The sequence below is a fragment of the Thamnophis sirtalis genome, unplaced genomic scaffold, assembly GCF_051295495.1.
Source record: "Thamnophis sirtalis isolate CommonGarterSnake01/CBP01778 unplaced genomic scaffold, rThaSir2_p1.2 scaffold_11, whole genome shotgun sequence".
Taxonomy (NCBI): Eukaryota; Metazoa; Chordata; class Lepidosauria; order Squamata; family Natricidae; genus Thamnophis; species Thamnophis sirtalis.
This window is the reverse complement of record NW_028261391.1, coordinates 6520128-6806358: the sequence shown is the minus strand read 5'-3', so window position 1 is coordinate 6806358 and position 286231 is coordinate 6520128. Positions and strand designations below refer to the sequence as shown.

Here is a 286231-nt window from a genome sequence, read left to right as displayed (position 1 = left end):
TCCTCTTCTCCTCCTCTTCCTTCTCTTCCTCCTCCCCATCTCCTTCTCTTCCTCCTCCTTCTTCTCTTCCTCCTCCTCCTTCTCTTCCTCCTCCCCATCTCCTTCTGCTCTTCTTCCTCCTCCTCCTCTCCTCCTCCTCCTCTTCCTCCTTGTCCCCATCTCCTTCCTCCTGCTCTTCTTGCTCTTCCTCCTCCTCCTCTCTTCTGATACCCAAACAGACTCCCTCCATGGCTGGGATGTTTGCAAAGGCAGATTTTTGTCTGCCACGCACCTTACCAGGGCTCGAGGCCAACATTGCCAGCAGGTTCCCAGAAACCGTGCTTGGCTGGAAGGTGGCAGAATCCTCTTGGCAACCGATCACAGTGCCAGGACGTGTTTTCCTTCAGCGGTTGCTGAGCGGTGAAGATGGAAAAGAACTAAGCCTTTCCACGCTGGCAATTCTGGAGGAAAATGATTTATTAATCTATTTGCTGGATTATATCCCCTGTCTGCCCTCCAGGAGCTCAAAGCGGGTGACACAATTTCTTTCCCAACATTGCCTTCCCCACCACAAATCCATGAAGGAGTTTGAGTTGAAAAGAAGAAACTGGAAACTCAAATTCTGTTTGTAGCTTTTGCAGTGCAAGAGCTCAACAGAAAGACATTTCATTGACCTGGGATATATAGCAGTGGTGAAATTCAAATTTTTTTACTACCGGTTTTGTGGGCGTGGCTTGGTGGGCGTGGCAGGGGGAGGATACTGCAAAATCCCCACTCCCTCCCCACTCCTGGGGAAGGATACTGTAAAATCTCCATTCCTTCCCTACTCCAGGGGAAGGATACTGCAAAATCCCCATTCCTTCCCTACTCCAGGAAAAGGATACTGCAAAATCCCCATTCCCTCCCCACTCCAGGGGAAGGATACTGTAAAATCTCCATTCCTTCCCTACTCCAGGGGAAGGATACTGCAAAATCCCCATTCCCTCCCCACTCCAGGGGAAGGATACTGTAAAATCTCCATTCCTTCCCTACTGCAGGGGAAGGATACTGCAAAATCCCCATTCCCTCCCCACTCCAGGAAAAGGATACTGCAAAATCCCCATTCCCTCCCCACTCCAGGGGAAGGATACTGTAAAATCTCCATTCCTTCCCTACTGCAGGGGAAGGATACTGCAAAATCCCCATTCCCTCCCTACTCCAGGAAAAGGATACTGCAAAATCCCCATTCCCTCCCCACTCCAGGGGAAGGATACTGCAAAATCCCCATTCCCTCCCCACTCCAGGGGAAGGATACTGTAAAATCTCCATTCCTTCCCTACTCCAGGGGAAGGATACTGCAAAATCCCCATTCCCTCCCCACTCCAGGGGAAGGATACTGTAAAATCTCCATTCCTTCCCTACTCCAGGGGAAGGATACTGCAAAATCCCCATTCCCTCCCCACTCCAGGAAAAGGATACTGCAAAATCCCCATTCCCTCCCCACTCCAGGGGAAGGATACTGTAAAATCTCCATTCCTTCCCTACTCCAGGGGAAGGATACTGCAAAATCCCCATTCCCTCCCCACTCCAGGGGAAGGATACTGTAAAATCTCCATTCCTTCCCTACTCCAGGGGAAGGATACTGCAAAATCCCCATTCCTTCCCTACTCCAGGAAAAGGATACTGCAAAATCCCCATTCCCTCCCCACTCCAGGGGAAGGATACTGTAAAATCTCCATTCCTTCCCTACTCCAGGGGAAGGATACTGCAAAATCCCCATTCCCTCCCCACTCCAGGGGAAGGATACTGTAAAATCTCCATTCCTTCCCTACTGCAGGGGAAGGATACTGCAAAATCCCCATTCCCTCCCTACTCCAGGAAAAGGATACTGCAAAATCCCCATTCCCTCCCCACTCCAGGGGAAGGATACTGCAAAATCCCCATTCCCTCCCCACTCCAGGGGAAGGATACTGTAAAATCTCCATTCCTTCCCTACTCCAGGGGAAGGATACTGCAAAATCCCCATTCCCTCCCCACTCCAGGGGAAGGATACTGTAAAATCTCCATTCCTTCCCTACTCCAGGGGAAGGATACTGCAAAATCCCCATTCCCTCCCCACTCCAGGAAAAGGATACTGCAAAATCCCCATTCCCTCCCCACTCCAGGGGAAGGATACTGTAAAATCTCCATTCCTTCCCTACTCCAGGGGAAGGATACTGCAAAATCCCCATTCCCTCCCCACTCCAGGGGAAGGATACTGTAAAATCTCCATTCCTTCCCTACTCCAGGGGAAGGATACTGCAAAATCCCATTCCTTCCCTACTCCAGGAAAAGGATACTGCAAAATCCCCATTCCCTCCCCACTCCAGGGGAAGGATACTGTAAAATCTCCATTCCTTCCCTACTCCAGGGGAAGGATACTGCAAAATCCCCATTCCCTCCCCACTCCAGGGGAAGGATACTGTAAAATCTCCATTCCTTCCCTACTCCAGGGGAAGGATACTGCAAAATCCCCATTCCTTCCCTACTCCAGGAAAAGGATACTGCAAAATCCCCATTCCCTCCCCACTCCAGGGGAAGGATACTGTAAAATCTCCATTCCTTCCCTACTCCAGGGGAAGGATACTGCAAAATCCCCATTCCCTCCCCACTCCAGGGGAAGGATACTGTAAAATCTCCATTCCTTCCCTACTGCAGGGGAAGGATACTGCAAAATCCCCATTCCCTCCCCACTCTGCGAGAAGGATATTGCAAAATCCCCATTCCAACCCCACTCTAGGGGAAGGATACTACAAAATCCCCAGAATTAAGGAACTTTTATACATTTTCCCTAAAGCAGAAGGCGGGATCAAGCAGGATATGTAAGAAATATCATCTAATAAACATTTTAGTTATGATCTAACAATTATTATCTCACAAAAAAGGGACACGGTGGCTCAGTGGCTAAGACGCTGAGCTTGTTGATCAGAAAGGTCAGGAGTTCGGCAGTTCGAATCCCTAGTGCTGCATAACGGAGTGAGCTCCCGCTACTTGTCCCAGCTTCTGCCAACCTAGCAGTTCGAAAGCACGTGAAAAATGCGAGTAGAAAAGGAGGAACCACCTTTGGTGGGAAGGGAACAGCGTTCCGTGCATCTTCGGCATTTAATCATGCCAGCCGCATGACCACAGAGAAATCTTCGGACAGTGCTCATTCAGCTGCTCACTTGTTCAATTGCCACTGTGCTTCCAGGTTCACATTCCCAACCACTGCAAGGCGGGCGGCTTTCGGCTGGCCTCTGAAAACCAAGAGTTGGAACTCATTGGAGAACCAAGACCCAGGGACCCCAAAGAGGTGAAGAAAGACTCCAACGCCTGCTTTTTTGAAGGTCAACATCGGCCTCATGGCTCCCGCTGGGCTCCCGACTATGACAAGAAATGTTCTATATGCATCTGTCAGGTAGGTGGGAAGAGAGTGGAGAAAGTAATGACGGCTTTCGGGAAGCATTGAAGCGTCCCATTAGAACAGGGGTGTCAAACAGAAGGCTCGGATCCAGCCCATGATGTGGTTGGATCTGGTCTGTGTAGTCACTGTGTAGTAAGGGGTCAGCCCGACCCAATGCAAAGGGGAAACCTTGGACCAGCCTGGTTTCAGCCCAGTCTACCCAGTGCAGAGAGGAAACATGCCAGCAGTTTGGGGAATGGTGTTAAGCTGGCCACGCCCACCCAATCAGCCACGCTCAGTGAGTGGCGGTCGTGATGGCCATCGGACTACTATAAAATTTGGAATAGACCATACAAGTGGCTAAAGAATAGAAGCCAAAACAAGAAATAGAAGTTTTGAAAATTATTGATTCTATTATGAAGGAAAATGCATATATGTAAAATTTGATTATATGCACCAAACTATTATAGTGCAACATAATTATATTCAATACTATTAGAATTGTTAAAAACCCTGAGAAGGCAAAAATTGAATAGTAAACTACAAAAAGCAGAATATACATGCTGATTCGGGAAGCTGTAAAAGTGTGTTACATTGTTATATTGTTCGTGTTTTTATTTGTTTTGTCTCTGTCTCTGTATCTTTCTCTTGTTCTTTTTAAACTGGGGAATGTTTAATAAAAAATATTTTTTTAAAAACGGATGGCCATGCCCATCCAGTTGGCCACACCCACTCAGGCAGCCACACCCACCTGCCTTCCAGGCCCTCAATGAAATTGAGTTTGACACCCCTGAATTAGAAGGAAAGTTTTATTTTTTGGGTTCCCATCTTTGCTGCACGCAGCCCTCCCGAGCTCCGTTTTCGCCAGAAGAGGCACTGTGGGCCAGATCTAAGCACTCCATGGGCCGGATCCGGCCCGCGGGCCTTGAGTTTGACACCACTGGTGTAGGGTTTCTGCTTGAGCAGAAGGTTGGAGTACCAGGCCTCCAAGGTCCTTTCCAACTCTGTTCTGCTGTCATTTTGCAAGCAAACTCGGCCCAAGTGAGAATAGAATTCTGCGCCTTCCTTTTCCCTTCTCTAATCGACGGTCTTCCTTCTGTCGTCCTTTTTCTCTCTCCTTCCGGTTCCTCAGAAGCGGACGGTGATCTGTGATCCGGTGTTGTGCCAGCCTCTCAACTGCTCCCAGCCAGTCCATCAAAGTGATCAGTGCTGCCCTGTGTGCCAAGGTAACCTGGGCAGGGCAGGATTAAGCCTTCAGATGGGATGCTGGGCTCTCTGTCAGAGCCATTCGGGTGCCCAGACTCCATCCTGCAAGGGATTATGGGGTCGTGAAATGAGGATGATGATTTCTGTCTTCCCACACCTTAGCACCGTGATGGCGAACCTGTGGCACGCGGAGCCATTTGTCAGGGGATGCGAAGCTGACTTCGGCCTTCTTTTGAGGCCATTTTTCGCCCTCCGGAGCGCGAAAAACCGGCCCTACAAGCAGGGGTGGGTTTCTCGCCCCGTTCCTACCGGTTCGGTTGGAACGGGGCCGGCGGCGTCCTCGTGCATGCGCGCAGTGCATGCATGCGTACTAGTGTCTGTGCGATGATCCACCTGCTCCTGGAGGATCGTGCAGGCACTGTATGCATCCTGCGCATGCATGGAAGCGCAGAACTCGTCAAAACCGGGTAAGGAGCGCGGGCGGGCGGGCGGGCCCTTCACTGTTCCCGGAAGTTACTTACTTCCGGGTTCGCCAACCAACTGGTTCGCGGGGACCGCCGCGAACCGGTTGAAACCCACCCCTGCCTACAAGCCAACCGGAAGTTCGGGAATGGACTTCCAGGTTGCTCATAGGGCCGGTTTTTAGCCCTCCGGAGCGTTCAGGAGCCCGCAGGAGGCTTCCCTGAAGGCTCTGGAGGACAAAAAACGATACTATGAGCAAACCTGGAAGTCACTTCTGGTTTGCTCGTAGGCTCGTTTTTCGTGCTCCGGAGGCTTTAGGGAAGCTCCTGAAACCTCCGGGGGAATGGGGGAGGCTGTTTTCGCCCTCCCCAGGCTCCTATAAAGCCTCTGGAGCCTGGGGAGGGCGAAGAAAGCATGCCAAAAATGGGGGGGGAGCGTTGGTCATGCACGCATGCGCACTGTGGTTGTGTGCATAGCATTATGGGTGTGGCAGACCCGTGCACAACCCCACTGCGCTCCCCCCGCTTTTGGCACGCGAGCCAAAAAAAGATTCGGCATCACCCTCTTAGCACATGCACTTCAGAGCTTGTTAGGTGAAAGTTGGTTCAGGACATAGCGTGCCATGGTGAGAGGACACTGCCCCACTGGCAAGAGGGTTGGGACAAAGTGCCCAAAGAAGGCCGGGGGGCAGAGGTGGGTTCCTACCAGTTCGCCCCTGTTCGGTAGAACCAGTTCGTCAAATCTACGGAACCGGTTAGAAGAGGTTCCACCAGTGGACCCGGAAAGCAGGCCACACCTACAGAAGACGTTCCAAAATTTTTTGAAACCCACCACTGACAGAGAGACACAGAGGGAGAGAGGGAGGGAAAGAGAGAGAGGCAAAGAGGCACACACACACACACACACACACAGACTCACACAGAGAGAGAAAGAAAGAGAAAGAAAGGAAATAAAAAAAGAAAGAAAAAGTGAGAGAGAAATGAAAGAAAAAAGAAAAAAGGGACAGAGAGACAAAAGGAAGGAGAGAGAGAGAGAGAGAGAGAGAGAGAGAGAGAGAGAGAGAGAGAGAGAGAGAGAGAGAGAGAGAGAGAGAGAGAGAGAGAACACATGGCCGGCAAGCCACTCCCACCAGGTCACATGGCTGGCAAGCCACTCCCATAAAGAAGGCCACACCCACAGAGTAGGTTCAAAAAAATTTTGAAACCCACCACTGGCCTGGGGGGAGACTCTCCCTACCCATACCCCCCACCCCGGAAGGGGAGTGTAGCTGTCCCAATCATAGCTGATCCTGTTTATTTCCCCTTCGGTCGGGATACATCTGTGCATCCTGCTGTTGTGGCCTTCAGCTGGAGCTCTCGCCTCACAATCAGGAGGTTGTGAGTTTGATCCTAGGTAGAGGCAGAGTTAGTGTCTCCTGCTTGGGCAGAGGGTTGGACTAGATGACCCGCAAGGTCCCTTCCAACTCTGTTAATCTGTTAATCCTCTTCTCTTCTTGAATAGAGGAAAATGAAGAACGGAAAAGAGCAGAGAAAATCCGAGACGGCAGCGAAGGTAAAGGCATGAGTGGGCTGGCTGAGCATTATGGATCTTCTGGTAGAACAAACTAGCAAATTCTCTTTTAATAAAGGTGCAGAGATTTTGTGCATGTGGCCACAGAGCCCATGGGTCACACGGGAGAGGAGTCCTTAATTATTGGTCAGGGGGGTCACATTGTCATCAGAGCTAAATTCAGAGGAAATAATTCTTCCAGTTTGTATTTAAAAAGAAGGTTATGTTAGGGCTGCAAGGGATGGGTCTAGGGCAGGGGTCTCCAAAATTGGCAACTCTTATATATATGTGGACTGGAGCTAAAAACAGCCTCTGTCCACAGAAGGACTGTCCTGTTGGCAGGACCATTGCTCACATCCCGGGAACAGAAACCGCCCAATCTGAATGGCTTCCATTAGGAAAGGCTGCTCATTTCGTTTAGGAGCCCCATTCTAAATGTGGCTTCTCTGTGTACATATTAATTGGCCTGTTTTTATTTCTATCTATGTTTATACTTATATATGTATCTGTGTGTGTTATATACTGTATGTGTAGATAAATAGGCGGACGGGTGGATGGATGATGGATGGATATAGACAGATGATAGATGGATGGATGGATGGATAGATAGATAGATAGATAGATAGATAGATAGATAGATAGATAGATAGATAGATAGATAGATAGATAGATAGATAGATAGATAGATAGATAGACAGATAGACAGAAAGACAGACAGACAGACAGACAGACAGACAAAGTGGGTGGGTGGGTGGGTGGGTGGGTGGGTGGGTGGGTAGGTAGGTAGGTAGGTAGATAGATAGATAGATAGATTGATTGATTGATTGATGATTGATTGATTGATAGATAGATGATTGATTGATGATTGATTGATGATTGATTGATTGATAGATAGATGATTGATTGATAGATTGATAGATTGATAGATTGATAGATTGATAGATTGATAGATTGATAGATAGATAGATAGATAGATAGATAGATGATGATAGATAGATGATGATAGATAGATGATAGATAGATGATGATAGATAGATGATAGATAGATAGATGATAGATAGATAGATGATAGATAGATAGAGAGAGAGAGAGAGAGAGAGAGAGAGAGAGAGAGAGAGAGAGAGAGAGAGAGATAGATAGATAGATACACAGACAGACAGACAGACAAGTATGTAAATGGATGGATGGATGGATGGATAGATTAGATAGATTATAGATAGGTAGGTAGGTAAGTAGGTAGGTAGGTAGATAGATAGATGATAGACGATAGATAGATAGATAGATAGATAGATAGATGATAGATAGATAGATAGATGATAGATAGATAGATAGATAGATGATAGATAGATAGATGATAGATATAGATGATAGATGAATAGAATAGAATAGAATAGAATAGAATAGAATAGAATAGAATAGAATAGAATAGAATAGAATAGAATAGAATAGATCTAATCTTGATCTGTTGTTTGAGTGTAGCCAAGGCTTAGCAAAGAAGAGATACGTCTTCAGGGGCCATTTGAGGATCTACACTGCATTTAAGGCAAGGAGCTCTGATCCTCTTTCTCTGTCTTAGGATGCTATTTTGATGGTGACAAGACCTGGAGACGGGCGGGCACACATTGGCATCCTGTCGTCCCTCCCTTTGGGCTCATCAAATGCGCGATTTGCACCTGCAAGGTAGGAAGGGAACATCAACCAGACCCAACAGGCTTAACCCACCTGTTGTGCATTTGAACACAGGGGTGTTCAAACTTGACAGCTTTAAGACTTGTGGACTTCAACTCCCAGAATTCCTCCTCTCACTCTTCGTCTTGATGATGTGCGGATGGGCGGGGGGGGGGGGGGAGGAGCTGGAACCGGTTCTAAACGGTACAGTAGATTTGTGGAACCTGTTCTATAGAAGAGGTTAGAACTGGCAGGAACCCACCCCTAGTGTGTGTATATATGATGTCCTGGTTCTTTTGTGTGCTAAAATTCCCCATCTGTGATTGCGCAGGGAACCACCGGGGAAGTTCACTGTGAGAAGGTGCAGTGCCCCGAGCTGGCTTGTAGTAACCCCATCCGGGTCAACCCATCTGACTGTTGCAAGCAATGCCCAGGTAAGTTAAACCTGTCAGATAACACCTTGCTCTCCTGTTCCACTGATTCTTTGTTCTCACTGTCAGGAAATTTCTCCTTAGTTCTAAGCTGCTTCTCTCCTTGATTAGTTTCCACCCATTGCTTCTTCTCCTGCCTTCAGTTTCTTTGGAAAATACCTGGGTTGACCCCCTTCTCTTTGTGACAACCCATTAGATATTGGAACAATAAGTCCTTTATCAAATGACCCTTTTAGGGAAATTCTTTATGGACTTTTTGCTGAAAACAGAGAAAAGTGAAGTGACAATTGATCTGAGGATTGAAAAAGAATTAAATGTGGGGTGGAAGGGATAGATAGACGGACAGAGCCACCACGGAAGAGCTGTGGTTTTGCAGTGGTTAGAATATAGTATTGCAGGCTAACTCACTGCTCACTGCCAGGAGTTCGATCCTGACTGGCTCAGTCTTCCATCCTTCCAAGGTCGATAAAATGAGGACCCAGATTGTTGGGGGCAAATAGGCTGACTCTGTAAAGGGCTTACAGAGGGCTATAAAAGCACTGTGAAGCGGTATATAAGTCTCTAGGGCTATTGCTATTCTAGCCAACTTTCCCCCTTTTCTGCTCTTCCCGTGATCTTCACGCTCTGCCTTTTCCCCACAGCCTCGGAGAAGAGCTCTTCCCTGCTTTCCGACATGATGCAGGCGGACGGCCCCCGAGGTTGTAAGTTTGGGCGCCAGTGGTACATGCACAACGAGAGGTGGCACCCCACGGTTCCCCCTTTTGGGGAGATGAAATGCATCACCTGCTGGTGTCTGGTGAGTAGGACCTGGTAGATGAATCTCCACAGCAAAATTCGGTGGGTAGCTTGGAGACGGGACGTTTCTCTCTTAGGAGATGACCGGTACCCCAGTGGGTGGAAGAAAAATACAGGTAGTCCTTGATTTACAACAGTTTGTTTCGTGACCGCTCTGTTCTGACCTAGGCTGTTCAAGAGTCTTGTCCCCACAAAAAACCCTTGTATTAATTGACTGTGGATTCTGCTCCTTCACATCCAGCCAAGGGAGGATTTCAAGGGAGGATTTACGGTCACAGACCTTATCTGGCTTGGAGAGCTGCCAGGCTGATATCTGCAGAACTTGGCAAGGAGTCCCGGAGAGACACGAACCAATGAAGCGAACTAATTGTCTCCTGCAAACTCCCCTCCCCTTTCGCTCCTCTTTTATTCCCTCTGGGAGGGGCCATTCACCATCCACCTGTGGCCTTACTCCCAAGTCGACCCCTGTTCTTTAGCTCTTCCCTTCGTCTGGCAACTCACACTGGGAACAGGCTCCAGCTGTTCTTCTGCCTCACTGATGTCTGACTCTGAAGGCAGCTGATAACTGTCAGACGGCTCTGGCCCCCTCTCTGCCTCTGACACAGAGCCCTCCTCAGAGCCTTCCCCAGACTCCAGGACTGGCCCAGGTTCCTCCCCAACCTCCTCACTGTCCGAATCTGCCGCCAGCTCCGCTAGCCGCTGGCGGGCCACAACACGTTCCAAGTTACAACAGCACTGAAAAAAACGATTCATGACCATTTTTCACACTTAACCACCATTGCAGCATCCCCATGGTCACGTGATCGAAATCCTAACACTCGGGAACTGACTCGTATTTATGACGGTTGCAATGTCCCAAAATCACGTCATCCCCGTTTGGCACCTTCTGACGAGCAAACAACGGGGGGGAGGGGGGGCGCAGAGTCACTTAATCAAACCTGTCACTAACTTAACAACTGCAGTGATTCGCTTCACCATTGTGGCAAGAAAGGTCATCAAACGGGGGCAAAATTCACTTAATAACCATCTCACTTAGCAACATTAGTTTTGGGGGATCACTATCTGTGATCCGCCTGTGCAGTCTGAAAGCTCTTGCTACCCAATTGTTATCTTGTTGAGGATTTGAGAATCTTATATAATCCTGGTTCTCTTCCAGCAAGTTTTTGTTGTTGTTGTTGTTGTTGTTGTTGTTTTAATTTCAGTCTGGGGAAACACATTGCGAGCGTCAAGAATGTTCTCCAACCTCTTGCTCCAAGGAAGGGAAAAAGGGAGACTCCTGTTGCACCCAGTGCCAAGGTGAGTGTGGATCCTTAGCACAAGGTTGTGGCCCAACTCGTGGTGGAGACACAATGCAGGTAGTCCTTGGCTAACAACAGTGACTGCTCAAAGCAACCACGGCACTGAAAAGAAGTGACTTATAACCATTTTTCACACTTGTGACCGTTGCAGTCGATCAAAATTCAGACAGATACACATTAACAGAATTGGAAGGGATCTTTTGGTCATCTAGTCCAACCCCTCGCCTAAGCAGTCCCGACACCATTTCTGAGAGATGGCAGTCTGGTCTCTTCTTGAAAGCCTCCAGTGATGAAGCTCCCACAACTTCCAAAGGCATCTTCTGTTCCATGGATTGATTGTTCTCAATGTCAGAAAGTTCCTCCTTATTTCTAGGTTGAATTTCTCCTTGTTTAGTTTCCATCCATTATTCCTTATCCGGCCTTCAGGTGCTTTGGAAAATAGCTTGACCCCCTCCACTCTATGGCGGCCCCTCAAATATTAAAGCATGCCATAAATGGAGTGGGGAGCGCTGATCATGCATGCATGCACGCTGGATTCATGCGCATTGCATTATGGGTGTGGCACACCCACGTATGACCGCCCCCTGCACTCCCCCCGCTTTTGGCATGCGAGCCACAAAAGGTTCGCCATCTCTGCCTTATACATTCAATTAAAAACCTTTTTTAAAAAAAAAATATTTTTCATTGTACATTTTCCTTTATTCTGCATCACAATTTCAATTTTGCAAGAGCAGAATCCTGGTTGTATCAAATCCTTTTTAAATATACATGATGTTATACACCCTAATCGCAACCATTTTTCTCTTAATCTTATAGCATTGTCCCTTTTTAAATGCATAATGACGTACATCATAATTGTGTCCATTGTTTCCATAGTTATAACGTAACACTCTATTCCAGTGGTTCCCAACAGGGGGGGCAAGTTGATTTTTAATGGGGGCAATTTGAACCTTGTTTAAAGCAAGTTAATGGCCTTTTAGACTTCCTCCGCGTGAGTAGGGTTCACTTTTTGAGTAAAGTAAGAGTTATAAGTCCCAAGGGGGGCATCAGGATTTTAGAGATGCTTAAGTGGGACATGGCCAAAAAAAGAGTTGGGAACCACTGCTTTCTACGTTTATCACTCTATACATTTTGATTTACAATTGTGTACAGCCCGATAATGATATTACTTGCAATATACCGTATTTTTCGGACTATAAGACGCACCAGTGTATAAGACACACCAAGATTTCGAAGAGGTAAGTAAGAAAAAAAAGGGGGCTTTGTCTTCCCTGGCCCCCAGGAGCACTCTGCAGGCTTCAGCAGGGCTGGGGGAAAGCAAAAATGCCCCTGTTTTTGCAAAAAACAGGCTGTTTTTCGCAAAATTGGGGTGTGGAGGAGGCCAAAAATGGCTGTATTTGGTGCATAAGACACACTAACATTTCCATGCTCCTTTTTTTTGGGGGGGGGGAAGGTGTGTCTTACACTCTGAAAAATATGGTATATTTTCTATATAACTTTGTACATTTGTTTCTACATTGTTAATCTTAACATTCTATTAAAATCTGGAGAAGGCCAGTAAGTCCACAGATAAAGTCCGGTTTTTCCTGCTCCAGTCTGATTAAACCTGCCAGTCTAATTCATATCCCCCCCTCCTCCCCACTGATCTGCTCTGTTCCCCCGTTTGTGTCCCGCAGCATCAGAGATCCTTCAAGAAGAAGGTCAAGGGACTTTTGGAGGAGTGACCAAGAGCTCATGGAGACATTAACCAGCCCAAACCAAGAAGCATGGATGCCCCCAAAGATATTTTAAGAGTTGCCGAGGCAGGCAGTCTGGAGTGAGAGCTTTCTGGGACCCTCCTTGAAGTCACCCCGACTTTTGATGGTGGTCTCCGTGCACCAGGAAGGCCTTCAGATCTTCTCCTCCCCAGAAGAAGCCTCCATCCATTCTCCTGAGCTGCTCTCCTTTCTCCTCTACACCTGTGGGCAGCCACGGGATGGGCTTACCCCAGTTTTGCACCTCTGAGAAGAAAATTTATTTTATTTTATTCCTTAAGGAACTGGGAATTGATATTACGTGTCTGGGATACGCAGTAAAACTCTACGATGGAACCGTGATTTTTGCCCAACCCTTCCATGTCCCCATGAACTCAACACGTTGACGTCTTCATCTTCATTTGACACATTCGGGATCACGTGACCTCTTCAAAAGGAATTGCTTAAGTCGTACTGAACTCTATCCAAAGGAGGGGAAGCAAACTCTCCCCCAAAGTAATATATATGTACATATGTACAGTAGTGGCCAAAATTGGGAAAAACTTTTGGGAAAAGTGTACAGTAATTTTGAGGTATGACGACTAATAACACCACTTTTGGTGGAGGGGAGTAGTACAGGGGTTCCACAAATCTACCGTGCCGTTTAGAACCAGTTCCATCTCCCTCCCCCCGCCCGTCTGCCCATCATCAAGATGAAGAGCGAGAGGAGGGATTCTGGGAGTTGAAGTCCACAAGTCTTAAAGCTGTCAACTTTGAACACCTCTGGGGGTTTTTTTCTAAAGGGTTAGGGGTGCAAGGGTCTTGTAACTTGACAGCTTTAAGACTTGTGTGCTTCAAATGCCAGAGTTCCTGATCCAACATTTTGGTTGCTAAGCAAGAGCGTTGTTAAGTGAGTTTCACCACATTTTACAACATGACTGCCAAGCCACTCCCACTCGCTCACATGGCTGGCAAGCCACTCCCCACCTGGTCACATGGCTGGCAAGCCACTCCCACAAAGCAGGCCACACCTGGTGTGGTCATTAGCCATCGAACCTCAAAAATACACTTTACAACCAAATACACCCAAACGGTTTCCACAATTTTGGCCACGACTGTATATAAAATGTAAAATTGTCCTCCTTCGCTGCAATTCGAGGCCAGGAATGGAGGGTACTGGGGGAATTTTGTTTCATTTTGTTGTATAATTTATGTTGTTTCGCGGCTGAGGCTCTTCTTTCCCGCTCAATCCAAAACGGAAGGGTCGATGTTGAAGATGAAATATTTATTTTTTGAAAACTAAGATCAACCGAGTAAAATGCGCGTGAGGTTGAGCAAATGCTTTGCGTTTGTGGTAACTCTCTCTCTCTCTCTCTCTCTCTCTCTCTCTCTCTCTCTCTCTCTCTCTCTTTCTCTCTCTCTCTCTTTCTGAAAGGGTTTTTAATCCCATGGGAATTCCCATGGTTGGATTAAAAGCAGTTTGTAATGGAAAGGGCAAAGTCTGGGTGAGGTGGCTAAACCCTGGAGGAGGAGGAGGAGGAGAAGGAGGAGGAGAAACAAGGATTAACATGTCACTCTCACAGTCTTGCAACATAGCAATTGCACTTAGATTTATATATCACTTCACAGTGCTTTACAGCCCCCCTCTAAGCGGTTTGCAGGGTCAGCCTTTTGCCCCCAACAATCTGGGTCCTCATTTTACCAACCTCAGAAGGACGGAAGCCTGAGTCAACCTTGAGCCTAGTGAGATTCGAACTGCCAAATTGCAGGCAGCCGGTAGTCAGAAGAAGTACCCTGCAGTACTATACTCTTAACTACTGCACCACCACAGCTCTTACAACATCCTGGAAATTTCCTGGGAAATCATCTGCTACATCTCAGTTGCAGAAAACCACAGGATACTCCAGGCCTTTTTTTTGCAACTCGATGTGAGGTGCAAGCAATCAGAACCACTCGGGAATACAGGGAGTGTGAAAATAGAATAGAATTGAAAATAGGATAGGATAGAATAGAAAATTAGAATAAAATGGAATGGAATAGAATGAAATGGAATAGAATAGAATAGGGAATACAATAGAAAATAGGAGAGGATAGAGAAAAGAATAGAATAGAACAGAAAAGGGAATAGGATAGAAAATAGGATAGGATAGAATAGAATAGAGAATAGAATAGAGAATGGAATGAAATGGAACGGAACAGAACAGAACAGAAAAGAAAACAGAATGGGATAGGATAGAATAGAATAGAATAGAGAATGGAATGGAATGGAATGAAAGGGAAAAGAACAGAAAAAAGAAAACAGGATAGGATAGGATAGAGAAAAGAATAGAATAGAACAGAATAGAAAAGAAAAAAGAAAAGGGAATAGAATAGAAAATAGAATGGGATAGGATAGAATAGAATAGAGAATAGAATAGAGAATGGAATGGAATGAAATGGAACAGAACGGAACAGAACAGAAAACAGAATAGAATAGAATATGGAATGGAAGGGAACAGAACAGAAAAGAAAACAGGACAGAACAGAAAAGAAAACAGAATAGGATAGAACAGAATAGAATAGAATAGAATAGAATTCTTTATTAGCCAACTGATTAAACACACAAGGAATTTGTCTGCAGTGCATAAACTCCCAATGTACATACAACAATAGTGATAGATCATTATCATAGTCATTGTAAAAATACAGTCATCGTAAAACATTAGATACAACACTGGATACTAAATAAGCAATCAATATAAATCATACTAGGCTACTAAGTAAACAATTCAAATCCTAAGATACAAGCAACAAAGCTATACTCCTAAGAAGATAAGGAGATAGTTGATAGGGAAGATGAAAATAGAAGATGAGAACAATGATGGGTGATACGGCCTTTCTAGATAGCTTGACAGTCTGGTGGGAAATTAGTTGTTTAGCAAAGTGATGGAACGGGGGGGGGGAGGGGGGAGCGAACTGTCCTTGTGTCCAGTTATTCTGCTGTGCAGTGCCCTATAGCGTCATTTTGAGGGTAGAAGTTGAAATTATTTTTGTCCAGGAGGCGAGAGGTCTGTAGATATTTTTCACATCCTTCTTTCTGGCTCGTGCAGTGCACAGGTCCTTAGTGGAAGGCAGATTGGTAGCAATTGTTTTTTTCTGCATGGAAAACGGCCTCTGCTCCTCTTTTCCAGATCCAAAAGCAAAGAAATGGGTTGATTTCAGCACCACGTATCCTATAAAGAGGCAGAACTGGTCTCATTGCATGCACGAAAGATGCTTACCCATCACAGGCCAGGGGCTGAATCTTCCCGATGCATTAAAATGGATAGCAGGAGAGAATTATTCATGCCGTTCTCCCCACCAAACTAAAAAGAAAGGGGACTGGGTGGATTTAAAAATTAATACCCTGCTAAGTGAATCACAGCAGGGATGGTTGCATAATATGCTTAAGACACACTTAGCTGTGACCCTGATTTTCTGATTCACCACCCAGCAAGTAGTCCTCGGCTTGCATCTGTTCGTTTAACGACCGTTCAAAAGTTACAACAGCCCCGAAAAATGGAATTTATGATAGTTTTTCACAGTTGCACGACCTTTACAGCATCCCCATGGTCAGCTGATCAAAATTCAGACGCTGGGCAGCTGGTTCGTATTGATGACCAGTTGCTGTGTCTTTAAGGTAATAAATTAAGTGAGTTTGGTTGTTACCGCAACACCCTACCTGTGACTCATTTAAGTGTGTTGTGGGAACGGAACGATAATTGGTCCCCCTTATTCCAGACCAGGGGTGGGTTCCTGCCAATTCTAACCTCTTCTATAGAAGAGGTTCCACAAATCTACTGTGCTGTTTAGAACCGGTTCCAGTTCCCTCTCCCCGCCCGTCCGCACATCATCAAGATGAAGAGCGAGAGGAGGAATTCTGGGAGTTGAAGTCCACAAGTCTTAAAGCTGTCAAGTTTGAACACCCCTGAGGTTTTTTTTTCTAAAGGGTTAGGGGTACGAGGGTCTTGCAACTTGACAGCTTTAAGACTTGCTGCTTCAAATGACAGAGTTTCTGAGTCAACATTTTGGTTGCTAAGCAAAAGCGTTGTTAAGTGAGTTTCATCACATTTTACAAGTTGGCTAAGCCCACCCAGTCATATGGCTGGCAAGCCTCTCCCACCCGCTCACATGGCCGGCAAACCACTCCTACCCAGTCACATGGCTGGCAAGCCACTCCCACAAAGCAGGCCACACCTACAGAATAGGTTCTAAAAAAATTTGAAACCCACCACTGTTCCAGAGAGACGAGGTCTTCTAGTCCAACCCTCTGCCTAGGCAGGAAATCCTATATCATTTCAGATAGATGGCTATCCAACATCTTCTTAAAGACTTCCAGTGTTGGGGCATTCACAACTTCTGGAGGCAACTTCTGTTCCACTGATTAATTGTTCTCACTGTCAGGAAATTTCTCCTCAGTTCTAAGTTGCTTCTCTCCTTGATTAGTTTCCACCCATTGCTTCTTGTCCTGCCCTCAGGTGCTTTGGAGAATAGTTTGACTCCCTCTTCTTTGTGGCAGCACCTGAGATATTGGAAGACTGCTATGATGTCTCCCCTAGTCCTTCTTTTCATTAAATTAGACATACCCAGTTCCTGCAACCGTTCTTCATATGTTTTAGCCTCCAGTCCCCTAATCCTCTTCGTTGCTCTTCTCTGCACTCTTTCTAGAGTCTCCACATCTTTTCTACATCATGGCGACCAAGGCCTGTCTGAAATGGCTTAGAATCTCTTACTTGAGCAGTGGGTTGGACTAGAAGACCTCCAAGGTCCCTTCCACCTCTATTCTGATTCTGATATCCAGGGGAAAATGTCTACCCAAGTCATAGATAGAGTAAATCTTTGGCAACCAACGCTGTTGGAGTGCGGCAGGCAGAAATTAGAAGCTTAATTCTCTTCCAGCTTCAGTGCTGGCTGAGTTCGTATGCTGAGCTAAATCATGGTGTACAGGCAGTCCTCGACTTACAACAGTCCCTTTAGCGACCATTGAAAGTGGCAACGCACTGAAAAAAGTGACTTACGACCACTGCAGCATCCCCATGGCCATATGGTCAGACACATGGCCACTGACCCGTATGTACGATGGTTGCAGTGTCCCTGAGTCAATGTGGTCAACTTTTGCGACCTTCTGGCATGTTGGAAGAAATGTCCTTCTGGGTTCGGCTCCAAGTGGGGAAAAAGACACTGGAGACATGGAGGCTGCTTGGAAAGATGGTTTAATGGTGGACAGGACCACATGGCTTGAGCTCCTGAACAGAAAAGGGGAATCAGATGCTTCCAGATGTTGGGTGAAGAAGAAAAGAAAAGACAGAGATGCTGAAAGTCCCTGGTTTTATGCCCTCTCTGGCCTTTGATCTTCAGCTTGTATTCTGATTGGTTGCCAGTCTATAGCAATAGACTTATATACCGCTTCATAGGCCTTTCAGGCCTCTCTAAGCGGTTTACAGAGAGTCAGCATATTGCCCCCAACAATCTGGGTCCTCATTTTACCCACCTCGGAAGGATGGAAGGCTGAGTCAACCCTGAGCCGGTGAGATTTGAACCGCTGACCTGCTGATCTAGCAGTAGCCTGCAGTGCTGCATTTAACCACTGCGCCACCCTGGCTCTCTCTCCAGTCTCCCAGGGGGCCATGCAGGGGCAACTCTCTAGGCTGTAAGTCCAAGTTTGGTTGAGCCTTGCTTCTTCCCAGGTGCCCTGTGGCGAGATGGGTAAAAGGCTAATATTATCATGCTTTAATCCCATCACCCTGGAGCTGAAGTGGAGAGATCTTTGTTATGTAGAATAGACTGGCTCAGGCTTTTTAATGGCCCATTGACAAATGTGGGGGGCTATTAAGAGTGAGTCTGTTTCCTGCCTAATAACATGTTTCTTCATTTCTGATCCAGGGGAAATATAATATCCTGCCTTTTCAATATTTCCCAGGATATTTCTTTTTTTTTTTTTAGGAGAGGGAGGGGTGGGTGCTAACTTCCTACAGACAAGCCAAGTCAATGAGGATATGGAGATTTTCCCTAAATGGATCTTTTTAGAAATGACTTTGTTCCAATATATCAGGGGCTGCCACAAAGAAGAGGGTGTCAACCTACTCTCCAAAGCACCAGAAAGCGAGACAGGGGGAAAAAAATGTCTGGAAACTAATCAAGGAGAGATTCAGCCTAGATAAGAAGGAAAATGAGAGCAATCAATCCATGGAACAGAAGTTGCCTTCAGAAATTGTGGGAGCTTCATCACGGGAAGCTTTCAAGAAGAGACTGGACTGCCATCTGTCAGAACTGGTGTAGAGTCTCCTGCTTGGGCAGGGGGTTGGACTGGATGACCTCCAAGGCCCCTTCCAGCTCTGTTATTCCGTTATTTTGTCTTATCCTGTTCCAACTCAGTAATAGCTCCCTTCACTTACCATATATAAACCACTAGAGGGCAGCAAAACGTCAGGAAAGGCCAACGTTGGCTTCAGGCAGGCTGGAGAGTGAAATATAACTTTATTATTATTCGTCTCTATTTAGCATTTAGTATTTAAATGTTTAACTGCCCTTCTGCTCCTTTACTAGTTGCCTGGAGACCATAAAGCTGACACGAAAGATCTGTGGCTGTGGCTGTGGCTCCAGTACCTTTCCTTCACATTTAACAGGTCTAAGTTCTACCTTGTTATCACCTCAGTCTTCGGTTATCACCTGGAACTAAAGAGGAATTTCCCCATGGAACAATTAATCAGTGGGAGGGCTTCCCTCCAGAAGTTGTGGGTCCTCCATCCCTGGAGGTTTTCAAGAAGTTGTCCAGAATGGTAGAAAGAAGGACTAGGGGAGACATGATAGCAGCCTTCCAATATCTCAGGGGCTGCCCCAAAGAAGAGGGAGTCAAGCTATTCTCCAAGGCACCTTAGGGTAGAACAAGAAGCAATGGATGGAAGCTAATCGAGGAGAGAAGCAACTTAGAACTGAGGAGAAATTTCCTGACAGTTAGAACAATTAATCAGCGGAACAGAAATTGCCTCCAGAAGTTGTGAATGCCCCAACACTGGAAGTCTTTAAGAAGATGTTGGATAGCCATTTGTCGGAAACGGTAGAGGGTTTCCTGCCCAGGCAGGGGGTTGGACTAGAAGACCTCCAAGGTCCCTTCCAACTCTGCTGTTGTATTGTATTGTATTGTAATTTAATGAAAAGAAGGACCAGGGAGAAGTGAGAGCAGTCTTCCAATATCTCAGGGGTTGCCCCAAAGAAGAGGGAGTCAAGCTATTCTCCATGGCACCTGAGGGTAGAAGCAATGGGTGGAAACTAATCAAGGAGAGAAGCAACTTAGGAGAAATTTCCTGACAGTGAGAACAATGAATCAGTGGAACAGCTTGCCTCCAGAAGTTGTGAATGCCCCAAACACTGGAAGTCTTTAAGATGTTGGATAGCCATTTGTCTGGAATGGTATAAGGTTTCCTGCCCAGGCAGGGGGTTGGACTAGAAGACCTCCAAGGTCCCTTCCAACTCTGCTATTGTATTGTATTGTATAGGTTCTCCTGCTTGAGCAGGGAGGTGGTCTAGAACAGCTGTCACCAACTGGTGGTCCGTGGACCACTGGTGGTTCGTGAGCAAATTTCAGTGGTCCGCAGAAAAATGATTTGCATTTTTTATATTGCACTAAATCAGGGGTCCTCAAACTACGGCCCCTGGGATGGATACGTGCAATGAACGCTTGTGTTGCTGCAGAGAGTCTCCCCCTTCGGGGTCTTTTTATGCAGGTTGGAGGGGGGCAGAAATTCCGACTTGGGGTCTGCTTCGGTCTCCTGGTGGGGGGCTTTGGGCGAAGGCTGGAGGGAAGGGCCACTGAGGGCCTCGTTCCAGTGGGACTGCATCATGGCCTGGAACTGGCTGACCATCTCAGCCCAGTGAGCCTCCAGGTGCAGTTACCTGGCCTTGCACTCCCGCAAGTTTTCCCTCTGCTTGGAAAGCATATGCTCCTAGTCCTCAGTGAGGTGCTTCTGCTGAGTCTCCTTCTCAGTCAGATCCAATTTGAACTGAGTTGTTTTGCCAACTCTTTCTCCTGGTGGCTGCTCGGCTCCAGCAACTGCTTCCTGTTGGGGCCCTAAGGAGCCCGGGCGGGCAGGCGAGGAGTGGCTGGGAGGGGAGGGGCGAGGAGTGGCTGGCAAGGCGCCCCTTGACATGAATGACATTGAGTTGGTCACGCCCACCCAGTCACATGACCACCCAGCCACGCCCACCCAGCCGGTCATTAGACAGATCATATTAGTGGTTTGCGGGATTTAAAATTATGAATTTAGTGGTCCCTGAGATCCAAAAGGTTGGGGACCCCTAGACTAGAAGACCTCCAAAGTCCCTATGATTCTATGGAAAGGAACACAGGGCATTACAGAGACTCTCACAGATCATCCACCCCAAATTTAGAAACAGAAAACTGCTTCTCAATTGAAGGCAGGACAAGAAGCAATGGATGGAAACTAATCAAGGACAGAAGCAACCTAGAACTAAGGAGAAATTTCCTGAAAGTTAGAACAATTAATCAGTGGAACAGAAATTGCCTCCAGAAGTTGTGAATGCCCCAACACTGGAAGTCTTTAAGAAGAGATTAGACAGCCATTTGCCTGAAACGGTATGGGGTTTCCTGCTAGAGCAGGAGGTTGGACTAGAAGACCTCCAAGGTCCCTTCCAACTCTGCTATTTTGTGATCTGCTTGAAATCTCCCTGCTAAACTCAGAAAGGCTGAGTAAATCCAACACTGAAATGACGCAATTGGACTTTCTCTACAGGGCTTGCAAAAATCCAGTTGCTAGCTAGAGGGCAGCACAGAGCTAGGTTTTTAAAGTGTAGCCTTGCTGCCATCTAGTGGTCGGATTCTTTTCTCAAGTGATCCAAGCTGCTTTCTCACAGTTACGCAAGTAAATCCAGAGCCACAAGCTCTTTGCCGTTTTCAAACCAGTTTGTCCTCAGTTGCTTTAGTTACAGCAACAAAAGAGTGCAAAGGGAAGTTCCTCATTAATCACTCAGCTTGCACCCACTTCCATCTCTATTATTCTGCTGTTGGAAGAAATATCCATTCAGTTCCAAGCCAGGACAAAATGGAGGCTGGAGGCTGATTAAAAAGAAGGTCCATTTATTGATTAACAAAACAACCTGTTTGTGGTTCTGATGCAGCTGACAAAATGGAGTTGAGAATGGTAGGGGTGGGCTTATACCTTCTCTTGGGCCTTGCACTTGAGCTTCCTCTTCCTGTGCAAGAACATGTCTTCTATTGGCTGTTGTCAGACTCTCATGGGGCCATGGAGGGGTCACGTAGGGGTCATAGCTGGCTCTATAGGTTGTCTGAACTGCCAAGTTTGGTTGAGGTTTCTGAGGGTGTTGCAATGAAGGGGGCTTGTGTTGGGCCATTCCGAGGTGGCGCAGTGGTTAAATGCAGCACTGCAGGCTACTTCAGCTGACTGCAGTTCTGCAGTTCGGCTGTTCAAATCTCACCGGCTCAGGGTTGACTCAGCCTTCCATCCTTCCGTGGTGGGTGAAATGAGGACCCGGATTGTTGTTGGGGGCAATATGCTGACTCTGTAAACCGCTTAGAGAGGGCTGAAAGCCCTATGAAGCAGTATATAAGTCTAACTGCTATTGCTATTGTGGCTGAGGGCTAATCCTACCTTTGTTGGATCTCGGGTGAGAGTATTTGCTTGTGAATTGGCACAACGCTCCAAGCCACGGGATGGACTGGCTCCGCTTAGCACCAAGCAAACGGCACCTTGGGAGCTTTCGCTAAGCTGGGTCAGTATCTGGCGTGAACAGAGGTTATCTGCATTAATGAGGTTCCTAACCCCCTGCAAACACAGATAGGAGGGAACCAAGATAGGCGGATTGTGATCCTGCCCGGGGCTGTTTCAGAACTTGTACTTTGCTTATCTGCTCCAGTTGAACATTGGTGCAGAACGAAGCCTACTGACCTAACTGTACTTTTCATTTCATAACTCTCCTCTAACCCATTTAATCTCTCTATTCCCTCTGAGCTCTTTGGTTGGCCTGCCACAGGTTGGAAGACTTTAAGCTGTGATGGCAAACCTATGCCACGCGTGCCAGAGGTGGCACGCAAAGCCCCTCTCTGTGGGCAATGCACCGTCGCCAGCTGCTGTTCCGCTTTCTGGAGCAGCTGGTCTTTGCAAGCACCAGAGCAGTGGTGGGTTTCAGCCGGTACACCCTGGTATGGGCGTACCGGAGCCTGCCCGGAGCACCGGATACTCTTCCAGTACAGTGCTCCGGAGGGACCACCCGTCCGCCCGAGCTCCTTACCTGTCCTTTAAGCCTTTGGCGCTTCCGTGCACAGCATGTACGGTGCCTGCGCGACGCTCCACCGAGCAGCTGGTGCGTCAGGGAGGCTTGTGGAGGCGTCGCTAGCAGGTACGACGCATGTACGCACTGCTTGTGTGCGCACGCATGCCTCGTGCGTCCATGTGGGCAACTCCGGGCCCGTTCCAACCGTACTAGTTGGAACGGGATCCGGAACACACCACTGCACCTGAGCACCAGAAAACAATCTGGAAACGGCCTGAAAAACTGTCAAAAAACCAGGCCATTTTCCGGGCTGTTTTTGGGACCTGAAAAAAGGCCTAAAAATGGCCCAGAAAAGACCCAGAAAACAGTCTGACAACCGCCAAAAGACAGGCGTGTGCGCATCTGCCAGCTGGTCTTTGGGTTTGCAGTGGTCCGGTGCACCCACCCATCAGTGGTGGGTTTCAAAATTTTTTAGAACCTCTTCTGTAGGTATGGCATGCTGTGTGGGAGCGGCTTGCCGGCCATGTGACTGGGTGGGAGTGGCTTGCCAGCCATGTGACTGGGTGGGAGTGGCTTGCCAGCCATGTGACTGGGTGGGAGTGGCTTGCCAGCCATGTGACTGAGTGGGAGTGGCTTGCCAGCCATGTGACTGGGTGGGAGTGGCTTGCCAGCCATGTGACTGGGTGGGCATGGCCAACTTGTAAAATGTGGTGGAACTCACTTAACAACGCTCTTGCTTGGAAACCAAAATGTTGGCTCAGGAACTCTGGCATTGAAGTGTGCAAGTCTTAAAGCTGTCAAGTTACAAGACCCTTGTACCCCTAACCCTTTAGAAAAAAAACCCCAGAGGTGTTCAAACTTGACAGCTTTGAGACGTGTGGACTTCAATTCCCAGAATTCCTCCACTCACTGTTCATCTTGATGATGTGCGGACGGTCGGTGGGAGGAAGCTGGAACTGGTTCTAAACAGCACAGTAGATTTGTGGAACCTCTTCTGTAGAAGAGCTTAGAACTGGCAGGAACCCACCCCTGCCACCTATGCACATGTGTTCGGTTTGGGCACTCGGTGCCGAAAAGGTTCGTCATCATTGCACTAGGGGTTGAATGTAATACAGGTAATCCTCAACTTAAAAGGACTCCATTTAATGTCCGTTTGAAGTTACAACACCACTGAAAAATGTGACTTACACACTTATGACCATTGCAGTACCCCCAGGGTCACGTGATGAAAATTCAGACACTTGGCGACTGACTCATATTTATGACGTTTGCAGTCAACGGTGGGTTGCACATTTCGTTACCACCAGCCTTCTGCGCCTACGCCTGGTTCAGTGGTGGGATTCAAATAATTTAGCAACCGGTTCTCTGCCCTAATGACCAGCTGGGTAGGCGTGGCTCAGTGGTCATGTGACTGGGTGGGTGTGGCCAATTCATCATCACTCATGTTGATGGGTGCTTGCCTTAGCTGTGACAATGTAATAAGGGTTAACCGGAGAGGCAGTTTCTGTAAGCAGGGCAATAAAGATTAAGCTAGAAACAACACCAGAATGTTTACTTCCCGCCTTCCTTACAGGATTAGCCCTGTAAAGTGGAAAAGAAGAAAATGAGATTTTTTCCAACAACTGGTTCTCCAAACTGCTTAGAAAGTTAACAACTGGTTCTCCCGGATAGGTGCGAACCGGCTGAATCCCACCACTAGCCTGGTTTCAAAAATGTACCTAAATAGGACGGGATAGACCTGGGACAGATTTCCTTTCCCGTGATTTCCACTACTGGTTCAGACAAACTGTTCCGAACCGGCTGAATACCCCATTTGGTTGCAGCCTCCCAGACGTCTGCGGTCCTCTTTTGCAAACTTCTGACAAGCAAAGTCAACGGAGCAAGCAGATTCATTGAACAACTGTTTTGCTAACTGAACAACTGAAGTGGTTCACTTAACAACTGTGGCAGGAAAGGTTGCAAAATGGGGCAAAACTCACTTAACAACTGTCTCATTTAGAAATGGAAATCCAGGGCTGAGTTGTGGCTGTAGGTTGACAGCTACCTGTAATTATGCCCACCAAAAATGCTTATGCCACGCTAAATGGGCTCATTTTTAAGGTAAAGGTTCCCCTCGCACATATGTCCTAGTCGTTCCTGACTCTAGGGGCCTCATCTCCATTTCAAAGCCAAAGAGCCAGCACTGTCCGAAGACGTCTCCATGGTCACGTGGCCGGCATGACTCAACGCCGAAGGAGCACAGAACGCTGTTACCTTCCCACCAAAGGTGGCCCCTATTTTTCTCCTTGCATTTTATCAGGTGCTTTCGAACTGCTAGGTTGGCAGAAGCTGGGACACGTGAGCTCACTCCGTTATGCGGCGCTAGGGATTCGAACCACCGAACCGCCAACCTTTCTGATCGACAAGCTCAGCCTCTTAGCCCCTGAGCCAACACGTCCCATAGTTCATTTTTAAGGCGCCCACAATTAACCCTGAGTTTTAGAGATCCACATGGGTTGAAAAACGAGCTCCACTTTGCAGGCCGTTTCGGTATTATTTGAATTTTGGCTTCCCTGGTTGTTGACCTGGAGATTAATCGTCCTTATCAAAATCATCTAAGTGCTTTTTAAGTAGCACGGTAAATATGCAGTGCCAATCTCGCGCAATGGATGTGCCGTTTTGAGTTCGCGTCAAGGGTCAAGGAAAGATTGTGAAAGGCGTTTGGTTCCTATCGGGGAACTGACTGAGGACACAAGATTCAAAGGTGAATGTGGGCAAAAGGATACGTTTGCAACCCAGGTTCAATTTTTTAGGCCAGGGTGGGCAAGTAGGGTCCCTTTTACGACCTGTGGACTTCAACTCCCAGAATTCCTGAGCCAGCCATGCTGGCTCAGGAATTCTGGGAGTTGGTCTATAGGTCTTAAAGAGGCCACAGTTCCTCAGTCCTGCTTTAGGTCCTTGGGTAGCTGGTTTCTGCCACTGCTTTAAATCAGGGCTCTTCCAAACTTGGCAACTTTAAGACTTGTGGACTTCAACTCCCAGAATTCCCCCCACCAGGCATTTTGGGAGTCAGCATCCACATGTGTTAAAATGGCCAAGTTTGGATATCCTAGCCTTAAATCAAGATAGGAATCTCCTACTTTCCAGTTGATGGTGAATTACAGCTTGAGTACTTGAGAGACCGCCTGCTGCCAATCACCTCCACTAGACCGATTGGATCCCACAGATTAGGCCTCCTCCGAATTCCATCCGCCGGCCAGTGCCGACTGGCAACTACCCGGAGGAGAGCCTTCTCTGTGGCTGCTCCGACCCTCTGGAACGAACTCCCCGTGGAGATTCGAACCCTCACCACCCTCCAGGCCTTCCGCACAGCCCTCAAAACCTGGCTGTTCCGACAGGCCTGGGGCTAAAGAGCTGTTGCCCCCCTTCTCGAATGGTATGGTTGTTGTGTGTTTTTAAATTATGCATTGTTATGTTTCGTCTTTTTATTTTCTGTCTGTACCCCTCTTCCCTGATTTGAATTGTGAGCCGCCCTGAGTCAAATTCTAGCAAACTCACAAAGTACCACGTAGGATGAGGAAGACCAGGAGTTGTCCACGGAAGGTCAATTTCCATCTCTTATGTTATGGCACAAAGGTGTTGAAGCTGTCCATAGTCCTTAGGTGTGGAAAAAGCAATATCCCCTTGGCACAAGGATTGCAGGGGCAAAGGTGCTTAGGAGAAGCAGAAGACAAAAGTACAGGTTTCTCTTCCGGCACTTTCAATGTGGCACACAGAAATGACTCAAGCTAAGGATGCGAAAGGAAGCTAAGAATAGAAGGGATACGGTGGCTCAGTGGCTAAGACGCGGAGCTCGTCGATCAGAGAGGCCGGCAGTTCAGCGGTTTGAGTCCCTAGCGCCTCGTAACGGAGTGAGCTCCCGTCACTTGTCCCAGCTTCTGCCAACCTAGCAGTTCGGAAGCACGTTGTTCACGTTCGCGTTGCATACAAACAGAGGTTCAGTTTGTTTGGTGAAAAACCTGCGTGCTTCAAATGCCAGAGTTCCTGAGCCAACGTTTTGGTTTCCAAGCAAGAGCGTTGTTAAGTGAGTTTCACCACATTGTACAAGTTGGCCATGCCCACCCAGTCACATGACTTTTATCTCTATCTAAGAAACTACGTTGGATATATATATATATATATATATATATATATATATATATATATATATATATATACATACATACATACATACATACATACATACATACATACATACATACACACACACACACACACACACACACACACACACACACACACAGCGGGGGAAAAGAATCCTGCGAATTTACACCACCAATGGCATAAGGAACAAAGCTAGTAGTCCTGCTATAAATACTTCAAAACCTCCTCCCAGAGGGGAGCAGCAGAAACTGAAGAAGCTTTGTGGAGGAGAAGCGAAACATTTTCAAGGAAAAACCAAGAAAGTCCAGCTGCCTATTGAAAAAGCACCTTTGGGACAACCGTGACCTGGATGATTGAGACTCTCATTGGACATGGCTAATTCCTTCATACTTCACTGCCACTGGAAAGGATAAATACCACTTCCTGTTAAGAAACCAGAAAGAACAATGCAACATTATCCCACGAACTCAATGCAATATTTATTTAGTTTAACTATTTATTAAATTTATTTGCGCCCCATCTCACCTGATCCTGTTGCCTATTTAAACAAGAAAAAAACAAACTATGAGGCACTTGATTCAAAGGATTGATAAATCAAAAGATTTTTTTATATCTTTTGAAAGATTTTTTTTATATCTTTTGAAAGATTCTTGAGAGTCCCTTGGACTGCAAGGAGATCAAATTGAAAAAAATCCTAAAGGAAATCAATCCTTTAGAGAGGGACAGATACTGGAGCTGACGCCAACGGTTGGGTTGGCAATATATAAATCATGTAACAATGCTGTACCTGTTTCTTTAAATCATACTGTAAAATGTGATTGGTTGCTGTTTTCCTCAATTGGCCATAAGAGGGAGCCAGAACGACTGTTAGCTCTCCGTTCGTTAGATGCTGGGCTGATCTGATCTGAGTGTTTTGGAAGCTGGCTGTTAGAAAGTGCCGTGAGCTATTGTAAGTTTTGCAACTGCTAGCAAACTTTGAGTCCCGGACTGTTTGTATGTTTATGGACTATGTTATTTGGATTATCCCTTAACTGAAAGACATTGATGACTGACTGTCTTATCCGTGTATGACTTGGACTGTTTGATGGACTCTGATACCTCTATTTCCACGAAAGTAAAAGCCTGCTTAAACTGCAGTGTCTCTGTATGCTGGTTTGTGTGTTCTCCAACACAACTCTCACAACGCTTCTCTGAAGGCACTCGCTCTCCCAATGCGGAGCTTACCTAACACAAATCCTCTCACCACTCGATGAGAAGAGAGGAGAACTCATTGGAGAAGAAGATGTTGGGAAAGATGGAAAGGGAAAGGAGAAGCGGATGGCAGAGGATGAGATGGTGCACTCGACACAATGAACAGGAATTTGGCCAAACTCCATGAGACAATGGAGGACAGCATAGCCTCTGGTTTGATATGGTCCATGGGGTCACGAAGAGTCGGTCAACTTCTTTCAAACAACTTTTGAAATGTGTGAAGGTATCTCTGGCACACCCTCAGTTGTGTACCCATGGATAGCTTAGTTAATCAACCAAAGGCAAAGGGTGAGATCTCACCATAGAATAACAGAGTTGGAAGGGACTTTGGAAGTCTTCTAGTCCAACCCCCTGCTTAGGCAGGAAACCCTACACCACTTCAGACAAATTGTTATCCAACTTCTTCTTAAAGACTTCCAGTGTTGGAGCAGCCACAACTTCTGGAGGCAACTTCTGTTCCACTGATTAATTGTTCTCACTGTCAGGAAATTTCTCCTCAGTTCTAAGCTGCTTCTCTCCTTGATTAGGTTCCACCCATTGCTTCTTGTTCTACCCTCAGGTGCCTTGGAAAATACCTGGGTTGACCCCCTTCTCTTTGTGACAGCCCATTAGATATTGGAACAATAAGTCCTTTTTCAAATGACCCTTTTAGGGAAATTCTTCATGGACTTTTTGCTGAAAACAGAGAAAAGCGAAGCGACGATTGATTTGAGGATTGAAAAAGAATTAAATGTGGGGTGGAAGGGATAGTTCAATAAGCAGCGAAGTTAGGTAATGAATTTGTTAACATCTGATACAAAGAAGGCCAGATATGTGTGTTTGTTTAGCTAATTTTCTTCCTCTTGTATTCCTTTTTTCCCATCGTTTTCTTCGCATTGTCTTTCGTTCTTTTTCTTCTTTTATTCGAAGCTGGTCTTTAATTGTATGACAAAACAAAGTACTCATCTTGAATGATCTAAATGCCAGCGCTCACTGTAACAGCATTGCCAAAAAGGCATTAAGAGTTGTTAAACTAATCTTGTGCAGCTTCTTCTCTGTTAATATTTTTGTATCTTGGAGCGAAGGGAAGGACGCGACAAGAGACAAGTGAAAGTGACTTTATTCAGCTCATAGTAAACTGCGATTCAACGTGGCGTGGTTCGCGCCAAACATTTATACCCCCGGGTTTGAACGAGGAGCCAATGGGGCGTCGAGTAGCTCGACCAATCAGGGCGAGGATTGAACAGGCTCCGCCCGGGAACCAATCAGGGAAGGAGTCCTTTATTCGCGCGCTTGTATTTCCCGCGCTAGTATTCAACACCCCTCCCCCCCCAGTCAAAGAGTTCCTTTAGGAAGGGCAAACATAGTCCTGTAGGTAGGCGGGCCGGTGGCGTTCTCGTCCCGATCTTCGTGGCTCCCCGGCGGTTGTCGACGGGGGGGGAACCGCCGGTGGAGGAGTGTCCGTGGTGGGGCGGTGAACGTGCGGCGTGACCCCGAGAGGAGGCGCTGGCCCCGGGTCCCGTGCCCGATGTCCATCTGTCCGGGGTAGCGTCTCCGTGGCAACAGGAGTGTCCGGTAGCGGCCCCGCGCAGTCTAGTTGGGGTGTAGGTTCAGAGTCTCGATAAGGGCTTCGAGGAAAAGAGTAGCCGGTTGGGGCGCGCCTGTCCTGCAAGTTCGCATCGGCATGCCTCCCGTTCCCCGGGTGGAAACGGTCCGTTGGGGAAAAGGTCAACGAGGGTGGCTCCTGGTGTGAGCGGGTGTCTGAGGGGCTTGGGCCGTCTGTTTCTGCGTGAAGGCGACGCCTTAACTGGTCCACGTGGCGCCTCCATTGTGTTCCGTCGGCCAGGGCGACCCTGAAGGAACAGGGGCCGGTCAGAGCTGTGATGGTTGCGGGGACCCACCGTGGATCCCCAGAAAAGGAACGGGCCCATACAGGGTCCCCTAACTTAAACGCGTGGGAAGGAAGGGCCCCCAGGTTGCTTGGCGGATCCCCTGCGTATAATGGATGGAGCCTGTCTAGGGGGGTCCGCAATCTCCTACCCATCAAGAGCTCCGCGGGACTTTTATTGGTCGTCGGACAGGGTATGGAGTGCTGGCTCAAGAGGTAGGCCGCTACTCTTTCTTGCCAGTCGCCCTGGTCCATGCGGCCCAAAGCTTCTTTCGCTGAGCGAACTGCTCGCTCCGCCCGGCCGTTACTAGCTGGGTGATAAGGGGCCGTGGCCGCGTGTCTGATTCCTTGTTCGGCCAGGAATTCTTGGAACGTGGTGGAGGTAAACTGGGGCCCGTTATCGGAAACTATCACATCCGGTAACCCATGGGTAGCGAACATCTTACGGAGGGCCCTCACTGTGCTCTCCGCTGTGGTGGAGGTCATGATTACCAGCTCCACCCACTTGGAGTAAGCATCGACCACTATCATGAAGTTCCGGCCGTGGAAGGGGCCGGCGAAGTCGATGTGTATACGGGACCATGGGCCTCTAGGGATTTCCCACTCACGAGGGGCGGCTGTGGGGGGATTCGGCCTAGAGTTTTGGCAGACCCTGCATCGGCCAACGTAGTCTGCAATTTCCGAGTCTAACAAGGGCCACCACACGTAGCTACGGGCTAAGGCTTTCATTCGCGCTATGCCTGGGTGGTTTTTGTGGAGTGCGGGCAGGATTCGTGCCCGTAGGGCTTTGGGGATCACTACCCTATCCCCCCAGACAAGACAACCCCCGTGAAGGGCGAGTTCGGCTTGTCGCGCTTTAAATGGGCGGAATTCTTCCGCTACCTTTTCCGTGGGCCACCCCCTCAAAACCCATGAAGCAACCTGAGATAGGACGGGGTCAGCCTTTGTGCAGGCTGCAACGTCCGCGGCCGAGACGGGGAGGTCGGATTCGGCGATGGACAGAACAGAGAGTGCGGGCACGTGGGCTGTGTCCGTCTCTGGCAGAGGGCAACGGCTCAGGGCGTCTGCGTGCCCTAGCTGTTTTCCCGGACGGTATAACAGCGTATACGAATACGCCGTTAGGAACTCCGTCCACCGAGTCATGCGGGGGGACAAAATGGGGGGAGTTGGCTTGTCGCCCGCCAGTAGCCCCAGGAGGGGCTTGTGATCCGTGACTAGGGTGAACTTTCTACCATAAAGGTAGTCATGGAATCGCTTAATGCCGGACACTGCAGCCAGGGCTTCTTTATCGATTTGGCTGTAGTTCCGCTCCGTGGAGGAGAGTGTCCGGGAATAGAAAGCTATGGGGGCTTCTGAGCCGTTCGGGAGGACGTGGCTCAGGACCGCCCCTATGCCATAGGGGGAGGCGTCGCAAGTCAGAATTAGAGGCATCCTATCGCTGTACTGGATTAGGACTGCCGATGAAGTTAAAATGTCCTTTATAGCCGCGAACGCGTGCGCTTCACGGCTACCCCATTTCCAGGCCGCTGACCGGTCAAGTAGTCGGTGTAGCGGCTCAGCTAGTGACGCCTTGTGGGGGATAAAAGGGGCGTAGAAGTTTAAGAGCCCCAGGAACGCCTGTAATTCCGCCCTAGAGGTGGGTGCGGGTGCGTTTTTGATGGCGGCAACTTTGGAAGGAGTGGGGTGGATGCCTTGGGCATCAATGAGGAACCCCAAGAATTCAACTTTGGGAACAGCAATTTCGCATTTGCTGCGCTTTAATTTCAGTCCTGCCTCCCTGAAACGTGTGAGGACCTCCCGCAGTGTTTTCAGGAGTTCCGAGTGACTGGGGGCTGCGACCAGGACGTCGTCGAAGTAGGGAACGACACCTGGGAGCCCGTGGAGCAACCGCTCCATGAGGCTCTGGAAAATCCCAGGGGCAACCGAAACGCCGAATTGGAGACGGCGGCAACGGAAAGCCCCGCGGTGGGTGACGATGGTCTGGGCTGTAGCCGCATCGTCGTCTACGGGAAGCTGCTGGTAGGCCTGTGCCATGTCTAGCTTAGCGAAGATGCGGCCCTGTCCTAAGGAGTGGAGTAGGTGCTGCACTACGGGAACCGGATACGGGTTTGCCTGCAGGGCCAAATTGATGGTCGACTTGTAGTCGGCACATATTCTCACCGATCTGTCGGGTTTGACCGGGAGGACTATGGGGGTTTCCCAACGGGCGTGATCTACGGGCTCGAGTACCCCTTGCTCAATAAGCTTATCAAGTTCCGCGTCTACCTTTGCTCTCAATGCGAAAGGAACCCTGCGTGCCTTCAACCTAACGGGAGCGACCTGGGGATCGAGGCAGAGAGAAATGGGGGTACCCTTGTAACAACCCAATTTCCCATCGAACACATCAGCGAACTCGTCTAGGACGCTATCTACGGGGAGGGGAACTACCCTGTGTACCCCTTCTATGGTGAGGCCCAAGGCGGGGAACCATTCTAACCCCAGGAGAGCGGGCAGGTTGTTCCTAACGACTAAAACTGGGAGTTTCCCTTTAAAATTCCCATATTCCACCCGGATGTGGTATATCCCAGCTGTGGGAATCCCATTTCCCTGATAGTCTAGGAGGGAGACCCCGGCGGGGCGCAGCTTTCTCTGGGGGACCCCGGGGCAAAGGCGGGAGAACAAAGCCCAAGAAAGGAGAGAACGGGATGAACCGGAGTCCACCTCCATTTGGCACAGCTGACCTTCGAGCCGGACGGCGGTGCTTATTTTCCGGTTGCCAGCGGGAACGTGGGATGCCTGGTAGACCACGCAGTCGGCGCTGGGGGGCTGGTAGGTTGAGTGGCAGTCCTCGGAGCGCCTCGCGGGACGTGGCTGCTGGCGGCGTTGCGGTGCCTGGCGCTGGTCGCTGGGCTGCATAAACGACGGGGCTGGCAGGAGAGCCCGGCATACTCTGGCGAGGTGCCCTTCTCCTCGGCAGCGGCGGCAGACGGCAGAGCGGAACGGGCAGGCTGCGCGGCTGTGGCGGCCGCCGCATCCGCGGCAAGGTGCGTTTGAGGCTGGCTGAACGGGCGTCGGCGGTTGCTGGGGTGGCCTCCGCTTCGGCTGCATCCTCATTTGCCCTACGGTTTCCTCCTCCTCCTCCTCGTCTTCAGCAGGAGAGAGATCGTCGACGAGGTTCGTCTGGGTGGACGGCCCCGCGGCGGCTTGCGCGGGGGGGTTTAGCTGGAGGCGTTCCATGTCGGCCGTGGATTGCTCGGAGAGTTCGGCCGCTCGCGCTGTCTCCACGGCTTGCATCAGGGTAATCTTGTGATTCCGGAGCATTCGGCTGCGCAATTGCACGTCGCGGACCCCGCACACAAACTGCTCCGCGAGGTTCTCCTCCAGGTCTGCAAAATCACACTGGGCGGCCACTGTGCGCAAAGCCTCCAGGAACTGGCTGATGGATTCGTTGGGCTTTTGCACTCGGCGGCGGAAAGCGAAACGGCGTGCAAAGAGAGAGGGTGAGGGAGCGTAGTGGTTCCTCAGCCTGGACATCAGCTCGCTCCACCCGAGTTTGTAGGCTGGCCTCGGGGCGGCCAGGGCTCTCGCAGAGGCGAACATGGAAGGCTCACAGCAGGATAGGAAGAAACTGCATTTCTCCTCGTCGGTCTGAGCCTGGTTCTTCGAGGCGATCAGGTAGCACTCGAAACGTTCCATGAAACTGTCCCATGATTCTCCGCTGGCTCTGCCGAATGGCGCGAAAGGAGGAAGCGAAGATGCCATCGAGGTGTGGAGCCGGAGGGGGAGAGAGGAAAGGCGGAGAAAAACTTCGCGTTCGCTGCCGGAATTCTCAGTCTGAAGTTAGCGTTCGAGCTGGTTCAGACGCGGTGGCAGCTGGCTTGCTCTTCTCCGTGGTCGCGGGAATCGGTATCCCATCCTCGTCGCCAGTTTTGTATCTTGGAGCGAAGGGAAGGACGCGACAAGAGACAAGTGAAAGTGACTTTATTCAGCTCATAGTAAACTGCGATTCAACGTGGCGTGGTTCGCGCCAAACATTTATACCCCCGGGTTTGAACGAGGAGCCAATGGGGCGTCGAGTAGCTCGACCAATCAGGGCGAGGATTGAACCGGCTCCGCCCGGGAACCAATCAGGGAAGGAGTCCTTTATTCGCGCGCTTGTATTTCCCGCGCTAGTATTCAACAAATATTGTACTGCAAACTAGGCCATACAAAACTTTTGCTAGACCAATTCTCGAATACAGCTCATCTGTCTGGAACCCGCATTGCATATCGGACATTAATACAATCGAGCGAGTCGAGAGATATTTCACGAGAAGAGTCCTCCACTCCTCTGCTCGCAACAGAATACCTTAAGCCGCCAGACTTGAAATTTGGGGCTTAGACAATTTAGAACTTTGGCGTCTTCGATCCGACCTAAGCTTAGTACATAAAATTATCTGCTGCAATGTCCTACCTGTCAATGACTACTTCAGCTTCAACTGCAACAACACACCAGCTCACAATAGATACAAACTTAAGGTAAACCACTTCAAATTCGATTGCAGACAATCCGACTTCGGCAACAGAGTGGTCAACGCCTGGAATGCTCTACCTGACACTGTGCTTTCTTCCCCAAACCCTCAAAACTTTAACCTTAGACCAGTGGTGGGTTTCAAAATTTTTTAGAACCTCTTCTGTAGGTGTGGCCTGCTTTGTGGGAGTGGCTTGCCAGCCATGTGACCGGGTAGGAGTGGCTTGCCAACCATGTGACTGAGTGGGAGTGGTTTGGCAGTCATGTGACTGGGTGGGCATGGCCAACTTGTAAAATGTGGTGAAACTCACTTAACAACGCTCTTGCTTGTAAACCAAAATGTTGGCTCAGAAACTCTGGCATTTGAAGCACGCAAGTCTTAAAGCTGTCAAGTTACAAGACCCTTGGACTCCAAACACAAAAAAACCCAGGGGTGTTCAAACTTGACACCTTTAAGACTTGTGGACTTCAACTCCCAGAATTCCTCCTCCAGTCATGTTGGCTCAGGAACTCTGGCATTGAAGTGTGCAAGTCTTAAAGCTGTCAAGTTACAAGACCCTTGCACCCCTAACCCTTTAGGAAAAAAAACTCCAGGGATGTTCAAACTTGACAGCTTATAGACTTTAAGGTTTAGGACTCTTAGAGGTGGGCGGGGTGATTGGTGAGCCAGCCAATCAGTGAGTGGCGGGCGGGGCAAGCATGGTGCGGACGGGCGGGAGGAGGGAGCTGGAACCGGTTCTAAACGGCACGGTAGATTTGTGGAACCTCTTCAATAGAAGAGGTTAGAACTGGCAGGAACCCACCCCTGGCCTCACCCCATTCCTAAGGGGTCTGTAAGGGGTGTGCATAAGCGTACCAGTGTGTCTACCGTCCCTGTCCTAATATTATAATACCCCTATCCCTTGTATTCATGTCCATTTCATGCATCCATAATCATGTCTATACTTATACAGTATAGTACAGTATCTGTTGTCTAATTCATGCGTGACAAAATAAAATAAATAAAGGCGATAAAATAGAATATTAGCAGCTGGGAAGAAATCCAGCAGAAACAGCCCTATTTCAGAAGCCTTTTGAGCGGCGCACGAAACCGCTTGTAAACGAACAAAAGCCAACTTTCATGCCACAAGCAGATGGGACCGAGTCTAATTTTGCCCTCCCTATTTTATTAGATGCTGGTGGCTTTTTGCACGCGGTGGGTGTTAGTTACTCCAATTACGTGGGCATGTGAATAGGGAGAGGGGGGAAACAGCCCACCTCCTGCTATTGCCTGCAGCGATGTTTCGCAGGAAGTACGGCTTAGCTCTCGCCCATGAATAACTCACAGGACGGAGACATAGGGGCCTCCCAGATCTACAGGTAGCCCTCGACCAGTGGTGGGTTTCAAAATTTTTTGGAACCTACTCTGTGGGTGTGGCCTCCTTTGTGGGAGTGGCTTGCCAGCCATGTGACCTGGTGGGAGTGGCTTGCCGGCCATGTGTTTTCTCTCTCTCTCTCTCTCTCTCTCTCTCTCTCTCTCTCTTTCCTTCCTTTTGTCTCTCTGTCCCTTTTTTCATTTTTTCTTTCATCTCTCTCTCACTCTTTTTCTTTTTTTATTTATTAATTTCTTCCTTTCTTTTTCTTTCTCTCTCTCTCTGTGTCAGTCTGTCTGTCTGTCTGCCTGCCTGCCTGTCTGTCTGTCTGTGTGTGTGTGTGTGGCAGTGGTGGGTTTCAAACATTTTTGGAACCTCTTCTGTAGGTGTGGCCTGCTTTCCGGGTCCACTGGTGGAACCTCTTCTAACCGGTTCGGTAAATTTGACGAACCGGTTCTACCGAATAGGTGCGAACTGGTAGGAACCCACCTCTGTCCTCGACATACAACGACAAGTGGGATCAGGATTTCCCCCAAAAAATTCTGGATGAAAGTGCAGACAGAGTTATAAATAAATGTTAAGGCGACATATAGAGTATGTTGTTGTTGTGTTAGAAGAAATGTCACATCTGGGTTCAGTTCCAAGTAGGGAAAAAGACACTGGAAAGACAGAGGCTGCTTGGGATGATGGTTTTAATGGTGCACAGGACCGCATGGTTTGAGGTCCTGGGGAAAAAGGGGATGCCAGGCTTCCAGATGTTAGGTGAAGAAGAAAAGGAAAGACAGAGATGCTGAAAGTCCCTGGTTTTATGCCCTCTCTGGGCTTTGAACCTGAGATTTTTATTCTGATTGGTTGTCAGACTCCCAGGGGGCCATGCAGGGGAAACTGTGCTTTGAGTGCAAGTTTGGTTGCCTTGCTGGCTGATGTAATTTCCCCAGATGTGAGTTTCTGTAGAAGGCTAATCCTACCCTTTGTTATGTAGAATAGACTGGCCCAGACCTTTAAGGGCCCATTGACAAAGGTGGGGACTATAAGAGTCAGTATGTTTCCTGGCTAAAAACATGTTTCTCCATTATATTTCAGGGAAATATAATATTCTACCTTTTCAATATTTCCCAGGATATTTCATTTTTCTAAGAGAGGGGTGGGTGCTAACTTCCTACAGTTGTTAGTTGCAAAATCATATCCGAGCCATTGCGACCCCATGGACAATATTCTGCCAGACCTTCCTATCCTCTACCATCCTCTGGAGTATATTCAAGCTCACGCTGACTGCTTTAGTGACTCCATCCAGCCCCCTCATTCTCTGTTGTCCCCTTCTTCTTTCGCCCTCAATCTTTCCCAGCATCAGGCTCTTCTCCAGGGAGTCCTTCCTTCTCATTAAGTGGCCAAAGTATTTGAGTTTCCTCTTCAGGATCTGGCCTTCTAAAGAGCAGTCAGGGTTGATCTCCTCTAGGACTGACCGGTTGGATGGCCTTGCAGTCCAAGGGACTCGCAGGAGTCTTCTCCAGCACCCGAGTTCAAAGGCCTCCATTCTTTGGCACTCAGCCTTTCTTACGGTCCAAATTTCATAGCCATTCATTGCAACTGGGAAAATCTTAGCCTTGACTATACGCACTTTTATTGGCAGGGTATATATATTATAAGCTGGAAATATTTCTATTATACCAGAAAAATATGACAAGGGGGGGGGCGTATATTTGATATTACAAATTTTGTCAACAGCAAGAATTGTATTTGCACAATATTGGAAAAATGAGGAAACACCAACAGAAGAAGACATAACTAAACAAAAATATTACATTGTGCAGAAATGGAGAGTTTAACACTAACGATTAAAGTAAAAGAAGACACAGAGTACTTCTGATCTAGGGACTTGTTTTATCAATGGTTGGAAAATAGAAATTAGGAAGTTAAAAAGTATTATTACGTAAACGAATTGATTCAGAGAATACGATGTCCACTAAGCACATATTGTATGTAAAGAGAAGGGCCACTGTGAGGTCATTCAGGACACAGAGCTGTCATGGAACTCTCATGAATTATGTAATTCGGATTTGTCCAATGATGTAAGGACATGCGTGTTGACGCCCTTCGTTGCCTTCTGGGCAAACTCTACTAATGAAAGAGAGTAGGAGTGCCTTCCTGGGCTCTGACGAAGCCTTCGGGGCTTATTTCGTAACCATTTGAGGCATCAAATGGAATAATCCTATTTTGGATCCTGGCCATGACTCATGGGTGTCAGCAGAAGGAAGGGAAGGAGACAAAGGAGGAAATGGTTAAGGCCCCAGCCTTAAACAGTGGGAGGTCGTGAGTTCAGGTCCCGCCTGAGCCATGAAAACCAGATGATGGGGGGGGAGAGGGAGGGAGGGAGGGAGGGAGGGAGGGAGGGAGGGATAGATAGATAGATAGATAGATAGATAGATAGATAGATAGATAGATAGATAGATAGATAGATAGATAGAAGATGAGAGATAGATAATAAACAGACTGATAATGATAGAGAGAGGGAGAGAGATAGATGAGACAGACAGACGGACGGACAGATGGATGAATGGATATTCAGACAGACAGACACAGACAGACAGATGATGGAGAAAGAGAGAGAGAGATGATAGATAATGATAGATAAATGATAAATTGATGAGAGAGAGAGGAGGGATAAAGGTAGATGATAGATAGATAGATAGATAGATAGATAGATAGATAGATAGATAGATAGATAGAATTAAGAGAGAGACAGATAGAAAGGGAGAAAGAGAGAGAGAGATGATAGACAGACAGATGATAGAGAAAGGAGAGAGATAGGATAGATAATGATAAATGATAAATTGATATGAGAGAGAGAGAGAGAGAGAGAGAGATGAATGGGTGGATGATAGAGAGGAGTAAGATAGATAGCTAATAGATGGATAGATGGATAGATAGATAGATAGATGGATGGATAGATAGATAGATAGATAGAAAGAAAGAATTAAGAGAGAGAGACAGATAGAAAGGGAGAAAGAGAGAGAGAGATGATAGATAGACAGATGATAGAGAAAGGAAAGAGATAGGATAGATAATGATAGATAAATGATAAATTGATGAGAGAGAGAGAGAGAGATATGAATGGATGGATGATAGAGAGGAGTAAGATAGATAATAGATAGATAGATAGATAGATAGATAGATAGATAGATGATAGATAGATAGATAGATAGATAGATAGATAGATGATAGATAGATAGATAGATAGATAGATAGATAGATAGATAGATAGATAGATAGATAGATAGATAGATGATAGACAGAGAGGGAGAAAGAGAGAGAGATGATAAATAGATAGATGATAGATTGACTGTTGTCTATGGAGATTCTCAGTCATCCATGTCATGATTGTCCCAAAGGTGCTTTTTCAAGAAGCAACTGAGCTTTCTTTGTTTCTCCTTGAAGACCTTTCGGTTCTCATCCAAAAGCTTCTTCCGTTCAGCTGGGAACTGAAGAAGGTTCTTGGGTGAGAAGCAAAACGTCTTCAAGAAACAACAGAAAAAAGCCCAGCTGCCTCTTGGAAAAGCACCTTTGCGTTTCTCCTCTGGCTGTTTCCTTCTGTTTACCCCTCCGAGCACCCGGTCTCCTCCGTCCTTCAGGCAGGGCCGGAGCGAAGAAACTTCCCACGGCGTCAGGAATCCGCCTCCACCTCTCAATCCGGCAGGGCCATTCCTGCCACCTCCGCTCCTTTCCCGGCTGGCTGTGTACAAGCATCCTCATTGTTCTCGGTTTGGTCTTTATCAGGGCCCGGCATCTCTTCTTTGGGGCTCACCAGTGGCCTCTTACAGAACGAGAGACATGTGATTTCAGCATGTTTGGCTCCAAAAGCTGCGACCAGTTTCCTCGCATGGGATTAGATTAGATTAGATTAGATTAGATTAGATTAGAAGGTTTATTTATATGCCGCCCTTTTCCCTGGGGGGACTCAGGGCGGCTCACAATCCAAAGGAAGGGGGGAAAACAGACTTTTTCAGATAAGACAATACATGGTTAAAACACAACATTCATACCATTCGGGCGGGTTACAATCTTTAGCCCCAGGCCTGATGGGATAGCCAGATTCTGAGGGCTGTGCGGAAGGTCTGGAGGGTGGTGAGGGTACGGATCTCCACGGGGAGATCGTTCCATTGGGTCGGAGCTGCCACCGAGAAGGCTCTCCTCCGCGTGGTTGCCAGTCGGCATTGACCAGCGGATGGAACTCGGAGGAGGCCTAATCGATGCGATCTAATAGGTCGTGTGGAGGTGATTGGCAGTAGGCGGTCTCTCAAGTATCCAGATCCACTACCATGGAGGGCTTTATGGGTGGCAAGTAGCACCTTGAAGCGTATCTGGAGATCGACAGGTAACCAGTGCAGCTCGCGGATCCCTGCCCAGCCTCTTCAGAAAAGACCTGGAGTTAAAGAGAAGCAGCATCTCGGGCAGGGAAACGGGCGAGCAGGCCTCCCTTGAGTTGCAGGCAGGCAGCCCTAAATTTGCGACCGTTCGTTTAGCAACCGAAGTTACGACGGTGCTGGGGGAAAAAGGCTGTTTTCCACGTTTACAACCGTTGCGAGATCCACATGGTCCCATGATCAAAATTTGGATGATTTGGCAACAGGTTCGTATTTGCAGTGTCCTGGGGGGGGGGGCATGAAATCCCCATTTGCGACCCTCTGAGGAGCCAAGTCAAAAACCCGGCCACATTTACAGTCATTCCCAATATCCTGTTTTACAACGGTTTTATTGAAAACTGAAAAGCACTTCGGTTCTTACAGCAAACTGTGCCTGGGGATTGGCCCAAAGTCACCCAGCTGGCTTTCGTGCCTAAGGTGGAACTAGAACTCCCAGTCTCCTGGTGAATGGCCCAAAGTCACCCAGCTGGCTTTCGTGCCTAAGGTGGAACTAGAACTCCCAGTCTCCTGGGGAATGGCCCAAAGTCACCCAGTCGGCTTTCATGCCTAAGGTGGAAGTAGAACTCTCAGTCTTCTGGTGAATGGCCCAAAGTCACCCAGCTGGCTTTCGTGTCTAAGGTGGGACTAGAACTCCCAATCTCCTAGTGAATGGCCCAAAGTCACCCAGTTGGCTTTCGTGCCTAAGGTGGGACTAGAACTCTCAGTCTCCTGGTGAATGGCCCAACATCACCCAGTCGGCTTTCATGCCTAAGGTGGTACTAGAACTCCCAGTCTCCTGGGAATTGGCCCAAAGTCACCCAGTCGGCTTTCATGCCTAAGGTGGAAGTAGAACTCCCAGTCTTCTGGTGAATGGCCCAAAGTCACCCAGCTGGCTTTCGTGTCTAAGGTGGGACTAGAACTCCCAGTCTCCTGGTGATTGATCACCCAGCTGATTTTTCATGCCTAGAAGGGGCTAGAATTCCCCCCCAGCTTGGTGCCTTCATTACTAAACCAAACTGGCTGTGATTTATGATTTCAGAAGTTGTGTGGTTTGGGTTGAGAGTGAAGTGTTATTCCACCCTTTGGTGGTTTACAAAAATGTGGCAGAAGGCTTAGTGCCAACATGTAAATTCATTTAATTGATGCTGGATTGGATAGATGTTGTCCAAAACATCAAATGGATGGCTGCAACAGTGTATCCAATTGCCCCATCCTCATAATCATCATCATGACTTTTTGGATACATTCAGAATCAGAATCACAATAGAGCTGGAAGGGGCCTTGGAGGTCTTCTAGTCCAACCCCTCCTGCTCAAGCAGGAGACCCTGCATCATTTCAGACAAGTGACTGTCCACTCTCTTCTTAAAAACCTCCAGTGATGAAGCACCCACATCTTCTGAAGGCAACTTCTGTTCCACTGGTTAATTGTCCTCACTGTTAGGAAGTTTCTCCTCAATTCCAGCTTGCTTCTTTCCTTGATTACATTCCATCCATTCTTTCTTGTCCTATGTGTTGCAGATATCCTTGACAGCAGATTTAGAACCAAAGGTGGGATTCAGCCGGTTCGTACCAGTTCAGACAAACTGGTTCGTCGAACTGGTAGTTGGAAGGACTGGCTGGCCATGCCCACCTTGCCACATCCTTCCCAGGAGTCTACATGCAACCCATTCATTATGCCAGGTAAGTGCAGGGCCCGCGCGGGGGCTTTGGAGGGCAAAAAAATGGAAGTTCTTGAAGTTTGGAAACAGGCCTGTTTCTGATTTCCAGAGGGCCTCTGGAGCCCAGGGGAGGCGTTTTCTGCCCTCCTGGAGGCTCAACCAAAGCCTCTGGTGCCTGGGGAGGGCGAAAACATCCCCCCCCCCGCCACCATGGTGCAGGAGGTTGAGTAGGCCACGCCCCCATGGCCTTCCCCCCCCCCCCCAGCAACCGCACAGAGAACCAGTTGCTAACATTTTTCAATCCCATTCCTGCATAGATTCCAGGCCCTTTTTACTTAATGAAGCCCCTTACCACATGGATTTCTAAAGATTCGCAGGTTAGCTCCCTACCTCCACTCCCGCTAGTAATGTTCAGGTTTTGCATTCCCACAACACGTTTAATCTGGTCAGTGAGTTAGCCTGATTTTTTTTGTCTTGACAGAATGCAGGACATCCAATAGGTAGGCAAAAGCGATGGGAAGCACGACGGAAAATAAATTTCATTTTAAAAAAACACAGCTGCCGAGCATTTATTGACCGACGAGTATCTGGAAATCCGACCGCTGAGCGCTTGTTTATCTGTCTCCCTATATTTTTGACTCTTTGCATGACACATTGTTATCTTAACTGGGGGCTTTTGCCATTCATTCGAGTCCCTGACTTTGAAGGAAACGCTGAATCATACACTTAACGAAGCAGGAGGGACTGTCTCGTTGCATCCAATGTGTCATGTCGACAAAGCTAAAGGGGTTTTTTTTTGTCTGGAGGAGAGGGTTGGATTGAGAACAAGATTGGTGCAAAAGTATTTAAATACCTTGCTCAATGAAGGACGTTGCATGAAGGATTACGTCCCTGCAGTATCAAAACCGTAAATCATAGTTGATGGGGGCGGGGGGGGGGGAAGGTTTTGCACTACACTGAAAACCACAAATAATTCCATTGCATTTTGTCTTACCCTATGAACCCATCAGAATTAGATTTAGATTTTTAGATTTTATTTGTGATTTATAGGCCGCCCTTTTCCCTGAGGGGACTCAGGGCGGCTTACAATTCATGGGAGGGGGAGTGCAAGACAAAACATAAGACAATACGTGAATAAGAAAAAAAAATAAAGCAATAAAACACAACTTTCATCCAACATTCGGGTGGGGGCAAATTAGAATCTTATCCCCAGGCCTGACGGGATAGCCAGATCTTAAGGGCTGTGCGGAAGGTCTGGACGGTGGTGAGGGTGCGAATCTCCACGGGGAGATCGTTCCAAAGGGTCGGAGCTGCAACTGAGAAGGCTCTCCTCCGCGTAGTCGCCAGTCGGCACTGACTGGCGGATGGAACTCGGAGGAGGCCTAATCTGTGCGATCTAATAGGTCGAAGGGAGGTAATCGGATTAGAATTAGAATAGAATTTTTTATTGGCCAAGTGTGATTGGACACATAAGGAATTTGTCTTTGGTGCAGATGCTCTCAGTGTACATAAAGAAGAATAGAATAGAATAGAACAGAACAGAATAGAATAGAATAGAATAGAATAGAATAGAATAGAATAGAATAGAATAGAATAGAATAGAATAGAATAGAATAGAATAGAATAGAATAGAGTTCTTTATTGGCCAAGTGTGATCACACATAAGGAATTTGTCTTTGGTGCAGATGCTCTCAGTGTACATAAAGAAAATAGAATAGAATAGAATAGAATAGAATAGAATAGAATAGAATAGAATAGAATAGAATAGAATAGTTCTTTATTGGCCAAGTGTGATCACACATAAGGAATTTGTCTTTGGTGCAGATGCTCTCAGTGTACATAAAGAAAATAGAATAGAATAGAATAGAATAGAATAGAATAGAATAGAATTGGATTTGGATTTGGATTTAACTTTATTTGTATGCCGCCCTTTTCCCTGAGGGGACTCAGGGCGGCTCACAATTCAGGGGGAGGGAATAGAATAGAATAGAATAGAATAGAATAGAATAGAATAGAATAGAATAGAATAGAATAGAGTTCTTTATTGGCCAAGTGTGATTGGACACATAAGGAATTTCTCTTTGGTGCAGATGCTCTCAGTGTACATAAAGAAGAACAGAATAGAATAGAATAGAATAGAATAGAATAGAATAGAATAGAATTGGATTTGGATTTGGATTTAACTTTATTTGTATGCCGCCCTTTTCCCTGAGGGGACTCAGGGCGGCTCACAATTCAGGGGGAGGGAATAGAATAGAATAGAATAGAATAGAATAGAATAGAATAGAATAGAATAGAATAGAGTTCTTTATTGGCCAAGTGTGATCAGACACATAAGGAATTTCTCTTTGGTGCAGATGCTCTCAGTGTACATAAAGAAGAATAGAATAGAATAGAATAAAAAAGGGGCCTAAATGGGATGCTATCAAGCTGGGGCGGGTGGGCGGAACTACCCATGATTTCCGCTATGCGTTCGGCCCAACCAATCCAAACCGGCTGAATACCACTTCTGATTACGTCTGTGCAATATCAAAACCGTAGATCACGGTTGATGGAAAGGAAAGGGTTTGTTTTTTTTGCACACAACACTGAAAAGCACAAGTAATTCCATCGCATTTTGTCTTACCATAGGAACCAGTGGTGGGTTTCAAAAATTTTTGGAGCCTCTTCTGTAGGTGTGGCCTGCTTTCCGGGTCCACTGGTGGAACCTCTTCTAACCGGTTCGGTAGATTTGACAAACCGGTTCTACCAAACTGGTGCGAACCGGTAGGAACCCACCTCTGATATGAACCCATGCTTAGACTCAGAAAATCAGACTTACCATATCTTTGGGAGTATAAGACGCACCTTTTTCCCCTCAAAAAAGAGGCTGAAAATGTGGGTGCGTCTTATACAACAAATGCAACATTTTTTTGCCTCCCGAAACCCCGCTCCCTTTGCAAAAATGGCCGTGCATAGCCTTTAGGAGGCTTCCAGGGTGCTCCTGGGGGCTGGGGAGGGCAGAAATGAGCCAAAAAACGGGCCGTTGAAGTTACAACGGCACTGAAAAAAGGGACTTATGACCGTTTTTTCACACTTACGACCTTTGCAGTCTCCTCACGTTCAGGCGCTCAAAATTCAGATTCTTGGCAAGTTGACTCATATGTAGGAAGGTTTCTATGTCCTGCAGTCACGTGATCCCCTTTTGCAAACTTCCGCCAAGCGAACTCAATGGGGAAGCCAGATTCACTTAACAACCGGGTTACTAACTTAACGACTGCAGTGATTCATGTAACCACCAAGGCAAGGAAGGTTGTAAAATGGGGTAAAAGTCATTTAACAAATGTTTCACTTAGCAACAGGCATTTTGGGCTCAATTTTGGGCCAATGACCAGGAGATTGTGACTTCTAGTCCTACCTCAGGCATGAAAGCCAGCTGGGTGACTTTGGGCCAATCACCAGGAGACTGAGAGTTCTAGTCCCTCCTTAGGCACGAAAGCCAGCTGGGTGATTTTGGGTCCTTCACTAGGAAACTGTGAGTTCTAGTCTCACCTTAGGCATGAAAACCAGCTGGGTGAGTTTGTGCCAATCACTCTCTCAACGCAATTTCACCTCACAAGGTTTGTTATTGTGGGGAAAATAGGAGAAGGAAGGTATGTTAGAAATGCTTGGCGCCTTGAGTTGTTTATGAAAACAATAAAGGCAGGATATAAAATAAATAAAACGAGCTTTCTCTGCAGGGCTGGTTAAAAACATGCAGCCAGCAGAGAGGCACCACGGAGGAGATGGCTGGGGAAAATGACTATGAAGAAGGGAAACCTTCACCTATTTTGCTCATCTTGCAAAGAATAGAATAGAATTTCTTTATTGGCCAAGTGTGATTGGACACACAAGGAATTTGTCTTTGGTGCATAGCAGTGGTAGGTTTCAAAAAAAATTGGAACCTACTCTGTGGGTGTAGCCTCCTTTTTGGGAGTGGCTTGCCAGCCATGTGACCTGGTGGGAGTGGCTTGCCGGCCATGTGTTTTCTCTTTCTCTCTCTCTCTCTTTTTCCCCCTTCCTTTTGTCGCTCTGTCCCTTTTTTCTTTTTCTTTCATCTCTCTCTCTTTTTCTTTCTTTTTTTCTTTTTTATTTCTTTCTTTCTTCCTTTCTTTCTCTTTCTCTGTGTGAGTCTGTCTGTCTCTCTCTGTGTGTGTGTGTGTGGCTCTTTGCCTCTCTCTCCCTCCCTCCCTCCCTCCCTCCCTCTGTGTCTCTCTATGTGATTCTCTCTGTGTGTTTGTCTCTCTCTCTCTGTGTATCTCTCTCCTCCATCCCTCCCTCTGTGTCTGTGTCTGACTCTCATTCCCTCTATCCAGTGGTGGGTTTCAAAAATTTTTGGAACCTCTTCTGTAGGTGTGGCCTGCTTTCCGGGTCCACTGGTGGAACCTTTTCTAACTGGTTCGGTAGATTTGACGAACCGGTTCTACCGAATAGGTGCAAACTGGTAGGAACCCACCTCTGGTGCATAGGCTCTCAGTGTACATAAAGAGAATAAAATACATTCATCAAGAATCAAAAGATACAAAACTTACTGATAGTCATAGGTTACTAATAAGCTATCAAATCACTCTAGTAAACAAATAAAACAATATAAACTAAAAGATACAAGCAACATGGTTATAGTCATAAGTGGGGAGAGATAGATACTAGGAAGGAAGAGAAGAAGAATAGTGACACGGTCTTATTAAATAATTTGACTATTGTGGGAATTAGTTGTTTAGCACAGTGTTTCTCAACCTTGGCGACTTTAAGTCCCATGGACTTCAACTCCCAGAATCCCCCAGCCAGCAGAGCTGGCTGGGGGAATTCTGGGAGTTGAAGTCCACGGGACTTCAAGTCGCCAAGGTTGAGAAACACTGGTTTAGCAGAGTGATGTCAATCAGGAAAAAAAATATCCTTGTGTCTTGTTGTTCGGGGGTGCAGTACCCGTCGTTTTGAGGATGGAAGTTGAAACAGTTTATGTCCAGGATACGAGGGGTCTGTAGATATTTTCACAATCCTCTTTTTGACTCGTGCGTTGTGCAGGTCCTCAATGGAAGGCAGGTTGGCAGCAATTGTTTTTTTCTGCAGTTCTAATTCTCCTCTGAAGTCTGTGTCTCTCTTACTGGGTCGCAGAACCAAACCAGACAGTTCTGGAGGTGCAGATGACAACAGACTCAACAATTGGTCTCCCAAGAAAATTGTCTGTGCTCCAAATCATTATTTTTTTCTTGGGGGGGTCCCTGCTTGCCTCCTGCTTCTGCTGCTACCAGCGAGACTAATCAGATTGGATTCACACACACACAGACCCCTTGTGAAACGCGTCAAAGGTTGCTTGTTTTCAAAGCGGGGAGGTGTGTGGAGGTTATTTTTGGGTCTTAAAAAAAAGAAGAAAAGAAATGCTGTCCTGGCATTTGGCTTCCGAGAACGAAACATCCAGCCTAGACTATTAGCCAATCTAACAAAGGCATACTTTGGAGGTCACTCATCTCGGATCTCGGCCTGCCAACCGGGTTGGGGCCACTTGGGGTGATTCGGCTTTAGACTGCCCTGAGCGAGACCAGTTGTCCTGAACCCAATTCTGGGAAATGGCCCTTTCATGAAAGCAGCGGGAGGTTTTTTCTTCCCCTTCGTCTTTTTCTTCCTTTCCCAGGTCCCTCTGGCGTGCCAAGAATGTGAATGTCTTTGCAAAGGACTTATTCTTACTCTAGCCATTGCAGGGAGCCTGCCGGATTATGTAAGATCTTAGCAGATGGCTGTGCTTGGAACAAACACCCCGTTCGGATACGGGCAGCGCTGGTTGATGTGAAGATGGCGATGGGTTTGGTGCAGGGAGGAGGGGGGTTGGGGGTGGAGAAGAAAAGCTAGAGTGCCACACCGGGATGGAGCTGCGTGGGCAAGGGTTCGCACCAGGCAGGTTGAGAACTCCCCACAGATGGGTAGGGATGGGTCTGGGGTCGCAGCGGGAGCAACTCGGTGCAGTGGATGCTGAATTGAGGGAGGGAGAAACGGATGCATTTTGGACTCAGTTACATTGAGGATCTGCCAGATCGGATCAAAGCCTTGGCACTATATTTTCCAGGGGATCAGAGATTTCCTATGATCAACCAGATTGCAGCTTCCCAGTGTGAGAAGGCAGGATCCCCATGGCAGTCTTGACACCCAGACCCCCTGCCAAACTGGACCATCTTTGACCTCTCTCACTTTCCCTCTCTCTCCATCTATCATCTATCATCTATCTTATTCATCAATTTATCCATCCATCCATCATTTATCTATCCATCATCTGTCTGTCTATCATCTATCTATCTATCTATCTATCTATCTATCTATCTATCTATCTATCTATCTATCTATCTATCTATCTATCTATCTCCTCTATCAATCAATCAATCAATCTCTCTCATCTATCTATATGTATGTATCTATGTATCTATGTATCTATGTATCTATGTATCTATCTATCTATCTATCTATCTATCTATCTATCTATCTATCTATCTATCTATCTATCTATCTATCTATCATCCATCCATCCATCCATCCATCCATATCTGTCTGTCTGTCTGTCTATCTATCATGTATTCATCTATCTATCCATCCATATATCTATTTATCTATCAATCACGTATCTATCTATCTATTTAACTATATCTATCTATCTATCTATCAATCATGTATTCATCTATCTATCTATCTATCCATCCATCCATCCATCAACTATCATCTATCATCTATCAATCTCTCTCTCATCTATCTATATGTATCTATCTATGTATCTATCTATCTATCTATCTATCTATCTATCTATCTATCTATCTATCTATCTATCTATCTATCTATCATGTATTCATCTATCTATCTATCTTATTATCTATCTATCTATCTATCTATCTATCTATCTATCTATCTATCTATCTATCTATCTATCTATCATGTATTCATCCATCCATCCATCCGCTATCATCTATCATCTATCATCTATCATCTATCATCTATCATCTATCATCTATCATCTATCATCTATCATCTATCATCTATCATCTATCATCTATCATCTATCATCTATCATCTATCATCTATCATCTATCATCTATCATCTATCATCTATCATCTATCATCTATCATCTATCATCTATCATCTTCCATCCTTCCGAGGTGGGTAAAATGAGGACCCAGATTGTTGGGGGCAATATGCTGACTCTCTGTAAACCGCTTAGAGAGGCCTGAAAGGCCTATGAAGCGGTATATAAGTCTACTGCTATTGCTATTGCTATCTATCATCTATCATCTATCATCTATCATCTATCATCTATCATCTATCATCTATCATCTATCATCTATCATCTATCATCTATCATCTATCATCTATCATCTATCATCTATCATCTATCATCTATCATCTATCATCTATCATCTATCATCTATCATCTATCATCTATCATCTATCATCTATCATCTATCATCTATCATCTATCATCTATCATCTATCAATCTATCAATCTATCAATCTATCATCTATCATCCATCCACCCCCCCATCCATCCATCATCCACCCATTCATCCACCCATCCACCTCTCTCATTGATAGTCCTTGATTCACAACAGTTCATATAGTGACCATTTGAAGTTACAACAGCACTGAAAAAAGTGAGTTATGACCATTTACTTACAGCCATTGCAGCATCCTCATGGCTACATGTCTAAGATTCAGTTCCTTGGCTACTGGTTGCAGTATCCTGGGATCATGTGATCCTGTCTTTGCCACCTTTTGACAAGCAAAGTCAACGGGGAAGCCAGGTTTCCTTAACAACTGTGGCACATATCTTTATAACTGCAGCGATTCACTTAATAACGCAGCAAGTTGTAAAGTGGGGCAAAACTCACCTAATAAATGTTTCATTTAGCAATAAAAAATTTGGGCTCAATTGTGGTCATAAGTCGAGCCTGCTACCGAGCGCGCCTGCAAAGGTAAGTAGAACAGCGAGGGAAGAGGGCGGAATCCGTTGTGCCATGCAATTTAGATTAGCTCAGTGTTTCTCAACCTTGGCGACTTTAAGTCCTGTGGACTTCAACTCCCAGAATCCCCCAGCCAGCACAGCTGGCTGGGGAATTCTGGGAGTTGAAGTCCACAGGACTTAAAGTCTCCAAGGTTGAGAAACACTGGATTAGCTAGAAAGCAGGAAATCCGACGATTCTAGCTAATATAAATCACCCGTCGCAGCTGATCGTCACCCAGGTGATCAACGGAAATACCCGCTTTTGACACTTCGCGCATGCGCAGAAGGTCCTGTGGATGTGTGAAGTTGGCGCACGCGTTCACATTTGTGAACCTGTGCCGAAGGTGAGTTGATTTGAACCCTGCCTTCCTGGCACCACCCCCAAAACAGGTCAAACTTCAAAGTCACAGAAATCTATCAAGATTCATCCACTCAATTCAACCATTTGGTCAGCTGCCCCAGAACCATTTTAATCCCCTGGTGGTTCTGTTACTCAATAAATGGATCTTTCTTTCCAATCAACCCCCGGCCTCCATAAGAGCCGAGGTGGCGCAGTGGTTAGGGTGCAGTACTGCAGGCCACTTCAGCTGACTGTTATCTGCAGTTCAGCGGTTCTAATCTCACCGGCTCAAGGTTGACTCAGCCTTCCATCCTTCCGAGGTGGGTGAAATGAGGACCCAGACTGTAAACCGCTTAGAGAGGGCTGAAAGCCCTATGAAGCGGTATATAAGTCTAACTGCTATTGCTATTGCTATTTTATTTCCAGCATCTTTCTCGTGGCTTGGAATTGAACCAGATGGATTTTTCCTCCCAACATCTGCAAACAAACTAACTGTTGGAAGAAATGTCCTTCTGGGCTCAGCTCCCAAGTGAGGAAAAAGACACGGGAAACATGGAGGCTGCTTGGAAAGATGGTTTTAATGGTGGACAGGGTCCCATGGCTTGAGCTCCTGAACAGAAAAGGGGGAATCACATGCTTCCAGATGTTGGGTGAAGAAGAAAAGAGAGAAAAAAGTGGCTGGCTGAGAGTTCCTGGGTTTTTTATACTCTCTGTTCGCCCACCTCTCTGTTTCCTGTCGTGGCACGACAAAACTGCACTGGCCAAAATCGTGGCGATAAAATCGCGGCACTAATGCCGCGACGTCATCGCCGCGCGTCATCACCGCCGCGACAACAGCGCAGCAACAGAAGGGCGCTTTAAAACGGCGCCGTGGCAGAAAGCCGACTTCATTTAAGGTAAGCGTTAGGATTAGGTTTAGGGGTTTGTTTTAGGGTTAGGTTTAGGGTTAGGTTTAGGTCTAGGGTTAGGGTTAGGTTTAGCGTTAGGGTTAGGTTTAGGGTTAGGTTTAGGGTTAGGTTTAGGGTAGGGTTAGGGTTAGGTTTAGGGTTAGGTTTAGGGTTAGGTTTAGGGTACTAAGTGCTTGGGAATGCGCGATTTTGGCCTCCGCGATTATGTCATCGCGGTAGGGTCGCGTTTTTCTTTAGCGCTTAGAACGGCGCAAATTAGTCTTCGCGCTTATGTCTCCGCGCAGAAGGGCTTTGTGGATTTGTGGTGGAACCGTTTCCTGTTCCTGTGTCAGGAATGAACTCTGATTAGTTGTCAGACTCCCAGGGACAGGGGGGAGGGGGTCATAGCTACCTTTGTAGGTTGTGTGTCTTTTTGAGTCCCAAACTTGGTTGAGTTCCCAGATGCCATGTGGTGAGTTTCTGTAGACGGCTAATCCCATCTTTGTTATGTACAGTAGACTAGCTCAGGGCTCCTAATGGCCCATTGACAATGGTGGTGGGCTATTAAGAGTGAGTCTGTTTCCTGCCTAAAAACATGTTTCTCCATTTCTGATCCAGGGAAATATAATATTATGCCTTTTCCGATATTTCCTCGGATATTTCATTTTTCTAAGCGAAGGGTGGGTTTTAACTTCCTACCATACCCAGCTCAGAGAGCATCAAGGACTCCACAGACCTCTCCGTTCCAAAGGGGATTAATTCTTTTCCAGAAGGAAAAACAGAATAGAAGAACAGAGTTGGAAGGGACCTTGGAGGTCTTCTAGTCCAACCCCCTGCTTAGGCAGGAAACCCTACACCAGATATGAACAATTTGGCAATGCTTCCTTTTGGTCTCAGACTGTGAGCACCTTTGATTAGCTTTGATTCATATGCCAACTGCTTCCCTTTGATAATTGTTTTAATCAGCCAGTGCCCACATTGGCATCCTCTGGATTTGACAATAGAGAACGTGTCTTGCACAAACCTGTTTTATGCCTTGCCCGGAAACTTCAATTAAGCAGCACAATGCCTAATGGCCAGATTTATTTCAGGGGGGAAAAAAAACATGATGAAATTGTATTATATTTGTGCTTACGCTATATTGACGGTAAAATTGTTTCTGGAGTAAAAATAAATAAATAAATTGCAAAGCCCTCATAATTACCTTTAAAGTTTTTACATGCCTTTAGTCCCAGACTGTTTGAGAGAACACTTCCCTGCTATGGGAATCTCCAAAACTTATAAAATTGTTTAAATCAGTGTTTCTCAACCTTGGCAACTTGAAGATGTCCGGACTTCAACTCCCAGAATTCCCCAGCCAGCATTCACTGGCTGGGGAATTCTAGGAGTTGAAATCCGGACATCTTCAAGTTGCCAATGTTGAGAAACACTGGTTTAAATATATTATCTCTGGCAATTATTGTGTGATAGTCTCTTGGTGATTTGATTTTAAGACACAGCCTTCTCCTCTAAACTTTCAAAAGGGCCCTGCTGTTGAGCTTAGTTTATATTAGATTAGGATTAGATGTAAATTATTAACTAATAAGACTTAGTTATTAATAGTTATTAGTTTTATTGGCATTTGTAGAAGGGCCTTGTTTTATTGGCATTTGTAGAAGGGCCTTAAGAGGACCTTCTTTATGAACAAACTTTTCATCTCTGACTTTTAATTGTCCTTGTACATGTTCAGGTTCCGCTTAGTGTAAATACTTGTTCTTGGAATTGTTTTATAATGTCTTTTTGATTTTATCTTTTTTTAAACTGTGAACTGCTGGGAGTTAAATAAATAAAATGCAGTTACAGTGGATCTTTAACGTGGTTCAGTGTATTATGTGAACGCAGTCATTGGATTTTATCTTGCAAATCATTTCACCTAGTCAATCATCCATTAGGTCAGGGGTTCCCCAAATTTAGCAACTGTAAGACTTGTGGACTTCAACTCCCAGAATTCCTTAGCCTGGCCAGCCCACCCTCTGTTCCTTACATTTTTCTTCCTTCCTTCTTTCTTTCTTTCTTTCTTTCTTTCTTTCTTTCTTTCTTTCTTTCTTTCCTTTTCTTCCTTCTTTCTCTCTATATTTTTTCTTTCCTCCCTCCCTCTCTCCCTCTTCTCCTTGCATTTTCCTTCTTTTCTTCTTTCCTTCCTTCTTCCCTCCCGCCTTCCCTTCCTTGCATTTTTCTTCTTCTTTTTCTTCCTCCATCCCTCCCTTACATCTTCCTTCTTTTTCTCTCTCCTCTCTCCCTCCCTCCCTCTGCTCCTTGCATTTTCTTTCTTTCTTTCTTTCCCTCCTTCCTTCCTCCCTTCTTCCTTCCCTTCCTTGTATCTTCTTTCTTTTCTTTCTTCCTCCCTCCCTTACATCTTCCTTCTTTTTTCCTTCCTTTCTTCCTTCCTTTCTTTCTAATTTAAAACTTTTTAATGTTTACTCTTTAAAAAACAAAACTCATTTTGAATCGCAGTAAAGAGCAGCTGAGCTGGCGAAGGGTGCTGGGCTCTACAGCATGCGTAGAGATTTCTAAACTTCAGAAACCAGCTGCTCTCTCTGGATCCCAGGAAATTTGCTCTTGAAAGCTATCAATTCAGAACAAAATGTATGAAAAGTGTCTTTGGTTATCTGGATTATATAGCCAAGGTCAGCTCCTAACTGATTAAAATTAGAAGAAAGGTCCCTTCCTGGGACAAAGCCCTTTGTCTTCTGAATCACCGAGGGCCGGCTCTGCTTTCGCATATTCCAGGCAGCTTCTCCAGCCCATTGCCTTCACCTCTGGGTCTTGAGCCCCATTTACAGCATATTTATAATTGTCTGTGTATCTGTTTGTCTGTCTGTTAGTTTGTCTGTCTGTTTGTCGGCCTGCCTGCCTGCCTGCCTATTTACCTGTTTGTTTGTCTGTCTGTCAATCTGTCTGTCAGTCAGTCTGTCTCTTTGCCTGTTTGTCTGTTTGACTGACTGACTGAGTGTCTGTCTGTTTGTTTATCGAATTTGTATAGCTGCCCATCTCACACAAAGCAACTCTGGACAGCACATATATAAAACAATCAAGATATAACAAATATACAGAATCCGCTTTGAAAGACAAAAATCCTAAAAACAAGCTCGGGTAGCGCTCAACTTACAAGCCCAACTTAGCCCAACATTTCTGCTGTTACGTGAGGCAGTTGTTAAACGCTTCCCCTCCCTCCTTAGCAAAGGTGGTGCCTATTTTTCTACTTGCATATTTTAGCACGTAAAAAATGCAAGTAGAAAAATTGGCACCACCTTTGGTGGGAAGGTAACAGCGTTCCGTGCGCCTTCAGCATTCAGTCCTGCCGGCCACATGACCCAGAGGCGGGTTCCTACCAGTTCGGTCCGGTTCGGCCGAGTAGGTAGTAACTCAGCCGGCCACGCCCCCGAACTGGTTCTATCAGCAGCGCCGTAGGTACCGCCATCTTGATTTTTGCTTCTGGGCATGCGCAGAAGCAATTTTTTTACTACTACGCATGCAAGTGTAGCGTGCATCAAGTGTGCGTAGAGCGCGTCAAGCAAGCGCATGAACTGCATCCCTGAGCAAAGCGCAGCAGTAACGGAAGCCGGAACCCACCCGTGACATGACCACAGAGACGTCTTCAGACAGTGCTGGCTCTTGGGTTTTGAAATGGAGATGAGCACCGGCCCCCTAGAGTCGGGAACGACTAGCACATATGTGCGAGGGGAAACCTTTTACCTTTACCTTACGCTAGATGAATTGTGTTGTGTAAATGTGTTTAATATGACGTTCCCCTCCCGACACTTGTAGTAAAGCCCTTGAATTACATGACAAATCCTATAATGAGTTTGCAAAAGAAAAGGCAGTTTAGCAAGCGCCAAGCAAGAGATTACACAGTCAGTGTGTTTACTGCCCGGCGGAAGGAAACATGACGGACGAAACTTCTGCAAAATCCCCCCCAAATGTCACAATTCAAATGACATAGTTTGTGTAGCGATTGGTGTGCATAATTTGTGGTTTCTATATTACAGACTCCCTTATCCACTCTTCCTCCACCAAAAAGACAACTGCTCCGCCATGAAAAGCAGTGTTTTTGAAACTTGGCGACTTTTAAGATGTGTGGACTTCAACTCCCAAAATTCCCAAGCCAGCCAGCCAGCCAGCCAGCAAGCCAGCCAGCCATCTGGCTGGGGAATTCTGGGAGTTGAAGTCAAAAGCACCTACTCTAAAGGATGCTTTCTTAAGCAAGCTGTGGTTATGAGCAAAACAGGAACGGGTAAAATGCAACCTTTAACCAGACGTTCTTAAGAAATGCTGTACATATTTAGACTATAAACAAAAGCAAAACACATGAAAATAGCTTAGCCAGTTCTTTTTAAAAGGGCAAAATTTCCCGTGGGGTCATGCGGTTTTTTTCCGTGTTGCAATTCCAGTTTGTAACTCCAGTCCAAAATGATACCTGATTTGATGCTTTACTAACTGGATATCCTTGCTCCACTACGAACTTGAAAATTAATGAGTAGTTATGATTGGCCTCTCCTCTCCCCTTCTCTCCCTCAGGCTCGCCCCACGGAATCCTCTCCTCTCCCCCTTCTCTCCCTCGGGCTTGCCCCACAGAATCCTCTCCCCCTTCTCTCCCTCAGGCTTGCCCCACAGAATCCTCCCCTCTCCCCTTCTCTCCCTCAGGCTGGCCCCACAGAATCCTCTCCCCCTTCTCTCCCTCAGGCTTGCCCCACAGAATCCTCTCCCCCTTCTCTCCCTCAGGCTGGCCCCACAGAATCCTCTCCTCTCCCCCTTCTCTCCCTCAGGCTTGCCCCACAGAATCCTCTCCCTCTTTTCTCCCTCAGGCTGGCCCCACAGAATCCTCTCCTCTCCCCTTCTCTCCCTCAGGCTGGCCCCACAGAATCCTCTCCCCCTTCTCTCCCTCAGGCTGGCCCCACAGAATCCTCTCCTCTCCCCCTTCTCTCCCTCAGGCTTGCCCCACAGAATCCTCTCCCTCTTTTCTCCCTCAGGCTGGCCCCACAGAATCCTCTCCTCTCCCCCTTCTCTCCCTCAGGCTGGCCCCACAGAATCCTCTCCCTCTTTTCTCCCTCAGGCTGGCCCCACAGAATCCTCTCCTCTCCCCCTTCTCTCCCTCAGGCTTGCCCCACAGAATCCTCCCCTCTCCCCCTTCTCTCCCTCAGGCTGGCCCCACAGAATCCTCTCCTCTCCCCCTTCTCTCCCTCAGGCTGGCCCCACAGAATCCTCCCCTCTCCCCTTCTCTCCCTCAGGCTGGCCCCACAGAATCCTCTCCCCCTTCTCTCCCTCAGGCTGGCCCCACAGAATCCTCTCCTCTCCCCCTTCTCTCCCTCAGGCTGGCCCCACAGAATCCTCCCCTCTCCCCCTTCTCTCCCTCAGGCTGGCCCCACAGAATCCTCTCCTCTCCCCCTTCTCTCCCTCAGGCTGGCCCCACAGAATCCTCTCCTCTCCCCCTTCTCTCCCTCAGGCTGGCCCCACAGAATCCTCTCCTCTCCCCCTTCTCTCCCTCAGGCTGGCCCCACAGAATCCTCTCCTCTCCCCCTTCTCTCCCTCAGGCTTGCCCCACAGAATTTTCTCCCCTCCCCTTCTCTCCCTCAGGCTTGCCCCACAGAATCCTCTCCTCTCCCCTTCTCTCCCTGAGACTGGCCCCACAGAATCCTCTCCTCTCCCTCTTTTCCCCCTCAGGCTGGCCCCACAGAATCCTCTCCTCTCCCTCTTTTCTCCCTCAGGCTGGCCCCACAGAATCCTCTCCGCTCCCCTTCTCTCCCTCAGGCTTGCCCCACATAATCCTCTCCTCTCCTCCTTCTCTCTCTCAGGCTGGCCCCACAGAATCCTCTCTCCTCCCCTTCTCTCCCTGAGGCTGGCCCCACAGAATCACCTCCTCTCCCCCTTCTCTCCCTCAGGCTAGCCCCACGGAATCCCCTCCTCTCCCCCTTCTCTCCCTCAGGCTAGCCCCACGGAATCCTCTCCTCAACCCCTTCTCTCCCTGAGACTCGCCCCACAGAATCACCTCCTCTCCCTCAGGCTTGCCCCACAGAATCCTCTCCCTCCCCTTCTCTGGAGATGTTTTAGTCTCCAGTCCCCTAATCATCTTAGAGCTCTTCTCTGCACTTTTTCTAGAGTCTCCACATCTTTTCTACATCGTGGAGACCAAAACTGAATGCGGTATTTCAAGTGTGGCCTTACCAAGGTATTATAAAGTGGTATTAACACTTCATGTGATCTTGATTCTATCCCTCTCTTTATGCAGCCTAGAACTGTGTTGGCTTTTTTGGCAGCTGCTGCACACGGCTGGCTCCTATTTGAATGGTTGACTAGAAGGTCTCCAAGGTCCCTTCCAGCTCTATTCTATTTATTCTATTCTATTCTATTCCATTCCATTCCACTGTGGGAATTTATCCTGCCTTGGACACAGTGGATGCGGTACCCCATTGCAAAGGCTCGGTCTCTGCATACGGAGAGGTGCGACGCTAAGGAGCTGCATAGGAAAAAAAGTCACAGGCTTTCTTGTTTTGTCTGTTCTTGAACCACAAAGGCACAGCCCCCACTGACTCAGCTTACTCAGATTAGCCGTCACAACCGGGGTATTAAATGACTGATTCATGAAGGCCAAGGGTCATAATTATAGCCCTTGCAGGCAACCTGTTTTGTTTCTGAGCGCCATTGTTCGGATCGCCCGTCAGAAATAGTTCCCTAAATTGCATGACATTTTCTGTGCAGGTGCTGGGTTCCCCTGCTCCTCACCCCCTCGGGGCTTTCCTTTGTGTCTCCCAACTCTAGGATTCAACCGGATAACAGAGTTGGAAGGGACCTTGGAAGTCTTCTAGTCCAACCCCCTGCTCAAGCAGGAGACCCTATACTACTATTTCAGATGGTGGTTGTCCAGCAGTGGTGGGATTCCAAATCTTTTCCTACCAGTTCTAGAGAGCCGAGGTGGCGCAGTGGTTAAATGCAGCACTGCAGGCTACTTCAGCTGACTGTAGTTCTGCAGTTCGGCTGTTCAAATCTCACCGGCTCAGGGTTGACTCAGCCTTCCATCCTTCCGAGGTGGGTAAAATGAGGACCCGGATTGTGGGGGCGATATGCTGACTCTGTAAACCACTTAGAGAGGGCTGAAAGCCCTATGAAGCGGTATATAAGTCTAACTGCTATTGCTATTGCTAGTTCTATGAAAGTGCGCTTCGGGCACACGCACATACATGCCTAACATACATGCATGTGCGTGCAGCACTCAACGACCGCCCTCGGTGTCAGCGCTGGTGAGGCGCGACAATACACTCTGCTGCATGAATCAGTTGAGCTAAAAAAAAACAAGGGAATATAGGTCAGGGAATGAAGAGGGCAGGAGGACAGGGCCAACCAGAAGTGGTATTTGCCGGTTCTCCGAACTACTCAAAATTTCCGCCACCGGTTCTCCCGAGCCAGTCCGAACTGGCTGAATACCAACTCTGCTGTCTCTTCTTTAAAAACTTCCACCAATGGAACGCTCACAACCTCTGGAGGCAAGTCATTGCCCTGATTAATCGTTCTCACTGTCAGGGAATTTCTCCGTAATTTTAGGTTGCTTCTCTCCTTGATGAGTTTCCATCCATTTTTGCTTGTTGCCCTGCCTTCAGGGGCTTGACCTATTTGCATATTTAATAGCATATTTAATAGCCAAATGAGTTGGGGATGATAGATGTGTGGATTTGCTTTTTAAAATTTCGGGAAGTATCCTGGGTGGGAACAATTAATTTGCAAGGGAAGGGCTGGTTAAGGGAAGGCTCAATGCTTGAAAAATTAAGGATTGAGGGAATGCTTTCTTCCCCAATTTTGTTTCCAGCTGACTCTTGTCTCAGGCAATATTCTTACAATCTCTCTCCCTTCCAGCTGCAGAGACTATCTGGGCGTGAAAATTGTTTGGGCAGCCAAGATTGGATTTTTTATTTTTTTTTAAAAAAGGGTTTTCGAAACCGATCGATGTTCCATGAGATAGAGGCAGAAAGTCAGTTTTCATGCAACAGACTGAACAACATGAAAATTCAAGCGGGTGTACTTCACACAACCCCTGGCCACACAGGAAACTTCCTAGGGGACTTCAGTCTCTCTCAGTCCACAACCTGGTGTAGTTAGTAGCACAGTGTTTCTCAAACTTGGCAATTTTAAGACACGTGACATGCAATTTTAAGACATGGGATCCATATGTCTCAAAGTCGCCAAGTTTGAGAAATACTGGTGAAGGAGTATATGAATCAATACGTATCAATATTGGCTTCTGCTTATATTATTGTAGACTGTCAGAAATCAGTTGTTTTCCAGCCTAGCAAATTGCAACCTTAATACTGGATGGCATCACTGCAAATGCTATCTCACTGCTGTGTCTAGCTTCTATTCTTGGCTTCAAAGCTAGGCACATTCTTGAAAGCTGGTAGAAGAAATTGTTACATGGGAATATCAGGCCCCATAGATAAAGGAACCAAACTAGGGAGTAGTTTTCCTGGCTCACAAATCCTTAAAGCATTCTGCTGGGGAAAAAAAAAACTTGGCAAAGCGGGGCTGCCACCCCCTACACAAGGCTATAGGGATACTCCACAGATAAGGCAGACAGAGACAGGAGCTTGAACAAAAGGACGCTTTAAAGATCACGTTGGTAATGAATCTTTGTCTCTGATTGGATAAACTTTGTTTCTATCTGCCTATAATACTCTGAGTCCCTCTTGCAGGGTCTGGCTATTCCTTCCATGTATTTCTTTGTATGCCTTGAATATAGTTTTGTCACCCAGCTTTTGCCATAAATAAAAGTTGGTATTTTTTGCAAGCACCGGAAACCCGAAGTCCAGCTGGCCAGCTTGCACATGTGTGCTTTTTGAGCGTTTTGGGGGCTGTTTCTGGGGCCATTTTCAGGACTTTGGGGGGGGGGGATGTTTTCTGGAAAACAGCATGGAAAACAACCTGAAAATGGCCTGGAAAAACAGCCTGAAAATAGCCCCCCAAAAGGCATGGGTTTTGGCTGTTTTTCAGGCCGTTTCATGGCATTCTGGCGCTCATGAAGACCAGTTGGTTGGCACAACACCAGAAGATCAACTGGCGATGGCGTGCGTGCCACAGAGAGGGCTCTGCGTGCCACCTCTGGCACGCGTGTCATAGGTTCACCATCACAGATATATATATATATCTGTGATATATATATATATCTGTGATATATATATATATCTGTGATATATATATATATATATATATATATATATATATATATATATATATATATATATATATATATATATGTGTGTGTGTGTGTGTGTGTGTGCGCATGTGTGTTGAATTCTACTTACCTTGGCTACAGGTTTGCAAACGTGAGTGCGCGCCTATCACAAACAAGGGTGTGCTGTTGTGCAGGTCCCCTAAAAATAGTTGGAATACCAGTGAATGGAAACCTGCCAGAAAACCCACAGCTAAACACAGGTCTTCTGGCTGACATCAAATTGATAGGTAAGCAACTTCCCTCGTGGGAACAGCAAGCGTGTTTTTGCATGTCTTTTGCAGATATGTTGATATATTTAAAACCAGACGTACGTGGGATTTAAGAAAGTTGGCTTCCCTCGTTGCATTGCGTTTGGCACCCTCGCCATCCTGTTTGCGATGTTACTGTCAGAATCTTCAAAGGATGCTCACAGCAAGAGGGAATAGCCGAAGGACAAATAGATCCACTTCTGCAACAAAGAACAATAAAAGTACAGTGATATCTGACAGAGTTGCTGTTTGTTCCTTGGTCTCATGGGCCATTTAGCATTCAGGGATTTTTGCGAGCTATAAAGTTGAGTTAAGCCACTATCAGTTCAAGCACGTTGTATGAATGCAGCTGATACGGCAGGGTGGGAGCAAAATGTTGAGGAAGAAAAGGGTTTTCTTCAGAGACCTTCCAATTTCTAGGTTCTATCATATCTCAAGATTTTAAATGGACATCTAACATCAGAAACGTGATCAAAAAAGCACAACAAAGAATCTTCTTTCTGCGCCAACTCAGGAAGCTCAAACTGCCCAAAGAGGTGTTGATTCTGTTCTGCGGAGGAATCATTGAGTCTGTCATCTGCACCTCCATAACTGTCTGGTTTGGCTCTGCAACCCAACAAGACAGACACAGACTTTAACGGATAAGTCAAGGACTATCTATATTGTTAGCATGATGGGCAAATTCAGTCTATTTGGTTGGTTGGCAGCTCTCACACCATTCCCTCCTCCCCAAACAGGTTAACACTATGCTTAGATGAGGGGACGCGGTGGCTCAGTGGCTAAGACGCTGAGCTTGTCAATCAGAAAGGTCGGCAGTTCAACGGTTCGAATCCCTAGCTCCGCATAACTGAGTGAGCTCCTGTTACTTGTCCCAACTTCTGCCAACCTAGCAGTTGGAAAGCACGTAAAAAAATGCAAGTAGGAAAATAGGAACCACCTTTGGTGGGAAGGTAACAGCGTTCCGTGCGCCTTCGGCATTCAGTCATGCCGGCCACATGACCACGGAGGCATCTTCGGTCAGCGCTGGCTCTTCGGCTTTGAAACGGAGATGAGCACCGCCCCCTAGAGCCGGGAACGACTAGCACATATGTTACGAAGGAAACCTTTACCTTAGGTTGAGAAACTTTGCTGCATAGGTCAATTGTGATTATCGTCCTGCTTGTGGCCAGAACGTTAGTGGGTGCAAATAATGTAAGAGACAGCCCTTTGCATTCCACACTGACCACTGTAATTTTAGACAATAGTTAGGTTGGCTTCGCTAGCATGCTAGGACCTGTATCTGGATAAACACTGTAAAACTTAATTGCTGTGCTCGCAGGATCGACTGTGCTCAAAGATTCCATAATAAGGTTTAGCACAAAGACGTTGTCAATCGAGTGACATTCCTACAATATGTGGAAATTTCCCCAGCTCTTTAAGCCCAGTTGAAAGAGCTGTGAGAACCCACCTTTTGTGCATGAGGTCATTGGGGCATAATGATTCCTTCTAAATTTGTCGTCACGATAAAGTTGTAGCAATAGAAGATAACCTCTGTAGCTCTTGATTGATGTGTTGGGTCCTTGGTGCTCTCCGAGCTTGGTGGTTTTCTTGCAGACGTTTCATTACCCGATTAGATAACATCATCAATGCATCGGTAATGAAGCGTCTGCGAGAAAACCGCCAAGTTCACCCAGGATCCCAAAATTACAGTTTTTACTCTAGTGATCTTCTCCTTTAGCATAACCTCTTAAGACTGAGGGAGATTTAATAGTATATCTCTCACTTCCTCAAAGGACCAGTGGGTTTTTTGTTTATCATAACAGGGACCGAGTAGACAGAATGGGACATAAATTGTCTCAGGTTGGACTTATGCAAAACGTTGTGCTTATTTATTGAATGTTAGTGTTCTGGCCTAGGCTTCTCAAAAGCACAAAGCAAAGCAGACTCCTCGTCCCGATAAAACCCCTTTTATTTAGTTTAAAATGAATTCCTCTCCAGCCAAGTCCCGGCCAACAGTCTTTCATGAGATTTCACAACTACAGACTTGGAGAGCTGCCAGGCCGATATCTTCCAAACTCCACGCTGTAGCAGCAATTACTTGGAAAGAAGTCAGGAACAGATCTTCACCCTATTGAATTGAACTCATTGTCTCCTGCAAACTCCACTCCCCTTTTGCTCCTTTTTTATTCCCTATGGGAGGGGCCATTCACCATCCACCTGTGCCTTTACTCTCAAGTCAGTCCTTGTTCCTTAGCTGTTCCCTTCTCCTGGCAGCTCTGTGCATGCGCACACTGGGATCAGGCTCCAGCTGTTCTTCTGCCTCACTGATGTCCAACTTCGAAGGCAGCTGATAACTGTCAGATGGCCCCGGCCCCCTTTCTGATATGCAGAGCCCTCATCAGAGCCTTCCCCAGACTCCAGGACTGCCCCATGCCCCCCCCCGCAACATCCTCACTGTCCGAATCTGCTGCCAGATCCACTGACCGCTGGCAGGCCACAACAGTTAAGTTTGTCAACAGGACCACATCACCCAAATTTTGATCATGTGACCCTGGGAAATGCCGCGATGGTCTTAAATCAAGGAGCAGTTACAACAGCAGTTTGAATGTTCTGGATCTGCAAAAATTTAAATAGGCTGCTTTGAACAATAGTCTTAAAAACTCCTAACCAAGGTTCACACAAACCAAGCTAACCACGTTACACAAGTGTGGGAACTAGGAAATTTTTTTTGGGGGGGGGGTTGCTTAACTAATTCAGCAAGAGCCAAGGTGGCGCAGTGGTTAAATGCAGCACTGCAGGCTACTGCTAGATCAGCAGGTCAGCGGTTCAAATCTCACCGGCTCAGGGTTGACTCAGCCTTCCATCCTTCTGAGGTGGGTAAAATGAGGACGCAGATTGTTGGGGGCAATATGCTGACTCTCTGTAAACCGCTTAGAGAGGCCTGATAGGCCTATGAAGCGGTATATAAGTCTACTGCTATTGCTATAAAGCATGTTATGTGAAGCCATCCGCCACAATGCTGAAAAAGCTACATCAGAATCAGCTAATAGCTGCAATGAGAAAGCCAGTTAAGGGTGGATTTTGTACATCTGAAAGACACAGTGCAACTGCCCCAAACTGGAACCGCAATCAGTATCACAGGACAATGACATTCGTCTCCACGAGAGCTGTGCGATCAAAGAATCCCTTCAACAGAGCGGATAATCAATTTAAAAGCTAAGATTTAGTCGTGATCAGATAAGGACTCCTGTGCCTCTCGTGGAATTTATGATTTGTGTTCTGCCGTCATTCGGTTCTCTCGTGACACCAAAGTTACTTTTTTTTCACAATTTTTTTTTAAAAGATGTTAATCATGAAAGCCAAGGAGCGGAGTGGAAAAAAAATGAGGATGGCAATTAAATACAAGGGAGATTAAATGAATGAATGCCCATAAAACATATTAAGAACGGCTGCAGGAACTGGGTATGTCTAGTTTAAGGAAAAGAAGGACTAGGGGGAGGCATAATAGCAGCCTTCCAATATCTCAGAGGCTGCCACAAAGAAGAGGGAGTCAAGTTATTCTCCAAGGCACCTGAGGGTAGAACAAGAAGCAATGGGTGGAAACTAATCAAGGAGAGGAGCAACTTAGAACCGAGGAGAAATTTCCTGAGAGTTAGAACAATTAATCAGTGGAACAGAAGTTGCCTCCAGAAGTTGTGGATGCTCCAACACTGGAAGTTTTTAAGAAGATATTGGATAACCATTTGTCTGAAGTAGTGTAGGGTTTCCTGCCTAGGCAGGGGGTTGGACTAGAAGACCGCCAAGGTCCCTTCCAACTCTGTTATTCTATTGTATTCTATTGTATTCTATTGTATTCTATTGTATTCTATTGTATTCTATTGTATTCTATTCTATTCTATACAGGTAGTCCTCGACTTACGACCACAATTGAGCTCAGAATTTCTGTTGCTAAATAAGACATTCATTAGGTAAGTTTTGCCCCGTTTTACAATCTTTAAAACCCGTTGCTATCTTTGGTGCATGACTCCTGGCACATTTCTTGAGGTTAACCCAGCCTTTAAAATAAAGCTGTGTCTTTAATTCAAGACTTGGCATTTGTCATTCTCTCTTTTGCACTATCACGTTTCTAGATCTCTGTTTTTATTGTGTTGCCTTTGAAACCATTGCACAACACCCAGAAAAGGTGTTTTTACAGACACCTGGCACATAGGAATACTCCAAGGAAGTCACTGCTGATCATCTTGTAGGTGGACAGGAAGAGGCTGGAAAAAAGAACAAGAAGTCAGGATGATTGTGGGGTGGCAATGGAGAAAAACAGGACCTCTTTGGGGCCATCTGGTTTTGCAGCCCAACTCATATAGATCTGCTTGTTGAAGCCTCTTAAAAATATCCCTAATGGGGGAAGAAGAGAGGGATAGGAAAGAGGGTAGGGGAAGAGGAGGAGGAGGAGAGAAAGAAGGAGTGGAAAGGAGAGAGAGGAGAAGGCGAGAGGAAGGGGAAGTAGAGAAGAGAAGGACAACAGAGGGAAAAAAGGAGGTAGGGAGGAGGAGAAGAGAGGGAGAAGAAAGCGATGGACAGGGTACAAATATGGTGTATGGAGAGCAGAAGAGCCAATAATAGTCTTTGGTGGTTGATTGTAAGACTGTCATAAATATGAATCAGTTGCCAAGCATCGATGGTGTGACTGTGGGCATTCTGCTATGGTCAGAAGTGTGAATAATGGTCATAACTCACTTTTTTTTCCAGTGCCACTGTAACTTTGAACTGTTGTTAAGTCAAGGACGACATGTATATCCAGCAACCCATTTTAGAACAGCCAATGAAGATGCTTACATGGTGGATAGTGCCTACAAGCAATGGATGGAAACTCTTCCATTGCTTCTTGTCCTGCCTTCAGGTGCTTTGGAGAATAGCTTGACTCCCTCTTCTTTGTGGCAGCCCCTGAGATATTGGAACACTGGTATCATGTCTCCCCTAGTCCTTCTTTTCATTAAGTTAGACATAACCAGTTCCAGCAACCGTTCTTGATATATTTTGGCTTCTAGTCCCCTAATCATTTTTGTTGCTCTTCTCTGCACCCTTTCTAGAGTCTCCGCATCTTTTCTACATCATGGCAACCAAAACAGAATGCAGTATTCCAAGTGTGGCCTTACTAAGGCATTATAAAGTGGTAGATAAAGAATAGACTAGACTAGACTAGACTAGACTAGAATAGAATAGAATAGACTAGACTAGACTAGAATAGAATACTTTATTGGCCAAGTGTGATTGGACACACAAGGAATTTGTCTTTCGTGCATATGGCCTCAGTGTACATAAAGAGAATAAAATGCATTCATCAAGAATAAAAAGATACAACACTTAGTGATAGTCAAGGTTACTAATAAGCTATCAAATCGTATTAGGAAACAAATAAAAACAATATAAATTGAAAAATACAAGCAACGTGGTTATAGTCATAAGTGGGGAGAGAAAGATACTAGAAAGGAAGAGAAGAATAATAGTAATACAGTTTTAGTAAATTTTTGACAGTGTTGTGGGCGTTAGTTATTTAGCATAGTGATGGCATTTTGGAAAAAAACTGTTCTCGTCTCTAGTTATTCTGATGTGCAGTTTCCATCGTTTTGACGATAGGAGTTGAAACAATTTATGTCCAGGATACGAGGAGTCTGTAGATATTTTCACAGTCCTCTTTTTGACTCATGCAGTGTACAGGTCCTCAATGGAAAGCAGGTTGGCAGCAATTGTTTTTTCTGCAGCTCTAATTACCCGTTGAAGTCTGTGTGTCTGTCTTGTTGGGTTGCAGAGCCAAACCAGACAGTTCTGGAGACGCAGATGACAGACTCAATAATTCCTCTGTAGAACAGAATCAGCAGCTCCTTGGGCAGTTTGAGCTGGCACAGAAAGAACATTCTTTGTTGTGCTTTTTTGATGACGTTTTTTTGATGTTAGGTGTCCATTTAAAGTCTTGAGATATGATAGAACCTAGAAACCTAGACATTAAAAACTGAAGTCCACACATCCTAAAAATTTCAAGGTGGAGACCCCTGGTCCAAACACCTGTGTCTACCACACAGGTAAGCTTCTGTTTAACGTTGTCTAAGGTTTTCTGAATGCTTAGAACAGTGTTTTTCAACCTTGGCAACTTGAAGATGTCTGGACTTCAACTCCCAGAATTCCCCAGCCAGCATTCGCTGGCTGGGGAATTCTGGGAGTTGAAGTCCAGACATCTTCAAGTTGCCAAGGTTGAAAAACACTGGCTTAGAAAGATAGAATCTCATCCTCAGCAAGCAAAGAGGTTTTTAACCTTGAAGTAATCATTTTCTTGTTATTTTGGGAAGAGGGAGAAAAAGGAAAAAACGAGACTGCTCTGAATTCTGTAAAGAAGGATTAGATAAATATGTATGATTAATTATTAACTTTTTCTTGAATGGATTAACCTTCCCCAAGGAAAACCACTAGCGTTCAACTTAAGCAAATCAGCCCAGGCTTTTAATAGTTTTATTGCAACAATGTCATAATTCGTATGGGTGAAAGAGAGGAAGAAAGAGAGAGAGAGAGACTGAAAAGTGGCCTTCACAGAAAACATGTATTTAATTTTATTTACTAATACGTAACACATTTTTCCAGTTTTTCCAGTTGCAATGGGTGGCTGTGAAGGTTGGACCATAAGAAAGATTGAGCACCAAGGAATGGAGGCCTTTGAACTCTGGTGCTGGAGAAGACTCCTACGAGTCCCTTGGACTGCAAGGCAATCCAACAGGTCAATCCTAGAGGAGATCAACCTTGGCTGCTCTTTAGAAGGCCAGATCCTGAAGAGGAAACTCAAATACTTTGGCCACCTAATGAGAAGGAAGAAGGACTCCCTGGAGAAGAGCCTCATGCTGGGAAAGATGGAGGGCAAAAGAAGAAGGAGATGATAGAGAATGAAGTGGATGGATGGAGTCAACAAAGCAGTATGCATGAGCTTAAATGGACTCCAGAGGATGGTAGAGGACAGGAAGGCCTGGAGGAACGTTGTCCATGGGGTTGTGATGGGTTGGACACGACTTCGCAACTAACAACAACAACAAAACACATTTATGAAATGGATCTAGTCAAAATAAACAGATGCAATAGTCATTGTAATTAAGCAATCCGCTATTAATCAGCTGCCTTAATAAATTTATTCATGAATAACCCATTCAATCAATGGAACAAGAACAAATAAAGTGACACATTGGCAAAACATGTGCCATTATTAGGAACATGGGTTGGTGTGTTCGGTTTAGTTTTAGCTTATTGTTTTCGCAGCTATGTTTTCATAGCACATATAAAACGGGTCACTGAGTTCATTTGGATAACATGCTGAGTTTCCTTAGAATTCACTTTGGTGATTTTTTTTTTTTTAAGGCTTAGCATGTTGCATGAACTCAGCCTGTCAGATTAGTTCAACTACTGTGCAAATCCAGAAAAATGCATTCCTTCCCTAATCAAGTTAATCCGATTTGGTTTAGTTTATTATAGGTAGGCCTCAACTTACGCACCCAAATGAGCCCAAAATGTATGTTGCTAAGTGAGACGCTTGCTAAGTGCATTTGTGCCCCATTTTACGACCTTTCCTGCCACAGTTGTTAAGCGAATCATTGCAGTTGTTAATTTAGGAACATGGTTGTTAAATGAATCTGGCTTCGCCATTGACATGGTCGCAAAAAGGGGCCCAGGAAGCCCAGGACACGGCAACAGTCATAATTATGAGTCAGTTGTCAAGTGGCTGACTTTTGATCACATGACCATGGGGATGCTGCAATGGTCGCAAATGTGAAAAAAGGTCATAAGTCACTTTCTTCAGTGCTAATTCCTAAATAGCAATAGCCCTTAGACTTATATACCGCTTCACAGTGCTTTACAGCCCTCTCTAAGCAACTTATAGAGTCAGCCTATTGTCCCCAACAATCTGGGTCCTCAGTTTACCGACCTCGGAAGGACGGAAGGTTGAGTCAACCTTGAGCCGGTCAGAATCGAACTGCTGGCATTTGGAAGTCAATAGACTTAGGTTGCAATACTGCATTCTAACCACTGTGCCCTGTTGTAAATCGAAGACTATCTGTATTGTCTGAATCCAGAATATCTATCTATCTATCTATCTATCTATCTATCTATCTATCTATCTATCTATCTATCTATCTATCTATCTATCATCTATCTATCTATCTATCTATCTATCTATCTATCTATCATCTATCTAGAGCCGAGGTGGCGCAGTGGTTAAATGCAGCACTGCAGGCTACTTCAGCTGACTGCAGTTCTGCAGTTCGGCTGTTCAAATCTCACCGGCTCAGGGTTGACTCAGCCTTCCATCCTTCCCAGGTGGGTAAAATGAGAACCCGGATTGTTGTTGGGGGCAATATGCTGACTCTGTAAACCGCTTAGAGAGGGCTGAAAGCCCTATGAAGCGGTATATAAGTCTAACTGTTATTGCTATCTATCTATCTATCTATCTATCTATCTATCTATCTATCTATCTATCTATCTATCTATCTATCTATCTATCTATCTATCTACCTACCTACCTACCTACCTACCTACCTACCTACCTACCTACCTCTATATCTATCTATCATCCATCTATCTATCTATCTATCTATCTATCTATCTATCTATCTATCTATCTATCTATCTTAAAAAAACATAGTTTCTTTCCCCCCAACGCACTCTGGCTTGTAAAGCCTGGCATATCCTAGTTTATGGTTGAGCACAATCTGTCAAGGAAGCCTGAGCCAAACCATTATCAGGTTTGTGTAAAGTATCAAGTAATAGTTTATCAAGTAAAAGGCAGAGCTGAACTTTGCTACCAACCAGGAAAAGGGAAGGAGAGGCAGGATTAAATTCCAGTTTTCTGAAATGTTTCCAGCTCAGCAGGACTTAAAATTCTATTTGCTGGCTGGGGAATTCTGGGAGTTGAAGTCCGGACATCTTCAAGTTGCCAAGGTTGAGAAACACTGGTTTAGTGCAACGTGTGAACCCAGCCAAATGGTGTCACTACCATAAATCGTGCCTTGTTGGAACCAGCCCACAGGTACTCATCTTACGACCGCAATTGAGCCCAACATTTATGTTGCTAAAGGAGACATTTGTTAAGTGAGCTTTGCCCCATTTTTACGACCTTCCTTGCCGTGAACCACTGTAGTTGTAAAGTTAGTAACACGGTTGTTAAGCGAATCTGGCTTCGCCATTCATTTTGATTGCCAGCTTGCAAAAGAGGATCATACGCCTCCAGGACATTCTGACTGTCATAAATATGAGTCAGTTGCCAAGTTTCCGAATTTTGATTGTGTGGCCCTGGGGATGCTGCAATGGTCAGAAGTGTGAAAAACAATCCCAGGTTACTTTTTTCAATGCCGTTGTTAACTTTGGATGGTTACTAAGTGAACTGGTTGTAAATCAAGGATTACCTGCACTCTGCTGGGTTCAATAAGCCATGATCAGGTAAACAATGACTGGGTAATGCCCAAATTCATTTTCCCTCTCCATGGTTGAACTCCAGCAATGGGTGCAGGCCAGGGATGGGTTCCTGTCAGTTCTAATCCTTCTATAGAAGAGGTTCCACAAATCTACCATGCCGTTTAGAACCAGTTCCAGCTCGCTCCCTCCACCCGTCCGCACCACGCTTGCCCCGCCCGCCGCTCAATGATTGGCTGGCTCACCAATTGCCCCACCCGCCTCAAACAGTCCTATCTAAACCTTAAAGTCTTAAAGCTGTCAAGTTTGAACATCCCTGCTTTCTTTTTTCTAAAGGGATAGGGGTGCAAGGGTCTTGTAACTTGACAGCTTTAAGACTTGCACACTTCAATGCCAGAGTTCCTGGGCCAACATGACTGGAGGAGGAATTCTGGGAGTTGAAGTCCACAAGTCTTAAAGCTGTTAACTTTGAACACCCTTGGGTTTTTTTTTTCTAAAGGGTTAGGGGTGCAAGGGTCTTGTAACTTGACAGCTTTAAGACTTGCATACTTCAATGCCAGAGTCCTGGGCCAACATGACTGGAGGAGGAATTCTGGGAGTTGAAGTCCACAAATCTTAAACCTGTCAAGTTTGAACACCCTTGGCTTTTTTTTTCTAAAGGGATAGGGGTGCAGGGGTCTTGTAACTTGACAGCTTTAAGACTTGTACCCTTCAATGCCAGAGTTCCTGGGCCAACATGACTGGAGGAGGAATTCTGGGAGTTGAAGTTCACAAGTCTTAAAGCTGTCAAGTTTGAACACCTCTGGGGATTTTTTCCTAAAGGGATAGGGGTGCAGGGGTCTTGTAACTTGACAGCTTTAAGACTTGCACATTTCAATGCCAGAATTCCTGAGCCAACATGACTGGTGGAGGAATTCTGGGAGTTGAAGTCCACAAGTCTTAAAGCTGTCAAGTTTGAACACCCCTGGGGTTTTTTTTCTAAAGGGTTAGGGGTGCAAGGGTCTTGTAACTTGAAAGCTTTAAGACTTGCTTGCTTCAAATACCAGAGTTTCTGAGCCAACATTTCGGTTGCTAAGCAAGAGCGTTGTTAAGTGAGTTTCACCACATTTTACAAGTTGGCCATGCCCACCCAGTCACATGAATGCCAAGCCACTCCCACCCGGTCACATGGCTGGCAAACCACTCCCACTAAGCAGGCCACACCTACAGAAGAGGTTCTAAAAAAATTTGAAACCCACCACTGGTGCAGGTAGTCCTCGATTTACGACCACCATCAAGCCCCAACATTTCTGTTGTTAAGTGAGATATTGATTCAGTGAACTTTGCCACATTTTATGACCTTTCCTCCCCCAGTTGCTAAACGAATCACCGCAGTTGATAAGTTGGCAACACGAACTTACATGAATCTGGCTCCCACTGTCTTTTTCTTGTCAGAGAGACGGTCGCAAAAGGGGATCGGGAGTCCTTGGGACACAGCAACTATCATAAAATGTGAACCACATGCCAAGCATCTGAATTTCGACCACCTGATCAAATGGGGATGCGCCAAACAAGGTTGCAAGTGTGAAAAAATGGTCATAAGCCCCTTTATTTTCCACTGCTGTTGCCACTTTGAGCGGTCACTAAATGAACTGTTGTAAATCGAGGACTGTGTGCGAGTGTTTTGTCTGTGTGGTCGAGGACTGCGTGTGTGTATATGTGTATGTGGTAAGGGGGTTCAACGTGTTGTGTGAACGAGGCATCGCGTGTACACGCTTGATCGAGGCATTTAGTCCGGCCAGTCCAGCTTAGCCGATGTTCTCGGGCCGGTTTAGGGGAGGACGCGCGAGTCGGTGGCCCGTCCGCCAAGACGCTTCTCCCACCGCTGCAGAGCTCCCGGCCGACTCCGACGGGGGCAGCAGAGGCGGAGCAGCGGGGCTGGCGGGAACTCCCTCCGGCCTGATCCGGCAGCCAGTCCCGTCCCGCCCCGTCCCGCCCCTGCCCGGCCGGGGGCGGTGGGGAGGCGGAGGCAAGCGAGGAGCCCCGGCCGAAGGGAGGGAAGCGCCGGTAGGGCTGCCCGGAGGGACCCGCTGGCCGTTAACGGAGACGCCGGAGCAAGCGGCCGGGATGGCGGCGGACGGCGGCCTGGAGCAGCGGGCGCTGCAGTACGAGCAGACTTTGGTGAGTGGCCTCTGCGCCGGGCTGCGCCGCGGGACGGGCTCCTGGGTGCCAGAGGGACTCTGGCCATGGGCAGAGCGCCTCTCCTCCATTTCTCCCCCTCTCCATCTGGAAGGCTCCTCCTGGGACCCGGCCGCGCTGGGGAGGCTTTTTCAAGAGGGAGCAAGAGGAAAAGCAGGCAGCCTCTGAGCATGTGAAGAGTGCTTGGTTGCAAAAGTTGACTCGGGTCCAGGCGTGTCGCCGCTTCTCAATACTTTTAAGCAAGAGTTGTCCCGGCCCCACCGGGCATGAGGAAGGCGGGGTATCTATCGCTTTTGGCCGCAAAAGGGACGTTCACCTCGTCCCCTCTCGCATCGATTCCCCCTTTTCATCCATCTCAATCAATCAATCAGAATAGAGCTGGATGGGACCTTTAAGATCTTCTAGTCCAGCCCCCTGTTCAAGAACCTATACCATTTCGGACAACTGTCCAGTCTCTTCTTAAAAGCCTCCAGCCATGAGGCACCCACAACTTCTGGAGGCAACTTCTGTCCCACTGGTTAATTGTCCTCACTGTTAGGAAGTTTCTCCTTAATTCCAGGTAGCTTCTTCTCCTTGGTTAGTTTCCATCCATTGTTTCTTGTCTTGCCTTCTGGTGCCTTGGAAAATGAGTTGAACCCCACACTTTCTTTGGGGCAGCCCCTCACGTACTGGAAGACTGATATCGTGTCCCGTCCCCCACTAGTCCTTCTTTTCTCTAGATTAGCCAATCCCAAATCCTGCAACCATTCTTCACGTGTTGTAATCTCCACTTTCATATAGTTTCTCTTTTATTTAGATAAAAGATAAGTGTCCCGGAGAGAAATGGGTGCAAGATAGAGAGAATTGGGATTTTTCTTCCTAAGAAGTTGATTGTGAAAGTTTTACAGCTAGCTGTGGGTAAATTGCTAGGGCAAATCTGGGTTCATCCCTGCCAGATTTCATTGCCATCGGAGGCTATCACCAGAGTGTGGGGGGCTGGGGGGGGGAGAGACCCAACAGGTGCACTGAAGTCCTTGTAGCTTCCCCTGTTGGACAAGCCAGCTGGTTCGGTGAATTGAACCACGGGAATCTGCCCAGATTTTTGGCTTCCCCAGACACACAAATGGAGCAGGCTAGGCTGTACATAGGTGCTGCTTGTGGCATTCAGACTCGGCCAATCAAAAGGAGGAGGGGAAATATTTTTTGGGGGGCGGGGGAAACCCAAGTAGGGTTTCCTAATCTGAGTGAGGAGGGACGCGGTGGCTCAGTGGCTAAGATGCTGAACTTGTCGATCAGAAAGGTCAGCAGTTAGGCCAGTGGTTCCCAAACTTGGCAACTTTAAGACTTGTGGACTTCAACTCCCAGAATTCTCCAGCCAGCAGAGCAGAGAATTCTGGGAGTTGAAATCCACAAGTCTTAAAGTTGCCAAGTTTGGGAACCACTGAGTTAGGCTGTTCGAATCCCTAGCGCCGCGTAACAGAGTGAGCTCCCGTTACTTGTCCCAGCTTCTGCCAACCTAGAAGTTCGAAAGCATGTAAAAAATGCAAATGGAAAAATAGGAACCACCTAATTCACAAAGAAGCAAACTTTGTGGACTTCCAGAAGCGTAGAATTCAGCCCTCCAGAATTCCCAGTGGTAACCATATAATTCAGGTAGATAGGAAGGTCTTTTTTTAGATTTTTAAAATCCTGCCTTTTATTATTTGGATAAATAACTCAAGGTGGCTAACATACCTAAATGTTCCTTTCCGCCCCTCTTATTTTATCCACAACAACAACAACCCTGTGAGGTGGGTTGGGAAGAGATAGAGAGAGAAAGCAACTGGCTCAAAGTCACATAGCTGGCTTTCATGCCTAAGGTGGGTCTAGAACTCGCGCTCTCCTAGGGATTGGCCCAGAGTCACCCAGGCAACCTTCGTGCCTAAAGCAAGACTAGAACTCGGGGCTTTCTGGCGATTGGCCCAAAGTCACCCAGTCGGCTTTCATGACTAAGGTGGGACTCGAACTCACAGTCTCCTGGTTTTTATTTTTTATCTTTTCTTTTATGTACACTAAGAGCATATGCACCAAGACAAATTCCTTGTGTGTCCAATCAGACTTGGCCAATGAAGAATTCTATTCTATTCCATTCCATTCCATTCTATTCCATTCTATTCCGCCTGGTGCTGAATTAGCATACCGTTTTTATGTTATAACCCAACCAATCAATCCACTTTGAAATAGTCTATAAATAAGCAACTCAAACATCATTAAAAAGAGCACAAATATAGCGGTTTGGCCAACTTCCCGTTAGAGCTGTAGTTAAAATGGTCATAAAGTTTATGCAACGATAGAGAAACCCTTTTTTTTTTCTTTGCTCTTATCTGTCTCTCTGGGACTTGGCACGATCTTGAGCTACGCCTTTCTTATACAGTGGGCACGCTTGGTTTGAATAAGGGGGTCTGTGATGTTGAATTTGATGCCAGCCAATTTGTGCAAACCACGAGGGAAAGGACAGGTTGCGCCATGGAATCCCATAGAAGGGCATTTGCAGTAGGAAAAAGCTATAAAACAGTTACTCAGTCGCACTGATAATGTTATCTAGTTGGGTAATGAAACGTCTGCAGGGGGGGAAAAAAAATCAAACTCAAAGAACACCATGGCCTCTTATCATTCGACATGAGCTACAGATAATCTCATCTACTGGAACCAATGGAAGAGATTATCTGTAGCTCACATCGAACGATGGAGTCCATGGTGGTCTCTGAAGTTGATTCCCCCCCCCCTGCAGACGTTTCATTACCAAACTAGATAACATCATCAGTGTGACCGAGCGTGGGGTTTGCTCTCTGTTTAAAGACAGTAGCTTGCTCTGCCCGTGTTGGTGGAGGTGTGGTTCCCCCCCCCCTTTGTACTTCTCCAGCTGCCAATACCCAGATAAGCAGGGATTAATACCAGACAAACAATGAGGCAGAAAGCAACACTGTAATCAAGATTATATCTACCAAGGAGAAAATCATACCGAGCCATGGTGGCGCAGTGGTTAGAGTGCAGTACTGCAGGCTGCTTCTGCTGCCTGCCGGCTGCCTCTGCAATTTGGGAGTTCAAGTCTCACCGGGCTCAAGGTGGACTTAACCTCCCATCCTTCCAAGGTGGGTAAAAGGAGGACCCGGATTGTTGGGGGCAAATATGCTGACTCTGTAAACTGCTTAGAGAGGGCTGTAAAGCACTATGAAGCGGTATATAAGTGCTATTGCTACCTCCGTCAACACCAGCAGGGCAAGATATAAATAGGGAGCAAGCCCCACATTCTGTAGCACTGAGGATGTTACCTAGTTGGGTAATGAAACGTTTGCAAGCAAACAACCGAGCTCAGAGAGCACCAGAGAATTTGTGCTAGGAGAACCCCTTAAAAAAATCATGTTGCCAAGCCAGGAAATTTTGGATTACTGCAGCCGGAAATAAAGATGTTTGGGATATGGTGGTTTCAGGTTTCCTCCTGACCAATACCATGCACACACCCACACCCACGTATCCTGACCTATGTCCTTACCACATGCTTAAATACACTTAGCTGAAACCTTAATGGCATGTGAGCCCTTGCCCTAGATCAGCTCTGATGCGCAGGCGCGCATGTCTCCCGCCGGCCATCTGGTCCTTGGGCCTCTGCTGCGCATGCGTGTGGGGGCAGAGCGCATGCAGGGGGCGCACACATGTGCAGGGAGTGGGACACATGCGGGGTGGGGCATGCGTGCATGCATGGGGTGGTGTGCACACATGCACGGGGGTGTGGCGTGTGGCAGTGTCACGTGCATTCCATTTGGGGGGGCTTTGGCACTTGGTCCGGAAAAGGTTAGACCTCCCTGCTCTATGCAGATCAATTCCCACATAACCCCATGTTTGGTGAGTTTTAATCTTAGTTTGTTTGTGCACCCCTGCGAGTGGCTTAGGTGTGAACCCAGCCTCTTTGCCAGATGATGCAGCGTATTATATAAACCCTGATAGCGGGTTAAGTGCAGTGCGAGATTGCCACTAATTCGTGTCGTGGCATCTTGAGGAAGGCGAGGCGAATAGAATTGGCCAGGGATGGGGCAGAGACGTAAGGCAGAAACCTTGTACCCGAGAGATTTGTGCAAAAGCTTTCCAAGGATCCTAAAGGAATCCTGTTCATTTACCTCAGAGAATGGGTTTGTTCCTTCTAATGTTATTTGAACTGGGCAGCTGACACAGGGTCAGGTGTAGAGAGAAGGGCAAGGAGACCACCAAGAGATCCCAAGGCTGCAGACTAGATTGAGAAACCAGAAAAATTATCCAAAGACAAAAGGAATCTCCAAACTGAGCAACTCTTAAGGCCGATGGACTTCAGCTCCCAGAATTCCTCAGCCAGCCATGCTGGCTGAGGAATTCTAGGAGTTGAAGTCCACAGGGCTTAAAATTTGCTCAATTTGGAGACCCCTGCCCTAGAAGATGAGGAGGCTAAACACTTCCAGCCATTGTCACAAGAAAACCCATGGTCCTCCCCTCCTTGTGTTTATTGGAGAGGTTCAGCAGAAAACTCCCCCCCCCCCCGACTTTGATTTTGAAGAGCTACTTAAAAAGGTGAAAGCTCAAATTTTGCAATTTTTTAAAAAAATTCTAATAATTTTTGTTCTATTCTCTGTATAATTGAGTGACATCTGTGTCTAAATTTATCTCAATAAGGGCAGCTGAAGGAGAAACATTTGTTATAAAAAAAGGATGATGAGCAGTGGTGGGATTCAAATAATTTAACAACCGGTTCTCTGCCCTAGTGATTTCTTCCAAGAACCACTTCATCAAACTGCACAGAAATTTAATAACTGGTTCTCCCGAAGTGGTGCGAACTGGCTGAATCCCATCACTGATGTTGAGGCTCTAGAAAAAGTGCAGAGAAGAGCAACCAGGATGATCAGGGGACTGGAGGCTAAGACATCCGATGAACGGCTGCAGGAACTGGGCATGGCTAGTCTAGTGAAGAGAAGGACCAGGGGAGACAGGATAGCAGTCTTCCAATATCTCAGGAGCTGCCACAAAGATACTGCAAAATCCCCATTCCCTCCTCACTCCTGGGAGAAGGATACTGCAAAATCTCCATTCCAACCACACTCTTGGGCCAGCCAGAGGTGGTGTTTGCCGGTTCTCCGAACTACTCAAAATTTCTGCTACCGGTTCTCCAGAACCTGCTGAATTTCACCCCTGTATTAGGGGCCAGAGCTGCCTGCCTGCCTGACCCAGTTCTCTTTAAACGCCCAACCTACTTTTAAGAGTTGTTTTTCTGAATAGAGAAGGAGGAGGAGGAGGAGGCGGTGGCCACCTTGAACTCTTGAATGAAAAGCAGGTTATTCATCTACCACGCACAGTCTCTCCAGAGAGGTTGGTCAGGTGCCCACTTGTGTCTTTTAGGTGCTATCCCTTTGTGAGAGGCAAGGAAAGGCACCTGGATGGGATATTGGAGGAAGCCTTGCCTGGATCAAAGAGTACATTTTTAAAGACTTGAGCCATGAGATAATATTTGAAGAGTTTCAAGCAGACACCCCCCCCCAAAAAAAAACTAATTCACCGAGATATAAAAAGGAAAAGCAGAGATTCAGCGCAGTTGGAAGGCGGCCAGACTCTGTTATAGGTAGTCCTCGACATACGACTGCAGCTGAGCCCAAAATGTCCGTTGCTAAGTGAGACAAAGAGAGATTCAACCTAGAAATAAGGAGAAAATTTCTGACCGTTTAAACAATCAACCCATGGAACAGAAGTTGCCTTCGGAAGTCGTGGGAGGTTCATCACTGGAGGCTTTCAAGAAGAGACTGGACTGCCATCTGTCAGAAATGGTGTAGGGTCTCCTGCTTGGATGGGTGGTGGTGGTCTAGATGACCTCTAAGGACCCTTCCAACTCTCTTAGTCTATGTGTCAAGGGAACTTTGGCTCATTGTACTACCTCGCTTGCCACCGTTGCTCAGTGATCCCCGGCAGTTGTTGAGTTACTAACACGGTCGTTAAGTGAATCTGGCTTCCTCCTCGACTTTGCTTGTCAGAAGTTCGCAAAAAGGGGATCACAGCACAGCAACTGTCATAAATATGAGACAGTTGCCAAACATCTGAACTTTGATCACACGACCATGGGGTTGCTGCAACTGACTTAAATGTGAAAACCGATCATAAGACGCTTTCTCAAGTGAATTTGCAGCTTTGAACGGTCACTAAACAAACAGTTGTAAGTCGAGGACTACCTATATTTTGGTCAGGTTGGACTTGCAGAGGCTTCCAGATTGAACCTGCCTTCTGAATGAGGCCATTTTTTCCCGATTCACATGGAACTGCACATGGATAAAGAGCACTGGGTTTGTGCAACATAGTCATTTGTTGTTGTTAGTTGCGAAGTCGTGCCCGACCAGAGGTGGGTTCCTACCAGAGGTGGGTTCCTACCAGTTCGCACCTATTCGGTAGAACCGGTTCGTCAAATCTACCGAACCGGTTAGAAGAGGTTCCACCAGTGGACCCGGAAAGCAGGCCACACCTACAGAAGAGGTTCCAAACTTTTTTGAAACCCACCACTGGTCCTTGGATAGGATTATTCTACAGTATCATGCTCATATTTATAAAACTCAGTGCCTCTGTGAAAGGTAAGGATGACTCCTGCGTTTGTGGTGCAATCAGAACATTGCGTGTGTTGAAGTTGTTTTAACGCAAACCAAAGATGCCTTTTAAAAAAGAAGTTTACATCCTATTCTTATGCAGGCCAGTGCTGTGTGTGAGGTAATTTAAGGTGGTTCTGACAAGTGTCGTCGGCATCTTCATATACGGTCACATGGGCGGCAAGCCACTCCCATCCGGTCACATGGGTGGCAAGCCACTCCCACAAAGGAGGCCACACCCACAGAGTAGGTTCGAACAATTTTTGAAACTCACCACTGTGTCCGACTCATCACGACCCCATGGACAATGTTCCTCCAGGCCTTACTGTCCTCTTATGATCCTCTGAAGTCCATTTAAGCTCACACTGACTGCTTCAGTGACCCCATCCGGCCATTTTCTGTCGTCCCCTTCTTCTCCTGCACTCCATCGTTCCCAGCATGAGGCTCTTCTCCAGGGAGTCCTTCCTTCTCATCAGGTGGCCAAAGTCTTTGAGTTTCCTCTTCAGGATCTGGCCTTCTAAAGAGCAGTCAGGGTTGATCTCCTCTAAGACTGACCTGTTGGATGGCCTTGCAGTCTAAGGGACTGGCAGGAGTCTTCTCCAGCACCAGAGTTCAAAGGCCTCCATTCTTTGACATCATAAGCCTTTCTTATGGTCCAACTTTCACAGCCATCCATTGCAACTGGGAAAACCATAGCCTTGACTATACGCACTTTTGTTGGCAGGTGATGTCTCGGCTTTTTAATATGTTGTCTAGATTTGCCATAGTTTTCCTCCCCAGGAGCAAGCGTCTTTTAATGTCTTGGCTACAATCCCCATCTGTAGTGATCTTGGAGCCCAGGAAAATAAAATCTGGCGCTACCTCCATAGTCAAAGGGCAGGAAGAAGATCCAAGTTTGAACTCATCAAACCTAGCTTGTTGCACGAATGAATCTTCTAATTCTTCCTGATTTTTTTTGTTTATAATACCTTGATTAAATTTCAACATCGAACATTAAAATACAAGCTAACATAAAAGAGAGAGGGACAAGGGACACCAAAACAAATGGAAAGTGCCCAAAATATACCACAAGCTGATTTATAGTAATGCATAAATGCATCTGCTAGCAGTTTAACTTTGCTCAGAGGTGTTAAGTGAAACCAGGTGCCCGACCTGTAAGGAATGGCCAATTTTGGACCCTTTGCTGACTGCAGGAAAACAGCAAAAGTACCTTCACCCTGGTTGGAAGGGTGGGAAATCCTGCCCAGGCCTTTCTCTTGAGAATGAAAAGGACGAGAAAAATAAATAAACGAACCGCTTGCTTAATGATAGGGTCAGAGATGCCAGCCTATCGCTGGGCAAAGAAGGCTCCCTGGGTACAGCGTTTGAAAGATCCTGCTTAGAGCTTGAAGCTAGCAGACCCAAAATAAAATGAAATGAACAAATAAACAAATAAATGAATAAAACACTGCTTTTGGTTATTCGAAGGTTGGCATTGGCAGGAGAGGAAAATAGGCAGGGTTGAGAAGTGCCTGTCCAAGGCCGGGAAAAGAAAATGTATTGTTTCAGTTCTTGGAGAGAAGGCCAAGCGTATCGGTCATTGCTGTCATCCTCATAATTGGACTAACACCATTAAGTCCCCGTACTTGCAGCCAGCTGGAACAGTTACTCGTTGGGAGAGTAACAGAAGCTGGGTAGCAGGAAGGATTGCGGTGCAGCAGCCTAAAATGGAAACCTCTTCCCCGGTTGGAAATCTGGAAAGCTTTTTTTGCCAACACGGTGCCCTCGTATGCAGGGGTCCCCAACCCGTGGACCGCAGACCGGTACTGGGTCACAGTCCGTTGGGAACCGGGCCACGAAAGCAGCAAACAAGCTTGCAAAAACTCTATTTGCACCTGGGCAAATGGAGTTTTGCATGCACGAAACCTGTTGTGGCCCACCATCGGCCAGAGGAGCTGGCAGCAGATTCGGACAGTGAGGAGGTTGGGGAGGAACCTGGGCCAGTCCTGGAGTCAGGGGAAGGCTCTGATGAGGACTCTGTGTCGGAGGCAGAGAGGGGGCCAGGGCCGTCTGACAGTTATCAGCTGCCTTCAGAGTCAGAGATCAGTGAGGCAGAAGAACAGCTGGAGCCTGTTCCCAGTGTGCGCATGTGCATAGTTGCCAGATGAAGGGAACAGCTAAAGAACAAAGGTCGACTTGGGAGTAAGGCCACAGGTGGATGATGAATGGCCCCTCCCAGAGGAAATAAAAGAGGGAGTGGAGTTTGCAGGAGACAATTAGTTCGCTTAATTGGTATGTGACTCTCTGAGACTCCTTGTCAAGTTCTGCAGATACTTGGAAGCTCTCCATGCCAGATAAGGTCTGTGACTGAAAATCCTCCCTTAAAAGACTTGGCTGGATGTGAATGAGCAGAATTCACAGGAAATTAATAAAAATGGTTTTTGTTGGGACAAGGAGTTTGCTTCAGGCTCTCGGGCAACCTGGGTCAGAACAAAACCATCAACCCCCCCCCCCCTGTCACCACTGCCCCTGCCGCTCCGCTGGATCTTGACTCCCATTATCCCCTGCCCTGGCTTTCCATGCCAACATCTCAGAAGACCTCCAGTTAGGGAAAGGTGATATACTGTACAGGTAGTCCTTGTCTTACGACTTCAATGGAGCCCAAAATTTCTGGGGCTAAGCAAGACAGTTGTTAATCAAGTTTTGTCCCGTTTTACGACCTTTCTTGCCATGGCTGTTTAGTGAATCCTTTGCAGTTGTTAAGTTAGTGACATGATTGTTTAGCGAATCCGGCTTCCCCATTGACTTTGCTTGCCCGAAGGTCTCAAAAATAGATCCCCTGCAAGCGTCATAAATATGAGTCAAGTTGCCAGGCGTCCGAACTTTGATCATGTGAGCACAGTCACTAAATGAACTGTTGTAAATAAGTGGAGGACTACTTGTAGTACTTTTTGAAGAGAACATCTGCTAAGCTTTGTTTCGTATGGCAGGAATGGCAAACTCGATTTCATTGAGGGCCGCATCGGAGGTGTGTTTGATCTCGGGAGGGGGGGGCTGGCCCATGTGGGCGTGGCCAGCATGACATCACTTGTGTCGGGGCGCCTGTGGCAGCTCGAGCGCTCTGCCAGCAAAAACAGGCTCCTGAGCTCCGTTTTCAGCTGCAACGGCCTCCTGCAAACCCTCTGCCAGTGAAAATGGAGCTTGTGAGGGCAGTGCGCGGCCCTCAAGAGCTCCGTTTTCACTGGCAGAGGCATCGCGGGCCAGTCCTTTGCTGTTTTCAGGGTGGCCCCGTGGGCCAGATCTAAGCACCACGCGGGCCGGATCCATCCCCTGGTTTGACATCTCTGTCCTATGGTCTCCACAGAGATATTTAAACCTGAGAGAGAAAATACATGTAAGACAATACGAGTCGGTTGGAAAGGATCCTGTTCCAGAGAGGGCCACCCCATTGTTCAATGCTTAGCCCAGTAAACTTTAACTTAGCGGCTTCATTCACACAACCAAGCTCAGTTTATCTAATGTGAGGCCTACTTTGGAGGTTTGAGGCTTGTGCCAGCCATACCATTTTAGTTTCTGGTCCCTCACAATGTTCCAGATTGGAAAATGGATTGTTTCAGTAATTAAACTTGCGGTTTTGAATTGTTCGGTTGATCTATGGCTCAGTCTAGCGTCCATCCCATTCCTTTACATCTACTTCGGTATTTCTCTCCCCTCCCAACTCCCCCCTGCCCTCCGAGGCAGACATTACTGTGTTCCCCGTCAATAGAGGGGATTCTTGTTGGCCAAATTTTAGCCCCTTTCATCTTATTTTGGTTTGTTCAGGCTCTGTAACGCTGTAGCCCCAGGCAAGTCTGATTTCCGCTTTCATGCTTTGCTTTTCAACTTTTTTGCCATGCCCTTTCTCCCGGATCTGTGACAATTCACCACAGCCAATTTGCCACGGCCAGAAGTGGGTTGCTACCGGTTCGGACCAGTTCGGCTGAATAGGTAGTAACTCAGCCGTACCAGTTCTATCCTGGGCGCCGCCATCTTTATTTTCTGTTCTGCACCTGCGTAGAACAATCTTCATTGAAAAAAATGTAGTTTTCCCTGCTTTTTAATGGTGTGTGCATGCCTGTCCCAGAGATGGGACCATTTTTCGTAAAAACGGTGACATTTTTGCCTTCCTGCAGCCTAAAGAAGCACTCTGCAGGCTTCAGCGGGGCTGGGGTAAGGCAAGAATGCCCCTGTTTTTTGCTAAAAACGGCCCATTTTTTGCAAAAATTGAGGCGTTTTTGCCTTCCCCAGCTCCCAGAAGCACTCTGCAGGCTTCAGCAAGGCTGGGGTAAGGCAAAAATGCCCATGTTTTTTGCGAAAAAGGGCCCGTTTTTTGCAAAAATTGAGGCGTTTTTGCCTTTCCCAGCCCCCAGAAGCACTCTGCAGGCTTCAGCAGGGCTGAGGTAAGGCAAAATGCCTCTGTTTTTGCGAAAAACGGTCTTTCTGTCCATTTTTCACAAAAACGGGGGTGTTTTTGCTTTCCCCCAGACCTGCTGAAGCCTGCAGAGTGTTCCTGGGTTTCTGAGTGTGCGTGAGTGATGTCAGGTTGGCCACGCCCACTCAGTCACATGCCCCCCCTCTAGCCACGCCCACTGAATCGTTAGTTAAAAAAAAAAGATTGAAACCCACTCCTGGCCACGGCAAACTTGGTGCGGGACAATTCACCACAGCTAACTCACTGTAGGACAATTTGCTGCGGGACAAGAGTTATACTAATATCCCCCCCCCCAAAAAAGTGGAATAGAATCATTAATCATTAAATGAAAGGGTGCAAAAAGAGGGACAGGAGGAAATTTGAAGGGCAAAAATGACAATATTTTTATTTATTTATTTTAAATCATTAAATAGAATTGTGAAATTGTCCCGTGACGAGTTGGCCATGGTGAGTTGTCGTGCACTGAGTTCGCCGTGGTGACTTGGCCATGGCAAGTTGAGTTGGCTACAGTGAGTTGGCTGTGGCAAGTTGTCCCATTCCACCTCTCCTTAACTCTGTGCTGCATCAGGTTCGTCCCTAATAAACCTTAAATCAGTGTTTTTCAACCTCTGCATGTTTAAGATGGACTTCAACTCCCAGAGTTCCCTGGTTAGCATGGAATTCTGGGAGTTGAAGTCCACCTATCTTAAAATTGCTGAAGTTGAGAAATTCTGTCTTAGGAGCTCACTTTCTGCTGGGTTCTTCTTCCTGGTTGGTTCCCGTTCTCCATCACCGGTTTTCTGGGGCCATTTAAGTTAAATGCTGAATGTTTCTTGGCTTGAATTGCTCTTAAGAGCAGATTATGAGGTTAAGGATCCATGCCAAGTAATGATTATGGGGTCGGATTAGAAGTAGTGATTCCCAGACTCAAATCTTCACTTGCTCCAAATTGTAGGATAAGAGTGTGCCAGTCTCTCTCGTTTTGATTGTGTTTGTACAAAACCAGGATTAGTTTGGACCGTAGTCTGTTAGCTAAGTCAAAGCTGATTGGATCTGCACAACACACTAAGCCAAGAATCTCCAAACTTGGCAACTTTAAGACTAATGGACTTCAGTTCCCAAAATTCCTCAGCCGGTCATGCTGAGGAATTCTGGGAATTGAAGTTCACAAGCTTTAAAATTGCCAAGTTTGGAGAACTCAGTACTAAGCCATGAACTATGATTTGTAACTACATCCTGACCAGCGGTGGGTTTCACATTTTGTTACCCCCGGTTTGACCCGTGGGCCCACTTCCACGCATGCCCCCAGCCTTCTGTGCATGCCCTTTGCTTGTGCGTGCAGCTTTTGCGCATGGGCCTGGCCTCAAAAATGTGCCTAAATAGGACAGCATAGAGCCGGTGCGGGTGGGCAGGCGCACCCACAATTTCCGCTACTGGTTTATTTATTTATTTATTAATTAAACTTATATACCTCTTCATAGGGCTTTCAGCCCTCTCTAAACGGTTTACAGATTTTTAGCAAATTGCCCCCACAGTCTGGGTCCTCATTTCACCCACCTCGGAAGGATGGAAAGCTGAATCAACCTTGAGCCGGTGAGATTTGAACCGCTGAACTGCAGAGAACAGTCAGCTGAAGTGGCCTGCAGTACTGCACCCTAACCACTGCGCCACCTCGGCTCCTGGTTCGATTGAATCAGTCTGAACCGGCTGAATACCGCCTCTGATCCTGGGTCAGTTCAATGGGTGAATCTCATTCCACCGGCTTTTAGTTTAGAGATCCTTGATGAGAGTTGTTGCATCCTAGCCTTGAATGTTGGCTAAAGAGAAAGAAACTCCACATTCTCAAACCAGTATCTTGTTGGATTTCATATTCTCAGCAAGTAAAGTTGGCTAGATTCACATTTCAGTCCAAACCCCATTAAAGGAGCAAACTTTGCCGGGTTAAATGTTACGCTATATATAAATCATATTGTGGCTTAGCAGGATAGCCAATTTCATCCCATGGATAAAACAAACATGTTGCAGAACAAATAAACCTAGCAACTATATTTGCGCAGCATGCTGTGTTTGTGTAATGTTAATATTAGTTAGAGGTGGGTTTCTTTTTGTTGTTGTTCAGAACATTTGATTAATTTATTACTTTGTGCAAAACCAGAAAACTGGATCCAGGACCACGCTTAAGTTGTGGATGCTCCGTGACTGGAGGTTTTAAAGAAGAGATTGAGATAGTCACATATCTAATATGGTGTAGGGCAGTTATAGCGAACCTTTTCCAGTGTGAATGCCCAAAGTGTGAGCGAGCCATTGCCCTAGTTCAGCTTCATCGCACACCCTATGCCCCCCCTTTGCACATGCAGGCCCCTTGCACGCACCCCGTACGGCAGAGAACTGATGAGCAGATGGCTGGGGGGGAGGCACGTGTGCATGCACGGTGGACCTGAACAAGGATGACGGCTCGTGTGCCCATGGAGAGGGCACTGTGTGCCACCTGTGCCACCTATGCTTCACAGGTGTAGAGTCTCCTGCTTGAGCAGGGGGTTGGACTAGAGCAGGGATCAGCAAACTGCGGCTCTGGAGCTGCATGTGATTTTTCCTCCCTCTGCTGCGGCTCCATCACCAGTCGGTGCCACAATTTTGAGAGGAGTTTCCGGTGGGGTGGGGGAGAGAGAAGCACAGTGTGCCAGGAGAAGACGCTATGGCAAGGAGAGGGTTTTCCAGTTGTCTCCACAATTGATAGGGCTTTTGGTTATGACAGGTAGAGGAAAAAGTACGCCACGCTAGGAGGAGACTATGGTGAGGGAACTGAACTTCCGGTCAGCTCCAGAATTGAACAAGGGGCTTCTGGTTAGGACCTTTGTGGTTCCCGGTCAGGGGTGAGTTCCAGCCATTTGTAACCTCTTCTATAGAAGAGGTTCCACAAATCTACAGTGCTGTTTATAACCGGTTTCAGTACCCTGCCCCCGCCCGTCCGCATATCATCAAGATGAAGAGCGAGAGGAGGAATTCTGGGAATTGAAGTCCACAAGTCTTAAAGCTGTCAAATTTGAACATCCCTGTGGTTTTTTTTCTAAAGGGCTAGGGGTGCAAGGGTCTTGCAATTTGACAGCTTTAAGACTTGCGTGCTTCAAATGCCAGAGTTTCTGAGCCAACATTTTGGTTGCTAAGCAACAGTGTTGTTAAATGAGTTTCACCACATTTTAGAAGTTGGCCATGCCCACCCAGTCACATGACTGCCAAGCCACTCCCACTCGGTCACATGGCCAGCAAGCCACTCCCACTCAGTCACATGGCTGGCAAGCCACTCCCACAAAGCAGGCCACACCTACAGAAGAGGTTCTAAAATTTTTTAAACCCACCACTGCTCCCGGTGTTTTCTTTTCTGTGGGAATTGGGTCCAAATGGCTCTTTCAGTGTTTATGTTTGCCGACCCCTGGACTAGAAGACCTCACAAGGTCCCTCCCAGCTCTGTTATTCTGATATTCTGAAGTATATTATGTTTAATCCACTGGTACTTTTGTTGGGCTGTTATTGCCCTGAGAGAACGTGGCCATGAGAAGCACTGATGAATCTTTGCTGTCAAAATATCACGGCTATGTTGTTGGTCTTTTTCAATAAAGTTATTTTTTTTTTGCTAGGCTTTATAAAACATACTTAGAAGTGGATTGGCCTCTGGCTGTTCCCTGGCAGTTTTGGAATGCTTATATAGGTTTTCTAAAAAGGTTGGTTGTGTGTGCATGCGTTTGTGTATGTGCGGGAAGGATGTTTCTGTGTGTGTGTTGCAGTGGTGGGTTTCAAAAATTGTTAGAACCTCTTCTGTAGGTGTGGCCTGCTTTGTGGGAGTGGCTTGCTGGTCATGTGACTGAGTGGGAGTGGCTTGGCAGTCATGTGCCTAGGTGGGCATGGCTAATTTATAAAATGTGGTACAACTCACTTAACAACGCTCTTGCTTAGCAACCAAAATGTTGGCTCAGAAACTCTGGCATTTGAAGCATGCAAGTCTTAAAGCTGTCAAGTTACAAGACCCTTGCACCCCTAACCCTTTAGAAAAAAACCTCCAGGGGTGTTCAAAGGTGACAGCTTTAAGACTTGTGGACTTCAACTCCCAGAATTCCTCCTCCAGTCATGTTGGCTCAGAAACTCTGGCAATGAAGCACACAAGTCTTAAAGCTGTCAAGTTACAAGACCCTTGAAGCCCTAACCCTTTAGAAAAAAAAAAAACCAGGGATGTTCAAACTTGACAGCTTTAAGACTTGTGGACTTCAACTCCCAGAATTCCTCCTCCAGTCATGCTGGCTCAGGAACTCTGGCAATGAAGCACACAAGTCTTAAAGCTGTCAAGTTACAAGACCCTTGCACCTCTAACCCTTTAGGAAAAAACCCCCAGGGGTGTTCAAACTTGATAGCTTTAAGACTTGTGGACTTCAACTCCCAGAATTCCTCCTCTCACTCTTCATCTTGATGATGTGCAGACGGGCAGGGGGAGGAAGCTGAAACCGGTTCTAAACGGCACGGTAGATTTGTGGAACCTCTTCTATAGAAGAAGTTAGAACTGGCAGGAACCCACCCCTGGTGTGTTGTCAAGGGAACGCAAACATAAATGAAGCTGTTGTTCCTCCATCCCAGAGAATCTGAATTCCAACGTTGTCAAAATAAGAGGAAAGAATGTTATCCCTGTTCACAAATTTTTTTAAAACATGGAGAACAGCTTGCTTGCAGAATTTCGAGGAATCAAATGGAAAGAATGTTTTATGCTCGCAAATTAAAACCTGCCTGCCTTAATTCAATTTCCCCTCCATTAGCTTTCATCAGCCAACCTGGTTCTGTTCACTTGTGCGCAATCACAGCACAAACTCATGTTATTTCCCCAGAGTGGCCCAGAATTTGGTGCTGCCTGTTTTAAGCTTGTTGATCAGGAAGGTCGGCAGTTTGGCGGTTCGAATCCCTAGCGCCGCATAACGGAGTGAGCTCCCGTTACTTGTCCCAGCTTCTGCCAACCTAGCAGTTCGAAAGCATGTAAAAAATGCAAATAGCCTTTGGTGGGAAGGTAACAACGTTCTGTGCACCTTTAGCGTTTAGTCCTGCCGGCCACATGACTACGGAGACGTCTTCGGACAGCGCTGGCTCTTCGGCTTTGAAACGGAGATGAGCACTGCCCCCTAGAGTCGAGAACCACTAGGACATATGTGCGAGGGGAACTTTTACCTTAGTTGAATGGGGGCACTTGCCCTGTGTGATGTGGGGGTGCCAGAGAGATTATGGGGTTCATAAACCATTATTCACACTAACCAGGTTTAGCAGACTGGATGAATGCACGTGGAGGTTTCTTCCTGATTTGGATAAATGTGTGGTGTGAATGCAGCTGCAGCTCACGGAATTCAATTCCCCCCCCCCCATTAGCTTCCTCGTACATCTCCATCGTCTTTCTCATACATCGAACAAAATCGTCCGTGGAGAGTCTGTGACCTCCTATAATGGAACAAAATTGGTTAGCTGGTCCTGATTGTCTGCAAAGTTCGTCTTGGAAGTAGGCAAGCTGTGAGTGGAAAAATGAAAACTCCCAATTTAGATTTTGAGCATATTCTATAGACCAGTGTTTCTCAACCTTGGAGACTTGAAGTCCTGTGGACTTCAACTCCCAGAATCCCTCAGCCAGCACAGCTGTGCTGGCTGGGGGATTCTGGGAGTTGAAGTCCACAGGACTTCAAGTCTCCAAGGTTGAGAAACACTGCTATAGACCCTAAGAGACATATACTGTGCTGGTATGCAGCCACCTTTGTGAATTAAATTTATTTTTTTTTATTTTTCTTATAGAGTGTTATTCTTTTCCTTTTCACCGTTTTCCTTTGGTTTTGGTTTTAACTTTATTTGTATGCCGCCCTTTTCCCTGGGGGAACTCAGGGCGGCTCACAATTCAAGGGGAGGGGAAGTACAAAACAAGTTATACACATAAAGACAATACATCGTTAAAAAACACAACAGTCGTACTATTTGGGTGGGGTTGAAGTCTTTAGCCCCAGGCCTGTCGGGACAGCCAGGTTTTGAGGGCTTTGCGGAAGGTCTGAAGGGTGGTGAGGGTACGAATCTCCACGGGGAGTTCGTTCCATAGGGTCGGAGCAGCCACCGAGAAGGCTCTCCTCCGGGTAGTTGCCAGTCGACATTGACCGGCTGATGGAATTCGGAGGAGGCCTAATCTATGGGATCTTATCGGCCTAGTGGAGGTAATTGGCAGTAGGCGGTCTCTCAAGTACCCAGATCCAATACCATGAAGGGCTTTGTAGGTGACAACTAGCACCTTTCTCCCATTTGACAGCTTCCTTGTTCCATCTTACCTGCAAACACTTCCTGAAGGTTCAGAAACCGTGTAACCTCTTAGTTGTTGTTCCTTACGGGAAGGTGTTGGCTAAGTTCGATTTTGATTGCTTTATGGACTGACTTTCCTTTTTTATGGTCTTTTATCAAATCATAATTAAACGAGTAGATTAAAGCCATTTGGTTATCTCTCTCTTTATCCCTCTCTCTCTTTCTCTCTCCCTTTCTCTCTCTTCCCCTTTCTCTCTCTCTGTCTTTCTACCTCTCTCTTTCCATCCATCTCTCTCTCTCTGTTTCTCTCTCTTTCCTTCCCTCTATTTCTGTCTCTCTTTCTCTCTGTGTGTCTCTCTCTTTCTCTCTCCCTCCCTCTCTTTCCCTCTCTCTCTCTTTCTCTCTCCCTTTCTCTCTCTTCCCCTTTCTTTCTCTCTGTCTTTCTACCTCTCTCTTTCCATCCATCTCTCTCTCTGTTTCTCTCTCTTTCCTTCCCTCTATTTCTGTCTCTCTTTCTCTCTGTGTGTGTCTCTTTCTCTCTCCCTCCCTCTCTCTCCCTCTCTCTCTCTTTCTCTCTCCCTTTCTCTCTCTTCCCCTTTCTCTCTCTCTGTCTTTCTACCTCTCTCTTTCCATCCATCTCTCTCTCTGTTTCTCTCTCTTTCCTTCCCTCTATTTCTGTCTCTCTTTCTCTCTGTGTGTCTCTCTTTCTCTCTCCCTCCCTCTCTCTCTCTTTCTCTCTCCCTTTCTCTCTCTTCCCCTTTCTCTCTCTCTGTCTTTCTACCTCTCTCTTTCCATCCATCTCTCTCTCTGTTTCTCTCTCTTTCCTTCCCTCTATTTCTGCCTCTCTTTCTCTCTGTGTGTCTCTCTCTTTCTCTCTCCCTCCCTCTCTCTCTCTTTCTCTCTCCCTTTCTCTCTCTTCCCCTTTTTCTCTCTCTGTCTTTCTACCTCTCTCTTTCCATCCATCTCTCTCTCTGTTTCTCTCTCTTTCCTTCCCTCTATTTCTGTCTCTCTTTCTCTCTGTGTGTCTCTCTTTCTCTCTCCCTCCCTCTCTCTCTCTTTCTCTCTCCCTTTCTCTCTCTTCCCCTTTCTCTCTCTCTGTCTTTCTACCTCTCTCTTTCCATCCATCTCTCTCTCTCTGTTTCTCTCTCTTTCCTTCCCTCTATTTCTGCCTCTCTTTCTCTCTGTGTGACTCTCTCTTTCTCTCTCCCTCCCTCTCTCTCCCTCTCTCTTTCTCCCTTTCTCTCTCTTTCCCTTTCTCTCTCTCTGTCTTTCTACCTCTCTCTTTCCATCCATCTCTCTCTCTCTGTTTCTCTCTCTTTCCCTCCCTCTATTTCTGCCTCTCTTTCTCTCTGTGTGTCTCTCTCTTTCTCTCTCCCTCTCTCTCCCCCCTCTCTCTTTCTCTCCCTCCCTCCCTCCTCTCTCTCTTTTCTGGGTCATTTTGATTACATTGGCTTCTGCGAGATAGCAAAACGCTATGTGGCTGACAGGTATACAGGTAGTCCTCAACTTACAACAGTTCATTTAGTGACCGTTTGACGTTACAGTGGCAGTGAAAAAAGTAACTGCTGGGGTGTGGGAGAACCTCTAGCTAAGATTCTGTGCAGCTTGGAGAATCCCAAATCCAACTCCTGGCTGGCCCTGGCCACCCCTCCCCTCCCCAGAGTCCCCACGCAGCCTGTTTTCGATGCAGGTAAGTGCAGGGTGCCCGTGGAGGCTCAGGGAGGGTGGAAAACCGGCCTACTGGAAGTTCAGGGAGGCCGGAAATGGGCCTGCTTCCAGCCTCCAGAGGGCCCCCGGAGCCTGGGGAGGCCGTTTTTGCCCTCCCGGAGGCTCAAAAAACCCTCCGGAGCCCGGGGAGGGGAAAAACACCCCCCCTCCCACCCACCATGATGTAGAAGGCCAACTAGGCCACGCCCACCCTGGCCACACTCAGCCAGCAACTGGGCAGAGAACCCCTTGCTAAAACGTTTGAAGCCCATCCCTGGCAATAACTAATACAGAACGCTGAATAATTTCTAATTAAGAGCCGAGGGAGTACAGTGGTTAGAGTGCTGTACTGCAGGCTACTTCAGCTGACTGCAGTTCAGCAGTTCGGCTGTTCAAATCTCACCGGCTCAGGGTTGACTCAGCCTTCCATCCTTCCGAGGTGGGTGAAATGAGGACCCAGACTGTGGGGTCGATATGCTGACTCTGTAAACCGCTTAGAGAGGGCTGAAAGCCCTATGAAGCGGTATATAAGTCTAACTGCTATTGCTATTCTAAAAAATAAGAGATTCAGAGTGGTATGGTAGTTAAGGAGTTGGGTTAAGAACAGGGGAATAGGTTTGTAATCCCACCTCTGAGTGAAACTGTCGATACTACCTTGAAGGAAAGCTACACTAAATAAACAAGCTTTAAAGCCCGTGTTTTTCAAGCTTTAAGGCGTCTGGGCTTCAACTCCCAGAATCCCCCAGCCAACATGCTAAGTCTCATTAACGCAAGCGTTCATTCTTGGCTTGGAAAAGCAAATATTGGTTTCACCCTGAAGCATGCTTTCGGTAATCCCAACCCCCTTTCGGCATGGGTCAAACTTTCCGAAAAGATCTCAGGTTGATCCTTTTTAAGATTGGAAGATTCCGTAATGGAATCTTGGGCCCCTTGGTGGAAAACTCACTGGGCCAGGATCCGTAAGGCCATTTTAAAAGTTGGGGGTAGAATGGAGCCCGCGGCTGGGAAAGTCATGGATGCGGATCCCATAAACTGCAGGATGCTGAAACCGCTGTAAATACATGCCAATTGCCAAGCGTCTTAAATTTGATCATGCGACCGTGGAGATGCTACAATGGTCATAAGCGTGAGGACCAGTTCTAAGTCACTTTTGTGCCACCATAACCTCAAGCAGTCGATAAATGAATGGTGGTAAGTCGAGAGGTTCTAAGTCAACGACTGTAAATTTAATAAATCTGGATTCTGCTTTCTGCAATCAAAGAGAACCTTGTGCAAAGCTCAAGAAAAACAGCTGATAAGACTGATTGGATCCCTCTATGGCAGGGTGTCTCCAAGTTTGTCCACTTTAAGACCTGTGGACTTCAACTCCCAGAATTCCCCAGCCAGCATGGGGAATTGAGTTGAAGTCCACAAGTCTTAAAGTGGCCAAGTTTGGAGACTCCTGATCTATTGCACGTAGCCAATATGTGATTGGTCCATATGAATTGGCCCATATTTTGTGTGAACCCAGTATGGCATTTTATAAATAGCTTAATATGCTGTACAGCCCAGCTTAGACACTCCCTCCCTTCACATATTGGCTCTGTGCAATGAGTGGTGGGTTTCAATTTATTTTATTACCGCAACACTAGTGCGCATGTGCAGAAGTGTCTGGGCAGGTGGGCGAAGCGTCCGGGTGGTTGGGCAGAACCTGCCACCGCCGCCACTCCTACCGGTTCTCCCGATTCGGGGCAAACCAGCCCGAACCGGTAGGAACCCACTTCTGATCAGCTGCATGCAATAGATCTAGCAAATAGAATACATGTTCTTGCACGGGAACAGGAAGCTCAAGTGCAAAGCCCAAGACAAGGTATAAAAAGACCCACGTGGTTCTGCTTCATCATTAAACCCTCTTTCCAATCAGCCTCCATTTTGTCTCCGGTGCCTTTCTCCCAGCTTGGAACTGAACCTTAGGGATATTTCTTCCCACAGTGGTAGCATCTCCGTGGTCCAAACTCAGATGCTTGGCAACTGATGGTTGCAGTGTCCGGGGGTTGTGCGATCCCCGTTTGCGGCCTTCTGACAAGCAAACTCAATGGAGAAGCCAGATTCAGGGTTACTCACTTGTTCTGACCCCCCTCCTCCATCTAGGAACCAAAGCCGAAACCAATGTAAAGGAGAAGGTTTCTTTTAATCAGTCAAGACTCTCGTTGGCTGCAAGCCATAAACAAAGAGATAAGCACTCTGGCAGCAAGTCCTACAAAACTTGGCAGCAATGCAAACAAACTCTGGCAGCAATCCAGCCTGCCAAGTTTGATTCTTGTTAGTCCTTAACGTTGACTTCCGCAGAAAGGCGTGGCACAAGCAGTCTCTTTTATAATCCGGAGAGGATCTTAATGAGCATCAGCTGAGCGTAATCACCTCTTGTAATTACACCGTTGTTCTTGACGCCGAGTAGCCCTTCGATGGCGTGCATCCCGGAACAACTCCCAGGTGTTTTTTGGATCACTCACTCTTGCCTCTTCCCCACTGATCCAAGGCTCAGATGCCACCTGGTGGCCAACCAGTCTCTCCTCGCCTGCTTGGAGTCGGCACCCTGGCCAGGGTCCTCCACCTCCTCCAGGGCCGACTCATAAGACCCCTCGCTGTTGGAGTCTGGCGGCAGCTCCAACAGCTCCTGCCGGGCCACAACACTCACTTAACAGCTGCAGTGGTTCACTTAACAACTGTGGCCAGGAAGGTTGCTAAATGGGACAAAACGAACTTAACCACTATCCCTCTTAGCAACCAAACTGTGGTCGTAAGTTGAGGATTATCTGAATTAGGAAAGGAAGTTTAAAATAATGATGCTTTTATCAGCATTTATGGGATTTCTTTCAAAGCAGAATTCTTAGGGGAAAACTTTGCTTCCTTTTGCAAGATTGACTTTACCCTGGGAAGGTGACTGTAATTGAACCCTTCGTGGGTGGCGCCGGGACTCGGGTCATTGTGCCTCCGAGGCACAGATTCTGCTGGTGGTTGGGAAATTTATCTGGGTTTTCTGGCCAGGACAGAAACTTTTAATTGGCAAGTTGAAATGTGAAACTTCACTTAGCAACTCAAGCTTGAAACTTACCATGAACAAGTTTCCCTCTCTGAGTTCCAGCCTTTGAGAAGGATTTTAACAAATCTTTGTAGTCCTTATTTAACCCGGAGTTTGGGAGACCAGGATGTCCATGTTCCTCCGGCAAGATTTTTTTTTTGTTAGTTTTTCTTGTGTAGATGACCAAACCTAACTTAGGTCGTTAGGGACGCAGTGGCTCAGTGGCTAAGCTGCTGAGCTTGTCGATCAGAAAGGTCGGCAGTTCAGTGGCTCGAATCCCTAGCGCCGCGTAATGGAGTGAGCTCCTGTTACCTGAGAGACCGCCTCCTGCCGATTACCTCTCTCAGACCAATTAGATCGCACAGGTTGGGTCTCCTCTGGATTCCATCCGCCAGCCAATGTCGGCTGGCGACTCCCCGGGGGAGAGCCTTCTCTGTTGCAGCTCCGGCCCTCTGGAACGAGCTCCCTGTCGAGATCCGGACCCTTACTACCCTCCCGGCCTTCCGCAAAGCCACCAAGTCCTGGCTGTTCCAGCAGGCTGGGGGGAGCTGAGAAGCATCTACCTCCACAGAAATTGTGAATGTTGGTTTTGTTTTTAATATGTTGTCTTTGTCTTGTTCCCCCCTTTCCCTTGTCTTTTGTGAGCCGCCCGGAGTCCTCCGGGAGTGGGCGGCATACAAGACAAATAAATAAATAAATAAATAAACTTGTCCCGGCTTCTGCCAACCTAGCAGTTTGAAAGGACGTAAAAAAATAGGAACTACTTTTGGTGGGAAGGTAACAGCGTTATGTGCACCTTTGGCATTTAGTCATGCTGGCCACATGAGCACAAAGACGTCTTCGGACAGCGCTGGCTCTTCGGCTTTGAAATGGAGATGAGCACCGCCCCCTTGAGTTGGGAACGACTAGCACATATATGTGAGGAGAACCTTTACTTTTAACTTACCGGTAGGTGGTTAGAGTGGGTGTGTGTGTGTCATGGGAACTTAGCTGCCTCCCCAATCTTCAGCTGTAGTAGTCCTTCTGAAGACACTTGAAGGGCCTGTCAACCTACTGATTATCTTCAATTCCCGATGGAAAGAACTGTGAATCAGTGTTGGAACACATTTTCCATCTGAAGTTCTGTTCCTGATCTCTTTATTTGTACGCCAAGATATGATTCGCTGCGTTGAGAACCCGCTTGGTCTGCTTAAGGCACCAGGTGAGAAACCAGGAGACTGTGAGTTCTAGTCCTACCTTAGTCACGAAAGCTGACTTTGGGTCTATCAACAGGAGACTACGAGTTCTAGTCCCACCTTAAGCATGAAAGCTGGCTGGTTGAGTTTGTCCAGTCGCCAGGAGATTGTGAGTTCTAGTCCCACCTTTGGCATGAAACCTTGCTGGGTGATTTTGGGCCAGTCACCAGGTGTCTGTGAGTTCTAGGCCTGCCTTAGGCATGAGAGCCGGCTGGTTGAGTTTGTCCAATCACCAGGTGATTGTGAGTTCTAGTCCCATTTTAACCATGAAAGCTGGCTGGTTCACTTTAAATCTTTCACCAAGTGTCTGTGAGTTTTAATCCTGCCTTTGGCATGAAAGCTGGCAGGTTGACTTTGTCCAATTACCAGGCGCTTGTGAATTCGAGTCCTGCCTTAGACATGAAAGCCAACTGGGTGCCTTTGGGCCAATCATTCTCTCTTAGCCCATGACATCAGCTTTGGTTGACAAGCCGGTCTATCAATTCCTGTCGCAACCAATGGATCAACACTCGGTTGGTCTGAAAAAAAGGCAGATCCTGCACTTGTGGGAAAATTGCTAGAGAATTCCTAGAATTGCGAGAAGAAGAAAAAGAAACAGCCTAACTAGGTCCAGCAGAAAACAAGCGTTTGCATTCTCACAACATACCGAAGTTGGTCAACGTTCACTTTGATTAGAAGCAGGGATGGGATTCAGCGGGTTCGGACCAGATAGGATGAACTGGTTCGCTCCAACGATCAGCTGGGGCTGCCTGCTTGCCCCTGCATTTTACTTACCTATATCCTCTCAGCTGTTTAACGCCTCAGCTGTGTTACTCGCCAGAAGTAATGTGGACGGTAAGTTTTGTTAAAACTGCGCACATGTTAGAGCCGAGGTGGCGCAGTGGTTAAATGCAGCACTGCAGGCTACTGCTAGATCAGCAGTTCAGCGGTTCAAATCTCACCGGCTCAGGGTTGACTCAGCCTTCCATCCTTCCGAGGTGGGTAAAATGAGGACCCGGATTGTTGGGGGCAATATGCTGACTCTCTGTAAACCGCTTAGAGAGGGCTGAAAGCCCTATGAAGCGGTATATAAGTCTACTGCTATGTGCCGCACGCAATCACTGAACCGATTGTTAAACTGGCAGGATCCCACCCCTGATTAGAAGTGACTCTAAAGAATTAGATTAGAATCCTGGGAGCTGAAGTCCAGCCCTGTCTTAGAGATTGCCCGATCTCAGCTTTGAGATTATTATTCCTTGACCCCCCCTGTTGAAAAAGTCCCTATGAAAATCCAGTTGTTGCTTAAATAAGAGAACACCAGAAAAATTTAGGACTGTGATCTAGAGGCCTGGATGTTAAGAATCCACCCATAAAGAAGGACAGCAAACTATTGCTGCGTCGTCACTAAGAAAACTACACACCTACGAATCATATTTGTTCGAGACTATCTAAGTTTGCAATAGTCGTCTTAACAGCCCCATGGGCAGTTGTGGGATCCTGCTGCTTTAACAACCGGTTCGGTGATTGTGTGTGTTCCGTGCGCTGCTTCGCGAAGCTTTGCATAGCTTCACGGGCACAGTTTTAACAAAACTTACCTTCCACATTACTTCTGGGGAATAACACGGCTGAGGCGCAGCAATCCGCTCTGCCGCGCAAATCAACTGAGAGGATATAGGTGAGCATAGCGCAGGGGCGGGCGGGCGGGCCCACCTGATCATTAAGCCGAACCGGTTCGCTCCCCAGCTGATCGTCGGAACTACCGATTTGCCTGAACCAGTCCGAACTGGCTGAATCCCACCCCTGATAATGGGCCCCGGGTAAAGCAGTGTACTCTGGCCCGTACGACAATGACTCGATAGGAATAAAAATGTAAATAGTCGTTAAAATTACACACCTATTTATTTTATTGGCCCTTCCAACAAAATTGGTGTTGAAACATTAAAGACATGCTGTGCAGCAACAACTAATCGGCACGATAAACCTTGGAACAATACACGGGGCTTGAAATACACAGTGATCCTCCGTAAGCCATACAGTTGCTGTATTTACATGATACAAGGTGGCATTGAAGCGTTAACGTACCCAGATTAGTATGGGGACAGATTTAGATTTAGATTTTATTAATATTTATAGGCCGCCCTTTTCCCTGAGGGGACTCAGGGGGGCTTACATAAAATAGGGAGGGGGGTACAAAACAATAAACATAAAACAATACATAAAAGTAAAATAGTACACAACATTCATTCATCATTCGGGTGGGGATAGATTGTGATCTTTATCCCCAGGCCTGACGGGATAGCCAGGTCTTAAGGGCTGTGCGGAAGGTCTGGATGGTGGTGAGGGTACGAATCTCCACGGGGAGATCGTTCCAAAGGGTCGGAGCTACTACTGAAAAGGCTCTCCTCCGTGTGGTTGCCAGTCGACACTGACTGGCAGATGGAACTCGGAGGAGGCCTAATCTATGCGATCTAATTGGTCGCAAGGAGGTAATTGGCAGGAGGCGGTCTCTCAAGTACGCAGATCCACTACCATGAAGGGCTTTATGAGTGGTAAGTAGCACCTTGAAGCGCACCCGGAGATCAATAGGTAGCCAGCGCAGCTCGCGGAGGATAGAGGTGGTATTCAGCCGGTTCGGACTGGTTCACCCGAACCGGTTGTGGAAATCACAGATGGGCCTGCCCTGGCTTTATGCCGTCTTATTTAGGCATGTTTTCAAGCCTTATGCACATGCGTGGAAGTCTGAGCGCGCTCACATTTGAGAACCGGTAGGGAAAGTAAGTGAATACCACCCATATGGGGCCCCTTTGCTCGTGGGTCCCCTGTGCTTGTGGGGCCCATGCGTTAAGAGAGCTCTGAGTAGCACTGAAACCCGGTTTTTGCTAAGTCAGAGTGCAAATACGACAACAGATCAATGTTGTTTTTAAGAAAATTGTCCCACGATTGCCCTGCTTGTCTTTTAATCCTGCCCTTTGGTTCTCTGGGGTTCCCCCCCCCCCCAAGAAAATTACTTTTGTCTGGGTGGTTCACCTTCAAGGCTGGTGCACACTCTGTTCTTCCTTCTTTCACCCAACCCCTTCTTGGTACAAGATCCTTCTCAGCCATTCAAGTTTTGCCACTCGATAGATAACCTTGATCTTTTCTCTGGAATCTTTCTTATCACCAAAAAGCAGTCTGTGGGTTAATCTCCTTTTATGACTCTGGGATTTTATGCTCTCCCTCTCTCTCTCTGCTCAGTGCTCCCCTCCCCATTTCATAAGTCTTGCAAAACATGTTACAATACAATACAATAGCAGAGTTGGAAGGGACCTTGGAGGTCTTCCAGTTCAACTCCCTGCCTAGGCAGGAAACCCTCTACCGTTTCAGACAAATGGCTATCCAACATCTTCTTAAAGACTTCCAATGTTGGAGCATTCACAACTTCTGGACGCAAGTTGTTCCACTGATTAATTGTTCTAACTGTCAGGAAATTTCTCCTCAGTTTTAAGTTGTTTCTCTCCTTGATTAGTTTCCACCCATTGCTTCTTGTTCTACCCTCAGGTGCCTTGGAGAATAGTTTGAAGGCTAAAACATACGATGAACAGTTGCAGAAACTGGGCATGGCTAGTCTAGTGAAGAAAAGGACCAGGGGTGACATGATAGCAGTCTTCCAATATCTCAGGGGTTGCCACAAAGAAGAGGGAGTCAAGCAATCCTCCAAGGCACCTGAGGGTAGAACAAGAAGCAATGGAGGGAAACTGATCAAGGACAGAAGCAACCTGGAATTGAGGAGAAATTTCCTGGCAGTGAGAACAATTAACCAGTGGAACAGCTTTGCCTTCAGAAGTTGTGGGAGCTTCATCACGGGAGGCTTTCAAGAAGAGATTGAATTGCCATCTGTCAGAAATGGTATAGGGTCTCCATCTTGGACGGGGGGTTGGACTAGATGACCTACAAGATCCCTTCCAACTGTTCATCTGTAATCCGTTATAAACTAATCCAGCCTTTTGCAACAGCTCAACCGTGGCAATTTTAAGATGCATGGACTTCAGCACCCAGAATTCCCAAGCTAACTTCCTTTAAGATGGGGGGACTTCAACTCCCAGAATTCCACGCTGGCCCAGGGAACTCTGGGAGTTGAAGTCCATACATTTAAGCTTTCAGAGGTTGAGAAATGTTGGTCTAGACCAGTGTTTCTCAACCTTGGCCACTTGAAGATGTCTGGACTTCAACTCCCAGAATTCCCCAGCCAGCATTCGCTGGCTGGGGAATTCTGGGAGTTGAAGTCCAAACATCTTCAAGTAGCCAAGGTTGAGAAACACTGGTCTAGATCATAAATATTCTTGCGGATGCTGCCGCTTTACAATAAATATATTTCAAGAGCCTGGAAAAGAAAATTTCTAACTACTTGGAGATATTTTTTTCCTCCAGAAAGCCCAAGAAAATCAGGTCGTATGGGAGCAATTCACATTATATTTTATACACCGTATAGAGGTTTACTTTTTCTTCCTACACAAGGAGTCCCTGACTTACAACCATTTGTTTAGTGACTGTTATAGATACTTCAAAACCTTCTCCCAGAGGGGGAGCAACAGAAAACAGATTTACCTTCAGAGGTTGTGGGTGCTCCATCACTGGAGGTTATCAAGAAGAGAGAGGGTAGCCATTTTCCCGGAGTGGTATTGGGTTTCCTGTTTGAGTAAGGGGTTGGACTAGAAGACCTCAAAGTTCCCATTAAAGGTTCCCCTTTGCACATGTGTCCTAGTCGTTCCCGACTCTAGGGGGTGGTGCTCATCTCCGTTTCAAAGCCAAAGAGCAGCGTCTGAAGACGTCTCCGTGGTCACATGGCCGGCATGACTCAACGCCAAAGGAGCACGGAACACGGTTCCCTTCCCACCCAAGGTGGTTCCTCCTTTTCTACTTGCATTTTTTAACCTGCTTTCGAACTGCTAGGTTGGCAGAAGCTGGGACAAGTCGCGGGAGCTCACTCCATTACGCGGCGCTAGGGATTCAAACCGCCGAACTGCCGACCTTTCTGATCGACAAGCTCAGCATCTTAGCCACTGAGCCACTGCGTCCCTTAAGATCCCGTTACAGATCTGTTATTCTGTTATTCCACCGAGATGTGGAACAGAATCGCCCCTGAGATTCAGATGCCCCTGGGCATTCTGTAAGGCCTTAAAAACTTGGCTTTCTAGCCAGGCATTGGGCCAGGAATTTAGATCAACCTGTTTTGAAAGTTTATTGATATAGACATGTGTGCTGACCCAAGTGTCAATCCGTTTTTTGCTAATGTTTTTTATTGTGGTTTATAACTTTATGTTCGCTGCCCAGGGGCATATGCCATCTGTCAAGGGGTGCCTTAGAAATCAAATCAGTGCTGCGGTATTTTCACATTGTGTCTTCTTATACAATAGCAGAGTTGGAAGGGACCTTGGAGGTCTTCTAGTCCAACCCCCTGCCTAGCCAGGAAACCCTACACCACTTCAGACAAATGGTTGTCCAACATCTTAAAGACTTCCAGTGTTGGGGCATTCACAACTTCTGGAGGCAACTTCTGTTCCACTGATTAATTGTTCTAACTGTCAGGAAATTTCTCCTTAATTCTAAATTGCTTCTCTCCTTGATGTGTTTCCACCCATTGCTTCTTGTTCTGCCCTCCTTGGAGAATAGTTTGACTCCCTCTTCTTTGTGGCAACCCCTGAGATATTGGAACACTGCTGTCATGTCTCCCCTAGTCCTCCTTTTCATTAAACTAGACATACCCAGTCCCCGCAACCGTTCTTCATATGTTTTCGCCTCCCATCCCCTGATCTTGTATGCACAGTTCGGACTGCTTGTGCACAATTTTAACATTTAGCTTTTCTATTAGTTTATCCAAGTATAAAATACACAGAGAGAAAAAAAGGCATGAAAAAGTAAGAAGAGATGGAGGGAAAAAGAAAGGATATCGTGTAATGGGGGGGGGGTTAAGAAAAAAAGGCATTGACTTCTGATACTTGTGCACATTTTGAGTGCGCACAAATAGGGTTAAGCCACGGTGAGCCACGGTGGCGCAGTGGTTAGAGTGGAGTACTGCAGACTATTTCTGCTGATTGCCGGCTGCCAGCAGTTTGGCAGTTCGAATCTAATCAGGCTCCAGGTTGACTCAGCCTTCCATCCTTCTGAGGTGGGTAAAATGAGGACCCAGATTGTTGGGGGCCAATAGGCTGACTCTGTAAACCGCTTAGAGAGGGCTGTAAAGCATTGTAAATAAGTGCTATTGCTAAACTCTTTTGTGCTTGTGGAAAGCCTTCTATCACATCTGTTACTCTGCTCATCTGTTACTCTGCTGAGATGCCAGGAACGGTGGATTCACCCAAAGCTTGCATTCACACAACTTGTGTAGCTTGGCCACTGAATGAAGCTATGGTCCGTTGAATCTGAATCACAGACTAAGCATCGTGTCTGAATTTTAGCAAGTTGAAGATGGGGGGACTTCAACTCCCAGAATTCCCTAGCCAGCCATGAGTCCACTCATCTTAAAATTCCTGGGATTGAGAATCATCGCAAGACTATAGGTCAGTGATGGCGAATCTTTTTGAGACCGGCTGCCCAAACTGCAACCCAAAACCCACTTATTTATCGCAATGTGCCAACATGGCAATTTAACCGGAGTACTCTGGTTTTATTATCTAAAATAATGATAAACAAGGCAGAGTTCAGGTAACTGTTCTAAGAAAAACGTGATAAAGGCACTTTTATGCCCCTTCATTTTTTTTCCTGCTTTTGAAATATTACGTTTAGCAACAGTAAAAAAGAAAAACTTTTGTAATATCACTTCTCTCTTTCCCTCCCTTTCTTTCCCTCTCTCTCCCCCTTTTTCCCTCCCTCCCTCTCCCTCGTTCCCTCCCTCTCTTTCTCTCTCTCTTCTCCCCCCTCTCTCTTTTCCCTCTTCCCCTCTCTCTTTCCGTTCCTCCCTCTTTCCCTCTCTCTCTTCTCTCCCCGCTCTGTTTCTCTCCCTTCCTCCCTCTCTTTCTCTCTCTTTCCATCCCTCCCTCCCTCTCTGTTTCTCTCTCTCTTCTCCTCCTCTCTTTCCCCTTTTCCTCTCTCTCTTTCCGTCCCACCCTCCTTCTCTCCCTCTCTCTCTTCTCTCCCCCATCTGTTTCTCTCCCTTCCTCCTTCTCTTTCTCGTTCTCTTTCCGTCCCTCCATCCCTCTCTCTGTTTCTCTCTTTCCCTCCCTCCCTCTCTTTCTCTCTCTCCCCTTTCTTTCCCTCCCTTTCTCTACTTCCCTCCCCCTCTCTCTTTCTCTCCCTCCCTCTCTTTCTCTCTTTCTCTCTCTTTCTCCCCTCTTTCCCTCCCTCCCTTCCCCCTCTCTCTTTCTCTCTCTACTTCTTCTCCACTCTTTCTCTCACTCTCTCTCTTTCCCTTCCTCCCCCCTCTCTCTTTGCCTCTCTGTTTCTTCCTGTTTCTCTCTCTCTCCCTCTCCCTCCCTCTCTGTCTTTCTCTTTCCCTCCTTCCCTCTATCTCTCTGTTTCTCTCTTTCCCTTTCGGGAAAGAGGGGGAGGAGAAGGAACCTCTGAACTCTTGCTGGGTGGTGGGAATACAACATCTGGAGGCCGAGGAGCCCAGGAGCAGCACGCCCATGCTCAGCTGGTTGGCGGAGAGCCGAACACCAGTTAGATGGCTGGGAGGCAGGCATCCCAACACCTGGAGCTCTGCAGAAAAGCAACTGACATCCGGGAGGCGAGAGTTAGCCCACAACGATACAGGCTCACATCCGTGTCATAATGGGCTCCAGGAGGAGGACGGGACCCCATGTCCCTCATTGTGAAGTGCGCTAAATTTCAATGTGCTGCACAAGGGGCCGGCCCTGGAGGCCGCAACAGCAAATGCATCGCGACAACAGCGGAATGCCGTTTCATGCATTGCTTTTTTAGGTCCTGCAAATTATGGCGAGAAACTCGACGGCAGGCGTGCCATAGGTTTGCCACAAGAGCTGTAGGTAGTCCTCGGATGAGGACTGCCATGGAGCCCAGGTTTCTGTTGCTAAGTGAGTCATTTGTTAAGTGAGCTTTGCCCCATCTTACAACCGTTCTTGGCGCAGTTGTTAAGTGAATCACTGCAGTTGTTAAGTTAGTGACAGAGTTGTTCAGTGAACCTGGCATCCCCATTGAGTTTGCTGGTCAGAAAGCTCACAAAAAGGGGATAGCAATAGCAATAGCAGTTAGACTTGTAGGGCTTATAGGGCTTTCAGCCCTCTCTAAGCGGTTTACAGAGTCAGCACATCGCCCCCACAGTCTGGGTCCTCATTTCACCCACCTCGGAAGGATGGAAGGTTGAGTCAACCTTGAGCCTGTGAGATTAGAACCGCTGAACTGCAGATAACAGTCAGCTGAAGTGGCCTGCAGTACTGCACCATAACCACTGCGCCACCTCGGATCGCGTGAGCCCACTGCAACCGTCATAAATATGAAATTGCCAAGCGTCTGAATTTTGATCATGTGACCTTGGGAATGCCGCAACAGTTGTGAGAGTGTGAAAAATAGTCATAAGTCACTTTTTTGTAACTTCGAACGATCTCTAAATGAAGTGTTTGTAAGTCAAGGATTAACTGTCTTAAAGATTGTCAACCCTTTGAAGTAACCTAAATCAGGAAATAAACACCACAAGTGTCCCAGGAATGCTACTTTATTGTTAAGAGGGGATAATAAGTGAGTCTTGAAACCTCACCAAACAACGTCAAAGTGGAGCTATGGAGAGTTTTACTCTTAAAATTTCCAGTTTTTCCAAAACTGAGCTCCTCCCCTTAATGGTTCCTATCTTCTCCATATTCCTTTGGAATTAGCAATAGCAATAGCAGTTAGACTTATATACCGCTTCATAGGGCTTTCAGCCCTCTCTAAGAGGTTTACAGAGAGTCAGCATATTGCCCCCACAGTCTGGGTCCTCATTTCACCCACCTCGGAAGGATGGAAGGCTGAGTCAACCTTGAGCTGGTGAGATTAGAACCGCTGAACTGCAGATAACAGTCAGCTGAAGTGGCCTGCAGTACTGCACCCTAACCACTGCACCACACTCCCCCTTCTTAAAAATTGTAAAAAAGAATAGAATAGGAAAGGAAAGGAAAGAAAAGAAAGTAAAGAATAGAATAGGAGTAGAGAATGAAACCGAATAGAATAGAATAATAAGAAGAGGATAGGATAGGATAAGATAATTGGATCTTTAGGGGTCTCCAAATTCGAGAACTTTTAAGACTTGTGGACTTCAACTCCCAGAATTCCTCAGTCGGCTGGGGAATTCTAGGAGTTGTAGTTCCCAAGTCTTCAGGGGTCTCCAACCTTGGCATCTTTAAGACTTGTGTGTCGGGGTTCCAAGTAATAATCCCATAAGCAAGCAAAACTCTTTGAGACAGGTAAATTCCTCAACAAATAGCTTTATTGGAAATATCATATTGGCACGGATCTGGTGAAAAACCGTCTGGTGACCTCACTCCTCCTTCCATGGTCCAGCTGGAGAATGCCCTTGGTTCTCAAGAGAAAGTATTTTATTTTGGCTACACAACTCCCCCCACCCTTATCTCTAATCCCCCCCTCCCTTTCCTTCAGTTCCAATGTGGCAATACTGAAGCTCCAATATGGCTCCGGTCACGTCAGCTTCAGGGTTGACATTGTGGACTTCAACTCCCAGAATTCCTCAGCCGGCTGGGGAATTCTAGGAGTTGTAGTCCACAAGTGAGAAAGTTGCCAAGACTCCTACATAACGATTGGAGGCCCAACTCGGGCCTGGTCTCATTTTCTACACACAAACACCCCTGGTTCCCTCCCATCTGTGTAGTATTTTTATGGGAAATCTGCCTGGAACATGGAAAGTTTGAGAGTCTGCAAAGGAAGGATTGGGGGGAGATCAAGTATTTCTAACCAGCAGGGGCTCCTGGTCTGTTTGGATTAAACTTGACAAGCTGCTGTTGTTCCCAGGCAGTGGTTGGGATTGCTTAAAGCAGCAGAGATTTATTGGATCAATTCAGCGTGACTCAGATTTCTGCCCCAGATTCGTTTGCACCCAGTGGCCTTGGACACACAGACAATCGAGCCAGGAAGCTGAGAGGGGGCTGTTCACCACTTTCCCCAACTGTGGGTTTGCTTACAGGTAGCCCTCAACTTCAAGGGTAGGTTCTGGCCAGCTTTACTGCTGGTTTGCTGCGCACACATGTGCCCTTCAGTTAAAATTGTTCTGCGCATGCACAGAACTCAAAAACAAGATGACGGTGACCAGGGAACTGGTTTGGGGGCTCCTGGGTCGCTGTTGGTTCTAGCAACCCAGGCCACCATACCACTATCAGTTTGGCCAAACTGGGCTAAACCAGTAGGAACTCACCTCTGCTCAACTTACAACCATTCATTTAGTGACCAACATTACAATGGCACTGAAAAAAAAGTGACTTGTTGTTAGGTAAGCTCCCCGTTGGGAGAACGAGTGCGTTCAGAGAAGCGTCGTGAGAGTTGTATTGGAGAACACACAAACCAGCATACAGAGACACTGCAGTTTAAGTAGGCTTTTACTTTCGTGGAAATAGAGGTATCAGAGTCCATCAAACAGTCCAAATCATACACGGATAAGACAGTCAGTCATCAATGTCTTTCAGTTAAGGGATAATCCAAATAACATAGTCCATAATCATACAAACAGTCCGGTGCTCAAAGTTTGCTAGCAGTTGCAAAACTTACAATAGCTCACGCCGCTTTCTAACAGCCAGCTTCCAAAACACTCAGATCAGATCAGCCCAGCATCTAACAAACAGAGAGCTAACAGTCATTCTGGCTCCCTCTTATGGCCGATTGAGGAAAACAGCAACCAATCACATTTCACAGCATGATTTAAAGAAACAGATACAGCATTGCTATATGATTTATATATTGCCAACCCAACCGTTAGATTATATTCCTAACATTATGACTGTTTTTCACACTTATCACTCAGAGGTGGGTTCCAACCGGTTCGGCCGAGTAGGTAGTAACTCGGCCTGCCACACCCCCGGATCTGTTCTATCTTGTTTTTTTGCTTCTGCGCATGTGCAGAAACAATTTTTTTTGTACTGCGCATGCGTGGGTAGCATGCATCAAGCATGCACGAAGCGCATTCCTGAGCGAACTGGCAGTGGCGGCTGCCGGAACCCACCTCTGTTACCGCTATTGCAGCATCCCCATGGTTGCACGATCAAAATTAGGACGCTTGGCAACTGGCATGTATTTACAGCGGTTTCAGCATCCTGCGGTTTATGGGATCAGCATCTGTGACCTTTCCAACCGCGGACTCCGTTCTACCCCCAACTTTTAAAATGGCCTTACGGATCCTGGCCCAGTGAGTTTTCCACCAAGGGGTCCAAGTTTCCATTATGGAATCTTCCAATCTTAAATCAGGGGTGTTGGCAACTTGAAGACTTGTGGACTTCAACTCCCAGAATTCTCCAGCCAACATAGCTGGATGGGGGATTCTGGGAGTTGAAGTCCACAGGACGTCAAGTTGCCATGTTAGGACAACTCTGGCCTAAATCTGATTCCCAATGCACCGGCACTCAACGCCCCCACACACATCCCTACGCCTGAAATTTAAGTCTGCATTCGGCTTCGAAGGAGGAGATCCTGCGTTAGATGCACTCCACACTTCCTCCTTAGGCAGAAGGCCAGGCTGCCCCCCACTTGCCCCCCCCAACCATGCTGCTTTCTCCACTGTGGTCAGCAATTCCCAAATCGTGCCTTGGCTGTGTTGTTTCAAGCCGTTGGTGCTGGAAAAGAAGTAAAGGGCTTCGTTGCAAAGGCCAGCGGGGCCGTTGAAATCAAAGCCGCACCCTGAGGAGGGCACCGGTCGTTGTGGGGCGAGAAAGGAAATGAAAAACACCGGAATCAGCAGAGATCTGGGTTCGTGGATCTCACAATGGAGAGCACAGGCGTGGATGGGGCGGCTATCTCAGATTGTTTCCACACGGGAGGCTTTTAAGAAGAAACTGGACAGACATTTGCCTGGACTGTCATTGGGCCGTGATGGCAAACCTTTGGCACGCAGTTCCCTCTCTGCGGGCACGGCAGCTGTTGCTTCAGGCACAGCTCCACTGCGCATGTGCAGAGTGCATAGGGGGCGCGGGGTGCATATGAGGGCGCAGGGTGCATATGGGGGCGTGGGGTGCATATGGGGGCATGGGGTGCATATGGGGGTGCAGGGTGCATATGGGGGCACGGAGTGCATATGGGGGCACAGGGTGCATATGGGGGTGCAGGGTGCATATGAGGGTGCAGGGTGCATATAGGGGCGCGGGGTGTATATGGGGGCATGGGGTGCATATGGAGGTGCAGGGTGCATATGAGGGTGCAGGGTGCATATAGGGGCGCGGGGTGCAAATGGGGGCACAGGGTGCATATAGGGGCACGGGGTGCATATGGGGGCACGGGATGCATATAGGGGCGTGAGGTGCATATAGGGGCACAGGGTGCATATGAGGGCACAGGGTGCATATGAGGGCGTGGGGTGCATGCACTGGAGGGGGTACTTGCATTGCATTTTGGGGCCTCGCGCAGTGCCCCCGCGCCACATTTTGGCTTCCTGGTTGGTGCAGGAGGCCTTCCAGGCCCAAAACGGGGTGTGGAGGCATCGCACGAGGACACCCCCGTCACACCCCATTTTGGGCCTGGAAAGCCTCCTGCACCAACCTGGAAGCAAAAAAATGGGCGAAGGGTGGCACATTCGCAGGGGGTGGAGTGTGGGGAAATCGGGTGTACATGCGCAGGGGTCGCATGTGCACGGGCGGGGCACACGCAGGGGATTGTGCTCACTGGGGAGGGTGGGGCGCATGCGCATTGCATCATGGATGTGGGCACATGTGACAAAAAGATTAGCCATCGCTGTCATAGGATGTCTTACGCAAGCAGGACTAGAACAGTGATGGGGAACGTTTTTGTCGTGCCAAAATTGTGTGCGCGCGCACGATAGCGCATGCGTGCATGACCCACACCCACAATGCAATGCACCCTGCCCACCTGCACATGTGCGAGGAGGGAGTTTTCACCCTCCCCAGGCTCCGGAGGTTTTCCTTAAGCCTCTGGGGAGGGTGAAAATGGCCTCCGGAGGCCCTCCCGGAGGCGGGAAACATGCTCTGTTTTTGGCACCAAGAGGCCTCAGGAGGAACTTCTGGAGCCCGAGGAAAGCCATTTTTGCCCTCCCAGAGTCTCGAGAAAAGCCTCCAGAGCCTGGGGAGAGTGAAAAACATGACTTCTGGGAGGGTGAAAATGGCCTCCCCTGGGCTCCGGAAGTTCCTCCGGAGGCGAGAAACATGCCCATTTCCGAACTTCCGGAAGTCCTGTTTTTCACCCTTCCCAGGCTCCGGAGGCTTTCCTTGCGCCTCTGGGAGGGCGAAAATGGGCTTCGGAGGCCCTCCCTGAAGCCTCCTGGTGCCAAAAATGGAGCGCTGCACCCCGCGCCTCTGCGCATGCCTCCCGCGTGCATGGCAGACCTGATTTGCGCACATGCATGGTGGAGGTGTGCTGTTCGATAGCTTGCGTGCCTACACACAGGGCTCCGTGGAGGAAGAAAGAAGCAATAAAAGTATACAGAATGGGGAAGGAAGACAAAAGACCCCAAATGTCCTTGCGCTTCCCAAGCTATTAGAAGTAGATTGAAAATAAAAGATTGTAGACTGCTGGGTAAATCATGAGGCCTGCAACACCCTGGCACACGGGATTCCTGAAAACACAACCTCTGTTTCAGGCTCCGATTGGTCTTCTGCCCTGGGTGAAGGACACCGTGTCCTGGCAAAGCAGTCAGCACAAATAAAGAGAAACATGACCATCGTTAGATTAGCAAACCAGGCAAGAGGCAGGAAAGGGAAGAGAAGGAAAGAGGGAGAGGAGAAAGGAAAGGAAAGGAAGGAGGGGGAAGGAAGGAAGGAGGGGAGAGGGAGGGGGAGGGTAGGAAAAGAAACAGAGGAGGGGAAGGAAGGAAGAGACAGAAGGGAGGGAGGAAAGGGAGGAAGGAAAAGAGACAGGAGGTAGGGACTGAGGGAGGGACAGACCGAAGGAAGAAAAAGAGACAGAGAGAAAAGGGAGGGAGGAAAGAAGCAAAGAAGGCAGGAAGAAAAAGACAGAGAAGGGAGGAAGGGATGGAGTGAGGGAAGAAAGGAAAAGAAACAGAGAGGGGAGGGAGGGACGGAAGGAAAAAAGGAAGGAAGGAAAAGAGAGAGAGAGAAGGGAGGGAGGAAAGAGGGAAAGAAGGCGGGAAGAAAAAGACAGAAGGGAGGAAGGGATGGAGGGAAGGAAGAAAGGAAAAGAAACAGAGAGGGGAGGGAGGGACGGAAGGAAAAAAAGGAAGGAAGGAAAAGAGAGAGAAGGGAGGGAGGAAAGAAGGAAAGAAGGCAGGAAGAAAAAGACAGAGAAGGGAGGAAGGGATGGAGGGAAGGAAGAAAGGAAAAGAAACAGAGAGGGGAGGGAGGAAGGGACGGAGGGAAGGAAGAAAGGAAAAGAAACAGAGAGGGGAGGGAGGGACGGAAGTAAAAAAAGGAAGGAAGGAAAAGAGAGAGAAGGGAGGGAGGAAAGAAGGAAAGAAGGCAGGAAGAAAAAGACAGAGAAGGGAGGAAGGGACGGAGGGAAGGAAGAAAGGAAAAGAAACAGAGAGGGGAGGGAGGGACGGAAGGAAAAAAGGAAGGAAGGAAAAGAGAGAGAGAAGGGAGGGAGGAAAGAAGGAAAGAAGGCAGGAAGGAAAAGACAGAGAAGGAAGGAAGGGACGGAGGGAAGGAAGAAAGGAAAAGAAACAGAGGGGAGGGAGGGACGGAAGAACGGAAGAAAGAAAAACAGGAGGGAGGGAGGGATGGAAGGCAGGAAGGAAAAGAAACGGGAGGGAGGGAGGGAGGAAGGAAAAAAGGAAGGAAAGAGAGATAGAACGGAGGGAGGAAAGAAGGAAAGAAGGAAGGAAGAAAAAGAGACAGAGAAGATAGGGAGGGACGGAAGGAAAGGAAGGAAGGAAAAGAGACAGAGAAGGGAGGAAGAGAGGAAGGAAGGAAAAGAAAAAAGGAAGGGAGGAAAAAAGAAAGAAAGAAAGAAAGAAAGAAAGAAAGAAAGAAAGAAAGAAAGAAAGAAAGAAAGAGACTCCACCTAGACAGCTTGAGGGTATTTCCAGGGCAATGAAAGTGGCATTTTCCCAGGATAAAGAAAAACGGTGTCGGGAGGGAATTCAAAAGTTTGCAGAAATACAAAGTCTCGGGGAATGTCTCCAGAAGGCCAGGGCTGTGCGTAGGAGAAGAATGGCCTGATGAGGACACGGCTTTGTGACGAACGTTGGGGGAGACAGGCAGGGCCTGCTAGGACATTGGCCAAAGGCATTGAGTTCTCTAAAACAAGGACTACAAACTACAAGCTTTGGCTGCAAGGACATCTCAGAGCTCAAAATCCAGGGAATTCCTCCTTCCCTTCCCTTTCCTCTCTTTCTTTTCCTTTCTTTCCCTTCCCTCCTTCCTCTTTCATCCCTTCCTTCTTTCATCCTCCTTCCCTTGCCGTAGGTGCCTGCATGCCATAGCTTTGCCATCGGGGCTATACAGTAACTGAGTTATTGTAGCCTTAAGGGGCTATTTTGATGCTTGCTCAATTGTAGCCTTAAGGGGCTATTTTGATGCTTGCTCTGACATACAGTATGCTAGTTAAGCGGGTCGGAAGGAATCCTGGAGGGCATCCAGTCCAGCCCCCTGCTAAGGCTGGGGCCATGATACAGGAGGCAGTTTGGGCACCCTTGTCCAGAATAGCCTCTTTTCGTCGCTGTGTGGGTGCTCGCAGGCTGGCCTGATCTGACCCAGCTGGGGCATTTCTGGCTGAGGGAAGCATTGTATGGGAGAACAATGGCTATAGATCAGCCCAACACCCGTTTAATCTGTCTTGCATTGTTGGGCTCCTTCATCACCGGGGGTGGGGGGGGGTGGGGGGGGAGGGGGGGGAGTGTTTGCTTAGCCTTGAGGAGACCTGTGCTCCAGCGATCGGCTTTCGTGGGTAGAGAGAGCTGAACAAAAGTACATTTCCCCTTTCCCCTGTAGGAAGTTATCACCTGGCGCTCTCCAGAAAAATGAAATATCCTAGGAAATATTGAAAAGGCAGAATTAAGTGTCGGGTGCTAGTTTGCTGCCACAAGAGTGGGTCAGAAACTGGTCCCTGGCACTGAGAGCCCCAAATGTTTGCCTTTCCGTGTGACTCTGCTTCCTCTCTCGGTTTAAGATAAGTGATAGTTAAGTATCTGCTACCATTTCCTGGTAGATCAGAGGGGAAGCAGGACCAGATAACCTCATTCTCATGTATTGAGCTTCATTGTGAAGCCGCGTTAACAGAATCTTGCCAGTCTGAAAGTGCCGTTCTATCCATCCATCCAATTCATATTTCTACCAATAAAGGAGCATATTTGTAGCTCCGTGACCCGACAATTGTGCGATAGACATATGCGCGCCGACAAAATAACGGCGATTAAAACGCGCCGTCAAAATCGCGCCGACAAATTCGCGACGATAAAGAAGGAAGGGGGAAGGAAGGAGGAAAGGGGAAAGGAAGGAGAGAAGGAGAAAAGAAAGGAGGGAAGGAAGGAAGGAGGGAAGGAGAGAAGGAGGGAAGGGGAAGGAGGGCGGGAAGGAAGGGGAGTAGGAGAGAAGAAACGAGGGAAGGAAAGAGGGAGGGAGGGAAGAAGAAGTAGGACCGTTGTAAGATAAGATGGATCTATGGGATGTTAAAAAAGCAATCTTCAAGTATATTGTCAACAGTAGGGAAAAATTGTTATAAATACATATTATTAATAACAGTTATGAGATCATATAATTGTGAATGTATATATGAAATTGATAAAATTAAAATAATTTTAAAAAATAATAATAAAAAAATAAAGTCGCGATGACAAAAGCGCGATGACAAGCACAATAACATCAAAAAAAAATTAGGGTTAGGGTTAGGGTTATAACGCACGTATATGCGTCCCACTATGTTAAAGACCCAGCACACTCACTGGGCTGCCTATAGTTTGTTGATGACGCGATTTTGTTGTCATGCATTTTTCGTCGCGCTATTGTCGAAAATCAGTTAGCGATTTTGACAGCACTCATTTGTCCGTCGCGGTTTTGTCGGCGCGCATATGTCTATCGCGCATTTGTCGGTGAACCTTGTAGCTCAGGGTTGAAGTGAGCAGTCCTTGTTGCTCTCTGAGCTTGCTTCTTTTTTTGCATGACACTAACTAGATAACATCACCAGCGCTAGTAATCAGTGGGCTTTACTCACCGTTTGTATTATATATATATATACAGAGAGCAAAGCCAATGTCAAGGTTCCAAATAATATACCCATAGCAAGCAAAACTCCAAGGCAGATGGATTCCTCGAGGAATAACTTTAATGAATATATCGTATTGGCACAGATCTGGTGAAACCAGCTTTGAAAGTTCCTGCGGTTTTCGCCTAATTAAAAGTACTGTATTATTCGGAGTATAAGACGCACTGGAGTATAAGACCAAGGTTTTGAAGAGGCAAATTTAAAAAAAAAAGTTTTTGCACTCTGCAAACCTCCCCAAAACGGCCCATTTTTTGCGAAAATGGGCCTGTTTCCCCCCCCCCCAAAAAAGTGCATGGATAGCCTTTAGGAGGCTTACAGAGTGCTCCTGAGGGTGGGTGGGTGGGGGGTTAAAATTGAGCAAAAAACAGACCATTTTTTGCTCATTTTTGTCCTCTCCAGCCCCCAGGAGCACTCTAGAAGCCTCCTAAAGGATATGCACAACCATTTTGGTGAAGGGGGTGGGGTTTCAGGAGGCAAAAATGCTGTATTCAGTGTATAAGATGCACTTAGATTTTCAGCCTCTTTTTTGAGGGAAAAAGGTGCATCTTATACTCCAAAAATATGGTAAATGTTTCTCACTTGCTCAACACAGTCAAATGGTCCAATCACAGTGCTGCCTTCCTCTGTCAAGGTTTGAGAACGTCCTTGGTTCCCAAGAGAAAGCATTTGGTTTTGGCTACAAAATCCCAGCTATCTCAAATCCCCCTTTCCTATCCCTCAGCTCCAGGGTGGCAACACGGAAGGTTCCAAGATGGCCTCGGTTGGGACAGCTTCAGGGTTGACACCCACTCCTTAGTAGCCCTGTTGAGGTTCCCTAGTTTGGGCCACGAAACGTCTTCAAGAAACCAAGCAGTCTCAGAAAGCACCAAGGGCCCCTCAAATTTGTATCGCTGCCCATCTCAAACATGGGATTCTCTCTGCTCATTTGTGGCCGGAAGGGCATCGTAGGAACGCTACTCCCATGTTCACACAATGCATTTTTAACCTGCTTACGGAATTAAACCCTCTTTTGGATTGGCACTGCGTGTCAAAACATCAGCTGGCCAAACAGGCTGGGTATGCGTGACCCGCCGAGCCCCAGATTCAGCACACCAGGTTGTGCGCGTTGTGGGATCGCAGCCCACATCGTTTCGACTTTCTAGGGCAGGGGTGTCAAGCTCGATTTCATTGAGGGCCGCATCCGGGTTGTGTTTGACCTTCGGTGGGGGGGTGGGCAGGTTGGGCGTGGCCAGCTCGACTTCATTACTGTGTTTCCTTGAAAATAAAACAGGGTCTTGTTTTCTTTTGACCCCCCCCCCAAAATAAGAGCTTGGCCTTATTTTCGGGGAGGTCTTATTATTTTTGAGGTGCAGGAGGCCCCTTAGCCTCAGCCCACAGATCAGCTGATCCAGAGAGGGCCAGAAGTTCTGTCTCTGGCACACACTTGCTAGTCCTAGCATCACTGGGCCTGCCGCTGTTTTGGCGGGCGCCACTAAGAGAAGGGGCGCAGTAGCTAGGGTGTGCGGCTTCTGTGAGGCCATTCTGTGTGGATGGGAGGTGCATGTGGGGCATGTTCCCCTCCTTTCCCACCCCAGGAAATGGTGGGGACTAGCTGTGCATGTGTTTAAATATTTTAGGGGAGGGCTTATTTTAGCTCAGGCCTCAAAAGCCCGTTTAGGCTTATTATCCAGGGAGGTCTTATTTTGGGGGGGGGAAACAGAGTACAAGACGCACCAAGTTTTTGAAGAGGCAAATTAAAAAAAAAAGTTTTTGCATTCTGCAAACCTCACAAAAACAGCTCTTTTTTTTGCGAAAACGGGCCTGTTCCCCCCCCCCCCAAAGTGCATGGATAGCCTTTAGGAGGCTTATAGAGTGCTCTGGGGGGCTGGAGGGTGGTGATAAAATTGAGCAAAAAACAGGCCATTTTTTGCCGAGGTGGCAAAGTGGTTAGGGTGCAGTACTGCAGGCCACTTCAGCTAACTGTTATCTGCAGTTCGGCGGTTCAAATCTCACCGGCTCAGGGTTGACTCAGCCTTCCATCCTTCCGAGGTGGGTAAAATGAGGACCCGGATTGTTGTTGGGGGCGATATGCTGACTCTGTAAACCGCTTAGAGAGGGCTGAAAGCCCTATGAAGCGGTATATAAGTCTAACCGCTATTGCTATTGCTATTTCTGCCCTCCCCAGCCCCCAGGAGCACCCTGAAAGCCTCCTAGAGGCTATGCACGGCCATTTTGGTGAAGGGGGTGGGGTTTCAGGAGGCGGGGTTTCAGGGGGGGGGTGCTTGTGGTGGCCTGAGCACTCTGCCAGTGAAAATGGGCTCTTGAGCTCCATTTTCCTGGCAAGAGGCACCATGGGTCAGTCCTTTGCTGTTCCAGGGCAGCCCTGTGGCCAGATCTAAGCACCCCGTGTGTGGGGGGGGGCAGATCCGGCCACCGGGCCTTGCGTTCGACACCCCCTGTTCTAGGGGAAAGAGACAGCCTTCCGGGCTCGCATCTCCTTGTAGGGTCCCAATGTCAGGTTCACATTCGCTCTGGATCTCTGCATGAAGGTAGACCAAGCCATCTTCTCTTGGCCTCCCTGGCAGCGCCCTTGACCCGCTGCTTTCTCTTCTCTCCCCAGATGTATGGACGCTACACCCAGGACCTGGGAGCGTTTGCCAAGGATGAAGCGGCTCGTGTCCGGCTGCAGGAGGAGCGCTGGAAACTTTCCCCGAAGGAGCGGCTGCGTCCCTCCGAGTTTCTGGAGTACGACCACGGTCGCTGTGCCTGTTGCCGTAGTAAGTCGCTTGTTCTGGGCTGAGCATGCCCGTGCCGGGCCTAAACCCTGTGCATTTGTATCTACTACAGTCTGTTGTGGCCCACCAGTGGCCACTGGGGGAGGAAGATGGGCCAGTCCTGGAGTCTGGGGAAGGCTCTGATGAGGGCTCTGTGTCGGAGATAGAGAGGAGGCCAGAGCCATATGCCAATTATCAGCTGCCTTCAGAGTCAGAGATCAGTGAGGCAGAAGAACAGCTGGAGCCTGTTCCCAGTGTGTGCATGTGCATAGTTGCCAGATGAAGGGAACAACTAAAGAACAAAGGTCGACTTGGGAGTAAGGCCACAGGTGGATGATGAATGGCCCCTCCCAGAGGAAATAAAAGAGGGAGTGGAGTTTGCAGGAGACAATTAGTTCGCTTAATTGGTATATGACTCTCTGAGACTCCTTGTCAAGTTCTGCAGATACTTGGCAGCTCTCCAAGCCAGATAAGGTCTGTGACTGAAAATCCTCCCTTAAAAGACTTGGCTGGATGTGAAAGGGGAGTGGAGTTTGCAGGAGACAATTAGTTCATTCCTGCATTCTTGCCAAGTATTGCAGCATCTGAAAGATATCGGCTTGGCCGCTCTCCAAGGTCGGTCATTGTGAATTACCTTGAAAGACTGTCGGAGAGGAAAGATTTTGCTGGAGAGGAATTCGCTGTCAATTAAACAAAGTGTTTTTTCGGGATGAGGACTCGGCTTCATGCCGCTGGGGAAGCCTAGGTCAGAACAGAGCTGTGCTGGCGCAGTGGTTACAATGCAGTACTGCAGGCTATTTTTGCTGACTGCCGGCTGCCAGCAATTTGATAGTTCAATTCTGACCAGCTCAAGATTAACTCAGCCTTCCATCCTTCTGAAATCGATAAAATGCGGACCCAGATTGTTGGGGGGAAAATATGCTGAATCTAAGAGGGCTGTAAAGAAAGACCTAGAAAAAAACCCCATCTGTTTCTTACCGTCTCTTAACTTCCGATAACTACAACACATGACATATTGCAACATACTACAGCGTTCCCCAACCTTTCCTGGTTGGTGGCCTAGTGTAAGGGGGGGGGGGAGAGAAAAGATGGTTTTTTTGTGAGGGGTGGCTGCGAGCTCCGGCCCTCCACCACTTGCATCTTAAAATAGACATGGTTGGGAAACACTGATCAGGAGGTATCTCCCAGAGAACATTCTGTGCATGGAAGTGATCTGTTTAATAGGACAGAGAAGAGAAAGAAATTCTAAGTTGGTGGAATTCACAATTTTTTACTACTGGTTCTGTGGGCGTGGCTTAATGGGCGTGGGCAGGGGAAGGATACTGCAAAATCCCCATCCCTTCCCCACTCCCGGGGAAGGATACTGCAAAAACTCCATTCTCTCCCCACTCCCGGGGAAGGATACTGCAAAATCCCCATCCCTTCCCCACTCCCGGGGAAGGATACTGCAAAATCTCCATTCTCTCCCCACTCCAGAGAGAAGGATATTGCAAAATCTCCATTCCCTCTCCACTCCAGAGAGAAGGATATTGCAAAATCTCCATTCTCTCCCCACTCCAGAGAGAAGGATATTGCAAAATCTCCATTCCCTCCCCACTCCAGGGGAAGGATATTGCAAAATCTCCATTCCCTCCCCACTCCAGGGGAAGGATATTGCAAAATCTCCATTCCCTCCCCACTCCAGAGAGAAGGATATTGCAAAATCTCCATTCCCTCCCCACTCCAGGGGAAGGATATTGCAAAATCTCCATTCCCTCCCCACTCCAGGGGAAGGATATTGCAAAATCTCCATTCCCTCCCCACTCCAGAGAGAAGGATATTGCAAAATCTCCATTCCCTCCCCACTCCAGGGGAAGGATATTGCAAAATCTCCATTCCCTCCCCACTCCAGAGGGAAGGATATTGCAAAATCTCCATTCCCTCCCCACTCCAGAGAGAAGGATATTGCAAAATCTCCATTCCCTCCCCACTCCAGGGGAAGGATATTGCAAAATCTCCATTCCCTCCCCACTCCAGGGGAAGGATATTACAAAATCTCCATTCCCTCCCCACTCCAGAGAGAAGGATATTGCAAAATCTCCATTCCCTCCCCACTCCAGAGAGAAGGATATTGCAAAATCTCCATTCCCTCCCCACTCCAGGGGAAGGATATTGCAAAATCTCCATTCCCTCCCCACTCCAGAGGGAAGGATATTGCAAAATCTCCATTCCCTCCCCACTCCAGGGGAAGGATATTGCAAAATCTCCATTCCCTCCCCACTCCAGGGGAAGGATATTGCAAAATCTCCATTCCCTCCCCACTCCAGAGGGAAGGATATTGCAAAATCTCCATTCCCTCCCCACTCCAGGGGAAGGATATTGCAAAATCTCCATTCCCTCCCCACTCCAGAGAGAAGGACATTGCAAAATCTCCATTCCCTCCCCACTCCAGGGGAAGGATATTGCAAAATCTCCATTCCCTCCCCACTCCAGAGAGAAGGATATTGCAAAATCTCCATTCCCTCCCCACTCCAGAGGGAAGGATATTGCAAAATCTCCATTCCCTCCCCACTCCAGGGGAAGGATATTGCAAAATCTCCATTCCCTCCCCACTCCAGGGGAAGGATATTGCAAAATCTCCATTCCCTCCCCACTCCAGAGAGAAGGATATTGCAAAATCTCCCTTCCCTCTCCACTCCAGGAGAAGGATATTGCAAAATCTCCATTCCCTCCCCACTCCAGGGGAAGGATATTGCAAAATCTCCCTTCCCTCTCCACTCCAGGAGAAGGATATTGCAAAATCTCCATTCCCTCCCCACTCCAGGGGAAGGATATTGCAAAATCTCCATTCCCTCCCCACTCCAGAGAGAAGGATATTGCAAAATCTCCCTTCCCTCTCCACTCCAGGAGAAGGATATTGCAAAATCTCCATTCCCTCCCCACTCCAGGGGAAGGATATTGCAAAATCTCCATTCCCTCCCCACTCCAGAGAGAAGGATATTGCAAAATCTCCCTTCCCTCCCCACTCCAGGGGAAGGATATTGCAAAATCTCCATTCCCTCCCCACTCCAGAGAGAAGGATATTGCAAAATCTCCATTCCCTCCCCACTCCAGAGAGAAGGATATTGCAAAATCTCCATTCCCTCCCCACTCCAGAGAGAAGGATATTGCAAAATCTCCATTCCCTCCCCACTCCAGGGGAAGGATATTGCAAAATCTCCATTCCCTCCCCACTCCAGAGGGAAGGATATTGCAAAATCTCCATTCCCTCCCCACTCCAGGGGAAGGATATTGCAAAATCTCCATTCCCTCCCCACTCCAGGGGAAGGATATTGCAAAATCCCCATCCCTTCCCCACTCCCGGGGAAGGATACTGCAAAATCTCCATTCTCTCCCCACTCCAGAGAGAAGGATATTGCAAAATCTCCATTCCCTCCCCACTCCAGAGGGAAGGATATTGCAAAATCTCCATTCCCTCCCCACTCCAGAGAGAAGGATATTGCAAAATCTCCATTCCCTCCCCACTCCAGAGGGAAGGATATTGCAAAATCTCCCTTCCCTCCCCACTCCAGAGGGAAGGATATTGCAAAATCTCCATTCCCTCCCCACTCCAGAGAGAAGGATATTGCAAAATCTCCATTCCCTCCCCACTCCAGAGGGAAGGATATTGCAAAATCTCCATTCCCTCCCCACTCCAGAGAGAAGGATATTGCAAAATCTCCCTTCCCTCTCCACTCCAGGAGAAGGATATTGCAAAATCTCCATTCCCTCCCCACTCCAGGGGAAGGATATTGCAAAATCTCCATTCCCTCCCCACTCCAGAGGGAAGGATATTGCAAAATCTCCATTCCCTCCCCACTCCAGAGGGAAGGATATTGCAAAATCTCCCTTCCCTCCCCACTCCAGAGGGAAGGATATTGCAAAATCTCCATTCCCTCCCCACTCCAGGGGAAGGATATTGCAAAATCTCCCTTCCCTCCCCACTCCAGAGGGAAGGATATTGCAAAATCTCCATTCCCTCCCCACTCCAGAGGGAAGGATATTGCAAAATCTCCATTCCCTCCCCACTCCAGAGGGAAGGATATTGCAAAATCTCCATTCCCTCCCCACTCCAGAGGGAAGGATATTGCAAAATCTCCATTCCCTCCCCACTCCAGAGGGAAGGATATTGCAAAATCTCCATTCCCTCCCCACTCCAGAGGGAAGGATATTGCAAAATCTCCATTCCCTCCCCACTCCAGGGGAAGGATATTGCAAAATCTCCCTTCCCTCCCCACTCCAGAGGGAAGGATATTGCAAAATCTCCATTCCCTCCCCACTCCAGAGGGAAGGATATTGCAAAATCTCCATTCCCTCCCCACTCCAGAGGGAAGGATATTGCAAAATCTCCATTCCCTCCCCACTCCAGAGGGAAGGATATTGCAAAATCTCCATTCCCTCCCCACTCCAGAGGGAAGGATATTGCAAAATCTCCATTCCCTCCCCACTCCAGAGGGAAGGATATTGCAAAATCTCCATTCCCTCCCCACTCCAGGAGAAGGATATTGCAAAATCTCCCTTCCCTCCCCACTCCAGAGGGAAGGATATTGCAAAATCTCCCTTCCCTCTCCACTCCAGGAGAAGGATATTGCAAAATCTCCATTCCCTCCCCACTCCAGGGGAAGGATATTGCAAAATCTCCATTCCCTCCCCACTCCAGAGGGAAGGATATTGCAAAATCTCCATTCCCTCCCCACTCCAGAGGGAAGGATATTGCAAAATCTCCCTTCCCTCCCCACTCCAGAGGGAAGGATATTGCAAAATCTCCATTCCCTCCCCACTCCAGGGGAAGGATATTGCAAAATCTCCCTTCCCTCCCCACTCCAGAGGGAAGGATATTGCAAAATCTCCATTCCCTCCCCACTCCAGAGGGAAGGATATTGCAAAATCTCCATTCCCTCCCCACTCCAGAGGGAAGGATATTGCAAAATCTCCATTCCCTCCCCACTCCAGAGGGAAGGATATTGCAAAATCTCCATTCCCTCCCCACTCCAGAGGGAAGGATATTGCAAAATCTCCATTCCCTCCCCACTCCAGAGGGAAGGATATTGCAAAATCTCCATTCCCTCCCCACTCCAGGGGAAGGATATTGCAAAATCTCCCTTCCCTCCCCACTCCAGAGGGAAGGATATTGCAAAATCTCCATTCCCTCCCCACTCCAGAGGGAAGGATATTGCAAAATCTCCATTCCCTCCCCACTCCAGAGGGAAGGATATTGCAAAATCTCCATTCCCTCCCCACTCCAGAGGGAAGGATATTGCAAAATCTCCATTCCCTCCCCACTCCAGAGGGAAGGATATTGCAAAATCTCCATTCCCTCCCCACTCCAGAGGGAAGGATATTGCAAAATCTCCATTCCCTCCCCACTCCAGGAGAAGGATATTGCAAAATCTCCCTTCCCTCCCCACTCCAGAGGGAAGGATATTGCAAAATCTCCCTTCCCTCCCCACTCCAGAGGGAAGGATATTGCAAAATCTCCATTCCTACCCCACTCCAGGGGAAGGATATTGCAAAATCTCCATTCCCTCTCCACTCCAGGAGAAGGATATTGCAAAATCTCCATTCCCTCCCCACTCCAGGAGAAGGATATTGCAAAATCTCCATTCCCTCCCCACTCCAGGAGAAGGATATTGCAAAATCTCCCTTCCCTCTCCACTCCAGGAGAAGGATATTGCAAAATCTCCATTCCTACCCCACTCCAGGAGAAGGATATTGCAAAATCTCCCTTCCCTCTCCACTCCAGGAGAAGGATATTGCAAAATCTCCATTCCCTCCCCACTCCAGAGGGAAGGATATTGCAAAATCTCCATTCCCTCCCCACTCCAGGGGAAGGATATTGCAAAATCTCCCTTCCCTCCCCACTCCAGAGGGAAGGATATTGCAAAATCTCCATTCCCTCCCCACTCCAGAGGGAAGGATATTGCAAAATCTCCATTCCCTCCCCACTCCAGAGGGAAGGATATTGCAAAATCTCCATTCCCTCCCCACTCCAGAGGGAAGGATATTGCAAAATCTCCATTCCCTCCCCACTCCAGAGGGAAGGATATTGCAAAATCTCCCTTCCCTCCCCACTCCAGAGGGAAGGATATTGCAAAATCTCCATTCCCTCCCCACTCCAGAGAGAAGGATATTGCAAAATCTCCCTTCCCTCTCCACTCCAGGGGAAGGATATTGCAAAATCTCCATTCCCTCCCCACTCCAGAGGGAAGGATATTGCAAAATCTCCATTCCCTCCCCACTCCAGAGGGAAGGATATTGCAAAATCTCCATTCCCTCCCCACTCCAGGGGAAGGATATTGCAAAATCTCCCTTCCCTCCCCACTCCAGAGGGAAGGATATTGCAAAATCTCCATTCCCTCCCCACTCCAGAGGGAAGGATATTGCAAAATCTCCATTCCCTCCCCACTCCAGAGGGAAGGATATTGCAAAATCTCCATTCCCTCCCCACTCCAGAGGGAAGGATATTGCAAAATCTCCATTCCCTCCCCACTCCAGAGGGAAGGATATTGCAAAATCTCCATTCCCTCCCCACTCCAGAGGGAAGGATATTGCAAAATCTCCATTCCCTCCCCACTCCAGGAGAAGGATATTGCAAAATCTCCCTTCCCTCCCCACTCCAGAGGGAAGGATATTGCAAAATCTCCCTTCCCTCCCCACTCCAGAGGGAAGGATATTGCAAAATCTCCATTCCTACCCCACTCCAGGGGAAGGATATTGCAAAATCTCCATTCCCTCTCCACTCCAGGAGAAGGATATTGCAAAATCTCCATTCCCTCCCCACTCCAGGAGAAGGATATTGCAAAATCTCCATTCCCTCCCCACTCCAGGAGAAGGATATTGCAAAATCTCCCTTCCCTCTCCACTCCAGGAGAAGGATATTGCAAAATCTCCATTCCTACCCCACTCCAGGAGAAGGATATTGCAAAATCTCCCTTCCCTCTCCACTCCAGGAGAAGGATATTGCAAAATCTCCATTCCCTCCCCACTCCAGAGGGAAGGATATTGCAAAATCTCCATTCCCTCCCCACTCCAGGGGAAGGATATTGCAAAATCTCCCTTCCCTCCCCACTCCAGAGGGAAGGATATTGCAAAATCTCCATTCCCTCCCCACTCCAGAGGGAAGGATATTGCAAAATCTCCATTCCCTCCCCACTCCAGAGGGAAGGATATTGCAAAATCTCCATTCCCTCCCCACTCCAGAGGGAAGGATATTGCAAAATCTCCATTCCCTCCCCACTCCAGAGGGAAGGATATTGCAAAATCTCCCTTCCCTCCCCACTCCAGAGGGAAGGATATTGCAAAATCTCCATTCCCTCCCCACTCCAGAGAGAAGGATATTGCAAAATCTCCCTTCCCTCTCCACTCCAGGGGAAGGATATTGCAAAATCTCCATTCCCTCCCCACTCCAGAGGGAAGGATATTGCAAAATCTCCATTCCCTCCCCACTCCAGAGAGAAGGATATTGCAAAATCTCCCTTCCCTCTCCACTCCAGGGGAAGGATATTGCAAAATCTCCATTCCCTCCCCACTCCAGAGAGAAGGATATTGCAAAATCTCCCTTCCCTCTCCACTCCAGAGAGAAGGATATTGCAAAATCTCCCTTCCCTCTCCACTCCAGGGGAAGGATATTGCAAAATCTCCATTCCCTCCCCACTCCAGAGAGAAGGATATTGCAAAATCTCCATTCCCTCCCCACTCCAGAGAGAAGGATATTGCAAAATCTCCCTTCCCTCTCCACTCCAGGGGAAGGATATTGCAAAATCTCCATTCCCTCCCCACTCCAGAGAGAAGGATATTGCAAAATCTCCCTTCCCTCTCCACTCCAGGGGAAGGATATTGCAAAATCTCCATTCCCTCCCCACTCCAGAGAGAAGGATATTGCAAAATCTCCATTCCCTCCCCACTCCAGAGAGAAGGATATTGCAAAATCTCCCTTCCTACCCCACTCCAGAGGGAAGGATATTGCAAAATCTCCATTCCTACCCCATTCTGGGGCCAGCCAGAGGTGTTATTTGCTGATTCTTTGAACTACTCAAACTACCGGTTCCCCATAATCTGTCAGAAGCTGCTGAATTTCACCGCTGGGTTGATCCCTCCTTGATAGATTTCCATCCATTACTTCTTGTCTGGCCTTCCAGTGCTTTGGAAAATAAATTGACTCCCTATACTTCAGGGGTGTGGAACTCAAGGCCCACGGGCTGGATCCGGCCTGCAGGGTGCTTAGATCTGGCCCGCGGGGCTGCCCTGGAAACAGTAAAGGACCGGCCCACTGAGCCTCTGCCAGTGAAAACAGAGCTTGGGAGGACCACGGGTGACCCTCCAGGGCTCTGTTTTCACCCGCGACGGCCTCCTGCAGCCCTCTGCCAGAGAAAACAGGCCCCGGGGCTAGCAAAACAAACTAAAAGCAAAAGAAAAGGAGAAATGTTTCCCCTTTTGCACTTGAGCATCCAAGATGGGACAAGAAGGGAGAAAGGGAAAGAGGAGAGACAAAGAAAAAGAAGGAAAGATGGGAAGAAGAGAAGGAACGAAAAAGAAGGAAAGAGAAGGAAGGAAGGAAAGAGAAGGAAGGAAAAAGGAAAGAGGAAAGACAAAGACAAAGAAGGAAAGATGGAAAGAAGAGAAGGAAGGAAAAAGAAGGAAAGAGAAGGAAGGAAAAAGAAGGAAAGAGGGGAAGAGAAGGAAGGAAGAAGAATAGCAATAGCAATAGCAGTTAGACTTACATACCGCTTCATAGGGCTTTCAGCCCTCTCTAAGCGGTTTACAGAGTCAGCATATTGCCCCCAACAACAATCCGGGTCATCATTTTACCCACCTCGGAAGGATGGAAGGCTGAGTCAACCCTGAGCCGGTGAGATTTGAACAGCCGAACTGCAGAACTGCAGTCAGCTGAAGTAGCCTGCAGTGCTGCATTTAACCACTGCGCCACCTTGGCTCAGGAAGGAAAGAGAAGGAAAGAGAAGGAAGGAAAAAGAAGGAAATAGAAGTAAGGAAGGAAAAAGAAGGAAAGAGAAGGAAGGAAGGAAAGAGGGAAAGAGACGGAAGGAAAAAGAAGGAAAGAGAAGGGAGGAAAAAGAAGGAAAGAGGGGAAGAGGAGGAAGGAAAAAGAAGGACAGAGAAGGAAGGAAAAAGAAGGAAAGAGGAGAAGAGAAGGAAGGAAGAAGAAGGAAAGAGAAGGAAGGAAAAAGAAGGAAATAGAAGTAAGGAAGCAAAAAGAAGGAAAGAGAAGGAAGGAAGGAAAGAGGGGAAGAGACGGAAGGAAAAAGAAAGAAAGAGAAGCAAGGAAAAAGAAGGAAAGATGGGAAGAGAAGGAAGGAAAAAGAAGGAAAGAAAAGGAAGGAAAATGAAGGAAAGAGAAGGAAGGAAAAAGAAAAGGGGAAGAGAAGGAAGGAAAAAGGAAAGAGGGGAAGGAAAAAGAAAGGAGAATGAAGATGGAAGGAAAAAGAAGAGAAGGAAGGAAGGAGATTATAATGAGAGGAAAGGAGGGTCTGAGGGAAGTCCTGCCTTAGCACTTGCCCACCACAGGTGCCCGCAAGCAAGTAACGTTGAGCTAGCCATGCCTCCCCCAGCCCCCCCCCCAAAGTCAAACACAACCCTGATGCGGCCCTCATTGAAATCAAGTTTGACCCCCTTGCTCTACTTTATGGCAACCCCTTAGATATTTGAAGACTGCTATCATGTCACCCCTAGTCCTTCTTTTCAGAAGGGTGAAGCTGGTAAAGGTTCCCCTCGCACATATGTGCTAGTGGTTCCTGACTCTAGGGGGCGGTGCTCATCTCCGTTTCAAAGCCGAAGAACCAGTGCTGTCCGAAGATGCCTCCGTGGTCATGTGGCTGGCATGACTCAACGCCGAAGGCGCACGGAACGCTATTACTTTCCCACCAAAGGTGGTTCCTATTTTTCTACTTGCGATTTTTTTACATGCTTTCAAACTGCTAGGTTGGCAAAAGCTGGGACAAGTAACGGGAGCTCACTCTGTGACGCGGCGCTAGGGATTCGAACAGCTGAACTCCAACCTTTCTGATCGACAAGCTCAGCGTTCCTGCAACCGTTCTTCATATGTTTTGGATTCCAGCCCCCTAATCATCTTTGTTTCTCTTCAATGCACTCTTTCTTAAGTCTCTAAAGGGTTCTTCGAAAGCAGTGTTTCTCAACCTTGGCGACTTGAAGTCCTGTGGACTTCAGCTCCCAGAATCCCCCAGCCAGCACAGCTGGCTGGGGGATTCTGGGAGCTGAAGTCCACAGGACTTCAAGTCGCCAAGGTTGAGAAACACTGCTCTAAAGGGTTAAGCATGTTGTGTGAACCAGCCAGCGTTCTAACTTTCCTTGGGCACAAGGTAACGGCATGGCACAGTTCAATGACAGTTTTATTCAGGCGAAGAGAAGCCACTCCTCACAAGTCTGTCACACATCTCTGCCGTCAAAGGAAGGATTGTGCGGACGAATGTAATCGGACACCCTGCAGATATCTAGGATTACAATTACCTTTGTCCCCAGTTTTATGCAGATTAACCATTCTGGTTTCGGAGAATGGGAGCGGTGGCTCAGCCAGACGTTGGGAAATCGGCACGGTGTCCAGAAAGAAATGCATGCATGAGAAAACCGTGTGGTTGTGATCGTCCAGTCCTTAGGGGGCAGACCCCATGAAGTCACGTGAAGTGTTCGGGGAATGCTGAATTGTGAATGAACTGAAAGAGCTGGGTTTATACAACATGCTAAGCAACCCCTTCTTCTCTCCCAAAGGGGCTTAAAATTGAGTATACAGAATAACAACGATGTTGGAAGGGACCTTGAAGGTCGTCTAGTCCTACCCCCTGCTGAAGCAGAAAATTGTATGCATTTCAGACAGTCAGTCATCCAGTCTCTTCTTTTTTTTTAAAAAAAATATTTTTATTATACAGATTTCTTTAAAGAATTTTTCTTTACAATGTCCTTCTATACAACATTTCCACATCCATTGTATACTCTCCAAAGCACCTGTCCTGAGAAGCAATGGGTGGAAACTAATCAAGGAGAGAAGCAATCTGGAATTAAGGAGAAACTTCCTCACAGTGAGGACAATTAATCAGTGGAATAACTTGCCTCCAGAAGTTGTGAATGCCCCAACACTGGAAGTCTTTAAGAAGATGTGGGATAGCCATTTGTCTGAAACGGTATAGGGTTTCCTGCCTAGGCAGGGGGTTGGACTAGAAGACCTCCAAGGTTCCTTCCAACTCCATTATTCTATTCTATTCTATTCTATATGCATTTCTCCCCCCTTGTTTCAATAGGACTTCTCTAGGCTGGGCGTGCTACCTATCGGTTCGCTCAGTGGGACATTCCTACTTTTACAGCTTGATTTTAACAAAATGAATTTGTCCTCCCAAAAGATGGATAACAAATACATTTTAGAATGTCCCTTCCAGTTTTGTAACCATGTAGACTCCCCTTTGCCCCAAACTGTGAGAGAGCGAGACAGAGAGAGAGACAGATAGAAAGACAGAGAGAGACACACACACAGAGAGAAAGAAATGGAGAGAGAGAGAGATGGGACAGAAAGACACACACACACACACACAGAGGTGGGGAGAGAGAGAGAGATGGGGAGAGACAGGGAGAAAGACAGAGAGAGAGATGGAGAGAGAAATGAGGAGAGAGATGAAGAGAGAGATGGAGAGAGAGAGACAGAAAGAGACACACACACACACACACACAGAGAGAGAGAGAGAGATGGAGAGAGAGACACACAGAGAGAGGCAGACAGACAGAGAGACAGACAGAGAGACAGAGAGAGATGGAGAGAGAGAGATAGAGAGATGGAGAGAGAGAGAGACAGAGAGAGAGATGCAGAGAGAGAGAGACAGAGAGACAGATGGAGAGAGAGACAGAGACAGAGAGAGAGATGGACAGATACACAGAGAAAGATGGAGAGATAGAGATGGGGAGACAGGGAGGGAGAGAGACGCAGAGAGAGACACAGAGAGAGAGAGATGGGGAGAGGGAGACACACAGAGAGAAACAGAGACAGAGATGGAGACAGAGAGACAGAGACAGAGAGAGACACAGAGACAGAGAGAGAGATGGAGAGATACACGGAGAAAGATGGAGAGAGAGAGATGGGGAGACAGGGAGGGAGGGAGGGAGACGCAGAGAGAGACACACAGAGAGAGAAAGATGGAGAGAGATGGAGAAAGAGGGAAGAGAGAGATGGAGAAAGATGGAGAGAGAGAGAGGAGGGGGGGAGAGGGAAACACACAAACACACATTGTCTGTGGGATCTGGCTCTTCCTAAATCCCTTAGCAACCGCTGCAGTCACAGCTTGCCTTGTCCTTGAGGCTGTTTCCCTGTTAAAAGTTGCCAACTCGTGGGGGCAGCTGCAGGAGATGGACTGTGTCCAAACTCCTCTGTCCTGGGGTGGCCTCGGCTGTGATGCCGTTCCTCCCCTCTGCTCGAATGGCCACCTCCTGTGACCAGATGGGGAGGAGGGCAAAGGCTGTTTTCCTATCCGAAGGTGCCTCCATGCCAGAGCCCCCCACCCCACCCTCTGAGTCCAGCTGTTGGCTTCCTACAGCTGTCACAGCAATGGGATAAGAGCATGGCCGGCTGTAGGCTTTCTCATGAAGTCAGAATCTGGGACCGGTTTCTCAGCTCGCCCCAGGCAGCACTGGCCATCCAGATGCAGAACATCTGGAAGCATCTTCAACGGTTTGGGTATCAGAGGGCCAAGCTGGGTCAATTTTGCCGTTCTGCTCGGCCCAAATCTAAAAACGAAGCAGAAACCCCTGAGTGTTTTTAACTCTTGAGTGACTTCCTCAATCTCATGCCAGGAAAATGCCCATGGAGATAAAACGGCAGCATGACTCCCAACCATAGGCTGGGATCTTATAATACAGGTCATCCTTGATTTATGACGGTAATGGAGTCTGCTTTTCTTCCTTCTTTTTTGCGGTGGCCGTAAAGGAAATGCCATAGGTTCTTAAGCCAACACTGCAGTCATGGAATGAAAATCACATGAAGTATTAGTACCGCTTTATAAAGCCTTAGTAAGGCCACACACCTGGAATACTTGCATCCAGTTTTGGTTGCCACATTACCAAAAAAGATATTGGGACTTTTGAAAAAGTTTAGAGAAGAAGAAGAAGAAGCTTAGAGAAGAGCAACTAAGATGATTCCGGTGTAAATGTGTTTTTATTTTCCATTTTCATTTTCGTACAGTCACATATATACTGTGCAGAACCGGGGCCATATAACATTAAACAATAAACACAGCCATTCCTCTTGTCAATAATACCCCCCAAAATAGAAACCCAATGGACCTCTTCGGCCCTCCATACACCTCTTTCTTTCGCCCCCCTCCAACTTTCCCTCTTCCCTCCATCATTCCCCTCTACCCTACTTCCCCCCCCCTCTACCACTCCTCTCTCCCGATACACTCCCTCCCTTCCTTCTCACCCTCCCTCCTGTCCTCTCTCCCACCCTCTCTACCCCTCTTTCCAGAAGAGCAACTAAGATGATTAAAAGGCCTGGAGATTAAAATATATGAAGAACAGGATTTGGGGTTGGCTAGTCTCGAGAAAAGAAGGACTAGGGGGGGACATGATAGCAATCTTCCAGTATTTAAGGGGCTGCCACAAAGAAGAGGGAGTCAACTTATTTTCCCCGAACACCAGAAGGCAAGGCAAGAAACAATGGATGGAAACTAAGCTGTGGGTGCCTCCATCACTGGAGGTTTTTAAAGAAGAGACTGGGCAGCCACTTGTCTCAAATTGTATAGGCTCTTCTGCTTGAAGAGGGGGTTGGACTAGAAGACCTCCAAGGTCCCTTCCAGCTCTATTCTGATTGATTGATCTTTAAACAAACCAATGGAAGAAATGACCATTTTCAGCCAAAACATTCTGAATCGTACAGATAGCCCTTGGGACTTGAAGGCCAAGAGATGGGGGCTCTTCAGCTGAAGAAGGCTGTCTTGCCATTGCTTTCTATGATTCTCTCCATCTCCTGACCTAGTTGATTGAGAAGTAAGAAATTATAAACCTCGGATGGAGAAACAGTTCATTCCCTTATCTATAGATAAGTGGTGTAAGTCAGACTTGTGAATACTGGCTTGGAAGATAAGTGACAGGGATCCAAGTAACACCCCCAACGAAAGAAGACTCCGAGGCTTAGGTTCCTCAAAGTTCCATTCTATTAGAGATGTCATACTGGCACATCTGGGAAAAACCGAATCGGAAAGCTTCCACCGCACACCCCAAAAAGTTCAAGTCCCTGCCCAGCACCCACATGTCCATCACATGGCCCAATCAGGCACCATCCCAACTGGAGATGCCTCCCAGTCACACCATCGCAGCTGCAGGGCACAATGTCCTTGACTCTCTGAGAAAGGAATGTTATTATGACTATACCAGTGTTTCTCAACCTTGGCAACTTGAAGATGTCCGGACTTCAACTCCCAGAATTCCCCAGCCAGCATTCGCATTCGCTGGCTGGGGAATTCTGGGAGTTGAAGTCCGGACATCTTCAAGTTGCCAAGGTTGAGAAACACTGGACTATACAGTATGTCTCCCATACTCCATATAATCCCCCCTCCCATTTTCCCACAGAATTAAATGTGGCAGGCCAGAAGCCCTAAGGCAAAAGATGGCTTCCAGGCCTGACAGGCCACCCCCCCTCGTCAGAAGATCGTGTCCTGTAACAAGATTAACACAGGGGATTAAAATCTCAACCTAACAATAGGCTTGACAATAAATTGGTAACAATTTTGAGACCTATAGTCTCTGGTAAACCAACTCTTGATTTAAATCCTAGACTTCTGAGTCCATATGGGCCTGTTTCTAGTGGTTGGACTAACTTTGGCAAACTTTGGAGTAGTCCTTGACTTACACTGCACCCCAAATTACGTAGCTAAGTGAGACATTCGCTAAATGAATTGTGCCCCATTTTAGAACCGTCCTTGACACCGTTGTTATGCAAATCGGTGCAATTGTTAAATTAGTAACCTGGTTATTAGGTGAATCTGGATTCCACACTAATTTTGCTTACTAAACGAATGGCTGTAATTTGAGGGCTACCTGTATCTCATAACGCCACCACTTTGAGGGTGGGAGAAGATACAATTTTGGGCCTCACATTGATAGACAGAATAGAATAGAATTCTTTATTGCCAAGTGTGATTGGACACACAAGGAATTTGCCTTTGGTGCATATGCTCTCAGTGTGCATAAAGGAAAATGAAATACATTTATCAAGAATAAAAAGATGCAACACTTAGTAATGGTCATAGGTTACTAATAAGCAATCAAATTATACTAGGAAACAAATAAAACAATATAAATGTTAAAGATACAAGCAACATGGTTATAGTCCTAAGTGGGAAGAGATAGGAACTAGGAGAGAGATAGGTGCTAGGAAGGAAGAGAAGAATAATAGTAATAACAGTTTTTGTAGATAATTTGACAGTGTTGTGGGAATTAGTTGTTTAGCAGAGTGAAGGCATTCGGAAAAAAAACTGTCCTTGTGTTTAATTGTTCTGGTGTGCTGCGCCTTTGCGCTGTTTTGAGAATAGAAGTTAGCAGTTAGACTTATATACCGCTTCATAGGGCTTTCAGCCCTCTCTAAGCGGTTTTACAGAGTCAGCATATCGCCCCCAACAACAATCCGGGTCCTCATTTTACCCACCTGGGAAGGATGGAAGGCTGAGTCAACCCTGAGCCGGTGAGATTTGAACAGCCGAACTGCAGAACTGCAGTCAGCTGAAGTAGCCTGCAGTGCTGCATTTAACCACTGCGCCACCTCGGCTCTTTGAAAGTTGAAACAATTGATGTCCAGGATGTGAGGGGTCAGTAGTTATTTTTTCTGCAGCCATTTCCCCAAATGGTCAAGGGCCGGGCAAACCCATCAGATGAAATTTGTTCCGATTTGTTTACAGATGGTTAGCAAATTAGATGCAATTCATTAAGCATGTTTCCTGGGGGGTTTAATAACTTTCCTCTTGTTTCACATTGAACCTTAGAGGTTGGCAGCTGATTTTGGTTGCGTTCCAGGGATTACATGAATGGCTCGAGTGAAGGGGCATGAATGGAGCCTGATTAAGGTAGCCTACACCAAATCAGGAAATGGCCAAAACTTGCTTACAATTTGGCCCAGTCACTCTCATTATTTTTTGCTGAATGAAACCTAGTGAATTTTCAGAGTACAATCTTAGTCGAATGTACTTTGAAAGAAACTTTTGATCCCTTTTAGTATTATGAAGTCCTCCTCCTCATTAAAGTTGTATTACATAACATTGCAAATAGCAGTTAGCAGTTAGACTTATATACCGCTTCATAGGGCTTTCAGCCCTCTCTAAGCGGTTTACAGAGTCAGCATATTGCCCCCAACAACAATCCGGGTCCTCATTTTACCCACCTCGGAAGGATGGAAGGCTGAGTCAACCCTGAGCCGGTGAGATTTGAACAGCCGAACTGCTGAACTGCAGTCAGCTGAAATAGACTGCAGTGCTGCATTTAACCACTGCGCCACCTCGGCAAAAGCAAAAAGACAATTTCTTGGGCAGTCTCATTCAACAAAGATGATTAGGGGACTAAGGCTAAAACGTGTGAACAGTTATAGGAATTGGGTATGCCCACTTTAATGAAAAGAAGTACTAGGGATGACAGAATAGAACAGAACAGAACAGAATAAAATAGAATAGAATTATAGAATTCTTTATTGCCCACATGTCATTGGACAGACAAGGAATTTGTTTTGGTGCCTATGCTCTCAGTGTACATAAAAGAAAAGATACATTTATCGCGAACCATAAGGTGCAACACTTAATGATAGTCATAGGGTATAAATTAGCAATCAAATCATAGAAGAACAAAAATTGTCCTTATGTCTAGTTATTCTGGTGTGCAGTGCCCTATAGCATCGTTTTGAGGGTAGGAGTTGAAACAATTTATGTCCAGGATGTGAGGGATCTGTAGATATTTTCACGGTCCTCTTTTTGACTCGTGCAGTATACAAATCCTGGATGGAAGGCAGGTTGGTAGTAATCGTTTTTTTCTGCAGTTCTGATTCTCCTCTGAAGTCTGTGTCTGTCTTGTTGGCTTGCAGAGCCAAACCAGACAGTTATGGAGGTGCAGATGACAGACTCAATAATTCCTTTGTAGAACTAAATTAGCAGCTCCTTGAGCAGTTTGAACTTCCTGAGTTGGCACAGAAAGAACATTCTTTGTTGTGCTTTTTTGATGACGTTTTTGATGTTAGGTGTCCATTTTAGGTCTTGCGATATGATAGAACCTAGAAATTTGAAGGCCTCTACTGTTGAGACATGATAGCAGTCTTCCAATATCTCAGGGGCTGCCACAAAGAAGAGGGAGTCAAGCTATTCTCCAAAGCACCTGAGGGCAGAACAAGAAACAATGGATGGAAAATAATCAAGGAGAGATGCAACCTAGAATTAAGGAGAAATTTCCTGGCAGTGAGAACAATTAACCAGTGGAACAACTTGCCTCCAGAAGTTGTGAATGCTCCAACACTGGAAGTTTTTAAGAAGATGTTGGGCCACCATTTGCCTGAAATTGTATACGGGTTCCTGCCTGAGCAGGGGGTTAGACTAGAAGACCTCCAAGGTCCCTTCCAACTCTGTTATTCTTCAAGATGTTTACAAATGAACTGGTTTACTGTTTTAATATCTTTCCAGGTTTTGATGGTTGATAATATCTCTTTCGGTCCTTTCTCGATGAGGAAGATTGCATTTGACCATCTCCAATTTCCCTAGTTTTCTTCTTCATTGGTACATTGAGATTTAATTTATTTGAGATTTAATTGAAACTTTAATTTTTTGAAGCTGAATTTCCTCTTCAAGAAATCTCAACCAGCTTCGGTCCGTTTACCTTTTAAGGTTTTCTTTACATCACATCTTCCTTACTTTTTCTTAGTTCATTAGAATTTTGCTTTCTATTAGGTTGCAGTCTATCATTATTCGATCATTCCACATTTTCTCTTGTTATTACTTTCATTTTGTTATATAAAAACGTATACACTAATATTCTCCCTTCTCTTATTTCTATCACTTATTCTAGCTTTTAATCATGTCACCCTTCATTAAACAACTTTTTTCTTTCTTTCCTATAAATGTGCATTATTATTATTAGAAATGCATGTTGATTGAATGCAATCATTATGATTAACTTTATTAGTTAGGTTAGGTTAGGTTTAGGTTAGGACTCCGGGCGGCTCACAATAAACAGGGGAGGGAATAAATAAGACAATACAAACAATTTTAAAATCCAAAACAGTCACAATTAAGACGGGGCTGGGTGCTTTAACACAGTGTTTTTCAACCACTGTGCCGCGGCACACTAGTGTGCCGTGACATAGTGTAAGGTGTGCCGTGGGAGAATTACTTTATATATAGTCAATATAGGCACAGAGTTAATTTTTTTTAACATTTTCTAATGGTGGTGTGCCTCGTGATTTTTTTCATGAAAAAAGTGTGCCTTTGCACAAAAAAGGTTGAAAAACACTGCTTTAACAGCCCCCAGCCTGCCAGAACAGCCAGGACTTAGTAGCTTTACGGAAGGCCAGGAGGGTAGTAAGGGTCCGGATCTCCACGGGGAGCTCGTTCCAGAGGGCCGGAGCAGCAACAGAGAAGGCTCTCCCCCGGGGGGTGGCCAGCCGGCATTGGCTGGCAGATGGAACCCGGAGAAGGCCAAGCCTGTGCGATCGAATTGGTCTTTGGGAGGTAATTGGCAGGAGGTGGTCTCTCAGGTACCCAGGTCCGATGCCATGTAGGGCTTTATAAGTAATAACTAGCACCTTGAAGCGAGTCCGGAGACCAATGGGCAGCCAGTGCAGCTCGCGGAGGATAGGTGTAACGTGGGTGTACCTAGGTGCACCCACAATCGCTCGCGCGGCGATCTGGACTAGCTGAAGTCTTCGAACACTTTTCAAGGGCAGCCCCATGTAGAGCGCATTACATTATAGTTTTATTTGTATTAGAGTGTGTGACACCCAGGTGGCACAATGTTCACACGTTGATTTGAGATATTTATTTAAAAAACAACAACAAATTTTGCTTTCTAAAATCCAGGGCTGTTTCCAAGCAAGTTTTTTTTAATAAAAATAATAATAATAAGGAAATGTATAGCTATTTCCATGCGGTTGTCATCTCTTTTAATATCTCCAACCAATCCTATTAGTAAGGACCAAGTCCGAAGCAGCCGTTTCCCCTGATGAGCAACTCAAACCTTTGGAAAGAGAAAATTATCACCAAGACAAGTGAAAAAAATCGATGTGACATCTTGGGTCTGGCAGAGTTAATCTTCCCACAGATGTCTAGAGCTAGTTGAAAATTCCCATTCTGACCCCTTCATGGTTTTCTGCTTTAATAAATCTTCCCTCTGTCTCTTCTGATTGGCTGAATGGTCTCTGACAGACTCCATGCAAGGTAGTCGTTCTTTTAATTTGCTCTTTTTCATCTGATCCCTGATCTTTTTCAACACTCCTGGTACCATCAATTGAATGGACCTCCCTTCGGTTCTTCTCTGCTCAGTTCTCCTCTAGTGTCCAACTCTACACCATCACACCCTTCTGTTGTTCCCTGTTATTCTGTCTGTCTGTCTGTCTGTCTGTCTGTCTGTCTGTCTGTCTGTCTGTCTGTCTGTCTGTCATAGGTATCTATCTGGTCCAACTCCCTGCCCCAAAGCAGAAGACCTTATACCATCATCATTGTTCTGACTTAAGCTTCCCAAAAGCACGAAGCCGACTCCTCGCCCGGATAAAATGTCTTTCATTTAGGTTAAAGTGAATTCCTCTCCAGCAAAGTCCCGGCCAACAGTCTTTCAAGACCTTTATCAGGCTTGGAGAGCTGCCAGGCTAATATCTTCCAAACGCCACTCTGTAGCAGCAATTACTTGCCAAGAAGTCAGGAACAGATCTTCACCCTAATGAATTGAATTCATTGTCCCCTGCAAACCCCTCTCCCCTTCTGCTCCTCTTTTATTTCCTCTGGGAGGGACCATTCACCATCCACTTGTGCCTTTACTCCCAAGTTGACCCTTCTCCTGGCAACTCTGTGCATGCGCACACTGGGAACAGGCTCCAGCTGTTCGTCTGCCTCACTGATCTCTGACTCTGAAGGCAGCTGATAACTGTCAGACGGCCCTGGCCCCCTCTCTGCCTCCGACACAGAGCCCTCATCAGAGCCTTCCCCAGACTCCAGGACTGGCCCAGGTTCCTCCCCAAACTCCTCACTGTCCGAATCTGCTGCCAGCTCCTCTGGCCGCTGGTGGGCCACAGCTAGTTTTGTCTTCCATCTTCTGTTCTACCATCTCAAATTGTTCCTTTTAAACTCGTTTCCTCTTGACTGATCAACCATAGGGTACCATTGTGTCTGAATGTGATAAACAATGATTTTGCCCTGAATCTGAAACCACAGTTTGATCCTGCTTTGGGACAAATGATGGCTTGAGTACTCTTCAAGCAGAAGAATTATTTTAGAGAGATTTATATGGTATGGTTTTCATGGTTTACGCTGCCCGCTACCCAGAGTCATTTCACTGCAGGATGGGGAGCAAATAAATTTAATAAACAAACTTACAAAACAATGTGGACAGGCTAGGATGTGGGCAGAGAAGGAAATGGACAAAAGCCACGACCAGAATCTTTTTTCTATCCATATGCTAAATGCTAATGGATATTTCAGGGCTCAGTGGCTAAGAGGCTGAGCTTGTTGATCAGAAAGGTCAGCAATTCGGAGGTTTGAATCCCTAGCGCCGCGTAATGGAGTGAGCTCCCATTACTTGTCCCAGCTTCGGCCAACTTAGTAGTCCGAAAGCAGGTAAAAAATGCAAGTAGAAAAATAGGAACCACCTTTGGTGGGAAGGTAACAGCGTTCTATGCGCCTTCGGCATTTAGTCATGCCGGCCACATGACCATGGAGATGTTTTTGGACAGCGCTGGCTCTTCGGCTTTGAAACAGACATGAGCATCGCCCCCTAGAATCGGGAACGACTAGCACATATGTGCAAGGGGGACCTTTACCTAATGGATATTTTACCCCTGTATCTAAACAGTGCAAGTTTTTCCTGGTTTTGTTCCCTTTTTGCTCATCTTCCCTATCAAAGCACCTGTATTTCTGCTGCTCCCATCCTGGATTTGTGAGTTGTTTCCATAGCAATGGACCAATCTGAACCTCTCCTGTATCCCAGCTTCTCTCTGCTGCAGCCCCATGGATGTCCCTGCCTCCCCATCTCTCATCCACCCCTTTTCTCTCTCTCTCTCTCCCTCTCTCTCTCCTGCAGTCTGCACCGTGCGTTGCCAGAAGTTCCTCATCTCCAAAGTGGGCGAAGACTGGATCTTCCTCATCCTGTTGGGTCTGCTGATGGCCCTGGTGAGCTGGGCCATGGACTTCGCCATAGCAACTTGCCTGCAAGGTAAGAAGATTGCAGATCCCAAGTGCAAAGGCAGCGCAACTGGGCTGAGAATCTGGAGCTCAAGACTCCCCAGAAGAGGCATTTGGTCTCATTTCATTTTGCTTTGCTTCATTTCATTTTATCTTTTATTTTATTACTTTATTTTACTTTATACTTTTTAGTTTTTATTTTACTTTACTTTTTACTTTTTACCTTTTATTTTATTTTACTTTACTTTTTACTCTTTACTTATTACTCATTACCTTTTACTCTTTACTTTTTACTTTTTATTTTACTTTACTTTACTCTTTACTTTTTATTGTACTTTTTACTCTTTATTCTTTACTTTTTATTTTACTTTACTCTTTACTCTACTTTTTACTTTACTCTTTACTTTACTTTACTTTACTTTTTACCTTTTATTTTATTTTACTTTACTTTTTACTCTTTACTCATTACTCATTACTTTTCACTTTTTACTCTTTACTCTTTATTTTACTTTATTCTTTACCTTTTTTACTTTTTATTGTACTTTTTACTTTTTACTTTTTACTTTTTACTTTACTTTACTTTTTACCTTTTATTTTATTTTATTTTACTTTACTTTTTACTCTTTACTCATTACTCATTACTTTTTACTCTTTACGCTTTATTTTACTTTACTCTTTACCTTTTACTTTTTACTTTTTACTCTTTACTCTTTACTTTTTATTTTATTTTACTTTACTCTTTATTCTTTACTCTTTACTTTACTTTTTACTTTTTACTTTTTACTTTTTACTTTTTACTTTTTACTTTTTACTTTTTACTTTTTACTTTTTACTTTTTACTTTATCGATAGTGCTTTGCTGGCCTGGGTTGCCGGAACCAGCAGTGACCCAGGCCTGCCACACCTCCAAACTGGTTCCCACGATCGGCGCAGCATGGTGTTTTTTTTTTTCTTTTCATTTTTTAATGTTCTGCGCAAGCACAGACCTATTTATGGGCAACTGTGCATGCACGCGGAGCAAAATTGCGTGCGCACTGAACCAGCAGTCATGCCGACAGCAACCCACCCCTGGTCAGAGCCTGCTGAATACCACCTCTGCAGCTCACCCAACATAGAGCTGTGGTGGCACAGTGGTTAGCATGCAGTATTGTGGGCTGATTCTGCTGACAGCCAGGAGTTCAATCTTGACTGACTTCAAGGTTGACACAGCCGTCCATCCTTCCTATGTTGGTGAGATGAGAACTGAAATGCTGACTCTGTAAACTGCTTAGAGAGGGCTGTGAAGCACTGTGAAGAGGTATATAAGTCAAAGTGCTATTGCTATGCCAGTCAGTCTTCAGTTTTCAGGAAGCTTTTCCAAGAGCCATGGTGGCACAGTGGTTAGAATGCAGAATTGCAAGTTGACTCTGCCGACTGCCAGCAGTTCGATCCTAACCGGCTCAAGGTTGACTCAGCCTTCCATCCTTCTGAGGTGGGTGATATGCAGACCCGGATTGTTGCGGGCAAGAGGCTGACTCTGTAAACCGCTTAGAGAGGGCTGTAGAGCACTGTGAAGTGGTATATAAGTCTAAAGGCTAGTGCTATCTAAGGATAAACAACAACCCCACTTGCGGACAAAAAAGCAGATCAGTTAAGTACAGCTCATCTACCTCTAGGATCCAAAGGCCTGGGGGAACAGCCTGGATCTCAGTGCCTAGCGGGATTGGGACCATCCAAATTTCCAGGACAGAAGGTGCTGAGAAAATGGTCTCTTTGGGGCAGAAGCATCCAGGGGTGGGTTGCTCCTAGCATGAATGCCAGTTCGGTGCGCGCAAAAAGTTTGCACACACTCTCTTTGCTCGCGAGCATGCCAGACGTGAGCTCCCCGCGTGTGTGCATTTGCACAAAAATAGGTCTGCACATGTGCAAAACATTAAAAAAATACATTTGTGCAATTAAAATTGTTCTGCGCATGCACAGAACCAAAAATCAAGATGGCGGCCCCGTAGGAGAACCGATTCGGGGGCGTGGCAGGCCTGGGTCGCTGCCGGTTCCAGCGACCCAGGCCAGCAAACCACTAGCGGTTCAGCCGAACCCAGAGGTGGGTTCCTACCAGTTCGCACCTATTCGGTAGAACCGGTTCGTCAAATCTACCGAACCGGTTAGAAGAGGCTCCACCAGTGGACCCGGAAGGCAGGCCACACCTACAGAAGAGGTTCCAACATTTTTTGAAACCCACCACTGGTCCTTGGATATGATTATTCTACACTATCATGTTCATATTTATAAAACTCAGTGCCTCTGTGAAAGGTAAGGATGGCTACTGCGTTTGTGGTGCAATCAGAACATTGCGTGTGTTGAAGTTGTTTTAACGCAAACCAAAGATGCCTTTTAAAAAACAAGTTGACCTCATATTCTTATGCATGCCGGTGCTGTGTGTGAGGTAATTTAAGGTGGTTCTGACAAGTGTCGTCAGCATCTTCATATCCGGTCACATGGGCGGCAAGCCACTCCCATCCGGTCACATGGGCGGCAAGCCACTCCCACAAAGGAGGCCACACCCACAGAGTAGGTTCGAACAATTTTTAGAAACCACTGGCCGAACCGATCCGAACCGATAGGAACTCACCTCTGGAAGCTCACTTTAGCTTAGCCTCCTGCGTGGTGGCAACTTGGAGGATTATCTCTTGTGTATTGACAAGCAAACCTTTTCTCTCTCTCTCTCTATCTCTCTCTTTCTCTCTTGCAGCCCAGAAGTGGATGTATGGTGGGTTGGATACCAACGTTTTCTTGCAATACATGGCTTGGATTACCTATCCCATCGTGCTCATCACCTTCTCAGCTGGATTCACCCAGATCTTAGCCCCGCAGGCGGTGGGTGAGTGCTGGTCCAGAGAGGTGGGAGGGGAAGAAGATGCTACGGAGGAAGCCCAGCTGTTTGGAAGGCACAGCTGGGAACCCACCCTGTGCCCGCCGTTTCTTTTCTGATCCTGGGGACGGTTCCATTCCACCAGAGACCCAAATTCAGGGAATTCTCCTAAAAAGTGGTCCTTTCTGTCCATCGCCTTCCTTGCAAAAACTTTATAAAGGTTTTCTCTGCAATGGAGAGATCCCCTTTTTCCCCTCAGAGGTGAACCAAAACAAGGTCTTCGCTGCCCTGAAGCTTAAGAAGCAAATTCATAGGCCAGGCTCAAAGCATGCTGGGGAATTCTGGGAGTTGAAGTCCACATAGCTTAGAAGGGGTCAAGGTTGAGAAACATTGGGCTAGGACTTTCCCTGACCCGGTTAAAGATGTTGTGTGGGGATTGTAACTGAATGAAAAGAGCTTTCATTCAATGGTCGCTCTCTGGATTTTCCTGATTCTTCTTTTTTGCCTCTTTTTTCTTTCTTTCTTTCTTTCTTTCTTTCCTTCTTTCTTTCTTTCTTTCTTTCTTTCTTCCTTCCTTTCTTCCTTCCCCCTCTCCATCCCTCTCCCCACCTCCATCTCTCTCTTCCTTCCTTCTTCCTTGCTTCTCTCCTTCCCACTCTCCCCTGCCTGCCCGCCTTCCTGCCTTCTTCCTTTTCTTCCTTCCTTCCTTCCTTCCCTTCTTCCCTCCCTCCCTCCCTCTCCCCACCTCCATCTCTCTCTTCCTTCCCTCCTTCCTTCTCTCCCTCTCCCTCCCTCCCTCCCTCTCCCCTTTCTTTTTTTCTTTCCTCCCTCCCGCCTTTCCTTCTTCCTTCCTTCCCTCTCTCCCTCCCTCTCTCTCCCTCCCTCTCTCTCCCTCCCTCTCTCTCTTCCTTCCTTCTTCCTTCCTTCCCTCCTTTCCATCTCTCCCTCTCCTGCTCCCTGCCTTCCTTCCTTCTTCCTTTCCTCTTCTTCCTTCCTTCCTTCCCTTCCTCCCTCTCCCCACCTCCCTCCCTTTCCTCTTTCTTTCTTTCTTTCTTTTTTTCTTTTTTTCTTTCTTTCTTTCTTTCTTTCTTTCTTTTTTTCTTTCTCTCTCTCTCTCTCTCTCTCTCTCTCTTTCTTTCTTTCTTTCTTTCCTTCCTCTACAGGCTCTGGCATCCCAGAAATGAAAACCATCCTGCGTGGTGTGGTGCTGAAGGAATACCTCACCCTCAAGACCTTTGTGGCCAAAGTCATTGGACTGACCTGTGCCTTAGGCAGCGGGATGCCTTTGGGGAAAGAGGTGAGGGGTGGGGGCTGTCTGCCAAAGTGGGGAAAGATCTGGAAACCAGGTTCTGCCAGGAATGCTGAAAAGACACGGCTGCCTTTAGTTTGTATAAGGTCATTTGAGAGAAAATATGATACAGGTAGTCCTCAACTTATGACCATTTGATTAGCAACTGTTTTAAGTTACAATGGACCCCCACTCCCCAAAAGCTACTCACAACCCGATTCCCAAGTTCTGACATTCCTTCTCCTATGCGATGTCCCATGATTATATTTTGGGCACTTAACATTCAGGCGTGTTTCATGCCGTACGGTCATATAACCACAATTTATGATGTTTTTGACAGAAACGAGCATTTACTTCCCAGTTTCTGGTAAAAATCAGCCCCAGAACTTATAACGGCTTCATTTAATGACTGCCACATCCAGTTAAGAAGGACTAGGGGAGACATGATAGCAGTCTTCCAATATCTCAGGAGTTGCCACAAAGAAGAGGGAATCAAACTATTCTCCAAGGCACCTGAGGGTAGAACAAGAAGCAATGGGTGGAAACTAATCAAGGAGAGAAGCAACTTAGAACTGAGGAGAAATTTCCTGACAGAACAATTAATCAGTGGAACAGAAGTTGCCTCCAGAAGTTGTGAATGCCCCAACACTGGAAGTCTTTAAGAAGATGTTGGATAGCCATTTATCTGAAACGGTATAGAGTTTCCTGCCTAGGCAGGGGGTTGGACTAGAAGACCTCCAAGGTCCCTTCCAACTCTGCTGTTGTATTGTATTGTATAGATAAATAAATAAACATAAAAAGCTTGGGAGAGTGTTTGGGCCCTGGCAACATTCTGATGATCTTGCTAACTTCTTCTTCCTTCCTTTTTTTGTGTTCAGGGACCTTTCGTCCACATAGCGAGCATGTGTGCGGCCCTTCTCAGCAAGTTTCTTTCAGTCTTTGGAGGCATTTATGAGGTGAGTGTCTGCCTCTCAGAAAGCAACTTAGAATATGGACTCTGAGAATGTAAAAACAAGATGGCTGGAAGAACCCCAAACTGTTGGTTAATCCGGGGTCCTTGGTGCTCTCTCTGTTTGGTTGTTTCCTTGCAGGCATCTCATTGCCAAACTAGGTAACATCATCAGTGCATTGGTGAGGCTATCGGATTTCGGTAACGAAAAGTCTAAAAGAAAACAACCAGAGAGCACTAAGGACCCCTCATTTCAGCCCTGAGTTAGAAATATTCTCCTTGATTGTCTGTGGAGATTCCCGGTCATCCAGGTCAGGGTGGTCCCAAAAGTCGGGTTTTTTTTCCAAAAGACAACTGGACATTCCTTGAAGATGTTTCGCTTCTTTCTCATCCGAGAGGCTTCTTCAATTCCGACAGTCAGAACTGAAGAAGCTTCCTGGATGAGAAGCGAAACGCCTTCAAAGAAAAACAAGTCCACATTCTCCTTTATTGTGGATTGGCCACAACAGGCAAGGAGACCAGTTCCGAGTTGTGTTCCCCAAGCCTCAGTCCTAAGATATTGCAAAATCCCCAGTCCCTCCCCACTCCTGGGGAAGGATACTGCAAAATCTCCATTCCCTCCCCTCTTCCGGGGAAGGATACTGCAAAATGTCCATTCCATCCCCACTCCAGGGGGAAGGATACTGCAAAATCTCCATTTCCTCCCCATTCCTGGGGGATACTGCAAAACCTCCATTCCATCCCCACTCCAGGGGGAAGGATACTGCAAAATCTCCATTTCCTCCCCATTCCTGGGGAAGGATACTGCAAAATGTCCATTTCCTCCCCTCTCCTGGGGAAGACTACTGCAAAATCTCCATTTCCTCTCCACTCCAGGGGGAAGGATACTGCAAAATCTCCATTTTCTCCCCATTCCTGGGGAAGGATACTGCAAAATCTCCATTCTATCCCCACTCCATGGGAAGGATACTGCAAAATCTCCATTTCCTCCCCCACTCCTGGGGAAGGATACTGCAAAATCCCCATTCCCTCCCCACTCCAGGGGGAAGGATACTGCAAAATCTCCATTTCCTCCCCATTCCTGGGGAAGGATACTGCAAAATCTCCATTCCATCCCCTCTCCCGGGGAAGGATACTGCAAAATCTCCATTTCCTCCCCACTCCAGGGGGAAGAATACTGCAAAATCTCCATTTCCTCCCCATTCCTGGGGAAGGATACTGCAAAATCTCCATTCCCTCCCCACTCCATGGGAAGGATACTGCAAAATCTCCATTCCCTCCCCACTCCATGGGAAGGATACTGCAAAATCTCCATTCCCTCCCCTCTCCCGGGGAAGGACACTGCAAAATCTCCATTCCCTCCCAATCAGCTGAGACTCTGGAGGCAGAGAATAGATGGGGGTGGGGCCAGCCAGAAGTGGTATTTGCCGGTTCTCTGAACTACTCAAAATTTCCGCTACCGGTTCTCCAGAACTTGTCAGAACCTGCTGGATGCCACCTCTGCTACGGGCACTCTTGAACTCTTAGGGAAAGTACTGTTGTGGCCTTATTCCCTTATTCCTGTTACCATATTATGATTAGATTCATGACTTCATTCTCGAACTCTCTTGCCCCTCAGCTAGCGTTACACTGTGCTCCAAGGGCAGGCTGTCTGAGAACAATGGGGATTGTAGTCCAAGCTATTTAGAAGGTCTTGTTTTCCGAAGCTCGGGATAAAAATATATGTTGAAAGCTGAGAAAGGCCAGCCGAGCTGGGCGGTAAGAGCGGTAAGGATTCCTAATGGTGGATGGTTTGTTTGTTCTCTGCATATCAGCCTCCGTGACATTAGCGGAAGAGGGGAGCGCCACGAGAAAACATTTCCGTGACATTTTATTTATCGGTTTGTTTATTTGTGAAGTTGAAAAACTGCCCATCTACCTTATAGATGCTTTTCTTTTTCACTGCAGTCATCTTTATAGGGTTTTATTGTTGTTGTTAGTTGCAAAGTTGTGTCTGACCCATCGCAACCCGATGGACAACGTTCCTCCATTCCTTCCTGTTCTCTACCATCCTCCATTTAAGCTCTTGCCTATGGCTTCAGTGACTCCCTCCAGCCACCGCATTCTCTGTCATCCCCTTCTTCTTTTGCCCTCCATCGTTCCCAGCATGAGGCTCTTCTCCAGGGAGTCCTTACTTCTCATTAGGTGGCCAAAGGATTTGAGTTTCAGAAGATGATAGATAGATAGATAGATACATAGATAGATACTGTAGAGAGAGATAGAGATAGATAGATAGATAGATAGATAGATAGATAGATGATAGATAGATAGATGATAGATAGATAGATAGATAGATAGATAGATAGATAGATAGATAGATAGATAGATAGATAGATAGATGGATAGCTTCAGTGGCTCCATCCAGCCACCTCATTCTCTGTCGTCCCCTTCTTCTTTTGCCCTCCATCGTTCCCAGCATGAGGCTCTTCTCCAGGGAGTCCTTCCTTCTTATTAGGTGGCCAATAAGAGTATTGGCCTCAATACTCAAAGTATTTGAGTTTCCTCTTCAGGATCTGGCCTTCTAAAGAGCAGTCAGGGTTGATCTCCTCTAGGACTGACCGGTTGGATCACCTTGCAGTCCAAGGGACTCAATGCAGGAGTCTTCTCCAGCACCAGAGTTCAAAGGCCTCCATTCTTTGGTGCTCAGCCTTCCTTATGGTCCAACTTTCACCGCCATCCATTGCAACTGGGAAAAGCGTAGCCTTGACTATACGTACTTTTGTTGGCAGGGTGATGTCTCTGCTTTTTAATATGCTGTCTAGATTTCCCATAGCTTTCCTCCCCAGGAGCAAGCGTCTTTTAATTTCTTGGCTGCAGTCCCCATCTGCGGTGATCTTGGAGCCCAGGAAAATAAAATCTGTCACTGCCTCCACTTACAGTTTAAATCTCAATAAATCCTCTTCCCGAGGATCTCCAGCAAAATGGCTTGCTAAGCCTTTGGAGAACAGAATGGGGGTCTGGCTCAGGATGAGCTACCCTCAATTGAATTGTGCATTAGGTTTAACAGAGCCCTGGTGGCACAGCAGTTAGAGTGCAGTATTGCAGGTGAACTCTGCCCAAAGCCATCCAGCTGTTTTCATGCCTAAAATGGTATTAGAATTCTCAGTCTTTTGGTGATTGGCCCAAAGTCACCCAGCTGTCTTTCATGCTAGGGCAGGACTAGAACTCATGGTCTCCTGGTGATTGGCTCAAAGTCACCCAGCTGTCTTTCATGCTAGGGCGGGACTAGAGCTCATAGTCTCCTGGTGATTGGCTCAAAGTCACCCAGCTGTCTTTCATGCTAGGGCGGGACTAGAGCTCATAGTCTCCTGGTGATTGGCTCAAAGTCACCCAGCTGTCTTTCATGCTAGGGCGGGACTAGAACTCATGGTCTCCTGGTGATTGGCTCAAAGTCACCCAGCTGTCTTTCATGCTAGGACGGGACTAGAACTCATGGTCTCCTGGTGATTGGCTCAAAGTCACCCACCTGTCTTTCATGCTAGGGCGGGACTAGAACTCATGGTCTCCTGGTGATTGGCTCACCCAACTGTCTTTCATGCTTAAGGCGCAACTAGAACTCACAGTTCTCCTGGTTTCTAGCCAGGTGCCTTCACCCCTCTATGAAACGGCCCCATTGTATGTACAGGTCTCCATGATCTCCAACTTCTAAAGGTTCTACCAGTGGTGGGTTGCAATTTATTTTACTACCCGTTTGCTCGTGCGCTCGCACGCTCGCACGACGCTTCTGTGCATGCGCAGAACCATCCGAGTGGGTGGGCGGAGCCTCCAGCCACTGCCAATCCGGGGCAAACTGGCAACAACCCACCTCTGGGTTCTACCAATCCTTTCCTTTCAACTCCTCCACCAAAGAGACACATCATCAACCTTTCTGCAAAGTTAAACTTTATTTGAATGTTTTAGAAGGGGAATGTCCAAGGTTCACACCAGAGCTCTCTTTGCTGAGGAGGTACAAGACCAGGAAACGTCATTTTGATGCCTCCCGATTAGCGTACGTTCAAAGTGACAGTGCAGTTAGGCTAAGCCTAAGGAGGCTTCCTTCCCACAGTCCCAAAGGTGCAGCTGAAGAAGCCTCTTGGATGAGAGGCGAAACGTCTTCGAAGAAAAAAAAAACAAGGAAGTCCAGTTGCCCCTTGAAAAAACAAACCCTTTTGGGACCCCCGTGACTTTGGATGGCTGAACATCTCCATAGACCAGTGTTTCTCAACCTTGGCCACTTGAAGATGTCCGGACTTCAACTCCTAGAATTCCCCAGCCAGCGAATGCTGGCTGGGGAATTCTGGGAGTTGAAGTCCGGACATCTTCAAGTGGCCAAGGTTGAGAAACACTGCCATAGACAATCTTGCCAATTGCCGTTTCTTTCCTCTTTCTCTTGCAGAACGAATCCCGTAATATTGAAATGTTGGCAGCCGCTTGTGCGGTGGGGGTTGGCTGCTGCTTCGCTGCTCCCATTGGCGGTAAGACGTCCTTTCCAGAACTTTCCATGTGGCTCGTGTATTGGATAACCTATGTAACTATACACATGATTATGAATACATGAAATGGATACGAACACAAGGGAACATTAGAACAGGGACGGTAGGCACATTGGTGCGCTTATGTACCCCCCTTAAAGACCTCTTAGGAATGGGGGGAGGCCAACAGTAGACAGTCTAAAGTTAACGTTTTGTGGAAAAAACCACAGAGTCAGGTAGAGCATTCCAGGCATTGACCACTCTGTTGCAGAAGTCAAATTTTCTGCAATCAAGTTTGGAAAGGTTTACCATAAGTTTGTATCTATCGTGTGCTCATGTGTTGTTGTGGTTGAAGCTGAAGTTATTCATTGACAGGTAGGACATTGTAGCGGATCATTTTATGTACTACGCTTAAGTCAGACCAAAGGCGGCGTAGTTCTAAGTTGTCTAAGCCCAAATTTTCAAGTCTAGGGGCATAAAGGATTCTGTTGTGAGCAGAGGAATGGAGGACTCTTCTCGTGAAATATCTCTGGACTCATTCAATTGTATTAATGTCCGATATGCAGTGCGGGTTCCAGGCGGATGAGCTGTATTCGAGAATTGGTCTAGCAAAGGTTTTGTATGCTCTGGTTAGCAGTACTATATTACCAGAGAAGATTAGGTTAACAACTCCCAATGCCTTTTTGGCAATGCTGTTACAGTGAGCTTTGGCACTTAGATCATTAGATATGAGTACTTCGAGGTCCTTGACGGAGTGAGGGTTTTCTACAAGATCGTGTCCGCCCAGCTTCATATTTTGTGTTCCGGTTTGATTTCATTTGGTGGGAACCGTATTGCAAATCCAGCCTTCCTAGCCTGTCAGTGAGGGAAACCGTATCTAGCTCTCCCAAGGGCTCCTCTTTGAGGACGCAAGTACGTAGATGTAAATTTCCCAAATCCTGTTTCCTGGTTGACGCCTAGATTCCCCGGAACCGACCAGAGGTGCTATGGAAGGAAGGGTGCCCGGCCTGCATTCAGAAGCAGGCCTCTCTCGCGCTCGATGCCGGGTTGACTGGCGTTTGGGAGAGCCGCCAAACCAGATTGAAATGGGCCCTTCGACACAGTTGCGGGGAAGGCCCAACCTTACATGTCCCAGCTAGGGAAATGCTGCCTTGGCTTGATCAACTGGATCGCCTTAGGCAGCGAAGGCAGATCCAAGGTGGTGCATACGCCTGGAGGGATCCCACCTCTGCTTTCTCCCAGAATCTCGCACATTTTTTTCCCTTCTTGTGCTGATCCAGGCATGTTCTCCCGCGCCACCTGACGTCTTGAGGGTTTTATATCAATAAAAGGCACACCCTACACCAGGGTTGGCTAAATTTTTTGTCGTCACGTGCCGAAAGTTTGTGCACGTGTGTCAGACAGAACAGAACAAAAAATCTTATATATATATAATCTGTTTGGGGGCAACTTTGAGCTGTTCTTCTGCCTCACTGATGTCTGACTCTGAAGGCAGCAGATAACTGTCAGACAATAGCAATAGCAATAGCAGTTAGACTTATATACCGCTTCATAGGGCTTTCAGCCCTCTCTAAGCGGTTTACAGAGTCAGCATATTGCCCCCAACAACAATCCGGGTCCTCATTTTACCCACCTCGGAAGGATGGAAGGCTGAGTCAACCCTGAGCCGGTGAGATTTGAACAATAGCAATAGCAATAGCAGTAGACTTATATACCGCTTCATAGGCCTTTCAGGCCTCTCTAAGCGGTTTACAGAGAGTCAGCATATTGCCCCCAACAACAATCTGGGTCCTCATTTTACCCACCTCGGAAGGATGGAAGGCTGAGTCAACCCTGAGCCGGTGAGATTTGAACCGCTAAACTGCTGATCTAGCAGTAGCCTGCAGTGCTGCATTTAACCACCGCGCCACCTTGGCAGCCCTGGCCCCCTCTCTGCCTCCGACCCAGAGCCCTCATCAGAGCCTTCCTCAAACTCCAGGACTGGCCCATCTTCCTCCCGAACCTCCTCAACGTCCGAATCTGCTGCCAGCTCCATTGGCTATAGTAGGGCACTAGAACTATGAGCTGGATGACTGAGACTCTCCATAGATATTAAATCACAGCATAAAATACAAATGAAATAAAGATGGTAGGGAATGGGAAAGAGAAAGCAAGGTGAAAGAGAAGGGCAGGTAGTCCTCGACTTACGTTCATTTCGTGACCATTCAAAGTTACGTGAAAAAAGTGACTTACGACCGTTTTTCTCATTCCCAACCACGACAGCATCCCTGCAGTCACACGATCAAAATTCAGACACTTTGTCCACTGACTCATATTTATGACGGTTTGCAGCATCCTGGGGTCAGGTGATCCCCTTTTGCGACCTCCTGACAAGCAAAGTCAGCGGGGGAAGCCAGATTCACTTAACGACCCTGTTATTAAATGAACAACTGAAGCGATTCACTTAACAACCAGCCATTGGTTGATTTTCAATCATCCCTTTAGCGACCGTTTGAAATTAGAACAACTCCGGGAAAAGTGACTTGTGATCGTCTCTCACACTTACGACCATTGCAACTTCCCCAGGGGTCGCATGATCAAAATTCAGATTCTTGGCAACTGACTCATATTTATGACGGTTGCAGTGTTCTGAGGTCACGTGATCCCTTTTACGACCTTCCAACAAGGAAAGCCAATGGGGAATCCAGATTCACTTAACGACCGTGTTAGTAACTTAACCCCTGCAGTGATTCGCTTAACAACAGGGACGAGAAAGGTCGTAAAATGGGGCGCAGCTCCTTTAAACCACTGTCTCAATTGGGAAGAGAAAGCTTGGGATCCATTGTGGTCGTAAGTGGAGGACCTGTCCGTATTTTATCCTTGTCCCTTCCTTTCCCTCCATCTGTTTGGGGGCAACTTTGAGCCAAAGGTGTCAATGCAGGAAAAAAGAGAAAAGCTCCTTTTGCTGCAAAATGTAGAAGGGGGAGATGAAAGGCGAGTCAGAAGAGATTTTTTAATGGAGCATTTGCTGGTGGATCCCCCTGTAAAAGCTGCAGATTCAGCAGCTGCTAAATTGATCTTCTTCTTGAGAATGTCAATTTAAGTCGAGAAGCAGCTTAAAAGCCGCAGCGAAGAGCCATTCAACCGTCTATGGCCATACTACCCTGAACGCGCCCGATCCCGTCTGATCTCGGAAGCTAAGCAGGGTCAGGCCTGGTTAGTACTTGGATGGGAGACCGCCTGGGAATACCGGGTGCTGTAGGCTTTTTGGCGACCCTTCTTCCCCCCCTCCCCTTTTTGCACCCCCCCATCTCGCCTGGCCTACAAGACCCCTCCCTCTCCCTTTCCCTCCTGCTCCGAGACCCTCACCCTGGGAACCAAGGCTCTACTTTTTTTGCAATTTGCAACCCAGTGCAGGGAATGCAGCTGCACGAGGCTTGGGGTTCCGCTTGGCCAGAAGGGCGGCGTGCCACAAGGAAGGGGAAGAAAAACAGCAGCAGTAAAAGAAGGGATAGGGTAGTGGGCTTGTTGGCAGGGGATGATGGTCCTGGTGGTAGCCCTGCTTAGAACTGTTGCGTAGGTTGGAGCCGAGAGGCAGCTTAAAAGCCGCAATGAAGAGCTATCGAACCGTCTACGGCCATACTACCCTGAACGCGCCCGATCCCGTCTGATCTCGGAAGCTAAGCAGGGTCAGGCCTGGTTAGTACTTGGATGGGAGACCGCCTGGGAATACCGGGTGCTGTAGGCTTTTTGACACCTTTCTGTACCCCCCCCCCCCCTTTCATCCAGATTATCCTAAACTTTTGCTGCAAATTGACACTCCTGCACTGCTGCCTTTCCCATTCGAAGACCACAGGATCATCAGATTCAGCAGCTGGTCTTTTGCACCCTTCCAACCCCCCCCTTCCTCCCTCCGGCCACTTCTAGCCTTTTCCAGCCAATGGCAGCCTATGTAGCGCTACATCTATTTCTCCAAGCCCCCTGGATCACATTCCAAGCTGGCCCCAAAGGTGCTTTTTCAAGAGACCGCTGGACTTTGTCCCAAAGGTGTTTTTTTTTTTTCCCAGGAGGCAACTGGACTTTCTGGGTTTTTTTCTTTTCTTTCGAAGATGTTTCGCTTCTCATCCAAGATGCTTCTTCAGCTCTGACTGGATGGTGGAGAATGGAAGGATTGATACTCCTTGCAGACAGCTGGTCATTTGCATCCTTTTAGAGGGTCCATGAAGCGCTTGGAGGTTTACCTATGTCCTCAGCAGAGGTGGGTTCCTACCAGTTCGCACCTATTCGGTAGAACCGGTTCGTCAAATCTACCGAACTGGTTAGAAGAGGTTCCACCAGTGGACCCGGAAAGCAGGCCACACCTACAGAAGAGGTTCCAAATTTTTTTTGAAACCCCCATTGCCACACACACACACACACACACACACAGAGAGAGAGAGAGAGAGAGAGAGAGAGACAGACAGACAGACAGACAGACAGAGAGAAAGAAAGGAAGAAAGAAAGAAAGAAAGAAAGAAAGAAAGAAAGAAAGAAAGAAAAAGAGTGAGAGAGAGATGAAAGAAAAACAGAAAAAAGGGGCAGAGAGACAAAAGGAAGGAGAGAGAGAGAGAGAGAAAGAGAGAGAGAACACACATGGCCGGCAAGCCACTCCCACAAAGGAGGCCACACCCACAGAGTAGGTTGGTCATTTGCATCCTTTTAGAGGGTCATTGAAGCACACACACACACACACACACACACACACACACAGACAGAAAGGAAGAAAGAAAGAAAGAAAGAAGAAAGAAAAAGTGAGAGAGAGATGAAAGAAAAAAAGAAAAAAAGGGACAGAGAGACAAAAGGAAGGAGAGAGAGAGAGAGAGAGATGGCCGGCAAGCCACTCCCACCAGATCACATGGCCAGCAAGCCACTCCCACAAAGGAGGCCACACCCACAGAGTAGGTTGGTCATTTGCATCCTTTTAGAGGGTCATTGAAGCACACACACACACACACACACACAGACAGAGAGAAAGAAAGGAAGGAAGAAAGAAAGAAAGAAAGAAAGAAAGAAAGAAAGAAAGAAGAAAGAAAAAGTGAGAGAGAGATGAAAGAAAAAAAGAAAAAAAGGGACAGAGAGACAAAAGGAAGGAGAGAGAGAGAGAGAGAGAGATGGCCGGCAAGCCACTCCCACCAGATCACATGGCCAGCAAGCCACTCCCACAAAGGAGGCCACACCCACAGAGTAGGTTCCAACAATTTTTTGAAACCCACCACTGCCACACACACACACACACACACACAGACACACAGACAGAGAGAGAGGAAGGAAGGAAGGAAGGAAGGAAGGAAGAAAAAGAAAGAAAGAAAGAAAGAAAGAAAAAAGAAAGAAAAAGTGAGAGAGATGAAAGAAAAAAAGGGACAGAGAGACAAAAGGAAGGAGAGAGAGAGAGAGAGAGAGAGAGAGAGATGGCCGGCAAGCCACTCCCACCAGATCACATGGCCAGCAAGCCACTCCCACGAAGGCCACACCCACAGAGTAGGTTCCAAAAAATTTTGAAACCCACCACTGCTCCTCAGGGTCACCTGAGTAGCACAAATGGTTCCTGCAGTCTGCAGTTTTTCCCTCTGGAAACCCATTCCTCCTCCCTCACCATTCCAAGGATCTTCATCCCAAATTGTGTAGCTCAAAGTCTGTGGAAGTCAGAGCTGAAGAAGCTTCTTGGAGGAGAAGCGAAACGCCTTCAAAGAAAAAGCAAGAAAGTCCAGTTGCCCCTTGAAAAAAAAGGCCCTTTGGGTCAACCAGGACCTGGAGGACTGAGAATGGCTCAGCGTGGGATCCTGTGCCGCAGGTAGTCCTCGACTTACAACGGTTCGTTTAGTGACTGTTCCACGTGACTGCGAAAAGGGACTCAGGACCCGCTGACGCCCGCTGACGCATCTCACGTGATCAAAATTCATACGCTTGCCAACGGACTCATATTTATGTCCGTTTGCACTGTCCCGGGCTCACCGGATCCCTTTTTGCGACCTTCTGACAAGCGAAGTCTACGGGGGAAGCCGTATTCACTTCACAGCCGGGTCACCCACTGAAGGAATGCAATGATTCGCTTAACAACAGGGGCGAGAAAAGTCGTAAAATGGGTCAAACCCAACTAATATATTTCACCGAGCAACGGAAACGTTGGGCTCAGTTGGGGTCGTAACTCGAGGACTGCCTGCGGTAGCCCAGTGAGTTGAAGAAAACGCGAGCAGCAATGGCAAGAAACGGAGTGGTGGATTCTGATGGCAGGGGATGATGGTCTAGACCAGTGTTTCTCAACCTTGGCCACTTGAAGATGTCTGGACTTCAACTCCCAGAATTCCCCAGCCGGCATTCGCTGTTTCTCAACCTTGGTCACTTGAAGATGTCTGGACTTCAACTCCCAGAATTCCCCAGCCAGCATTCGCTGGCTGGGGAATTCTGGGAGTTGAAGTCCAGACATCTTCAAGTGGCCAAGGTTGAGAAACACTGGTCTAGACTGTAGTCCCTCCCATAGACGGAATGGTGGTCCAGTGCCACCTGATCCCCTTTTGCGACCTTCCGACAAGCAAAGTCAACGGGGAAGCCAGATTCACTTAATGACTGTGTTAGTACCTTAACCCCTGCAGTGATTCACTTAACAACGGAGGGAAGAAAGGTCGTAAAACGGGGCTCAGCTCCTTTAAACAACTGTCTCAATTGGGAAGAGAAAAGTTGGGCTCCATTGTGGATCTGTCCGTATTTTATCCTTCTCCCTTCCTTTCCCTCCATCTGTTTGGGGGCAACTTTGAGCCAAAGGTGTCAATGCAGGAAAAAAAGAGAAAAGCTGCTTTTTGCTTCAAAATGTAGAAGGGGGAGATGAAAGGGGAGTCAGAAGAGATTTTTTTAACGGAGGATTTGCGGGTGGATCCCTCTGTTCATGCTGTAGATCCAACACCTGCCAAATTGATCTTCTTGGGAATGTCAGTTTATTTTTATTTATTTTAAAGTATTTTTTTTAATTTGACATTCTCCAAACACTAAAATCACAATTATACTTTTACAGCTTTCTGTTATAGATATTTCTTTTTCCTGATTTCGGGTTTTCCATTTTCCAGTCTATTATTTCATACATATTCTTCTTTGTTTACTTTCTCATTTTTACAATATATACATCTATATTCAATATTTCCATCGCTGTTGCTTTCTAAGTATATAGGCCGTCTCTTTTCATTGCATTTCTATGTGTTCCTTATGCATTGATTTCACATCTCTTTTCAAGCCAGTTATACCACCTGTTCCATATTTTGTAGTGTTCTGTTTCTCCTCTATCTCTTAGTTCCATCGTTATTTTGTCCATTTCTGAGCATTTGAACACATTTTTTAACGATTCCTTATTCTTGGGAATGTCAGTTTAAGTCGAGAAGCAGCTTAAAAGCCGCAGCGAAGAGCCATTGAATCGTCTACGGCCATACTACCCTGAACGCGCCCGATCCCGTCTGATCTCGGAAGCTAAGCAGGGTCAGGCCTGGTTAGTACTTGGATGGGAGACCGCCTGGGAATACCGGGTGCTGTAGGCTTTTTGCCACCCCTTCTTCCCCCCCCCCTCTCCTTTTTGCATCCCCCCCATCTCGCCTGACCTACAAGACCCCTCCCTCTCCCTTTCCCTCCTGCTCCGAGACCCTCGCCCGGGGAACCAAGGCTCTACTTTGCTTGCAATTTGCAACCCAGTGCAGGGAATGCACGGCTGCTTTTCTCCCAGCCCAGCTGCACGAGGTTTGGGGTTCCGCTTGGCCAGAAGGGCGGCGTGCCACAAGGAAGGGGAGGAAAAACAGCTGCAGTAAAAGAAGGGATAGGGTCGTGGGCTTGTTGACAGGGGATGATGGTCCCGGTGGTAGCCCTTCTCAGAACCGTTGCGTAGGTTGGAGCCGAGAGGCAGCTTAAAAGCCGCAGCGAAGAGCCATTGAACCGTCTACGGCCATACTACCCTGAAAGCGCCCGATCCCGTCTGATCTCGGAAGCTAAGCATGGTCAGGCCTGGTTAGTACTTGGATGGGAGACCGCCTGGGAATACCGGGTGCTGTAGGCTTTTTGCTACCCCTACTTCTCCCCCCCCCCCGCCCCCTTGTCCAGCTTATCCTAAACTTTTGCTGCAGATTGCAAGCCATGCAGGGAAGGCTCAGCTGCATCTGACTCTAGGGCAGCGTGGCATGCTGTAGTAGGTGAGTGAAGGGCAGAAAACGTGGGCAGAGGCAGCAGCAAGGAAAGAAGTGGTGGGTTTTCCTGATGGCAGGGGATGATGGTCCAGGTTTTAGTCCCTCTTATAACTGGGCTGTTGATTGAGTGTACTTGGATGCCCAGCGCCAGCTTAAAACCAGCAACAAAGAACCCGTTTTCCGTCTACGGCCATACTACCCTGAACGCGCCCGATCCCGTCTGATCTCGGAAGCTAAGCAGGGTCAGGCCTGGTTAGTACTTGGATGGGAGACCGCCTGGGAATACCGGGTGCTGTAGGCTTTTTCTTTGCACCCGTGCTCAAAAGTAGCTCAGGATATGTTTTGTGGCTTCTTCCCATGCAGCTTCTGGTAGTGATTCATTTTCTTTTCTATGAACTCAAAACAGATCCTTAATTCTGTAACCAGATTTTCACCCGGAGGTAAATGTATCCCTTAAAGACCGAAGAATGGGTTGGGAATTTGAACCTGTGGTCATTTAAAGCGAAGTTTGAATCCTTCTGTGGCAACTGTTTTTCCTAGGGTTTATTTTGCGTTTTAACAATGAAATAAATAGTTTTAGTTTTAAATTGTTTTAGCAAGGAAATAAATAGGGCTATTGTGAGACAAGGATGTCAAAAATTACCTATAATAAATATAGAATATAGAATAACAGAGTTGGAAGGGACCTTGGAGGTCTTCTAGTCCAACCCCCTGCTTAGACAGGAAACCCTATACCGTTTCAGACAAATGGCTCTCCAACATCTTCTTAAAGACTTCCAGTGTTGGGGCATTCACATATGAGGAGAAGGAGAATTGGAGGAGGGGGGAGAGATCCCAAATTCCTAGGAAGAAACAACTTTACAAAGTTAATGGCACTTCCACTTCACAATAATGGACACACTTAGTCCTTGACTTACAACAGTTCATTTAGTGACTGTTCAAAGTTACAACGGCACAGAAAAAAGTGACATGGCCATTTTTCACACTTACAATGACTGTAGCATCCCCATGGTCACGTGATCAAAATTTGGATGCTTGGCAACTGACTCGTAGTTATGACGGTTTGCAGTATCCTGGGGTCTTGTGATCCCCTTTTGGGACCTCCTGACAATGGGGGGGGGGCAGATTCACTTAGCAACCAGGTTGTTGACTTAGCAACTGCAATGATTCACTTAACAACCGTGGTAAGAGAAGTCATAAAATGGGGCAAAATTCATTTAACAAATGTTTCACTGAACAACATACATTTTGGGCTCAATTTTGGTCATAAGCTGAGGACTCTCTGTACACAATTCCCAAAGCTTGCACAAGTAGTCCTTGATTTACAGCCATTCATTTAGTGGCCGTTCAAAGTTACAACGCACTGAAAAAAAGTGACTTATTTCCATTTTTTCCACACTTACGACCGTTATAGCATCCTCGTGGTCACGTGATCAGTTGCTTGGCAACTGACTTGTATTTATGACGGTTTGCAGTCCTCCTGACATGCAAAGTCAATGGGGAAGCCAGATTTCAGTTCACAAAGGTATTATTAGTTTCCCAACTGCAGTGATTCACTTAACAACCCTGGCAAGAAAGCTCATAAAATGGATCGAAACTCACGCAAGAACTATCTTGCTTTGCAGTGGACATTTTGGGCTCAAGCCCCAAATTAAGGGATTGGGGGGGGGGTTGTCATAAAAAGGGAGTAATTGTCATCGTAAGCCGAGGACTATTTGTGAAGTCTTTTATAAAATGTTGGACAACCAGCTAAATATGAGTGAGCAGTGTGCAGCGGCAGCCCAAAAAGCCAATGCAATCCTAAATTGCATTAACCAGAGGGATACAATCACAATCAAGTGAAGTACTAATATGGTTCCACCACAAAACGCGTTCGACTAAAGTGCGCTCGACGAAACCGCGTAGCTGACGTCATCACAGGGCGACAACAGCGCGGAGACAGAAGCACGCTGTAAACGCTAAACCTAAAATTAACCCCTAAACCTAAACCTAACCCCCCTAAACCTAATCCTAAACCTAACCCTTAACCTAACCCTAAACCTAACCCTTAACCTAATCCTAAACCTAATCCTAACCCTTAACCTAACCCTAACCCTAACCCTAACCCTAACCCTAACCCTAACCCTAACCCTTAACCTAACCCTAAACCTAATCCTAATCCTAAACCTAACCCTTAACCTAACCCTAAACCTAACCCTTAACCTAACCCTAACCCTTAACCTAACCCTAACCCTAACCCTAACCCTAACCCTAACCCTTAACCTAACCCTAAAGCTAACCCTAACCCTAAATCTAACCCTAAACCTAACCCTTACCTTAACTTGAATCGGCTTGCTTTCAAAGCGCTATTTAAAGCGCCCTTCTTTCTCCGCGCTCGCTGTTGTCGCCCTGTTGATGACATCAGCGATGCGGTTTAATCGGGCGCGCTTTAGTCGAGCGCGGTTTTGTCATGCCACGACTAATACCACTCTATAAAGCCCTAGTAAAACCACACCTAGAATACCGCATCCAGTTTTGGTCACCACACTATGAAAAAAAGTTGTTGAGACTTTAGAAAAAGTGCATGGAAGACTGTTGTGACTCAGCAGAAGTTTGCTGTGAGTTGAGTCGGGATGCAGGAATAACAATGCAGCTGGGGCTCGTTCGTGTGGTCTTCTGGAGATAAAAGGACTGATGGTGCCACGCCCTGGTTGCAGAAGTCAACGTTCATCGGTCGTGGTTTGTTTGTGAGAGACACTTGGAGAAGTGATTTGCTTTCTGTAACCCTGATTCAAGGAGACACTTGGAGAAGTGATTTGCTTTGTAAGAGATCTTTTGTTTTTGCATTCTGTTATCTTCTTGCCAGAGACTTTATTTATGTTTATTTTTGGGCTCGCAGCCAGCGTGAGCCGAGGCTGATAAAGTTATTTCATTTTAAGTTTGTCTGCCTGTCATCTGTTAACGAGCGGAGAAGCGGGGGGTCAGAAGAGTAACCAGGATGATGAGGGGACTGGAGGCTGAGACATATGATGTATGGTTGCAGGAACTGGGCATGGCTAGTCTAGTGAAGAGAAGGACCAGGGGAGACAGGATAGCAGTCTTCCAATATTTGAGGGGCTGCCAAAGAGAGGAGGGGGCCAAGCTATTTTCCAAGGCACCTGAAGTCCAGACGAGGAATAATGGATGGAAACTGACCAAGGAGAGAGATTCAACCTGGAAATAAGGATGAATTTTCTGACAGTGAGGACAATCAACCAATGGAACGGAAGTTGCCTTCAGAAGCTTCATCACTGGAGGCTTTCAAGAAGAGACCAGACTGCCCTCTGTCAGAAATGGTGTAGTGTCTCCTGCTTGGGCAAGGGGGTTGGACTAGATGACCTACAGGTCCCTTACAACTCTGTTAAGCTGTACAATTGTCTTTGCATTTTTTTAAAAATGGTTGTAAAAGGGTTGCAGAGGGCAGAGAAAGCTTGGTGGGGATAGGAAATGCCATCTATCCTGCCTTTTTCTGATGTTAGATAACAACCACTGAGCCAGGACAGGCTTCTGCCAAGGCAGATTCCTTGCTGGAGAAATGAATTGTGTTGTTCTTTTCAAATCCACCCCTGCACTATTGCATTCATTGATAATGGAAGGAGAGGGCAGAGGGACTCCATGGCTTGTGATTTCAAGCAGCGTTCAAAGTTGCCAAGAAATAATTTCCTCGCCCACCCCATTGAATTTGGGAGGAAAATAAACGTCTTTGTGTTGTTGTTGTTTTTTAAAAAAAAAACCAAATTCTCCAAACGGGCCTCGTGTGTTTGTCAAAATATTTAGATCTGGATCTAGGATATTGTCTGTGGTGGCAGGGGGGAGGAAGGGTCGCCTTTGCCATCCAACAGAATAAAGCTATTTTCAATAAAGGCCACTTTGTGCAACCATATTTACATTTGCCTTTGACTTGCTGTCATTTAGGGGCAAATGGCATGGAAACATTTCCTCTCTGCCTCCGGGGAATTTGGAGATTTTAAACTCTTTGTTCGGTTTTGAGGCGGATGGTACATTAATGACTTTATATCCAAATAAGTTATGAATGTGAGCTGTGTGTAGGTAGGGCCTGTAGTGAGCTGTGTAGTTAGAATAGAGTAGAGTAGAGTAGAGTAGAGTAGAATAGAATAGAATAGAATAGAATAGAATAGAATAGAATAGAATAGAATAGAATACGAAAGGATAGGATACGGAAAGGATAGGATAGGATAGGATATGGAAAGGATAGAATTAGTGTAGAATACAATACAGAAAGAATAGGATAGGATAGAATAGAATTAGAATACAATAGAACACAATAGAATGGAATACAATGCAATATAATACAATACAATATGGAAAGGATAGGATAGGATAAGATAAGATAGAATAGAATAGAATAGAATAGAATTCTTTATTGGCCAAGTGTGATTGGACACACAAGGAATTTGTCTTTGGTGCAGATGCTCTCCATGTATATAAAAAGACAAGGTGCATTTGTCAAGAACCATAAGGTACAACACTTAATGGGGTTCCACCACAAATGCGCGAACGACAAAAGCGCGCCTCACTAAACCGCGGTAACAAAACCGCGCCGACAAAACTGTGCGACGAAGGAGTGAAGAATGAACCCTGAAGCGTGCCGACAACAGCGCGCCGACAGAAGCGCGATGTAACCTAACCCAAAACCTAACCCTAAACCTAACCCTAAACCTAACCCTAAACCTAACCCTAAACCTAACCCTAAACCTAACCCTAAACCTAACCCTAACCCTAAACCTAACCCTAAACCTAACCCTAACCCTAAACCTAACCCTAAACCTAACCCTAAACCTAACCCTAACCCTAACCCTAAACCTAACCCTAAACCTAACCCTAAACCTAACCCTAACCCTAACCCTAAACCTAACCCTAAACCTAACCCTAACCCTAAACCTAACCCTAAACTTAACCCTAAACGTTACCTTAACTTAAATCGCGCTTCTGTCGGCGCGCTGTTGTCGATGCGCTTTTGACATCGCGGTTTTAGCGCCGCGGTTTTGTCGGCGCGCTTATGATGTTCGCGCTTTTGTCGGGTCACGCTTAATGGTAGTCATAGGGTACAAATTAGCAACCAGGAAACAATCAATATCGATAAAAATCATAAGGATACAAGCAACAAAGTTACAGTCCTGCAGTCCTAAGTGGGAGAGATGGGTGATAGGAATGAAAAGAAGTCTAATAGTAATAGTAATGCAGCTTTAGTGAATGGTTTGACAGTATTGAGGAAGTTATTTGTTTAGCAGAGTGATGGCATTCAGGAAAAAAAACTGTCCTTGTGTCTAGTTGCCTTGGTCTGCAGTGCCCTATAGCAGTGGTCCCCAACCCCCGGTCCGCGGACCGGTGCCGGGCCGTGGAGTACCTGGCACCGGGCCGCGCAGCGGCCAGGGGACATGATCGCTGCAGCGCAAAGGCTCCTGGGCCATGCGCAAAAGCTCCTGGGCCGTGCGCAAAGGCTCCAGGGAAGAGAGCCCCGCGCTGGTACGCACGTGATATATAAACAATCAATGTGTCTTCGCGAACAACGCCCCCCCCACCCCTGCGCGCGCTCAGCGGGCCACGGTAAAATTATCAAAGGCTGACTGGTCCGCCGCGTTAAAAAGGTTGGGGACCACTGCCCTATAGCATCGTTTTGAGGGTAGAAGTTGAAACAATTTATGTCCAGGATGCGAGGGATCTGTAGATATTTTCACGGCCCACTTTTTGACTCATGCAGTGTACAGGTCCTCCATGGAAGGCAGGTTGGCAATAATTTTTTTTTTTCTTCTGCAGTTCTAATTTTCCTCTGAAATCTGTGTCTCTCTTGTTGGGTCGGGTTCTAGTCCAATCACCTGCTCATACAGGAAACCCTATACAGGTAGTCCTCGGCTTATGGCCACAGTTGTGCCCAACATTTCTGTGGCTAAGCAAGACAGTCGCTAAATGAGTTTTACTCCATTTTACAACCTTTCTTGCCACTGCTCTTGTTAATTTAGTAACACGGTTGTTAAGTGAATCTGGCTTCCCCATTGACTTTGCTTGTCAGACGGTCGGGAAAAGGGGATCACGTGACCCCGGGTACACTGAAACCGTCATAAATATGAAGCAGTTGCCAAGCGTCCAAATTTTTGGACCAGGAGGATACTTCAAATGTTGTAAGTGTGAAAAATGGTCATGTCACTTTTTTCAGGGTCGTGGTAACTTGGAACGGTCACTAAATGAATTGTCATAAGTCAAGGACTACCTATATATATACACCCTTACACATGGGTGTGTTACGCACCTCCTTGTTGATTTCTCTATTGCACTGCTGTGCAAATCCACTCTCCAAATTTGCAAGCACTCGTTTTCGAAGGAGTTGTTAGACGCCGTAACTGTGGGCCCCCTCGGAGTAGACGTGCTTTGCCATGAATCAGGGGGTGTCTTCTTTCCTTCTTTTGATATTTAGGCTTCCTTGCAAATTTGATTGACGCTATCAATCAACTTGGGCCCAGCGGAGATCTCGAAAGAAAAGGAGGATGCTTAAAAATAATTCCTTTAAAGTTCAACTCTCTGGTTTTTTTTTTATTTGCTGGCTCATTGTAATCTTTTTGCTGTCGTCTGTTGTGCCTTTGTGCGTCATTCCTTCTTGAAGAGAAGAATGGATGGAGCCACAGAGGGCTATTCATCAATTTCCCGCAATAAACAGATAGATACTTTTCAAGGCCATTAAATTAATCTAAGGCATCCCAGAAGCATTTTTTTTTCCAAACAGCAACTGGAATTCCTTGATTTTTCTTAAAAATGTTTCCCTTCTCATCCAAGAAGCTTCTTCACTTCTGACTCTCCTCCCCACTCTCAGAACTGAGACCACCGAGGTCATCCAATTCAACCCACAATCTTGTAATGATTGAGATGTGTGGTTGGCACCCAGTGGTGGGATTCAATTTTTTTTTACTACCAGTTTTGTGGTTGTGGTGAGCGTAACTTGGGGATCGTGGCAGGGAAAGGACACTGCAAAATCCCCATTTCCTCCCGATCAGATGGGACTTGGGAGGCAGAGAATATATGGGGGCACGGCCAGCCAGCCAGAGATGTTATTTACCGGTTCTCCGAACTACTCAAAATTCCTGCTACCGGTTCTCCAGAACTGGTTAGAACCTGCTGAATACCACCTCTGTTAGCCATTCTGGCTGTGTTTTTTTCAAGGTGATACAGGTAGCCCTCAACTTACAACCATTCATTTAGTGACGGTTCAGAGTTACAATGCCGCTAAAAAGTGATTTATGATCATTTTTCACATGACCGTTGCAGATCCCCACAGTCTTGTGATCAAAATTCAGACGCTTGGCAGCTGGCTCATATTTATGGCGGTTGCAGAGTCCTGGGGTCATGTGATCCTCTTTTGCGGCCTTCTGACAAGCAAAGTCAATGGGGAAGCCAGATTCAGTTTACAACCATGTTACTAACTTAACAACAGCAGGGATTTACTTAACAACAGTGGCAAGAAAGGTTGTAAAATGGGGCAAAACTCACTTAGCAACGGAAATGTGGGGGTCATTGTCCAATCATGGGGCTGGCTGGTTGCTTGGTTACTTCGCTCCTCCCCTGGCCAGCCACCTGTGAGAATGTCCTTGGTTCCCAGTGGAAAACTTTATTGCTTTGGCTACAAACCCCATCTAGCTATTCCACCACCACCATCACCAGGGGTGGGATTTAACAATTTTAGCAACCGGTTCTCTGCCCGGTTGCTGGGTGGGTGTAGCCATGGTAGGCATGGCCTACTTGGCCTCCTGCACCGAGGGGGGGATTTGCGCCCTCCCTAGGTTCTGGAGACTTTCCTTGAGCCCCTGGGAGGGCAAAAAAGGCCTACCCCAGGCTTCAGAGGCCCTCCAGAGGCCAGAAATGGGCCTGTTTCCGGATTTCTGGAACTCCTGGAAGGCCCATTTTTGCCCTCCCAGAGCCTCTGCGCAGGCCCTGCACTTCCCTGGCATCCAAAATGCCACATGGAGACTCCTGAGAGGGGCAGGGAGGGGTGGGCATGGCCAGCCAGTTTTTGTAACTACCAGTTCGAACCTGTCTGAACTGGCTGTATCCCACCCCTGCCCCCCTCCCTGTGTGGTGTGGGAAACCTGAGGCCTCCAAACTGGCCTCAACCAGGTTTAGAGTTGACAACCTGGATAAATGGAGCTTAGAATTTAGATGGCTTCCGCAATTTCCATTTTTTCCCTTTCTTCTCTCCTCCATTAGGTGTCCTTTTCAGCATCGAAGTCACCTCCACATTCTTTGCTGTCCGCAACTATTGGCGCGGCTTCTTCGCGGCGACCTTCAGCGCCTTCATCTTCCGGGTCCTTGCGGTGTGGAATAAAGATGAAGGTACCATTGTGGTTTCTTCCTGCAAGACCTCAGGGAGAGTATAGTATAGGCTTTATTGTTGTTAAGTCTATCCCCGTTAGGAGACGAGAGTTGTGCAGCGGAAGTTAGTAACAAATCAGCCGCTGAACAGTCACTCATGGCCACCGAAAGTAAAACAAAGAATACTTTTACATGTGCAACAGAAATAGGATAGATAGTCTTCAAAATCAGACTATAAGGAGTCTTGTAGTATATAAACAGTCTATTTACAATACGTTGAAGTTACAGTTGCTCAACTCACGATTCACCATGTAGACAAGTAACTAACATACAGACTAGCCACCATCCAATACATGGTCTTCTCCAGTGGTGGGTCGCTAATCCCGCTCCAACCGGTTCGGTTGGAACGGGGCCGGCGGCGTCCTCATGCACGGGCGCAGTTCACGCATGCGTCTTAGCGCCTGCGCGATGCTCCAGCTGCTCGCGGAGACTCGCGCAGGCGCTGTATGTGCCATCCAGCTAGTCCTTCGTTCTATTAATCTAGACATACCCAGTTCCTGCAACCGTTCTTCATATATTTTAGCCTCCAGTCCCCTAATCCTCTTTGTTGCTCTTCTCTCCACTCTTTTCAGAGTCTCCACATCTTTTCTACATTGTGGTGACCAAAACTGAATGCAGTATTCCAAGTGTGGCCTTAACAAGGCATTATAAAGTGATATTAACACTTCACGTGATCTTGAGTGAGTTTAGAGTTTAGAGTTTTATTAGAATTTGTAGGCCGCCCTTTTCCCTGAGGGGACTCAGGGCGGCTCACATAAAACCGGGAAAGGGGAATACAAACATCAAGATAGAAACATATAATAAAATGGTAGGCAACATACATTCATCATTCGGGAGGGGTAACTGTCCTTATCCCCAGGCCTGACGGGCGAGCCAGTTCTTCAAGGCTATGCGGAAGGCTTGGACGGTGGAGAGGGTACGAATCTCCACGGGGAGCTCGTTCCAAAGGGTCGGGGCTACTGCTGAGAAGGCCCTCCTCCTTGTGGTTGCCAGCCGACACTGGCTGGCCGATGGAATACGGAGGAGGCCTAGTCTATGGGATCTTATTGGTCGCAGGGATGTAATTGGCAGAAGGCGGTCTCTCAAGTATCCAGATCCACTGCCATGTAGGGCTTTATGGGTGATAAAAGTGTATCTCTCTGTTTATGCAGCCTAGAACTGTGTTGGCTTTTTTGGCAGCTGCTGCACACGGCTGGCTCCTATTAAAATGGTTGTCTACTAGGATTCCAAGATCCCTCTCACAGTTACTACTATCGAGCAAGGTACCACCTATACTGTACCTGTGCATTTCGTTCTTCTTGGCTAAATGTAGAACCTTACTCTTTTCCCCATTGAATTTCATTTTCTTAGATAGGGCCCAATGTTCAAGTATGTCAAAATTCTTCTGTATCTTTAAGCCTGTCTTCTGGAGTGTTGGTTATTCCTGCCAGCTTGGTGTCATCTGCACATTTGATGAGTTCCCCATTTATTTCCTCATCCAAATCATTGATGAAGATGTTGAAGAGTACTGGGCCTAAAACAGAGCCTTGGGGTTCTCCACTGCATACTTCCCTCCATGTAGAAGCAGTTCCATTGAGGACTACACGTTGAGTGTGGTTGGTCGGCCAGTTACGAATCCATCTGGTGGTGATGCTGTCCAACCCACATTCTTCTACTTTATCTAGTAGTAGGTTATGGTCCACCTTATCATATGCCTTTCGGAAGTTGAAGTAAACTATATTGACGGGATTCCTCTGGTCCACTAATTTTGTCACTTTGTCAAAGAATGCAATTAGCCTGGCATGATCTGTTTTTGAGAAACCCATGTCGGCTTTTGGCTATTATTTTGTTTACTTCTAGGTGTTCGCTAATTCATTGCTTGATTATATTTTCCAGAATGTTTCCTGGTATTGAGGTCAGGCTGATAGGTCTGTAGTTTCCTGGATCTGTTTTTTCCCCCCTTTTTTGAAGATGGGAACCACATCATCTCTTTTCCAGTCCTCTGGCAGTTCCCCGGTGCTCCAGGATCTTTGAAAGATATAGTTCAGTGGTTCTGAGATCTCGTCTGCCAGTTTCTTCAGAACCCTGGGGTGTAATCCATCCGGTCCTGGTGATTTGAACTTGTCTAGGGTAGACAGGTGCTCACTTACCATTTTCTTCACTATTTCAATTTGTGTTCCTAATCTAATGTTTGTGGTGCTGTTTTTGATAGGTTGGACTGTTTTATCCCTTTGTGTAAAGACAGATGCAAAAAATGAGTTAAATAGTTCTGCTTTCTCCCTGTTGCTTGTCACCTTCTTGCCACTTTCTCCCAGCAATGGACCAATTGTTTCCTTAACCTTTTTCTTGTTTTTAACATGTTGGAAGAAGCTTTTTTAATTATTTTTTACTTTTGTGGCAAGCCTTTCTTCATTGTGAGCCTTAACTTCCCTCACTTCATCTTTGCAGGCTCGGGCTATTTGCTGATATTCTGCCTTAGTTATGTCCCCCCACTCCTTTCCACTTTTTATACTTATCTTTTTTTTTTGTCTTTCAATTTGTCAGAGAGTTCTTTATGCAGCCATGCTGGTTTCTTTTGGGAGCTGTTATTTTTCTTCTTCATTGGTATTGTGCTAGGCTGGGCTTTTGTAACCCCCTTTTTTTCAAAATTTCCCAAGCTTCTTGAGTTGTTTTTCCCTTGAGGATCCTCATCCATGGAATTCTTCCCAAGCTCTCTCTAAGATTTGGCACTCTTTTACAAAAGGTTTTGCCATCACTGCCCTAGACCGATTTTCACACCTGCGCCTATTACAAGCTCTACCCTCCAAAATAAACACTAGTTAAGCCCTGCCTACCATCTGGTTGTAGTGAAGTGAGGCAAGGCGCATGCATAAAAATCAAGCTAGGGCCATAGTGGGAGCTGCCCCACGCACCCCATACCTGCTTACCTTAGGACCGCTGCAACCAGGTCTCCCATACCCTGGCACCTGTTGTGCTGCTACCCAAGTACTTCTGTGGCACATCATGCGGGGGCTGCACACTCATGCACACAATGCGGCACACAGCGTTCTGCGAACGGCGGTGCCGGTGTGACAATCCATTCAGTCTCTGGCTGCGAGCAGCTGCAAGCCGCCTCAGAAATTGGGCAGTGGCGCAACAGGTGTCAGGCAGTGGTGAGTTCCGGGCAGTATTGTCCGGTACGGGTGTACTGGTGGCAGCTGGGAGCAGCGGCCACCGCACCGGAACGCTGTTACGATGGGCTCACCTGCCCACCTGCGTACTTTACCTGTTTTTAAGGCAACCGGGCCAATTGCGTATGCGCGCACAGCGTACGGCACCTGCGCGACCTCTGCCAAGCAGCTGGGGTGTCACAGGGTGGTAGCGTACGCACGTTTGTGCTGCACACGTGCCCGAGGTGAACCCCGTTGCAGCGTACCACTGGTGTCAGGGCATGGGGGGGCCTGGCTCCTAAGATAAGCGGATAAGACCTGGTGCTTATTTTGGGGCCCAAAGGAAAATAAAACCGGATCTTATTTTGGGGTAAACATGGTACCAGCCCAAGCTCCTAATATTCAAACACATTTCAACTCTTCGTCTGAATTGTGAGTCTTGTCATGTCTCACTCCAGCTGGTTCTCTTTCCCTCAGAAACCATCACAGCTCTCTTCAAAACCCGCTTCCGGCTCGACTTCCCCTTTGATCTGCAGGAGCTGCCGGCTTTTGCCGTGATCGGGTGAGCCTCGCTCGCTTTATGTGGGGCCTCCCCTGCCTCTGGGTGTGGAACCCCTCCCCCCCCTTACCAAATCAGCCTTCCTTCTCCTCTCCCCGCTAACCCCTCTTTTCTTCATTTAGGATTGCCAGCGGCTTCGGGGGAGCCCTCTTTGTCTACTTCAACCGCAAGATTGTGCAATTCATGCGTAAACAAAAAACCATCAACCGCTTCCTGATGAAAAAGTAAGGCGTGCAAAGACCCAGGTTTGGGGTCAGCGGGTTTCACATTGAGAGAAGATGCCTATGAAGGGAGGCATCACTTCCCATGTGTGGATGAGGGTCTGCTTTTATTAATAATTTTAAAAAAATGTGATGCCTATTTTAGAACTAAAACTAGAGATTCGTTCTGGTCCCCTCCCGGAAAGGGCAAGAAATTGCCCTATTTTTCAGAGTATAAGACGCTCCAAAGTATAAGACGCACCTAGCTTTTGGAGAGAAAAAGAAGAAAAAAAATTCTGTCTCTGCCTCCGTCTCCCAGCAATTTGCCTCCTGGCAGCAAACAGCAAACAGCCTGTTTCAGTTTCAGCACCGCCTGATTAGCACAAGAAGATGATTGTCAAGTCTCCCAAAGGGATTGCCATAGCCTATTGCCACCTCTGTATGCCCCGTTTTTTGGCCTCCACACTCCATTTTCCAACCATTCCAGGCGGTGGGGATCAGAATGGGCCAAAAACGGGGCACACACAGGCCAAAAATGGGATGTGGAGGCCGAGAATGGGGCACGGAAGTGGCAATAGGCAATGGCAATCCCTGCAGCCTGAAACAGCTGATGATCAGCAAATCCTACAAATCTCACCTCCTTTGACGGTATTCATCGTTACGTTTCCAAGAATCATCTTTCATATTAATAATTTTACATACGCCGTCCTTTTAAGTGTATACTTATGTGTTCTGACCCCCTCCTCCATCCAGTAATGAATGCCGAGACAAGCTTAATTGGAATTTCACAGTACTTTATTAGCAAGAAACCAAAACCTCGGTGGATGAAAGCCAAGCATAACAAACAGATAAGAACCTTGGCAGCAACTCAGACGTCGACAGATAAAAGGTTCTCCAGCGTTAGGAATGACGTTGAATCCTGCAAAACCAGGCTCCTCCCAGTCTCTCTTTAAATACTATCTTGAGAGGAGCCTAATTACAATCACCTGGGTCCAATTATCTTTTGTAACTACGTAGCTGCTCTCTATGTCGATCTGCCCGGGCATCCAGGACCACCTCCCTTGTCTCCTCATCACTACTCCAAGGCCTGACATCAGGAGCACACTCCCTTCCACTCTCACCGCTGCTCCATGCCTCAGGCGCCTCCTGATGGCCAACCAGCCTCTCTGCGCCCTGCTCTGAGTTGGAACCTGTCCAGGGTCCTCCACATCCTCTAGAGCCGACTCATAAGGCCCCTCGCTGGCGGAGTCTGTTTGCAGCTCCAACGGCTCCTGCTGGGCCACAACACTTACGTAACAATTCCATTATCATTCTCCCCAAACCGCCCCAAATGTATCTTTTTATGGACAAAGTGTGGACTGAGTTGGAACATCACTTCACATAGTTCACAATCATATCTATATTGCAAACTATTACCATGATAATGCTACACCGCTTGGTGGGGAAGAAGCAGAAAACAGAAAAGAAAATATTAAATATATAAGTATATATCTAAGAGCGAGACATAAAGAGTGGGAGAATATAGTTAGGCTAGATTAGCGAAGGTAACAGAATAAGAAATGATATGAAATTATATTTGGGTTTGCGTAAATACCATCCTAAGGAATCATAAACTGAAACCTGAAAGAGACACCTACAATAATAGAAAAGAAAGAGAGAGAGGAGGAGAGAAGGAAAGGAAGATAGGGGAAAGAAGAAAGAGGTAAGGAGAGGAGGGTGGGAGGGAGAGGAAGAGAAGGAGAAAGGGTAGGAAGGGGAAGGGGAAGAGTAGGAGTAGGAGAAAGGTAAGAAAGAAGGAAGGGGAAGGAGAGGAGGAAGGAAGGAAATAGAGAAGGGAGGGAGGGAGAAAAGGGAGAGAGGAGGAGAGAATGAAAGGAAATCGGGGACGGGGGAGAAAGGTAAGGAGAGGAGGGTGGGAGGGAGAGGGAGAGAAGGAGAAAGGGTAGGAAGGGGAAGAGGAAGAGTAGGAGTAGGAGAAAGGTAAGGGAAGAAGGAAGGGGAAGGAGAGAAGGAAGGAAGTAGAGAAGAGAGGGAGGGAGAAAAGAAAGGGAAAATAAGGTGGTGTTAAAACAGGAGGAAGGGATGGTAAACAAAGCAACCCAAACTGTATATTATAACCTAATAAATGAAATAATAAATGTATAAGAATGATAAATGTAAAGAACAACAATTCTGTGAATGTATACTTAAAATGGTGTGTAAGAGAATTTAAAAAATAAAAAAATGTTCTTAAAAAATAATAATAACACAGAGCTTAACCTTAAACGCCCATACATTTCTAGTCTTTTAACATCAATTAAGTGTACACTCAGCACCTCCAGTGGGCTTGTGGGGTTTGTGGGGGAAGAAGCAGGAAGCAAAGTTGTGATGTGGGTTCATGTAACCTTGTGTTGTTTTCTTGTGGTCTCCGCAGGCGCTTGCTGTTTCCTGCTCTTGTCACTTTCCTCATAGCAACGCTGACTTTCCCACCCGGTTTCGGGCAATTCATGGCAGGCCAGGTGAGTTTTGAATCCCCAAAAGTCAGACCGTCCAATCTGGCTTCCTGCAATTGCAGGGAGTCCTCGACAATGGTTCCACCACAAAACCGCGTTCGACTAAACCGCGCTCGACGAAACTGCGTAGCTGACGTCATCAACAGGGCGACAACAGCACGGAGACAGAAGTACACTGTAAACGCTAAACCTAAAATTAACCCCTAAACCTAAACCTAACCCCCCTAAACCTAATCCTAAACCTAACCCTAAACCTAACCCTTAACCTAACCCTAAACCTAACCCTAACCCTTAACCTAACCCTTAACCTAACCCTAAACCTAACCCTAACCCTTAACCTAACCCTAAACCTAACCCTAAACCTAACCCTTACCTTAAGTTGAATCGGCTTGCTTTCAAAGCGCTATTTAAAGCGCCCTTCTTTCTCCGTGCTCACTGTTGTCGCCCTGTTGATGACGTCAGCAACGCGGTTTAATCGGGCGCGGCTTAGTCGAGCGCGGTTTTGTCGTGCCACACTCGACAATCCTCTATCAAATATACATAAATTCATTGTTATCCTTATCCATTTTAAAACAAAAAGTTCTAAAGTATTCAATTCATATATATGTATCAGTCTTTTCTTAAAAACCTCCAAGGTTGGAGCAACCACAGCTTCTGGAGGCAAGTCGTTCCACCGTTTAACCTCCTGGGAATGGAAGCCAAGGTTCTGGCTGCCGTAATTGTAGGGCCCAGGAGAAACCCACACAAAGCTTTCTGCAGTCATTGTGCCCCTAACCCCTTCTCCTTTTCCCCCCCTCTTTCAGCTCACCCAGAAAGAAACCCTGGTTACCTTGTTTGATAACCGCACGTGGGCCAAGCAGGGCTTGGCAGAAGAATTCGAGTTCGGTGGGGTTTCAGAAGCCTGGAAACACCCCCGGGCCAACGTCTTTGTCACCTTGGTGGTTTTCATCCTTATGAAGGTATGTGCTGTGACTTTGGACAAATAACCCTCTCTCTCTCCCTGGGATGTCTCCCCCAAATGGCCTCCGGGAATAGGAGCTTCTAATTTCCAAAAATCTGTTGGTACTGTGGAGTTCTTGATGCTCTCCGAGCTTGGTTGTTTTCTAGCATACGTTTCATTACCCAACTAGGTAACGTCATCAGTGCTAGAAGGGAGAGGGGGTTGTTTTTTTGTTTATATAGAGTAGCTTCCCTCTCAGTGTTGGCGGGAGTGTTGTTTTCTGATTTTTAGATCCTTAACTAGGTGGTTGTTTACTGTTTGATGGTTTTTCTGAGTTGATGGTTCCATGATTGAGATATTGTTAATGTCAGGGTTCCAAATAACATCCAAAATTAAATCAGAGTCCAAGGCCAAGTATTCCTCAAAGTTCCTATTCTATTCTATCCTATTATTCTATTCTATTCTTTCCTATTCCTATTCCTATTCTATACTCAACTCCACTCCTATTCCCATTCTATTCTATTCTATCCTATTATTCTATTCTATTTATTCCTATTCCTATTCCTATTCTATTCCTATTACTACTCTCTACTCCACTCCTATTCCCATTCTATTCTATCCTATTATTCCATTCTATTCTATCCTATTATTCTATTCTATTCTTTCCTATTCCTATTCTATTTCTATTACTACTCTCTACTCCACTCCACTCCTATTCCCATTCTATTCTATTATTCTATTCTATTCTATTCTATTCTATTCTATTCTATTCTATGCTATTCTATTCTTTCCTATTCCTATTATATTCCTATTACTATCTACTCCACTCCTATTCCCATTCTATTCTATCCTATTATTCCATTCTATTCTATCCTATTATTCTATTCTATTCTATTCTTTCCTATTCCTATTCTATTTCTATTACTACTCTCTACTCCACTCCTATTCCCATTCTATTCTATTCTATTATTCTATTCTATCCTATTATTCTATTCTATTCTATTCTTTCCTATTCCTATTCTATTCCTATTACTATCTACTCCACTCCAATTCCCATTCTATTCTATCCTATTATTCCATTCTATTCTATCCTATTATTCTATTCTATTCTATTCTTTCCTATTCTATTTCTATTACTACTCTCTATTCCACTCCAATTCCTATTCTATTCTATTCTATTCTATTCTTTCCTATTCCTATTCCTATTCCTATTCTATACTCCACTCCACTCCTATTCCCATTCTATTCTATCCTATTATTCTATTCTATTCTATTCTATTCTATTCTATTCTATTCTATTCTATTCCTATTCTATTCCTATTCCTACTCTCTACTCCACTCCACTCCTATTCCCATTCCATTCCAATTCCTATTCTATTCTGTTGGTTGCGTTTCCCATTCTAAGACCGCTTTTTTTTAACCTTTAAAAAAAAACCTTTTGCCTGCTTGCTTCCCAGCCCTTCCCCCTCCCAGCCTGTCTTCCACCTTTCCAGCAAATTGCAGCCCATCCAGGGAACGCAACGCTACGTTTTCCCCACTCCGAGCCCTGCTAGGGGGGGGAGATCGGGTGGCCAAGCCTTTTGCATCCGCGTGTTTAGAATGAACGGCGTGATCCAAATGGCTTTGCAGGGCAGCGCAGAAAAACAGCTGCAGCAAGAGGAACGGGAGGGCCTAGGGAGCAGGGGATGATGGGTCCGTGTTGTAGTCCTTTGGATCGCTTTGCAGACTATTGAGTAGCAGCTTAAGAGCCGCAGCGAAGAGCCGTTGAATTGTCTACGGCCATACTACCCTGAACGCGCCCGATCCCGTCTGATCTCGGAAGCTAAGCAGGGTCAGGTCTGGTTAGTACTTGGATGGGAGACCGCCTGGGAATACCGGGTGCTGTAGGCTTTTGCCACCCCTTCTTTCCCTCCCTCCCCTTTTTGCCCCCCCCCCATCTCGCCTGGCCTTCAAGACCCCTCCCTCTCTCTTTCCCTCCTGCTCCGAGACCCTCGCCCGGGGAACCAAAGCTCTACTTGGCTTGCAACTTGCAACCCAGTGCAGGGAATGCACGGCTGCTTTTCTCCCAGCCCAGCTGCACGAGGCTTGGGGTTCCGCTTGGCCAGAAGGGCGGCGTGTCACAAGGAAGGGGAAGAAAAACAGCAGTAGCAGTAAAAGAAAGGATACAGTCATGGGCTTGTTGGCAGGGGATGATGGTCCCTGTAGTAGCCCTGCTCAAAACTGTTGTATAGGTTGGAGCCGAGAGGCAGCTTAAAAGCCGCAGCGAAGAGCCATTGCATTGTCTACGGCCATACTACCCTGAACGCGCCCGATCCCGTCTGATCTCGGAAGCTAAGCAGGGTCAGGCCTGGTTAGTACTTGGATGGGAGACCGCCTGGGAATACCGGGTGCTGTAGGCTTTTTATTTATTTTTTGGAACCCCTTCTTTTTCATTCCCCCTCCCCTTTTGGCACCCCCATCTCTCCTATGGCCTCCCCCTCTTTCTTTTATTTATTACTTTGTCACTCTTGTCCAAGATAACAGGAATAAAAATAAACATAAATAAGAACACAGGAAATTGGTACGAATAAATGGGGACAGTAGGACAGGGATGGTAGACACACTGGTGCACTTATGCAAACCCCCTTTATGGACCTCTTAGGAATGGGGTGAGGTCCACGGTAGACAGTTTAAGGTTGAAGCTGTGGAGGTTTGAGAATGTAACAACGGATTCAGGTAGAGCATTCCAGGCGTTGACCACTCTTGCTGAAGTTGTATTTTCTGCAATCAAGTTTGGAGCAATTTATCTTGAGTTTGTATCGATTGTTTTCCCGTGTATTATTGGCTGAAGTAGTCATTGACACATAGGACGTTGTAGCAGACGATTTTATGTACTATGCTTAGGTCAAATCGTAGGCGGCTCTATCCTGCTGCTCCGTGACCAAGGATCTACTTTGCTAGCAACTTGCAACCCGGTGCAGGAAATGCATGGCTGGCTGTTCCCCTGCCCCCCAGCTGCAGGAGGCTTGGGGGTCAGCTTGGCCAGAAGGGCGGCGTGTCAAAATGAAGGGGAAGAAAAGCAGCAGCAGCAGTAAAAGAAGGAATAGAGTCGTGGCCCTGTTGGCAGGGGATGATGGTCCAAGTGGTAGCCCTACCCAAAGCTGTTTCAGAGGTTGGAGCCGAGAAACCTGAATGTGCCCGGTCCCATCCGGTTTTGGAAGCTAAGCAGGGTCAGATTTGAACGTTTTCACTTTTCATCCAAGAAGCTTCACTATCCGCTCAGAGCTGATGAAGCTTGCTGGACGAGAAGTGAAACATCTTCAAAAGAAAAAAACACAACAAGAAAGTCCAGTTGCCTTCTGAAAAAAAAAAACACTTTGGGACACTTTCTGTTGAATAAAGGGATAGGATCTACGCTAGTGGTGAGATTCAAAAATGTTTATTACCGGTTCTGTGGGCGTGGCGTTGCTTGGTGGGTGTGGCAGGGGAAGGACACTGCAAAATCCCCATTTCCTCCCAATCAGCTGGGACTCGGCAGGCAGAGAATAGATGGGGGCGGGGCCAGTCAGAGGCGGTACTTAACGATTCTCCGAACTACTTAAAATTTCCGCTACCGGTTCTCCAGAACGGGTCAGAACCTGCTGAATACCAGATCTGAACCACACCATTGTGAGTTCTGGTTTTCTTGATAAAGGACAAGATGTCAAGCTTGTAGGAGGTACTGAGAAGAAGGCTGCAATTCAGTGGTGGGATTCAATTTTTTTTTACTATTGGTTCTGTGGGCGTGGCTTGGTGGGCATGGGTTTGTGGGCATGGCAGGGGAAGGACACTGCAAAATCCCCATTTCCTCCCCATCAGCTGGGACTCGGGAGGCAGAGAATAGATGGGGGCGGGGCCAGTCAGAGGTGGCATTTACCGCTTCTCCGAACTACTCAAAATTTCCGCTACCGGTTCTCCAGAACGGGTCAGAACCTGCTGAATACCACATCTGAACCTCACCGTCGTGAGTTCTGGTTTTCTTGATAAAGGACAAGATGTCAAGCTTGTAGGAGGTACTGAGAAGAAGGCTGCAATTCAGTGGTGGGATTCATTTTTTTTTACTATTGGTTCTGTGGGCGTGGCTTGGTGGGCATGGATTTGTGGGCGTGGCAGGGGAAGGATACTGCAAAATCCCCATTTCCTCCCGATCAGCTGGGACTCGGCAGGCAGAGAATAGATGGGGGCGGGGCCAGTCAGAGGCGGTACTTACCGATTCTCCGAACTACTTAAAATTTCCGCTACCGGTTCTCCAGAACAGGTCAGAACCTGCTGAATACCACATCTGAACCACACCATTGTGAGTTCTGGTTTTCTTGATAAATGACAAGATGTCAGGCTTGTAGGAAGTACCGAGAAGGAGATTGCAATGGTAGCGTTTTTGTCAATAAAGAGAATATTCACCTAACAAGTTTGAGCAAAAAGTTTAACAAAAGGAAACGGTACATCATCATCATTCTCCGTTGGCTGACAATGAACCTTTATTAGTCTTTTATGACAGCTTGTGATTGCAAAACCCGATCTGCTTGATGAGATTATGCTCTTAACGCATTGTGCAGCCCTCAAAATTCAGTAACCAGATGAAGCAAGTCGACCAACCCTCCGACTTGGGGGAAATTAGATTCGGCTTTTCTTCCTGATCGGCTAGTTTTCTAAGGGCTGGGAAAGCCCTTTCGGCATGAGGGAATGGACAAATATGCGATTCTTTCTCACGTAGCTTGAAATCACTTCAATCAATGATGGTGAAGTTTTTCGGGACCAAGTGCCCAAACCGGAAAGTGTGCACATGTGTGCGTGTGTCTGCGTGTCGGAGCACCGAAAACCCAAAGACCAGCTGATTGGTGCGCACATGCCTTTTTATTTTTGGTCATTTTTCAAGCTGTTTTCTGGGCCATTTTCAGGCCATTTTCCAGCTGTTTTTCGAGACATTTGGTGGGTGTTTTCAGACCATTTTCCGGGCCCTTTCCCAGCTGTTTTCTAGGCCATTTTAGGGCCGTTTCCAGGACATTTTCTAGGCCCTTTTCAGGCTGTTTTGGGGCCATTTTCTGGGCCATTTTCAGGTTGGTTTCTGGCTGATTTCAGGACCATTTTCCAGGCTGTGTTTCAGGCCATTTTCAAGCCATTTTCAGGGCTGTTTTCAGGCTGTTTTCAGGGCCATTTTCAAGGCTGTTTTTGGGGCTGTTTTCAGGTTGTTTTCAGGGCCATTTTGAAGGCTGTTTTTCAGGCTGTTTTCAGGTTGTTTTCAGGGCCGTTTTCAAGGCTGTTTTTCGGGTTATTTTCAGCTTGTTTTCAGGGCCATTTTCAAGGATGTTTTTCGGGCCATTTTCAGGCTGTTTTTCGGGTTGTTTTCAGGTTGTTTTCAGGGCCATTTTCAAGGATGTTTTTCGGGCTGTTTTCAGGCTGTTTTCAGGGCCATTTTCAAGGCTGTTTTTCGGGCTGTTTTCAGGTTGTTTTCAGGGCCATTTTCAGGCTGTTTTTCGGGCCATTTTCAGGCTGTTTGCGACCTTCTGACATGCAAAGTCAATGGGTAAGCCAGATTCACTTAACAACGGTATTGCTAACTTATCAACTGCAGCGATTCACTTAACAACTGTGGCCAAAAAGTCGTAAAATGGGGCGAAACGCAGTTGGTCTCGGGTAGCCACAGGCATTTTTGACCAAAATGCCTGTGGCTATGCGAGACCACGTGTGTTTTGCCCCCTTTTATGACCCTGTGGTCGTAAGATAAGGACTGCCTGCAGTTGGAAATTAATCTTCAAAGGGAAGGGGAGTTTGTGTTGCCTTTTTTAACATCCGACTAACTTTATAGATCTACTTTGGGGCTGTAGGGGGTGTGTGACCGAAAAAGAATTTTTATGAGTAGCATATCAGTGTGTGTGGGGGGGAAATGGAAATTTTTTTTTGTAAGGATTGAAGTGGCATAAAATGATTGCAGAAGGCAGGGAAGCATCTGGAGGGAGGGAAGGAAGGAAGGAGACGGATAAATTAAAATTAATACCTCAGTCAGATTGGATCGTTGGAAGACAAATAGAACAAAGGAATAAAGTCAGTTAATCCTAGATCACGAGAGGTGGATTAACAAGGCCGCTTCAATTGCCACATTAAGACAAACGATGACAAAGTTAAAATAATGAGAAGGCAGAGACGGACATCTTTATCAAATTTGGATGGATTTTCCAGTTTATCTCAGTCGCAATAGACTATAACCGTGATGGCAAACTCTGTTTAGTCCTCTCTGCTGGCCGTCGCACACCAGATCTCCGCGGCGTTTCTTTCGTGAGCTTTTGTGTCCCTGCAAACAAAAGCTCACAAAAGATGTTACTTTCTTGCCGCACTACCAGTGTTGGGATAAGAGCCGAGGTGGCGCAGTGGTTAAATGCAGCACTGCAGGCTACTTCAGCTGACTGCAGTTCGGCTGTTCAAATCTCACCGGCTCAGGGTTGACTCAGCCTTCCATCCTTCCGAGGTGGGTAAAATGAGGACCCAGATTGTTGTTGGGGGCAATATGCTGACTCTGTAAACAGCTTAGAGAGGGCTGAAAGCCCTATGAAGCGGTATATAAGTCTAACTGCTATTGCTATTGCTACTGCTATATGCTGTGCCTGCACGAATCTCTACCCATGCACACGTTTGTGCATTTTTGTGCATGCACACACGCATGTCAGTGCATGTGCATGTCGGCACATGCATGCGTTTGTGCACGCATGCACTTATCAGTTTCACTATCTAAGAAAATGAAATTCAATGGTGAAAAGAGTTAAAGTTCTACATTTAGGCAAGAAAAACGAAATGCACAGGTACAGTATAGGTGGTACCTTGCTCAACAGTAGTAACTGGGAGAGGGATCTTGGAGTCCTAATGGACAACCATTTAAATAGGAGCCAGCCGTGTGCAGCAGCTGCCAAAAAAGCCAACACAGTTCTAGGCTGCATCAACAGAGGGAAAGAATCAAGATCACCTGAAGTGTTAATACTACTTTATAATGCTTGGTAAGGCCACACTTGGAATACGGCATCCAGTTTTGGTCACCACGATGTAGAAAAGATGTGGAGACTCTAGAAAGAGTGCAGAGAAGAGCAACAAAGAGGATTAGGGGACTGGAGACTAAAACATATGAAGAACGGTTGCAGGAACTGGGTATGTCTAGTTTAATGAAGAGAAGGACTAGGGGAGACATGATAGCAGTCTTCCAATATCTCAGGGGTTGCCACAAAGAAGAGGGAGTCAAGCTATTCTCCAAGGCACCTGAGGGTAGAACAAGAAGCAATGGGTGGAAACTAATCAAGGAGAGAAGCAATTTAGAACTGAGGAGGAATTTCCTGACAGTGAGAACAATCAATCAGTGGAACAGAAGTTGTGAATGCCCCAACACTGGAAGTCTTTAAGAAGATGTTGGATAACCATTTGCCTGAAACGGTATAGGGTTTCCTTCCTAGGCAGGGGGTTGGACTAGAAGACCTCCAAGGTCCCTTCCAACTCTGCTATTGTATTGTAACTGCAATGGTCAATTCGTTACGTGCGAAGACCAGTTGGAGGTCACTTTTTTCCCAGTGCTTGTCGTAACTTCAAACAGTCGCTGAATGAATGGTCGTAAGTCGACAACTGCCAGGGCAACCAACAGGCCTGCTGGCTGGAGGCAATGGGGATTGTAAGCTAAACATCCTGAAAGACCGCAAACCAAGGAAGACCACCTTCTGCTAATCAACACTTGTCTTTCTGTCTCCCTTCAGTTCTGGATGTCGGCTTTGGCGACCACCATCCCTGTGCCTTGCGGGGCATTCATGCCCGTCTTTGTCATTGGTAAGTTCAGCCCCTGCGCCTGTCCTCCCTCTTTCTTTCATGCCCAATTTGGAGCTACTGCTTTTCTTGATATTGGCCTGTATTTGAACCCTTCCTTTTCCAGGCAAATATAGATAATCCTAGTCTGGGGAGAACAGAGCAGAGCAGAGCAGAGTAGAGTAGAACAGGAAAAATGAGTGAAATGGAATAGGATAGGATAGGATAGGATAGGATAGGATAGGATAGGATAGGATAGGGGAATGGAATAGAATGGAATGGAATAGTATAGAATATAGAATAGAATAGAATAGAATAGAATAGAATAGAATAGAATAGAATAGAATAGAATAGAGAAAATGAACGGAATGGAATGGGAGGGAATAGAATGGAATAGAATGGAATGGAATAAATAGAGAATGGAGTGGAGGAGTGGAATGGAATGGAATAGTAGAGTAGAATAGAGTAGAATAGAGAAAATGAGTGGAATGGAAAGCAATGGAATAGAATGGGATAGAATTAGATTAGAATAGAATAGAATAGAATAGAATAGAATAGAGAAAATGAGTGGAATGGGATAGGATAGGATAGAGAAAATGAGTGGAATAGAATGGGATGGAATGGAAGGGAATGGAACACAATGGAATACAATAGAATAAATAGAGAATGGAATGGAGTGAAGAAGTGGAATGGAATAGAATAGAATAGAATAGAATAGAATAGAATAGAATAGAATAGAGAAAATGAGTGGAATGGAATGGAATGGAGTAGAATAGGAAAGGATAGACTGTTATTATGTTATTGAAAGTGGTTTATTTGGAGGGGGGGGCTTGTCTTGTGGGAAGATAGATAGTGGGTTTCCTTTGACCTCCCTCCCAGACCCCGAAAATTGGTTTCTCATTCTTCCCAAGAGCAGAGTAAGTCCGTCATCTGTCCGTCTTTGCTGTGGCCTGCCAGCACCTGGTGGAGCTGGCAGCAGATTGGGACAGTGAGGAGGTTGGGGAGGAAGATGGGCCAGTCCTGGAGTCTGGGAAAGGCTCTGATGAGGGCTCTGTGTCAGAGGCAGAGAGGGGGCGAGGACTGTCTGACAATTATCAGCTGCCTTCGGAGTCAGACCTCAGTGGGGCAGAAAAACAGCTGGAGCCTGTTCCTGATATGCACATGTGCAGAGTTGCCAGATGAAGGGAATAGCTAAGGAACAAGGGTCGACTTGGGAGTAATGCCACAGGTGGACAATGAATGGCCCCTCCCAGAGGGAATAAAAGAGGAGCGAAAAGGGAGTGGAGTTTGCAGGAGACAATTAGTTCATTCCTGCATTCTTGCCAAGTATTGCGGTGTCCGATAGATATGGGCCTGGCTACTCTCCAAGCCTGAGAAAGGTCGGTAATTGTGAGCTACCTTGAAAGACGGTGGGAGAGGAAAGACTTTGCTGGAGAGGAATTCACTGTCAATTAAATAAAATTATTGGGCCAAGGACTCGTGCTGCTGGGGAAGCCTAGGTCAGACCAGTCTTCTCCCTTCCCAGCCTTCTGTTTTTCCCTCTCTTTGCAACAGGGGCAGCTTTTGGGAGGCTGATGGGTGAGAGCATGGCAGCTTGGTTCCCCGATGGCATTCACACCGACAGCAATATCTACCGAATTGTGCCAGGGGGTTACGCAGTGGTAGGTAAGAAGCAACTTTTCTTCTATTTTAAATAATAATAATAATAATAATTCAGGAGGGTTGGTTGACACAAATGTTTGCTGGGCCTATTTCTGGGGCTGCAAGAGGAAAATAAAGAACGTTAAAATAGTAACCAAGAAAGAGAGATGTTTCAATGTTGGTGCCTTCAGTGTCACAAATTGGCGGAGTGAGATTCAAATAGTGCTTGGAGACCCCCACCTCGGTGGCATCACTAATAAAAGTTTTAACAATTTTGTTGTGTTTAACTATGTTCACAGCTCATGCACTCACCTGCAAGTGAGATGGGTGGTCATATAAGATGGATGAATGGATGGATATATGGATGGATGGATGGATGGCTGTGGGTAGATTGAATGGATGGACAGATGATAGATAGATGGATATATGGATGGATGGATGGAAATATGGATGGATGGATGGATGGATGGCTGTGGGTAGATTGAATGGATGGACCGATGATTGATTGATAGATAGATAGATAGATAGATAGATAGATAGATAGATAGATAGATAGATAGATAGATAGATACATACATACATACATACATACATACATACATACATACATATATGGATGGATATATAGAGGGATGGATGGATATATGGATGGAGGGATGGAGGGATAGATGGATGGATGGATGGATGGATGGATGGATGGATGGATGGATGAATATATGGATGGATGGATGGATGAATATATGGATGGGTGGATGGATAGACGGATGGATGGCTGTGGGTAGATTGAATGGATGGACCGATGATAGATAGATAGATAGATAGATAGATAGATAGATAGATAGATAGATAGATAGATAGATAGATGGGTGGGTGGGTGGGTGGGTGGGTGGGTGGGTGGGTGGGTGGGTGGATGGATGGATGGATGGATGGATATATGGATGGATGGATATATGGATGGATGGATGGATGGATGGATGGAGGGATAGATGGATGGATGGATGGATGGATATATAGATGGATGGATGGATGGATGGATGGATGGATGGGGGTAGATTGAATGGATGGACCGATGATAGATAGATAGATAGAGAGAGAGAGAGAGAGAGAGAGAGAGAGAGAGAGAGAGAGAGAGAGAGATAATAGATAGATATGGATGGATATATGGATGGATGGATGGATGGATGGATGGATGGATGGATGGATGGATGGATGGATGGATGGATATATGGATGGAGTGGGTGGGTGGGTGGGTGAATCTCAAATGTTGGGTCCCACCAAACTTCCAGTGGGTCATCTTCCCAATCGGATGCCTTCCCCATCTCCTAATGCAAAAAACTGCTCTTCTCTAACACGGCTTTCCCCCCCCCCCTTCCTCCCCAGGCGCAGCTGCCCTCTCTGGGGCCGTCACCCACACGGTCTCCACCGCTGTCATCGTCTTTGAGCTGACCGGCCAGATCTCACACATCCTGCCGGTTATGATTGCGGTGATCCTGGCTAACGCCGTGGCCCAGAGTTTGCAGCCTTCCCTCTACGACAGCATCATCCGGATCAAGAAACTGCCCTACCTGCCAGAGCTGGGTTGGGGACATCAGGAGTAAGTGTGCATGGATGTGGGCACAATCCATACTCAGAACCAGGCCACGGACTGGGAGTTGGGGATTCTGCACTATACCATTTCAGATGAATGTTTGTCCAATCCAGCGGTGAAATTTTAAAAAGTTTTACTACTGGTTCTGTGGGCGTGGCTCGGTAGGTGTGGCAGGGGAAGGATTCTGCAAAACCCCCATTCCCTCATCACTCCAGGGGGAAGGATACTGCAAAATCTCCATTCCCACCCTACTCTGGGGCCAGCCGAAGGTGGTGTTTGCCGGTTCTCCGAACTACTCAAAATTTACGCTACTGGTTCTCCATAGCCTGTTAGAACCTGCTGAATTTCACCCCTGCTTCAATCTCTTTTTAAAAACCTATTCGCACAATCTTCTCTTCACAAAGCAACAGATAGAAAAGACTGGATTTCTTGTCTTATTTCTTTGGAATCTAGGTCTTCATTAGCTTTTAGCCTGGCCACCAGTGGTGGGTTTCAAAATTTTTTAGAACCTCTTCTGTAGGTGTGGCCTGCTTTGTGGGGAGTGGCTTGCCGGCCATGTGACTTGGTAGGAGTGGCTTGCCGGCCATGTGACCAGGTGGGAATGGCTTGCCAGCCATGTGACTGTATGGGCGTGGCCAATTTGTAAAATGTGGTGAAACTCACTTAACAACGCTCTTGCTTAGCAATCAAAATGTTGGCTCAGAAACTCTGGCATTTGAAGCACGCAAGCCTTAAAGCTGTCAAGTTACAAGACCCTTGCACCCCTAACCCTTTAGGGAAAAAAACCCCAGGGGTGTTCAAACTTGACAGCTTTAAGACTTGTGGACTTCAACTCCCAGAATTCCTCCTCTCGCTGTTCATCTTGATGATGGGCGGACAGGCAGGTAATGGCACTGTAGATTTGTGGAACCTCTTCTATAGAAGAGGTTAGAACTGGCAGGAACCCACCCCTGCTGGCCACTCATATTGGTTTTCTACCAGCTTAGCCTTCAGGGCAGAGATAGCAAAGTCAAGACCGGAGGGTTCTTAAAACTGAACTCCGTTTTCACTGGCAGAACAGTGCAGGAGGCCACTGGAGGTAACCCCAACACAAGTGATGTCGAGCTGGCCACACCCACCCTGGCCACGCCCTCCCCCCCCGAGGTCAAACGCAACCCTGATGTGGCCCTTAATGAAATTGAGTTTGACACCCTGCTCGAGTGCTTCTGCCAAAGCATCATGCAAGTGGTAGTTCGCAGGGGCGCAATTCCCTTTCCGTTATTATCTAGACCAGTGATGGCGAAACTTTTTCGCCTCGGGCGCCAAAGGCATGGGCGCTATCACAGGTGGTCGCATGCCCATCCCCATAATTTCACACACACACACACACACACACACTGCGGCATGCCTCTGCGCATGCGTGCATGGCCACCACCCCGCTGCCCTGCGCATATGCACATGGCTTTCTTGGAGCCTGGGGAGGGCGAAAACAGGCCTCCCCCCCCCCCAGGGCCTTTTGGAGGCTGGAAACGGCCCTTTCCGACTTCCGGTGGGCCTGATAGGTCCGGTTTTTTTGCCCTCCCCAGGCTCCGGAGGCTTTCTAGGCGGTCGAAAAACAGCGCAATGCGCAAGCTGGAAGTCCGTTCCCAAACTTCCAGTTTGAGCGTTGGGCTGTTTTGGGTCCTCCGGAGGGTGAAAAACGGCCAAAAATCAAGGCCGAAAATCAGCTGGTGTGCTGGAGCTGACAGGAACAACTCCTCACGTGCCCTCAGGAATGGCTCCGTGTGCCACGCATGCCATAGCTTCGGCATCACGGATCTCGACCTTACAACCCTGCAGGTTTCCCTGGGACCAAAGTGCACAACGCCCTTGAAGTTGAGAATTACACTTATTTGTTTATTGTTTTGCATTTTTCCCTTTGCGAAGTGCAGCCGGGTGAGACCAACGAGAGGATTTTTCCGAGGGCTAAATTAAAGGTGAACGTGAGTGTACAGCCACTTAAGGCCCCCTTCTGTCCCCCCAAAATACAGGCAGGAAGCCTGGAAGATATAGGGGCACCTCGATACCGAACCGTTCTGAAACGCGTCGAATGTGGGACTCAAGGCATATTTTTTTTAATGAAAATTTTGTCCCGGTACTCATCATTTATTCGGCCCTCGGCTGCCTTGAGACTCACTTTATTATTCCTTGTGGGGAGATTTTGTTGGTTACTCATCGTTTTTGGTACTCGTCACGCCTCCCGGAACCAATTAAGGATGAGTACCGAGATACCACTGTAATTTTAATCAGAAGAAATGAATGCCTGAAGCAACCTATTTCACCCTTTGAAACCTGCCCCTTTCAAGTGTTGGAACATTTTGGCTACACTTATCACAACACATTTTGAACATCTGCGAAGGGGCCGGGTGGGTTGAATTATCCACCTCTGTTTTAAAGAGCAATGCCACGCCTGTAATGTCACCCTCTCTGGCATATTGGACGAAGATCTAGCAAACGCATTCACATAACAGGCCGACCTGGGTTAGCATTAATCGAAGTTAATTTTCCCAAGTGTTAATGTGTTGTCTGAATCCAACCTGGGGGGGTGGGCTGCTGGGAGTTCGGGAGAACCTCTAGCGAAGATTCTGTGCAGTTCAGAGAACCCCCAAATCCCACTCCTGGTGAGGGAAAAGCAGAGGAAGAATTGGAGGGAATGTAAGAGTAGGAGAGAGGGGAGGAAAGGGAAGAAGAAGGGAAGGGTAGAGGAGAGGAAGGGGAAGGAGAGGAGGAAGGAAGGAAGGAGAGAAGAAAGAGAGGAAAGGGGGGAAGGAAGGAGGGAAGGAAGGAGAGAAGGAGAGAAGAAAGGAAGGAAAGGGAGGAGGAAGAGGAGGGAAGGAAGGAGGGAGGGAAGGAAGGAGAGAAGAAAGGAGGGAAGGAAGGAGGGAAGGAAGGAGAGAAGGAGAGAAGAAAGGGAAGGAAGGAGGGAATGAAGGAGAGAAGGAAGGGGGAAGGGAGGAGGAAAGGAAGGAGAGAAGAAAGGAGGGAGGGAAGGGGGAAGGAGGGAGGGAAGGAAGAAGGGAAGGAAGGAGAGAAGGAGAGAAGAAAGGAGGGAAGGAAGGAAGAAGAAGTAGGATTGTTGTAAAATAAGATGGGTTTATGGGATGGTAAGAAAGCAACTTCAATTATATTGTCAACTGTAGGGGAGAAAAATTGTTACAAATACATATTATTAATAACAGTTATGAGATCATATAATTGTGAATGTATATAATATTTAAAAAAAAAAAAAAAAAAAAGATCCCACTCCTGGCTGGCCCCACCCACCCTATCCCACCCTCTCAGGAGTCCCCACCCAGCCCGTTTTGGATACAGGTAAGTGCAGGACCTGCACGGAGGCTCTGAGGGGGTGGGGGGGTGGGAACGGGCCTACTGGAAGTTTGGGAAGGTTGGAAATGGGTCCATTTCTGTCTTCCGAAGCCTGGGGAGGCAGTTTTCGCCCTCCCGGAGGCTCGACAAAAACCTCCAGAGTCCAGAGAGGGCAAAAATGCCGCCCCCTGCCATGATGCAGGAGACTGACTAGGCCACACCCACCATGGCCATGCCCACCCAGCAACTGGGCAGACAACTCCTTGCTCAAATTTTTGAAGCCCACCCCTGATCCCCAAGGTCAGGAGTACCCTTGGGAGTCCCCCAAGGCTCTGTTTTAGGCCCAGTACTCTTCAACATCTTCATCAATGATTTGGATGAGGGAATAAATGGGGGACTCATCAAATTTGCAGATGACACCAAGCTGGCAGGAATAGCCAACACTCCAGAAGGCAGGCTCAAGATACAGAAGGATCTTGACAAACTTGAACATTGGGCCCTATCTAAGAAAATGACATTTAATGGTGAAAAGAGTAAAGTTCTACATTTAGGCAAGAAAAACAAAATTCACAGGTACAGTATAGGTAGTTCCTTGCTGAATAGTAGTAACTGTGAAAGGGATCTTGGAGTCCTAGTGGACAACCATTGAAATATGAGCCAGCCGTGTGCAGCAGCTGCCAAAAAAGCCAACACAGTTCTAGACTGCATAAACAGAGGGATAGAATCAAGATCACGTGAAGTGTTAATACCACTTTATAATGCCTTGGTAAGGCCACACTTGGAATACCGCATTCAGTTTTGGTCACCACAATGTAGAAAAGATGTGGAGAGACTGGAAAGAGTGCAGAGAAGAGCAACAAAGAGGATTAAGGGACCGGAGGCTAAAACATATGAAGAACGGTTGCAGGAACTGGGTATGTCTAGATCAGTGTTTTTCAACCTTTTTTGTGCAAAGGCACACTTTTTTCATGAAAAAAATCACGAGGCACACCACCATTAGAAAATGTTAAAATTTTTTAACTCTGTGCCTATATTGACTATATATAAAGTAATTCTCCCACGGCACACCTTACACTATGTCACGGCACACTAGTGTGCCACGGCACAGTGGTTGAAAAACACTGGTCTAGATTAATAGAACGAAGGACTAGGGGAGACATGATAGCAGTCTTCCAATATCTCAGGGGTTGCCACAAAGAAGAGGGAGTCAAGCTATTCTCCAAGGCACCTGAGGGTAGAACAAGAAGCAATGGGTGGAAACTAATCAAGGAGAGAAGCAATTTAGAACTGAGGAGGAATTTCCTGACAGTGAGAACAATTAATCAGTGGAATATCTTGCCTCCAGAAGTTGTGAATGCCCCAACACTGGAAGTCTTTAAGAAGATGTTGGATAGCCATTTGTCTGAAACGGTAGAGGGTTTCCTGCCTAGGCAGGAGGTTGGACTAGAAGACCTCCAAGGTCTCTTCCGACTCTTCTATTGCATTGTATTGATCCAACCAATTTCCTTTCATTGGCCAGAGAAAAGGCAATAAGACTGTTTTTTAAAAAACAAAACATTGGAAGTCTTACCTGGGCTTTTTGTTGAAAGACAGAAAGAATCATAATCATAATTCTCTGCATTGATGATTATGGATTTGAGGAATTTGGGTCAAACAGGAAGGTGTAAGAACAATGGCAATTATCAGAAAGAAGTGTAGAAGTCTTAAGTCTATGTTTCCTTTCATTTCTATTTTCTTTTTTTTTAATATTCTTTTTTTAATTGTATACTTCAATTGTATTGAAAAATTCTAATTCAAAACCTACTGATTTTGTTCACTGTAGAGGTAGTGCTCGACTTACAACCATTCATTTAGTGACTGTCCAAAGGGATGTACGACCATTTTCCACACTTACACCCATTACAGCATCCCCATGGTCACGTGATCAAAATTCAGATGCTTGACAACTCACATTTACGACCGTTGCTGTATCCGACCTTGTAACCAAAATGTCACTGTGGAAGCCAGATTCACCTAACAACCATGTTACTAATTGAACAAGAGCAGTGACAAGAAAGGGGGGCAAAACTCCCTTAACAACCGTCTCACTTAGCAACAGAAACGCCATTATGGTCATAAGTCGAAGACTACCTGTACTTTAATGCATGCGGCATATCCAGAGAGTAGGTTAAATCAATGTTCGTTGTGTAAATCCAGCCTGCTTGTTTGCATTTCCAGGAAGTACAACGTCCGCGTGGAGGACATCATGGTGCGTGACGTGCGTTATATCACACTGAACTGTAGGTACCGCGATCTTCAGGATGTGTTACACAGCACCAAGATGAAGAGCCTAGCTCTGGTGGAATCAGCCGGTAAGAGAAAAGGATGGGCAGGCAGGCGGGGAAGGTGGGAGGAGCTCAGGAGTGGTATAACTTGCTTTTGCAAGCAAGAACTAAATACCCCCAATCTACTTTTTACAACCAGCAATAGCAATAGCACTTAGATTTATATACTGCTCCATAATTCTTGACAGCAGCAGCCCCCAATTTTTCAGGCACCAGGGACTGGTCCCGTGGAGAGAGATTTTTTCCCCGGACTAGGGAGTGGGAGGTTTCACATGCTACCCGCATCCCGCAGAAGGTTCGGACAGTGTGGAGGTTGGGGAGGAACCTGGGCCAGTCCTGGAGTCAGGGGAAGGCTCTGATGAGGGCTCTGCATCAGAGGCAGAGAGGGGGCCAAGGCCGTATGCCTTCGGAGTCAGAGATCAGTGAGGCAGAAGAACAGCTGGAGCCTGTTCCCGATGTACGCATGCGCAGAGTTGCCAGACGAAGGGAACAGCTAAAGAGCAGGGGGTCGACTTGGGAGTAAGGCAGTGGTGGGATTCAAATCATTTAACAACCGGTTCTCTGCCCTCATGATTTCTTCCAACAACCAGTTTGCTAAACTACTCCGAAAGTTACCAACCGGTTCTCCCAAAGTGGTGCGAACTGGCTCGATCCCACCACTGGAGTAAGGCCACAGGTGGACAACGAATGGCCCCTCCCAGAGAAGATAAAAGAGGAGCAAAAGGGGAGTGGAGTTTGCAGGAGACAATTAGTTTGCTTAATTGGTTCGTGACTCTCTGAGGCTCCTTGCCAAGTTTTGCAGATCTTGGCCTGGCAGCTCTCCAAGCCAGATAAGGTCTGTGACTGTAAATCCTCCCTTGAAAGACTTGGCTGGAGGTGAATGAGCAGAATTCACAGTAAATTTATAAAAGGTTTTTTTTGTCAGAATAAGGAGCTTGCTTCATGCTCTCGGGAAGCCTCCGTCAGAACATTGGTAAGGCCCAAGGCAAAAGATGGCTTCCAGGCCTGATGTGCATCTTCTGAGCGTGCAGATGCTTAAACGGAAGCATCAGCGCCTAAACATCGGCGCACGTGTTACGGCCATGTGCATTTTCCATGGGGACAAATATAGATTTTCTTAGTTTGTCCAATGCCTCTTCCAAAGGAGCTCGTGCAATTTCTATTTTCCTAAATGCTTTATCGATTGGTGAGTCAAGCGATCAGCTACTGACATCACCGAGCCCAAATTATAACAACATCAAAAGATTCAGCACGTTGTCGCTGAATTGGATGCGAAATTAGAGAGGGGAAATGATCCGTTCAAATCATAATTGCCAACATGGTATTTTTGAAATTCTTCTTAGATCAAGCTCGATTTGTGGTTTTTTTTTTTAATATTATATAGCCAGAAAGACATCATGGCAACGAAGGGAGTCTAGTAGACTATGACGCATCTGACTTCCCCTTTGTATTATTTCTGGAGCATCCTTAAGAAAGGTTTGATACTCCCAACTGGGACAACTTCCTCAGTTGCATTCACACAACCAACTGAACCAAGTCAGCTAAAGGTCTTCACGTCTGCATCAACAGGCTAAACTTGAATAAATGTCCATGAAGATTCTCAGTCATCCAGGTCATCGTTATCTCAAAGGTGCTTTTTTAAAAAGGAAGGGCAACTTGAGGAAGAAAACATTTTGCTTCTCATCCAAGAAGCTTCATCTTGGATGAGAAGTGAAACAAGTTCTCCTCCTCCCCTCCAGCTTCTCCTCCTCCTCCTCCCCTCCAGCTTCTCCTCCTCCTTCTCCTCCTCCTTCTTTTCCTTTTCTTTTTCTCCTCCTCCTTCTTCTCCTTCTCTTTCTTCTCCTCCTCCTTCTCCTCCTTCTCCTCCTCCTCCTTCTCCTCCTCCTCCTTCTCCTCTTTCTTCTCTTCCTTCTTCTTCTTCTTCTCCTCCTTCTCCTCCTTCTCTTTCTTCTCCTCCTCCTTCTCCTCCTCCTCCTTCTCCTCCTTCTCCTCCTCCTCCTTCTCCTCTTTCTTCTCTTCCTTCTTCTTCTTCTTCTCCTCCTTCTCCTCCTTCTCTTTCTTCTCCTCCTCCTCCTCTTTCTTCTCCTCCGTCTGCTCCTCCTTCTCCTCCTCCTTCTCCTCCACTCCAGCTTCTCCTTCTTCTCCTCCTCTCCTCCAGCTTCTCCTTCTTCTCCTCCCCTCCTCCTCCTCCTTCTCATCTTTCTTCTTCTTCTCCTCCTCCTCCTGCTCCTCCTTCTTCTCCTCCTCCTCCTTCCCTCTTTCTTCTCCTCCTCCTTCTCCTCTTTCTTCTCCTCCTCCTTCTCCTCCTCCTCCTTCTCCTCCTCCTTCACAAGGGAAAAAAAATCTGCCTCTGCCTCCCAGCAATTTGCCTCCTGGAGCAAACAGCAAGTTTCACTTTCAATTTCCGCAGGGGCCTCCCGATTATCAGCTGTTTCAGGCTGCAGGGATTATTATAGCCTTTTGCAGCCTCCGCAAGCCCCATTTTCCCGTTTGCTGCAAGGAGGTAAATTGCTGGGAGGCAGGGGGCAAAGGGTGGGGGCCGGCAGGTGGGCGGGGCTACATTCGGTGTATAAGACGCACCCAAATTTTCACCTTCTTTTTTGGGGGGAAAGGTGCGTCTTACACTCCAAAAATATGGTATTTCCTGTTGAGATGCAACAGATAGGCCACTATGGGACTCAGAATGCTGGCTTAAGTGAATGCCAGGTTTTAAACTTTAATTTGAATGTTCTTATTCGCTTCCCCTGTTCTTCCCATCGTGTTTTGCTTCCTGCGCTGGCATAACAGAGTTTTTCTTTCAGCCCGGTTTCCAACCGCCTCTGTTCCTCTCTTGCAAAAACAACAACAACAAAACTAACAATTGCACTCCTGTGCTGTATTAGTCATCCAAATTAGTAGTTTTGCCATGTTTTGCTTAGTCTGCATCTCACAGGAAGAGCGGAGAGGGACAGGAATCGTTCCTTAGCTTCTCCCAGTGCAGCTACAAAGTGGGTTTTTTTTAAAACAACATTTAAAAGCAAAGACAGTAAGAAAAGTGGAGATCTCCAGGGTTTGAATCCTGCAGAGAAAACTCTTTTGTTTATGGAACAGTAAAAAAAGAAAAAACATCCAGTGTGTTCCAGCATCTGGAAGGGTTGCTAGATCAGTTCTGCAGTTGTGAAATAGGGAAATGGAGATTGCTGAATTCTAGTATGCAGTAATCCCGGCTGGGGAATTCTGGGAGTTGAAGTCCTCATATCTTAAAAGTGGTGAGGATGAGAAATACTGCTATAATGTCTCAAATCACCCATAGTTTGTCTCACCTCAGATAGAGATCTTTCCTTCCTTCCTTCCTTCCTTCCTTCCTTCCTTCCTTCCTTCCTTCCTTCCTTCCTTGTTTATCTCCTTCCTTCCCCATTTATCTCCTCCCTCCCTTCCTTCCTCATTATAGCTCCTTCCTTCTTTCCTCCCTCCCTTCCTTCCTCATTATAGCTCCTTCCTTCTTTCCTCCCTCCTTCCTTCCTTCCTTCACACTCCCTCCCTTCCTCATTTATCATCCCTCCCTTCCTTTATTTTTCCTTCTTTCTTTCCCCCTCCCTCCTTCCTTACTTTCATCCTTCCTTCACTCCCTTCCTTCCACATTTATATCCTCCCTCCCTTCCTTCTTCATATTTCCTTCCTTCTTTCCCCTCTTCCCTCCCTCCCTCCCTCCCTCCTTCCTTCCTTCCTTCACTCCCTTCCTTCCTCATTTATATCCTGCCTCCCTTCCTTTATTATATTTTCTTCCTTCTTTCCCCCCTCCCTCCTTCCTTCCTTCCTTCCTTCCTTCCCTTCCTTCCGCATTTATGTCCTCACTTCCTTCATTATATTTCCTTCTTTCTTTCCCCCCTCCCCTCCCTCCTTCCCTCCTCCCTTCCTTCCTTCCTTCCTTCACTTCCTTTCCTTTCTGATTTATATCCTCCCTTCCTTCCTTCCTTCATTACATCCCCTTTCTTCTTTCTCCCCACTCCCTCTCCTTCCTGCCTTCCCTCCTTGGTTAAAAATGTCCATCTATGTAAGTCTTTATGCGTGGCCAAGACTTTGTGCCCAGGGCTACAGGCCTATGAAATGTAGGGAATATGTTGCCTCCATAAATTTATTTTCCCACTTAGTTTAGAAAGCTTCAATCTGATGGGTTTGATCCTCCCTCTGTGTACCAGATATTGTTTAATAACTTCTAGAGGTTTTTTTTTTTAAAAAAATATATATTATCCCCAGATCTCCCTGAGCAAGCCAGTGGGGGAGGTAAAGGGATCTTGGTGAAGAGTCCTTTTTCCACCTGAGTGAACACTTTGATCTTGGCTAATGCAAAAGTCTCAAAAAAAAAAGATCAAAGAGAAATAAATGCTGATTCCGCTGGTGGTATCTAAGAAGCAAAAGTGGAGATGAAGGGCAATCCAAAGCCTGTACTTGTGATCTGCAGCACTTGTGGCAAGTGTGTTTTCCTGCCTGAAAACATCCTGAGATGTTTGTATTTGCAACAAATACAAGCTGGTAACAATCTTTGATGAAACATTCAAAAGGCTTCATGGGCATTCTTCAAGTGGAGAGAAAGGACCATGATTTATCATTTCAAAGGAATGGAGTGGAGTGGAGTGGAATGGAATGGAATAAATAGAGAATAGAATAGAATAGAATAGAATAGGGAATGGAATAGAATAGAGAATGGAATGGAATAGAATAGAGAATGGAATGGAATGAAACAGAACAGAGAATGGAATGGAATGGAATAGAATAGAATAGAATAGAATAGAATAGGGGAATGGAATGGAATGGAACGGAACAGAACAGAGAATGGAATGGAATGGAATAGAATAGAATAGAGAATGGAATAGAATAGAATAGAATAGAATAGAATAGAATAGAAAATGGAATGGAATGGAACAGAATAGAACAGAGAATGGAATGGAATAGAATAGAATAGAATAGAGAATGGAATAGAATAGAATAGAATAAAATAGAAAATGGAACGAACGGAACAGAGAATGGAATGGAATAGAATAGAATAGGGAATGGAATAGAGTAGAGTAGAATAGAATGGAATGGAATGGAATGGAATGGAATAGAATAGAAAAGAATAGAATAGAATAGAAAATGGAATGGAACAGAACAGAGAATGGAATGGAATGGAATGGAATAGAGCAGAGCAGAGCAGAACAGAACAGAACAGAACAGAACAGAACAGAATAGAATAACAGAGTTGGAAAAAACCTTGGAGGTCTTCTATTCCAAATCTATTCTATTCTTAAAAGAAATGAAGGACCTATAACTTCTGGAGGCAAGCTGTTCCACTGGTTAATTGTCCTCACTGTTAGGAAGTTTCTCCTTAATTCCAGGTTGCTTCTCTCCTTGATTAGTTTCCACCCATTGCTTCTTGTCCTACCCTCAGGTGCCTTGGAGAATAGTTTGACTCCCTCTTCTTTGTGGCAGCTCCTGAGATATTGGAAGACGGCTATCATGTCTCCCCTAGTCCTTCTTTCCCTAGTCCTTCAACCCCAAATCCTGCAATTGTTCTTTGTATCTTTTAGCCTCCAGGCTTTTAATCATCTTAGTTGCTTCTTCTCTGCCCTTTTTCCAAAGTCTCAACATCTTTTTTGCAACGTGGTGACCAAATCTGGATGCAAGTATTCCAGGTGTGGCCTTACTAAGGCTTTATAAAGCGCTACTAAAACTTCATGTTATTTTGATTCCACAAACGAAGGTATATCTTAGAAAGTAAGATAAATCACATGCCTCCAACAGGTTTTTGAGAACCTTATTTTGGTCAGATCCCAGCTTGAGTGTGTGTGTTGGCACCATATTGCTTTAAAAAAAGGATTTTGAGAAATTGGATCATGTTCCGAGACAATGACATTGGTCAGGAAATTAGGAATTAAGGACACTTTTAGTCTTGAGGAAATAGTGAGGGCAGCTATTGGCTCCTATTTGTACGGCCAGTTATCTCCGAATATAATGGAGACGTTTTAAGCCCGGTGACTTCAGATTTGCTGTCCAAAGGACAGGAAGCCGGCCAGTTTTCTGCAGCGCCATTGTGCACGCCATTCAACTTTGCCACAATCCTTGTAACAAGCATTTGGCCTTTCGGAGGAACAAGCGGAGTTAACATGTCAGGCACCGCAGGGGGTTAGGGAAATAGCTGCACATTGAAGCAATTTGTAGCATTGGTGGCAAGTGCTGTATGCCAACATTTGCAAGGCAGCTGTGCCCCTGAACCCCCTAAGCAGGACGAGTCAACGGGCTGCATTTGCATTGAATTTGCATTGCACCAGAGGTTGCTGGGAGAAATAGCTCACCATAGATATAAGAGAACTGGGACTTTATCCAGTGGATCAAGGTAGCCACTGAGTTACTGGACTACTGCAACGTGCTCTACATGGGGCAGCCCTTGAAGAGTATTCGGCGACTTCAGCTTGTCCAGAATGCAGCCGCGCGAGCGATTGTGGGTGCACCTCGGTTCACCCACGTAACACCTATCCTCCGCGAGCTGCACTGGCTGTCTATTGGTCTCCGGATACGCTTCAAGGCGCTAGTCGTCACTTATAAAGCCCTTCATGGTATTGGACCTGGGTACTTGAGAGACCGCCTGCTGCCAATCACCTCCACCAGACCGATTAGATCCCACAGATTAGGCCTCCTCCAAATTCCATCCGCCGGCCAGTGTCGACTGGCAACCACCCGGAGGAGAGCCTTCTCTGTGGCTGCTCCGACCCTCTGGAACGAACTCCCCGTGGAGATTCGTACCCTCACCACCCTCCAGACCTTCCGCATAGCCCTTAAAACCTGGCTGTTCCGACAGGCCTGGGGCTAAAGACTCGCTGCCCCTATCTCGAATGGTATGATTGTTGCGCTTTTTAACTATGTATTGTTTTGTGTTGTTGTTAAACTGTCTGTATCCCCCCTTTCCTTCTTTGAGTTGTGAGCCGCCCTGAGTCCCCTTAAGGAAAAGGGCGGCATACAAATGAAATAAAACTCTAAACTCTAAACTCTACTGGTTGTATTTGACTAGAGTGGAGTAGAATTAGAGTGGAGTGGAGTGGAGTGGAGTGGAGTGGAGTGGAGTGGAGTGGAATGGAATGGAATGGAATGGAATGGAATGGAATGGAATGGAATGGAATGGAATGGAATGGAATGGAATGGAATAGAATAGAATAGAATAATGGAATGGAACAGAACGGAACAGAATAGAATAATGGAATGGAATAGAACAGAACAAGCTGGAAGGAACCCTGGAGGCCTTCTAGTCCAGCCCCTTCAGGGTTATTTTAAAAACATAGAGAATTATCCCATTTTCAAATTATCCCACTCTCTGGATTCAGAAATGGTCGAATTTGCCCAGCATGATAAGCTGGAAGTCAAGCGTAATGCCGAGCAAGTTTACTCTGCAGGCAAATGTGCCTCCTTATCTTTATCTGACTCAGTTAAACACAGCGGCGCATTGTTTCGCCATTGGTCCTCAGTCCAGAAAATGGATTCCGTTCGCTTCCCTCTGCAGAATCCATGATCCTGCTCGGATCCATTGACCGCACGCAGATTGGTGCCCTCCTCCACGACCAGCTGAGCTACATTCGCCGCCGGCAGTTTATCCAGGAGAAAACGCAGCTGGAGCACCGGGTCCCTGAGAAGAGCCAGGAAAACAAGGAGCCGCACCATGCGCCAGAGACAGGAGTGCGCTTTCAGGTGACTCTTTACGCCCATGGTGACTTTTGCCAACGCCTTTCATTTTGTAAAGAACTCAAAACCAGTCAAAGGTCAGGGAAATCGGGAGATTCAGTCAGCTTGAAGGATTTTTTTTTTCTGAAAGTTTAGCTCTCTACAAAAATCTGAGCTACTAACGGTCAAGGGAAATGAAGGCTTTCCTTGTGGGCTGGATTTCGATCTCTTGTGGGCACGCAGGGATTCATGGCTGATGACGTGTTTGACCCCTCCCTCGGGCTCAGCCTGGTTGTCTCCTACAAAACCATTGGAAAAAGAGAAACACGCAGTCGCCTACACTCGGGGTGCAAAGCAATTGTCAGGGCACCTGGGTAACCCCAACAGGAAATACAACCGGATGAATGAATTCTACTTTCTAAGGCAGTCGTCAAGTTATGACCGTCACGAAGCCTGCCCCATTACCGTCATAATCAAGGACAGTTGTAAATCAGATCACCCATGTGATTGACCCAATTTTATGACCTTTCTTTGCAGCGGTCATTAAACAAACATGGCACTCATTAAGTGAGCTAATGGTTTGCTAGAGGCGGGAAGCTAATGCAAGTTTTCAGCAAAACCATCTGTAAACCGCTTATAGTTGCTGAGAGCAAGTACGCGGCTGTATAAATAAACTAAAATAAAATAAAAATTAATCCAATAAATAGGTCAAACGCAATGTGGGAAACTCACTGCAAATGGTTTTAAATAGGGCCCGGTTGCCAAGAGCATATGATGTACAGTCATGTGACCTCAGGGAGAGGGGCGGCCATATTAGAACTTTGAATCTGGATTGTAAGTACACCCCCCCCCCCCAGGGAGATCTGTCATAACTCTGAACGGTTACTAAGCAACTAGTTAGAAGCTGTGGACTAATTGTCTTGCAAAGCTAAGTTAAGAGAATCTTGCAAATCTGAAGGCACAAATCCCCTGTCTCCATTTTTAAGCAGCTGAGCAATTAGGGCAGATGCTTCCTAGTGTGTTTTCCCCCAAAATACGACCTACCCCGACAGTAAATCCTAGCTTGGGTTTTACACGTGCGGCCAATATAAGCCTGTTCTGACCCCTCCCTCCGTACAGTGAGCCACCCGACCCAAGGTTACTATTAGCCACTTTATTCACAGTAATTATTCACAGACATGACTTTGGCAGCAACCCAGATTTCCACAGATAAGAAATACACACAAGAGCTTCTCCAGCTTTAGTATAATGGTTGTGTCCTGCAAAAGGTCTCCTCCCAAAGTCTCTTCTTATATACTCTCTTGGGAGGAGCTTAATCACAACCACCGATTATCTTCTATGTCTCCGTAATTGCTGCTGGCGCTTATCAGCCCATCTCTGCCTGGCGTCCAGGACCAACTCCCTTTGCCCCTCCCCACTGCTCCAGGGGCCTGACGCCTTCACCACTGCTCCAGGGCCTGACGCAAGAGACAAACTCCCTTTGGCTTTCACCGCTGCTCCATGCCTCAGGCGCCTCCTGGTGGCCAACCAGCCTCTCTGGTCCCTGCTCGGAGTCTGAACCTTGCCCAGGGTCCTCCACATCGTCCAGAACCGACTCATAGGGTCCCTCGCTATCGGAGTCTGTTGGCAGTTCCAACAGCTCCTGCTGGGCTACAACAAAACCCTACCCTCAAAATAAGCCCTAATTAAGACCCCGCCCACTCCAGGGTGCTTGGGTAAACATTAAGCTAGGGTGAGTGGTGGATTGCCCATTGTTTTACTACCCCGTTCGGGCCCGCTCCCATGCGTGCGATGCTTCTGCGCACGCGCAAAAGTAGACCTGGTGCCTTTTTTGATGGCAAAAAAAATATAAGGGTCTTATTTTCAGGGAAACACAGGGTAAGTTTCTCCCTCTGACTGTTAACCCACCGGGGGCTCCTCTCTCTCTTATCTTTCCTGCAATCCCCAGTCTTTCTCTTTTTTTTAATTAAAAGTTTTAATAAGTTTTACAACTATATACCTTTCCCCTTCCCTCCCTTCCCACCCCCCAGTTCCACCTCCCGTCCCACCCTTCCCTCCCCCCAACCTCCCAGAGCAAATACAGGGTATTAGGTTTTAGGTTTTATTAGAATTTGTAGGCCGCCCTTTTCCCTGAGGGGACTCAGGGCGGCTCACATAAAACTGGGAAGGGGGAATACAAACACTAAGATACAACATATAATAAAATAGTAGACAACATACACTCATCATTCGGGAGGGGTAACTATCCTTAACCCCAGGCCTGACGGGCGAGCCAGTTCTTCAAGGCTATGCGGAAGGCCTGGACGGTGGAGAGGGTACGAATCTCCACGGGGAGCTCGTTCCAAAGGGTACAAAGGGTATAAAAATTTAGCAATCATAAACTAAAATAAACTAACAAACTTTAGTACCTTCGCTTGTACTTTTAACTCCCCTTTTGTAAGGCTAACTTTAGATAAGTTGTAACATTCCTTGTTCATTCATACATAAGCTAATTGAAATTTCTTAGTCCCATATTTATGTTGAATATAATCAGTCCATCTTCTCCATTCCATCTTGTATTTCTCATCTGAGTGGTCCTTGAGGTATGCTGATATTTTAGCCATCTCTGCTGAGTTTGTTACTTTTAACGTCTATTCTTGAACAGTAGGCAATTCTTCCTTCTTCCAGTACTGCGCCACTATCCCCGGCCTTTCTCAAAACCAGGAAGCATCCGAGGTGAAGTTGTCTCCCTTTCTAATGTCTTCCTTTTTTCTTCTCCAACCAGATCGTGCCAGAGGAGTCCTCCTCCTTCCTCCCTCCACAGAACGAACCCCGGAAGCCCCTGAAGCCGGCTCTGAAACGGGTCCCCAGCTCTTTATCAGACAACCCTTCAGGTAACCGAAAAAGCTCTTTTGCTCTAGGCCCCATTGAGTTCTCCATGTAAACTCCCTCTCCTTACTACAGCACTGATGTTGTTACCTAGTTAGGTAATGAAACGCCTGCGAGAAAACGGCCAAGCTCAGAGAGCACCAAGGAAAACTCTTGGGTCAACCCTGAGCTACAAATATTCCCCTTTATTATTGCAATGCAAACTATACAGGTTTTTTATTTCTTAGAAAGGGACTTTCTGCTTCCCAAACTGCCTCGTTGCGTTGGTCTCTAACGGTGGGTTTCATGTTGCTAGTCCTCTGCACAATACAGCTTTTCAACAGTTCATTTAGTGACTGTTCAAAGTTACAACGGCACTGAAGAAAGTGACTCGTGGCCGTTTTTCATGCTTACAACCATTGCAACCTAGTCATGTGATCAAAATTCAGACGCTTGGCAACTGACTCATAATTATGACGGTTTCGGTGTCCCCGGGGTCGTGTGGTGATCCCCTTTTGCGACCTTCTGACAAACAAAGTCAATGGGAAAGCCAGATTCACTTAAGAAACTTGTTAATTAACTTAAAAACTTCAGTGATTCATTTAACAAAGCTATAAAATGGGACAAAACTCACTTAGGAGATGTTTCACTTAATGACAGAAATGTTGGAGTCAGTGTGGTCGTATTTTGAGGACTATCTGTATGGCACTTGAGTCCTCCCCCAGGTACTCTCTGAATAATTATGATCTCTCTCTCGCTCTCTCTCTCTCTCGCTCTTTCCCTCTCTCTTTCTCTATCTCCATCTCTCTTTCTCCCTCCCTCTCTCTCTTTCTCTTTTTCTCTTCCTCTCCCTCTTTCTTTCTTGTTCTCTCTTTCTCTTTCTCTCTCCCTCTTTCTCTTTCTCTCTCTCTCTCTTTCTCTCTCTCTTTCTCTCTTTCTCCCCCTCTCTCTTTCTCTCTCTCCCCCTCTCTTTCTCTCTCTGTCTCTCTCTCTTTCCCTCTCTCTCTCTTTCTCTATCTCCCCCTCTCTCTTTCTCCCTCCCTCCCTCCCCCCTCTCTCTTTCTCTCTCTCTTCTTTTTCTTTCTCTCCCTCTTTCTCTCTCTCCCCCTCTCTTTCTCTCTCTGTCTCTCTCTCTTTCCCTCTCTCTCTCTTTCTCTATCTCCCCCTCTCTCTTTCTCCCTCCCTCCCTCCCCCCTCTCTCTTTCTCTCTCTCTTCTTTTTCTTTCTCTCCCTCTTTCTCTCTCTCCCCCTCGCTTTCTCTCTCTCTCTTTCCCTATCTCCATTTCTCTCTTTTTCTTTCTCTCTTTCCCTCTCTCTCTCTTTCTCTCTCCCTCTTTCTCTCTTTCTCTTTCTCGACAGCTGGGACAACCGAGACGGCAGGGATGACCCTGAGGAACCTTTTTTGCGCCAACGCCTCAGCAGCCGAGTCGGCGGAGGTGAGCTCCCCGTTTTTATCACCCCCATCCCTCCCTCCATCTTTGAGCCAAGAAATCTTTACTTCCCAGGCCGCTGCTTATCCCCTAACATGGCAGACTTGTCCCGGCTCCCCTCCTGAAATTATGTTCTCTCTCCCTCCCATTTGTTTTCTTCCCCTGGTAAAAATTAAAAGGAGGAGAATCCGGGGGCATCCGAAAAGCACAAGTCGAAACGTGTCCGTATTTCTGTGGTGGTAAGTGTGGGCCAGCCGCCCTGTATCCATCCCTCTCCTTCCAAAAATCACAGGAACTAAATCCTAGATTGGCCCTTAGAGTGGCCCGAGAGGGTTAAAACTGTGCTGAAGGTTATAGGGTTTATGAACCTATTCTGACACACACACCCCTCGTTCCACACCAAAGCACACTCTGAGCCAGAGATAAATTACGGCATTTAATTAACAGACAAACAGGTCCTTGGCAGCAACCCAGCACAGACAAGCTTGGGCAGCAATAAACACAGATAAGGCTTGGCAGCAATCCAGGCTGCCAAGCTCATACAAAGTTCTCCGACATTCGATTCTGTGTTGACTTCTGCAAAGAGGGGCATGTGCACAAGTAGTCTTTTTATAGTCTGGAGAGGAGCCTAATGACCACCAGCTGAGTGCAATCGCCTCCTGTAATTGCGTAATTGTTCCTGACGCCTAGTAGCTCTTCGGTGGCGTGCATCCAGGAACAACTCACTGCTGGCGTCCGGCTCACTCTCCCTTGTCTCCTCCCCACTGGTCCAAGGCTCAGGCGCCTCCTGGTGGCCAACCAGCCTCTCTGCACCCTGCTCGGAGTCGGAACCCTGTCCAGGGTCCTCCAGAGCCGACTCATAAGGCCCCTCGCTGTCGGAGTCTGGTGGCAGCTCCAACGTCTCCTGCTGGGCCACAACAGAACCAAACTCCCCAATTCAAGACAATTTGGCTTCTGGGATTTAAACATGCCCTAACTTTGGGGGAAAAAATCTGCCTGTTTATCCATACAAACTCCTTTAGTAAAGTTTAGTATTAACCTTGTATTCTTTCCGACCTTCGATCTAAACCAATGTTTCTCAACCGTGGCAATTTTCAATGGGTGGACTCCAACTCCCAGAATTCCCCCGACATTTTGGTTTTCTTGCGCGAAGCACATGAAAGAGATTTCTGGGCTCACGGAATATATTTTCCAAAAGAGAAATCAATTCAACAAGGGCAGCTCTCTGCAGCTCGCTCTTTATTATGATGTAGACCAGGGGTCTCCAACCTTGGCACCTTTAAGCCTGGAGGACTTCAACTCCCAGAATTCCCCAGCCAGCTGTGCCTGGAGGACTTCAACTCCCAGAAATCCACAGCCAGCTTTGCCTGGAGGACTTCAACTCCCAGAAATCCCCAGCCAGTTTTTCCTGGAGGACTTCAACTCCCAGAATTCCCCAGCCAGTTTTTCCTGGAGGACTTCAATTCCCAGAAATCCCCAGCCAGCTTTGTCTGGAGGACTTCAACTCTCAGAAATCCCCAGATAGTTTTGCCTGGAGAACTTCAATTCCCAGAAATCCCCAGCCAGCTTTTCCTGGAGGACTTCAACTCCCAGAATTCCCCAGCCAGCTTTGTCTGGAGGACTTCAACTCCCAGAATTCCCTAGTCAGCTTTTCTGGCTGGGGAATTCTGGGAGTTGAAGTCCACCAGGCTTAAGGTTGCCAAGGTTGGAGACCCCTAATGTAGACAGTGACACAGTCTAGTTGCTGAAAATACTAATGCAATGTTAGGCTGTATTGACGGAAGTATGGACTTCAACACCCAGAATTCCCTAACCATAATATCCTTTAAGTTAGGTGGACTTCAACTCCCAGAATTCCATGCTGGCTGGGAAATTCTGGGAGTTGAAGTCCATCAGGTTTAAAGTTGCCACAGTTGAGTGACCCTGTTCTGTATTACAGATTTTTGTTCACATAATATCGTGCAAATATGTTTAGAATAAAAGTTGTCCTTTAGATTCTTTGCATATCCTGGCCAACCCATAGCTGTGCTGACTTGTACTGTCTTTTATCATTAGAAGAAATCCTGCATGTAGCACAGTTGTGTTAATTTCGATAAGCCCTTCCTAAAGTTTCCGAGGTTGAAAGTCACTGATATAGATAATAACTTGCCAATTAGCGTGAGCCCATATCTTATCTTCAGATTAAGAAGCACACACAATGCACACTTAATTATGGCGTATAAATAGAACTCAAGAGTATGTAAAGCGGATGACGTTAGAAAAATCCCACCTGATTGGAGCTTTCAAAAAGCTACCCAAACCTTAGTTGACATTCTTTGATCTGATTTTCTGGGACAATTTGTACAGGAAACCCACAGGCAGAATTGTTTAGAGAAAATTTTTAAAAGTTCCCCTAATATACTGCCTTTTAGCTCGGGTAACTTCAAAATATCTGGATTTAAACCTGGGGTGGGCTTCAAAAAATTTAGCCAGGGGTTCACTGCCCAGTTGTTGGGTGGACGTGGCCTAGTCCTGCACCACGGTAGGGGGTGTTTTTGCCCTCCCAGGGCTCCAGAAGCTTTCTCCGAGCTTCCGGGAGGGGGGAAATTGCTTTCCCCAGGCTCCGGAGGGCTCTCGGGAGGCCCGAAATGGGCCCATTTCCGGCTTCTCCAAACTTCCGGTAGGCCCGTTTTTTGCCCTCCCTGAGTCTCCGGGCAGTTGCCTGTATCCAAAATGGGCCATGTGGGGACCCCTGGGAGGGGAGGGCAAGGGTGGGCAGGGCCAGCCAGGAGTGGGATTTGGGGGTGCACAGAATCTTAACTAGAGGTTCTCCCGAACCCCCGCGGACCACCAGCAGCCCACCCCTGATTTAAACCCTCAGAATTTTGGCTGGGGAATTCTGGGAATGGAAACCCAACCATCTTAAAGTGACCATTATTGAAAAACACTGCTCTAATGTGCGGGCGGTCCTTGACTTACGACCACAATTGAGCCTAACATTCCGGTCGCTAAGCTTGTTACGCCAGCTTTGCCCCGTTTTATTTATCTTTCTTGCCACTGTTGCAAAGTCCGTCACTTACCGTCGTTAAATTAATAACGCCGTTGTTAAGTGGATCTGGCTTCCCCGTTGTCTTTGCTTGTCTGAAGGGCGCAAAAGCGGATCACAGAGTGACTCCCCCGGACCATCGTGGCGACCGTCATAAATATGAACCCGGTTGCCAAGCGCCCGAATTTTAATCCCATGGCCACGGTCGTAAGTCGTACGCTTGCAGTGGTCGCAAGTGTGAAAAAACGGCCGTAAGGCCCTTTTTTTCTGTGCCGTTTTAACTTTGTGGGGTCACTAAATGAATGGGCGTAAGTCGAGGACTACCTGTATGGCCACAGTCCAGTCCCTTCAGCACAGTTCTGCCTCTCGTTTTGATTGTGTTTTTGTGTTAGCTGTCACTCAAACCAATCCTCTTTCTCCCTTTGACAAACTAGTTGATTTATTTAAAGCAGGAGTGTCCAAACTTGGGAACGTTAAGACTTGGGGACTTCAACTCCCAGAATTCCCCAGCCAGCATTCGCAAATGCTGGCTGGGGAATTCTGGGAGTTGAAGTCCACAGGTCTTAAAGTTCCCAAGTTTGGACACTCCTGCTTTAAATCCAGTGCCTCTGGAACAGCCAATCCTAAACCTTTCTTGCCTTCATCCCTGCCTCAGTTTCCATCTTTCTATCCTGAAAATAAATCTGCATCATGAAAGTGATTTTTTTTGGGGGGGGGGTGTTTCTGTGCCAGTCACTACAAAGATTGGCGAAAGGAGGCTGAAATAGACACGCAATTTTACTGGGTGAATGTCGAATGCTCTTTGAGGGCCTTTATCCTCCTTTGACTGACGATGTCTCGTTTTCTTGCAAAGAAACGTAGCAAAGACATTTCTGGTTCTGGCGGAATATGTTTCCCAAGGAGAAATCAATTCAAGAAGCGTAGCTCTTTTGCAGCTCAGTCTTTACTATGAGGTACACAGTGACGCAGTCCTGCTACTCAAATTGCTAATGCAACGTTTGGCTGCATTGACGGAACCATCAAGTTATCACAGCTGCTCTCCGGGATCCTGCAAACGTCCTGCGTGTGATTTAGGGCACCAATGCAAGCAAGGGGATTGTGAAAGTCTGTGTACCTGGGGGAAGATAAGAGTCAGGGGGTGCTTCGCGTTACATCCACACGATATACGTAACCTGGCTCCTGATTTCATCCATAACGAGGGCTTGCACAGTGCCCTAAACCATAAGCTAACCCAGTGTTTCTCAACCTTGGCAACTTGAAGATGTCTGGACTTCAACTCCCAGAATTCTGGGAGTTGAAGTCCGGACATCTTCAAGTTGCCAAGGTTGAGAAACACTGAGCTAACCAAACAGCTGGGGACTTGAACAACAGACTAGTGAAAGCCCCCACTTCCATGTAGGCCTCGCCTTACAACCACAATTCGGATCAGAGTTTCAGTTGCTAAGCAAGGCAGTTCTTAAGGGAGTCCCACACCATGTTACGACCTTTTATGCCAGAGTTGTTAAGCGAATTGCTGCTGTTAAGTGAGTGGCATTCTTGCTTTTATAAACAGAGGCATAGAGTCAACATCAGGGGAAGTATTAGTACCGCTTTATAAATCCTTAGGGGACGCAGTGGCTCAGTGGCTAAGACGCTGAGATTGTTGATCAGAAAGGTCGGCAATTTGGTGGTTCGAATCCCTAGTGCCACGTAATGGAGTGAGCTCCCATTACTTCTCCCAGCTTCTGCCAACCTAGCAGTTCGAAAGCAGGTAAAAACGCAAGTACAAAAAGAGGAACCACCTTTGGTGGGAAGGTCACAGCGTTCTGTGCGCCTTTGGTGTTTAGTCATGCCGGCCACATGACAACGGAGACATCCTCGGACAGTGCTGGCTCTTCGGCTTTGAAACGGAGATGAGCACCCCACCCCCTGGAGCCGGGAACGACCAGGACATATGTGCGAGGGGAAACTTATAAGTCCTTAGTAAGGCCACTCTTGAAATACTTGCATCCAGTTTTGATCACCACGTTACAAAAAAAAGATGTTGAGCCTTTGGAAAACCCGCAAAGAAGAGCAACTAAAACGATTAAAGGCCTGGAGACTAAAACATAGGAAGAACGGTTGGAGGATTTGGCTACGGCTAATCTAGAGAAAAGAAGGACTAAGGGGGGGACATGATAGCAGTCTTCCAGTATTTGAGGGGCTGCCACAAAAAGAAGAAGGGGTCAACTTATTTCCCCAAGCACCAGAAGGCAAGACAAGAAACAATGGGTGGAAAATAATGAAGGAGAGAAGCAACTTGAAATTAAGGAGAAACTTCCTAACAGTGAGCACAATTAATCAGTGGAACAACTTGCCTTCAGAAGTTATGGGTGCACTGGGGGAGAGCCGAGGTGGCGCAGTGGGTAGAGTGCAGTACTGCAGGCCACTTCAGCTGACTGTTATCTGCAGTTCAGCAGTTCAAATCTCACCGGCTCAAGGTTGACTCAGCCTTCCATCCTTCCGAGGTGGGTGAAATGAGGACCCAGACTGTGAGGGCGATATGCTGACTCTGTAAACCGCTTAGAGAGGGCTGAAAGCCCTATGAAGCGGTATATAAGTCTAACTGCTATTGCTATTGCTATTTGAAGAAGAGAGTGGACAATCATTTGTCTGAAGTGGTATAGGTTCTCCTGCTCTACCAGGGGGTTGGACTAGAAGACCTCCAAGTTCCCTTCCAGCTCTATTCTGTCTGATTGAGTTAAGCAAATCCCTCTTCTGCATCGACTTTGCTTGTTGCAAGCCAGCTGGGAAGGTTGTTTTGCAATGCAAAGTGTCCGACTGTAGTGATGGAAGGATTTTTGTCTGATAGGCTCTTGCCACACAACAGCATGTTTGACGTGCTGGCATGGTAAAAAAAATTACCTTGTGGTGGCTTCACCACATCCAACGCAACCCGAATGGGGTCCCCCTTTAAATTAAAGGCAGCAGGAGTCTTTGGCCCCCCCAACTGAGCCCCAGGTTTCTAAGCGAGACCTTGGTGAAGTGAACGTTGCCCCATTTTACATCCTCTCTTGCCACAGTTGTGAAGTGAAACGTTGCGCTTGTTAAGTTAGCCGCACAGTTGCTGAGTGGATCTGGCTTCCCCACTGATTTTGGGTCGCAAAGGGAGATCCCTTAGCCCCAGGAACCCACAACCGCCATAAGGATGAGCCAGTTGCCCAGGGTCTGAATTTTGATGCTTTTTTCAGTGCCATTGTTGTATCTTCAAATGGTCCATATCTAATGAAGTTGTAAGCAGGACTTCTCGTAGTTCTCTTGCCGCTCCTGATTCTCCTCATTTGACTGCAGTCTCTGCTCGTTTGTCACCAATCCAGTCAGCTGGGCCTCCCTTCCTTCCACTGCCAGTCACCCCCTGTGTCCCTTTCCCCACATATGTGGTTGTGGTTGTGGTTGTATAAATATCCCTCCTCTCCTTGTTTCTCTTGCAGGAAGAATTTGATCCGGTTAGCGAGATGACGCCAAGTGAGGTAAGGTTTCTGGTAGTCTCCCATTTTGACTGAGATGCTCCAACTTTGAATGGAGAAGCATTCCTGCCACCTCCTTCTCCCCCTTCTCCTCCTCCTTTTCTTCTTTCTTTTCTTCTTCTTCCTCCTCCTCCTCCTTATTCTTCTTCCTCCTCCTCCATCTTTTTCTTCTTCTTCCTCCTTCTCCTTATTCTTCTTCCTCCTTTTCCTTTTTCCTTTTCTTCTTCTTCTTCTTCTTCTTCTTCTTCTTCTTCTTCTTCCTCCTCCTCCTCCTTTTTCTTTTTCTTCTTTTTCTTCTCCTCCTCCTCCTTCTTCTTCTTCCTCCTCCTCCTCCCCCTCCTCCTTCTCCTCCTCCTCCTTTTCTTCTTTCTTTTCTTCTTCTTCCCCCTCCACCTTTTTCTTTTTCCTCCTCCTCCTTCTTTTTCTTCTTTCTTCTTCTTTCTCCTTCTTTTTCTTCTTCTTCTTCCTCCTCCTTCTTTTTCTTTTTCTTCTTTTTCTTCTTCTTCCTTTTCTTCCTCCTCCTTCTTCTTCTTCTTCCTCCTCCCTCTCCCCTCCTCCTTCTCCTACTCCTCCTCTCCTCTTCCTCCTTCTTTTTCTTCTTCCTCCTTCTCTTCTTCTTAAATTTATAGCCATAGCAATAGCAGTTAGATTAAATTTATAGCAATAGCACTTAGACTTATATACTGCTTCTCGGTGCTTTTATAGTCCCCTCTAAGCGATTTACAGATTCAGCATGCTTGCCCCAAAAATCTGGGTCCTCATTTTACCCACCTCGGAAGGATGGAAGGCTGAGTCCATCTTGAGCCAGTCAGGATTGAGAAGGTCTGACCTGGACCAAAGGAGTAAAACATTTTAACTCCAGAACAACAAGATGAGTAACTCTGGCAGGTGCCCCCCTGATTTATCTTCCTTCTTCTCCTCTCCTCCTCCTCCTCCTTCTACTACTGCTACAAAAATGGCTTTGTGTGTGTGTGTGTTCCAGCATAATTCTGGAACGCCTCGAGTAATTTCAACCAAACTTGGTACACAGATGACTTACTCTCTGGAAACAAATACTGTGGGGATAAGACATCCCTAAAACTCCCCGGGGTGTGTGTTCTGTTAAGATACAGCCTGTTGTGCCTTAAAATGGCTTCTACTGTACAGCACGGTGGAGTTGCCATGGTAACGGCTTCACAGTACCCCCTCTGGTAAGGGGAAAAATCCAACATTAGAAATTAAGTTTGGTCCGGACATTTTCCCCTTATAAATAAATACCCGGGCAACACCAGGTTATCGGCTAGCTGGATTATAAAAAGGAGAGAATATACAATTAGTCCTCAGCTTACGACCACAATTGGGCTCAAAATTGATGTTGCTAAGTGAAACACTTGTTAAGTGAGTTTTGCCCATTTCACGAGTTTCCTGGCCATTCTTGTTAAGTGAATCATTGCAATTGTTAAGTAACGTGGTTGTTAAGTGAATCTGACTTCCCGATTGACTTGGCTTGTCCGAAGGTCACAAAAACGGATCACCTGAATCCGTGACACTGCGACCGTCATAAAATTGATCACGTGACCATGGGGCAATGGTTGTAAGTGTGAAAAACTGTATAAAATGTTCATCAGTAAACTTTTTTGAGTGTCGTAATGTTGAATGGTCACTAAATGAACTGTTGTAAGTCAAGGACTGCCTGTATCATATTTTAATTAAAATAATAATGTAGTTGATTACCAGTCAATGAAATTGGTGGAATGGAGAAACCCCCAGACCTTGCAGCTGTATCATCACTGAAGGTTTTAAAGAAAAGATTGGACAGCCATTTAATACAATACAATGCAATAGCAGAGTTGGAAGGGACCTTGGAGGTCTTCTAGTCCAACCCCCTGCCTAGGCAGGAAATCCTATACCATTTCAGACAAATGGCTATCCAACATCTTCTTAAAGACTTCCAGTGTTGGGCCATTCACAACTTCTGGAGGCAACTTCTGTTCCACTGATTAATTGTTCTCCCTGTCAGGAAATTTCTCCTCAGTTCTAAGTTGCGTCTCTCCTTGATTAGTTTCCACCCATTGCTTCTTCTTCTACCCTCAGGTGCCTTGGAGAATAGTTTGACTCCCTCTTCTTTGTGGCAACCCCTGAGATATTGGAAGACTGCTATCATGTCTCCCCTAGTCCTTCTTTCTATTAAACTAGACATACCCAGTTCCTGCAACCGTTCTTCATATGTTTTAGTCTCCAGTCCCCTAATCGTCTTTGTTGCTCTTCTCTGCACTCTTTCTAGAGTCTCCACATCTTTTCTACATCATGGTGAACAAAACTGAATGTAGGATTCCAAGTGTGGCCTTACCAAGGCATTTGTCTGAAATGATACAGGATTTCCTGCTTGAGCAGGGGGCTGGACTAGAAGACCTCCAAGGTCCCTTCCAACCCTATTAGGCTGTGTTCTAATACAATCAGCCTTGCAAGATTGCGCTCTTATATTTCAATAAAGTATTGTGCTAGTCTAACTGTGGATTTGATATTCAGGTCTAGTCTAGTCTACTTAGTGCAGTGATGGCCAACCCTTTTCGTTGTCGCGTGGCCATACCCATAATGCCATGTGCGCGCAACACCACCACCTCTTTGCCCACCTCCCTGTGCATGCGCATGCAACCCCCTCTCCTGCCCCCCGTTTTGGGCCTAGCAGGCCTCCCTGAAGTCTCCAGGGACCAAAAATGGGGCCCGGGGGGCACCACACTCCTCCTCCCTGTGCATGCTCATGTGACCCCCAACAACCCCCAGGGATGCGCACGCATCTCCTACATGCACCCTGCTTTTCACACATGCATGGCAAAGACCAGAAAGTCAGCTGACTGGCGGGAGGCGCGCAAGCATGCTGAGCTGGAGCGATGGCTTGCGTGCCCGCAGAGAGGGCTGTCTGTTCCACCTGTGGCACGTGTGCCATAGGTTCGCCCCCACAGACCTAGTGGGTCTGCCAGCTTTTTATTAAATCAACCCAGTTGTCGCTTTCTAGCATCTGGGGGGAAAAAAGTACTTTCTTATCTCCTCTTTCTTGAATTTTCCTGGACTGGAGAAGGTTCCAATTGAACCTCGGACCATGTGCCAAAACAGGCCCTGTGCCATTGATAGCGCATGAGATTGCTACAATTGCCTTAATCAAGGAGTACTGGGAACGCTTCTGATAAGGCGCTGTCCATAAAGATCTCCGATGATACCCAGTAATCCGTCTCTGCCTCTCTTTGAATTGCAGCAAATAATTAACAAGCGGAAGCCTCCGAGGTGGTTTGTCTTATCCGTTGCTAAGAACTGGGGGGGGGGGGAGCTTGCCTGTGGTTGTACCAGTTAGGCTTTCTCTTTATCACCGTAACGGTTCCCCTCGCACATATGTGCTAGTCGTTCCCAACTCTAGGGGGCAATACTCATCTCTGTTTCAAAGCTGAAGAGCCAGCGCTGTCCAAAGACGTTTCCATGGTCATGTGGCCAGCATGATTAAACACCGAAGGTGCAGGGAACACTATTACCTTCCTAGAGGGAAGGAAAGAAATGGAATGGAATGGAATGGGATAGGATAGGATAGGATAGGATAGGATAGGATAGGATAGGATAGGATAGGATAGGATATTGGAATGGAATACAATGGAATAGGAGGAATGGAATGGAATAGGAGGAGAATAGAATAGAATATTGGAATAGAATAGAACAGAATAGAATATAATAGAATAGAATATTGGAATAGGATGAATGGAATAGAATAGAATATTGGAATGGAATAGGAGGAATTGAATGTAAAAGAATAGGAATAGAATAGAATATTGGAATAGGAGGAATGGAATAGAATAGAATAGAATATTGGAATGGAATGGAATAGAATAGAATATTGGAATGGAATAGAATAGAATATTGGAATGGAATAGAATGGAATGGAATAGGAGGAATTGAATGTAATAGAATAGGAATAGAATAGAATAGAATAGAATATTGGAATGGAATAGGAGGAATTGAATGGAATAGAATAGGAATAGAATTGAATATTGGAATAGGAGGAATGGAATGGAATAGAACAGAACATTGGAATGGAATAGAATAGAATGGAATAGAATAGAATAGAAATAGAATAGAATAGAATTTTGGAATAGGAGGAATGAAATAGAATAGAATAGAATATTGTAATGGAAGGAATGGAATGGAATGGAAGAGAAGAGAATATTGGAATGGAATAGAATAGAATAGAATTAGAATAGAATAGAATATTGGAATAGGAGGAATGGAATAGAATAGAAATAGAATAGGGTAGAATAGGGTAGAATAGAATGGAATGGAATAGAATAGAATATTGGAATAGAATGGAATAGAACTAGAATGGAATAGAATAGAATAGAATATTCTTTATTGGGCCAATGCGGTTGGACACACAAGCAATTTGTCTCCAGTGCAGAAGCTGTCAGCGTACAGTACACATAAACAACAAAATGATAAATCATAAATCATAGGATACAAACAACAGGGATAGTCATAAGCTATCAATAGGAGTAGGTAATAGGAAGGATGAGAAAGATAGTAGCAATACAGCCCTATTACCTAGGTTGAGATCCTTAGGCATAAGACAACGTGGGAGTTAGGTGTTTAGCAGAGTGATGGTATGGTGGGGGGCTGTCTTTGTGTCTTAGTTGTTTTCCTATGCAGTGCCCTATAGCGGCATCCTAAGGGGAGACGTTGAAATGGTTTATGTCCAGGAAGTGTGGGGTCTGTAGATATTTTCTCAGCCCTCTTTCTGATCCTTGCAAGTAGGCTGGTTGCCATTGTATTTTCTGCCATTTAACTATCCGCTGAAGTCTGCACCCATTCTGATTGGTTGCTGTAACAAACCAAACAGTTACAGAAATACGAAGGAGAGACTCCATAATTCCTCTATAGGAATAGAATCTCCTCTATAGAACTGTATTAACAGCTCCTGGGGCAGGCTGGACTGTCTGAGTTGATACAATACAATGCCATGCCATGCCATACCATACCATAGCAGAGTTGGAAGGGACCTTGGAGGTCTTCTAGTCCAACCCCCTGCCTAGGCAGGAAACCCTACACCGTTTCAGACAAATGGCTATCCAACATCTTCTTAAAGACTTCCAGTGTTGGGGCATTCACAACTTCTGGAGGCAACTTCTGTTCCACTGATTCATTGTTAATTGTAGAGCCGAGGTGGCGCAGTGGTTAAATGCAGCACTGCAGGCTACTTCAGCTGGCTGCAGTTCTGCAGTTCGGCTGTTCAAATCTCACCGGCTCAGGGTTGACTCATCCTCCCATCCTTCCGAGGTAATAGCAATAGCAATAGCAGTAGACTTATATACCGCTTCATAGGGCTTTCAGCCCTCTCTAAGCGGTTTACAGAGAGTCAGCATATTGCCCCCAACAATCTGGGTCCTCATTTTACCCACCTCGGAAGGATGGAAGGCTGAGTCAACCCTGAGCCGGTGAGATTTGAACCGCTGAACTGCTGATCTAGCAGTAGCCTGCAGTGCTGCATTTAACCACTGCGCCACCTCGGCTCTGGGCCGGGTGGGTGAAATGAGGACCCGGATTGTTGTTGGTGGCAATATGCTGACTCTGTAAACCGCTTAGAGAGGGCTGAAAGCCCTATGAAGCGATATATAAATCTAACTGCTATTGCTATTGCTATTGTTCTAACTGTCAGGAAATCTCTCCTCAGTTCTAAGTTGCTTCTCTCCTTGATTAGTTTCCACCCATTGCTTCTTGTTCCACCCTTAGGTGCTTTGGAGAATAGTTTGACTCTCTCTTCTTTGTGGCAACCCCTGAGATATTGGAACACTGCTATCATGTCTCCCCTAGTCCTTCTTTTCATCAAACTAGACATACCCAGTTCCTGCAACCGTTCTTTATATATTAATCCCCAAATCATCTTGGTTGCTATTCTCTGCACTCTTTATATCTCTATAGTTTTAACTGTGTTCTGCTCCAGATTGTTCCGATTGTAGCACAGGGCCAGTTCAACTTCCTGTCTATAGGCAGATTCATGACAGTTTACCATGGGAGAATTCTTTATCAGTAGAACATTGTTGCACGGTTGATATTTGGGGCGGGGGGGGGGAGAGAATATTGTAAATGTTATCCCGCAAATGCAATTTAAAAAAAACAACAATGTGAGCTGGCCTGCTGCATTAATGCATCTCCTGGATTTGTAGGTGATGGAATGGGAGGAGCGACAACTCGATCAGTTGGTCAACTTCAACAACTGCAAGATCGACCCGGCACCATTCCAGCTGGTAGAACGGACGTCATTGCACAAGGTAGATTGTGGGGACCGAAGCAGAGCTGGCTGATTTATTGGTTCCACCACAAAACCGCGGTAGACTAAAGCGCGCTCGACGAAAGCGCGTACGTGACGTCATCACAGCGCGACGAAAACAGCACGCTGTGAGCGGTAAACTTAAAATTAATGCGTAAATCTAAACCTAATCCCCCCAAACCTAACCCTAAGACTAACCCTTAACCTAACCCTAAACCTAACCCTTAACCTAACGCTAAACCTAACGCTAACCCTTAACCTAACCCTAAACCTAACCCTAACGCTTAACGTAACCCTAACCCTAACCCTAACCCTTACCTTTATGTGAATCGGCTTGCTTTAAAAGCGCTTTTTAAAGCGCCCTTTTTCTTTCTTGTCGCGCTGCTGATGACGTCACGTACACGCTTTAATCGGGCGCGCTTTAGTGGACCGCGGTTTTGACGTGCCACGGATTTATTACCGGAGTATAAGACGCACCTTTTCCCCCTCCTAAAAGTGGGTGAAAATTTGGGCGCGTCTTATACACTGAATGCAGCCTCACCCTTTTTGCCCCCTGCCTCCCAGCAATTTACCTCCTTGCAGCAAACGGAGAAAATGGGGCTTGCGGAGGCAGCAATGGGCCATGGCAATCCCTGCAGCCTGAAACAGCTGATCATCGGGAGCCCCCTGCCGAAACTGACATTGAAAGTGAAACTTGCTATTTGCTGCAAGGAGGCAAAGGCAGATTTTTTTCTTCTTCTAATCGGGCTAAACTGAAATAGGCTGTTTGCTGCAAGGAGGTAAATCAATAACTATAAAGGCCTATCGAATGTTCACAGTATTAGACCTATTTTTTGAAGACTCCTTTACCATTGTTAATCTAGACAACTTAGCAAAATGAAGAAGCTTTTTAAAATAAACGCTTGATCTGAAGAGGTCCAGTGATAGTATATCTTCTTTCAAATAGCAGGGAATAACGTATACTTCCAGAAAGCCACATCCATTTTAACAGCATCTGTACAAGCATAGTATGAAATGGAACACCACAAACAGTGTATATCTTCTGTACTGTTTGCTGTTTGGTGCAAGGAGGCAAATTGCTGGGAGGCAGAAGCAGATTTTTTCCCCCTCTTGTTTTCCTCCCCAAAAGCTAGGTGCGTCTTATACTTCAGAGCGTCTTATACTCCGAAAAAATACAATAGGTAGTCCTCGACTTAGGGAGTCAGAGAGATGCAGGGACAGAGACTGAGTTGCATTGTAGGCATCAGTTTGCCATGGACATAGACCCGCTTCACATTGACTTGAAGATATGGTTGGAGCTTGTGGGTGCCATTGTTCTGTATGTTGTGAGGCCCAGCTGAGATGCTTCCATCTCTTCCAGACGCACACCATCTTCTCCCTCTTGGGAGTGGACCACGCTTACGTCACCAGCATCGGGCGCCTGATTGGCGTGGTGACCCTCAAGGAGGTGAGTAGCACTTAGGTGACCCCAAGAATCTTGACACTTCAGAGGTTCGCGTTGATTTTGCCCAATGTCGTTCCATATCCTATTCGCGGCAAAGAAATCTTTCTTAAGGTCATCCTATATCCATGTTGTTCAATTTTGACAAGTCTAATATATGTGGACTTCAATTCCCAGAATTCCCCATTCCCCGCATGGGGAATGACCTATGACCTCAGTGGATTCCCAAATTTCTGTTGCTGAGTGACAGTTATTAAGTGAGTTTTGCCCTGTTTTGTGATCTTTCTTGCCACGGTTATTAAGTGAATCACTGCAGTTGTTAACTTAGCAACAAGGTTGTAAAGCACATCTAGTTTCCTCGTTGACTTAAGGTCGCAAAAGGGGATCTCCTAACCCCAGGACACTGCAACCGTCATAAATATGAGTCAGGGTCCAAATTTTGACCGTGTGACCCTGAGGGATACGGCAACGGTCCTAAGTGTGGAAAACCTAAGTCCATTTTTTTAGTGCCGTTCTAACTTCAAACAGTCGCTAAATGAACTGTTGTAAGTTGAGGGCTACCTGTATGGATTGGGGGAAAGCTGCCGCCTCCTTAAAGTCAACTCATAAAGTTGCCATGGTGAGGAAAGGGGGGGAGCGCATTCCACACATACCATCAGCTAGAGTCAGATCTCAGATTACTACAGCAGGCTTGTGAGGAGTGCACCTCATTGGTGAATGTGATTTATGACACAGACTGAGGGGAGGGAGGAAACAGGAAGAAAGTTCAGCCGTAATGAAATGAGATCAGATCTGACTGCAAAGCGGTATTGCCGAAATGGTGCTCTTAATAAATGACTGGATTTCTTTTGAAACTTGGCTTGAGGCTCATGAATTAATTAGGGCATCTTTTGGAAATCTGACAACTTCATTCCTTCTTCTTTCTCTCTTCAGCTGCGCAAAGCCATTGAAGGTTCGGTCACTGCCAAAGGGGCGAAGGTGCGTCCCCCGCTGGCGAGCTTCCGGGATAGCACAACCAGCAGCAGCGATATGGAGGCCACCGAAATCCACCAGCTGTGGGATCGGCGGCAACGACACTCCATCCCTCGCGAGTTCAGCCCTTCCGAGAGCGACGACAAGTGCCAGTGACGTTGGGCGCGGAGAACCTACCAACCAAGAGACGGTTCATCATTGGCCATGCCTTGGCTGTTGCTCTTGCAGCTGGTCCTCTTCTAAGGGTGCCCTCACATTCCAGCTTTGGAGACTTCAAGAGGACGTTCCATTCCTGGAATAACTGGAGAATTGTCATCCTGAACCTTGAAGCTGGGCTCCTGGTGCCCCATTAGCTCCATCCTTGGTCTCAGGGTCCATTGAAGACTTTCTCTTCCCATTCTCCCGTCGTCCCACTCTCCTGCAGCTCTGCTCCCCTTTGGAACGAGAGCTGGTCAGATGAGGAGAAGGGAGGCTGATGGAGACAGGGGAGGATACGCGCATGGGTCTTTTTCAGATCCCTTCTGCTCATCTCGGCTCCTCCGTACATGTTCTTTGCACCTCAAGAATCATGCATCTCACTCGGGCCACCTCCAGGCGTAGTTGAAGACTTCCTTTGACTGTTATCAGCAGCTTTGCAGGTGGCCAGTCTGCCGGAAGGAGCTGGTTAAGCATCTGTCTTCTTTGCAGTCTTGTCACTGGCCCCCTTTTTCAGCTTTGAAAGGAAAAGGAACTTTTTTTCAGCATGGGTGGATGCCCTTGTGGCTTCCCCAGCAGCACGAAGCCTGGTCCCCGTCCCGATAAGCCCCTTTTATTTAATTGACAGTGAATTCCTCTCCAGCGAAGTCTTTCCTCTCCCGCAGTCTTTCAAGGTAGCTCACAATTACCCACCTTGGAGAGTGGCCAAGCCGATATCTTTCAGACGCCACAATACTTGGCAAGAATGCAGGAATGAACTCATCGTCTCCTGCAAACTCCACTCCCCTTTCGCTCCTCTTTTATTTCCTCTGGGAGGGGCCATTCACCGTCCACCTGTGGCCTTACACCCAAGTCAGCCCTTGTTCCTTAGCTGTTCCCTTCATCTGGCAACTCTGTGCATGCGCACACTGGGAACAGGCTCCAGCTGTTCTTCCGCCCCACTGATCTCCGACTCCGAAGGCAGCTGGTAACTGTCGGACGGCCCTGGCCCCCTCTCTGCCTCCGGCACAGAGCCCTCGTCAGAGCCTTCCCCAGACTCCAGGACTGGCCCATCTTCCTCCCCAACCTCCTCACTGTCCGAATCTGCTGCCAATTCTGCTGGCGACTGGCAGACCACAACAGTGGAATCTGTGGGTGGCTGTGCTGAAAACTTCTGGGCTTCCCTCCCCATGTTCTGAATCTTCCCCTCAAATCTTCAACACTGTGTACGGCGAGACCCCTCTGTAGGGGAAATCCGAAATAATGGATGAGGTTTGGCGGGTTGTGGGTAAGGCTTGTGAGGCCCGAATAAAACCGACACTGGATTTCTTGAACTACTGAACCAGGCAACCCCCTTCCCCCACCCTCCAAGATTCTGGAATTCTTCCCTTCCTCTCTCTGTGGGACCCACTCATGCCCGAATCCACAGGCAGAGGGGAGGGAAAGAAGGACCACTGTATGTACATACCGAAGATTTTTATACATATATATATCTATATTAATTTAATTCCAGAAAAGAATACAAATAGAGATATTATCAACCACGGAGTCTCTGTTGTGTATCTAAGCCATAGATGGTTGCGGGAACCAAACCTGGTTTGTTCATTGTCGTGGCCCAGATCACAACTAGGGTGAAGAGAAGGACCGGTGTCAGTATGAGCCACTTTAGCTTAGTGGTTAAGGCACCAGGCTGGAGATCATGAAACTCGGAGTTCTAATCCCACTTTAGACATGAAAGTCAGCTTGGTGACTAGGAGATTGTGAGTTCTAGTCCTGCTTTAGGCATGAAAGCAGTTGGGTGACCTTAGGCGAATCATCAGAAGACTGAGTTCTAGTCCCATTTTAGGCACGAAATCTGGCTGGATGACTTGAGTCAATCGCCAGGAGACTGTGAGTTCTAGTCCCACCTTAGGCATGAAAGGTCCCACTCGAAAGATTGAGACATAGTTCAATCCTAGGTAGCAGCAGATGTTTCTCTCCTAGTGCACACACACACAAAAAAATGCCACATTTTCCGGACTATAAGACGCACCGGTGTATAAGACGCACCAAGATTTCAAAGAGGTAAGTAAGAAGAAGTTTTTGACTTCTCCAGCCTCCAGGAGCACTCTGCAGACTTCAACACGGCTGGGGAAAGGCAAGAATGCCCCCATTTTTTACCAAAATGGGGGCATTTTTCCCTTCCCTCAGCCCTGCTGAAGCCTGCAGAGTGCTTTTGGGGGAAGGGGGAAGGTAAAAACACCCCCATTTTGGTGAACAATGGCCCGGTTTTTGCCCATTCGTCACAAAAATGGGATGCGGAGCAGGGCTTCAGGAGGCCAAAAATGGCTGTATTCGGTGTATAAGATGCACCAATATTTCCACGCTCTTTGAGGGGGAGGGAGAGGTGCGTCTTATACTCGGAAAAGTACGGTAACTGTTGTGTAGCGTCGGGAAGGGCATCCGGCCAAGTAAACTCTCCACCTCATCCAATCACCCTGATTCCAACCCAAATTAAGGAATTACAGAGTCGTAAAAAGGGAGGTTCCGTGGTTAGATGGCTTTTATGTCGTACAAACCCACCTAGGCTCCAATTCGGTCTACTGTGGAAACCCAGGAAGTGGGTTAAACTGATAACCCAGGTGAAAGATATTATGTAAATGCGCTCAATGTCTCTTTTTCTTTTGTGGGGATGGGGTGGGGGGGGGGGGTTAGAAACTCAGGATACTTTTCAATAAATTATTTCTTCTCATCTCTGATTTCCTCCATAAATTGATCTATCCAGCCGGATCTTTCAGATAATTCCCCCCCCAAAAAAATAGCACAGCTGGTGCAAGCTATTTAATAGCTAGGTGGAAGATGTCCAGAAATTCCAGTTTTATTTGGGGGGAGGGATATTGCTGGAGAATATATTTGCAAATTCCCTCCATGCAGTTGCTAAAAAAAAAACAACCTGAAAATGTGTGCATCCTCGTAATCTCCCAGAATCACTGACTTAAGACAATCTGTTCCCATTGTTCCAGGGATCCTAAACAGATATACTTGCAGTTCTGAAAGGAATCCACTTGTGTTCTGACCCAGGCTTCCCAAGAGCCTGAAGCAAACTCCTTATCCCGACAAAAACCCCTATTTATTAATTTGCTGTGAATTCTGCTCATTGACATCCAGCTAAGTCTTTCAAGAGAGGATATAAGGTCACAGACCTTATCTGGCTTGGAGAGCTGCCAGGCTGATCTCTGCAGAACTTGGCAAGGAGCCTCGGAGAGTCACGAGCCAATTAAATGAACTAATGGTCTCCTGCAAACTCCACTCCCTTTCGCTCCTCTTTTATTTCCTCTGGGAGGGGCCATTCATAGTCCACCTGTGGCCTTACTCGAAAATCGATCCCTGTTCTTTAGCTGTTCCCTTCGTCTGGCAACTCTGCGCATGCGCACCCTGGGAACAGACTCCAGCTGTTCATCTGCCTCATTGATGTCTGACTCCGAAGACAGCTGATAACTGTCAGACGTCTCTGGCCCCCTTTCTGCCTCCGACACAGAGCCCTCATCAGAGTCTTCCCCAGACTCCAGGACTGGCCCAGGTTCCTCCCCAATCCTCCTCACTGTCTGGGCCACAACAACTGGAGATACCATATTTTTCGGAGTATAAGTCACACCTTTTTCCCTCAAAAAAGAGGCTGAAAATCTGGGCGCATCTTATACACTGAATACAGCATTTTTTGCCTCCTGAAACCCCGCCCCTTCACTAAAATGGTTCAATTTTGCCCACCCCCCACCCCCCAGGAGCACTCTATAAACTTCCTAAAGGCTATCCATGCCCTTTTTTTTAATGAAAAATGGGCCTGTTTTTGCAAAAAAATGGCTGTTTTTTGCTCATTTTTGGCCCCTTACCACCACCCCCAGCAGCACTCTGCAAGTTCCTTAAAGGCTATTCATGACTTTTTTGGGGGGAAGGCCCGTTTTTGCAAAAAAAAGGCCATTTTTGGGAGGTTTGCAGAGTGAAAAAACTTTTTTTAATTTTCCTCTTCAAAACCTTGCTGCATCTTCTACTCCAGTGCGTCTTATACTCTGAAAAATACGGTAGGTGGCTAATGAATATTTATTAACAATAAGAATGGGTGCAGTCCCCAAACATCTGGAGCAGCACTTGAACACCATCGGTATTGACAAAAATCACCATCGGTCAATTGCAAAAGACAGCTTTACACGGAACAACTTATATCCTGAGACAATCCCTTTTAACACCATCAAACAATACCATATATGCCTATCCCCGGTCCTAGGCCTTGATAGGTGGATTAAAAAAGACAAATCCAGTCTGAATCTTGGCTGATTGTGCATCAACCATAATAACCAGAATCATTGGTTCACTGAGACTGGCAAAGGACGGCTGTGCTTCATTGGGATCTTTCTGGAAACTGGCTAATCCCAGCTAGGTTTTTTTTTTAAAAAAAAACAGAATGTGGTTTTTGCTCTCAATTTCCCCCCCCCCCCCCCAAGCCTAAAATACTGACAATGCCAAGTTTCTTTTAAACGTTAGGTGAGATTAAACTGCAGGGAAAGGAAAGATTAACAAATAACTCTTTTTTGGGAAGGGAAGGGAAGGGAGTGGAATGGAATGGAGTAGGGTAGGGTAAAATTCGAGTAGAGTAGAATTAGAATAGAATAGAAATAAGAATAGAATAGAATAGAAATTAGACTAGAATAGAATACGGTAGGGTAGGGTAAAATTAGAGTAGAATTAGAATAGAATAGAAATAAGAATAGAATAGAAATAAGAATAGAATAGAATATGGTAGGGTAGGGTAAAATTAGAGTAGAATTAGAATAGAATAGAAATAAGAATAGAATAGAAATAAGAATAGAATAGAAATAAGAATAGAATAGAATACGGTAGGGTAGGGTAAAATTAGAGTAGAATTAGAATAGAATAGAAATAAGAATAGAATAGAAATAAGAATAGAATAGAATATGGTAGGGTAGGGTAAAATTAGAGTAGAATTAGAATAGAATAGAAATAAGAATAGAATAGAAATAAGAATAGAATAGAAATAAGAATAGAATAGAATATGGTAGGGTAGGGTAAAATTAGAGTAGAGTAGAATTAGAATGGAATAGAAATAAGAATAGAATAGAAATAAGAATAGAATAGGGTAGGGTAGGGTAAAATTAGAGTAGAGTAGAATTAAAATAGAATAGAAATAAGGATAGAATAGAATAGAAATAAGAATAGAATAGAATACAGTAGGATAGGGTAAAATTAGAGTAGAGTAGAATTAGAATAGAATAGAAATAAGGATAGAATAGAAATAAGAATAGAATAGAAATAAGAATAGAATAGAAATAAGAATAGAATAGAATAGAAATAAGAATAGAATAGAATACAGTAAGATAGGGTAAAATTAGAGTTGAGTAGAATTAGAATAGAATAGAAATAAGGATAGAATAGAAATAAGACTAGAATAGAATACAGTAGGGTAAAATTAGAGTAGAATTAGAATAGAATAGAAATAAGAATTGAATAGGAATAGAATAGGGTAGGGTAGAGTAGGGTAAAATTAGAGCAGAATAATGTAGAATTAGAGTAGAAAATTAGAAAAGAATATGGTGGGGTAGTAGGGCAGCATTGGAGTAGAATAGACTAAAAATAGAGTAGAGTTGAACAGAACAGAATAGAATACTGTAGGGTAGGGTAGGGTAAAAGTAGAGTAGAAAATAAGAGTAGAATAGGGTAGGGGAGAATAGGGTAGGGTAAAATTAGAGTAGAGTAGAATTAGAATAAAGTAGAGTAGGGTAGAATTAGAGTAGAATACGGTGCGGTAGGGTAACAGAGTAGAGTAGAATAAAAATAGACTAGAGTAGAACAGAATAGAATAGAATACGGTAGGGTACAGTAGGGTAGGGTAAAATTAGAATAGAATAGATCTCTCTGTATTTTCTCTCTTTGCACTTGAGTCTTTGGGGTGATAACAGCATGTCCATTTGCAGGAATTTAGTAGCTCTCTGGCATTTTTGTTTTCCTATGTGGGCCCCAAAGCAAAACCCAGCAATCATCGGCAGTGGGTGTTGGAAGACAAAAACCAGGGATGGATGGTAAGAATAAAACCACTACTTAGTCCCTTGCTCAGTTAGGAAGTCACAAGATTCAGTAGCACAATTCCCAGGAAAAAAAAAACACCATCTATCAGCGGGCCGCTTTGCTTTTAATCATTGAAATGAGTCTCTTTTAAAGTGTTGATTTAAAGCTTAATTACTGTAATTTAAATGCTAATCCAATCCCCCCCCCTCCTCTTTTACATATATAAACTTTCTGGATTTCTGCCTTGAACCAAAACAAACATCCAAGCTTCCTTGGACCCTCACTTAACGACAGTGACTCATTTAACAACTAGGGCAAGGAAGATTGTAAAATGGGGCAAAATTCACACCCCTGTCTTTGCTTAGCAACAGAAATTTGGGGCTCAATTGTGGTTGTTGGTTAAGAACTACCTATATTCAAGGGGAGATTGGACCGCCATTTATCGAGGAGGGTGTAGGGTGTCCTGCTTGGGCAGGGGGGGGGAGATGGGGTTGGACTAGATGACCTACAAGGTCCCTTCTAGTCTGTTCATCTATGTCAGTGATGGCTAAACTTTTTGTTCCCAAGTGCCCAAAACACACATGCACGAAACCCCAAAATACAATGTGAGAGCCCCCCATGCATGCGCCCCCTGCGCATGCACCCCACTCCCCCCTCACCCATTTTTGGCTTCCAGGCCCAAAATGGGGAGGGAGGGTGCACACCTGCACACACCCCCGTGCCCCGTTTTGGCTTATGACAGTTTCAAGGATTGGAATTCGGGCCCTTGGCATGTATTTAGGAGAGTTGCAGCGTCCTGTGGGTCATGTGATCACCCCTTGTGACCTGACAATCAGTGGGGAAGATCAGGGGTGAGAACCGGTAGCAGAAATTTGGAGTTCGTTCGGAGAACCGCCAAATAGGCTGGCCACGCCCCTGCTGCCTCCCAGCTGATCTTCTGTTGCCCAGAACAGGGGAATGGAGCTGGAAAGCAGGTTAGTGGGGTGGGGAGGGAATGGAGATTTTGCAGTATCCTTCCCCTGCCACGCCCACCAAGCCACGCCACGCCCACCAAGCCACACCCACAGAACGAGTAGTAAAAAAATTTGAATTTCACCACTGGGGAAAACTGATTCAGTAGTAGTAGTAGTAGTAGTAGTAGTAGTAGTAGTAGTAGTAGTACTGTATTGTCAACGAAATTAAGTGCCACCTTCAGTGTACATTATAACTATAAAAATAAAACACAAAGACACACATCCTTTGCATTCTATACAGTTGAATTGAAAACCCCTGATATTTCATTAATATTGCACTATACTGTAGAATTCCATCTAATTACAGCTCTGGGATAGAAGTTGTTTTTGCCCTTGTTTTTATTGTCCTGTACCGGCTGCCAGATGGTAATAATTTAAAAAAAAAAGGGTGCCCAGGATGAGATGGATTTTTAAGGATGTTTGGAACTTTCTTAAGGCAGCGGGAGCTATAAAGCTCTTCCAGGGAGGGGAGGGGGCAACCAGTGATCCTCTGGGCAATGACGTTGACCCTCTGGAGCGCTGTCCTATCTGCCACTGGGCAATTGGCAAACCGTACACAGGTGCAGTAAGTTAAAATACTCTCTATGGTGCAGCGGTAGAAGGTCACCAGCAGTTTTTCATTCAGTTGTTGTTTCTGAGAAGTTCACTTAACAACCATGTGATTCATTGAGCAACTGCAGTGATTCAGCTTTGATTTTAGATTTTCCTGAGGTTTGTTTCTACAGAAATGGCTAGCATATAAGGTAAAGGTAAAGGTTCCCCTTGCACATATGTGCAAGTCGTTTCCGACTCTAGGGGGCAGTACTCATCCCTGTTTCAAAGCCGAAGAGCCAGCGCTGTCCGAAGACGTCTCCGTGGTCATGTGGCCAGCATGACTAAATGCCAAAGGTGCACGGAACACTGTTATCTTCCCACCAAAGGTGGTCCCTATTTTTCTACTTGCACTTTTTACGTGCTTTCAAACTGCTAGGATGGCAGAAGCTGGACAAGTCACGGGAGCTCACTCCATTACGCAGCGCAAGGGAATTCGAACCGCCAAACTGCCGACCTTTCTGATCGACACACTCAGCATCTTAGCCACTGAGTTCCTTGGCTAGAATATACTCTCAAGTCAAAAGTTGAGACTTTACATTGCCACCTTATTCTACTGCATCAAAGAGAGTCAATGCTTTTCTTTCTTTTTTTCTTTTTCCTACACTTTTCTCTCTTCCCCCTTTCCTCCCTTTATCTTCTCATTATTCTCATATTCTTTGTATTTTTGCATTTTATATTTTGATAATGTGATAACCCCTATCTGAACAGAGGGAAAAAAATTGGTTAACAACTGCAGTGTTTCGTTTCTCAACCGTGACAAAGAAAGAAAGAAAGAAAAAGAAAGAAAGAAAGAAAGAAGAAAAAGAAAGAAAAAGAAAGAAAGAAAGAAAGGAAAGAAAGAAAGAAAGAAAGAAAAAGAAAGAAGAAAGAAAGAAAGAAGAAAGAAAGAAAGAAGAAAGAAAGAAAGAAAGAAAGAAAGAAAGAAAGAAAGAAAAAAGAAGAAAGAAGAAAAAGAAAGAAAGAAAGAAGAAAGAAAAAGAAAGAAAGAAAGAGAGAGAGAGAAAGAAAGAAAGAAAGAAGAAAAAGAAAGAAAGAAAGAGAGAGAGAGAGAAAGAAAGAAAGAAAGAAGAAAAAGAAAGAAGAAAGAAAGAAAAAAAGAAAGAAAGAAAGAAAGAAAGAAAAAAGAAGAAAGAAGAAAAAGAAAGAAAGAAAGAAAGAGAGAAAGAAAGAAAGAAGAAAGAAAGAAGAAAAAGAAAGAAAGAAAGAAGAAAGAAGAAAAAGAAAGAAAGAAGAAAGAAAGAAAGAGAGAGAGAAAGAAAGAAGAAAAAGAAAGAAAGAAGAAAGAAAGAGAGAGAGAGAGAAAGAAAGAAAAGAAAGAAAGAAGAAAAAGAAAGAAAGAAGAAAGAAAGAAGAAAAAGAAAGAGAAAGAGAGAAAGAAAGAAAGAAAGAAGAAAGAAGAAAAAGAAAGAAAGAGAAAGAAAGAAAGAAAAAGAAAGAAAGAAGAAAGAAAAAGAAAGAAAGAAAGAAAGAAAGAAAGAAAGAAAGAAAGAAAGTAGGTAGGTAGGTTGTAGAATCAGGAACAATTCAACCAATTCATCGCTTAGGGATGGAAGTCACAGTCCAAATCGCGGTCATACTACTGTAGGGTTTTCTTTCTGTCAAATGGACATTGAAAGAATGCGTGCCAATGCCACGTGTGTATGTATAATCTTTATTGTCATTGTACTTAAATACAACGAAATTTGTGGTATTTCGGCATGGCATGTCATGGCATGGAGAAAGGATGTCCACAAACTAAACTAAGAATCAATCACATATAAGGGAGCTTCAGGGTGTAGACAGATTTTGGGTGAGAAGGCTACACTTAGAGCTTCACCTCCGTACGATACAGAGGTGATGGGGACAGCTGTCGCCTCCTAGCCGTGATGATCAACTTGCCAGCGTCATTCAGGGAGCAGCTGACGGACAGAGGATCCATATCTGTTGGCAGCTGGCACTTGTGGGTGAAGGTGTTGGACACAATGCCATCTTCGGCCATCTGAAAGGCAAGCAAATGTAATCCAAATATCTTCCTGAATTTTCCACCCAGTGATGCCATTCAGCTAGTTTTATCCAGTTCGGGCGAACGGGTATCAAGATCAAGTGAGGTACTAATACCACTCTAGTACCAGCCCTAGTAAGACCACACCTAGAGTAGGTGGTGGCGCAGTGGTTAAATGCAGCACTGCAGGCTACTGCTAGATCAGCAGGTCAGCGGTTCAAATCTCACCGGCTCAGGGTTGACTCAGCCTTCCATCCTTCTGAGGTGGGTAAAATGAGGACCCAGATTGTTGGGGGCAATATGCTGACTCTCTGTAAACCGCTTAGAGAGGCCTGAAAGGCCTATGAAGCGGTATATAAGTCTACTGCTATTGCTATTGCTATTGCTACTGCATCCAGTTTTGGTCACCACATTATAAAAAGAGATGTTGAGACTCTAGAAAGAGCGCAGAGAAGAGCAGCAAAGATTAGAGGACTGGAGGCTGAAACATATGAAGAACAGTTGCAGGAACTGGGCATGGCTAGTCTAGTGAAGAGAAGGACCAGGGGAGACATGAGAGCAGGGTTTCAATATTTGAGGGGCTGCCACAGAGAGGAGGGAGTCAAGCTATTTTCCAAAGCACCTGAAGGCCGGATAAGGAATAATGGATGGAAACTGACCAAGGAGAGATTCAACCTGGAAACAAGGAGGAACTTTCTGACAATTGGTTGAACAATCAACCCATGGAACAGAAGATGCCTTTGGAAGTTGTGGGAGCTTCATCACTGGAGGCTTTCAAGAAGAGATTGGGCTGCCATCTGTCAGAAATGGTGTAGGGTCTCCTGCTCGGGAGGAGGGTTGGACTAGATGACCTACAAGGTCCCTTCCACATCTGTTCATCTGTTAAAAAGATGCCCGAGCCTCAACTCCCAGAATTTCCCAGCCAACTGTGGATTTCTGGAAATCAAAATCCACACATATTGAAGTTGTTACGGTTGAGAAACTCTGCCCTAAACACGAACCCCATTTAGGTCTTGACAACTTCAATGAATAGACCAGGGGTCGGCAACCTTACATTCAAAGAGCCACAAAGGTCCTAATCGGAAGTCCCCCCCATTCAATTCTGGAGCTGACCGGAAGTTTGCTTCCCCCACCATAGAGTCTCCTCCTAGCACGGCGTCCTTTTTATTCTTTTACCAACCAGCGACAGGGAGCCGCAACGGAGGGATGAAAGAGCCACATGTGGGTCCAGAGCCACAGGTTGCTGACCCCCCTGGAGTAGAACATCACTGAAAACAACAGCAGGTAAACAGAATTAAAACTAGAATAGACAGAGATCCGTCTTCCCTTTTTTTATGGTTACCTCCTACTTTCTCTCCTTCTGGCCTTCAATCCAAGTCCTCCTTTTCCCTCTCTTCCTCCGCCAGTCCCTCCCCTCTGGTCTGTGGTGAAGTTTATGCAGCCATTTGAATTCAGATCAGACAAAGATGCGTTTGCATAATAGAAGCATCTTGACTTCTATTAACTTCGACTAGGGGGTTTTGTTCAGGCACGGAACAAACGTTAAAAAAACGAGTCTGTTCAGTAATCAGGTTAAGTGTGCAGTTGGGAAACATGTGGCGCATTGAGACCAAGAAGCGGATTTGTTTTTACATTAGCTTAGGCTAATCGGTAAGATTTCAGCCAAACGTAATATCTACGGCCAGTTACTTAGCAACGGTTCGAAGTTACAATGGAGACCAAAAAAATTACTTAGAGCCAAGTTGTGAAGTTAACAAAATAATAGAGTTGGAAGGGACCTTGGAGATCTTCTAGTCCAACCCCCTGCCTAGGCAGAAAACCTTATACCATTTCAGACAAATGGCTATCCAACATCTTCTTAAAGACTTCCAGTGTTGGAGCTTTCACAACTTCTGGAGGCAAGTTGTTCCATTGATTCATTGTTCTAACTGTCAGGAAATTTCTCCTTAGTTCTAAGTTGCTTCTCTCCTTGATTAGTTTCCACCCATTGCTTCTTGTCCTGCCCTCAGGTGCCTTGGAGAATAGCTTGACTCCCTCTTCTTTGTGGCAACCCCTGAGATATTGGAACACTGCTATCATGTCTCCCCTAGTCCTTCTTTTCACTAAACTAGACATACCCAACCGTGGTTCCCCTGATTAATTGTTCTAAGTGTCAGGAAATTTCTCCTCAGTTCTAAGTTGCTTCTCTCCTTGATTAGTTTCCACCCATTGCCTCTTCTTCCTGCCTTCAGGTGCCTTGGAGAATAGTTTGACTCCCTCTTCTTTGTGGCAACCCCTGAGATTTTGGAGGACTGCTATCATGTCTCCCCTGGTCCTTCTTTTCATTAAACTAGACATACCCAGTTCCTGCAACCGTTCTTCATATGTTTTGACCTCCAGTCCCCTAATCATCTTTATTGCTCTTCTCTGCACTCTTTCTAGAGTCTCCACATCTTTTCTACACTGTGGTGATCAGAGGTGGTATTCAACCAGTTTGGACCAGTTTGCCCAAACCAGTAGCCATCCCATTTAAACACTTTTCCAAGCCATGTGCATCAGGGGTGGGTTGCTCCCAGCATTACTGCCAGTTTGGTGAGGGCAAAAACGTTGCTCGCGCACAGGCGCCTTTAGCACAAAAATAGGTTTGCGCGTGCACAAAATGTCAAAAAAAAGAAATAAAATTAAATGCGCACAATTACAACCGAAAATCAAGGGGACGGCCCCATAGGAGAACCGGTTCAGGGGGCATGGCAGGCCTGGGTCACTGCTGGTTCCAGCAACCCAGGCCGTCAAACCAATACTGGTTCGGCCGAACCGATCAGAACCAGTTGGACCCCACCTCTGGTGTGAATGCCTGTAAGCCTCATGTGCAATCAAAGCGCATGCATGGAGGGCCGAATGCATGCATGGACGGGCGCATCCGTGTGGTCACATTTGTGAAGCGGTAGGGAAAGTAAGTGACTATCACCTCTGGATGTTAGGACGCCTGTCCTCCCTTATCTCCTAAGTTCATGTTCATTGCATCCACGACTCTTATCTAACCATCTTCTGCTGTCCACCTTCTCCTTCTGCCTCCCATCTTTCCCACCAGTGGTGGGATTCAGCCGGTTCGCACCTATTCGGGAGAACCGGATGTTAACTTTCTAAGCAGTTTGGAGAATTGGTTGTTGGAAGAAATCTGCTTTTCTTTTTTCCTACTTTACAGGGCTAATCCTGTAAGGAAGGCAGGAAGGAAACATTCTGGTGTTGTTTCTAACCTAATCTTGATTGCCCTGTTTGCAGAAACTGCCTCTCCGGTTAACCCTTATGACATTGTAACAGCTAAGGCGAAGTGCCCATCGACCTGAGTGACGTTGAGTTGGCCATGCCCAGCCAGTCACATGATCACCGACTCCCGCCTACCCAGCTGGTCATTAGGGCAGAGAACCGGTTGTTAAATTATTTGAATCCCACCACTGTTTCCCACCATCAGGATCTTCCCTCTCTTCTCATTAGGTGGCCAAAATATTTGCGCTTCAGCTTCAGGATCTGTCCTTCCCAAGGGTTGCCTTCCTTCAAGATGGACGGATTTGATCTCCTTGCAAATTCCACGGAGAGAGGTGCCAATCAACGTGGAAGACGGGCGGCTTTGGGGATTGCCATGACATAAGCGTGAGCTTAGCCTCACGGGAGACGGTGCCGCTCGCAGCTCATTTTAACAATCGAGGGAGCTGTTTAATGACCTAATGAATGACTCATCCATTTCGACATTCCAATCACATCTGAATGCCTCCCTTGATTGGGTTTTAAACCAGTGGTGCAATTCAGCCGGTTCTGTCCAGTTTGGGCGAACCGGTAGCGCTGGAGGTGGGAGGCTCCGCCCACCTGCCCGGACGTCATCACATCCAGTTTTTGACGTTCTGCACATGTGCGGAAGATCCTGTGCATGCACGGAAGGGGCACGAGTTCTCACACTTGCAAACCGGTAGCGAAAGTAAGTTGATTTCTCCCCTGTTTTAAAGGTGTTGTGGGAAGAAGATCTGGGGTATCGGTTTCTTTTCATTCCCTCTGTACCTCTCAGCCCTGACAGGAGCTTTTTTCTTACCTTCTCAGCTTGGATGACAATGCAGTAGTTGTAGGAAGTCACCACAATATCTTGAGGTTCAAACTGGCTGAGATCCGTGATGACCTCGTATTTGTTCCCGCTGGCCACCACGTTGCTGCTGCCCAAGGCTGAGGAATGGACTGATGGAGGAGACCCTGGGAAGGGAGCAAAGAGAAGGAAGTGGTGTGTGTGTGAGAGAGAGAGAGTGGGGGAGGGAGGGAGGGAGGCAGAAAGAGACGATGGAGAGGGAGAGAGAGAGAAGAGGAAGATGGAGAAAGAAAGGAGAGGGAGAGGGAGAAAGAGAAGAGGGAGAGGGAGAGAGAAGAGGGAGAGAGAAAGAAAGAAGAGGCAGATGGAGAGAGAGAAGAGGGAGAGGGAGAAAGAGAAGAGAGGGAGAGAAAGAGGGAAAGAAGAGGGAGAGGGAGAAAGAAAGAGAAGAGGGAGAGGGGGAGAGAGAAGAGGGAGATGGAGAAAGAGAGAAAGAGACGAGAGAGAGAAAGAGAGAAAGAAGAGGGAGAGGGAGAACGAGAAAGAAGAGGGAGAGGGGGAGAGAGAAGAGGGAGATGGAGAAAGAGAGAAAGAGAAGAGAGAGAGAGAAAGAGAGAAAGAAGAGGGAGAGGGAGAAAGAAAGAGAAGAGGGAGAGGGAGAAAGAGAGAAAGAGAAGAGAGAGAGAAAGAGACAACCTAGCAGTTCGAAAGCATGTAAAAATGCAAATGGAAAAATAGGAACCACCTTTGGTTGGAAGCAAACAGGGTCCTGTGCGCCTTCGGTGTTTAATCATGTTGGCCACTTGACCATGGAGACATCTTCTGGGAGCGCTGGCTCTACGGCTGTGAAACTGAGATGAGCACTGCCCCCTAGAGGCGGGAATGACTGGCATATATGTGAGAGGCAGTGGTGAGTTTCAAATTTTTTTAGAACGTCTTCTGTAGGTGTGGTCTGCTTAGTGGGAGTGGCTTGCTGGCCATGTGACTGAGTGGGAGTGGCTTGGCAGTCATGTGACTGGGTGGGCGTGGCCAACTTGTAAAATGTGGTGAAACTCACTTAACAACGCTCTTGCTTAGCAACCAAAATGTTGGCTCAGAAACTCTGGCATTGAAGCGTGCAAGTCTTAAAGCTGTCAAGTTACAAGACCCTTGAACCCCTAGCCCTTTAGAAAAAAAACAGGGATGTTCAAACTTGACAGCTTTAAGACTTGTGGACTTCAACTCCCAGAATTCCTCCTCTTGCTCTTCATCTTGATGATGTGAGGACGGGCGGGGGGAGGGAGCTGGAACCGGTTCTAAACAGCACTGTAGATTTGTGGAACCTCTTCTATAGAAGAGCTTAGAACTGGCAGGAACCCACCCCTGATCCCCAGCCATTAACTTTGGAAGATCCAATCCAGCAGGAAGCAGCTTCGGACCGGTTTGGCCAAATAGGTGGTAAATCTGCTGGACATGTGACCGTCCCAGTTCTATCCTTATTTTTATTTTCTGTTCTGCACATGCGCAGAACAATCTTCATTGAAAAAATGTAATTTCTCCCTGTTTTTAATGGTGTGTGCATGCCAGTCCCAGAGAGGTCCCAGAGATGGGCCGTTTTTCACAAAAACGGAGGTGTTCTTGCCTCCCCACTCCCAGCCCTGCTGAAGCCTGCAGAGTGTTCCTGGGGGCCAGGAAGGACCAAAACTTTTTTTTTTTACTGGTTAGTTTGCAGGTGCTCCCATAGCTCCGGCGAGCCTGGAGACTCCTCCCCCCGCCAAAACTTTTCACCACCATTTTGGTGGGCGTGGCTTGGTGAGGGGGTCATGTGATTGCGTGTGCACGACTGACGGCAAGTTGGTCACGCCCACTCAGTCACATGCCCCCCCAATCTAACCAAGCCCACCGAACCCATAGTAAAAAAAATTGAAATCCATCCCTGCCCTAACTCTGTATGTTTTCAGGATTACAACTGAGCCTGTTTTGATGTCCAGAAACTGACACTTTGAGTGATGGTTCATTCAGTGCTCATAATTAAGTCAGATGCTTTCATCCATCACAATGGGCTTAATTGGATTTACTCTTCGATATGTCATACAAGAATACAATAGCAGAGTTGGAAGGGACCTTGGAGGTCTTCTAGTCCAACCCCCTGCCTAGGCAGGAAACCCTATACCATTTCAGACAGATGGCTATCCAACATCTTCTTAAAGACTTCCAGTGTTGGGGCATTCACAACTTCTGGAGGCAACTCCTGTTCCACTGATTCATTGTTCTCACTGTCAGGAAATTTAAATTTCTCCTCAGTTCTAAGTTGCTTCTCTCCTTGATTAGTTTCCACCCATTGCTTCTTGTCCTGCCCTCAGGTGCCTCGGAGAATAGCTTGACTCCCTCTTCTTTGTGGCAACCCCTGAGATATTGGAAGACTGCTATCATGTCTCCCTTAGTCCTTCTTTTCATTAAACTAGACATACCCAGTTCCTGCAACTGTTCTTCATATGTTTTAGCCTCCAGTCCCCCTAATCATCTTTGTTGCTCTTCTCTGCACTCTTTCTAGAGTCTCCACATCTTTTCTACATCGTGGCGACCAAAATTGAATGCAGGATTCCAAGTGTGGCCTCACCAAGGCCTTATAAAGTGTTATTAACCCTTCACGTGATCTTGATTCTATCCCACTGTTGATGCAACCTAGAACTGTGTTGGCTTTTTTGGCAGCTGCTGCACACAGCTGGCTCCTATTTAAATGGTTGTCCACTAGGACTCCAAGATCCCTCTCACAGTTACTACTATCAAGCAAGGTACCACCTATACTGTACCTGTGCATTTTGTTTTTCTTGCCTAAATGTAGAACTTTAACTCTTTTCACCATTGAATTTCATTTTTTTAGATAGTGCCCAATGTTCAAGTTTGTTAAGATCCTTCTGTATCTTAAGCCTGTCTTCTGGGGTGTTGGCTATTCCTTCCATGTGTTCCATGAAGCCTATTAATTCATAATACAAATAGTCCTTGACTTATGACCACAACTGACCCCCAAATTTCCATTGCTTCCCCCCTGGAAAGGTTGCAAATTGTCATCACAGGACCCAGGACGCTGCAACCATCCTAGATCCATTGCCAGTTGCCAAGTGCCTGCATTATGATTGCATGGCCATGGGTGATCTCTGTTTTTCAGTGCTGTTGCAACTTTGAATGGTCACTAAATGAATGGCTGTAAGTCAAGGACTATCTGTATGAATCACAAGACTCCTTCCCAAATGAAGGAATAGAGGTAAGGCTACGTAAAGACATCCGTAGGAAGCTACCATGATCTCAAGTAGCCGGTTATCTTTTAGCCCATGATCTCACCGAGCAGAGACAGGCCGTATCAGGGAGTTATGTGAGATTCAACCTTGGCTGGGATGGCCTTCTGCATTCCCAAGGGAATAAAGAGGGAGTAAACCAAAAACAAGACTGTTGCTTTCTGTGCTTTGCTTGTTAAAACTGTACAAAAGCCCGTGGCACGACAAAACCGCGCTCGACTAAGCCGCGCCTGATTAAACCGCATCGCTGACGTCATCAACAGGGCGACAACAGCGAGCGCGGAGAAAGAAGGGCGCTTTGAAAGCAAGCCAATTCAAGTTAAGGTAAGGGTTAGGTTTAGGGTTAGCTTTAGGGTTAGGTTTAGGGTTAGGTTAAGGGTTAGGTTAAGGGTTAGGTTAAGGGTTAGAGTTAGGTTTAGGGTTAGGTTAAGGGTTAGAGTTAGGTTTAGGGTTAGGTTAAGGGTTAGGTTTAGGGTTAGGTTTAGGTTTAGGTTTAGGATTAGGTTTAGGGGGGTTAGGTTTAGGTTTAGGGGTTAATTTTAGGTTTAGCGTTTACAGCGTGCTTCTGTCTCCGTGCTGTTATCGCCCTGTTGATGACGTCAGCTATGCGGTTTCTTCGAGCGTGCTTTAGTCGAACGCGGTTTTGTGGTGGAACCATAAAAGCCAAATAAACTCTGCGTAAGGCAGACAGACATTTTGGACACCACCTGCCGTGATGGATTTCGGAAACCCACACCCAAAGGGGTTAATTCAAGAACCTGGGAACAGCCGCCGTGGCGCAGTGGTTAGAATGCAGTACTGCAGCTACTTCTGCTGACTGCCAGCTGCCAGCAATTCGGCAGTTCAATTCTAACCGGGTCAAGGTTGACCCAGCCTTCCAGCCTTCCGAAGTGTGTAAAATGAGGAGCCAGATTGTTGAGGGCAAATATGCTGAGAGGGTTGCAAAGCACTATAAAGTGGTATATGTCTAAATGCTATTGCTAAGTGCTAATGAAGGAAGGAAGGAGGAAGGAAGGGTGGGAGAGAGAGAGAGAAGGAAGGAAGGAAGGAAGGAAGGAAGGAAGGAAGGAAGGAAGGAAGGAAGGAAGGAAGGAAGGAAGGAGGAGAAGAGGGAGGAACAGGCCTGGTGGTGCAGTGGTTAAAATGCAGTATTGCAGGTTGAATATGCCCACTGCCAGAACTTCGATCCTGACCGGCTCAAGGTTGACTCAGCCTCCCATCCTTCCGAGGTGGGTAAAATGAGGACCCAGATTGTTGGTGGCAAATATGCTGACTCTGAGAGGGTTGCAAAGCATTATAGAGTGCTATATAAGTTTAAATGTTATTGGTAAGTGCTAATGAAGGAAAGAAGGAAGAAGAAAGGAAGGAAGGAAGGAAGGAAGGAAGGAAGGAAGGAAGGAAGGAAGGAAGGAAGGAAGGAAGGAAGGGGAGGGGAGAGAGGAACAGGCCTGGTGGCACAGTGGTTAGATTGCAGTATTGCAGGCTGACTCTGCCCACTGCCAGAAGTTCGATCCTGACCGGCTCAGGGTTGACTCAGCCTTCCATCCTTCCAAGGTGGGTAAAATGAGGAGCCAGATTGTTGGTCACAAATATGCTGACTCTGAGAGGGTTGCAAAGCACTATAGAGTGCTATATAAGTTTAAATGTTATTGGTAAGTGCTAATGAAGGAAAGAAGGAAGGAGGGAGGGAGAGAAGGAAGGAAGAAGAAAGGAAGGAAGGAAGGAAGGAAGGAAGGAAGGAAGGAAGGAAGGAAGGAAGGAAGGGGGAGGGGAGAGAGGAACAGGCCGGGTGGCGCAGTGGTTAGAATGCAGTATTGCAGGTTGACTCTGCCCACTGCCAGAAGTTTGATCCTGACTGGCTCAGGGTTGACTCAGCCTTCCATCCTTTCAAGGTGGGTAAAATGAGGACCCAGATTGTTGGGGGGAAGGGGCTGAGTGTAAACTGCTTAGAGAGGAGCTGTAAGGCACTGTGAAGCAGCATAGAAGTCTAAGTGCTATTGCTATCGCTAAGCAGATCCGAAAATGAAAAAACAGATGTTTCTCTGGGTCCATGTTTGATCATCTAAGATAGGGGTGAGCCATCAAGCTTGGTCTAGCCCCACCTTGCCTCCGAGATCCAAGGGGGAGATGGAACATGCTGTGCCCTTGAGCTGCCTCACCCCACCCCAAAAGGCTCTCACTCACCTGAATACCCATAGGGCTCCGGAGTTCTCCCTGCCCCAAAGATCCCATGGGGAGGGTCCAGGAGGGGCTCGAAGCAGCGATGTTTGCTTGGCGTGTAGGTGCTGATGTGCTCGGAGCGGAAGGTGGAGGAAGAGCTGACCGAAGACATGGCCCTTGGGGGTGCCCAGCGGCTGCTGGATGTGCGCAAGGCTCGGAGTGAAGAGGCAGGAGGAGAGGAGAGGGCACGTCCTTGGGCAGGGGAAGCCGTGATGCCCATAATTGGGTTGTTTTTTTGCAATGTCCTTTGCATCCCACACGCTGGAATGCAAGATAAGGAAGGCAGCCACTGGGAGCAACACAGCCGAGTGACACCCTCCCTCTTTTGTTTATAAAAAGTTTTTTTTTAATTTTATGTTCTCTATATACAATTATAGGTATACATTCACATAATTATTATTCCTTTTTCCCCCCTTTGCAACCATGGTTCTTATACATTTATAGGGTTATACTATTCCATTTGGGTTGCTTTGTTTCCCATCCCTCGCCTGTTTTGACACTCCCTTTCTTTTCTCCCTCCCTCCCTTCTCTACTACTTTCCTTCCTCCTTTCCCTTCCTTCTTCCCTTACCTTTCCCCTCCTCTCTTCCTTTTCCCCTTCCTACCCTCTCTCCTTCTCCCTTTCTCTCCTTCTCCCTTCCATCTTCCTCCCCTCCCCTCTATCTTCCTTCCCTCCTCTTCCTCTCATCTCTTCCTTTCTCTCCCTCTCTTCCTTCCTCCTTTCCCTTCCTTCTTCCCTTACCTCTCCCCTCCTCCTCTCTTCCTCTTTTCCTTTCTACCCTCTCTCCTTCTCACTTTCTCTCCTTCTCCCTTCCATCTTCCTCTCCTCCTCTCTATCTTCCTTCCCTCCTCTTCCTTTCCTCTCTTCCTTTCTCTCCCTCTCTTCCTTCCTCCTTTCCCTTCCTTCTTCCCTTACCTCTAACCTCCTCCTCTCTTCCTCTTCTCCTTTCTACCCTCTCTCCTTCTCCCTTTCTCTCCTTCTCCCTTCCATCTTCCTCTCTTCCTCTCTAACTTCCTTCCCTCCTCTTCCTCTCCTCTCTTCCTTTCTCTCCCTCTCTTCCTTCCTCCTTTCCCTTCCTTCTTCCCTTACCTCTCCCCTCCTCCTCTCTTCCTCTTCTCCTTTCTACCCTCTCTCCTTCTCACTTTCTCTCCTTCTCCCTTCCATCTTCCTCTCCTCCTCTCTATCTTCCTTCCCTCCTCTTCCTTTCCTCTCTTCCTTTCTCTCCCTCCCTCCCTTCTCTACTACTTTCCTTCCTCCTTTCCCTTCCTTCTTCCCTTACCTCTCCCCTCCTCCTCTCTTCCTCTTCTCCTTTCTACCCTCTCTCCTTCTCACTTTCTCTCCTTCTCCCTTCCATCTTCCTCCCCTCCCCTCTATCTTCCTTCCCTCCTCTTCATCTCCTCTCTTCCCTTCTCTCCCTCCCTCCCTTCTCTACTTTCTTTTTCCTCCTCTCCATTCCCTTCCTTCTAACCTTACCTCTCCGCTCCTCCTCTCTTCCTCTTTCCCTTCCTACCCTCTCTCCTTCTCTCTTTCTCTCCTTCTCCCTTCCATCTTCCTCTCCTCCTCTCTTCCTTCCCTCCTCTTCCTCTCCTCTCTTCCTTTCTCTCCCTCCCTCCCTTCTCTACTTCCTTCCTTCCTCCTTTCCCTTCCTTCTTTCCTTACCTCTCCCCTCCTCCTCTCTTCCTCTTCTCCTTTCTACCCTCTCTCCTTCTCTCTTTCTCTCCTTCTCCCTTCCATCTTCCTCCCCTCCCCTCTATCTTCCTTCCCTCCTCTTCCTCTCATCTCCGCTCTTCCCTTCTCTCCCTCCCTCCCTTCTCTACTTTCTTCTTTCCTCCTCTCCTTTCCCTTCCTTCTAACCTTACCTCTCCTCTACTTTTCTCTACCTCTTCCCCTTCCTACCCTCTCTCCTTCTCTCCCTCTCCCTTCCATCTTCTTCTCCTCTCTCTTCTTTCCTTCTTTTTCCTCTCATTTCCTCTCCTCTCTATTGTTGCAGGTGTCTCTTCCAGCTTTTAATTTATATTTTCTTCAGAGTGACACCCTTTCTAACCCAAGAGAGAAGCAATCTGGAATTAAGGAGAGACTTCCTAACATAGAATAGAATAGCAGAGTTGGAAGGGACCTTGGAGGTCTTCTAGTCCAACCCCCTGCCTAGGCAGGAAACCCTATACCGTTCCAGACAAATGGCTATCCAACATCTTCTTAAAGACTTCCAGTGTTGGGGCATTCACAACTTCTGGAGGCAACTTCTGTTCCACTGGTTAATTGTTCTCACTGTCAGGAAATTTCTCCTCAGTTCTAAGTTGCTTCTCTCCTTGGTTAGTTTCCACCCATTGAGAACAATTGGAGAACAATTAACCAGTTTGCCGCCAGAGGTTGTGGGTGCTGCATCTCTGGACGTTTTTAAGAAGAGATTGGACAGTCGCTTGTTTGAAATGATAGAGGGCCGGGATGGCGAAACTATGGCAAGCGGGCAACAGGTGGCATGCAGAGCCCACTCTGCGGGCATGCCAGTTGTTCCCCCAGTCCAGCTCCACCACCCATGCACACGTGCCTTCTGCCAGCCACCTGGTTTTTGGGTCTCTGCTGTGTATGCATAGGGGGGCATGGCGCATGGCGCATGCACCGGGAGGGGGAGGGGTGCCCGCATTGCATTTTGCCATCCCATTTTGGGCTTGGAAAGCCTCCTGCACCAAACTGGAAGCAAAAAATGGGTGAGGGGGGGCAAAGAGGGGTGAGGGGGGGGCAAAGAGGGGTGAGGGGGGGCGAGGGATCATGTGCACATGCACAGGGCGGGGCGCATGGGGGGAGGTTGCACACGCATTGCGTTATGGGTGTGGCGGTGGGCATGCATGTGCTTTCATCACCCAACGACAAAAGGTTAGGAATTGGTGTATTTCAAGACATGGGGAAGATTTTATGATTGGTTAGAGAAAGAAATCTAGAAAAGACAGCAAGAGAGAGATATAGAACTCAGAGGAGACACTATTAAATGAAATGGGGAGGAAGAGGGGGGCAATAGAAAAGAAAGTATTAATATATATGTTCAAGAATGAGATATAGAGAAAAAAATAATAGTTAGGACATGATAGTGAAGAAAAGAGAATAGGAAAGGATAAGCATAAAATTATAACTCGTCTTGCGGGAATACCATCCCGAAAATACCCCAGCTGAGAGTTGAAAAGAGATAACTACAACGACAGAAAAGAAAAGGAAGAGAGGAGAAGAGAGGGAAGGGGAGGGAAGGAAGAAAGCGGAAAGGAGAGGAAGGATAGAAGGGATAGAAAGAGAAGTAGAGGGGGAAGAGGAAGAGGTGGAGGAGGGGAGAGGCTAGGGAAGAAGGAAAAGGAAAAGAGAGGAGGAAGGAAGGAAGTAGAGAAGGGAGGGAGGATGAAAAGAAGGAAAAAATAGGGTGGTGATAATACAAAATAGGTGTACGGGACGGTAAGCAGAGCAATCCAGAAGATATATTTTAACTTTTTATATGTAAAAACAAATATGTAAAAGTGATAAAGATAAATAAGAATAACAGCTATGTGAATGTATACTTGTAACTATATATAAGAGAATTTTTTAAAAAAACTTTAAACACAGTTTCGGGAGGCCCAATGATATTTTATCCAGGCTTTGCAGGGGAAGTCCTGGTTGTGGATTTCAGACGTGGGAAGGTAATAGCTTTGCTGCCCTATCGGTAGTCCTCACTTTACGACTACAGTTGCGATCAGAATCTCCACTGCTAAGCAAAGAGATTGTTATGCTTGATTTTATGCCTCCCTCTCTCTCTCTCTCCCTCTCTCTCTCTCTCTCTCTCTTTTGGCCACACTTGTTAAGCGAATGACTGCTGTCGTTAAGTGAATTGCACGGCCATTAAGCGAATCCGGCTTCTCCCAATAACTTTGCTATTTGGACGCCGGCTGGGAAGGTCGTACATGGTGAACACGTGATTCCCGGGATGCTGCAACCATGATAAATACATGCCAGTTGCCAAGCAACTTGTGGAGATGCTGCCACAGTGCCACCAGATTGGCTTGTAAGTCGACTCCCAGAAATTCCCCAGCGAGTGCAAGTTGGGAAACCATGTTCCAGGACATGGGATGAGTTGGCCGTAGGAGCATTCAAGGCGGCTCCTCTTGGATCATACATGTGCTCCAGCAGCATTCATACAAGACGTCTCCCCTGGTTGCTGAGCAAACCGCTCGAGTGGTTTTTACTTGAAGGAAATTTACTTTTGTAGGTGTGGGGTAGGGCTGTGGAGTCATTTAGTTTACTTTATTGTTATTGCACATGGGTACAATGAAATTAAATTTCTTTGCTCATATGGGGGCTTTCTTAGATTAAAAGGCGTGGAGAGGGGGATTCTCCCTACAGCCAGAAGGTGCTTCCATGGTTATGCGGCCAGCCTGGCTATGCACTGAGGTGCATGGAATGTATCTGTTAAGAAACCATCTGTTTACATATGTAAATTTAGTAGCTGGAGCAATTGTTGTGTAGTGAGCCGGGGCACACACTTGTGGTTGATTGATTGGAGAATGCTGGCTCCTTTGTCCGGCAATCAGAATAGAATAGAATAGAATAGAATAGAATAGAATAGAATGGAATGGAATGGAATGGAATGGAAGAGGAGAAGAGAAGAGAAAGAGATGAGAACAGGAAGAGAAGATATGATATGAGAAGAGAGGAGAGAAGAGAGGAGAGAAGAGATCAGAAGAGATGAGAAAAGAAGAGGAAGAGAAGAGAGAAGAGAAAAGAGAAGAAGAGGAATAGAATGGAAGGGAAGGAGAGGGGAGGGGAGAGGAGAGGAGGGGAGATGAGATGAGAAGAGGAAGAGATGAGGAGAGGAAGAGAAGAGAAGAGAGAAGAGGAGAGGAGAGAAGAGAAAACAGATGAGAAGAGGAAGAGGAAGAGAAGAGATGAGAAGAGAAAAGAGATGAGATGGGATGAGAAGAGGAATAGAATAGAATGTGGAAGGGACCTTGGAGGTCTTCTAGTCCAGCCCCCTGCTCAAGCAGGAGAACCTATATCATTTCAGTCACTTATCTCAAATTGTATAGGTTCTTCTGCTTGAACAGGGGGTTGGACTAGAAGACCTCCAAGGTCCCTTCCACATTCTATTCTATTCTATTCTGTAGGTGTAGAGGGGGAGATTCGCTTCCCCCCCCCGCCTTTTTCCTTCTGTGTGCCCCGTGTGTTCTGTGATTTACCTCAGCGTGCTCCTGTTTGCCTGAGTACCTTGTTTGCTGTAAGTATGGATGTAAAATATGTGTATTGATATAAAACTACAAGTTTGTGTCAGTGTCTCTGACTTCATTTGGACACCTGCTGCACAATTCCCCGACCCCTTCCTTCTCTTAGTCACACACACAACACCAATTCTCACACGACGACCAGCGGAAAGACCAAACACCCTCCCTCTTTTATTTATACCTGGTTTCCCCTTTTTGGAGTTTGGGTATAGGCGGGCTCTACAAACCAAGAGGAGCGGATCTCAGAGACAACCGATTGTGGCTGACGCGTTGCCATGGGAAACGGGACAGGCGGTGGAAATAATTCAATCAATGAGCAGACAGTTGACATACGAATGCCGTTTAATGTCAATTACACGGAAAGGAAGCCACGAGTCATTTTCATCCCGGCTCCACCCACGCTGGGGAATGCAACATTTGGAGGCCACTGAAAAGCTAAGCGCGGACTTTGGAGATGTTGATGCCTGCGGATAATGGGCCCTGAAGTCAAGGTGATGGACCAAATGTCAGGATGACAGTCATCACAGTTGTCATCTTGACATTTTTGGACCATCACCGGTGGACATCTCTGCTTGCAGAGTTTCGATCGCAGACAACACAAGCACACTTCCCTCAGGCATCAACGTGGAAAGTGCCAAATCCCCCAGCCTCAGCCAAATTGAATGACGGTACATGAAAAGGAGAAGAACAACAAAGGCAGATACCAAAAACTCACACTCGATACAGATAGTCCTTGAGTTACGACCGCAATTGAGCCCCACATTTCTGTCGTTAAGTGAGACATTTGTTGAGTTTTGCCCCGTTTTATACCGCCTTTCTTGCTACAGGTATTTAGTGAATCACCGCAGTTGATAGGTTACCCTGTTTTCCCCGAAAACAAGACCTCCCCGGATAATAATCCCAAACGAGCTTTTGAGCGCATGCGCTAAAATAAGCGCTCCCCTGAAAATAAGCCCTCACTGAAAATATTGCCACACAGCAGCAGCCATGAGGTGATCACACTCGCCGCCTCCTGCACCTCAAAAATAATAAGACCTCCCCGAAAATAAGGCCAAGCGCTTATTTCGGGGGTCGAAAGAAAAATAAGACCTTGTCTTATTTTTGGGGAAATACGGTAGTAACACTGTTGTTAAGTAAATCTGTCTTTCTCCATTCATTTTGCTTGTCAAAAAGTTGCAAAAACCACCTTTCTTTGGGACACAGCAACGGGCATAAATACGAGTCCGTGGTCAAATGTCTGAATTTGGATCTGTGATCGGGGGGGGGGGGAGGGACGCTCCAAAGGCCATGTGTGAAAAACGGCCGTAAGTCACTTTTCTTTCAGCGCCGTGGCAGCTTTGAACGGTCCCGAGAGGACCTGTCGTAAGTCGAGGACTATCTGGAACTCCGAAAGACATCCAGGAAGGCGGGGATGGGAAGAAAGACAGCTGTTCGGAAGAAGCAAGGCACGGAAAAGAAAGGAGCAAAACACGGCCCGATCGGGTAGAACCACCTTTTTAATGAATTTTACAGATACAAAGTAAAACGAAACAGACAATCGTACCAGGCTGGGCTATACACCGGGAACAAACTGGGTGAGAAATAGGGACACACAGGAACAATACTGTGCATTTCGACTGGGACACAGGAGTGCAAGGATGAGAGGGTTTCGGGAGGTCGGAGGTCAAGAAGAGGCCGATGCCCTGGGCTTCTTTGGGCATCAAGGGGGAGGCAAGACAGGAGTCCGCACAGAGATTTTTGTATGTGGGGGGGAGGGGAGGGAGGGGTACTTGCGACAGTGCCACCCAACGGACTGGTGTTGCACAGACGATGCGGGAGAAGACGGGCTTAGCAAGGGAGGTTCTTGAATGAGACACGTTGTTTTCGTTCCATCTCACCCTACTTCCTAGTGGCCTTTGGGTCTCCCCATGAAGAGCCCCTACCCACTCATGAGCCCCTGACTAGGTTCTTGCTGCACTTCAGATGGACGGGTTGTGGTGAGACTCAACTCTTCCTACCATCCCTGAGCCCATCGAAAGATTCCCCAGTCTTACCAGATGGTTGGAAAAGAAACGACCTTTCCAATCGCCATGAAATCCCAGAATCCCTTGGAATAACTGGGACACTAAGCCCTCCCCACGACTAGTTGGTTTAACCCCCCATGACTAGTTGAATTATCCAAGACTTCCCCCAACATCATCATCCCTACACTCCACTCTCTGCAACCTCTCCTTCATTAGGAGATGTTCCTTAGATGTTCCTTAGAAGAACATCAACTGTGGGTGATAGACCAGTCCATGATGGTCCTCCTGCTAGTCACATTCCTTCTTCTCAGATCAAAAGAACTATATGAGGCAATCTGCTCTGAAGCCAAAGAGAAGACGCTGCCCCAGAGAAAAGGGGCCCCACCTAGTCTCCAAAGCACCTGAAGGCAGAACGAGAAGCAATGGATGGAAACCCGTTGAGATGGGATCAACTTAGAATTAAGGAGAAATTTCTTGACAGTGAGAACAATTAATCAGTCAAACGGCTGATGTTCAGAAGTTGTGGGGGGATCCACAAATGGATTCCATCATCCTTCCTTCTGCCACCACCACCCCTTGCTAAAACGGGTGTGTGGACAACCTTAGGACTTTTATCTCCATATCTTCAACCCTTTGACCAAACTACAATTCCCAGAAACCATTGAAAGAAGCTTTGTCAATGACATCAGGGTAAACCTGATTGGATCCTTACCGGGCTGATCAGCTTTTCTCCCCCGCCTCCACACCCCCGGTGCTCTCTATACCAGGGGTCTCCAACCTTGGCGATTTTAAGACTTGTGGACTTCAACTCCAAGAATTTCTCAGCCAACGTGGCTGGCTGAAGAATTCTGGAAGTGGAAGTTCCAAATCTTCAAGTGGCCAAGGTGGAAGACCTCTGCTCTATTGAGTTTGGAGTTGGGGAACCTAACTCCCCCAAATTCCCAACCAGTGAAGTCAAAGTCCTCGTTATCGCCAAGTTTCAAAGGAGGCCTGAGCCCATCAAGCCATGATGCAGATAAGACCATCTGCACCATCTCTGAAATGATTGTGGCTTGTTGGTGATGTTGCACCAGCTAAATACGCTTAACAAAGTCCTGGAGAAGAGGTGAGGTCAGAAGAGGCCCTATGGAAGAGAGACACTCGTGTTTCTCGACTTCAGCCACTTTAAGATGCGTGGACCTCAACTCCCAGAATGCCTCAGCCTGGCTGAGGCATTCTGGGAGTTGAGGTCCACGCATCTTAAAGTGGCTGAAGTCGAGAAACGCTACCTTAGGGTTGGCAACATTAAACACTCAAAGAGCCATTTGGACCTTTTTCCCCACAAAAAAAAGGAAACACCAGGAGCCACAAAACTGTTCCCACTATTTCCTGAGCGCCCACAAAACTAACATATTTGAATTCAACCTTCTGTTTTCTTCTGAAATTTTTCTTTTCTTGGGTTTTATCCATGGTTGGCCTACTGGGCATCGGAAAGCTCAATCCATCGCGTGCTGGCGAGTGTCGCACATTGGCGGTTGTGACACGGTATTTTGAGCGACAGGGAGCCGCAGCAGAGGGATGAAAGAGCCACATGCGGCTCCAGAGCCACAAGTTGCTGGCCCCTGCCTCAAGGCAAAGGGGAGCAGGATAAAGATCGTAATATCCCCAACCCGGGTGGGCCAAGGTGGGAGAGCAGAGCAGGGGACAGGGTACCCTAAGGAAAGCCATCCATGTAGAGGCACCGAACCCCGGAAAGACAGAACAGGGAGACACACGTACAAAACTATAGAAAAGATCTGGGACCAAGATTCACTCATACTCTCTGATTCTTTTCCGAAGGGATGGGGAGAGGAGGGGGAATGGAGCATATTAGCACACACCAGGCACCCCCTCACCCCCTATTCTACTCCCCCACTTTCTTCCAATGAGTCCACGGTATAAAATCTGAGACAATAAAGCCAAGGATGGCCCCTCGGGCCGGGGGAGGGGGGGTGGATATTATTTTTTCCTTGGTTTTTTTTTTCTCTTCGTTTTTTTTATAAAAAAGCATAACAAATCGCACATCCTTGTTGCATTTCATGTCCCGTTTCAGCTCTTTGCCACAAACCACAGGAGGCAGGATGGGAAAGGGGGCATACAGGTGATCTCGAAAGTCCGTCGAGTTTCGTAGTCTGAAAAAGAGAAATGATTTTCGGCTTGAAAGAGCATTAGCCATGCCACCTGGAGCAGCGAATGAGGGCAACTCTGGTTCCCGGGGCACCACGATTGGGTTTCCGCCCGATGTTGCCCAAAGTCGTCGTCCCCCCGCCCCCCCGAGTTGTGATGACTCCCACCAGCGCTGCCCTTCTTCCGATAGTTTGCTCGGCGTCCTCGCCCTGCCCCCAAAGACATTCCCATGCAAAGGAAACAAAACAGGCCACGAGAGAAAGAGAGAGAAAATGCAGCAGGCAAAACCCACGAAGCCACTAAGCAGCTCCGGAGGCTTTTGTGGTAGCAATCGGATGGCACGGTGGAGCTCAGGAAGGCCTGGGAGGGGAGCTTTCGAAGCCGCCACTCCTGCCCATGCTGCCTTCCTTCATCCAAATGGGGGGAGGAACCATCCCGCTGAGACAACTGATGGGCCGTGGAGCTGGGTGGACGAAAAGGTGCCACGGAGCGGGGCAAAATGGCAGGTGAAGCATGCCACGGAACAGAAGGGGGTTCACGGCTCTTCGGCATCCTCCTCCTCCTCCTCCTCTGGCTCTTCTTCGACCTCGTCGTCTTCGTTGTCGTCAAGCGACACCACGCCGGAGGAGGCCACGTCGGAGACTTTTCTCCGGACCTCGCAACTGTCCCCATGGACTTTGTAGTCCTTGCATGGAAGGCCCTCCTCCTCTGTGGGCGAGAGGCAGGACTCGGTGAAGGACATGGAGTACATAGAGTCCTGGCACTCCAGTTGTGCCAGGCTCCGGAAGGCACATTCTCCGGCAGTCTGTGTGGGCAACTTGGAGATCAGCATGTCCTCCCCGCCGGACACGGAGCCTAGCAGTTTGGCGGCAAGTTCGGAAGGGGAGCCCAACTCCTTGAGAAGGAAGCTGTCGTCAAGGCTGCAGAGACTGGAGCACAAGGTCTCCGGGGAGACGGTGGACTGAGAGGAGTCGCTTTCCGGATCGCACGAACCTTGTCGGGAGTTCAGATGGCACAGACGGCTGCTGTGCAGGAAACCTTTCAAGAGGGTGTTGGTGGGGAGCTGCCCTACCGCGTCTGCAACACAACCACCAAGAGGGAAAAGGTTAGCAATGCAGCATTTCGGTTCAATGCAAAGAAGGACTTGGGGTGACATGATAGCAGTGCTCCAATATCTAAGGCAGGGGTGAAATTCAGCCGGTTCTGATAGGTTCTTGAGAACCGGTAGCGGAAAATTTGAGTAGTTTGGAGAACTGGCAAATACTACCTCTGGCTGGCCCTGCCCCCATCTATTCTCTGCCTCTTGAGTCCCAGCTGATCAAGAGGAAATGGGGATTTTGCAGTATCCCTCTCCTGGAGAGGGGAGGGAATGAAGATTTTGCAGTATCCTTCCCCTGGAGTGGAGAGGGAGTGGAGATTTTATAGTATCCTTCCCCTGAAGTGGGGTGGGAATGGAAATTTTACAGTATCCTTCCATTGGAGTGGGGAGGGAATGGAGATTTTGCAGTATCCTTCCCCTGGAGTGGAGAGGGAATGGAAATTTTACAGTATCCTTCCACTGGAGTGGGGAGGGAATGGAGATTTTGCAGTATCCTTCCCCTGGAGTGGAGAGGGAGTGGAAATTTTACGGTATCCTTCCCCTGGAGTGGGGAGGGAATGGAGATTTTATAGTATCCTTCCACTGGAGTGGGGTGGGAATGGAAATTTTACAGTATCCTTCCCCTGGAGTGGGGTAGGAATGGAGATTTTATAGTATCCTTCCCCTGGAGTGGGGTGGGAATGAAGATTTTGCAGTATCCTTCCCCTGGAGTGAGGAGGGAATGGAGATTTTATAGTATCCTTCCACTGGAGTGGAGAGGGAATGGAAATTTTACAGTATCCTTCCACTGGAGTGGGGAGGGAATGGAGATTTTGCAGTATCCTTCTCCTGGAGTGGAGAAGGAGTGGAAATTTTACAGTATCCTTCGGTCAGAACACTAATATGATACATAGTCTTACATGCAACCAGCCCTTTGAAAGCAACAGTAATGTTGATGTGGCCCTCAATGAAATGGAGTTGACACCTACAACCTACAGTGTGCTGGTATTGCATTCAGATCTAAAACTTTGGAATGAAGTAAGTGGGTCGGTTATTTCTTTCTTTTCTACCTGGTTGGATGTTCAGCAGTGGTAGGTTCCGGATCGGCCCCGGCGTCACCCACATGGATGCCGTACTTGCCTGCCATGCTTCTGCAAGCCTCCACGACGCTCCAGCTGCTCGGAAGTGCCAAAGGCTTAAAGGACAGGTAAGGAGCTTGGGTGGGTGTGTGGGTAGGCCCTCTGGAGCACCGTACCGGAACGGTACCCAGTGCTCCGGGCAGGCTCCGGGACGCCCGTACGAGGGCGTACTGCCTGCAACCCACCACTGGTGTTCAGCCTCATGTTGACTTTCAACCCAGCAGATATGCCAGCTGTCCTTACTTACCAGCTGCCTGGGCAGTTTCACCGGAAGTGGGGAAATCTTCGTCGTAAGACTCGTCGTTGGAATCATCCCCCTCCACCGATGACCAAGCTCTGAGTTTGGCCTCGGCGATGGCAAACTGTTCGGCTACACCTGGGGAGAAAGGAGTGTTGTTATTTAGAGGTGGTGAAACACAGGAAGTAAAACTGGTGGTAAATAATTTTGAATCCCACCACTGGCTTGTTCCAGTGTTTAGGGAAATTGGGCTGCAGAAAAAAGCCAATTTGCGTGGGACAGTTCTCCTAAGAAATAGGAATACTGGAGGAAACATCTTTATAATAATTACGGTTCCATTGTTATATAATTATTAATTTATAATGATAATAATAAAGAGCAATAAAGTGGCGTATTTTTCTTTTTCTTAGCAGGGCTTAGGTGCCATAAACTCATAGCTTTTGTGCCTGGTGCCTTTCAATTGCATTGGTAACATAATTTGAATTCCTGCCAATAGCCGAGCTGTCTGTGAACTCAGATTGTCAAAATGTATTATCTTTATTACATTTAAAAAAAATCTTTCTTAATTTTATTATCTACTTTTTGAGGGCTTCTCAGAACATAAATTTAATCGCCATAGATCAACTGCGGCAACATTCAAGAATGACTAAATAAATTGAAGTGGAATCGCTTTCGAGATGGCGAGTCGAAGCTGCCGTCTCCGAAACAGACTGCAAGGCTGCGTTTTGTTCTGGACACACAAATTAGAAAAAATAAATTCCTCTCTTTTTTTTTTAACCCCTCAAACTCTTTCTGAGCATCCCCCGTTTTCCCTTCAGCACATAAGATTTCCCCTCAGCCCTAAATTAAATCTTCACAGCTCAACATCACTTAGATCAGGGGTGTCAAAGTCGATTTCAATGAGGGCCGCATCAGGGGATGTGTTTGACCTTGGGGCGATGGGGTGGGCATGGCCAGCTGGACATCACTCCTGTCGGAGGCGCCTGTGGTAGCCTGAGTATTCTGATAGCGGAAACAGGCTCCCAAGCTCCGTTTTCAGCTGCTACGGTCTCCTGCATCCCTTGGCGAGTGAAAATGGAGCTCAGGAGGGCCCTCCCGAGCTCTGTTTTCACTCGCTGAGGGTTGCAGGAGGCCGTGGCAGCTGAAAACGGAGCTTGTGAGGTAGTTTTTTTCTGACAGAAGCACCACAGGGCGGTCCGCTGTTTCCAGGGCAACCTTGTGGGCTGGCTCTAAGTACCCCACGGACCAGATCCGGCCCCTGGGCCTTGAGTTTGACATCCCTGATTTAAATCATTTCACCTTCTGAATAATATTGTTGACCCTTCTTTGAAAAACAAAAACTTCCTCGTCTTTCATGGCTTACTTTTATCTTTATTTTATTTTTTTTCAATGGTTGGCTAACGGCCAAGAATGAATGGCAGGATCCAACCTGGATCAGTCCCCAGGACCAGATGTTTAGTCTTCCGAGCATTCGGCCTTGCGCCGTAACCCATCCTGAGGGAACTTCCCTCACACCAGAATGTGCGCTGCGTGCTCGGCACCAGATTGCAAGAACACAAGTGAGTGGTCAGACGAGGAGACCCAAATTCATTGGTAGCCTCATATTGCAGGGAACGAGGACATACATTCAATTTCACCTCTACTAAGATTGCTGGACGAGCAGGCACAAAAACAGCCAGGGAAATGATTGAAGCCTGGGAAACAAGCCACCTCTCAATCAACAGGAGTGATGATTTACCACCAGATTATCAGGACTTGGCAGCACAAGAAAACAACAGGCAATAACCGGCCATCAACGCCCCAAATCAACAACTAAAAAGCTACACACAACCAGAACAAACAGATAAGGACCTTGGCAGCAACTCAGACAAACTCAGGCAGCAATAAACACAGATAAGGCTTGGCAGCAATCCAGCCTGCCAAGCTCACAGTAATGTCCTCCGACATTCAATCCTGTGTTGACTTCTACAAAGAGGGCTGTGTACACAAGTAGCTTTTATAGTCTGGAGAGGAGCCTAATGACCACCAGCTGAGCGCAATTACCTCCTGTAATTGCATAATTGTTCCTGATGCCTACTAGCTCTTCGATGGCGTGCATCCAGGAACAACTCACTGCTGGCTTCTGGATCACTCTCCCTTGTCTCCTCCCCACTGGTCCAAGGCTCAGGCGCCACCTGATGGCCAACCAGCCTCTCTGTGCCCTGCTTGGAGTCAGAACCCTGTCCAGGGTCCTTCACCTCTTCCAGAGCCGACTCAGGGGGCCCCTCGCTGTCGGAGTCTGGTGGCAGCTCCAATGGCACCTGCTGGGCCACAACACATAAATATATAGAAAATGTGAATTGTTGCCTTGTATTCCAACCACTAAGTGGTGCTTTTTGACACAACTGTGGCTATCTACCGTGGTAGACCAGTAGACTAGTGGTAGACCAGATCTGGAGTTCTTTGGGGGGCTTCTCCCCCATCCCATCCTGTGCAGAAGCCCAGGCTCTGAGCCTTTCCATTGAGCCGCATTAACGTATTGGTTGATCTGACCTGTCATTAGGCAGCTGAGCCCGTCCTTAAATAGGCTCCCCTATTTAGGCAACTAATTTGGAGCTCACAGCTGCCTCTGAGTGTCACTTCTGGGAGAGGGGTGGAGAGAGGGAGGGGGCGGTCAATGGCAGCTTTCAGCTGCAGCCTTTATCAATGGCTCCGAACTGCCTGGCAATCTCAGGCTGAATCATACACCATGCCGAGCTGTAGAGGGGCCCAGCTGGAAGATCCAGGGTGGTTTATTGGGAGATTGTTTTTTTCTTGGTGCAATTCTATGTTTTAGAGTGTGGCTCAAAAGGAAAATGACCCTGCATTTAAGCCTAGCTGCTTCTCCAGAGAGGGAGGGAGGGAGGGAGGGAGAGAGAGAGAAAGCAGGGGTGAGAGGGAGGGAGGAAGATGAAAAGGAGGGAGAGAGGGAGGAAGATGAAAAGGAAAGAAGATGGAAAGGAAGGAAGGAAGATGAAAGCAGAGAGGGAGGAAGCAAGCAAGGAAGGAAGATGGAAAGGCAGAAGGAAGGAAAGAAAGAAGGTGAAAGCAGGGGGGAGGGAGGGAGGAAGATGAAAGCGAGGGAGGGAGAGAGGGAGGGAAGGAGGAAGATGAAAAGGAAGTAAGATGGAGAGGAGGAAGGAAGGTGAAAGCAGGGGGAGGGAGGAAGATGAAAAGGAGGGAGAGAGGGAGGGAAGAAGATGAAAAGGAAGGAAGATGGAAAGGAGGAAGGAAGGAAAGAAGGAAGGTGAAAGCAGGGGGAGGGAGGGATGAAGATGAAAAGGAGGGAGGGAGAGAGGGAGGGAGGAAGATGAAAGCGAGGGAGAGAGATGGAAAGGAAGGAAGATGAAAGCAGGGAGGGAGGACGCAAGCAAGGAAGGAAGATGGAAAGGAAGGAAGGAAGGAAGGAAGGAAGGAAGGAAGGAAGGAAGATGGAAAGGAAGGAAGGAAGGAAGATGGAAAGGAAGGAAGGAAGGAAGGAAGATGGAAAGGAAGGAAGGAAGATGGAAAGGAAGGAAAGAAGGAAGGAAGGAAGGAAGGAAGATGGAAAGGAAGGAAGGAAGGAAGATGGAAAGGAAGGAAGGAAGGAAAGAAAGAAAGAAGGAAGTAAAAGGTTAATCCCTCTCTCTCAACCCAACTCACCTTATAGGATTGTTATTAGGAGGAGAATAAAAGGAGGAAGGTGTGTTGGATATGTTCAAAAAGAATAAAAACACGGGAGAAATAAACAAAATCAACCAGCCGACCAGGCAAAGGCCTCGGGGCCTGAGAAATTACGCCCCACAACGTCTCCCAGAGAGACAAATCTTCTCTTCTCCAAGCGAGGGGCCTCCAGGCCAGCTGGGGTGATAGAGCTGGGATTTCAGGAATATTAAGCCTTATTTTGGGGGCAAGCAATGGAGGGAGCATCTCCCCCACCTCCTTGGTGGCCTCCAGAGCATCTTTGGGGTGGGTCAAGTCAAACATTGGAGGGTGTGTGTGTGTGTGTGTGTTTTGAAAAGTTAAAACAGGGGCCTTCAATCTTGTAGAGGCTCAAAGCACCTGAGAGGGAGTCCTCCACTTACAACAGTAAGGGAGTCAGCTGATCAGGTTTGTAATTTGTGACAGTTGTAAAGTGGCCCACCCACACAACGGACCTCATTTTACAAGCTTTGTCGCAGCGGTTGTTAAGTCATCACAGTCATACAGCGACCGTGGGCAGTTGTTAAGAGTACGCCATGGTCATTAAGTGAACCCACTGTTTGCTATGTGTCGCTTTTGTCAAAACTGGAAGTAAATGCCGGTTTTCAGCATTTTTTTCGGCATTTTTCATTTTCTTAAAATGAGGTCATGGGACCACAGTAAAGGTAAAGGTTCCCCTCGCACATATGTGCTAGTTGTTCCCGACTCTAGGGGGCGGTGCTCATCTCCGTTTCAAAGCCGAGGAGCCAGCGCTGTCCGAAGATGTCTCTGTAGTCATGTGGCCGGCATGACTAAATGCCGAAGCCGCACGGAACACTGTTACTTTCCCATCAAAGGTGGTCCCTATTTTTCTACTTGCATTTTTATGTGCTTTCGAACTGTTGGCAGAAGTTGGGACAAATAACGGGAACTCACTCCGTTACGCAGCTCTAGGGATTCGAACTGCCGACCATTCTGATTGACAAGCTCAGCGTCTTAGCCACTGAGCCACTGCGTCCCAGTTGCTAGACTCCTAGACTAGACATACCCAATTCCTGCAACTGTTCTTCCTATCTTTTAGCCTCCAGCCCCCACCTTGGCCATTGATGGGATGATGCCCCCCCCACCCAGCACCACCTTCAGCCTCCCACAGCTTTCTTTAAAAGTTTCCTGGCTGCAGAGAATTTGACCGACACTCATTCCCTTTGCCTCTGCCTCCTTTTTGCTCTCCCTTGCCTTGAGTCAATTGTTCAGTGGTGAAATTCAATTTTGTTTACAACCGGTTCTGTGGGTGTGGCATGGTAGGCGTGGCTTGGTGGGCGTGGCAGGAGAAGGATACTGCAAAATCTCCATTCCCTCCTCACTCTGGGACCAGCCAGAGGTGGCATTTGCCAGTTCTCCGAACTACTCAAAATTTCCGCTACCGGTTCTCCGAACTACTCAAAATTTCCGCTACCGGTTCTCCGAACTACTCAAAATTTCTGCTACCAGTTCTCCGAACTACTCAAAATTTCCGTGACCCGTCAAATGCGCGGACGGCAAAAGCGCGATCGACAAAATCGCGCCTTTGACGTCATCACAGCGCGACGAAAAAGATCGAAAAATTCAAATAAAAATTAATAAAAATTAAATTAAAGCAAGCCGATTCACATAAAGGTAAGGGTTAGGGTTAGGGTTAGGTTAAGGGTTAGGGTTAGCTTTAGAGCGTTAGCGTTAGCGTTAGGGTTAGGATAAGGGTTAGCGTTAGGTTTTTCGTTACTTTAACGGTTAGGTTTAGGGTTAGGGTTAGGGTTAGGTTAAGAGTTAGGTTTAGGGTTAGGTTTAGGGTTAGGTTTGGGGGGCTTAGGGTAAGGTTTTCGCTTTATTTTTACATTTTTTCGATCTTTTTCGTCGCGCTGTGATGACGTCACAGCGCGCTTTTGTCGAGCGCAATTTTGTCCTACGCGCTTTTGTGGTGGAACCAGGCCGCTACCGGTTCTCCGAACTACTCAAAACATCCGCTACAGGTTCTCTGAACTACTTAAAATTTCCACTACCGGTTGTCTGAACTACTCAAAACTTCCACTACAGGTTCTCCAAACTACTCAAAATTTCCACTACCAGTTCTCCAAACTACTCAAAATTTCCACTACTAGTTCTCCAAACTACTCAATATCACCATTACCAGTTCTCCAAACTATTCAAAATTTCTGCTACAGGCTCTCCGAATTACTCAAAATTTCTGCTACCGGTTCTCCAGAACCTGCCATAACCTGCTGAATTTCACCCCTGCTCCTCTCCCCACCACCACCACTCCAGGCAGCTAAATGAAGGACAACGAAGTTGAAAAACTAGCCTCCTTTAATTAAGGGAGTAACTGGGGAATCAGCTCCACGCATCAATCTTCATTTGCTACTTGACAGGCTGGGCAGGAAAAGGTGGAACAGAAGAGAGACGGAGCTGCCCCGGGAAAGCACAAAAAATAAAAATAAAAGACAACAAATATACTGCACTTGGCAAGGTTTGAGCACACACACACATACACACACCCTCCGATCTTTCCACAGGACTCTAGATAGAGCAGCTGACTCAGAACAGCTTGAAGACAGATAAATCTGTATTGTCCTGGCATGTCATTGGGCCTTCTGCCTGCAATACCAGTATGACCTGAGTTGTCAGGAAGGACCTTGGTTTGAGGTGACTTGGGAAAACGGCTGCACACATGGAAATATTTCACCAGGAACTGTTCCCAAGCCTTGGGGCGTGAAGCTGGTTGAAACTTTGCTACTTGGTCAATGGCATCTCTCTGACTTTTTACAGCAGGGGTGTCAAACTCAAACTCCGGGCTCCGTTTTCAGCTGCGACAGGCTCCTGCAGCCCTCTGGGGCAAAATTCAATTTAATTAATGTCTCACTTAACAACATAAATTTTGGAGTCAATCGCGGTCGCAAGCCGAGGACTACCTGTAGCAATAGCAATAGCAGTTAGACTTATATACCGCTTCATAGGGCTTTCAGCCCTCTCTAAGCGGTTTACAGAGTCAGAATATTGCCCCCAACAACAATCCGGGTCCTCATTTTACCCACCTCGGAAGGATGGAAGGCTGAGTCAGCCCTGAGCCGGTGAGATTTGAACAGCCGAACTGCAGAACTGCAGTCAGCTGAAGTAGCCTGCAGTGCTGCATTTAACCACTGCGCCACCTCGGCTGTACCAGATCTGGGCTGCTAAATCTCCCGCTCTGTTCCCACAATGGCCATCTTTCCCATTTCTGATGTACATTATTTGCAAAACTCTAGACAGCCAGCAGGTGGCAGCAGTAGTTGCCTAAAACTAATTATAGGCTTCCTGTCTAGTGGTCGACTGGAGTTTTGCAATCTAGATCTTGGTGCCAACAGCAATAATAAGCAAGAAACCCAACTTCCCATTTCTGATTTACACTATATGCAAAACTCCAGATAGCCAGCAGGTGGCAGAAGTAGTTGGCTAAAACTAATCCCATGCTGCCCTCTAGCGGTGGTCTGGTGGTTTGCAATCTAGATATTGGTACCAACTGCGCAATAAGCAAGAAGCCCAACTTCCCATTTCTGATCTACATTATGTGCCAAACTCCAGATAACCAGAGGGGACAGAAGTAGTTGCCTAAAACTAACTCTATGCTTTCCTCTAGTGGTGGTGTGGAGTTTTGCCATTTTGGTGCCAACTTACACGAAAGCAATAAAAACAGTACATATTTTGTTATATTAACAATATGTTGCAAATCTCCTGTGTTCAAAATATATGGGAGTTCATTGCCTTCATGTAGAGTGGTTTTTTTTTTGGATTCACACAATACATTGAGAGTGGACTAAAACAAAGAATCATATTCACGCACATATAATTCATACAAACAAGGTTAACATTTGCCAGACTTCATATTTTGTGTATGCACAGCCATTAGGTCTTTAACTGAGTGGGTTAAATATGTTGTATGAATGCAGTCACTCAGCAAGCATTACTGAATTACCCCATTACCTGGCTTTGCATAACCAACTAGCTCAGTGTTTCTCAAAACGCAGCAAATTTAAAGAGTTAAATTCTGCATATTTTAAAGTTGCCAAGTTGGAGAAATCCTGCATTAGACCATGATCTCCCATGTAGAGTGGGCTGGCGTTACTAGCTGAGCCACAAAATGTTAGCCCAGGTTTAAACTAACCCAATTCAGGATGCAAAAGTCCTGAACTGATTTAATGATAATACTGAGCCTCATTCAGAGCCGGTTTGGTCTAGTAGTTAATGCATCAGACTAGAAACCAGGAGGCGGTGAGTTCTAGTCCTGCCTTAGGCATGAAGGCCAGTTTGGGTGACTTTGGAACTATCATCGGGGGCCAGTGAGTTCTAGTCCTGCCTCAGGCTTAAAGCTGGCTGGATGAATTTGGACCAATCACCAGGAGATAGTGACTTTGGACCAATCACCAGAAGACAGTGAGTTCTAGTCCCGCCTCAGGCATAAAGCCAGCTGAGTGACTTTGGACCAATCAACAGGAGATGGTGAGATCTAATCCCGCCTTAGGGGTAAAGGCTGGCTGGATGATTTGGGGCCAGTCCCTCTCTCTCAGCTCAACCCAACTCACAGGGTGGTTGTTGTGGAGGGAAAAAAAAGAATGAGGAAGGGATATTAGGTGTGCTTGCGGCTTTGAGTTACTTATAAACAAAAATAAAAGCAGGATAAAGATCAAATAAATAAAAGAATGCAATTCAAGCATGAGGCAAAACTGCATGCAAATAAGAAAGGCAGACAGATTTTCCCTCCCTCCCCCCCCCCCGGCCAGGAATGGTCTACTCCAATGTTTCTCAACCTCAGCCGCTTTCAGCTATGTGGACTTCAACTCCCAGAATTCCCCAGAATGGCTGGCTGGGGAATTCTGGGAGTTGAAGTCCACACAGCTTTAAAGTCACTGAGGTTGAGAAACTGGTCTAGCGTCAGAAAGCCCGGGCCAGGGGTGAGAACAGCTGCCTTCTCCATCCTGTCCTCATTTATCCCATGGAATGGCTATTCCCACCTGTCGTCTGATCCCCTCAGCTGACAAGTTGTCAAAATGCAAACAGTTAAACATTAAAGTTAAACATTAAACAGTTAAACGTTAAAGCCAATGCACAGTTTGGATGATGGCCATAACCCCTGGTAACCCTTTGCAGGAATTTCTTCTCCCACCCCCCAAAAAATCAATGGTATGGGCCTTGCCAGGACCAAGACTTTGGGTTCAACGGAGGCAGCATCCCCCCCCCCCCTGCTTCAGCTTAAGGAGAGCAGGGTGGGAGAGAGTTCAATTCTCCTCTGGCGTTTTCCCCAGGTTTCGGAGTGACTCAGCTTGCTGGCATTGGCGAAGCTCGGCTACATAAGGACAAGCCAGCCTCTTCAGAACAACAGAAAAACAGAGCTGGAAGGGACCTTGGAGGTCTTCTAGTCCAACCCCCTCCTCAAGCAGGAGACCCTCTACTAGGGGTGTCAAACTCAAGGCCCGTGGTCCGGGTTTGGCCCATAGGGTGCTCAAATCTGGCCCACGGGGCTGGCATGGAAATATCAAAGGACCGGCCCTCTGCTGGCCAAAATGGGCCATGGAGTCCCGGCAAGGCCCGTTTTTGGCCGGCAGAATGCTGCTGGACGCCAGAGAGGCTGAAAACGGATTGCGTGGAAGTCTCAGAGAATTACAGCCCTGGAAGAAATCCAGTTTGACACCCCTGCAATTTTGGACAATTGGATGTCCAAATCTCTTCTTAAAAATTTCCAGTGATGGAGCACCCACAAACTTCTGGAGGCAAGTCATTCCACTGATTAATTGTTCTGTCAAGAAATGTCTCCTTATTTCTAAGTTGGATCTCTCCTTGGATGAGTCTCCACCCATGGTTTCTTGTCCTGCCTTCAGGTGCTTTGGAGAATAGCTTGACCCTTTCTTCTCTGTGGCAGCCTTTCAAATATTGGGACATTGCTATCATGTCAAGTTCAGCTTGCATACCGAGAGAGGCAGGAAGGAAGAAGGGCAGACTTGGTCTAAAATCTAGGTAAAGGTTCCCCTCACACCAGGGGTGGGTTCCTGCCAGTTCTAACCTCTTCTATAGATGAGGTTCCACAAATCTACAGGGCAGTTTAGAACCGGTTCCAGCTCCCTCCCCCTGCCCGTCTGCACATCATCAAGATGAAGAGTGAGAGGAGGGATTCTGGGAGTTGAAGTCCACAAGTCTTAAAGCTGTCAACTTTGAACACCCCTGGGGTTTTGTTTTCTAAAGGGTTAGGGGTGCAAGGGTCTTGTAACTTGACAGCTTTAAGATTGCACACTTCAATGCCAGAGTTCCTGAGCCAACATGACTGGAGGAGGAATTCTGGGAGTTGAAGTCCACAAGTCTTAAAGCTGTCAAGTTTGAACACCCCCTGGGGTTTTTTTCTAAAGGGTTAGGGGTGCAAGGGTCTTGTAACTTGACAGCTTTAAGACTTGCGTGCTTCAAATGCCAGAGTTTCTGAGCCAACATTTTGGTTGCTAAGCAAGAGCATTGTTAAATAAGTTTCACCACATTTTACAAGTTGGCCACGCTCACCCAATCACATGGCCGGCAAGCCATTCCCACCCAGTCACATGGCCTGCAAGCCACTCCCACAAAGCAGGCCACACCTACAGAAGAGATTCTAAAAAAATTTGAAATTCACCACTGCCTTGCACATATGTGCCAGTCATTCCTGCCTCTAGGGGGCAGTGCTCATCTCAGTTTCAAAGCCTTAGAGCTAGCGGTCTCAGAAGATGTCTCCCAGCATGATTAAACACCGAAGGCGCACTGGACCCTGTTTGCTTCCCACCAAAGGTGGTCCCTATTTTTCTACTTGCATTTTAGGTGCTTTCGAACTGCTAGGTTGGCAGAAGCTGGGACAAGTAACGGGAGCTTGCTCTGTTATGTGGCACTAGGGGTTCGAACCGCAGAACTGCCGAGCTTTCTGATCGACAAGCTCAGCGTCTTAGCCACCGAACCATTGCGTTCCCATAGGATTTATAAAGCGGTACTAATACTTCACCTGATGTTGATTCTATGCCTCTGTTTATAAAAGCAAGAATGTCATTCCCTTAACAGTAGCAGTTTGCTTAACAATTGCGGCATAAAAGATCATAACATGTGTGGGACTCACTTAAGAACTGCCTTGCTTAGCAACTGAAACTCTGATCTCAATTGTCCCTCAAATATGGTCCAAAATATAGGAACCCCCCCAAGTCCCTTGAAACCCGATTTCACCCACATTCAAAGGCACCAAACTATTTTTTTTAAAAAAAACAAAACTTGGGTGATTCGAGGGAAGTAACATATCTCCAGGCGCCGAGTGACATTGTGCCGTCTCTCTGGGTGCCAATCGTTCAAAGCAGACCAGCCAACCGCAATGAAAACAAACCTCAGGGGTGAAATTGGCAGCTTTGCCCGGTGCCCAAAGCTTGGTTGATGTTTTGGGTTTTGTTTTTTGTTTTTTTTAAAGGAGAAGTGTCATTTTAACTGTGCTGTGGGTTTGGTTGCCAAACCGAAGAGATGCTTAAAAAGAATGTGAAACAGCCTTGTTCTTGGAAGTAAGAGTTCGAACGGATGGAAAAGGAAGCGTGTGAACGCCGCCGCCTGAATAAGGTTCCTCTGGGCCCCCATTTTTTTCTGCTGGGGAGGGTCTTTATAATATGTATATTGAAAAGGAATTATAAATACCATCAACACAAAAACGGAGCTTGCTCAGAAGCTGAAATACACCAAGTGAATGAGATGAAGAGTGGGAAGCAGAGGAGAGAGGTAAGGGAGGAAGAGAGGGATAGGAGAGAGGGCGGGGGGGGGGGGGAAGAGGAGGAGAATAAGGAGGAGTGGAAAGGGGAGAGAGGAGAAGGAGAGAGGAAGGGGAGCAGAGGTGGGTTCCTACCAGTTCGCACCTATTCAGTAGAACCGGTTCGTTAAATCTACTGAACCAGTTAGAAGAGGTTCCACCAGTGGACCCGGAAAGCATGCCATATCTACAGAAGAGGTTCCAAAAAAATTTGAAACCCACCACTGAAGGGGAGGTAGAGAAGAAAAGGATGATGGAGGGAAGAAAGGAGGTAGGGAGTGAGAGGAGAGAGGGAAAAGAAAGTGATTTATAAGGTACAAATATGGTGTATGGAGAGCAGAAGAGCCAATAATTGTTTTTGGGAGCTGATGGTAAGATGAATTGATGTAAATATTTAATAATACAACACGATATTGGCTATGTAATAGTATACATGTGATTATACGTTATGAAAATGAAAAATAAAAACCATCCTTTGCAGTAAAAAAAATCAGGGGGCTTTAAAAAAAATTGGGGGGGACGGGACTATTTAAAAAATAAATAAAAAATAATAATCAGGGGGCAGCTCACTCATTTTCATTCGGTATATGCTCCCAACATGGGGAAATTTCGGAAGGGCTTGGATGGCACATCAACTAAGCTAGGAGAGAACTCTTGAGTCATCTATGGCTCAGTGGGTTGAAGGAACCCAGCCTGGGCATGGCCAGCTTGATATCACTTGTGTCGGGGAGCCTGTGGCAGCCCAAGCGCTCTGCCAGTGGAAACAGGCTCCCAAGCTCCGTTTTCAGCTGTGACGGCCTCCTGCAACCCTTTGCCAGTGAAAAGGGAGCTTGGGAGGGCTGCACTGCGAGCCAGTCCTTGGCTGTTTCCAGGGGGGCCCTGCAGGCCAGATCTAAGCACCTCACGGGCCGGATCCGCGCCCCCCCCCCCGGGGCCTTGAGTTTTGACATCCCTGTTTTAGAGAGTCGTTGGTGGTTTGACAAACCTCCAAGAGGCCTCAATGACTCTCTAAAAGGATGCAAATGACCAGCTGTCTGCAAGGAATATCAATCCTTCCATTCCCCACCATCCAGTCAGAGCTGAAGGAGCTTCTGGGATGAGAAGTGAAACATCTTCAAAGGAAAAGCCCACTTGCCTTTTGACCCAGATGACTGAGAATCTGCCTAGGCGGTGTTTTTCCAGTGGTTTTGCAACCTTGAATGGCCACTCAATGAACTGTTGTAAGCCGAGGACTACCAGTGTACAGTGGTACAGCCCAGCCTTTTTCCGAACCAGGGTTAAGGACATAGACTGGTGCCAGTACACCTTCTCCAAATGTGATTTTCTCTAGCCCCCCATGGTCAGGCCGAGACATCGAACAGCCCATCTACTTGGGAATTTACAGAAAAAGCAAAACCCACATCACAACAACAGAACGATACAATCTGTCACAATGACATCATAGCACAAACAACCTGTTTCTAACCTTGTGGTGGTCTATGAGTGTCTTTCTCCTCAAGCATCACCCGTATTCGTGTAAGTCAGAGATGGAGAACTCTGCCCCCCCTAATGACTTGTGGACTTCAACCCCCAGAATTCTTGAGCCGGCATGGCTGACTTAGGAATTCTGGGAATTGAAGTCCAGAATTCATAAAAGGGCCATTGTTCTGTTCTTGCTATATACACAAATTACCATGTTTCCCCGAAAATAAGACCAGGTCTTATATTATTTTTTTCCTTCAAAAGATGCATTAGGGGTTATTTTCTGGTTAGGTCTTATTTTGGCGGAAATACGGTACTAATTGCATCCATCTGGCTGATGATCTTAACTTGGGCTTATTTTGGGGGTAAAATAACCGTATTTTACCGTATTTTTACCGTATTTACCGTATTTTTCGGAGTATAAGATGCACCTTTCCCCCCCCCAAAAAAAGAGGGCGAAAATCTGGGTGTGTCTTATACACTGAATACAGTATTTTTGGCCTCCCCAAATCCCACCCCCTTCACAAAAATGGATGTGCAAAGGGTTTGGGAGTCCTACAAAGTGCTCCTAGGGGCTGGGGAGGGCAAAAATGAGTGAAAAATGGGCATTTGTTTGCTCATTTTTGCGCCCCCCCGCCCCCAGGAGCACACTACAAGCCTCCTAAAGACCATGCATGGCCTGTTTTTCACAAAAAATGGGGCATGCAGAGGGTTTGGGAAGTCTGCAGAGTGCAAGAACTTTTTTAATTTACCTCTTCAAAATCTTGGTGCGTCTTATACTCCGGTGCATCTTATACTCCGAAAAATACGGTATATTACAAACATCCTGAAAAATCATGCTAAGGTTTATTTTCCATTTGGGTTCTTATTTTCGGGAAAACAGGGTATGTGCTGGGGACAAAACAGCCACAGTTCCCCACATCTCATTTAAGTGAATGAAGTCACATGCACCAAGGATTCAGCTAGGCTGAAATGGAAGACTGGATTCCAGCAAGAAGTTAACTACCCTGCATTGTCTCAATGGACGTAAGCAGGTCTGTTTGTGTGAAACGCTAGCATTTAAGGCCATGGTTTCCCGTGATTTAATGTAAGGTTTTCCTATGCATATTTATTTCTATTTGCAAGCAAGTTCCCCTGTTATTCCATCAGAACCCCTCAGAAACGATCCGTAGCTAGGAACCAGTCTTAATGAGCTAATTAAGTCTTAATGAACTCCTTCCCTACACTTTACTCCTGCTAGGATCTGATTAAGGTAGCAAATGAGCATTGGGAAACATTTATAAAATATCTAGACAAAATCCAATTAAACAATCATCACTTTGACCTCCAAACACCAGCCTGGAATTTCGTTCTCCTTCGTTTTGGTTCTATCTACCGCTAGCTTAACCTTAGCCAACTTTGTCATGCTAAGGTGAGCAATTTACAAAGCATATGTGGGCTCCAGTGAGGTTAAAGGTAAAGGTAAAGGTTCTCCTTGCACATATGTACTACTCGCTCCAGACTCTAGGGGGCGGTGTTCATCTCCATTTCAAAGCCGAAGAGCCAGTGCTGTCCAAAGATGTCTCTATGATCATTTGGCCGGCATGACTAAATGCCGAAGGCTCATGGAATGCTATTACCTTCCCTCCAAAAGTGGTTCCTATTTTTCTACTAGCATTGCTTTCGAACTGCTAGCTTGGCAGAAGCTGGGACAAGTCAAGGGAGCTCACTCCATTACGTGGTGCTAAGGATTCGAACCGCCAAACTGCCGACCTTTCTGATCGACAAGCTTAGCATCTTAGCCATTGAGCCACTGCGTCCCTCTTAGTAAGTGAGGTTACATCCCCCCCCCCAAAAAAGAGACACCAAAATAGATGTATTTCTGAAGTATGAGTTTTATACCATTTGGAGGGGATGAAGGGAGGGTTTTAAGGGTGGCCATTGCAGCCAAATTGCTCCTTCAAAAGTTGCCATGTGCATTTCCACCCTTAGACCGCTCACACTTAAAACATGGATGGGTTCCCTTCTGGTGAGGTCATCCAACGGCCTCCTGAACTTCTCCAGAAGCTCTGAAGGCTGAGAAGTTTCAGGAACAAAAGCAATTCAATGGCTGCGAATTCACCACTTAACTCATAGATCCGAGTATCCCATGAGCACACAGAAAATTGGCTTAATTGAATAAGCAATGGTTAACTTCACCATGAGTAAGAATGTCAGGGGAAGCACAAAACCCATGTACCTCCAAATCACCCCATCGGCCTCCCACTCCTGGGCAGCTGCTTAGCAGAGATGGGGTCTTTCCCCAAACGCACCACAAACCAGCGACTAAATGTGGTTTACTACATACCGGCAAATATGCAGCTGCCAAACACAGGAATGTTTGGGTGCCTAGATTAGGTGCAAAACCAACATGAAGCACTAGATGGCAGAAAAGAATAGAATAACAGAGTTGGAAGGGGCCTTGGAGGTCTTCTAGTCCAACTCCATGCTTAGGCAGGAAACCCGACACCAGTAATGGAGAACCTTTTTCTTACAGCGTGCCAAAATTGCGCATGCACTATCGCGCGTGTGTGCCCACTCAAGCCGTTTTTCTCCCTCCCCAGTCTCCGGAGGCTTTCCTGAAGCCTTGGGAGGGTGGAAAATCAGCATGCGCGCCAGAGCTGACGGCTGGCATGCCAACAAATATGGCTCCACTTGCCACCTGGGCCCGCGTGCTACTGTTCGCCATCACAGCCCTACACCACTTCAGACAAACGAAAAGAGAAAGAGCTTCCACATAGTCTCAGCTTTGGCTCTTGCAGCTCAAATGTGGCATTAAATTTCTGGCATAGTCTAGATCAGGGGTCTCCAACCTTGGCAACTTTAAGCCTGGCAGACTTCAACTCCCAGAATACCCCAGCCACCAAAGCTGACTAGGGAATTCTGGGAGTTGAGTCTAGACCAGTGTTTCTCAACTTTGGCAACATGGAGATGAGTGGACTGCAACTTCCCAGAATTCCCCAACTAACATGCTGGCTGCGGAATTCTGGGAATCGAAATCATACATGCTGGCAGTGGAATTCTGGGAGTTGAAGTCCACATGTGTTGGCTGTGGAATTCTGGGAGTTGAAGTCTACACATACTGGCTGTGGAATTCTGGGAGTTGAAGTCCACATGTGTTGGCTGTGGAATTCTGGGAGTTGAAGTCTACACATACTGGCTGTGGAATTATGGGAGTTGAACTCCACGTATACTGGCTGTGGAATTATGGGAGTTGAACTCCACGCATGCTGGCTGTGGAATTCTGGGGGTTGAAGTCCACATGTGTTGGCTGTGGAATTCTGGGAGTTGAAGTCCACACATACTGGCTGTGGAATTCTGGGAGTTGAAGTCCACATGTGTTGGCTGTGGAATTCTGGGAGTTGAAGTCCACATGTGTTGGCTGTGGAATTCTGGGAGTTGAAATCCACGCAAGCTGGCTGTGGAATTCTGGGAGCTGAAGTCCACGCATGCTGGCTGTGGAATTCTGGGAGTTGAAGTCCACACATCTTAATTGAGAAGCACTGATCTAGCCTAAGGGACTTCCCTGAGAGAGCTCCCGCCCACCCACCCCACCTGTTTTCCCCTCCCTCGCAGTCCCACCTGCAGCAAACCTGGCCTCCTGCTCTCCTTCACTGAGATCCGAATAGGAGTTGAAGGTGCTTTCCAGGGTCGCAGGAGAATCGATGGGTTTGCACCATCCCTTCCACTCAATCAGGTGGGCCACCCTGCCTTGTGCCATGGCGGTGGGCTTGGTCACATGGTCCTTCACCACCTGGGAAATACCTGCAACCGAACAAACAGACCCTGTTAGCTGGAGATGCCCTCGAGTTACTGAGATGGTGTCTCTTTCGACGCTCCCGAATCTATGAAGAATCCTGGCTACCATGAATTAAGGCAGGGGGTAACCAACCTTTTGGACCTCAGGGACCACTAAATTCATAATGTTAAATCCCCCCAGACCACTAATATGATCTTGTCACGATGTTTTTTTGTTTTGCCAGCTGTGCTTATATTCTAAGACATACGGTAGGCTGAATCTTCTCTGTAAGCCTACTGTGCATGTCTTTTTGCTTTCTTCTTCTCTCTCTTTCTGTTTTGCCTGCCACGAGGAGGTAGGCCGAGGTGGCGCAGTGGTTAGGGTGCAGTACTGCAGGCCACTTCAGCTGACTGCTAGCTGCAGTTCGGCGGTTCAAATCTCACCGGCTCAGGGTTGACTCAGCCTTCCATCCTTCCGAGGTGGGTGAAATGAGGACCCGGATTGTTGTTGGGGGCAATATGCTGACTCTGTAAACCGCTTAGAGAGGGCTGAAAGCCCTATGAAGCGGTATATAAGTCTAACTGCTATTGCTATTGCTATAGGCTAGGAACTTTACCAGAATGCAGTTATTAGCCAGTAAATTTGTTTGCTATTTATTTTACAATAAAAATATGTTTCTTAGAACCTACCTCGGGTTTATTTTACTTAATCATAAGGTATACTCCAGTGGTGGGTTTCAAAAAAAATTGGAACCTACTCTGTGGGTGTGACCTCCTTTGTGGGAGTGGCTTGCTGGCCATGTGTTTTCTGTCTCTCTCTCTCTCTTTCTCTCTCTCTCTCTCTATCTATCTCTATCTATCTATCTATCTATCTATCTCTTTCCTTCCTTTTGTCTCTCTGTCCCTTTTTTCTTTTTTTCTTTCATCTCTCTCTTTTTCTTTCTTTTTTCTTTTTTTCTTTATTTATTTTTTCCTTTCTTTCTCCTTCTCTCTCTCTCTCTGTCAGTCTGTCTGTCTGTGTGTGGGGGGGCAGTGGTGGGTTTCAAAATTTTTTGGAATCTCTTCTGTAGGTGTGGCCTGCTTTCCGGGTCCACTGGTGGAAGCTCTTCTAACTGGTTCGGTAGATTTGACGAACCGGTTCTACCGAATAGGTGCAAACTGGTAGGAACCTACCTCTGGTATACTCCAAGGAAAACCACGATTCAAGCTCCTCTTTAAACACAGGGCTGAATTTACAACCCTCACAGATCTGTCTAATGACTGACTGGGTGGGTGTGGCAATGTGGTCATGTGATTGGGTGGGCATGGCCAACTCGATGTCCTTCAGGTCGGGGAGCGCCTCACCGGCCTCTACTCGCTCCTCCCTTCCCAACCACTCCTCGCCTCCTCGCCCGGGCTCCTTAGGGCCCCAACAGGAAGCAGTTGCTGGAGCTGAGGAGCCACCGGGAGAAAGAGTTGGCAAAACAGCTCGGTTCAAATTGGATCTGACCGAGAAGGAGGCTCAGCAGAAGCTCCTCACTGAGGACTAGGAGCATGGGCTTTCCAAGCAGAGGGAACACCTGCGGGAGTGCAAGGCCAGGTACCGGCACCTGGAGACTCAGCGGGCTGAGATGGTCAGCCAGTTCCAGGCCATGATGCAGTCCCACTGGAACAAGCCCCCCCTGGCTCTTCTCCACCAGCGGTGCTTCCCTCCAGCCTTTGCCCAAAGCCCCCCACCAGGAGGCTGAAGCAGACCCCGAGTTGGAATTTCTGCCCCCCTCCAACCCACACAAAAAGACCCCAAAGGGGGAGACCCTCTGCAGCAACACAAGCGTTCATTGCACGTATCCATCCCAGGGATCGTAGTTTGAGGACCCCTGATTTAGTGCAATATAAAAAACGCAAATCATTTTTCCGCGGACGACCAAAATTTTCTCACAGACCACTAGTTGGTGATGGCTAAATTAAGGCACTTGGAATTCGGATAATTAACATCTTTCATGTTCTAAGGAACACTCATTCTTTCAAAAGAGCTAAATCTGTGAGTCATGGCTTGTTCTGAACTTCCTTCCTCCCTTCTGTATGACTGACATGAACTTTGTTAATTAAAAATATGCTTTTGTTTCTGCATGCATTCATGTTTTTAATGTTTACATATTTGCGGGCAGTGAGCATTTGCTGGAAAGGAGAAAGGCTGTTTAATATAGGAGAAAGAGGTTTTAGAACAGTGTTTTCCATACTTGGCCACTTGAAGATGGATGGACTTCAACTGGCTGGGGAATTCTGGAAGTTGAAGTCCACCCACCTTCAAGTGGTCAAGTATGGAAAACACTGCTATAGAGACCTCGTGGATCAGGTGGACATACAAATAGGAAACAAACTGACAAACAAACAAGCTGAAACAAATACATAGGTAAAGGTAAAAGTTCCCCTTGCACATATGTGCTAGTCGTTCCTGACTCTAGGGGGCGATGCTCATCTCTGTTTCAAAGCCGAAGAGCCAGCACTGTCCGAAGACATCTTCGTGGTCATGTGGCCGGCATGACAAAATGCCAAAGGCTCACGGAATGCTGTTACCTTCCCACCAAAGGTGGTTCCTATTTTTCTACTTGCATTTTTTTACGTGCTTTCGAACTGCTAGGTTGGCAGAATCTGGGACAAGGAACGGGAGCTCATTCCGTTACGTGGCACTAGGGATGCGAACTGCTGAACTTCCAACCTTTCTGATCGACAAGCTCAAATAAATATACAATTTCTTAAATTGCTCAAAAATAAAAATAAAAACTAGGGTACAGCACCATAAGTTTTATAAATAAGGGCATCAACCGTAAAACTATCTGGATTTTTCACACACACAGACACACAGAAACATCCTTGCAGAAATCTTTTTCACTTCGGAATATTTTCTAGTGCCCTTTTTCGTGTCCTGTTCATTTGACTGTTCGAGTCAGCCTGGATTGTTGGCAGCTTTACGGATAAATATATTCGGTTTTCTTAGCAAGATTTTCAAAAGTTGTGTGCCCTTGCTGTCTTCTTTCTAGGACTGAGAGAGAGGGGGGGGATGGGCCCAAAGTCATCCAACTGGCTTCATGCCTAAGGCAGAACTGAAACACATGGTTTCTACTCCTTCAATCACGACACTAAATTGGCTGTCATTCTCAGGCAAAGCAACATGGTCTTTGTTACACCTGAGACGTCCTCGGTGCTCTCTGAGCTAGCTTGTTTTCTTGCAGACGTTTCATTCAGGGGTGAAATTCTGCAGGTTCTGGAGAATCGGTAGCAGAAATTTTGATTAGCATGGAGAACCAGCAAATATCACCTCTGACTGGCCCCAGAGTGGGGAGGGAATGGGGATTTTGCAGTATCCTTCCCCTGGAGTGGGCAGGGAATGGGGTTTTTGCAGTATCCTTCCCCTGGAGTGAGGAGGGAATGGGGATTTTGCATTATCCTTCCCCTGGAGTGAGGAGGGAATGGGGATTTTGCAGTATCCTTCCCCTGGAGTGGGCAGGGAATGGGGTTTTTGCAGTATCCTTCCCCTGGAGTGAGGAGGGAATGGGGATTTTGCATTATCCTTCCCCTGGAGTGGGGAGGGAATGGTGGCACAGTGGTTGGAGTGCAGAACTGCAGGCTACTTCTGCTGACTGCCGGTTGCCATTAGTTTGGCAGTTCAAATCTCATCAGGCTCAAGGTTGACTCAGCCTTCCATCCTCCCGAGGTGGGTGAAATAAGGACCCAGATTGTTGGGGGCTGACTCTGTAAACTGCTTATAGAGGGCTGTAAAGCACTGTGATGCGCAGTGGTGGGTTTCAGAAATTTTTGGAACCTACTCTGTGGGTGTGGCCTCCTTTGTGGGAGTGGCTTGCCGGACATGTGACCTGGTGGGAGTGGCTTGCCGACCATGTGTTCTCTCTCTCTCTCTCTCTCTCTCTCTCTCTCTCTCTCTCTCTCTCTCTCTATCTCTCTCCTTTCTTTTGTCTCTCTGTCCCTTTTTTCTTTTTTTCTTTCATCTCTCTCTCACTCTTTTTCTTTCATTTTTCTTTTTTCTTTATTTATTTCTTCCTTTCTTTCTCTTTCTCTCTCTCTCTGTGTCAGTCTGTGTGTGTGTGTGTGTCAGTGGTGGGTTTAAAAAAAAATTGGAACCTCTTCTGTAGGTGTGGCCTGCTTTCCGGGTCCACTGGTGGAACCTCTTCTAACCGGTTCGGTAGATTTGACGAACCGGTTCTACCGAATAGGTGCGAACTGGTAGGAACCCACGTCTGGTGACGCGGTATATAAGTCTAAGTGTTATTGCTATTGCTACTTCATTTTCCCTTCAATCTTCAAACCTTGGCCACACTCTGTCTGAGTCCCATTTCCTGTACTTGCACGGAGCCACTTAATAACAGCCTCCTCTGAGCCATAAGCCCAACTTTGCTAAAGTCAAAACTCAGATGGTTTTGAGAGTATGAGTGGCGTCTTCTAAATCTTACCGTGTAAGGAAGATCGAGCGAGGGCTGCAATTTCCTGAATGGTCAGCGCTCGCCGGGACTTGGGTAGCATTTCGATGGTGTCTTCAACATTTACCTGCGAAAGAGAAGGAACCAGAGGTCAATTAAGAAGCTTCACACAGTGGAATTTTTCCTTGGCAATGTTCCCATTCCCATATTCAGCAGTAAAAAAACTGTCTTCGTTCTGTTTTTATCAACGGTGGCAGAAGCAGTGTTGGAAGAAATGTCCTTCTGGGTGCAGCTCCAAGTGGGGAAAAAGACACTGGAGACATGGAGGCTGCTTGGAAAGATGGTTTAGTGGTGGACAGGACCGCATGGCTTGAGCGGTTCCACCACAAAACCGCAGACGACAAAATCGCGGTCGACGAAAGCGCGTATGTGACGTCATCACAGCGCGACGAAAAAGATCGAAAAATGTAAAAATAAAGCTAACACCTTCCCCTAACCCCCCCAAACCTAACCCTAAACCTAACCCTAAACCTAACCCTTAACCTAACCCTAACCCTTAACCTAACCCTAATCCTAACTCTTAACCTAACGCTTACCTTTATGTGAATCGGCTTGCTGTAATTTAATTTTTATTTCAATTTTTCGATCTTTTTTGTCACGTTGTGATGACGTCACATACGCGATTTCGTCGACCCCGCTTTTGTGGAACGCGGTTTTGACGGGTCACGGCTTGAGCTCCTGAACAGAAAAGGGGAGTCACATGGGTGAAGAAGAAGAGAGAAAAGAAGGGGCTTGCTGGGTTTTTTAATACTCTGTTCAGCCCCACCTCTCTGTTTCCTGTTCCTGTGTAAGAAATGTATTCCCCCTCTGGTCCTGTCCATCATCCATAAACCTTCTTTCCAAGCAACTTCCATGAATCCCGTGTCTTTTCCCCCACTTAGAACTGAACCCAGAAGGACATTTCTTCCAACAGCAGCAACTGCATGGATTTCTGATCAAAATTCAGAATGCTCGGCAACTGGTTCATATTTATGACGGTGGCAGGGACTCAGGGTGATGCCCTTTTGCGACCTTCTGACAAGCAAAGGCAACAGGGAAGTCAGATTCACTTAACAACCATGTCACTAATTTAACAATCGAAGTCATCCGCTTAACAACTGTGGACAGAACGGCCATGAAGTGAGACAAAATTCACTTTGCAAATTTCTCGCTTAGCAGCAGAAATGTTGGGCTCACTTGTGGTTGTAAGTTGAGGACTACCTGTGTATGTATGTATATGTACATATGCAGGTGATTTTATATGTGTCCGGATATCCATCTTCCCAAAGAATTATAGCAGTTATAGCAATAGCAGTTAGACTTATATACCGCTTCATAGGGCTTTCAGCCCTCTCTAAGTGGTTTACAGAGTTAGCATATTGCCCCCAACAACAATCCGGGTCCTCATTTTACCCACCTTGGAAGGATGGAAGGCTGAGTCAACCCTGAGCCGGTGAGATTTGAACAGCCGAACTGCAGAACTGCAGTCGGCTGAAGTAGCCTGCAGTGCTGCATTTAACCACTGCGCCACCTCGGCTCTTTCCAAAGCTTCAAAGCTTCGGGAATAATAATAAAGATTGGAGTGGTGTAGAATACAGAAGACTGACTTCCAGCTATACATACGTCCTGTCTGATGAAGATCAGACCTCCTTATGCAACTGATCCTCAACTGATGACCAGTTGCAGAGTGACTGTTTGGAGTTACGACTGACCCCTCAAAAGGTTCTTATGTCCTGCTTCCAAAGTTCGTAGCACTGAGTTAGCTATGTAATGATCCGCTTCATGACATGATAGCAGTCTTCCAATATCTCAGAGGCTGCCACAAAGAAGAGGGAGTCAAGCTATTCTCCAAAGCACCTGAAGGCAGGACAAGAAGCAATGGGTGGAAACTATTCAAGGAGCAAAGCAACCTAGAACTAAGGAGAAATTTCAGATTTACAGATTAATAAAGTTGGAAGGGACCTTGTAGGTCATCTAGTCCAACCTCCCCCCCCCCACTCGCCCAAGCAGGCGACCCTACACCATTTCTGACAGATGGCAGTCCAGTCTCTTCTTGAAAGCCTCCAGTGATGAAGCTCCCACAACTTCTGAAGGCAACTTCTGTTCCATGGGCTGATTGTTCTCACTGTCAGAAAGTTCCTCCTTATTTCCACGTTGAATCTCTCCTTGGTCAGTTTCCATCCATTATTCCTTGTTTGGCCTTCAGGTGCCTTGGAAAAATAGCTTGGCCCCATCCTCTCTGTGGCAGCCCCACAAATATATGGGGCCAAAATACTTTTGTTATTATTATTATTATTAAGAAATAAGGTCAAGTAATTATGAATTAGAATAAAACTTAGTTTGATATATTGAGCTTGTAAAATGTTTTTTTGTGCAAGATGAGATATGTTAAAATCAAGAGTCCAATAGGAAATAAAACTGAATAAATGTCATTTGCAGGAGAAAAAATATATTGGAAGACTGCTATCATGTCTCCCCTGGTCCTTCTCTTCACTAGACTAGCCAGGCCCAGTTCCTGCAACCGTTCATCGTATGTTTTAGTCTCCAGTCCCCTAATCATCTTTGTTGCTCTTCTCTGCACTTTTTCTAGAGTCTCCACATCTTTTTTATAGCAATGGATGGAAACTAATCAAGGAGAGAAGCAACTTAGAACTGAGGAGAAATTTCCTCACGGTTAAAACAATTCATCAGTGGAACAACTTGCCTCCAGAAGTTGTGAATGCCCCAACACTGGAAGTTTTTAAGAAGATGTTGGATAACCATTTATCTGAAGTGGTGTAGGGTTTCCTGCCTAAACAGGGAGTTGGACTAGAAGACCTCCAGGGTCCCTTCCGTTATTCTGAGACTCTAGAAGGGTTTCAGAGAAGAGCAACAAAGATGATTAGGGGACTGGAGGCTAAAGCATAAGAAGAACAGTTGCAGGAACTGGGTCTGTCTAGTTTAATGAAAAGAAGGACTAGGGGAGACATGATAGCCGTGTTCCAATATCTCAGGGGTTGCTACAAAGAAGAGGGAGTCAAACTATTCTCCAAGGCACCTCAAAGCAGGACAAGAAGCAATGGGTGGAAACTAATCAAGGAGAGAAGCAACTTAGAACTGAGGAGAGATTTCCTGACAGTTAGAACAATTAACCAGTGGAACAGAAATTGCCTCCAGAAGTTGTGAATGCCCCAACAATGGAAGTTTTGAAGAAGAGATTGGACAACCGTTTGTCTGAAATGGTGTAGGGTTTCCTGCCGAAGCAGGGGGTTGGACTAGAAGACCTCCAAGGTCCCTTCCAACTCTATTATTCTATTCTACAACTATCAGGACTTACGACTGTAATTCGCAGGCTTCATTATGGTGGTAAGTCAAGGACTACCCACACAGCCATCTGCCCTTGGCAATATCCCTTTTGAGATTTGGCTCCTTCCAAGAATAATAACCTTTCTCTTCTTCTTTGATCGCCCCCCCCCCTTCTCCAGTCGCCTCTTTTCCCCTCCTCTTAACTCCCAACGAGATCACCTTCTGAAGGACACCAGCGGAAGAAAAGAAGGACCATGACGTTTTTTTATTAAATCCCACAGGCTCGGGATCAAACTCAACAAAAGAACGATTCCCTGCCAAGCGATAAAATACAGCATGATTGCTCTGCGTGAAATGGAGAAGTCAAACCTTCCCCTGCTCTGCCTTCCATCCCAGGCAAGCGAAAAATATTATAAGTTTGGATTTTAGACCACACGGTTCCATTTGGGGGGATTGGTTTGCTTTCACTTGGTTTATCCCTTTTAGCAATTCTGGATGTTGCACAAGCACAAATCTTCTTAAAAACCTACAGTGATGGAGGACCCACAACTTCTGAAGGCAACAACTGTTCTGCTGGTTAATTGTCCTCACTGTTAGGAAGTTTCTCCTTAATTCCAAGTTGCTTCTCTTCTTGATTAGTATCCGTCCATTGTTTCTTGTCTTGCCTTCTGGTGCTTTGGAAAATAATTTGACCCCCCCTTCTTTTTGTGGCAGCCCCTCAAATACTGGAATCCTGCTATCATGTCCTCCCTGGACCTTCTTTTCTCTAGAATAGCCAACCCGAAATCCTGCAACTGTTCTTACAATCTTTTAGCCTCCAGGCCTTTTAATCGTCTTAGTTGCTCTTCTCTGCCCTTTTTCCAAAGTCTCAACATCTTTTTTTGTAATGTGAGGACCAAAATTGGATGCAGGCATCACAGCCTTTCCTTGAAGAATGATTTAACCGAGGGAGGAGAGAAAGAAGAGGTGAGAATAAGAGGCCGATGGTGTGTGTGGGATGTTCAGCAAAATTTGTGAATGTATTCAGGTAGTCCTTGAATTGCAACCATAGGTAAAGCCAGGGGTGGGTTCCTGCCAGTTCTAACCTCTTCTATAGAAGAGGTTCCACAAACCTACAGTGCCGTTTAGAACCGGTTCCAGCTCCCTCCCCCCGCCCGTCCGCACATCATCAAGATGAAGAGCGAGAGGAGGAATTCTGGGAGTTGAAGTCCACAAGTCTTAAAGCTGTCAAGTTTGAACACCCCTGGGGTTTTTTTTTCTAAAGGATTAGGGGTTCAAGGGTCTTGTAACTTGACAGCTTTAAGACTTGCGTGCTTCAAATGCCAGAGTTTCTGAGCCAACATTTTGGTTGCTAAGCAAGAGCATTGTTAAGTGAGTTTCACCACATTTTACAAGTTGGCCACGCCCACCCAGTCACATGACTGCCAAGACACCCCCACCTGGTGACAAGCCGGCAAGCCACTCCCACAAATCAGGCCACACCTACAGAAGAGTTCTAAAAAATTTTGAAACCCACCACTGGGTAAAGGTAAAGGATCCCCCGCACATGCGTGATAGTCATTCCCGACTCTAAGGAGCAGTGCTCATCTCCGTTTCAAAGCCAAAGAGCCAGCGCTGTCCAAAGACGTCTCCATTGTCATGTGACCGTCATGACTGAACGCCGAAGGCGCATCAAACGCTGTTACCTTCCCACCAAAGTGGTTCCTATTTTTCTACTCGCATTTTTTACATGCTTTCGAACTGCTAGGTTGGCAGAAGCTGGGACAAGTAACGGGAGCTCACTCTGTTATGCAGCGCTAGGGATTCGAACCACCAAACTTCCGACCTTTCTGATCGACAAGCTCAGCGTCTTAGCCACTGAGCCACCCCGTCCCCTATTACAACCATAACGGAGCCCCAAATTTCTGTTGCTAAGCAAGAGGGTTTGATTTGCATCGTGGCGACCAAAGCTGGAGGCAATATTCCAGTGGTGGTCTTGCCAAGGCATTATAAAAGGGGACACATATATTTACTTTCGTTGGCATGATATTGAATCGACCACAATGCGTTTTTCAAATTTCACCATAGAAACAGATGGCAAATCCTGCAGTCTACAATTAAAGGGACCATAGATTTGAAAGGACTGGATTGAAGCCGCTTGCTGGAAGCAGGAAGCAAATTAAATCACGTAAATCAAGGCCTTTCGAAGCTTATGATCAACCAGGGAAAATAGAAGCAGACCGTTTATGAAATTACAAGTAGTAACTGCTGTCTTGGAAACAGTCCTTAAAAAACCTCGAGACACTCAGAAAAAGTGGACAACACAGATTGTCCTCGCTTTACGACCGCAACTGAGCCCGGAGTGTCCGTTGCCAAATAAGACAGTTGTTAAGTGCCCCATTTTACGACCTTTCTTACCACAGTTGTTAAGTGAATCACTATAGTTGTTCAGTGACTAACATGGTTGTTAAGTGAATTTGGTTTCCCCATTGACTTTTGCTCGTCAGGGGATCACGTGACCCCAGGACACTCCCACCGTCATAAATAGGGACCAGTGGCCAAGCATCCGAATTTTGATCACATGACCACAGGGATTCTGCAAGGGTGATAAGTATGAAAAACAATCATATCACTTTTTTTTCAGTGCCGTTGTAACTTCGGAACAGTAACTCAATGAATGGTTGTAAGTCAAGGACTATCTGCACTGCCTGGAAGCATGAAGGTTTGATTTAGAAGTCATATCTAGCTCTCTGGGTTGATTCCCCCCACCACCACCCCGGTGGGTTGTCAGCTTCTTTTTTGCAAAGGCCTGAAATCAGGCAAGAGACATTTCAGCGTTTAGTAAAAACTAGCTGATACCCAGCGTTGTCCAGGTATTTATTTATAGGGGGAAAATGTCTGGACCAAACGTAATTTCTAATGTTGGATTTTCCCCCTTACCAGAGGGAGCCCCCTTGTGGAGTACTGTGAAGCTGTTACCATGGCAACTCCGCTGCGCTGTACAGTAGAAGCCATTTTAAGGCACAACAGGCTGTATCTTAACACCCTCCAGGGGTTTTTAGGAGTGTCTTTCCCCCACAATATTTGTTTCCAGAGAGGAGGAGCCTATGTCGCTATGAAATGGTCACCCGATCTCGATGCTCTGAGATCGCCGCCAATACTTTTTTCGCTGGGTGGTCCAATTGGACCTAAACCGTCCCGTAGAGACGGTGAACAGGAAGACTACGTTCTGCTGATCACAGGAACATCGCAAAGTCCCTGATTGATGCAGAAGGTCTCTCAGCTGGAGTTAAAAGCTCAGCTTCCAAGCTGATGAAGTAGGGACGGCTCCAAAACAGAAGAAAATGGAAGAGAAAGTGTTTACAGCTGATGAGGATTTTTTACCCATTTTAAAAGAGCCTGCCTATAAAAAACTTAAAGCTAATTTAAATCTAAGAATAAAAGAAATAAGTGGCGGAATTAAGCTTTGGATGGTTTTGGTCAGTGTGTTATCTTAATTTTTAAACGTTATTTTCATGGATTGAATTTATGCAAACCATTTGAAATGAATGGATCAAGTTTTCTTCTTCTAAAATTTTTAGTATTACTTTCACAACCTACGGACTAAATTTCTCGTTATTCATCACTACACGTGTCTTTTACTCTTTCTTCTCCATTTCACGTAAGAATTTGACTTTTTTTAACTTGGAATATTAAAAGATACAAAAAGAACAAAGAGAATTGCAACAATTGTAACAACAAAGGGAGTGATAACTGCTACTCGAAGAGTGGAGACTTGAGTATTGAAAACAAAATACTTTTACTTTCACTACTGATTATTCTGGTCTGGAACTTTAAAGGCTCACAGTTTGTTTATAGAAAGTGATAAGAAGTAAAGCACCATTTGTTTATACAAATGTTCCTTTGAAGTATATCCTTAACCAGAGATCTCATGGTGAACCTAGGTATAACCTTGTAAAAATCTTCCAAGTCAGAGCAGCAGTGTTTCTACAACTGGAAACAATGGCTTATTTCCAACAACAGAGAGAATCTGTCAGCTTGCAAGATATAATATTTGCAGTACAGAAATTATCAAATACATTTGAGAAAATGTTTGAAAAATTAGAGCACCTAACAGAAAAATATAATGAAAAGGATGGAGATGTTTATCAAATGGGAAAAATAGAGGGTAGAGTCCCAAGCAATAAAGAGAAAAATGACTACAAAGAAATCAAATTTGCTGACATCTATGGTGAATGGTTTCTGTCTGGAAATGGAAAAGTGGAATATGGAAAGGGGAACCAGATGGATGGGAACCCTACCCTAGATGGCTAGGCATAGAAGAAGAAAAAATAAAAGAATTGTGGATTTAAAGGGAGAAATTTTATTAGTAATAACATCGATAACAATACTGACAATTAAAGACAAGCTGATTAAGGAAAAAGAAGGAAATCAAAATTACATGAGAGAATCAATAAACAAGGAGTTGCAAAGAAGAGTCCATGCAAACTTGATTAAGGAGACGATTAGAGGACTGATGCCACAAATGGCAGAAGACATGAGACTATTTCGCTACTGGAAAGATACTGGCTGATAGATGAAAGTGTTTAATCTAAAACCAGTTGGACTTAGTGAAATTTAGTGACAATAAATATGGTTAAATAAACAATTGAAAATGATAATAATGTACACATATGTATTGGTATAACAAGTAGTAATTGGATATGAATATTGAATGGTACCTATGAAAGGAAGATGAGAAATGGTTTGGTTACATATAAAGATTAATAAAAAAGAACTAAATTATGATAATGGATATAGTCAAATAAAGGAGAGACAATGATAATAATGTATATATATAGGTATGGGTACAACATGGGGAAATTGGATGTAAATTGTAAACAGTGATTTGGAAAGGAAGATTAGAAACCTTTGTTACTAAATGTTATTGATGTTTAGCTAGAATAGGCCATAAGGATTAGTGTTATTGGGATACTAGAAATAGCAAATGAGATGCCACTATGTGGTTATGTCTTGGGTTTTGGTATGTTTTATGATGAAGGACGTTTAAACAATTATAGTCAAACGAGAATGGGGGTAGGATGATGGTAATACGTACAAATATATTTGATTTAAAAATACTAGAATTAATATGAATCATGGGTGACTGTGAAAGAAATGCACGAAAACTTTTTGTAACCAACTGATACACTTTCTACACTATGTAAAGAAAGAAGATTTTTTTTGTGTTATGTCTGTTTTGAAAAAAAAAAACAACTTTTAATTTAAAAAAAATGTTTCCAGAGACTAAGCCATCTGTGTACCAAGTTTGGTTGAAATTGCTCAAGGCGTTCCAGAGTTATGCTGGAACATACATAGCAATAGCAATAGCAGTTAGACTTATATACCGCTTCATAGGGCTTTCAGCCCTCTCTAAGAGGTTTACAGAGTCAGCATATCGACCCCACAGTCTGGGTCCTCATTTCACCCACCTCGGAAGGCTGAGTCAACCTTGAGCTGGTGAGATTAGAACCGCTGAACTGCAGATAACAGTCAGCTGAAGTGGCCTGCAGTACTGCACCCTAACCACTGTGCCACCTCGTATACATACATACATACATACATACATACATACATACATACATACATACATACAGAGAGAGAGAGAGAGAGAGAGAGAGAGAGAGAGAGAGAGAGAGAGAGAGAGGGAGAGAGAGAGTCGTTGTATAATGATACAATTGTGCCTCAAATCCTCAGCTGAGAAACTTGACAGATTGTAAATTCTGGGAAGGATTTCTTTCAAAGCACCTGTTCATTCCTTTCCAGTAGGCTGTATATTCAAATATGATGAATATAATGGAGAATTTGGGTCTGTCCATTCTTCCAGGCCTTATAAATTATTTGTCCATACTTTGAATTTTTAAAGCCTTTTTTTCCCTCTGATTTACTTCTGAGCTATTTCTTTCCTTGGATGCTAATCACCGTGCTTTCGAAAAGCTCTTGTGCCTTGACCTTCATATTATAGGGATTTATGACGGCGAAAAAAATACCAACTGTGCCTTTAGTCTGTTGGTTGTTTCAGTAATTCTTTACAGGGCCATAAAGTGTATTAGATGCTGGTATAAAAGAGAATAAACGTATGTGGACGGAGGATGTTAGGCAGTTCTGGGTACAGCAACATATGGTAAATGGGCAAGAAATGAAATGTTATTAGACGTTATGTTCATTTCTATTCCTAGCCACAGTGCTGGTAGGGAAGAGGTAATGTTATTACAGATGTGCTCAAAATGCCGCTATCTATACCGTTGTCCTCTCAAATTCGGCTGTTTTAAGATGGGTGAACTTCAACTCCCAAAATGCTCCAGCTCATAGATAGAGCCATGTTCTTAAACCCTTTTCATAAAGAAAGCTAGCAGAAGTGGGATTAGAACAGTGGTGGGACTGAATTTTTTTTACTACCGGTTCTGTGGGTGTGGCTTGATGGGCGTGGTGGGGGAAGGATCCTGCAAAATCTCCATTTCCTCCCCAGTCCTGGGGGAAGGATACTGCAAAATCCCCATTCCCTCTCCCCTTCTGGGGGAAAGATACTGCAAAATCTCCATTCATTCCCAACTCCAGGGGAAGGATACTGCAAAATCCCCATTCCCTCCCCACTCCTGGGGATAAGGATACTGCAAAATCCCCATTCCCTCTCCCCTTCTGGGGTAAGGATACTGCAAAATCCCCATACCCTCCACACTCCAGGGGAAGGATACTGCAAAATCCCCATACCCTCCCCACTCCAGGGGAAGGATACTGCAGAATCCCCATTCCCTCCCCTGGGGTAAGGATACTGCAAAATCCCCATTCCCTCTCCATTCCTGGGGATAAGGATACTGCAAAATCCCCATTCCCTCTCCCCTTCTGGGGTAAGGATACTGCAAAATCCCCATACCCTCCACACTCCAGGGGAAGGATACTGCAAAATCCCCATTCCCTCCCCACTCCAGGGGAAGGATACTGCAGAATCCCCATTCCCTCCCCACCCCACTAACCTTCTTCCCAGTTCCGTTCTCCTGTGCAGGGCAACAGAAGAAGACCCAGGCAATCAGTTGGGACTCAGGAGGCAGAGAATAGATGGGGGCGGGGCCAGCCAGAGGTGGTATTTGCTGGTTCTCCAAACTACTCACAATTTCTGCTACCGATTCTCCAGAACCGGCTGAATGCCACATCTGGATTGGAATCCCTTGTATTGGACAGCTAGCTTTCTATCTGTGGGTAATGTTTTCTTATATTTAGCGATGGCAAAGCTGATCTCTGAACCAAGCTACAGATTGCTGTTCTGTGCACAGCGAACTAGAAACTTGCCCTAGAGTAGTACTTCACAACTTTGACAACTTTAAGATGTGTGGATTCAGAATTATTTCTAAAAATTATAACAATGGGAACAAAAATAAATGCACATAAACAAAGGAATATCTTTACAAGTTCCTGTTAGAGACAGGAGTTCTGTTCGCGCAATATATTTAATTACTGACGAACAAAAATTAACCTATTTGGGGAGGAGGGATTAGCACAGTACATTAAACCACAAAAGGAACCAAACAGGCTGGATTCACACAGTCTGCCAGACTGCCAAAAGGTAAAGGTTACCTCACACGTATGTGCTAGTTGTTCCCGACTCTAAGGGGCGGTGCTCATCTCTGTTTCAAAGCCGAAGCGCCAGTGCTGTCTGAAGACGTCTCCGGAGTCATGTGGCCGGCATGACTCAACGCCGAAGGCGCACGGAACGCTGTTCCCTTCCCACCAAAGGTGGTTCCTATTTTTCTACTTTCATTTTTTACGTGCTTTTGAACTGCTAGGTTGGCAGAAGCTGGGACAAGTCACGGGAGCTCCCTCCGTTATGCCACGCTAGGGATTCGAACCGCTGAACTGCTGACCTTCTGATTGACGAGCTCAGCATCTTAGCCACTGAGCTACCGCGTCCCTCAGTCTGCCAAAAGAATCCCCCCAAATTTCTATCCAAGGTTAGCCTTAAAGCAAGCTTAGGGCGTGCCGAGTGGCTGCAGCCACTGCCCTCCAGATCTGATTTGCAAAGTGTGTTGTATGGATGTAGTAGCTTTACACGTGGAGCAAATAAACTCAGCAGCAGTGACCATTTGCAAGAGGAAAACTGGGACGGCCTGAAGACATATGAAAATCATCAACCACAGAGTCACCCCGGGTGCACCCCTTTTTTGGGGTAGAGCGGGGGTCCCCTTTGCAAAATTAGAAAGAGAGTAAAGGAGGAAGATTACAATCCCCCCCCCTCCACAAAGCACTACCGAGCTTCCTTGCCTGCCCCACAACGAGACTGGGAAGCAGGGAGGGTGGGGGGGGGGGGATGCAGATGGTACAGAGAAAGCTGCATCTATCATGGATAACCACTCAGTGTAGGACACCTTGAGGGGGGCTCCCTCTTTCTCTCCACCTGCCCCCCCTCCTCCCCCCGTGTTTCAAAACAGACACGGGACCCTTCCCCACTGATTCTTCTTCGGCTGGCTTACCTTGGCCCCTTCCCACATTGTAGCAGCCCTTTTGGCTTGAAGCCGGGCGGGCGGGCGGGGGGGGGGGGGGGCTTTTTCAGAAGCCGATTGGGGCTGTTAGCTTGCAACAAGGTGTATTTCCATGGCAACCAGTCACCACGGACCGATTTCTCCCAGGATACAGGCCGGGCTCTCTACTGACGTCAGTGCAGCAACAGAAGGAGTGATAATGGCGAGGCCTTTAAAGGTGCTCTGAGAGAGGGGGACGACAACGTACGGGTTTGTTTGCGGGGGGGCAGCTCGGCTGCTTAATGTACACACACACAGAGACACACACACCCCTTCCATAGTGGGAGCATCATCTCTTTCACCAAAAGAGCTAATCTGTCGGGAGGAAGGCCTTGCATTGAGCAGCTAGTTCTCACAAGCTCCCTGCACTGAACAGCTAGCCTTCTACCTGCGAGGAACGGTTCTTTATGTTTAGTGATGGCAGAGCTGACCTCAGAACTGTCAGCGCTGTCGGAAGACGCCTCCGGGGTCATGTGGCCGACATAACTCAACGCCGAAGGTTACCTCACACGTATGTGCTAGTTGTTCCCAACTCTAGGGGGCGGTGCTCATCTCTGTTTCAAAGCCGAAGAGCCAGCGCTGTCTGAAGACGTCTCCGGAGTCATGTGGCCGGCATGACTCAACGCCGAAGGCGCACGGAACGCTGTTACCTTCCCACTAAAGGTGGTTCCTATTTTTCTACTTGCATTTTTCACGTGCTTTCGAACTGCTAGGTTGGCAGAAGCTGGGACAAGTCACGGGAGCTCACTCCGTTATGCAGCGCTAGGGCTTCGAACTGCCGAACAGCCGACCTTTCTGATCGACAAGCGTCTCAGCCACCGAGCCACCGTGTCCCCTACTATGACCGCGTCCCTCAGCACAACTATATACCCCCAGACACACAATCAGAAATACCCACAACTACAGTATATACACACACATTTAAGAACTACCAATCTCCCTCACAATCTGAGTGGTGTAGAATAAAATATTAAAAGCAGCATTCAGGTAGTCCTCAGCTTACAACCTCAATTGAGCCTACAATTTCTGTTGCTAAGTGAGACAGTGGTTAAGTGAGCTCCATTTTACAACCTTTCTTGCCACAGTTGTTAAGTGAATCACCACAGTTGTTAAATTAGTCGCACGGTTGTTAAACGAATCTGGCTTCCCCATGGACTTTGCTTGTCCGAAGGTCACAAAAGCGAATCACATGACACTCTACACCGACCACAAGCCTCTCCTTGGGCTTCTGGCTGGCGATAGGCCGACCCCCCCACATCCTCTCCCCTAGGATGACCCGCTGGACGGAGTTCCTAGCTGCGTACTCCTATGCGCTATGCTACCATCCAGGCAAGCATCTAGGGCAATGGTCATAAGTGTGAAATAATGGTCATAAGTCACTTTTTTCAGTGCCATTGTAACTTTGACTGGTCACTAAACAAACTGTCGTAAGTTGGGGAGGACGGTACTTGTATACTAAATTTCAGCCCTGAAAATTTCAGGGGCTCTTTCCAAACACTTTCGTCCCAGATTTGGTTTAAAGTCAGTCCTTGACTTAGGACCACAATTGAGCCCAAAATTTCTGTCGCTGAGCGAGACGGTTGTGATGTGAGCTCACTTTACGACCTTGTTTAATAAAATATTAAAAGCATAAAAACAGCGTTCAGGTACAACTCAGCTTACAACCTCAATTGAGCCTAAAATTTCCATCGCTAAGTGAGACAGTGATTAAGTGAGCTCCATTTACAACCTTTCTTGCCACAGTTGTTAAGTGAATCACAGTTAGGACCACGGTTAGGAAGTAAATCTGGCTTCCCCGTTGATGTTGCTTGGTCAGAAGGTCACAAAAGCAGATCACGCAATCACAGGACACAGCAACCGTCATAAATAGGAGCCAGTCGCCAAGCTTCTGAATTTTGACCATGTGATTGCGGGATTGCTACCAGGGTCGTAAGTGTGAAAAACGATCCTTTCACTTCATTCATAGCTGTTGTGACTTTGAACCAGGGGGGAAATTCGACCGGTTCTATCCAGTTTGGCCGAACCAGTAGCGCCGGCGTCGGGAGGCTCCGCCCACTCACCCAGATGTCAACACGTCCCATTTTTGAAGCTCTGCGCATGTGTGTGGAAGGTCCTGCACATGCGTGGAGTTGGTTATGCACGCACCCATTTGCAAACTGGTAGCAAAGGTAGAGTAAGTTGATTTCACTCCTGCAATGAACACTAAATGAACAGAGAACTATGTATTCCAGTGCTGGGTTATGACCGGTATGCGCCAATACGGGCGTACCTGTGCCTGCCAGGAGCATCCGGTACCGTTCCAGCAAGGTGCTCCGGAGAGCCCGCCCGTCGCTCAAGCTCCTTACCTGTATTTGAGCTCTTCAGCGCTTCTGCGCAGGTGCACCGAGCGTATGGCGCCTATGCGATGCTCCCCTGAGCAGCTGGAGCATCGCGGCGCGTCGCAGGCGGTAAGTACGCGTGAGCGTGATGCGTGTATGTGCACGCAGGGTGCATGCATTGATGTGGTGGCGCCGGGCCCCGTTACACCATACCGGTTGCAACAGGATACAGAACCGATCACATTGATGTACTCTGTACATATTCAAAAAGGGAGTCCTAATTAAACCTTGTAAAACTTCCAACATGACAACCGACACTTATATTCTCTGAAAAATCTTGGTGTTTTTTTTTTTAAAGCAAAGGAACCAGAGCTTTGCGTTAATTGCTTCTAAACTGCACCCATGCTGGCTTTTCTTTTTATCCAAGGTGGCGGATAAAGGAACCTTTGTGTATTTGCCCAGAGTATATACTTCTCTGTTATTTCGCTGCCCCAAAATGTTTCGTCCTACCCATTTACTGAAACTGTCATTCTCAGCAAATGGCAAATAAAGCTGCAGAGGGGGGAAAAAAACCCATGGAAATGCAATTTTGTACTGGGGCGAGGTAAAACCAAAAAGCTTTTAAGTACGGAGTAGGATTTGCAACCCGTTGGATCTCTGGGGTTTGTCCTACATTTTGACCCTACCTATTCTGCTCCTCTGTATTAGAAATGTCACCGCGAGGTATTAAGACGTTAACAGGCATGGTTTGTTTTTTACAGAAGTACATATGTACTTCCTGTTCAGTGGGGAAATTCAATTTTTTTACTGCCAGTTCTGTGGGCGTGGCTTGGTGGGTGTGGCAGAGGAAGGATACTGTAAAAACTCCATTCCCTCCCCATTCCAGGGAAAGGATACTGCAAAATCTCCATTCCGTCCCCACTCCAGGGAAAGGATACTGCAAAATCTCCATTCCTTCCCCATTCCAAGGAAAGGATACTCCAAAATCTCCATTTCCTCCGCACTCCAGGGAAAGGATACTGCAAAATCCCCATTCCCTCCCCACTCCAGGGGAAGGATACTGCAAAATCTCCATTCCGTCCCCACTCCAGGGGAAGGATACTGGAAAATCTCCATTCCGTCCCCACTCCAGGGAGACGGATACTGCAAAATCTCCATTCTCTCCCACTCCAGGGAAAGAATACTACAAAATCTCCATTCCCTCCCCCCTCCGGGGAAAGGATACTGCAAAATCTCCATTCCGTCCCCACTCCAGGGAGAAGGATACTGCAAAATCTCCATTCTCTCCCCACTCCAGGGAAAGGATACTGCAAAAGTCCCATTCCCTCCCCACTCCAGGGGAAGGATACTGCAAAATCTCCATTCCGTCCCCACTCCAGGGAGAAGGATACTGCAAAATCTCCATTCTCTCCCACTCCAGGGAAAGAATACTACAAAATCTCCATCCCCCCCCACTCCAGGGAAAGGATACTGCAAAATCCCCATTCCCTCCCCACTCCAGGGGAAGGATACTGCAAAATCCCCATTCCCTCCCCACTCCAGGGGAAGGATACTGCAAAATCTCCATTCTCTCCCACTCCAGGGAAAGAATACTACAAAATCTCCATTCCCTCCCCACTCCAGGGGAAGGATACTGCAAAATCTCCATTCGGTCCCCACTCAGGGAGAAGGATACTGCAAAATCTCCATTCTCTCCCACTCCAGGGAAAGAATACTACAAAATCTCCATTCCCTCCCCACTCCAGGGAGAAGGATACTGCAAAATCTCCATTCTCTCCCACTCCAGGGAAAGGATACTGCAAAATCCCCATTCCCTCCCCACTCCAGGGAAAGGATACTGCAAAATCCCCATTCCCTCCCCACTCCAGGGGAAGGATACTGTAAAATCCCCATTCCCTCCCCACTCCAGGGGAAGGATACTGCAAAATCTCCATTCCGTCCCCACTCTGGGACCAGCCAGATGTGATACTAGCCGGTTCTTCAAACTATTCAAAATTTCGCTACCGTTTCTCCAGAACCTATCAGAACCGTCTGAATTTCAACAAGATAGGAAGGCATTCTTCCTCAATGATTTAGACGAGAGGATAGAAGAAGAACTCATCAAAATTTGCAGGTGACATCAAGCTGGCAGGAACAGCAATCCATCAGAATAGAGCTGGAAGGGACCTTTGAGGTCTTCTAGTCCAACCCCTTGCTCAAGCAGGAGACCCTATACCATTTCAGATAAGTGATTGTCTAGTCTTTTCTTAAAACTTCCAGTGATGAGCACCCCACAGGCAAGGTGTTCCACTAGATAACTGCTCATAGATACAAAAAAGAATTCACAACCAATCCTCATGCTTATGACAATGCAGCATCCTCACGGTCACAGGATCAAAATTCTGGCTCTGGGCGACTGATGTGTATTTACGACAATTGCAGTGTCCAAAGTCATGCGATCACCGTTTGCAACCTTCCTAGCCACTTCCCACAAGCAAAATCGAAGGGGGTGGGTGGGTGGGTTTGATTAACGACTGCATGATTCGTTTATCAGCTGGACTGATTTGCTTAAGGACGGTGGGAAAAGAACGATCATATTGGCAGGCGTGTCTGACTTCACAATTGCTTTCTTAGCAACAAAAATTCTGCTCCCAATTGTGTTTGTAAGTTGAGACCTACCTTAGTACACTTGAACTGCATAGCACAGCACAGCACAGCACAGCACAGCACAGAAGAAGTAAAGAGTAGAGTAGAGTAGAGTAGAGTAGAGTAGAGTAGAGTAGAGTAGAGTAGAGTAGAGTAGAGTAGAACAGAACAGAACAGAACAGAACAGAACAGAACAGAACAGAATAAGAAGTAGAGAATGGAATAGAGTAGAGTACAGTAGAGTAGAGTAGAGTAGAGTAGAACAGAACAGAACAGAACAGAACAGAATAAGTAGAGAGTAGAGTAGGGTAGAATAGAACAGAACAGAACAAGAAGTAGAGAATGGAATAGAGTAGATTAGAACAGAACAGAACAGAATAAGTAGAGAGTAGAGTAGGGTAGAATAGAACAGAACAGAACAAGAAGTAGAGAATGGAATAGAGTAGAGTAGAACAGAACAGAACAGAATAAGTAGAGAATAGAGTAGGGTAGAATAGAATAGAACAGAACAGAACAAGAAGTAGAGAATAGAATAGAGTAGAGTAGAGTAGAATTGAATAGAATAGAATAGAACAGAACAGAACAGATTAAGAAGTAGAGAATAGATAGGATAGGATAGCTGGGTAGGGTAGGGTAGGGTAGGGTAGAATAGAGTAGAATAGAAAAGAATAGAATAGAATAGAATAGAATAGAATAGAATAGAATTTCTTTATTGGCCAAGCGTGATTGTACACACAAGGAATCTATCTTTGGTGCATATGCTCTCGGTGTACATTTAAAAAATACATTCATAAGATACAACACTCAGTGATAGTCACAGGTTACTAACGAGCAATCAAATCATACTAGGAAACTAAATAAAACAATATAAATCCTAAAGATTCAAGCAACATGGTTATAGTCCTAAGTGGGAGGAGATATAGGTACTAGGAAGAGTGAGAAGAAGAATAGTAATACAGTCTTAGTAAATAGTTCGACAGTGTTGTGGGAATTATGGTAGCTGTTTAGTAGAGGGACTGACTTTTCCCAAATAGGCAGGGTTGTGACATGAGAGAATCACAACGTGAACTTTGGAGGACGACAAATCACAGCTAAATTTGACCATATGCTCCAAAAATTAGAAATTCAAGAAGTTAGCAGTGAAATGATCACTGAATAAATCTTGCCTTCCACTCGGCTTTGAGGGCAGCAGATGTTCATGCCTGCTTCCAGCGCCAAGTGAAACGCCACCTGCTAGTTTCAAAGGCCCAACAGATGCGAAAGGCAGAGGAGCAGGCCAACCAGTGGTTTCTTTGTTCAGTTGGCAACCTGCTGGTTGTTGCTTGATGGGGTTCCACCACAAATGCACGAATGACAAAAGTGTGTCTGACTAAACCACGGTGACAAAACCGCGCCGTCAAAACCGCGGCGACGAATGAGCGCTGAAGCGCGCCGACAACAGCACGGCGACAGAAGCGCGCTGTAACATAACCCTAAACCTAACCCTAAACCTAACCCTAAACCTAACCCTAACCCTAACCCTAACCCTAAACCTAACCCTAAACCTTACCTTAACTTAAATCGCGCTTCTGTCGGCGCGCTGTTGTCGGCACGCTGTTGTCAGCGCGCTTTTGACATCGCGGTTTTAGCGGTGCGGTTTTGTCGGCGCGCTTTTGACGTTCGCGCTTATGTCGTGCCACGGCTTGATGGAACCTTTTGGAAATGCCGTAATTCTAGCCAGATCAAGTTTTTTTTTTAAAAAGCTACTCTTTCGATTTATTAGCTATTTCCTTTTGAGTGCCAAGAGCAGAGACCACCCGGAGTTGGGTAATTGAATTAATCTTAGGATTTGAAAGACGGCATCTTCTGGAGCTGCAAAAAACCACGTTATTAATATCAGGCATTGGGTTGTTTTGGGAGAAAACAGAACATCTGGAAGGAAGGTCTTTTCTGATATCTGGCTGGGTTCAACAGCTGGCTTTTTGTTCCCCTAAAATGCCCTGGGCTCACCACAGCTGCACCATCAGCCCCCCCCACCCCCGTAAAAGGAATACAAAAATGAAAGTTTTCAGCAGACATGTGAACAGAATAACAGAGTTTGAAGGGACTTTGGAGATCTTCTAGTCCAGTGTTTCTCAACCTTGGTAACTTGAAGATGTCCGGACTTCAACTCCCAGAATTCCCCAGCCAGCGAACTCCATGCATACATTCAGACAGAGTCAGATCCCAGATTTCTACGGCAGGCGTGTGAAAGTTCACAGCCTGCTGCAGAACCTCATTGGTGGATATGATTTATGACACAGACTGAGGGGAGGGGAGACACGGGGGTAAAGTTCAGACGCCATTAACCAGAAATCAGATTCGGCTCCGCAGGAGAACATGCCAAAATGTTGCTCCTAATAAATGACTGGATTTCTTTTGAACTTTGTTTCGAGGCTCGTAAATTAATTAGGTCATCTTTTGGAAACTTCACAGCAGGGGCTGGATTACTAGATGACCTCCATGGCCCCTTTAAATGCTAGGATTTGTTGCTTCTGTAAAAATATAACTGGCTGAATCACCCTCATGATGGCACCCTAGGCAAAAAAGGTAACCAATGGGCCTACGGCGAGAGCAATTAAAACAGGCACCTCAAGAAATTCCTGGCTGTCCACAGAGCTCTGACGAACCAACCTGCGCACCAGTGAGGTCCGAGTGTGGCCCAGGGATGAGAGGGCGGGCAGGGTTTTCGCCTCGTTCCACTCCACATGCAACGTATTGTCCACAGCCACTGCAGGGGAGAGCAGAGAGTGAGGTCAACCTCAAGGGGCACCACAAGAGGGAGGCAGAGAGCAAATCCCCTAAC

At 46.7% G+C, this 286231-nt stretch overlaps 4 protein-coding genes and 7 non-coding genes across 13 annotated transcripts in view; 9 read left to right on the top strand and 2 right to left on the bottom strand.

Annotated features, from left to right (window-relative positions):
- The window catches only part of CHRD (chordin), a 57580-nt gene extending 44325 nt beyond the window's left edge, over positions 1-13255 (top strand). The window contains exons 16-23 of the mRNA XM_087726127.1: positions 3188-3394; positions 4512-4605; positions 6548-6598; positions 8172-8275; positions 8595-8697; positions 9336-9490; positions 10692-10785; positions 12464-13255. Of these exons, the coding sequence (XP_087582253.1) occupies positions 3188-3394; positions 4512-4605; positions 6548-6598; positions 8172-8275; positions 8595-8697; positions 9336-9490; positions 10692-10785; positions 12464-12534 (879 nt within the window). The 3' untranslated portion in view covers positions 12535-13255. The remainder of the gene's footprint in view (positions 1-3187; positions 3395-4511; positions 4606-6547; positions 6599-8171; positions 8276-8594; positions 8698-9335; positions 9491-10691; positions 10786-12463) is intronic.
- A 58878-nt stretch (positions 13256-72133) lies between these two features.
- CLCN2 (chloride voltage-gated channel 2) lies at positions 72134-216546 on the top strand. The gene is made up of 24 exons (XM_087725150.1): positions 72134-72254; positions 115480-115636; positions 136916-137047; positions 139744-139872; positions 141027-141160; positions 142030-142107; positions 146515-146593; positions 162997-163122; positions 166767-166851; positions 166971-167072; positions 169462-169546; positions 170344-170499; positions 178226-178295; positions 179826-179936; positions 181293-181506; positions 187042-187175; positions 194659-194843; positions 197581-197689; positions 199023-199099; positions 199273-199332; positions 205568-205606; positions 211783-211887; positions 213247-213333; positions 214261-216546. Exons 1-24 carry the CDS (start codon positions 72201-72203, stop codon positions 214453-214455), a joined length of 2703 nt encoding a protein of 900 aa, XP_087581276.1. The 5' UTR covers positions 72134-72200; the 3' UTR covers positions 214456-216546.
- Positions 149716-149834, top strand: LOC148043520 (5S ribosomal RNA). Its single transcript, XR_015698166.1, has one exon. It is a non-coding gene; the product is annotated as a 5S ribosomal RNA (ribosomal RNA).
- Positions 150199-150317, top strand: LOC148043519 (5S ribosomal RNA). Its single transcript, XR_015698160.1, has one exon. It is a non-coding gene; the product is annotated as a 5S ribosomal RNA (ribosomal RNA).
- On the top strand, positions 154010-154128 carry LOC148043518 (5S ribosomal RNA). The gene has a single exon (XR_015698159.1). It is a non-coding gene; the product is annotated as a 5S ribosomal RNA (ribosomal RNA).
- Positions 154519-154637, top strand: LOC148043517 (5S ribosomal RNA). The gene has a single exon (XR_015698100.1). It is a non-coding gene; the product is annotated as a 5S ribosomal RNA (ribosomal RNA).
- On the top strand, positions 154947-155065 carry LOC148043516 (5S ribosomal RNA). Its single transcript, XR_015698158.1, has one exon. It is a non-coding gene; the product is annotated as a 5S ribosomal RNA (ribosomal RNA).
- On the top strand, positions 172252-172370 carry LOC148043515 (5S ribosomal RNA). Its single transcript, XR_015698102.1, has one exon. It is a non-coding gene; the product is annotated as a 5S ribosomal RNA (ribosomal RNA).
- LOC148043514 (5S ribosomal RNA) lies at positions 172761-172879 on the top strand. The gene has a single exon (XR_015698157.1). It is a non-coding gene; the product is annotated as a 5S ribosomal RNA (ribosomal RNA).
- Positions 216547-223774: 7228 nt separating the features above from the next.
- Positions 223775-233830, bottom strand: LOC148043513 (heat shock protein beta-7-like). The gene is made up of 3 exons (XM_087726126.1): positions 233629-233830; positions 228182-228336; positions 223775-224115 (listed from the first exon to the last, which is right to left on the bottom strand). Exons 1-3 carry the CDS (start codon positions 233774-233776, stop codon positions 223942-223944), a joined length of 477 nt encoding a protein of 158 aa, XP_087582252.1. The 5' UTR covers positions 233777-233830; the 3' UTR covers positions 223775-223941.
- Positions 233831-243070: 9240 nt separating this feature from the next.
- FAM131A (family with sequence similarity 131 member A) overlaps positions 243071-286231 on the bottom strand; it is a 98084-nt gene continuing 54923 nt past the window's right edge. The window contains exons 2-6 of one of the 3 annotated variants that reach the window (XM_087725147.1): positions 286017-286156; positions 266643-266736; positions 262039-262221; positions 245514-245642; positions 243071-244126 (exon numbers count right to left, since the gene is read on the bottom strand). In XM_087725147.1, coding sequence (XP_087581273.1) covers positions 243585-244126; positions 245514-245642; positions 262039-262221; positions 266643-266736; positions 286017-286156 — 1088 coding nt within the window. In that variant the 3' untranslated portion in view covers positions 243071-243584. Of the gene's footprint in view, positions 244127-245513; positions 245643-262038; positions 262222-266642; positions 266737-286016; positions 286157-286231 lie in introns of those variants that run through there. The other 2 variants (XM_087725149.1, XM_087725148.1) reach the window with 2 other exon arrangements.

What these genes read in the sequence shown, in the direction of transcription:
- CLCN2 (XM_087725150.1), top strand. Translation starts at nt 72,201, where the DNA reads ATGGCGGCGGACGGCGGCCTGGAGCAGCGGGCGCTGCAGTACGAGCAG. An exon ending in GGCAATTCATGGCAGGCCAG is followed by an intron (nt 169,547 to 170,343) that starts GTGAGTTTTGAA and finishes CCCCTCTTTCAG; the next exon opens with CTCACCCAGAAAGAAACCCT. An exon ending in CTGGGTTGGGGACATCAGGA is followed by an intron (nt 181,507 to 187,041) that starts GTAAGTGTGCAT and finishes TTGCATTTCCAG; the next exon opens with GAAGTACAACGTCCGCGTGG.
- LOC148043513 (XM_087726126.1), bottom strand. Translation starts at nt 233,776, where the DNA reads ATGTCTTCGGTCAGCTCTTCCTCCACCTTCCGCTCCGAGCACATCAGC. An exon ending in GGAGCCCTATGGGTATTCAG is followed by an intron (nt 228,337 to 233,628) that starts GTGAGTGAGAGC and finishes CTCCCTTCCCAG; the next exon opens with GGTCTCCTCCATCAGTCCAT. An exon ending in TTGTCATCCAAGCTGAGAAG is followed by an intron (nt 224,116 to 228,181) that starts GTAAGAAAAAAG and finishes CTTGCCTTTCAG; the next exon opens with ATGGCCGAAGATGGCATTGT.